The sequence below is a fragment of the Molossus molossus genome, unplaced genomic scaffold, assembly GCF_014108415.1.
Source record: "Molossus molossus isolate mMolMol1 unplaced genomic scaffold, mMolMol1.p scaffold_m16_p_2, whole genome shotgun sequence".
Lineage (NCBI taxonomy): Eukaryota > Metazoa > Chordata > Mammalia > Chiroptera > Molossidae > Molossus > Molossus molossus.
In genome coordinates this window covers 116374903-116663260 of record NW_023425355.1, presented here as the reverse complement: position 1 = coordinate 116663260, position 288358 = coordinate 116374903, and the positions used below count along the sequence as shown (strand labels likewise).

The window sequence follows — 288358 nt, the reverse complement described above, 5'->3', positions numbered from 1 at the left end:
AAGCACTTACTAAAGTGTAGACGTCATCATTTTTGTCCCAGTGCCTTGCCTTCTTCTATATCCCAGCAGACTGCATGGGCTTCCAAATATTATCCTCACCTGACTTTTGTGCCATTTTGGATACCCTATATTGACTGTTTGAATTTTGCTTAAATCCTTGGATAATATAATCACTCATCATTCTTGACCCTCCATGGACAGCACCAGTATGTGTCATCTCCACTCCTGACTCAAATTTAGCTTTCCTCTTCCCTGTAGATAGATCTAGGGCCAGGTATAGAATTTCTGACTTCTGCCCTTCCTTGTCAGATCTGAAAATAAAATAATTATTAGAGTCAGAAGCAACAAAATTCAGGTTGCATGACCTTCCTTTAACAACTAGCCTTGTAGTTCTTTTGGGTTCTCATTACCTGTTATAATCACTCAGATAAGCCACAGACCACATTTGATCACGTGTGGTAGCCACTTTCATGCACTGCCCAGATCCACCTTCAATGGAGTCATTTTTTGTTGCTGCTACTAGGTGTTCTGGTAGTAGACAACCCTCAGTTCTCAGCCCCTTCAGGAATTGCCTAAGCTTCAGAGAGCCACTTTCACTAAAAGACGGTTTCCTTAATGACCTTCTTAGGTTGTCCATATCTAATGACAGATTAATGCAGCAATACAAATTCCCAGCCATTTTGGCCCAACTCAGGACAACTCTGAAGGGCCATTATAGCTCCAGAGCTCCCTATGAGTTGGTCAAGGCTGTTGTTGGGCCTGCATCACAGCTCTGCTTCTCCTTCTGGTCACTCTTGCTTCCTTCTCCTCCTTTCCCCAGGGTATTGATCCCAAGGGTATGTCCTAATAAGACTCCTGCCTCCTATGCTCTGTCTCAGAGTCAGTTTCCCAGAAAGCCCAGCCTACAACACAAGGTCTGGTCCAACTCACTCACACTCATTTTCACGGTCTCTGGATTCCTCTAGAAACTATTCAACCCAGAAGACAAAACGTAAGCCCTTGGTCAATTCTCCAACTCATCCCCAATCATTTTTTACCTTTTCTCAGAGGTATAACTAGTCTAGCCTGTTGCTTACACTAGCACATAAATGAAGCCAGATAAACTATCTTCCCTGATGCCCATTAATCAATGTGTTGCCTACTGTTCATCTTTTCAGCTCAGGGCTTCTCTTTCCTCTAGGAAGGGAGACAGATGATCATGGATTACCACACAACACTGGTTCTTTACTTTGACCTCTTGAGTCCTAGGAGGATTTATCAGCAAACAACAAGCTCATTTAACCATATGTCAGAAGCAGACAAAGAGTCAGTCATTAAGAGAGTATAAACAACTAAAAGCTTCACCTGTTTTGTAAAGCTGATATATTCATAAACATGCACTTGGGCAAGGGTCAGCCTCAAGGATACCCACTTTGGGAATAACAAATCCCAAACCACTTATTTTTATGACCATAAATGACATTTTGATCTGAGTAATTATTAAAATATCTGTACTTTTAATGGCCCATAAGATCTTAACATATTTCCTTACATATAAATTTTCCTAATCTACAAATGGATGAACCACATAGCTTCCATTTGATCTTCAAGAGTAGATTAAATAACTGCCCTATTTAACTGTGCAGTACTAAATATTTGAAATTTGAAAAGCTAATAAAAACATAAAGGATAAAATGCAGCAGAACATAATTACTTGTTTTTTTTAAGATTTTCTGTGGGAAGATCATTTATCACAGTGGTTCTCAACCTTCCTAATGCCGTGACCCTTTAATACAGTTCCTCATGTTGTGGTGACCCCCAACCATAAAATTACTTTTGTTGCTACTTCATAACTGTAATTTTGCTACTGTGATGAATCACCATCAGAAATGTGTGTTTTATGATGGTCTTAGGAGACCCCTGTGAAAAGGTTGTTGGACCCCCAAAGGGGTCGCGACCCACAGGTTGAGAACCGCTGCTTTATCATATTAAGTAGATCTTCCTAAATAAACCTTTTGCTCTCACCGCATACAACCTAATTCTTACAAAGGAATTAAAGGAATACTTGATCGTCAATTGGTTCCTCATATTAGTTTTTGCTTTATTATGTCTCTTTGGCAATACTGTTTCATTTTTTATATTACCTTCTGTCTAGATATCTAAAATGGAGCTGCTATTGTTAGGCAGGCATTGGTACTGATCATTATTGTGTCCTTTACAGTGAAAGATGATATGATTGATACTGACCCCAATCTACATGGACAATTACAGCTGTAAAAACAGATGCTAGTCTCCCAGGCCTATCCCAGCCATATGATTTGATTTGTGGTATAGAGATGGGCATTTTGTGTTGGTCAGCCTCTGATACCCCTGGACTATCTGAAGATTATTTTTTAAAAGTTCTGATTCACTGCTGATAGAGCTAACTGCCTCTATTACTTCCTAGGATTCTATAACTCCTATGGCTCATGCTCTGAGATTTTGCTTTTGTGTCCCAGATACTTATAACCACCTAATTTCAGGCTTCCCATAAAGTAGTTACTTAGATAATTTGGAACAGAGAATTGACAAGGGTTCTTAAAAAACATTCAATATTTTTTAAAAAACTACTTGTGAACATCGCTATAGGGGAAACTACTACAGTTTAATATCTACCCACAGGAGTTTCAGATTTATTGGGAGAGATAAAAATAAAACAGCGATGTTTGCTAGCACTGAAATAGGTCAGGTATACAACCACTCACATAATCTAAAAGTGAATCATGGGGCTCCTTGTTAAAATGCAATTCCCATCACAGATCTATTGAATATGAATCTCTGGATTGGTGTTGGAATCTGTGCCTTTAACAAGCTCCCTAGTGATCTCATGCACACTAAATATTGAGAACCATTTCCTTGGAGGCTGCAGTGCCACCAGTAATTATTAGTTCTCTGTATTTTGGAAGGAAATGGAAGCACTCAGTGACTATCACCACTGATATGTGTGATTAATGTCCCACCCAGAGCTTCTTTGCCAGTTTAGTGCACCCACCCCCCAGCTGCTGACTCCATCTTACCCAGAACGAAGATCACCTCTATTCATTTTCTATTTATCAGCTGTGAGGGGTTGGCTACTCACCGATCACAGATGCATTGCTTTTTTTTTTTTGAGAATTGTTCTCAGTTGATGGGAGCTACCTCACCCAGAGATACTTAAGAGGTTATATAGCCATCAACATAGCCAATGATTGACTGGTATGAAGGAGCAAAAGATCAACTCCTTTGCCTCAAGGAAAACAATTCTGTGGTGCCAACTCTGCTCCAGAGCTCTCCATAGAATCACGCTAATGCTTGACTTCTGCTAAAACCACTTCTTTGTTTGGCTTCTTCTCCTGCCTTTCCTACTTCCTTCACTACCATCCTTAGAGGTTTCTGCTGAGAACACTCCCTCAGTAAGAACCCCAATATCATTCCCTAATTCTAGGTCACTCTACCTAAGGTACTATTGTTATTCAGCATTTAAGGAGGCTTTTCCAAGGAAAACATTGTAAAAATAACAAAAGAGATTCTGTGAATAAATACAGAGATGTATTTTTAGTAAGACATAAATGAAATAGGAGATTGTGGTTCTAAGTAAAATGGGATGCCCTGGCTGGTTTGGCTCAGCGGTTAGAGCGTCGGTCCGCAGACCAAAGACTTGCGGGTTGGATTTCGGTTAAGAGCACGAATCTCGGTTGTGATTCGTCCCAGGCCCTGGTTGGGGTCATGCGGGAGGCAGCCACTCGATATATCCCTTTCATGTCGATGTTTCTCTCTCAATCACTCTCTCTCCTGCTCTCTCCCTCCCACACTAGCTGAACAAAAGTAAATAAATAAAAAATAAAACAGGATAACTACATCCTATGTATCCCATTCAGTGCAGCTATAAGAACTGGAAAGAATGCATAGGGCAGCTATTTGAGGACTCTAAAAGTAAACAGTAGCATGAAGACTGGGAAAGAAGGCAGACCAGAATCCAAAGTACTACCAAACTAGTGGTGAGTTTATCGATTATTTTTCCTCCGCTATCCATGACCTAGACTCAAGGCAGCCTAAAACCTAGAAGTGGAAATAGGGTGTAGACAAAGAGAGTTCTAGAAGTAGCCTTCTAGTTCCGTCTAGAGGGGGAGCAAAGAGATCTCCTGATGCTTAGAGAGAGTAGGGGAAATTTCCCAGGCTTTTTCCTTTTCTCTATTCTCTTGCACTCCAGGAAAACTGCAGTAGCAGCAGCAGCAACAATAGAGACAGCACCATCAATTAGGGCCTACAAGTACCCACAACTCTGAGGAGGAGAACTATATGTATGATCAGAAGAGCTGTGTCCCAAGAGGATGTAGTGAACCCTACTGCTGTTTTTCTCTCCTTCCCTCTTATTACTCAGTCGCAGACGTGGGTACAACAGAGGAAAGTGCACAGCATAGTGTCTTAAACCCCATCTTTCTGGGGTCAGAGGCTGAAAGGAGAGTGCCAGGAATAATAAGTAATGGAAAAATGCTGAGGAGGGTAGAGCATGGGAAAACAACCCTATAAAGTTGTTTATGAATTCCTAGGCCCACTTCCTAGCTGTGCTTATGTGGATCTGACCCTAACCAATGTAACAAAAATTTTGAGAATTGAATTATGGGATAGGACACAGCCAAGATCCCATACTGACCACTGGGTGGCACACACACATAAGAGAAATCTGAATAATACTGAAAAGGCTTTGAAACTCAACTTACATTAGAACCACAACCCATAGAAGGTTGGTAGGCTGGTTGGAATGTGCAGTCTGAACCCAAACAATTTGATTGCCTATTAAAAAAATGTCTCCATAGGATTGGGTCCACACTTTAAAAATAAGTAAGTAAGTAAGTAAGTAAGTAAGTAAATAAATAAATAAATAAATAATGTTTCCATTACCCATGGGGTTTAAATAAGACCCAGAATCTCATAACCCAGAGTCTCCCAAAATATTCAGGATAAAATCTAATATTACTCAGCATACAGAGAACCAGGAAAAATCTCAACTCACATGGGAAAAGACAACCAACAGATACCAATGCCAAGATGACACATGTTGAAATTATCAAAGACTTTAAAGCAACTATTATTAAAATGTTCCAAGAAGTAAAGTAGAACACTACTTTCTATATAATTGACTTACAATATTATATTCAAATTTATATACATTATGAAGTGATCACCATGGTAAGTCTAGTTATGTTCTGTCACCATACAAAGTTATTACAGTATTACATTTCCTATGCTGTTTGTTACTGCCTGTGAATTATTTTATAACTGTAATAAGGTTGTGCCCCTTAATCCCCTTCACCTATTTTGCCCATCCCCATGCCCTGTACCCACATCCTCTGGCAACCACCAGTTTATTCTCTGTATCTAGAGTTTGTTTCTCTTTTGATTTTTTTTATTTTTATTTTTATTTTTTATTTTATTTTTTATTTTTGGTACATAACCCTAGCGGGAACTAAACCTGGGACTCTCTGGTCCACAGGCCGACGCTCCAACCGCTGAGCCAAACTGGCCAGGGCTGATTTTTTTTTTGTCATTCATTTTGTTCTTAGATTCCACATATAAGTTAAATCATACCATATTTGTCTTTCTCTTATTTCACTGAGCATAATACCCTTCAGGTCCATCCATGCTGTTGCAAATGACAAGATTTCATTTTTTCATTGTTGAGTAATAATCCATTGTGTTGTGTACAAATACATCATGCATATATATTATATCATCTTTATCCATTCATTTATGCATGAACACTTAGGTTGCTTCTATATCCTAGCTATTGTAAATAATGCTGCAATAAACATAGGAATGCATATGCCTTTTTAAATTAGTGTTTTCCTTTTCTTCAGAGTAATATACCAAGCAGTGTAACTGCTGGATCATATGGTAGTTCTACTTTTAATTTCTTGAGGAACCTCCATGCTGTTTTCCATAGTGGCTACACCAGTTTACATTCCCATCAACAGTGTACAAAGATTCCTTTTTCGCCACTTCCTCACCAAAACTTATTATTTGTATCTTTTTAATAATAGTTATTCTCACTGGTATGAGATGATATCTTATCGTGGTTTGGATTTGCATTTTCCTGATGATTAGTGATGTTGGGCATCTCTTCGTGTGCCTGTTGATCATCTCTGTGTCTTCAGTGGAAAAATGTCTATTTAGGTCTTCTGCCCATTTCTTAACCAGATTGTTTTTTATATTTAGTTGTGAGTTCTTTATATATGTTGGATATTATACCCTTATCAGATAAATCACTTGCAAATATCTTCTCCTGTTTAGTAGGTTGCCTTTTCATTTTATTGATGGTTTCTTTTGCTGTGTAGAAATTCTTGTTTTTGTTTTCCTCTATTGATTTTTAGAGAGAAGGAAGGGAGAGGGAGAGAAAGATAGAAACATTGATGAGAGAGAACATTGATTGGCCGCCTCTTGCATGTCCCCCACTGGGGATCGTGCCCACAGACTGGGAATGTATCCTGCCTGGGAATGGAACTGGTGACCTTTTGGTGCATGGTTGATGCTCAACCACTGAGCCACACCAGCCGAGCTGTGCAAAAGGTTTTTAACTAATATGGTCCCATTTCTTTATTTTTACTTTTGTTGCCCTTGCCTGAGGAAACATATATAAATATATATATATTGTGAAGATCAATGTTAAACTCTTACTGCATATATATTCTTCTAGGATTTTTATGGTTTCAGTTTTTACATTAACACCGTTAATCCATTGTGAGTTTTTTTTTTGTGTGTGTGTGTGTGTATATGGTGTAAGACAGTGGTCCCGTTTCATTTATTTGCATGTCTGTCCAGTTTTACCAACATCATTAATTCAAGACTGTCTTTTCCTGACTGTGTATTCTTGCCTTTTTTGTCAGAATAATTGACCATATATGTGTGGGTTTATATTTGGACTCTCTATTCTGTTCCACTGATCTATGTGTTTTTGAGCCATTAACCATACTGTGTTAATTACTATGGCTTTGTAATATAGTTTAAAATTATGACTGTGATACCTCATTTTGTTTTTGTTTCTCAGTATTTGGCTATTCTGAGTCATTTGTGTTTGTTTGTTTTTACAAATTTTAGTATTGTTTATTCTAGTTCTGTAAAAAGATACCATTGGTTTTTTTATAGAGATTAATCTGTAGATTTCTTTGGGTAATATAGTCATTTTGACAATATTAATTCTTCTAATCCATGAGCACAATATATCCTTCCATTTATTTGTGTCATCTTCAATTTCTTTCATCAACAACTTGCAGTTTTTAGAGTAGAGCTCTTTGACCTCCTTGCTTAAATTTATTCTAAGTATTTTATTCTTTTAGATGCAATTGTAAATGGAATAGTTTTCTTAATTTAGTTTTCTAATATGTTGTTAATTGCATATAGAAACACAACATATTTCTGTATATTAATTTTGTATGCTAGAACATTACTGAATTTATTTTATTAGTTCTGGTAAATTTATGTTGGCATGATTAGTGTTTTCTCTATATATCATGTCATCTGCAAATAATGACAATTTCAATCCTTCTTTTCCAATTTGGATGCCTTTTATTTCTTTTTCTTGCCTAATTGCTGTGGCTATGATTTGTAATACTATGCTGAATAAAAGTGGTAAAAGTGGGCATCCATTTCTTGTTCCTGATCTTAAAAGAAAAACAGTCAACTTTTAACTGTTGAGCATTATGTTAGTTGTGGGTTTGTCAGATATGGCCTTTACTATATCATGTTCCCTCTATATCCACTTTGTTGAGATTTTTTTAAAATAACTGGATGTTGAATTTTGTCAAATGATTTTTCTGTATCTATCGAGATGTTCATATTATTTTTATCTTTCATTTTTCTTAATGTGGTATATCACATTATTTGATTTATGAATATGAAACCATCCTTGCAGTCCTGAAATAAATCCCACTTGATCATGGTGCATTGTTCTTCTAATGTATTATTGAATTTTTAATCCATTTAGTCACCCTGTATTTTGATTGGAGAATTCAGGTGAAACAGTTACCTTTCTCAGTCTTTAAGGAGTGGTCTTGTGTAGGTAAGGATCCTTGTTATTCAGTCCTGCCCTGGCTTCTGTTTGTCTCTTGAGCCTTTGTGATTTTCTCACCTGCCTTAGTTATTTATGATATGCTCCAAATGTTGAGGGTGCACCAAAACCTGTTAGTATTCCAAGAGAAGGACTCTCATTCAGTATGTACTTTCAGGCTCGCTGGAAGTCAGACCCTCAATCAGCAGCTTTTATACTATGCAAATTTGCACAGTCCTGTGGGGCCACAACAGTTATCCCTGCTGGCCTCCAGACCAGATCTAGAGGTGTCCCATGGGCAACAGTTGCTGAAATTTGGACTCCAGACAAGTGTTTAAGGTTCTTTATGAAAAATCTCATTGAGCTGTAAAGAGGCCAAGGGATTGAGTAAGGATGATGTCTCCCTGCTTTCATTCCATGGAAGCACTTACTTAGTCTCTAGGTATGCGAGAAACCTGAAGCCTGTCCCTCAGGCTGAAGCTCCAGGATAAATAAATATTCCCTTTTGCCAGGAAGACTGGGATTGTGTTTCAGTCTGCTGTTTGTGCAGTGCATTGGGGGCGGCAGCTTGCCAAGAACTGTCTTTTGGATTTTTACGGTCTCGTGGAGCTAGTTATGCCAGCCCTCTTGGCCACCAGGGTCAGGCAATCAGGAGGTGTCCCTGTGTGGATTGCATAAAATCCTGGCTTTAGAAAATCAGTTTTAGAGTGTAGGGAGTGGGGTTTGCTCACTGGTTTCAGGAAGGCCATGGGAAAATGTCTTGACTGCGTGTGCATGTGCCTGCTGACTTCAGCAGTGCAGCTAGAGAGTACCTTATCTGTGTGTTCCCTCTGGCTTTAGGCTGGTGGTGGAAGAATGCTGTGACCACTTGTGCTCACCAGCCCCAGCCAAGGAACAATGGGATTTCATAACTGTTCATGCTGACAGACTTTAGCTATGGAGTTAGAGAATAGCGTGACCATTCATGCTCTCCCTTCCCCCCCTCCCCAGGGAGTTGGGGAGTGTTGCAACCACCTACACTCTCTGGTTTGAGCAAGGAAATCAGATAGTGCTGAGACCATTTGCCGGTGCCTGTATTAGCAGGGTGGTGGGAGGGTGCCACATCTGAAGTTGTCCACTTGCATTAGCAGATTAGGTAGGGAGTATGGTAATGGCGTTTGCCAGCTCCTCTGTCAAGGGAGCATTTCAACTTACCCTTGCCCCTCCATCCAGTGGTTTTAGGTCAGCAAATGAATGCCCTTTCCATATAGTCTGGGCACTTTTCCAACTGCTTTCCCTCCCCCACCCCTGCTGGTTCTTGGGTGAGTGTGACCATACATGAGCCTTTAATAGGGCAGTCTCAGTTTCCCATAGTACTTTGGATCCCTCGGATTCAGCCACATTGGTTTTCCAAAGCAGATGTTTAGGGGCTCATCTCTCTGATGCAGTTCCCAGGGGTTGTGGTGCCAGATGTAGGGCACCAACACCTCACTACAGAGAAGCCCCTGTTGTGTGAAATCCCTCCCTATTGTGTGTCACTGCACCAGGAATGGGATATTTTGTGAGATTATGTCTCTGCTTACTTATCTTGATATGGTCTTTATATTCTTTGTTGTGGAGAGGTGAAGAGCAGCAATTCATTCAGAGAAAAATGATCCATAAATAACTGTAAATTTGGTGTGTCCATGAGAGGTGAGTACAGGATCTTCCTGTCACCATCTTGGAATCTGTCCCTCAGGAAAACACTGTCGAAATGAATGGAAAGATACAAACTCTCAGAAGAGAAATAAAATAAAGAGGAATCAAATGAAAATTTTAAACGGAAAAATGTAATAAAATAAAAATTTCACAAGATAGGACCAACAGAAAAGTGAAAATAAAAGAGGAAATAGTGAATATATTGATAGATCAATAGAAGTTATCCAATCCATACAACAGGAGGAAATATAATGAATACCCTCACCGATGTGTACTACAATACTAAAGGTTTAATATTTGTGTCATTGGAGTCCCAGAAGGAGATGAAAACAAGTATGCTGTAGAAAAAACACTTGAGGAAATGATGGCTAAAATCTTCCCAAATTGGCAAAAAAACAACAACCCATAAACCTACAGATTTAAAAAGCTCAATAAATCTCAAATAGTATAACCTCAAAGAAATCTATGCCCAGACATAGCATAATCAAATTGCTAAAAACTAAATACAGAGAAAAATCTTGAGATAACACATTACTTATAGGAAAATAACAATTCGAATCCCAGTAAATTCTCTTCAGAAACCAAGAAGGCAGAAAGGAAGTGAAGGACCTTTTTTTTTTTTTTTTTTTTTTTTTTTTTTAATGCTGGAAGAAAAGAACTGTCAACTCAATCCTTCAATAATGAGGGCTAAATAAAAGCATTTCAGACAAAAGAAAATTAAGAGAATTTATTTCCAGTAGACTTTAAAAAAAAAGAAAAGAAAGAAAAACACCTTACTTTAGTAGAGTAGTTTTAGGTTTACAATAAAATTAGTAAGATGCAGAGATTTCCCATATACCTACCTCCCCCACACACGCAGTCTCCCATTAGCAACATCACTCACCAAAATGGTACTTGTTTATGTTTCGTTTTGTTTTTTTACCAAGGATGAATCTACATTAACATATCACGATCACTCAAAGTTCATACTTTACCAAAGGCTTCACTCTTATTGTGTATATTCAGTGGTTTTGGACTAATGTATAGTGACATATATTCATTGTTATACTATCACACAGAGTATTTTCAAGACTCTAAAACTCCTGTGTTCTTCCTTTTCAACCCCCTTCCCCAATGCAACCACTGATCTTTTTACTGTCTCTATAGTTTTGCCTTTTCCCGAATGTCATATAGTAGGAATCAAACAATATGTAGCCTTTTCAGATTGGCTTCTATTACTTAGTAATATGTGTTTAAGTTTCCAGAAGTCTTTTCATGACTTTGATAGCTCATTTCTTTTAATGGTGAATGATAATCCATTGTTTGGATGTACCACATTTTATTGATCCACTAACCCAATAAAGGACATTTTGATTGCTTCCAAATTTTGTCAATTATGAATAAAGCACAGCAATTGTGAATAAACATAGACATGCAGATTTTTGTGTGGATATATGTTTAAAGCTCATTTGGATAAATACTAAGGAGCATAATTGCTGGATCTTATTATGAGAATAGGCTTCATTTTAATAAAAAATAAATAAAAGAATAGGCTTCATTTTGTAAAAGAACTGCCAAAATTTCTTCCAAAGTGGCTGTACCATTTTGCATTTCCACCAACAATGAATGAGAATTTCTATTGCTCCACATCCTCACCAGTATTTGATGTTGTCAGTGTTCCAGATTTTGGTTATTTTAATAGCTATATAGTGGCTCATTGTTTTGATTTGCATTTTCCTGATGACATGATGTGGAGCACATTTACATATGCTTATTTGCCATCCATATCTCTTCTTTGGTGAGGTATCTATTAAGATCCTTGGTCCATTGGGATGTTTGTATTAAGTTTTATGACTTCTTTGTATATATTGTATTAATAGTCCTTTATCAGATAGATGTGATCTTTGCAAATATTTTCTCCCCATCTGTGGCTTGTCTTCTAATTTTCTTGATGTTGTCTCTTGCAGAGCAGAAGTTTTTCATCTTAATGAAGTCCAGCTTATTAATTATTTCTTGCATGGGTCATGTCTTTGGTGCTGTATCTACAAAAGCATCACAATTCTCAAAGCCATCTAGCTGTGCTCCTATGTTATCTTCTAGGAGATAGCTTTATGATTTATAGCTTTATGATTTACATGTAGGGCTGTGATACATTATGAGTTTCTTTTTTGATGAGTATAAGGTCTGTATGTAGGTTATTATTTCCAATTGTTCTATCCGTTAGATAGACTATATTTGCTCCTCTGCATTGCCTGTGCTCCTGTCAAAGAGCTATGACAAAGACCTTTGACTATATTTATGGGGGTCTATTTCTGAACTATGAATTCTGTTCAATTGATCAATTTGTATTTTTTTTCATCAATACCTCACTGTCTTGATTACTGTAGCTCTACAGTAAGTCTGGAAGTTGGGTAGCAACAGTCCTCCAACTTTGTTCTCCTCTAATATTGTTTTGGCTATTCTGGGTCTTTTGTATCTTCATAAAAACTTTAGAGCCAGTTTGTCAATGTCCATGAAAGAACTTCCTGGCATTTTGATTGTGATTGCAATGGATTTATAGATCAACTTGGGAAGAATTGACATCATGACAATATTGAGTCTTCCTGTGAATAAACATGAAATACATCTCCCCACTTATGTTGTTCTTTAATTTCATTCATTGGATTTTGTAGTTTTTCTCATATAGATCTTATACATATTTTGTTAGATTTATATGCATTTTATTTTGGGAATTGCTAATGTAAATGGTATTGTTTTTAATTTCAAATTCCCCCTTTTATTGCTGGTATATAGGAAAGGGATTGATGTCTTTATATTAATCTTGTATCCCACAACCTTGTAATAATACTTATTAGTTGCGGGAGTGTTTTTATTGTTTCTTTCTATTTTCTACATAGATGATCATGTCGTTTGTAAATAGAGACAATTTTTATTTTTCCTTCTCAATCTGTATACTTTCATTTCACTTTTTGGACTTATTGTATTAGCTAGAACTTCCAGTGTGATGTTGAAAAATAAGTGATAAGGGGCGACATCCTTGCCTTGTATCTGATCTGAGTGGGAAAGCATGGAGTTTCTCACCATGAAGTATGTTAGCTATAGATTTTTTGTACAGTCTTTACTGAGTTAAGAAAGTTCCCCTCTATTCTTATTTTACTGACTTTTTAAAAAAATCATAAATGAGTGTTGGATTTTTTTCAAATACTCTTTCTGTATTTACTGATATGATCGTGTGATTTTTTTCCTTTTTTTAGTTTGTTGATGTGATGAATTACATTAACTGATTTTTCAATATTGTATCAGCCTTGCATACCTGGGATAAATCCCACTTAATTGTAATGTATAATCTTTTTAAAGTATATTTTTGGTTTTGATTTGCTAATGTTTTGTTGAGAATCTTGCTTTTATGTTTATGAGAAATATTCATATGTAGTTTTCTATTCTTATAATATATTTGTCTAGTTTCAGTATTACAGTAATGCTGGCCTCATAGTATGAGTTAGAAAGTATTCCCTCTACATTTACCCTGTAAAAGAGACTAAAAAAATGCTATAATTTCTTCCTTAAATGGTGGAATTCACTCTAAACCCATAGGGGCCTGGTGTTTTCTATTTTAGAAGATTATTAATTATTGATTCAATTTATTAAATAGATATGGGCCTATTCTATTCATATTATCTGTTTCTTATGTGAGTTTTGGCACATTTTGCTTTCTAAAGAATTGGTCCATGCCATCTAGGTTATCAAACTTTTGGACCTAGAACTGTTCACAGTATCACTTTATTATCCTTATAATTCCCATGGGATTTGTAGTAATGTCTTTCATTTCTGATGTTATTAATATCTGTCCTCTCTTTTTTTCTTAGCCTGGCACATTGATTTTATTGATATTTTCAAATAACTACTTTTGAGTTTTGTTAATTTCCTTTATAGATTTCCTGTTTTCAATTGCATTGATTTCTGCTCTAATTCTTATTTCTTTTACTCTGCTTACTTTGGATTTAATTTGCTCTTCTTTTTCTAATTTCCTAAAGTGGAAACTTAAATTACAGATTATAGATCTTTTTTGTAATACAGGTGTGTGAAAAAGTGGGTTTACAGTTGTAAGTAAAACAGTTTAGTCTTGTATTGTTATTTATTATTATATTATTTATTTGTATTACAGTTATAAATCTACTTTTGCCAACCCCTGTTTATGTACTCAAATTTATAAATTTTCCTTTAAGCACTGCTTTCACACAAATTTTAATAAGTTGTATTTTCACTTTCATTTAGTTAAAAATAGTTGTTAAATTATCTTGAGATTTCTTATTTGACCCATGTGTTATTTAGAAGTATATTCTTTAATCTCTACACATTTTGGGATTTTCCAGTAATCTTTCTGTTATTGATATTTAGTTTAGTTCCATTATGGTCTAAAAGCAGATACTGTATAACTATATATTTTAAATTTGGCAAGGTGTGTTTTATGGTCCAGAATGTGGCCTATCTTGGTGAATGTTCCATGTGAGCTTGAGAAAAATGTATATTCTGCTATTGTTGGATGAAATTGTCTATAGTTGTCAATTATATCCAGTTGATTGATGTTGTTGAAGGTTCAACTATGTCCTTACTGATATTCTGCCTGCTATGTCTGTCTACTTCTGAGGGGTGTTCAAGTCTTCAACTATGATAGTGAATTCATCTATTTCTCCTTGCAGTTCTATCAGTTTTTGTTTCATGTAATTTGATGCTCTATTGTTAGGCACATACACATTAATAATTGTTATGTCTTTTTGGAGAATTGGCCCTGTCCTCATTATTAGTATTAGTATTAGTATTAGTATTAGTATTTTAGAGATGGGAGAGGGAGAGAGAGATAGAAACATCAATGAGAGAGAACATCACTTGGCCGCCTCCTGCATGCCCCCCACTGGGGATAGGGCCCACAACCTGGGCATGTTCTCTGACCAGGAATCGAACCGGCAACCTCTTGGTGCATGGGTCAATGCTCAACCACTGAGCCACACCAGCCGGGCTGTCCTCATTATTATATTGCCCTTTTTATTATTCCTGATAACTTTCCTTACTTTTTAGTCTGCTTTATATAAAATTAATATAGCTACTACTGCCTTCTTTTGATTATTGTTAGCATAGTATAATATTCTCCATCCATTTACTTTTTAATCAATATGTGCCTTTATATTTAAAGTGGATTTCTTGTAGACATCATAATGTTGTGTTTTTTAATCAACTCTGACAATCTCTTTTAATTGCTGTATTTAGACCACTGACATTCAAGATGATTATTGATATATGTGGATAAATGCTTACCATATTCATTACTGTTTTCTATTTGTTACCTTTGTTTCTTGATTGTATTCTATACTTTTTATGCCTTTTGTAGTTTTATTTGAGCATTTATGATTCTATTTTCTCTCTTAACATATAGTTATACTTCTATTTTTAGAACTATTTTTTCATAGTAAAACTATTTTTTAATTGGTTGCCCTAAAGTTTGCAATATACATTTACATATAAACCAAGTCCTCTTTCAGATAACCCTATACCACTACACTGATAGTGTGACTATCCTGTAATAACAAAATAATCCTAATCCTTCCCTCCACTACTTTATAGAATTGCTGTCATTCATTTCACTTACATAAACATACACACACACACACACACACACACACACACACACACATAATTAAATACATTGTTGCTTTAATTATTTTAATCAAACTGTTATCTGTTGGATGAATTAATAATAAAAATTGTCCGCTTGGTATGGCTCAGTGGTTGAGCATCAACCCATGCACCAAAAGGTCACTGATTCGATTCCCAGTCAGGACATATGCTCAGGTTGTGGGCCCGATCCTCAGTGGGGGGCATGCAGGAGACAGCCATACAATGTTTTTTCATCGATGTTTCTATCTCTCTCTCCCTCTCCCTTCCTCTCTCTCTAAAATCATAAAGGAAAAAAATAAGAAAAGTTTTAAAAAATTAACTTTGCTTATTCCTTCTTCAATGCTCTTCCTATCTTTATGTACATCTGAGTCTCTGACTCATATTATTTTGTTCCTTTTAAAGAATATGTTTTAACATTTCCTGCAAGGCAGATATACTGGCAAAAGATTCCACCAATTTTTGTTTGTCTCAGAAAGTAATTGTCCTTCACTTTTGAAAGATAACTTTGCAGGGCACAGAATATTAGGTTGGTGTTTCCTTTTTTTCTCTCAACACTTTTAATATTTCATTCAACTCTCTTAGTACATGAATACTTTCAAGAAGTCAAATATATTCTTACCCTTGTTCTTCTATAGGTAGAGTGTTTTATTACTCCAGTTTCTTCCAGGACTTCTTCTTTATCTTTGATTTTTGCAATTTGAAATTAATATGCCAAGTTGTAGGGGTTTTTTTTGTTTGTTTGTTTCTTTATTTTTGGTATTTATCCTGGTTGGTATTCTCTGAACCCCCTAGATCTATGATTTGGTGTCTGACACTAACTTGGGGACATTCTCAGTCTTTATTGTTTCAAATATTTCTTCTGTTTCATTTTCTCCTCTCTTTCTGGTATTACCATTACACATATGTTACAATTTTACAGTTGTCCCACAGTCCCTGGATATTTTATTCTTTTATTTTAGTCTTTGTTCTCTTTGATTTTCAGTTTTCAAGGATTCTATTCATATATCCTGTAGCACAGAGATTTTTTTCTCTGTTGTGTCCAGTCTACTAACAAGCCCATTGAAGGAATTATTCATCTCTGTTCCAGTATACTTTATGTCTTACATTTTTTTTTTGTTCTTTCTTAGAATTCCCATTTCTCTGCTTACATTGCCATCTGTTCTTGCATGCTGTCTACTTTATCCATTAGGGCCCTTAACATTTAAATCAGTTGTTTTAAATTCCCAGTTTGATACTCCCCAAATCCCTGCTATGTCTGGTTCTGATACTTGCTCTGTCTCTTCAAATTATACGTTTGCCTTTGGTGTGCCTTGTAATTTTTTTGATAGCCAGAAATGATGCACTAGGTAAAAGGAACTGCTGTAAATAGGCCTTTAGTAATATAGAGGTGAGATGTGGGGGGAGGGGAAGTATTCTATGGACCTGTGGTTAGGTCTCAGTCTGTTAGTAAGCCTGTGTCTGGGGACTACAAACTTTAAAAATGTTTCTCAGTCCCCTGCCTCTTTGGGTGGGACATGATGGGTTGAGTGGGCTGGACTTCGGTATTTCACTTCCCCAGGTCAGTTAGTCTCTGGTTAACTAGTTTCCCTTAAGGGCTGGCCTTGTTAAGAACAGAGTGCTCTTGTGTATTTCAAAATGATTCCTTTTTCACTTCCCTTGATGGAAGACTGAAGATATTTTTTCTCTGGTATTTACTGTGGGAAACTGATTGAGCTCAAGGAGGTAAACCTCACAATATTTCAAGGCCTCCCACTCGTGGGTCCCCCTGGAGTTTTAACTCTTAAGAGTTTTAAACACTGAGCCTCCAGCAATTTGTCAATTACAATTTAGGTTTCTCTACTCCAAGGATGGTTCCCATGGTGGTTTCTTCTAGTGAGTCTCTGCTCCAGTAAGCTGAAAATCCCTTTATTTGCCTGTTTCTCAAATATTGGGGAAAATGGTTTGCTCTGTGTCCTCCCCTCTCTTGTGGATCCAAGAAGAGTCATTGATTTTGCAGTCTGCTCACCTTTTTACATGCTTGAATGGAGTGGCGACTTCCAAGCACCTTACATGAGGAAATAGAAACTGGAAGTCCCTTGCCAGTAGAACTCTTTTGAAAGAACTGCTAAAAGAAGTTCTTCAGAGAGAAGGGAAATGGTGCCAGAAACTTGGAACATTAAGAGTTCAAGAAGAGCAGCAAAATGCTGAATATCTGGGTAAATAGAATATGCTTTCTTGTTGAGTTTGTTAAAATATTTTTAATAATTGAAAGCAAAATTTATCACCTTTTCTGATAAAGTTTTGATGTTTGAAAAAATACTACATGAAAGGCAATAAAAATATAAAGGAGAGAAGGTAAAGGGACCTATATATTAGTTATATTTTTCCACTCTACGTAGTATTGATTATGAGTAGACTGTGAAAAGTTGAGTGTATATATATATATTAAAATCCCTAGAAAAAAACACTAAAAGTACCATACAGACAATAAAACACATAATGGAATAAATAAAATGGAATATTAAAGCATGTTCAAGTAATCTAAAAAGAGGCAGAAAATGAGAAACAGAGAAATGAAAAATAGAGGGAACAATCACAAAATAATAAAATAGTAAGCCTAAATCCAAATATCAGTAATTACATTAAATATAGAAGTCAGAGATTGTTAGAATGGATTAAAAAAAAGACCCAACTATATGCTGTTTATAAGATATTCACTTCAAATATAATGATGTACGTATATTAAAAGTAAAAAAAAAAAAAGATATACTTGTATGCAAATATTAATGAAAGGAAAGCTGGAGTGACTAGTAAAAAAATAACAGATACTTTGGCAAATAATTCCTTAACAAACTACTTGCATTCTTTTCTCAGGAAAGTTTTACTCTGTCTTACTCACAGACCTTCCAGGCATCCAGATACTAAAAAGCTGCCCAGCGCTAGCTAGTTAGATTTTTTTGAATGTTCATGGGTTTGGAATTAGAATCTTACTGAATGCTCTAATCTAATGGCTTCCTTTAAGAAACACAAGACATAACTTGTTTCTCCTTAACTTTCCCAGTTAAGTACAGGCCAATTTTCCAGACAGATCACTGTTTAACAAGAACAGTTCTCTCCCCACCTCATATTCATTTTACCCCTCTGTATTATAAAGCCTTATGCTTCAAAACTAGAAGGAAACAAAGTGGTTATATAACTAACATAATTTGCCTTGAGTCTCATCTGTCAATTAAGAACATTATCCATGGCCACCACAAATAAGGAGATACTCTTCTGCAACCATTCTTTATAAAAATAGTTTTTTAAAAAGATAACTTTCTGCCTTTTCAATACCATTGCACACATAGAAAGTGATAATATTTGTAAGACATTCTAGATAAGTAGAGAAGAGTGCTCATGGCTAGAGGCAATTGGCCAGAGGGATTTAGTTCCTCTAGGCTGCACTGAGCTTCCCTGAAGGTTACAGGGAACCACTGCATTGGCACACCTGTAACCCATTTGTGGAAAGCTGCAATTGGAAAGATGGGAACTATTTTAGCATAAAATGCAAATTCTTGCTTTAGCAATCTCAGTGGGTTTCTTTTTGGGTTTCTCTAATCCTTAGCTTAATTTCACTTAATCCCTTTCATTTCTTTAATGCTCCAATTTTTAAGTAAAAGAGAACATTAAATACTATCTCACAGGAGTTTCTTCACACATTAAAGAATATCAGTACAAAAGCTATGTATGCTAACTTCCTTTGGGAAGGATAGGCAGAGAAATGACAGAGATTTTGGACCTAGTTTTCTAAATTTTGGAAAGTTACAGATCCTTTCTGATTTCAGTTTCCATTATATAATGGAGATAATAACACCTTTGTGATATGGTTGTTGTGAATATTAAAGATGTAATACTTTATGAGATGTGCTTAGCTTAGTGCGTGGCACATACTGGGTACTCAATGAACCTAGTTTGCTTCCTTTTCATTTTCATTCCCTAGAACAATTTTCGTTAAAGAAATTGAGAGTAAGGAGATATAATGCCATCATTGAAGTCTCAGAGAAGGCTTTGTGGAGGGCATGTAATGATCTTGGCCTTGAAGGGAAGCTGAGATTTGGACAGTGAAAAATAATAAAGGCCTCTCGAGTTCTGGTAATAAGATGACATGAAGCTAATCTTTGAAGTTTCATGAAGCCAAAGGTAATATAAATGAATAAAGAACACTTGATAAGTAGGAGAGAGACTGATTAGGAACCTAGCCTTAAAGAAACACTATGAGAAAGTCTTACTTGTGTGGTTGTGAAACTTGACTTCAGGTTAGCCCATGACCACATGGTGAAATAGGTGAATATTCCTTTGGTGCTTTACCAACATGACTTTGCTGTATTTTCTTCCCTTTCAGGATCACTTCTTTCAAGGACTCCATTGTATTACTTATGCTAAACTATCACCTATTTGAGAATAAACTGGGCTAAAAAAATCTAATTCATACTAGAGTTTTTGAGCTAATGGGTTACCCCTTCAAGGTCATCAGCATTTTAAAAGAGAACCTTGGATTGCCTTATGATTAATCAAGAAAAAGTCTTTCCTGTGAGGAATTTCTAGCATTTCTGAAAAGGCTACCCACTCAAATCATACCACAAAGATAACTTCTCATACACCTATGGGTGATAAGGATGCTAATTAATAGACCTGGGCATGCACAGTCTAGACATAATCATGCTTTAATGTCAACATTCTAAATGAGGCTCTAGAAGAATTTGTCTGAATTACCCCTGTGTGAGTTGAATATTAGAGAGAAGCACATCAGAATTGCAGGGCTGAAGGAGTCCTAAGTACAAAAAATGGAAAACAAGCAAGTGAGAAAAGTCAAGACCCAAAGTAACAGTATTAAATCCAGAGGGCCAGATGCATGACTGTCAAACATTCTCCAAGCTTTTGGAGTCAGGGGAGGTGGAGTTCAAAATGGAAACTGGTCAGGAACAACTTTTAAGTTCAAGGGGATTATAATGGCCAGTCCATCCCTAACATTCATGGCTCATGTTTCTTATTCAGTGGCGGCCAGCTGTGACTGCCCATTGAATTACTCTAAAAGATTAAAGTCAAGGGTGAATATAAAGGATGCAGCAGTGAACTTGTGATGCTTTGGGGACATTTTAAATAAATATTAGAGAATAGCCCGGCCAGTGTGGCTCAGTGGTTGAGCATTGACTCATGAACCAAGAGGTTGCCAGTTCAGTTCCCGGTCAGGGCACATGCCCAGGTTGTGGACCAAATGCCTAGTTGGGGGGTGTGCAGGAGGCAGCCAGTCAATGTTCTCTCTCATCAATGTTTCTATCTCTCTCTCCATCTCCCTTCCTCTCTCTTTAAAATCAATAAAGAAATTTAAAAAAAATATTAGAGAATAATTGTTAACTATTAAAGTACAGAAGCGATGAAGCTATTAGAATACAGGAGTTATGGCAGATACATCCAAAGGAGGCAATAAAATCACTATTTAAAGAATCATTAGACACTCCTTCATTTTTAAGATGGTGTTTAAGAAAAATAATGAGATCTATCTTGTGGTAGTGCTGAGCCATGAGCTAAATGACCCACGAGAAGTCTCTCTAAACTCAAGAGATTCTGTTTAAACATTAGAATCCATGTGCTGAAATGGAAATTAAATCCAGTAAGCATTCTCCTTGGAAAAACATTGCTTTATGGGAGCAATGCTCTATTTGGTCTTCTCTTTCTTTTCATCCCTTCCAAATTAAAAACAGGCTTGAACCTATTTCAAAAGCAATTTTCTTGATATTAACCACTAAAAACAGGATTCATAGCCTAATATACCAAGAATGGCAAATAGGCTTCTACTTGATAGGGGTTTCCTGTACTTGGTGTTGAAAAATATTGTGAAGCTGCATTCAGAAAGCTGTGTCTGATTAGCAATGCCTGCCTTGTGCAGGAAGGAGGGATTAAAGCATGCTTACCAGATGTCTGCTACTCCTGCTGTATAACAACACAAGGAGTATTTATCATTAAAAACAATAAAAAGGCAATCTAATATTTTACATTCTGAGGCATATATGATCTCACAGGTATCAAGGAGATTTGGTGCATAGTATGATAGACTCCTTCCAAGAATATGGAAATAAGGGGTTAGTTATTATTCAAAAGAAAAATATCCAATAGAACAGGAAAAGACATACTACTGGTAACACTAAAAATTGATAAACTCTTTTGCACATCCAGTAACCTAAGTTTGGAACCCTAAGGAAAACATTTAGGTATGATTTAAAGGAGAAAGTAAATAGAACTGATATTGTTGTGGCCATATACCATGCTGCTTGGATTAATGGAAGACACACATAATATTCTCCTAATATTGATTACAAAACTGATTTTATAGGTATAGAGCCGAACTGCAATTGTCATCCATTTCCAAAGCCATCTTGTGAACCCCAAAGTTATGCTGCCTAAATCTTAGATGGAACTTCGACACCTTGAAATGCTTAATAACTCTGATTTCTTTTGATAGTCAAACCTACTCAACTGCCTCAGCCTTCAGGGGCCAGAAGGTAAATCTTGCTGGTAATAGAACTTTTGTTTCCTGAAGAGATCTTTAAGGAGAGTCAACCACCACATCCTTGCTCTACTATCCAAAGTTGTGGAGATATGTCATTTGGTTCTGGTGACTTTGGTAATGTGGAAGACCTCAGGACAGGGCATACATTCCTCCAGCCTCCTTTCTGTTTTACCTGAGATTAGTCAAAAGGATGTGTGTGTATGTGTGTATGGTAGTTGGGGGCTGAGGTGTGGCAGGGGAATATAAAGGGATATTACCTGACCTATTGGAAATCAAAGATTTATCAAGTGAATAAAATACTTGAACGTGTAAGTGAAATTTTGGGGACCGTCTTAAATAGTGGGAGGAAAGTGCCTGCTGGCTTGGGAAAAACAGATAAAATAAGCCAGAAAAATAGAAGCAGGCCACTGTAGATAAGTGCTTTCCTACCCTGATATCACTGATCATTCTTCTTCTAAGGCAGGAAAACTGGGATAGCTTTGCATAGGAGGCTTGTCTGTTGCTGGAAGAATCCCAAAACAGGAAGCTTAACCCTCAAATTAGCAGGAGGAAGTTTATATAGGCATAATGAAATTTGGCAACACATAATCTGGGAGTTCTCTAGCATGTACAGTACAAAATAAGAGAGTCATACATGCAGAAGATCATTAAAGTATACTGTTTGTACTGACTTTGAATCTGGGCTTGGACAAATAGACTTTTTCTCTTTAACAATATACTGGCATGTTAGGAGATAAACAACATCTAAAACTCTAAGTCTTTAACACGTTTATTGGAGGAAACAATTGTGCTTAGTTTTAGTGAGCAGAGATAAATTTGAAATAGTTTCTGAATAAAAACTGATTTTTTTTTTTTTTTGGTACATGCCCCTACCGGGAACCAAACCCGGAACTTTCTGGTCCACAGGCCTACGCTCCAACCGCTGAGCCAGACTGGCCAGGGCTGAATAAAAACTGATTTTTTTTTCTAATTTAAACTTATCTGAATTATTCATTTTTGATTTTTAAATTTTTTTTCTTTATTGATTTTAGAGAGAGAGAGGAAGGGAGAGGGAGATAGAGATAGAAACATTGATGAGAGAGAACATTGATTGGCTGCCTCCTGCATTCCCCCCACTGGGGATTTGGCCCACAACCTGGGCATGTGCCCTGACCAGGAATTGAACTAGCAACCTCTTGGTACATGGGTCAGTTCTCAACCACTGAGCCACACTGGCCGGGCTCATTTTGGATTTTAAGCTATGCTGCTCCTGTGATTTTTAAAGAGAGTTTGGTGGTGTTTGACCATATAAATAAATTAGTAAATAAGGCTGTATAAAATTAGCTAAATTTAGCCTTCATTTAAAAGGAAAGCATGTTTGGGCTTTTGGTCTACTAGCCATATCTTATTTCTTGACCTAGGGGCTAATATCACAAGTGTGATCATTTATGATATGTGCACTTTTTCAATATGACTATTCTACTTCAGTAAAATGTTTTTAAAGAAAATAACAAGCACCTGTGCAGAGGATATACAGTGTTGGGAATAAGTGGTGTCTAGAATCCTGTAGCAGAACAGGTTTTGTCTTAGTAAATGGCAATTTTGATTTACAGTTACTTGGAAAATGCTTCTACTTTTTATGTTTCATCAATTTCAGTTATTTACAAGCAAACGATTGTTAATTATAAAATTAAATAAGAACCTCAATCTCCAGTTAGATTTTCATACCATTCTAATGGAAATAACTCACTATCTACTTGGTGAAATTATGTGGACTTAAAAGACATTCTCAGCTCCAGCTTACCCATTATCATGGATTGTTGTCCTTTGAGAAAACAGAATGCATATCACAGAGGCAGCATATTTTGAACTGAATGCACTTCTATATAACTTTTTATATAGCTTAATTAAATCCATGATTGGCACATGGACAGAAACATTTAACTCATTCTGTACTCTTGTACCCATAATGAAACTTGGAGTTTTTTTCAGGAATTTAGAAAACAGGGAATTTATAATATGTGTATTTTCATGTTTAATTAGGAAAATATGAAATTATGTCATTTGGAGTTGAGAATGAATTTTCATAGAATTCAGAATACCTGGATATTCTCTTCTGGCTGGGTAAACTGGTTAGAGCATTATCCTGATATGCCAAGGTTGTAGGTTCTATGCCCAGTCAGGACACATATAAGACATAACCAGCCCTGACCAGTGTGGCTCAGTTGGTTGGGCATTGTCCTGGGCACCAAAAGGTTGCAGGTTCGATTCCTAGTCAGGGCACATGCCCATGTTGTGGGCTCATTCCCTGGTAGGGGGCATGCAAGAGGCAGCGATCAATGTTTTATTCTCACATTCTCACATTAATGTTTCTATCTCTCTCTCCCTCTCCCTTTCTCTCTCTCTAAAAATCAATAAAAATGTGTTGTTGTTGTTTTTTTCCTCACCCGAGGACGTTTTTGCATCTATTTTCAGATAAAGCAGGATGAAGAGAGAGACAGAAACATCAGTGTGAGAAAGACACACCAACTGGTTGCCACCCACACAACCCCAACTGGGGCCAGGGACAAACCGCAACCGAGGTATGTGCCCCTAGTGGGAACCGAACCTGGGACTCTCTGGTCCGTGGGCCAATGCTCTAACCATTGAACCAAACTGGCCAGGGCAATAAAAATGTTTTCTTAAAAAAGTAACCAATGAATGTATAAATAAACGGAGCAACAAATCTCTCTCTCTCTCTCTCTCTCCTTCTTCTCTTTCTCTAAAATAAATATAAAAAAAAAAAACAGCAGAGTATCTGGATATTTTTCAGGGCAGGTATAAGTACAGGGAAATTAAAGCCCTCTAGGAGCAGCTCTTATGCACCAATGGATGGGAATTAATGAATAAGAACTCCAGCTCTCAAGCCTTTCAGTTGGGATAACTCTGAGGTGCAAGTTTACACCACAGGTCAGCAAAATATTTCTGTAAAGGGCAGACAGTAAACATATTAGACTTTGTAGGCCACATCACCTCTGTCATAACTATTCAACTCTGCTGCTGTAGAGTGAAGGCAACCATAAACAATTAATAAATGAATGAACATAGCTGTGTTCCAATACACTTTATGGACACTGAAATTTGCATTTCATATTTTCATGTGTCACAAAATATTAGACTTAAATGTCTTTAATCATTAAAAAACATAAAAACTATTCTTAGCTCATGAACTGTATAAAACAAGGCTAGACTTGGTATATGGCTTACAGTTTGCTAACCCCTGTTCTACATTATCTCTCCAAGTTCCCCTCGGAATTCCACAGTGGTGTCTTGCTGGAAAATTCACTCTTTATCACTTTCCTTATCTTCTCTGTCTTGCTCCCCATTCACCTAACAGTGTTTCTCAGAATCACCTCCTAAATAAGCTATTTGTATTTGGATACTTTTCTTGAGGTCTGCCTTTGGGGGTAGCAAAACTAAGATACCCAGTTTGGCTGATTAATCACTGAATTGCACATTCATTACTTTAGCATCATAAGGACCCCCAGAAAGACTCCTGGAATCTTAAGGGTAGAGTCAATAAAAGGCTCTTTTAATTATATTCTCAGACTGACAGTGCAGTGGGTTAAGTGTATAGTCTTTATCATTCCAGTCTTCTGACTTGCACCCAAGTAAAACTGAGAGTATTAATACCTGTGATGAACCCAAGGCAGTCAGTTCATCTTGTATCCATTGCTCTCAAACCCTCATACTGGGATTATCAGCAGTGAGGACATCAAAGTGCTTCACAGCAGCAAGTCAGCAAGTCAGAGTCAACCAAGCCATGTAACAGTCCACAGGGATCCTGGAGCAGTGGGTGTGATGATAACCATGCAGCAATCTCTATATCCATAGGGATTTATGAAATGGATTTTCTTCCCAAAGCTCTCTGAAAATAACCAAAGGACTAAATTAATTCTTGTTCAGGAACAGCAGGTGAGTAGATAGGGCATTCATTTTTTGGTCCCATCTCACTCATTTTATTTCTTTCTTTGCAAATTGAAAAAAGCTTTCCTCGCTGTGTTCCATGCTGTTCCAGATGGCTGTACCCTCTCAACCTGGCAGGTGCCTGCCTGTTGGCAGTGAGACTGTGAACTTACTAAGTACAGCATTTTCAGATCTTCAAACACAAATGAAGCAATGTAGATTATTTTATTAATGACAGGCTTCTCTAATAAAAGGGTAGGCCATGACATGTGATCTACGAGGAAATTATGAAGTCATGTCTGGCTCTAAAGTGCTAGGGATTTGTGCATTGTCTAAAAATTGATTAACATAGACTGATTTCCTCTAGTCCTACTCAGTAGGCAATATACAACAAAAATATAATTCTAAACTTAAAAGGAAAAAAGCTGACATTCTAGAACTAGCTCTGGGGTGTTCATAGGTTCTAACAAAATCCTTCAAAAGTGTTTTAATTGGGTTTCTATTAGCAAGTCTAATCCATTGGGACTCCCTAATTACTAAGGTGAGTCTTAACTCCCTTTCAACGTCTTTCCCTCTTTCAGTTCAAAGTAGAAAGAAAGAAGGTTTTTTTATTAAGATGTGAATTTTAAATTGAGCCTGAGTCCAGCAAAGTAAGCTATCATTGGTTCTTTCTGAGCCTAAGCCTCTGCAGGACTTCATTTTAAAATTCAGATACAGGGAGATTATTTATCAGTATGGTTTTGGCAGTGATATAATTGCCCCTTGAAGAAAACAAGTTGGCAGCCTTGCAAAAAAGAAAGTGGTATTTATTTATTTAGATTCTGCAAACAAATGCCTGACTACTGGGGATTTTAAAATGGTGTTCAAATAAAAAAGTAACATAAAGCCAGTGAATGCCCATGGTCACAGCATGTGTGATGTGTAGTCACGGTAATAAAAACAAAAGTGGCAGAGAGTAGCAAACCAATGCCCAGATCTATAAACTGGCTGAGATTTCTATTATAGGCTCCACATTACTGCTTTAAAAATACCTCCTTCTCGTTCAGACACTCAAAGGCCTGTGCTTCTGTGGTGTAGTAGGATGCAGCTATGGTAGAATGTGGGACATTCATGATACATTTCTGTTCATAGCAGTATCTGAGGTCATGTGCTGCAGGCTGAGGCAAAGGAGAGAAAGGAGCTATTTCTTACCATCAGCCAGCTTCACAGCTCTGCCATTTTTTCATCAGTTTGTATAACCAGGAGCAGCAGCTGTATTTCAGAATCATACAGACCACTGTCCCACCTTCCCAATGTACACATACCTTTACCTAGGTTTCCCTCAAGCCACACTCTATCAAATACATTCCCATCTGCTTTTTAATAATGAAAAATTCACAAATAGGGTTTTAGTCCTTGGATAAAAGGATTTGTTTCTTAGTAATAGGCATATAGTCCTGCGATGTATAACACCTTAACCCCTTAGCTTTTGAGTTTAAACAAACCCACAATTTTCATTGAAATCAACTCCTTCAAAGCAGTCACAAAATTAAAATGTATAAGCTCTATTAATCATTTATATTTTAATGAATACAGGTTGGGGGAGGAGTAGGTAAAGGATACAAAAAAGGAACACTGTGTGACTTCCATAATGATAAGCTTAATGGAAATGAAAACTGCCATTGTTCTATTTAACCCAAGCTCTCATGGCCACAAAGAAAGAAGATTCCACACAGGTGTTCATTCTTTATACCTTTTAAGGTATATAATTTTCTATGAGTGAGATATATAATAAAATACATTTAAAAATACGATTAAGGTAGCACCATATTGTTTTCCATAGCGGCTGCACCAGTCTGCATTCCCACCAGCAGTGTACTAGAGTCCCCTTTCTCCACACCCTCGCCAACACTTGTTGTTTGATGATTTGTTGATGGTGGCCATTCTGACAGGTGTGAGATGATACCTCATTGTTGTTTTAATTTGCATCTCTCTGATGACTGCTGATGTTGAGCATTTCTTCATATGTCTCTTAGCCATTTGTATGTCCGGTTTGGTTCAGCGGTTAGAGCGTCGGCCTGCGGTCCAGAGAGACCCGGGTTCGGTTCCCGCTAAGGGCATGTACCTCGGTTGCAGTTTGTCCCCGGCCCTAGTTGGTCGTGCGGGTGGGAGCCACTCGATGTGTCCCTTTCACGTCGATGTTTCTCTCTCTCTCTCTCTTCCTCTCTCCCTCCCACTCTACCTGAACAAAAAATGGAGAAAATGTCCTCGGGTGAGGATAAAAAATAATAATAATAATAAAAGAGTAGGAATATATTTAAGTGAATACTGTTCTCTTTAGCTGGGAGAAGAAGCATTAAAAACATGTAATAATTATCATATTGTGATTGTGTAGGGAAGGTGGTACACTCATAAACAGAGCATAACTTGGAAGACAAATGGACTATTTCATCAAAATGTATCATGAGATATAATTTAATGTAGTATTACTTTTCCCAGAAAGTTATTCTATGGAACTACCCAAACAAACAAGTGAACCAAGGTATAAGATACATGTGAGATACAAAAATATTCATTGTAACACTGAAAATGTGGCAAATACTGGAAACATCCTAAATGTTTGTTAGCAGATTAAATAAAGTATGGATTACAAACACCAAAAATAATGAAGTACAGTTATACATACTGATATATAAAGGTACCTAAGATATTTTATTAAATAAACTGTATACACACATATATATTTTGTAAGTAGAAATGGATGGACATCTATTATGCCGTTACCTCTTGGGAAAAATATATTAACATAGGAAACATTTACTTTTCATTTCACGGTGTTCTGAACTGTCTCAATTTTCTTTTTGAAAGTTACCATTCATTATTTCTATGAAATAATAGCAAAATAAAGAAAAATGGAAAAGGTATAAAAGATAAAAGTGAATTATCCTTCTGGGAGCATACCTAGGTTTCATTTGGGCCTATATTCTCTCTGACAGTGACCATGCTGGGTTAGAAGCGGTTCAAATTGCAATCACTAATGTGCCTGATGAACATCAGTGTTTCTGCTTAAGTTACAGATTTGTCACTATAAAAATAAAATCTATCTTATTTGAATCCATGTAAATTGCTCATAGTACACCTTGAGGGTAACAAGTTTTAGAGGCTCATCACCCCCACTTCATATTCTTATCAGGGGTGCAGAGGAAAGAGTCCTCTAAATGTAGACTGGTCAGTCTTTAAGAGCTGCTTATAAGGTTTGATGGATAAGCTGGTGTTCATCCCTCCATGGCTTTTAAGAAAAGGTATAGTCTTTGACTCTCTGTCCTACACAACCTTGCCTTTCCAGGCAGAAGAATAGGAAACCTTTCATCTACCTTCAAATACAGAGACATCCTGTTTTTCCAGTCATTTAACTGCCCCTCCCTTCCAACACCAATATGAATTTTTCCAGGTTTCAGAATCAAAATTGCAAATGGTTTTCTCAGTATGGTTTTGCAGGGATTTTATACAATGTTCCCTGTTTTGTTTACACTGCTTTCTTTCTTGACAAATCCCATTGCTTGGACAGCATTTTGGAACAAGCTATCCTTTAGCCATTGTTTTTCCTTCTGCAGGACAATAAAAGCCCCAAGATGAAAAAATGGAAAACGTTCAGATGTTTCTAAATCGTGGAATCCCAGGATAGCACTGAAAGGGTCATTAGATATAATCTGTGCCCTATTTCATAAATGGGGTAATCTAAGGCCTAGGGAGGATAAGCAGAGCTCCAACTTATATCTCCCAACTTCCATGCCAGCCACATTCATTTCATCTGTGTGTAGGAAAGATATTAAAAATTATACATGGAACAGACAGATCTCAGAGGTGGGGAGAGGTGGGAAGAGATAAACCAAAGAACTTACATGCATATATGCCTAACCCATGGACACAGACAACAGTGTGGTGAAGGCCTGGGGTGGGATGGGGGCTGGGTGGAGGGGTAAGTGAGGGTGGGGGAATAGGGGACATCTGTAATAATGTCGGTAATTAAAAAAATATTAACAGCTGTTTATTCTTCAGGCACCAGACTGAAGACCCATCCGAGTGTTAGGTAGATCCTGAAGATACCCTACTGTAGTGGACAACAGCTGTTTATTTGCTTGGTCAAGCAAGGAGTGGTATGTGGGGTTCTGGGGAACAGAGAGAAGTGAGTAGGGTGGCAAGTATAGGGGTTTTTAGAGCTTAGAGCAGTATCTCTTCACCAAACAATATGAAAATATTTCAGTATATTAACAACTGGGACAGTCTTCCAAGTGTGTCCCAGTTGTGTAGCTGTTGTGCCTATATGGTTCTTTTGTCTAATTTAGATCAAACGTGGGGACTTTTTCTTCATTGGGATGCTTTGATGTGTGAAGACTCAGAGTCCTTGGCAAAGTGATATATTTTAAATCTTTCAAAATTTAGGTATTATGAAAATAACTTCCAGGTGCCCTGAACATTACACATAATTAATTAAAGTCCGGGGGTTCTCACACATCAGTGGCATTAGAGTACTACAGCCTTTTAATATCAGTCCTAAAAATGAAATATTTAAATTGCAAAATAGACACATCTACACAGAAATGTGAGCTTTCTAAAAATGCATGAGCTGATGCTTATCTGTCATCAAAGAATAATGAGTCACAGTAATGTTTCTCTCTGTGCAACAGATTTTAGATTGTAATTTATGCAGTTTAGAAGCAGCTAAGTAGCCCTTGTCAGTAAGACCATCACGAGATTGTTTGATGGAGACCACTTTGTACAAATTACCTAATCGACTTAATTCCCTTTCCACAGAGCAGACAAGTAAGGAATAGCCAACTCCAGGAATAGGTATATAGGGGTGTGTGAATGAAGAGGTTCTTTGTTCTCTTAGTCTGTTTTCCTGTCTCCAGCTCCTCAGGAGGTACTATATGAGACACAGCATGTGTGAAAGCTAAACAATAAGATGTACAGAAATATTCCTCCTCCAGTCCTACCTAAGACTAAAACATATCTCCAAAGCTTAAATTCCTAACATTCCATTCTGTCTTTAAGAGACCCCAAATAAAAAAATATTCCTGATAAGTCATCATTCCTTATATCTCTGGTAACGGTTTCCCTCACAGAAAAATGGGATCTAGGTTCTCATAAACATTTATTTTCTCGTTTATTTATTTAACAGCTCTTTAAAAAACATCAAAAGTTAAATCATACTTAACCATACTTTTAAAAGAAATAGTCTATTGAAAACAAAAGGACTAGATGGATAGAAGTATAGAAGAAGTTGGATATAATATTTATTGAATGTTGAATGAATGAAAAATTAATAAGTATGTCAATTATTTCTCAATAAACTGTTTAAAAATTAATTTATAGGAACTTGCATACTTGACCTGGGGCCTTCTGATGTCAAATTCCAAGGGATTTCTGGAGCATGTAGGTCAGCCTAACCAAGCTGACATACTGCAAAGCCACCATGCCAATCACTATACTCAGGGCGATGCTAAGAGATTTCTGAATCTCAAAAAACAGGACTGAAGGCTTTTGCTCAGCAGGGTAAAGAAAAGGGCAAGGTTGCTGCAAGGAGAGGTAAGAAGGTATATATCTGGTTAGTTTCCCTCCCCTCTTTCATCCATTAAAAATGTGTATTGAGCATTTACTCAGGCCTTGTACTAAATTGTATTTTTCAAAGACAGCCACAACAATATATTCCTTCTAGTATGTTCATCTTACACTGTAATGTTGAAAATCCTATATCAAGAGATGTGGTCTATATTCATTCTCTTTAAATCTGAGCAGGACTGTGACAATGGCAGATGTGACACTGAATGGCTTCTGAGGTTAGGTCATAAAAGTTATTAAATTTTTTTCCTTTTTATTTTTAATTAATTTATTTGTATTGAACTTATTTGGTTGACATTTGTTAATAAAATTATAGATGTTTCAGGTATAATTATATAATACATCTTCTGTATATTGTACTGTGTGTTCACTACCCCAAATCAAGTTTCTTTTCATCACCATTTATCTTTCATTTACCCTCTTCCACTTTCCCCCACCCAGCTCTCCCTCTGGTAATCACCATACTGTTGTCCATGAGGTTTGTTGTTTTTTTTTCTTTTCTTAATGCCTTCACCTTTTTCACTCTGCCCCCTTCCCCCTCCCCTCTGACAGATGTCAGTCTGTGTTCTGTATCTATGACTCTGTTTCTATTTTTTTTGTTAGTTTATTTTGTTCATTAGATTACACTTATGAGTGAAATTATATGGTATTTGTCTTTCTCTGACTGGCTTATTTCACTTAGCATAATACTCTCCAGTTCCTTCTATGCCATTGCAAAAGTAAGAATTCCTTCTTTTTTACAGCCAAGTAATATTCCACTGTATAAATGTACCTCTGCTTTTTCATCCACTCATCTACTGATGGGCCCTTGGGCTGCTTCCAAATCTTACCTCTTGTAAATAACGCTGCTATGAATATAGGGATGAAAATATCCTTTAAAATTAGTGTATCAAGATTCTTTGGATATATTCCCAGATGTGGAATCTCTGGGTCATACGGAAGTTCCATTTTTAATTTTTTGAGGTAACTCCATAGTACTTTTCACAGTGGCTGCACCAGTCTGCATTCCCACCAACATTGCATGAGGGTTCCCTTTTCTCCACATCCTTGTGAACACTTGTTGTTTATTGATCTATTAATGTCAGCCATTCTGACAGGTGTGACGTGATAGCTCACTGTGGTTTAAATTCCATCTCTCTGATGGTTAGCAAACATTGAGCATTTTTTCATATGTCTCTTGGCCATCTCTATGTCCTCAATGGAGAAGTGTAAATTCAGATCCTTCACTCATTTTTAAATTGGATTGTTTGGTCTTTTTTGGTGTTGAATTTTATGTTATGAGTAAGCCAAGCCCTCAGGGAGATGTCACGTGTACATGTTCTCGTTGACATTTCCAGCTAAGATCTCAGCATCAACCAGTTAGCATCAATCAGTAAATATGTGAATTAGTTTCCAAATGATTCCTGCTCCCAGTCTTGAAGTATAACCTCCTCTCAATTGATGCCAAAATGAGAAGAGAGATGAGCCATCCTCACTGAGTCTTGCTCAAATTATAGATTTGTGAGCAAAATAAATGTCATTATTTTAAGCCACCAAGTTTTGGGGTAATTTGTTACACAGTTGTAGTGACTGAAATAGCTCTTTGCCATACTGATAGGGGATAAAAAGACTGATATGTATTATTATATGGAGTCATACATAATTGCCTAAATCCTTTTGCTGTAATTTTAGGTCCACTGGCTTGAAGCTAAGTTTTTAATCAATACTTTTATATAAATAATAGTATGTCTTAAACTTTTTATCTTGAATTAATTATAGATTTGTATGCAACTATGAGAAATAATAGAGATAGATCACATATACCTTTCAGCTAGTTTCCTCCAATGCTAACAACATCTTGCCTAACTACACTACAATATCACAATCAGGAAATTGACATTGATAAAATTCACCAGTGTTATTCAGGTTTCATCAGTTTTATACACAGTCTTTATATGTGTGTATTTACTTCTATGCAATTTTATCATGTATGGTTTCATGTGACAACCAATGCAGTCAAGATACAGACCATTTCCATCATGAGGATCTCTTATGGACCCTTCATAGCTACAGCCACCTCCCTCCCACCACCACCACTACTCAGAATCCCTGTTTTCTGTTTATGGGATTTTTGTCATTTCAAGAATGTTATATAAATGAAATCATACAGTATGCAAACTTTTGAGATTATCTTTTTACACTCGGCATACTTCCCTGAAGAGTCATCCAAGTTGTTGTGCATATCATTAGCTCATTCCTTTTTATAGCTGAGTGGCATTTCATGGTATGGATGTTCCACAGTTGTTTAAGCATTCACTTGTTAAAGAGCAATTGGGTTGTTTCTGCTTTGGGATATCATGAACAAAGCTCTATGAACATTCTTGTACAGCTTTTTGTGTGGACATAAATTTTTATTTCTCTGGGATGAATCACAAGAGTAGAATTGCTAGATTGTATGGTCACATTCTTTTCTAGAGTGGCTGTACCATACATTCCCATCAGCAGTGTATGAGTGATCCAGTTTCTCTGAATCCTTACTAGCATTTGTTACCACTATTTTGAACTTTAGGCAGTCTGATAGGTGTGATATAGAGATATATCAACATATTTGTAATATGGTTTGACCAGATGTGCATGAACTCTGCCCCCTCCCCCCTTTTTACAGTAGGCGTATTATTTTCTTCAGGGGCTCTAGGCCTAGGGCCTGCTGGGAAACTTCTCATCCATGTCAAATGGTGGGGCGGGTGTTTTTGTTTGCTTGCTTTTATTACCACATCTTCACATTTGACCTTCCTTTTTGAAATGATGAAAAGAATGGGTTACTTGGGGTCTGCAGATAACGGCTGTCTTTATTTTCTTAGAATTCATTCCTAATGTGTATATAAATACATAAGGTCTCTTATAATTGAGTCACATATTTTTCTTTACAATTGTAGAGTTAAGAGGGATATGTACTGAGTTATCTAGTCCACAAAACTCAAAAGGAAATAAACCGGTTGTTCAGAAAAGGCCAGCTTGGATCTGAGACCAGAGTGAAAATTCCCCCATGCCGACAAGGCCACACAGATAAGGCAAATGAGTGAAGCAGATTGGGAATAAGACAATAAGGAATGGGCGAGGGGGGAAGGCTGAGTATGTGCTTGACTGGGAAGCACCTGAACAGTCTAACAGGGCAGGAAGTACTCATCTTTAGCTAATACTGCCAAGAGGGAGAAGTAGGCCCAAAGTTGCCAGATTTTCTAATTTTTTAAGAGAGGGTATATAGTCAGATTTGTAGGAGTTATCTCCTGATAACATATTAACAACTATATCAATTAAAATTCTGATTGAATAAAACACGTTTGCAGTCCAGAGTTGGCCTACCACTGCCAGTTGAAAACCTCTGTCCTTTAAAAATATGCAGGAACATCTAACACAAGATAATCCTTATAAATTTGACCATTCTTGTTACCAAAGCTCAGTTTTAAGCAAATATTGAATGCCATTGTGTTGGTGGTATGCTCTTTGACATATGTACAGAATGCAGATTGTCTGTGTGGTTGGTCAAGTGTGAGGTCCTACGCTTTTATAGTCAGCCAACAATAATTGAAAAAGCGAACAAGAGACTTGAACAAGCACTTCACAAAAAATATCCAAACTTCCAATAACCACATTAAAAGGTGGTCAACATCATTAGTCATTAGGGAAATAAAAATTAAAACCACAATAAAATAAAACTATATACTCACCAAAATTGAAAATATAAAAAACACCAAACATGAACGAAGATTGGAGCAGCTGGAACTCTCAAACATTGCTGATAGGAATGTAAACTTGTACATCCTTGTTGTTTCTAATAAAACTAATATATTCCTTCCTCATGACCCAGCAATTCCACTGTCAAATATAGGTTAACCAAAATAAATGAATGCATACATACATATAAAGCCTTGTACAAGAATGTTCAGAGCAGCTTTATTCAGACTCAACAGTAACTGAAAATATCCCAATTGTCTATCAACAGGAAAATGGATTAACAAAATACTTTTTTGGTATATGCATGCAATTTATGAGCAATAAAAAATAATTAGGATACATCCCAAAACACGGATTAATCTTTAAAATATTAGGTTGTATAAAAAAAGTCATACACAAAAGAGTAAATATTATATGATTCCATTTATATTACTTTTAAGAACAAGCAAAACTTATGGTAATTTAAAAACTGGTTGTCTCTGTTGCCCTGGCCAGTTTGGCTTAGCGGTTGGAGCGTTGACCTGCGGACCAGAGAGTCCGGGGTTCGGTTCCCGCTAGGGGCATGTACCAAAAACAAACAAACAAACAAAAAACTCAAACTGGTTGTCTTTATGGGTGAAGGTATTAGTTAGAAAGGAGAATAAAGGATAGTTCTGGGAGATGGAGATGTTCTATATCTTGAGCTGGGCGATGGCAACATGATGTGTACATTTATTAAAATCTTCCAAACTGTACACATATCTGTACATTTTTCTGTATGTAAATTATACCTCAGTAATGCACTAAAATAATGGCTGAGTCTTAACAGAAACAACTAGACAAGGATATTGCTGGCCTGGCCCAACTAACTCATTTATCTTCATACAGGGAAAAAATGTCAGCCTCCCTGTTGGCATGTTATACTTGGGTGCATGTTCTGGGTCAGTTTCACACAGAGATGGTAAAGCATATATACAGTGACTGAAAGAGAAAATCCTTCTTTCCCAAAAGATTCCCATCATACAGGAAGACAATCCATGCTAGTAGTTATGACTTTGGAGTTAAATTCAAATTCTGGCTTCCCCAAATATTAGCTGGGTGACCATGAACAAATTCTTTTACTGTTCTAAGTTTCTTATTTTACATCTATAAAATGGGCATAATAACTTCTTCAAAACATTGTCACGGAGATTGTTTGTAAAGTGCTTACCTAACGCAATGACACACATAAAGCAAAGTATTCAATAAATGGCAGCATTTCACCCCATAATCTCATGGGAAACAAATGTCTGAACACCTATCCTTCAAGGCTTGTCTTCTGCCTTCTCCCTAAAGATCCTTTTACTATTCTAATACTCCTAGGAAGAGTAATACGTGTGGTAAATAAAGAATCCTACTTTGCGGAAATTCATTTATCCTGGTAGAGTCTGGAACTGATGAACCGCGATAAACGAGGGCCGACTGTACACTAAATCCGTAACACCTTAGTGCAAATTACTTTTAGCATGAAATGACTTCCTCAGAGACAAGAAGGATGAGCAAGTTATAGTAATGTATTTGCGTTGTATGTTGGGGAAAGCACTGCTAAAGGAGGATATGTCAGTTAGGGTTTGTTGTTTACAAGTAAGTGAAACAAGCTTTGCTGAACTGAAGGCAGAAGGTTGGAAAGTCAGGCTTGTGAGTGTGAAGAAACTAATGTCACTCTATAGGCCTAGGCCACAGATTCCACAGCCACCAACTCAAAGCAAGAAAGTAAACTGAAAAACAAAATAGAAACAGAGGCATGACATGGAACAGACTGATAGCTGTCAGAGGGGAGAAAGGTTGGGAAGCTGGGTGAAAGAAGATGAAGGGATTAAGCACACACACACACACACACACACACACACACATAACACATAGACACAGACAACAGTGTTGTGATAGAGAGGGACAGGGGGGTGGGGTATGTTGAGATGGGCAAAAGGGGAGAAACTGGGATATAAAGAGACTTTGCTTGGGATGATGGATTCACGGTGCACTATGCAGATTATGTTTTATTGAGTTGTACACTTGAAACTTGTATGGTTTTGCGCCCCAATGTTTCCTCAATAAATTTAATTTTACAAAGTGACTAATTAGTGCATGACCTCCAACCATTTATGTGCATCAGTTGCTCAAGATTCAAAGTCTCAGGAGAGAGTATCATATTAGCCAAACTCAGGTCAACTTTTCAATCCTAGCTCTTGAAGTGGACAAGGCAAGGAAGGACTGAATGGCTTTGGCTTCCGAACAGTAAGTCAGGAACCTGGAATTATATTGTACCAAGACAACACTAATAAGAGAGAGATATTTCTACAAAAGAAAATTAGGGAACTCATGGAAAGTGGCAGTGAATGTTGGACGGCTGAAAACAACAAATGTCTACCAGAGGGAACACAGGGCAGAGTAGTGGAAGACCAGAAAGGGCCCTTTCCCCTTTTTCAGCAACTCCTTAATTGACTGTATTTGATGTTTAATAATCTTTTCAATGATGCCATTATTAAATTCATCTCAACAACATCTCTGAACTGCAGAGAGAGAACATCAATTTAACTTCTCATTATTGACCCATTCTGTGTCTTATTGTATTTCTTGAGAGTCCAAGTGCTTTCTGTGGAAGTCAGCAAAAAGTCTAGAACAAATATCAAAGAATATCATTTTGTGGTATTTTACACATATAAAACTTAAAAGATATGGGTGACTTCTTGCTCAAATCATAGGAAAGCAACTGTACTAGCAAGATATATAGTCACCAGAAGATGGAAATACAGAAAATTTTAATTTATAGTTCATGGAATTGTTGCCAGAATAAATATTTTATGTACATAGACATAGTTCTTCTGTGTTGCCCACTATAACGTTCTAGAGAAGAAGGCCAAAATATAAATTTTAAAATTGTAATATACCTAAAGTCTATTTTTAATTTTTATTTTTATTGTTAAAAGTATTACAGATGTCCTTCCTTCCCCCCCTCACTGACACCCTCCCCAGTTTTTCCTATATGTATTGTCCTCAGCTTGAGAGAAACCATACACTGCCATGCTAAAATATTTTTGTATTTAATATCAACTTTATTACAAAGTTTTTATTTCAGTAATGTGTATGTATACAGTATTTGTGAATGTTGAGAACTTCCCTTTACATTTTTTTTTTATATCACAGCTTTTTGGATTAAGTTTTGAACCATTTGTGCATGTTAACAAGTTCCAAGTACACTTTTGTTCCTTAGACATCTTCACTTAGTAAAAACTTTGTTTCTACCATGACACCAAGCTTCACAAAGTATTATTTTCATATTATATCACAAAACAAATACCTTCAATGTTAAATTTTTTATTTTATTTTTATGCTTGTAAAGTATTTATTACAATGCCCTGGACATAGTGAGTACTATTGTTATTAGAGTATTATTTTTCTTCTTTTTATTGTTGAAAGTATTACAGATGTTCCCCTTTTTTCCCCACTGATCCCATCCTCCCCGCTTCCACCCCCCTCCTGCATTCCCCAACCTAATGTCTGTGTCCATTGGTTGTGCATATATGCATATTAGTTCTTTGGTTTATCTCATCCCACCCATCCCACCCTCTCATTCCTCTGAGGTTTGTTAGTCTGTTCCCTACTTCCATTACTCTGGATCAGCTTATTTTGTTTATGATGTTCCATAAATAAGTGAGTTCATGTGGTACTTGTCTTTCTCTGACTGGCTTATTTCACTTAGCATAATACTCTCCAAGTCTCTCCACATAGTCTCAAAGGGAAAGAGATCTTTCTTTCTTACAGCTGCATAGTATTCCATTGTGAATATATACCACAGCTTTTTTATCCACTCATCCACTGATAGACACTTGGGCTGATTCCAGATCTTAGCTATTGTAATTAGCACTGCTATGAACATTGGAGTGCGTAGATATTTCTCCAAGAGGACATACAAATAGCCAGGAGATATATGAAAAAAATGCTCAAAATTTCTAATCATCAGAGAGGTGCAAGTTAAAACAACTATGAAATATCACCTCAAACCTGCCAAAATGGCGGCCATCAACAAATCCTCAAACAACAAATGCTGGTGAGGGTGTGGAGAAAAGGGGACTTTAGTGCACTGCTGGTGGGAATTCAGGCTGGGGCAGCCACTATGGAAAACAATATGGTGTTTCCTCAAAAAATTAAAAATGAGACTGCCATTTGACCCAGTGATTTCACTTCTTGACATATCCTAAGAAGCCTGAAACACCAATCAGGAAGAATATATGCACCCCTAAGTTCTATGTTAAACTTTTTAACTACGTTTTCTATTGAATTAGTAATAATGCCATATTTTCCCTTTGACAGAATGAACTTCTAAAAACTTTACTTTGATTCCATGAATTGTGTGAAAATAAAATTAAACCATCAAGATTCACATATTTTCCATTTGATGTTTCCAATACCACTGATATAAAATTCACCTCATTTAATTATTTTTGCATTTCTTCTACTAATGAAGCTAACACAATAACATCTACCATTTCATTTTTAATATGTGCACATGAAAATCTGGAATAAAAGTATGATATTAATAAAATGATTATTTGATCTAAATGAAAAGTCACACCTTATAGAATGATAAATAAATATACCTTCTGAAGATGCACATGTTAAAAGCTTGGGCCCAGGTTTCTTAAATAAATTAGTACATATTTATGCATTCCTAATATATATATGTCCCTGGATTTTATATAGTCAATTATATTATTTTGGCTCCCAGGATAGATGATAAATGTCTCTAAATATTTTGTGCAAATTACATGTCCATAATAAAAAATTTTTAATCCTTACCTGAGGATACTTTTTATTGACTTTAGAGAGAGAGGAAGGAAGGGAGGGAAGGAGGGGGCATGGAGAGAGAGAGAGAGAGAGAGAGAGAGAGAGAGAGAGAGAGAATCGACATGATGTTCTCCCATAGGCACCCCAATTGACTAGGGATCTATCCTGCAACCTAGGTATGTGCCCTGATGGGAAATCAAACCTGTAACCTATTTTTGAAGGGAGGTGCATGGGATGATGCTTCAACCAACTGAGCCACCCGGCGAGGGCCATGATCAACTTTTCTGAGAAGAGGAAATTAAGTATTTGATTTATTATTAATAATCACACACTTCATTTTTTTAGCTCATTGTAACTGAAAGTGTTTATTGCAAAATAAAAAGCATTATGAAGCAATAAAGTGGTTGTCAATGAGCATCATGCAACAAATGACAATACCACTGTAGCAATGATATTCAAGCTAATCTCTGTATCTTGGGTTAGCAAACTGCCTATGAGCCAAATACTTTATGTATTGTTTATGATCAAAATACAGATATGATCCACAAAGCCCTAAATATTTACTACCTAGCCCTTCAAAGAAAATGTTTGCCTGCCTTTGCTCTATATGCAATATGGCAGGGCTGGTCAGTCTCTATTTCATGTACATATTTTATATACACCTAACCCAAGGTTTATCAGTCTTGGGACTATTGATATTTAGGGCTGTGTAATTCTTTGTTGGGGAAAAGGAGGCTATTCTATGCATTGTGGGATGTTTAGCAGCATCCCTGGTCTCTATTCTTTGGGTACCAGTAGCACCTTTCCACATACAAAAAAAAATGTCTATAGACATTGCCAAATATCCACTGGTGGGTAAAATCACCCCTGATTGAGAATCACTGGCATAACATACAATTTCCCACTGATCCCACCAATTGGGACCTGGCAGTTTCATGCATCTTGCAGGTTGTGGCTTAATTAATATATACCACAACTGCCTGGTACTCCAAATTGCCAGAAGGGGCAAAGCAGTGTCGAAAACCTTCCTAGACCAGTGGGCATTAGCTATCTCTAGTCACTGATGAAACACTTCTTCAAGTAATTGAGTGCCCTGCTTTCTGTCCTTGGTGGCTGGAAAGGGTCAGGAAATGGGTACTGGGTTATTGCTAATCATGTTGATTTAACTACATGCTATAAATTGATAACTTGGTTCACTGCCTATGTATCTCACACATTGCTAGAGGAAATTATGGCTGAAGTTCTAAGTATCAAGTACCAAATCATGCTAGCTGAATGAGTGAATAGGTAATACATAATAAATCCACTACAAAATTTCTATCTTCCTGTCTTTCGATTCCTTTACCAATAGCATACCAAGAAAATTTTAATATCTCAACCTCCTTTACTCTGGCCCCTTTATTGAGTCCAACTGGACAAGTCATTGGAATCACTTCTAGCATCTTAAGCTAACAAAATAAAATTTCTTCATGCTTCCTAAATAATAAATTCAGCCTACTCTAGTGTTTTGTTATACTTTCCTTGGTATAGCACCCACTGAACCTATTCTGATTTTTGCCAATACACATTAGTAAATTTGTAATTTGTCAAGTAGGACCTGCCATGACTCTATTCTAGTTAAGGTGTGACAATAATCAGAAGTAGTGGACTGAGAAGTCAGGTGAAAACATCTCTCCTTTTCAAGGTAATACCCTCAGCAAGGATGTTAGAGAATTTTCAAGGAATGAACAACCTCATTAATCAGTAGAGGAAGGAAGTCTCTATGGAGTTCAGGGTACTGAGTTATCTGAGTCCTACATGTTTGCATCTCAGTTCTTGGGATCTCACTCTGCCCCAATCCAAATATAACTTTTATGTAAAATATCTGGTAAATCAATGTTTTTACATAGCAGCCTAAGAATCAAAATTTGAGTTTTGCTTTAACTATCCATCCCATTGGCTGCAAGAGATGAGTCTTTGAATAAAATCATAGAAATTGCACAGCTTTCTGTTTTTGCCTTGATGCAAGCTCTTCTCTTTCTTTAATCTATCAAGCTCAGTTAGAAGCAAATAGCCTATATTTTAAAATTTGAATTTCTTAAGCCTTTCATATTATTCTATTATAACTGCCCCTATATCCCTCAGAACCTTACCCAAAACAAACGTGTTATTCCTAGTAAGCACAGATAATAATTTAAGAGGTAATCAATCAAAGATTTGCCCCTATTTTCCTGAAAATTGATTGCCTACAACTACTTCTAGTACCATTTTCTTGATCAGGTTCATTATTAAGCAGAAAAACCACTCATTAATAGCTTTCACATTGGTCCTAGGGCTTGAGAACTGGGCTTGAAACTAAACTTCCAAGAACAGAAGCCAAAACTACCTAAAAACAGACTTGATAAACTACTGCCACTGATCACTACAGGAAGACCTCATTGTTGCCATTCAGATGCCATATCTGTGGCAGGACCTCAACTTTTCAACCACCAGAAAACTACTGTTATTGTCACCACTAGAAAGTTAAACACATTTCTGGAAGAAGCATCACAGATTGCTTGCTTCTATTTTTTTTCTTTATTGATTTTAGAGAGAGAGGAAGGGAGAGAGAGAAACATTGATGAGAAAGAACATCAATTGGCCACCTCCTGCATGTCCCCCACTGGGGGTCTGGCCCACAACCTGGGCATGTGCCCTGACCAGGAATCGAACCGGTGACCTCTTGGTGCATGGGTTGATGCTCAACCACTGAGCCACACTGGCCAGGCCAGATTACTTACTTCTAAACTGGAGTCTCACATATGTGCAACTGACTGATGGGTTCGGTTATATCCTTGCACACTAGATGCAAGTGGGGCTGTGAGTTTGAGTTTTTACTCCTATGTTAGGGAAGTTGGAGTCAGATATGGGGATGTCCTTGTTCTGGCTACCTATTGGTGTGTAATAACCATCCAAAAATTCAGTGGCTTAAAACAACTACCTCTACTTTGCTTACAAATCTGCAATTTAGGCAAGTTTCTGTTTGGCTCAGTATAACAGTGGGCTTGAATCATCTGATAGCTCACTCACAGGCTTAGTGATTGATGATGGCTTTCAGGCTGTGACTTTCCCTGGGGCCATTGGCCAGACACCTACATGTGTCCTCTTCATAAAGAACCAAACTACCTCTACACAGCTTACTTTCTACATTAACTTGACTACTATTCCATTGTATTTTTTTTTTTTTTTTGCATAACTTGAGTATTCCAGTAGACTGTTGCCCAGGAAGATAAAAGATGTAAATAAAATTATTGTTCTTTATAGGAACTTCCTGAAAGAACTATTACTCTTCAATAGGAACATTTACATACCAAGAATTTTTGAGCCTCTAGCTTCAAAATACTCACCTTGTGGCCAGCAATTCTAAGATCTTTACCCAAATTTAATCAAATCCTGTATTGAAAGACCGACTTTAAATCAACCTCCCAACTCTCAAAATTATTACAAATAAACCATCTTTCCTCTCTAAGATTCTCATAGACTCCATGAGATAGTGCTATTAGCAATATATTCAGCTTTGTCTTATCAATGTGTTGGCCTGGTGATATTTGGGAAGCCAGAATTTGACATAATGGGGAATGAACTTATTTACAAAATGATGATTAGGTTTTAAGGGCAAGCATATTAAAAGAGAGAGCCACATAAAAGTGGTATACACTTTTATAACCTAGGGTCAGAAGTCACACAGCATCATTTCTGCCATATTCTAGTCACCAAGGTAAATACAAATGCTCACCAGGTTCAAGACAAAGGGGATTATACTCTACCTTTTGATGGCAGAAATCAAGGATCTTAACATAGGTTTTAAAACCATCTCAAGCTCCAACTATAAAAAGACTACCCAAAAGCTAATAGGCAATCATGAAATGAGGACTATAAGAGTTATACTCTACAAAAGGCATATATCAAAATATTCACAGTGTTTAGCTTAAGGAGTAGAATTATAGAAGGATTTTTCCTGTATATTATTTCCTGAATTTTCTTGAACAAACAGATATTCCTTCATTTAAAAATATATGCAAATGAAATCTCAAATCTGAGTTTGATAATTAAGAATAATTTCAGGATAAAGTGTCAAAAAGAATACCTGTAACCTAAATTTTGAAAAACATTTTAACAGCTTCATTTATTTCTTTATTTATTGTTGAAAGTATTACAGATGTCCCCCTTTTTTCCCATTGGCCCCCCCTTTCCCAATCCCACCCCACTCCTGCCTTCCCGGGCCCAGTGTCCATGTTGATTGGTTGTACATATATGCATATAAGTTCTTTGGTTTTTCTCTTCCTTCCCCTCCCACCCCCCATCCCTTAACAGTTTTATTGAGATATAATTTTATATCATAAAATTTACTTGTTTCAAGTGTACAATTAAATGTTTTTTGGTAAATTTATAGGTGATAACCATCATGAAAATGCCATTTTAGGACATTTCCACCACCCCAATAAGACCCCTACCACTCACTTTTAGTCACTCTCCATTCTTACTCCCAACCCCAGACAACCACTATCTAATTTCTGTCTCTATAGATTTGCCAATTTTTGTATAATATATAGTCTTGTGTATCTGGTTTCCTTCCCTTAGCAAAACCTTTTTGAGGTTTATCAATGTTGTACCATGTATCAGTCTTTTGTTCCTTTTTGTTGCTGAATAAAATTCCATTGTAAGGATATGCCACAATTTGTTTATTTACTCTCCAGTTTATAGTCATTTGGATTGTTTCCAGTATTTGACTATTATAATAATGCTGCTATGTACTTTTATATATAAACCTTTGTGTACACGTTGTTTTCATTTTTCTTGGGTAGATACCCAGAAGTAGAACTACTAAGGCATAAGTAAATGTATGTTTACCTTTCTAAAATGCTACCAACCTGCCTTGAAAGTTGCTGTACCCATTTACATACCGACCACCAGTGTATTAGGTTCTCATTTCTCCATATCCTCCCTAAAACTTTTTAATATCTGTCTTTTGGATTGTAGCCATTCTTGTGAGTGTAAGGTGGTACTTCATTGTGTGTGTGTGTGTGCGTGTGTGTGTGTGTGTTTACATTTCCCTAATGACTAATGATATTGAGCATCTTTTCATGTACTTATCCAGTTGTATGTATTCTCTGGTGAAATATCTAGTCGAATATTCTACTGATTTTAATTGAGTTATTTGTCTTGTTACTGAGCTGTAAGAGTTATTTATATACTCTAAATATAAGACTTTTATCAGATATGTAATTTGCAAATATGTTCTTAAACCTAGATTTTATGCTTTAAATAATATAACTATCACCATTTATCTATTTTGTTCATGAAATGTACCAAATTTAAAACAAATTGAATTAATGAGAAGGTGTACCTTGGTAGAACTCTGTTTTCCAAGGTTTGAAACTGAAAAAAGGCATTTGCGGTTTTACAATAACTGGTAATAATTGAGTTACTTTAGAAAGCTTGTAAATTTGTCTTAACCACTAGTCTGCACCAGGATTTAAAATTAAAAAAGAAACAATATACAAGATAACAAAATACATCCTGAAAAAAAACAAACTAACACCTTATATAGTCTCTACCACTGGTTTAAATTCCAGTAGCATTGAAAATTAATTGCCTCAATTATCTAGGGATTGGAAATAAAAGTATAAGTACTTATTTTCCAAAATGAAAAACTAAGGGATTTTGATGTAAGCATTTCTTATTTCAAAAGGAAGGTAGTAGTTCTAGATTTTAATTTCATAACCGAAACGTAAGTCATGTTAACATTTTATCTGCATCTGGTTGATTTTATCAATGTACAATAAAGCAGGTGGTTCAATTCAGCAAATATTTATTGAGCATGTGTTAAATGAGGCCCTGTGCTAGGTATGAACAGAATATAGGGATAAGAATAATTGCTCAACTGTGGTTTCCTAAATCAGGTAACCAATAACCTAAGTGGTAAGATGTGCAGAACAATTTTATGAGTTACTATTGATAAGCTCAATTCTGTATTCTGCTAGTGAAGAGTAAAACTATGTAAGAGGATATAAGAATGACATGCTTTTTTGCCTCGATTTTGGCTGAGTCCCCAAAGGAGGAGAAAACCCAGCAAATTCCAAATACATTAATGTGCCCAAGGACTGAAAAGAAGATGGAGCAAAAGTAATGATTTCCAGTCCTTAGCACACCATCTATCTTGAAGACACATAATTAGCTTCAAGGGGGTCGCTCAGCTGCACATAAGCCTCTGGGTTTGCGAGACTGATGTCTGACATTCTTAGAGACCAGTCCAATTGTTGGAAAATATTTTTTCAATTAATAGTACATTTCTTTATTCAAATGGGAGGATTGAACATGTGCATTTTGTTATTTTACTCCCAGTTTTGAGAAATTGGGTATTTTCTTGTCTGTTTATCCTACCGGTGTTTGAACAGAAATATTTGTATTTCCTTCTTTTTTACACAAAAGTTAGCATATGCACTGTACTGCATCTTGCCATTTTACTTACTAATATATTTTAGAATTTATACCTTATCAGCACATAAAAAGCATCCTCAATCTTCTTACATTTGCACAGCATTTTATTGTGTAGATGTATCAATTTCTTAAACCAGACATAAATTGATGGGCATTAAAATTTTCAAGATTTTAACTATTACTAAACTTAAAAAGCTATGAAAGAAATACTTGGCAGAACAAGTGCCATGTATATGCACACATGTATGTGTCCAGAAGTAGAATTCCTGGGTTCAAACTGCATGTGTAATTTTGATGAATATTGCCAAACTGCCTTTGATAAGGGATATACTATTTTCCACCACAAATTTATATCAGTGCTTGTTTCTTTACATAGAGGGCCATAGTTTTCAATGAACTCAGTTGTTTTTTAACTAAAAACCAAAACTAGTTTTATAGCTCCTTAGCCAGAATCAGGCTTTATTTTTTCCCTATGTAGGCAAGTTCATTTCTTATAATTTGCAGACAGGCTAAGCCAAGTACAAATAGGTTCTTTTCTAAACATAGGCCTCAAGTTGTTACATTTCTAAACATCTTTTCTTCTGGTTTCTGCTAAAATTTCTGTTCACATGATACATTTCCTTTAAACTATTTCTTCTTTTTTTTACATGTTTTCTTATTGATTATTTTTAGAGAGAGGAAGGGAGAGAGAGATAGAAACATCAATGTGAGAGGGAAACATCAATAGGCTGTCTCCTGCACGCCCCCTACTGGGGATTGATCCTGCAACCAGGGCATGTGCCCTGATCTAGAATCAAACCCAGACCTCTCAGTCCATGAGACAACGCTCAATCCACTGGCAACGATTTCTTCTTAAAAACTTGAAATATTTGGCCCATCAAAACAAAGTGGTGGTAGCTCCAAATGGAAAGATAGGCTCATGTTAATACATACTATAAAAATCATTCCACTTCTTTACTCAAGAAGAAGGGTACTTTGAGGCTAAAGATTATCAAAGTCTACTTTACTGTGAGAAATATTACCAATTTGTGAGATACAAAGAACTAAAAGCCCTCACACATTTATAATTTATATTTTTATGCTTTCCCATATAAATACAAATTACTTAAAATATAAAATCACTCATTCACAAAAACATTTTTCAGATAATTTACCCATAAGGAAAAACAAGAGAACAAGTTTAGTGATACTATTCACATAGTTTGCTTTTAAATAATGACATGAGGTTGATAAAACATATATAATGCTTTGACCTATAACCCCATGTGAATAAGTACTATTTGGGGTCCTATTTAGATGTAGTGTATTATAACAATAGCCACGATAACTCACATTTTTATGATGTTTTGTAGTTTACAAAGCACTTCCAAGTACATGATAGTAATCCCAGCTGCCACTGGTTGCATATACCAGGTATTTTGATAAACTATACACTGGAAAGTATTACTCTCTTTTCACCCAAGATGAGGGGAATGAAGACACATTATTTGCTTCATGTCTAAAAGCCAGTGAATGGTAAATCATTGAGACATGAAGTAGAATTGTGGTTGCCAGGGGCCAAGGGGAGATGGGAATAGGGAGTTATTATTTAATGGGTATAGAGTTTTAGTTTTGCAAGATGAAAAGAATGCTGACGATGGATGGTGGTGACAGTTGCACAGCAATATGAATGTACCTAATACCACTGAACTGTATACTTAACAATGGTTAAGGTTGTAAATTTTGTTATGTATAATAAAAAATGGAGGAAAAAACACCAGTGAATGGTGAAGCTTGGATTTTATTTCATTTCTATTCAACCTTTCTTTGTACTTAGAGCAGTTATTATCCCCGGGTTACAGATCAGGGGACTAAATTCCAGAAGAACTGATTTGACTTAAGTCATACAACTATGAAGTAGCAGAGGTGGAGTTCAATCCAATAGAAGTGATTTTACAACCAGAAATTAAGTATAGGAAGTCAAAATAAAACCAAGGGCTTATCTAACCACTAAAGAGTGGCTAATCTCAGGTTAATCACTTTACCTGTCTAGACCTCAGGTTATTCTGTTGTAAACTAAAGGGATGAATAAAACCAGAGTTTTGTTTTTTTTTAAATCCTCACCCGAGGACATTTTTCCATATTTTGTTCAGATAGAGTGGGAGTAGGGGGAGAGAGAGAGAGAGAGACAGAGAGAGAAACATTGACGTGAAAGGGACATGAAAGGTTGCCACCTGCACGACCCAACCAGGGTCGGGGTCGGACTGCAACTGAGGTACATGCCCTTAGTGGGAACAGAACCTGGGTCTCTCTGGACCGCAGACCAATGCTCTAACCGCTGAGCCAAACTGGCCAGGGCCAGAGTGTTTTTTTTTTAATTCAATGTTTCATAATATGAATTACCATAAGAAATGTTTCATATTGACCCATCACACACTCAGAGACACACACAGACACACACACACACACACACACACACACACACACACACACATGCACCTTGTCTAGGTTGGGTTTTCCAGAAGCAGATCTCGAAATAAGGATTTGAGCACAAGTGATTTATCAAGGATGTGTTCTCAGAAGTAACTAGTATGGAAGTAGAGGAGGCAGAGCAGAAAAGGGGTTGAAATCAACCAAAGGTAAGATTTCAGATGAAGTCACAGCCTTAGCCTGATATGATGGGGAGCTCTGGAGCATAAAATAAACCACAGAATTTGACTTGCCCTGAGGCAAGAGAGCTGGACTTTCATATTTCATCCTTAGTCAATCGCTGGTTATAGGCCACCCCAGCAGGATGTAACCTCCCAGGCATTTCAGCTCATGATACCTGTGGTAGCCAGTGGAGGTCCCCAGTGATCCCTGCCTTGTAGTAGTATTCACACCTTTGTATAGTTCCCTCCTACACCATTCCATGGTTGGTTTGTGTAACCAATGCAATATAGCAGAAGTGATGGTTATGTCACTTTTGAGATTAAGATATCTTGGATTATTTCTTTCTTTCTTGGATCACTGCTTCTGGGAGAAGCAAGGTCTCATTTTATGGGTAGTCCTATGAAGAGACCCATGATATGGAATTTTATAACAAGGAACTGAGGCCTGCCAACAACCACTGAGTGAGTTTGAAGGCAGTTCCTACAGCCCTAGTCAAGACTTGAGATGAGTACAGCCTCAACTAACAGCTTCAATGAAATCTCATGAGACACCCTGAGTCAGAATCACCCAGCCAAGTTGCTCCTGGTTCCCTGAGCCTCAGAAATTGTGTAAAATAATAAATGTTTTGTTATTTTAAGTCACTAGATTTTTTAAAAAAATTGTTATGCAGCAACAGATAAATAATACAAATACATTGGGCTAATGTGTCTCCAGTAGCTGAAGGGTAATTTTTTAAAGAACTACAGAGAAGATTCTTTAGGAGAGAAGCACAAAGACACTGGGGAATGTCCAGAATCAGTAAAAGAGACCTGAGGTGATGTTGGCAGAGCATCAATCACATCTGCTATCCTTCTAAAACAAATGTTTTATGAAATGGCACTTACCCTTATTACATGCAATGTACTTTGATAACTTCTATTTTATTATATTCTTATTTGCTTTATTAAATGCTGGAACTGGGCCCTAAAATTGATTTCATAATTCACTAACAGGTTGTGGCATGCAGTTGAAAAATAGCAAACTTAATCATCTTTGCGTCTCTTTTAGATCTAAACTTTTGTACTTAGGAGGTATTCGGTGTTGTTACAATGACAATTAACTTTATTGAGCACACACTATGCCAGAACTGTTTCAAACACTTCACATATATTGCCTCATGTGAAGATAACAAGGTAGATACTATTAATATCCACATTTTACAAATGTGAAGACGGGTAAGTGGCACAGGCCAGGTGGGAACCCAGGCAGTCTGACTCCAGAACCTACTGTCAAGAGAGCAGGAGCCTACATCAGACTGGGTTCTAATTCTGATGCCAACAGTCAACCAATAAGTGTTTCTAATTATCATCACTATGTAACTCAATTATTAGAAGCTATCAACACACTGATGGGGATAATTCTAATAAAAGAAAATTTAGGGCCAAAGTTATATATGCCAACTAAATTCAAGGGTTAATTCATTGATAATCAGCTCAATGTTCTGCTCTGCTTTAGCCAGGTTGGTCCAGTCTTCACGTAATATTTAGCCACTTGCACAGTTAAATAAGATGGTTCTCTGGGCTGGGTTATATAACACCTGCATGCTTGAATAAATACATTTTACTTTAACTAGATAGGAGGAAGTTCAACACACTCATTTTTATGTACTGGTTTATTAAAATGCAAAGATAATTCACTAATAATGAAACCAACTAAAATAGATTGGTCACTACTATGTAGAGACTATTCCTACTGAAGTCAATGAACACTAATCTTTGGATTTTTAAAAAAAGGGACAATAAAAATTATGATATAAATAACTAAAATGGTAAAAAAAAGAAAGAAAGAAAGAGAGATGGAAGGAAGGAAGGAAGGAAGGAAAGAAGGAAGGAAGGAAGGAAGGAAGGAAGGAAGGAAGGAAGGAAGGAAGGAAGGAAGGAAAGAAAGAAAGAAAGAAAGAAAGAAAGAAAGAAAGAAAGAAAGAAAGAAAGAAAGAAAGAAACCTGCACAGAACCTGCATACCTGGATACCTGGTACCATCATCTTTTTGGCTGAATTCTAAACCAAGTCTCCATCAATTATAGCTTTCATGTCACAGGAATACTCTATCACAGGCATTCAAGGTGGTATAAAAGCCTAACATCGTTTAAATAAAATATATCTGTAATCAAAGACTCATATACCTTGTGAGTGGACTGTCTAGAGCTAGACACATGGGATATATGTCAGGAGAATGTTTCGGCAGCTGCTCTGTAGTAAGGTGACTTGGATTCTTTAGAAAAATGATAGAAAGAAGAAAAAGTTTATGTCCTATTTCAGATGCTACTGCGTGATTATAGAATATAGGGTAACAAGACAGACTTTAATCTCGCCTGGAATACTGCTAGCAGAGGTAAGATGCTGTTCTCTTACCTATTTTATTTTTATTGTTGAAAGTATTACAGATGTCCCCTCTTTTTTCCCCCATTGACCCCTTCCTCCCCACTCCCATCCCCTCCTGCTTTCCCCAAACTCATGTCTGTGTCTATTGGTTGTACATATATGCATGTACGTTCTTAGTTTATCCCCCCCCCACCTAACCCCCACCCCCTTGAGGTTTGTCAGTCTGTTCCCTGCTTCCATGACTCTGGAGTATATTTTGCTGAGTGAAATAAGCCAGTCAGAAAAAGACAAGTGCCACGTGATCTCACTTATTTATGGTTTATCATGAACAAAATAAGCTGTCAACCAAAATAGATCAACTGTGTTTTATCTTTTTGACAAAAAAAGAAAGTCATTTTTAATAATATATTGGTAAAGAGGGAAGTTATAGAATGTATCATGACTCCACCAAACCAAATATCAATCTAGATGTCCTGAAAAATTAATAATTTAAAATAAAATATTTTCTAATTATAAAAGAAATGTGTGTTTTACAAAACATTTAGTAAATGCAGAAAAGGTAAATAAAAGAAAAAAATCAGATCATGAGGTAATAATTACCACTATTGGTGTGTGTATCTCCAGACTGGTTCCATACTACACTTACTATTTATAATTTAATTTTTTTTTTTAATTTAAAAGCATACTGTGGGAATTTCCCTGTGTCAAAGGGTTCTATTTCAACATGAATTTGATGGCTGTATAGAATTTCATTCTATGGACATAGCATTTGTAACAGTAAGTATCTAGTCAGGTAAATGGAGAAGAATCTATACATTTAATGCAGAAATGGACTTAATGCTAGTAATTCACTGCAACGTTATAAAACATTCTAAAAAAAGAAGAAAGGTTTGTATTAGTTAGCAGGTATAATCTTAGTCCTGCAGAAATTTCTGAATCCCAGGGTAAAAGTAATTTTGAGTGCTCAAGTAGGGATCCTAAAAACATACATATATATCAATAAATATAGAAATCTAGATGAATGGATATATGCTCAATTTCATCCAAGCCAGTTGTCAAAAACAGTTCAAGGTTTCCCTCCTTAAGTCCTAAAACTTTAATATTTTAATTTTTGGAGTGGAGGGCTTCCTCTATAAAATATTCTTCTTTTCTATTATAAATGTTATATATGATTAGTATCTAGAAATTTTGTGAAATAGAGTAAATATTTTAAAAATCACCTATAACCCCATTACTCAGAATTACCAGTGTGAAAATGCTCTATACTTTCTCTTCCGATTTCTTTTCTATATATTGTAACAAGTTGAGATCATATTGCATATATATTTTTCTATTGTTTTATTTCTTAATATAACAAAATTCCCTGTGATGAAAAAGTTTCCTCATATACAAACCTTCTAATAAGTATAAACTAGTCCCTTGTTTGAATGTATTGTATTTTGGAATTATGCATTTTAAAAGCTGTCCTCCAAGTTTACTCAGACTAGAAGTAGATCATATTTAATTCCTCATTTTCCTTCATCACCCAAATTCACTCAGTCCTGAGGACTGCCTATTCTATTTCTGAAGTTTCTTATATCTGTCCCAGAGGTTTCAATTCTAGCTAGAGTACTGAGGGACCTTTAAAAAATACTGATTTGGGGGGCCCCATCACAGACTGAGTCAATCAGGATCTATGGAGCTGAAGCCCTGGCCTCCATACATGTCAAAGCTCTCCAGTGGGTTTTAATGCAGCCAAAGTTGAGATGCACTGCTTTGGCCCCTCCTGCAGCCCCAATGCCACTCCCTGAATTCCAGCTCTCATAAACTCCCAATCAGATTATTTTAGTTACCTTACTCTTTTCTTCTTTCTAGTCTTCTTCTGCAACTTCTAATCCTATATATTGCCTGCAAAATTAGTTTTCTAAAACACACATCAGATCATACCATTTCCCTACTTAGAGACCCTTCACTGCTCCTGGGTACTTACCCGAGAGTCTAACTTGGCCTAAGCAAGACCCCCTCCACCACAGCCCAACCTACATTTTTGCATCCTTTCCTATTCTAAGTCCTTTAGTGCACCTCACCACTTTTCTGAGTAAGCTTCTGGCTTTTGTCCATCCTGTTCCCTAGCCTGTAATGGCCTCCTTCTCTATTCCTCAAAGATCACCATTATTTTATTCATACTTCAAGGTCCATTTCAAATATCACACCCTTCTTCAAACAGTCAATGATCATCTACTGAGTGACTACTACGTACTATCCATTTGTTTAACATATTTTTTTTTTTTTTAGTTGCTACCATATCTAGGTCCTGGGATACAACAGAGAACAAAAGACAAAAAGACCTACTTGTTAAATAGAATGTTATTAAACAATGAATGGGTCACCGAGGAGATCAAGGAAGAAATAAAAAACTTCCTGGAAACCAATGAAAATGAGGACACAACAATACAAAATCTATGGGATGCAGCAAAAGCAGTTCTGAGAGGGAAGTTCATAGCACTACAGGCCTACCTCAAAAAAGAAGAAAAATCTCTAATAGACTACCTAACCTCACAACTTAAAGAACTAGAGAGTAAACAAAAAGAAAACCCCAGAGCAAGTAGAAGAAAGGAAATAGTAAGGATCAGAGCAGAAATAAACGACATAGAGACCAAAAAAACAATTCAGAGGATCAATAAAACAAAGAGCTGGTTGTTCGAAAAGATAAACAAGATTGATGGACCCTTAGCTAGACTCACCAAGAAACAAAGAGAGAGAACCCAAATACATAAAATCAGAAATGAAAGAGGAGAGATAACAACTGACACCACAGAAATACAAAAGATCGTTAACAACTACTATAAACAATTATACGGCAACAAATTCGAAAATCTAAGCTAAATGGACAAATTTCTAGAAACACATAGTCTCCCAAAACTGAATCAGGAAGAGATTGAAAACTTGAACAGAACAATAACAACAGAAGAAATTGAAGATGTAATCAAGACTCTTCCAGCAAACAAAAGCCCAGGCCGGGATGGCTTCACGGGGGAGTTTTACCGAACATTCAAAGAAGAACTAATACCGATTCTCCTCAAACTATTTCAAAAAATTCAAGAAGAAGGAAGACTTCCAAACTCGTTTTATGAAGCCAGCATAATTCTAATTCCAAAACCAGAAAAAGACACAACAAAGAAAGAAAACTACAGGCCAATTTTCCTGATGAACATAGATGCCAAAATCATGAACAAAATACTAGCAAATCGAATCCAGCAATACACCAGAAAAATTATCCACCATGACCAAGTGGGATTCATCCCAGGGATGCAAGGCTGGTACAATATTCGCAAATCCATAAATGTGATACACCACATAAATAAATTGAAGAATAAAAACCACATGATAATATCAGTAGATGCTGAAAAAGCCTTCGACAAAATCCAGCATCCATTTCTGATAAAAACGCTCAGCAGTGTGGGAATAGAGGGATCACATCTAGACATAATAAAAGCCATATATGAAAGACCTACAGCCAACATCATACTCAATGGGCAAAAACTAAAAGCATTTCCCTTAAGAAAATGAATGAGGCAAGGATGCCCACTTACACCACTCTTATTTAACATAGTACTGGAAGTCTTAGCCACAGCAATCAGACAAGAAGAAAAAATAAAAGGGATCCAAATTGGAAAGGAGGAAGTGAAATTGTCATTATTTGCAGATGACATGATACTGTACATAGAAAACCCCAAAGACTCCACCAAAAGCTTACTAGACTTAATAAATGAATTTGGCAAAGTAGCAGGATACAAAATTAACGTCAAGAAATCGATGGCATTCTTATACACCAATGATGAACTCATAGAAAGAGAAACTAAGCAAACAATCCCATTTACCATCGCGGCAAAAAAATTAAGATACCTGGGAATAAACTTAACCAAAGAAATAAAGGACCTATTCGCAGAAAACTACAGGTCTTTGAAAAAAGAAATAGAGCAAGATATAAAAAAGTGGAAGCACATACCCCGTTCATGGATTGGGAGAATTAACATCATTAAAATGTCCATATTACCCAAAGCAATATATAGATTCAACGCAATCCCCATCAAAATACCAACGTCATACTTCACAGAATTAGAACAATTACTTCAAAAGTTCATATGGAACCAAAAAAGGCCTCGAATAGCCACAGCAATCTTGAAAAGGAAGAACAAAGTTGGAGGGATCACAATACCAGATTTCAGGTTATACTACAAAGCCACCATAATCAAAACAGCCTGGTACTGGCACAAGAACAGTTATATAGACCAGTGGAACAGAATAGAGAACCCAGAAATGGACCCAAGACAATTTGCTCAATTAATATTTGACAAAGGTGGCAAGAGCATACAGTAGAGTAAGGACAGCCTCTTTAATAAATGGTGCTGGGAAAATTGGACAGCTACTTGCCGAAAAATGAAACTAGACCATCAACTTACACCCTACACCAAAATAAACTCAAAATGGATAAAAGACTTAAATGTAACTCATGAATCCATCAAAATCCTAGAGGAGACTGTGGGCAACAAAATCTCAGACATCATACGCAGCAGAATTTTTACTGACACATCACCTAAGGCAATAGAAACAAAGGAGAAAATGAACACATGGGACTACATCAAACTCAAAAGCTTCTGCACAGCGAAAGATACAATCATCAAAATGGAAAGGCTACCCACTGTATGGGAGAGCATCATTGCCAATGATATATCAGATAAGGGGTTAATTTCCAATACATATAGAGTGCTCATACAACTCCACAAAAGGAAGACAAAGAATCCAATTAAAAAATGGACAGAGGAACTAAACAGACACCTCTCCAAACAGGACATACAAATGGCTAAGAGACATATGAAGAAATGCTCATCATCACTAATCATCAGAGAGATGCAAATCAAAACAACAATGAGGTATCACCTCACACCTGTCAGAATGGCCGCCATCAAGAAATCATCAAACAACAAGTGTTGGCGAGGGTGTGGAGAAAAGGGGACTCTAGTACACTGCTGGTGGGAATGCAGACTGGTGCAGCCACTATGGAAAACAATATGGTGTCACCTCAAAAAATTAAAAATTGATCTTCCATTTGACCCAGTGATCCCACTTCTAGGAATATACCCTAAGAAGCATAAAACACCAATAAGAAAGAATATATGTACCCCCATCTTTGTAGCAGCACTATTTACAATCGCTAAGATCTGGAAACAGCCCAAGTGCCCATCAGTAGACGAATGGATCAAAAAGCTGTGGTACATATACACAATGGAGTACTACGCAGCGGTAAGAAAGATCTCTTATCCTTTGAGACTACATGGAGGGACTTGGAAAGTATCATCCTAAGTGAAACAAGCCAAACAGAGAAAGACAAATTTCATATGATCTCACTGATTTGTGGAATATAGTGAACATAACAGTTTGAGGAATGGGGTAGTCCCAGAGACACGGAAGCGGGGTACAGACTGACAATCCCCTAAGGAGTGGGGAGGTGGGGGAAGGAAGAATCACAGAACTTATACGTATGTATGCATGAACAGTGGACATGGACAACAATCTGGGGAAGGGGCAGGGAGGGGAGGGGGAGGGGAGAATCAGTGGGGGAAAAAAGGAGAATCATCTGTAACAAAAATTAATCAATAAAAAAAAAAAATACCCTGAAAAAAAAAAAAGACTTGCTTGTGTAGAGTTTAGTGGGAGAGGCAGGTAACAAAATAAACTTGTGAATGAGGAAAAGATAAATGTGATGCAGAGACTGAGAACATATAGTGACTGGGTGGCTATTTTCATCTGAAATGGCCTTTCTGAGGCCATTTCATCTATACTACATTACATCTATATTAGTTACATCTATACTAAGATCTGAATGACAGGAAGGAAGGGACCAACCATTTAGAACTTAGGAGGTCAAAGCATTCTAAAGATAGGAGCAGCCAGTGTGAAGGCTTTCAAGTGAAACTAAGTCTGACTGAAGAGCAGAAAGAAGGCCAGAGGAGTGTAATGGGAGAGGAAGTTGTAATGGGAGAGGAAGTTGAAGCCAGCTCATGTATGCTTCATAAGACAGAACAAAGAGTTGCAATTTGATTCTTTGTGCAATGATGGGAAGCCACTAGAGAGTTTTAAGTAAGAAAGTGATATAGTATGTTTTGTGTTTGAACAAGTTACTCTGGTTGCTGTGATTGAGGGGCTGACAGTAGGAGCAGGGACCAGGTAGATGCTTTGTTGGCAGTCCAGTTCTCCTTGAAGTACTTGATGAAATTAAGGGAAATCAAAATCAAAATCTCCCTTGCTTTTAGGCAAATATTAAAATTCTTATTATCATATAATAGGACCTGGGTGAGCTTACCTCTCTTCAGCCACCTCTATAACATTTTTGCCCCTGCTATTGAGCCTTGTTGACCTTCTGTCAGCTCCCCATAATATTCCTTCAGGCCACAGGGCCTCTTGGCCTTCCCTTAGTTATATGTCATGTGTGTGATAAAATACATAACATAAAATTTACTATTTTAACCATTTTAAAGTGTAAAATTTAGTGGTATTCAGTACATCTGTAATATTATATAATCATCACCACTGTCTAGCTACAGAACTTCTTTATCACCTCTAGAGGAAACCCCTTACCTATTAAGTAGTCACTTCCGATTCCCCTTTCCCTCAGGCTCAGGCAGCATTAATCTGCTTTCTATCTTTGGATTTGCCAGTTCTGAGTTTATACAAATGTAATAAAGCAGCATGTGGCCTTTGTGCCTGGCTTCTTTCACTCAGTATAATATTTCCAAAGTTCATCCATATTGTACCATGTGTCAGTACTTCATTTCTTTTTATGACTGAATAGTATTTTGTTGTATGGATATATCACATTTTACTTTACCATTCATCAGCTGATAGACATTTGTTTAGGTTGTTTCCACTTTTAAATTATTGTGACTAGTGCTTCTTGGAACATTCATGTACAATTTTGTTTGAACACCTGTTTTCAATTATTTAGAGTATATACCTAGCAGTGGAATTGCTAAGTGATATGGTAGCTGTGGTTATATTTTGAAGAACTAGAGATCAGTGAATCTTAGACATGTATTAGTACCACAAAATATGTGGTTTAAAACAACAGAAATTTATTCTTCACAGTTCTTGAGGCCAGAAGTCTGAAATCAACGTGTCTTCAGGGCCATGGTCCCTTTGAGATTGGGTAGAATCCTTCCTTGCTTCTTCCTAGCTTCTAGTGGTGACATGAATTCTTGGCATTTCTTTCTTTTTTTTTTTTTAATCCTCACCCAAGAACACTTTTCCATTTTTTGTTCAGATAGAGAGGGAAGGAGGGGGGGGGGAGGGAGGGAGAGAGAGAGAGAGAAACATCCACGTGAAAGAGACACATCGAGTGGCTGCCACCCACACAACCCAACCAGGGCCGGGGACAAACTGCAACCGAGGTACGTGCCCTTAGTGGAACCGAACCCCGGTCTCTCTGGACCGCAGGCCGACACTCTAACTGCTGAGCCAAACCGGGCAGGGCAATCCTTGGCATTACTTGAGTTGCATCTGCCTCATTTCAATCAGTCACATGACATGTTCCCTGTGTGTCTTTGTGTCTTCACATGACCCTCTCCTTATGTATCTTCTTCTTTTAAGGATATCAATCATATTGGATTAAGGGCCTACCTATTCCAGTATGACCTCATCTTAACTTAAATAATTATATCTGCGACAACCTTATTTCCAAATAGGGTCACATTCTGAGGTACTGGAGTTAGGACTTCAACTTATGTTTTCTAGGGGCACAATTCAATTAAAGACAAACTGACAGACATTACTGTGCATCTGACTTCCCTGGGGATCTTGTAAACATGGGCTTGGGGTGGGACTCGAAGTTCTGCACTTTCAACATGCTCTCCCAGCAGATGCCAATGGGATAGGGTGATTGACTTGTTCTGGTTTGCTCAAGATCTTCCCAGTTTTAGCAAGGGAAATCCATAGTGCAAGGAAACCCCTCAGTCTTGAGAAAACTGGGATGGTTTGTCACTGTATTATATCACTAGACCACAATTTGAGGAGCAAGGGTCTAGCCACCAGCTATCCTAATTTACCCATTAATTACATTACTGTATATTCATATTGTCTTTACATTTAAATAATTTATTTTTGCTAGAACATTTCATGTTTTCAAGAATCTGAACCTAATAGATATTCAAAAAAATTTCCAGAAAAACTCTGAAATTGTGTTAGTTGAGCTGATGGGCATCATCTATGAATATCATACGTTAACTCACAAAATTATCTATGGTGCTCAGCAATGTCCCTGTTGGGTTGAAAATTGAGATTTCTGACCCCTTTACAGAGTAATTATGATTGGACAAGCCTTCTGAAGCTACGGGTATCCACCAGGTTTGCAGTCTTCAGTATCCTTTTCCTGCTGCTGCCTGAAAACTGTAAAGGTGGAGGGGAAACTCCTTTCTGATGTTGGGTTTAAGCTCATTGCAATCAGGACAGTAGCCGTCAACTTGATTCCTATTAGGACCACCTGAAGAACTTTAAAAACTGCTGAGACTGTACCCCACACCAAATGACTCAGGCTACCTGGGATTGGGCATAGGCTGTCACAGTCTTGTTTTTTAAGGCTCTCCTGGTGATGCAAATTAGCAACCAGAATTAGGAATCATTATGCAGGGTCTTCCTTTATAACAGACACCTTGACAATCTTTCCTAATCCTTTTTCACCAGCATCCATACTCCTCTCCACACCCTCCTTAACCCACATAACCTTTTGCTGTGATTGATTATTTCCTTAAGCAGGTTCTCCTCTTCCTCATAGTTGTGTCCTGTTTATACAATGACCTCACTGACCTGGAACCATGTACAACTCATTGGAAGTAATAATTACTCCTGCAACAACTGACCTTGGCAGGCTTTCCTCAAGCCTCATTGACTGTTTTTACTCTTTCACAAGAAGTATTTTTAAAATCATCCATGATTGAGTTAGCTTGTGATAGTGTTGCCACTTTGACCGCAGAGCCACAGGAATCAAGCTTAGTCTCCCAAAGAATCTGTATTGTGTGTTCCTCTATAAAGAAGTCACAGGGAATCTGGGTGGAATGTAATTTTATATGTATATATACATATATAATTCACATGCCATAAAAGTTACCCTTTTAATGTGTACAATTCAGTGGTTTTTAGTATATTTCCAAAATTGTGGAAACTTCACCACTAATTCCAGAACATTTTTGACACTCCACAAAGAAACACCCTACTCATTAACAGCTACTCCTCATTCCTGCTGCCCCCTGCAACCACTAATCTATTTGTCTCTGTGGATCTGTCTATTCTGGAGGTTGCCTATAAATGGATCATTCAATATGTGTTCTTTTGTGTCTAGCTGCTTCCACTTGCCATATTTCCAAGGTTCCTACATTTTGTATCAGTACTTCATTCCTTTTTGTGGCCAAATAATGTTCCATTGTATGTATGCACTACATTATGTTTATCCATAATTGAGGGACATTGGGGCTGTTACTGCTTTTTCCCTATGATAAATGGTACTGCTGTGAACATTCACGTACAAGCATTTGTGTGAAGATATGTCTTCATTTCTCCTGGGTATGTATCTAGGAGTGGAATGGCTGGGTCATCTGGTAACTATGTTTAGCTTTTTGAGGAACTTCCTAATTGTTTTTGAACATTATTTTTTGACCTTGATACAGCTCTTTCCGGGTTTGTACCTATTAGGGTGGGGAAAATGATTCTCGGGCACTTGAAACAGTTTTTTTTCTGTTATCCGTTAAACATTTTATGTGCGGGAAGAATGATACCTTCATAGAGAAACTTCTTGTCAATCAGTTTCATCATTTCAAAACGTGAGGAAATAAAAACATGGTGGTGAGGATTTGTGGTGTCTGTGTGAGCTCCCGGATTCCTGACCATCTTTCCAGCTGTATCTCCAGCCACCTGTCACAGCCTGTTCCTGGCACAGACAAGGCCTGCTTGTTCCAAGGACACACTACTGGGCAACTTCCATCTGAGAAGGCCTGGTGGGGCGTCCAAATGCAAAAACCGAATTGCTTTTCGAGGATACTAATAATCCTCCTGCATCCAGGTGCAGAGAGTCGGAGTTTGTAAAGTCCTACTACGTACAAAGTAGAAACTTACGTGCCACAGTGGCTTGGAGGACGTAGCCCTGACCTCAGACCAGGCCTGGAGGCTCTCCCATCCCTCTGAGTTGCCTGGTGCCGCTCCTCGGCTGGGGGAGGGGGGGTCTGAGCCTGCGCGGCCTTGCCGGGCCAGCAGCCTTCTCAGCATGCGCAGTCGCTGCCAGGCCCCCTGCTCCTTCGGTGGGTGCCCCGCAGGGTGCGCGCTCACGCTCGCGCACGGTCTCGCCTGCGTGCGCACGGGGCCTCTCGCGGCACGCGCCCCCGCCCCGCCCCGCCCCGCCCCGCCTCCTCCCCCCCTCCCGCGCGCCCGCCCGCAGCCTGCCGCCGCCGCCGCCGCCTGAGCTCTGTAGTATGGCATCGAGGAGAATGGAGACCAAACCTGTGATAACCTGTCTCAAAACCCTCCTCATCATCTACTCCTTCGTCTTCTGGGTGAGTGGCCACGCCGGCCTGGTGGCCGGGCCGCCGTGGGTGAGTCCGTGCAGTGATGCTTGGAGAAAGGAAGGGGGAGGAAAAATACCCAAACCCCAGATCAAATCTGGACCCCCTCCTTAAGGAGACAGGCGCAGGGTGCTGGGCTGGGGCTGCAGGATGGCTGGGTGCGTTGGGACTGCTCGGACCCTGAACCCCACCCGGCGTAGGCTGCAAGGGGCTGCGCGGTGATGGTGTCTGCAGGTTGGCGATCTTTCCAAAAAATTTTAATATATTGATTTAATTTTTAAGCTCTCTGGATAGGGTCAGCCTCTGGGGAAAATTGCGGGTTTATTCGTCTGTTTTCCTCTCTGGACACCCCTCCTCAACCTCCCTTACCAGCGTGTTCGCGGTGCCAATGGGAGCTAACCTGTGGCCAGCTGGGAGCGGGCGCGGACGCGCAGGGTTTGATCCCAGATTACTGGTTATTCTCCAACCTGCGGGGCTGCCAGGGGCAAGCGCCAGGAGCCTTGTGCCTGCCTAGCAGGGAAAGGGTAACCAGAGACCCCCAAGCGCACTGAAGTGCGGGGGGGGGGGGCGGGGGGGGCGCCGCCGCTGCGCGAAGTCGCAAGGAGGGAAAGAGGTTCTTACATAAACCAGTGGCATCTTTGAGCTTTCTTGGGGACCCAGGAGATGGGTCTTACGACCCCTTTCCCACTCCCCTTCACCCTCACGCGTTTCATCTGGTCTTTCTGTCACTGCGTGAGCTCAATCCGCAGAGCCCTGGGGGAGGATCTCCGCCACTTGATGACAGCAATAGCGCCCCAACTCCGCTCCGCATCTAAATGGTGCTGCTACCGATCCTTGAAGCTCAATGCAAAAGGGTGACGTCAGCCCCTCAACTGAGGTCTCTGGAGGGTGGGGGTTGCTGCTTGGTGCACCTCGCAGAGAGATGCGCGCTGCTGAGCGCAGGGTAGGGGAGCGGGGGAGGAAGTGGAGGGGGCTCCAGGCTGTGCCTTACCTCATCCTGTTTGGCAATTCGTGAATCAATGCTGGGCTGACGCTGCAGTGATTCATTTAGAGGGGTGGGTGGTACCTAAAGAACATTCCCCGTTATTTCTCTTTACATGTAGAGGGCCCCCTCTCTTCAAGTTCCCCATTCCCACACCAAGCCACAGCCACCCTGCTGAAGAATGAATGTCTATCGTTCCCCCATCCCTACCCTCACCCCTTCCCCAATAATCTGGGTCATTTCAGCTTCCAAGGCAGTCATTTTAAAAACCAGGGCTCTAGAAAAAGCCAATCCTGCCTTTGGTTGATGGTGAACCAGGTTGTTTGTAATCACCAAGGAAGGCGCTGAAGTTTAATAAGGATTTTTTAAAAATCCCTAGTGCTCCCCCACCACCGCGGACATTTCCTTGTCAATGGCATTGGTGATTCTTTGCGGCAGGTAAACTGTGGACCCTGGGGACTAGGCATACCAAGATCTCTGCAATGAGATAGAATAGATTCACTGGTATATTGCACAAGGCAAACAGAAACGCACTTTATTTGGACTGAAAACGACACAGGTTGAAAATTTTTCAGTAGTTGAATTGAGAGCTATGCACGGATGGGAAAAAGCAATAATGCATGCTGCTTGCTGAAACTTCCCAATAGCTATTCGTGGGAACTGATTTAGCTTTTTGTTTCTTTCCTTAAATCCCTTTGTGTTTGGCCCTTAGTATTTACTTGCCTTCCTATTTGTTACTGGAATAAATCATATGGGTGATTATTTTTAGCTTCCTGAAAAATAAGGTTTACACTATATACAAAGGAGTGTTGTTCTTTCAGCATCACTGCAGGCTGGTAAAGGAAGGAGGCTTCTAGACTGAGGCTTTTCATGTGCGCTTTTGAACTTATCTTACTTACCTTCCCCTTCCCCTTCGCCCCCCCCCCAATCTAATTACTTAATGCCCCTATTATGTCTTAAGCATGGCATTTTATGTCCTCTGAAGTTCCTTGATGCCTGCATTTTATTTTTTCCTACTTTCAATATTTTTATAGTCTAAAATGAAATGTATACCTGGAGCATTTTCAATAGTTTAAATAGCATCCAGTAATCATTTTCTATTTCACAGCCAAATGAATGAGATCTTTCCAGATGCAAGGGTATTTTAAATACGACATTTTTGTTAATAAGCCGTGGTCTAAATGCTGTGTTTTCCATTGTACTTTAAATGCTATTTTAGCAGCTTTATGGAGATATAATGAACCATTTTTAAAATGTACAACTCAGTGGTTTTTAGCATATTCACATATATGTGCAACCATCACCCCAGTCAATTTTAGAAGTTTCATTACGTGAAAAAGAAACTCCATACCCTTGAGCTATCATCCTCCCTTTCCCCCCAATTTCTACCCCTCCTTGCCCTAAGCAATCACTAATCTACTCTCTTTATATAATGATTTCCCTATTCTGCACATTTCATATAAATGAAATTACATAATACATGGTGTTTTGTGAGTGGCTTCTTTCACTGAGTATAATGTTCTTAAGATTCTTTGATGCTCATTCTTTTTTTATGGCCAGATAATATTCCATTGCATGAGTGGATCACATTTTGTTCATCCATTTGTCCATTGATGGGCATTTGGGTTGTTTCTATCTTTTGGCTATTAGGAATAATGGTGCTATAAACATTCACTTAAAATTTTTGTACAAAAATTTGTTTTCAGTTCTCTATGCTGGAAATTGCTGGATCATGTGGTAACTCAATGTTTAATCATTTAAAGAACTACCAGACTGTTCTCCAAAGTTACTGTACCATTTTACATTCCCTCAACCAGTGATGAGGGATCTGATTTCTCCACATCCTTGCCAACATTATCCAACTTTTGATTCTAGCCATCCTAGTAGGTATCTCGTTGTGGTTTTTATTTGAATTTCCCTGATGAATAATGACATCAGGTATATTTTTATGTGGTTATTAGTTATTTGAATATCTTCCTTAAAAACTGTCTATTCATATCCTTTGTCCATTTTTATTTGGGTTGTTCATTTATTTATTGAGTTGTAAATGCCCTTTATATATTCTTGATTCAAGTTTTTATCAGATACAGCATTTGCAAATAGTTTCTCCTATTCCATGGGTTATTTCTTGGTGGTGTCCTGTGATGTACAAAAGGTTGTTATTTTTTTAAATTTTGATAAAATCCGATTTAACTTTATTTTGCTGTTCATGCTTTTTGTGTCATATCTGGGAATCCTTTGCCAAATCCAAGATCATAAAGAAAATGCTGTTTATGAGAGTGTTTTATCAATTCTGTAACTGCAATTGATAAATTTATCTTTCTCTAGCTCTTAGAGCTATGTCTGACACATAATAGGTACTCATATTTTGTCCGGACTCCTGGAGTTATGTTAAATAATTAACAAAAAAATGACTTTGGTGTTCTTTTAAGAGGAAGATGGAGGGGATATTAGGCAGGTTTATTTCCTTTTCATTCTTTGTAAATCATTTAAAAAGAACTACTCATCTTCCCTTACCAGTTTAGATTTAAGACTGGAAGACATTTAAGCTTAAAATCGTGGAAGATTAGTAGCATTAAGAGGTTGATGTACCTGAACATATACTAAAGCAGAAGTCCACAAGTATGAAAGAGATCTTTGTTTTTTTCTCACATTCTCATCTGTTTACAACCATTCTCTCTCTTTAAGGTGTTTTGGAGACATTTTTGGTCACAGTTGGGGGTGGGCTACTATTGGTATTTAGTGGTAGTGGCCACATGTGCTGCTAAATATTCTCCAAGGCACAGGACAGCCCCTCACAACAAAGAATTATCTAGCTCAAAATGTAAATAGTGCCTGCCACCTCTGCACCATTGGACTTTACATGAAGTAAGTCCTATGAAGAAAAATTGAGTATTACACAAACTCACTATATTTACCAGTGTTCGGAGCCACCATAGCAGAGCATGCTCACCACGGTTGCAATTAAGAAAAACATTTTCTATATTGTACCATAATTCTTTATTTGAATACAAAAGGTAGGTACTTCTTTATATAATAGTGTTTAAATGGACAGGATGATTTGTCTTAGAGTTAAATAGTATCACCTGAATTCTGTGTAAAATGATTCTTGATTTTCCTTGATTTATGTTTGTTTTCAGATTTATAGAAGAGGAGGAAAAAACACACCTAGGAGTAAGTTACCCTGTGCGTTAAAGACTGGCAAACAGTGCCTTGCACATAGGAGGTTTACTTAGGAAGCATTCACTTAATGAATGAATGAATAAATGAAATTGTATGGACTATTCTTGGGCTCGTTTATTTATTTCTAATCACTTCAGTTGGGAGAGTTTTAAAAAATATTATTTCCAGTCTTTCTGTGGTGATTTAAATGTGTTCCTGACACTGATGTATGAAAACGTAGGATAGAGGACTTTATAAAGACTTGTTTATCTTAATGATAGTTCAATTATTATATTTTTATGACAAATACAATTTTTTCAACAAGCAGAAAATCTCTATGAATATGCTACTTAAAAGGTAAATTCTGTTTTGATTTATAAGTTTTTAATATACTTGAAACACTCATATGTGTTCTAAGCTAAGATTTAAATCCACCATATCTAAATCGCTAAATAATATTGTGAAAAGAAATATTCTTTGCTTCATTCCAGTGTATATTGGATTTGATTTCTTCTTTGGCTATCCAAGGAGGTAATTAGCTATCAGTAGTTCTATCAAATTTTTTTCTGGTGAAATATAAGTTATTATTTCGTCATTTGGGAAACATCACTAATCTTTTTTGGGGGGAATATTCTAAAATATGATAGTCAACTTTTTGTCATTAAGAAAGTTTCAGTAGTTGAATTAAATAAAGGGGGGAAATATTAAAAAGCAGTTCCTAACATTTTACAAAGTGTTTGAATGTGGGCACATACTAAAGTTTATACTTATTATTTGGCATGTCAGTTTACCTCAATAAACATGCACTGAATATCTTTTATATGCCAGGATTTCAGAAGGTTTATCACCTTTTACTAGCTGCCGCTTTTAGCATTTTAACTTCTAAGTAATTTTCTTATTCTTCTACTACTCAACTTTCCAGTGTTAGATAATATATATTGTCTTCCCATTATCGAACATGAAAATTTAGCTTTCCTACCCCTTTCTCCTACACTGACATCTTTCCTATATTGGGGCAGTATATCAATGATCATTTTATCATTATTGTATATCTTTTGGATAAAGCAGTGGGCAGTGATTACGTTAATGCAACTAGGTAAGCCTGTTTACAGCTGAGCCATATAGTGTGTACATTATGATTGCTTGAACAGCTTATTTTCCCTGTAGTTAAAATTGCTTTATATCTGTGCCTATTAGTTCTTAGTGCTCACCACCAATTTATCTCCACCACCAATGTTCTCCCTGAAAACAGTGTATCTTCACTCATTGTGTTCAAACACTTCATATATCCTATCACTTCCTACTAGAGACATTTCTCCTAGAGCTTTCTGGCCTTTAATCTGGGCTAGTGTTCTCTGGGACTTTGAAACAGCTGACACCATTATAATATTTCTTTACTGTCATTCTGGGGAATCCTGTCTCCTTTTATGTTGGATTCTCAATTTCTGTTTCTTAGTTCCTTCATTTTGGTGGAGCATATCTTCTAGTAACTTTCTGGAAAAGAGGGCATGAAAGGTTAAATTTTTGAGGCTGTGCAGGTGTGAAGATCTTATTTCATTCTTTCACTTAATTTGAAAGTTTGGCTAAGTATAGTTTGTAAATTGTTTATCCTCAGAATGTTGCTCTCTCCCTCTGCCCAAACCCCCAGTCTTCTTGCTCCTGCTGTTACTGTTGAGAGATCAAGTATTATTTATGACTCTTCTAAAATTCCGATTTTCTTCTCTGAAAGCTTTTGAAAATTCTTTCTTGTTTTTAGAACCAATGAGCTCCTGCCTCCTGAATGCCTCCTACTGGGGAGTGAGCCTACAACCCTGGCATGTACCCTGACTGGGAATAGAACTAGCAACCTCTTGGTGCGTGGGATGACACTCAACCATGGAGCCACACTGGTCAGGCCTCTATGAACTTGTTTTTGAGGTCTGAATTTTCCTTTATCTAGCATCTTGCCCTTGTTTCATAAGTGTAATATCTTTTTTAAATCCCTCTGACAATATTAATGATTTGTTTAAAAAATTTGCTTTTTGCCTGGCGGTGTGGCTCAGTGGTTGAGCATTGACCCATGCACCAAGAGGTTGCCGGCTCAGTTCCCAGTCAGGGCACATGCCCAGGTTATGGGCCCAATCCCCAGTGGGGAGCATGCAGGAGGTGGCCAATTAATGTTTTCTTTCATTGATGTTTGTATCTCTCTCCCTCTCCTTTTCTCTCTAAAATCAATAAAGAAAAAATAAATAAATAGAAGTTTGCTTCTTTTTGCATAGTTTCTTCCAAACTTCTCTGTCTTCTAGTGTGTTAGACTTACCTCAAATTCCTGGTAACCATTTGTTCTGTTCTGTACATGTTTAAGAGTGGAACACTAAAAAGCGGATTGGAAGCTCTTAGCATGAAATGGGAGTTTGTTGATTGTGAGTTGGGTGATTTGGCAATTGAGTTTTGGAACCAAGGTCAATATATTTAAGTCTTTTCCCTTGGTCCAATCAGATTTCCTACAGAAGAATCTTCCAATCTTCTCTCTGGATGAAGAAGGTTAGGGATATGGGTGTCTCCACATGCAGTATATAAACCTTTGTTTAATCTACTATTTCAATTAGAGATCCATGCTGACTACACTTTAGTTCTCCAAGTCAGAGACCCTCTGTTTCACCCTCCCTAGAAAATAAATGGCTGAACCTGTGTTGGAATGTGAGCTAGGCCAGAGACAGGAAGTTGGAGGGAATCTAATTGCTTTGCAAAAAAACTTTTACCAGATCATCCTTATTTTAGCCCCCTTTCATACCTAGTTATAGATGGGCATGGAGCTGCCTTTTTGGGGTGCTTGTGCGCCAATATTTTATTCATGGATTTTTTTCATGGCTGTTTTAAGATTTGGCATCTCCTCAGCTTCCAAAGTGTTATTGTGGTTGTCTCCTCTTCCAGTCTCTTTGTTATTGTGGGTTAAAAAAAATTCAGTGTCATTTCAGTGTAGTTTGGGAGCTGGCCAAAGTAAATAGATATGTTCAGTTTATCATCTTTAACTGGAAGTCCTTTGTATCTATTTCTACATTTCATGGTCCTAATTAAATACAGAGTCAATTGTGGTTGATTGAATGGAGCATCTAACACAGCAGTAGTTGGACTATTCTAGTAGATATTCTTATCTACTTTTCAAATTTTAAAAAAACTTTTGATGTCAAGGAGAATGTCCAAGGCTGCAACAGGCTTACTAAGGCATGTCATCTTTAAGGTCATCTGGTCATCCGGGAATGGGGTGTGAAAAATGGGAATGAAGCTCTGAAGGTTACTGCTGCTTTTTTCTGCTTCTTTAATTTCTACCCACCAGGTGAAGGCCCATGTGTCTTTGACCTAATTCAGAGCTTGCTAGAGTAATTTAATGTGGAAGCAGCAGAGTTCAAAGTATGGTGAGGAGGTTAAATAGGTTATTGCTCTGCTGTTTTTCTGTTACTACAATGATAACCCTTCATGTTTATTATAGGACTTGTACATTATAATCTGAATAGTCTTTTCTTATTTAATCACCTTTACTTCCCATATGCGATATGCAGTTAGGATATATGCACTGCCTTTAATAGCATTCAGGGAACATTAAGTCTTTTCCACTTAGTAGTTGCTTAGAAACTACCTCAATTTTTGTCCAAATATAATGAAATACTTTCTTCATTTTTAATTAGAACCAGAGTTCTTGATTTGATCTTACCTTGATCTACATTATTTTCATTCACTCTTCAGCATTATATACTGTTATAAGAAAGCACCTCAGAAGATGGTGAGAACTAAAAGTCATCTGCGACTGTATTTCTTTGTTTAAACATTTTAAACACTTGACATAGGTGACTAGTGCACTGCTAAACCAATTTGAAACACAACTTAAAAATATATTATTGGAAGAGATTAACCAAAGAACTTATATGCATATATGCATAAGCCCATGGACACAGACAACAGTGTAGGGAAGGCAGGGAGTGGGGTAGGGGCTGGGTGGAGGGGTGCAAAGGGGTGTGGGGGAGAAATGGGGAACATCTGTAATACTGTCAGCAATAAAAATTTAAATATCTATATTTGTATTTCTTAATCCCTTCACAAATTGGTAATCACAGAATAGTCACAGGGATATAAATTACAGCATGGGGAATATAGTCAATAATATAATAACTATGTATGGTGTCAAGTGGGTACTTGAAATATCAGGGGGACCACTTTGTAAAGTATATAATTATCTAATCCCTATACTATACACCTGAAACTAATATAAGATAATATTGAATGTAAACTATAATTGAAAAATAAAATTTTAAACATTAAAAAAATAAAATATACATTCTTATGTCTTTTCTTCCTTTGGTCCCATTACAGCAGCTTCCAATTTGGCTTATCTCCTTATGGCAAGCAGATAGTTGCTTTTAATGGGGGTGGGGCTGTTATTCCCCTTGCCATGACAGAATACTTTTCATTCTTAGCTGAACAAATCTGTCCTCTTTTATATAGAGCCCCAATATTCATCAGAAAAAAGGACAGCCCGGCCAGTGTGGCTCAGTGGATTGAGCATCATCCCATGGACTGAGAGGTCCCAGTTTGATTCCTGGTCAGGGCACATGCTGGGGTTGCAGAGCTTGATCCCCAGAGAGGGGCATGCAGGAGGCAGCCTATTGATGTTTCTAACATCGAAGTTTCTATCTTTCCCTTCCTTCCTCTTTCTCTAAAAAAATCAATAAAAACACATTTTAGAAAAAAAAGGACATAGGGGGAAAAGATAGAGGATTTTTCTTTGTTTTGTTTTTCCTTTTGGTTATTTGACCAGTTGAACGTGTAAACATGTTACATAGTTTGGAGATATAATTAAGGATCACAGTTCTGTGAAAGATTTTCTTTAGAGCTTTTTATAATCGATGGTGGGCTTTTTCATCATCTGTTTTAGGAGAAGTTACAGGTTCATTATATTAGAAAATGTGGTGGGTCAAGCACAGGTACTCGTTGAGAAATATAGATTATTGATTCTCAATCCTGTTTGCTCATAAGGATTGGCTAAAGACACCTAACACATAGGCTTAGACCCACCCTAACAGATTGTTTCAGTTGGTCTGGAGTGGGGTACCAGTATTGGTATAGATAAAATAATCTCCCAGGTGATTTGGCTTTGCAAATACAATCAGCCCTTGTTTATGGCAGTTAATCAGTTCCAGACTCTACCGTGATAAATGGATTTCCGCAAAGTAGGATTCTTTATTTATATACAGTTGTCCCTCATCACCTCTGTATATACTATATTTGAAAAAACTGTGATAGAGTGAAGCCGCGAAGGTCAAAGCGTCAAGTGGCGAGGGACAACTGTAGAACAGGAAACCATTGATTCAGAGAGAACTCAGTATACAGTAAATAGCAGGCCTGGTTCATCTGGAATCTCCTGCATCTGGAGATAGCTCGGTTGTATCTAGCATTGGCCTTTTGGTTTTGCCTGCTTTGCACAAATGTCTGCATTAGGTCTCCAGTGTCCCTTAGTAAACCAAAATGGCCCTGTCACTCTTAGGAGACCTTGCTATTTGTTCCTAACTGGAGAAGTGCTCATTTGAAATACTAAAGGGCTTTTAAAAACACAGATGTCTGATCCTATCTTGTAGGTTGCTATTTTAATTTATCTGGAGAGGGGCCTGGGTATATAATTTAAAAAACTATTCCCTAGCTGATTCTAATTTCTGGAAGGTGACTGTATGGTACATGATACAATTTGTTATAACTAAATTCTTACCATATGAATGCTTTCCTGTGCATTGATCTGTGGAACCATAAAGCTGGTTTGAGGAGAAGGTTCCACAAGCAAGATGTAGCAAATCTAGTATTTTTCTCACTCACTAAACCCATCTCTGGCAAGAGTCTCCAAATGAACTCTTAGAGTTTGGGGTAGTTTCCATCCCTTAGGGGGAATCTATTTCTGTTCATCTTTGCACTGAGAAGTTAAGCATCTTAATTTGTCCTTCGTCAAAAGATGAGACTGTTGTCCAATAGATAAAACACAAAACTGAATTCATTACTTACAAAAGTAAGAGAGCTTTGCTGGTCAAGCACAGTTTATGAGTGAAGCAGATTGCTGATCTCTTTGGGAAGTATGGTGTTTGGGGGTTGCTTTGGTTAGGGAGGCATAAGAAGTTGACCTTGGCCCTGGCCGGTTTGGCTCAGCGGTTAAAGCGTCCGCCTGCGGTCCGGAGAGACCCGGGTTCAGTTCCCGCTAAGGGCACATACCTCGGTTGCAGTTTGTCCCCGGCCCTGGTTGGTCTGCAGGCGGCAGCCACTCGATGTGTCCCTTTCACATGATGTTTCCCTCTCTCTCTCTTCCTCTCTCTCCCTCCCACACTGTCTGTACAAAAAATAGAAAAATGTCCTCGGATGAGGATTGAAAAAAAAAAAAAAGATGTTGACCTTGGCCTTAGAACCGTGGTTATTTGGGTGAGAATGGTGTTGATTGACTTTAAGAAACATATTCACTGCAGTGCATCTGCTGCTGATTTGTTGACCTTAAATTTTATGAGACACTAATTGTAATTGGCTTCCAGAAGTATGTTCCCTGAAGCAAGTTGAGTTGTCATTGATAATTAGATTTAGGTGAATTGTCATTGATCAAATAGGTTTAAAAGCTGGTTCTAGTGGTTACTATTTATCATGCCTATTGAATAATCAGTCTTCCCTCCCCTTTTCCCCAGGAGTATAGAGATATTTATCCTTGCCACAGATGACCAATTCTTGCTTCTCAGTGAAATGAGGTGGCTTGTGCACCTCAATTACCATTCTTCAAACATCATCATATTGATGTATAGAATTCCTCAGTCAGTTCATTGTTCTGTCATTCCACAAACACTAATGAAAGTATATGATTTCCAGGGATTGTACCAGGATTTCCCACAATCCCTTTGAGTTGAAAAGGAACCCAAAGCTTAATAATGAAGCTGGGTGGTAACTGTTCTTAAACATCACTTTCACATTCTTGTCTTTATTTGTGTTCATTTCTGTTTCTGATTAAACTTTTTTTTTTTGATATTTTGTTCAGATAGAGAGGGAGGGAGAGAGAGAGAGAGAGAAACATCGACATGAAAGGGACACATTGAGTGGTTGCCACGACCCAACCAGGGCCGGTGACAAACTGCAACCGAGGTACATGCCCTTAGCGGGAACCGAACCCGGGTCTCTCCGGACCGCGGGCCAACACTCTAACCGCTGAGCCAAACTGGCCAGGGCTGATTAAACTTTTGAAGATTTCTTCTCCCAATTTCTGTTTCATATTCTAAACTTTATTACTCACTTGGTATTCTTTTAACTATTGCTTTCTATTGCAGGGTATTTGAAATGAATCCTATGTGAAGGCTTGGCTTCGACATTTGCCAGGTGACCTTAGGCAAGTCACATAGCCTCTCTGAGCCTCAGTTTCCTGTTCATAATTGAGAATATCTGTGCTTACACACCTCTATAAAGTGTTGAAGGTTAAATGACATTCAAGTGCTTTGTAAAGTTTGATACACATGTTTTAGCAACATTATTCCTTACGGTGTAGAATGTTGCTTTTTTCTTCATTTCTTATATACAGGAGTTATTATGTCAATATTTGTTAAACATAAATTGATCAGAACACATCCTATCCTGGAAATTAAATATGATTTACTCTTTGGTTTTATAGTTTTCAACCAAAAAGAGCTGGGATTTCAAAGGATTTGAATGGGAACAAAAAATATAAATAAGTTTAGGTTGCTGAGTTTAGCCCTGTCATTGGGAAAAGGGTGTTCTTATCTAGTATAAATAAATATAAACCTGTTGCTTAAAATCAAATGAGGAATTGATTACTTCCCTTATTCTTTGTAATTAAGCTTTTAATTTTAGAACAGTTTTAAATTTACAGAAAAATTGTCAAAATTGGGCATAGAGTTCTTATGTACCATACAACCAGTTCTCTTATTGTTAACATCTTACATTAATATGGTACATTTGTTAATTAAGATTAATACATTATTAATATTAACTAAAATTCATACTTCATTCAGATTTTCTGAATTTTTACCTAATATCCCATTCAGGCTACCACATTAAATTTAGTAATCATGTCTCCTTAGACTTCTTTTGGCTGTGACAATTTCTCAGACTTTCCTTGTTTTTGATGACTTTGACAGCTTTGAAGAGTATAAATCATGTAGTTTGTACAGTGTCTCTCAATTGGGATTTATTTGATGTTTTTCTCATGATAAGACTGGATTAATATGTTTTGGGAGTAAGACTACAGAGGTTAAGTTCCATTTTCATCACATCATATGAAAAGTACATACTATCAACATGACTTATCACTGTTAATATTGATCTTGATCACCTGGCTGAAATAGTTTGTGAAGTTTTTCACTGCAACATTACTCTCTTTTCTCCCTTTCCATACTGTACTCTTTGAAATAAAGTCACTCCTAGCTCATACTTAAGGAGTAGGGAATCATGCTTCATTTCCTTGATGGGGGAGTACCTACCATTATTCTTTTAATGAACAGAGATGATTTCCATTCAAAAAATTTTAAAACCAACAGTAAATATTTGTTAAAGTAAATAGTAAAATACTGGAACCATTTGTGTTAGTTGGTAAATGGACAGGGATTCTTGCTGACCATTATTTGTGATTTTTATTTAATAAGTGTAATAAGATAAAAAATAGCGATGCGGGAAAAAGAAGTGATAAAATGATCTTTTCACAGATGTAGTTGCTGCATACTAAGAAGCCCAATGGGCTCTAGTTTAAAAAAATACTAAGAATTTGGTAAGATAGCTGGATACAAGATAAAAATACAAAAATAATCTGCTTTTCTTTATTTTAGTATAAGCCTTAGAAAAGAAGAGGGAGGAAAACGTTCCAGGCTCAGTGGCAACAGAAATCACAAATACTTCAGAACAAAGTGGACAAGAAAAGCAAGGCTCTTATATGAAGAAAATTAAAATCCTATTGAGGGTCATAAAATGAGATCTGAACAGAATAAAGGATGCTGTATTTTTGAGTGGAGATTTAATATCATAAAATACTAATTTTCTTAAAAAAATTTTAATACAATTCCAAGTAGAATCCCAACAGGAATTTTTTGAGGGGAGAGGGTGGTATTTGACAACATAATAATGTTTATGCAGAAGGATAAATGCCTGAGAAATCAAGAGAAATTTGGGGAGAGGAGTAACTATGTGCCTTACCATTTAGCAGACTATAAATTGGCTGCCATGATCCCCACTTCCTGGTATTTATGCCCTTGTTTTATCTCCTCCACTTGAGTGTGTGCAAGATCTGTGACTTGCTTATAACTAATAGAATACATTAGAGGTGTTCTAATGTGTGTGAATACATGCACATGATTGCATTAGATAAAACTGTAATGTCTATCTTCCTGTGAGACTGTCCCTTGCAGGTTTTGAGGAGTCAAGCTTCCATGTTGTGATTTGTCCTATGGAAAGGGACACATGTCAAGGAATTGAGGGCATTCTTTGAATGGCAAACAGCAAGAAACTGAGACCCTCAGTTTGGCAGCCTGCAAATAATTGAATGATGCCAACAATCAAGTGATCTTAGATCCTTCCCCATTTAAGCCTCAGATGAGACTGCAGCCACATGTCACCTTGATTGAAGCTTTATGAGACCCTGAAACAGAAGACTTAGTTAAACTGTGCCCAAACTCCTGACCCCACAGAAACTAGGAGATGATAATTGTATGTTGCTTTAAACGTTTACATTTGTGGTTAATATTGTTATGTAGCAATACATCACTAACACAACTATGAAGTCACTAATTGATTCAATATGATGTTAACTTAGAAATCAACAAATAGGTCAGTGGAATGATAGGGAATCCAGAAATAAATTCTAGTGTATATGGTCTAACATGGGTCAGAGTGAGGGGTGGGGGAGACTGGATGAAAGGTGAAGAGATTAGCCAAGAACATATATGCATAGCCCATGGACACAGACAACAGTGCGGCGATGGCTGGTGGGGTAGAGGTGGGGGCTGGGTTGAGGTGGGTAAAGGGGAGGGGGGAAATGAGGGACATCTGTAATAGTGTCAACAATAAAATTTAAAACAGAAAAGTGACATTCATTTCAGTGAAAAAAACTAGATTTAAATGATGCTCATACTATGAGATATATGGAAGAAAATAAAATTGGAGCCCTTATTTTAGTATATTAAAACTTAGAGTTGGTTTAAATGCTTAAATATAAAAACAAAACCCCGTATGAAAATATAGATATCATATGTACAATATAGGAGTCGGACTGCCTTAACCATACTGGAGACTCAGAAGCAATTAAATTAAAACTCAATGTATTTGCTTACAATTTGTTAAATTACATGGCAAAAGGTACAGTAAATTCAATTAAATAGTTGTGGTAAGATAAGAAGTTAATACCAGACTGTTAATTAATATACTGCTTTCTTTGTTAAGAAAATCTTGTTATGTGCCCTGGCTGGTGTGGCTCAGTTGGTTGGACATCTTCCCATGCACCAGAAGGTCACCAGTTAGAGTCCAGGTCAAGGCACATGCCCAAGTTATGGGCTCGATCCCAAGTAGGGGGTGTGCAGGAGGCAGCTGATTGATGTTTCTCTCCCTCTCCCTTTCTCTCTCTGAAATCAATAAAAACATATTTTTTAAAAAGAAAGTCTTCTTACAAAAAAAAATCTATTTGGATTCTGATGTAAGCTTCTTCTTATTTTGGGCTGACAATGTGCTGAGCAGCACTGGCCACTGGCCACACTTTGTGAATTATTGCTCTAGGGAAGGGATTGGCAAACTGTTTCTGTAAAGGGCCAGACAGTAAATATTTTAGGCCTTGTGGGCCATGTGGTTTATGTTGCAACTGCTCAACTCTGCCATTGTTGAGTGAAAACAGCATAGACAAATGTAAATGGATAAGCAAGGCTATATTCAAATAGAACTTTATTTACGAAAAGAGGTGGCCAGCCATATTTGACCTATGACCTGTAGTTTGCTGACTCCTGCTCTAAGGGATATCAATATAAGAAAGGTATAATCCTTAGCCTCAAGAATTAAAGTTTTATTTGGGCCTATAGAAGTGAGAATGAAGCAGACCTCACAATTTTTTGCTTGAAATATCTAATTTTGCACTATCCAGTAAGGCAGCCACTTGAGCACTTCATATTTGCCTTATTGGATAGTGCAAAATTAGCTATTTTGTGCTCTAAGTGGAAAATACACATCAGATTTTGAAGATTCAGTATGGAAAAATGTAAAATATCTTAACTTTGATATTGATTACATGTTAAAATGCTAATATTTTGGACATATTAAGTAAACCATTATTAAAAGTAATTTCACCTATTTCTTTTTAATGTGAGTGTGGCTACTAGAAAATTTAAAGTTAGATATATAGCTTACCAATATATCTGGATGGGACAACACTGGACTAGAAGTACTAGAAGTTTAAAATAAGTGCTATGGGACGAAGGGAGAGAGGTCATCTAGCTGGGGAATTTACAAAGGTCATGTGGACAAAATCAACCTTGGAGAATGGTGGGATATTGACAAGTGGGGCTCTAGGAAAATAATGAAGACTGTCGGATAGAGGAAGTGCCATAAGTAGAGGTTTGGGGAAAACAGTATGGTTTCTGTGTTTATTTGAGACAGGAGTGAGTTTAGCTGTAATAAGGGACAAATCATGTGATGAGTCTAAGTAGGCAAAAGCCTTACTGTGGGTTGGCCTGAAGGGTTAGGGCTTTTGACATATTTTGGCTGGCAGTGGGAGGGGCAGAGGTGAGGTCGGGTTGAGGCCATATTTTTTTACTTTGGAAGCAGTTCATACATCTAATCTAGAAACACGAAAATTGGAATAAGAAAGGCAAGAAGTGGTGAAACAAGGTTAACTAGAAGAGAACAGAGGTCTAACATAGTTACAACAAGAATGAAGAACAAGAGGACAGTGGAAAGCCATTTTATGTTGTGGTGAAGATATTTGTGAGTGAGTAAGAACCCCAGTGTTATGTGCTTGAAGAACCTGAATGATAGTGATGCCCTCATGGAAATGCAGACTTCAGAAGAAGCTGATTTGAGACTAATATGATGTGTTCCATTTTGCATGTGTTTAGTTTGAGATACCAATAGATTTAAAAGATAGACCAGCTCTCAGAAGCTTGTACACTTGTGTTTTTTGTTTGTTTGTTTGTTTTGCTGACAAATGTGGCCCTTTACTTTATGTTTTGCTGACAAATGTGGGCAATTCTTTACTTTTGGCCAACTCTCTACTTCCTGACCCTTCCCACCATTCACCATGGTCACAGTTATTTGACCAGGGAAGAGGATTTGACCCTTGGATATTTGCGTGTTAGCTAGTCAGTGGAACTTGAGATGATCAGGCTTGTAAGATCTGAATGGGACAATTCTTTTTTTAGGCATTTGAACTTGAGATACAAGAGAGACAGCTGGTGTAGGGGCAGAAGGAGAATGAAACACCAGGGAAGTTGCAAGGACAGGAAAAAAATAAGTTATGAAAGTGGTGAACAGCTGAGTGGGACCAGTGAACTCCTGGCCACTAGATTGTGTAGGCTCCTGGACAGCTCTATAGCAGCCTGTTCTTTTTCCTAATAGTAAAGCTCCTTGGCTAACCAAGAAGGATGATTAGGTGGATGTTGGAAGCCATTAGAAAGGCAGGTTTAGAATGGAAAGAGGAGGTTGGTGTGGAGATGCAAATAGAGAAAAGCCCATTTGTCCATGTAAGAGGCATGAGATCACAAACAGCATTCTTTTCAGCTATATGGTGAGCCCAGAGTTAAATGCAATTGATACTAAATTGCTTGACGATAATAGGTGTAATAGGCATAGCAAAGCATGCAGCTAACAACACTAATGAAAGCCTGAGTTTCCAGTAAATCTTAGTTAAGTATCGAAGGTTCTGCTACAGGGCAGGAGCAAGTTATTTATTAATCTTCTTAACAGCAACTCTTCTATTTGCGAAGTGAGGCTGGCAGTTGTTTTCGTTTATATCCTTCAGAGATGTTTTGAGGACAAACACACAACTGTTTTGTGTGTTGTATTCTTCATAAAATAGTCCTGGTATAAAGAGGTGGTAGCTACTCTGACAGTTTTTATAAATGGCTTAGAATAGGCAGCTCTCAATGAGTGCTTTGGTAAGCTTTGATTTGGCCTAGATAACAAATGGAGGGGAAATTCATTTCTCCCCATCACTGGAAACTGAGATCAAAGTCTTAAACTAAGATGTCAGGAGTGAACTCTGTGTATTTGGCAAGGGAATTAATTTGAGATAAAACACAGGAAAGGAAAGGTGCATAAATTGATATTTTAATTTTAAAAAGCTATTCAAATAAGCTGTCTACAAAAAAATATGTAAATATGGTATAGCATTTTTGTAAAGAAAAAAAAATGCAAGTAATAAATCATGGAGGGAGACCCACATCAAAATGTTAATAGTTATGTTGGGGGTGGTAAGAAAATTCATGGGGTACTTTTTTCTTTATGCTTTTCTTTATTTCCTAAGTTGTTTTTTTTTTTCCTCCCCCTACATATAGCATGAATTACTTTTGTCATTAAGAAAACAGTAAATGATGTTTTAAAAACCAAACTTTTCTGGACATTTTATAGTATATACTATTCTTTGTTTCTCTAAAATGGAGTACCTGTTTTCGCCACATTGTGCCATTTATAATCTAGCAGTTCTTTGACCTACTCTATTTTAGTGATTGCATTAACTTAATGCAGAGGAAAACTGCATTTAACTTGCTTTTTAAGTCTTGTCTCTTCAGAATAAAGGAAAATGCCTCTTTCTGTTAACCATTTAAAGAAAGTCTTCATGATGTATTTCAAATATAATACTAAGATGGAGAATAATATGATAATTATCTGTGTATTTACCACCGAGTTTTATCAGATCTTGACATTATGTCTTATTTGCTTTGGGCATTTAGTTTTCAATGAAACATAAAAAATTTACAGTTATATCTCATTTTGTAATAAAATCAGAGTTTATCAGTTGAGCCTATTCCTAAACAGTTACTTATATGAATGTTTCCATAATTCTTAAAAAGGATTGCTTTCAGATTTTAAGATTTTGTATGAATGAATCATACCTTACATATTCTTTGGAAATTTGCATTTTAAGGCATTGTTTGAAAGGTTTCCATGTTGATAGATGTGATTCAAGTTTCGGATTTGAAAAACTGAGGCCCATGGGCCAAATCTAGCAAACCACCTCTTCTCTTTTTTTAAATTTTAGAGAACGTTTATTAAAGCTGGGGACAGTAAAACAAGAAAGGGCTGGGGGAATGAGCCTAGGCTGCTCTGCTTGGGCTCACTAAGAAGTCAGAGAAAACGGGGCCTTGGAGGCCGGGTCAGGGCGTTTGTCTGAGACAAACAGCTGCTGCCTAGGTTGCAAGCCTCATGAGGCCCCTTAGAATTTAACAGATGCATGCCTGTGGGGGCCAAAGTGGAGAAAAAACCCAAGTTTGGTTTTGGGAAGGAGAGCAGTCCCTGAGTCCTTTGTCTTGAGGCTTTTTAAAAAATTAATTAATTTATTTTTCTTACAGATGTTTCTTCTTTTTCCCACCTAGACACCCTCCTCCCGATCCTGTCCCCCCATAACAGCATTGTTGTCTATGTCCATTGGTTATGCAAATAAGTTCTTTGGTTTATTCCTTCCCTCTCCTCCATACCCCTCCTCTGAGGTTTCTCGTTCTGAACCCTACTCCTTTCTATGTCTCTGGGTCTATTTTGTTCATCCACTTATTTTATTCATTATATTCCACAAATAAGTGAGATCATGTGGTATTTGTCTTTCTCTGATTGTCTTATTTAGCTTAGCATAATGCTTTCCAGGTCCCTCCATGTCATCTCAAAGGATAAGAGATCTTTCTTTCTTACAGCTGCCCAGTATTCTATTTGTGTATATGTACCACAGCTTTTTTATCCACCCATCTATTGAAGGATACTTGGGTGTTTCCAGATCTTAGCAATTGTAAATAGTGCTGCTATGAACATAGGGGTGCATCTATTCTTTCTGATTGGTGTTTCAGTCTTCTTAGGATATATTCCTAGAAGTGGGATCACTGGGTCAAATGGCAATTCAATTTTTAATTTTTTTAGGAAACAACATGTTTTCCATAGTGGCTGCACCAGTCTGCATTCCCACCAGCAGTACTAGAGTCCCCTTTTCTCTACACCCTCCCCAGCACTTGTTTGATGATTTGTTGATGGCAGCCCTTCTGGTGGGTGTGAGGTGATACCTCACAGTTACTTTAATTTGCATCTCTCTGATGATTAGTGACATTGAGCATTTTCTCATATGTCTCTTGGCCATTTGTATGTCTTGTTTAGAGAGGTGTCAATTCAGGTCCTCTGACCATTTTTTAATTGTATTCTTTGTTTTGCTTTTGTTGAATTCTATGAGTACTCTATATATTTTGGAAATTAACCCCTTATCTGACGTATTGTTGGCAGTTATGCTCTCCTATATAGTGGGTTCCCTTTCCATTTTGATGCTTGTTTCTTTTCCTGTGCAGAAGCATTTTAGTTTGATGTATTAATAGTCACATGTATTAATTTTTTTCCTTTGTTTCATTTGCCTTAGTCATTTTATCAGTGAAAAGTATGCTGCATGTGATGTCTGAAATTTTGTTGTCTATAATTTCTTCTAGGATTTTTATGGATTCATGAGTCATATTTAAGACTTTTATCCATTTTGAGTTTATTCTTGTGTATGGTGTAAGTTGGTGGTCTAGTTTAATTTTTTTGCATGTAGCTGTCCAATTTTTCCAACACTATTAGAGAGGCTGTCTTTACTCCATTGTATGCTCTTGCCATGTTTGTCAAATATCAATTGAGCTCAATGTCTTGGGTCAATTTCCAGGTTCTCTGTTCTGTTCCATTGATCTATATGTCTGTTCTTGTGCAAGTACCAAGCTGTTTTGATTACAGTGGATTTATAATATAATCTGATATCCGATATTGTGATCCCTCCTACTTTGTTATTCTTTTTCAAGACTACTGTGGCTATTCCAGGTCTTTTTTGGTTCCATATGAACTTTTGGAGTATTTGTTCTAGTTCTGTGAAATATGTTGTTGGTATTTTAATGGGGATTTCATTGAATCTATAGATTGCTTTGGGTAGTATGGACATTTTAATGATGTTAATTATTCTAATCCATGAACAAGGTATATGCTTCCACTTTTTTTTTTTTTTTTTATCCTCACCCGAGGACATTTTTGCATTTATCTTCAGATAGAGCGGGAGGGAGAAAGGGAGGAAGAGAGAGAGAGAAACATGGATGTGAGAGAGACATATCTAGTGGTTGCCACCCACATGACCCCAACCAGGGCCAGGGACAAACTGCAACCGAGGTACATGCCCTTAGTGGGAACCGAACCAGGGACTCTCTGATCCACAGGATGACACACTAACTGCTGAGCCAAACTGGCCAGGGTGCTTCCACTTTTATATCTTTCTCTATTTCTTTTTTCAATGTCCTGTAGTTTTCTGTGAATAGGTGCTTTACTTCTTTGGTTCAGTTTATTTCTAGGTATCTTAATTTTTTTTTTTTTCCCACAATGATAAATGGGATTTTTGTTGTTGTTTCTTTCTGTGAGTTTATTATTGGTGTATAAGAACGCTGTCAATTTCTTGATGTTAATTTTGTATCTTTTCCAAATTCATTTATTAAATCTAGTATATTTTGATGGATTTTTAAGGGTTTTCTATATACAATGTCATGTCATCTGTAAATAATGATAGTTTCACTTCCTTCTTTCTAATTTGGATCCCTTTTATTTTTCTTCATGTCTAATTGCTATGGCTAAGTCTTCCAGTACTCTGTTAAATAAGAGTGATGAAAGTGGGCATCCCTGTCTTGTTCCTGTTCTTAAAAGAAATGCTTTTAGTTTTTGCCCATTGAGTATGATGTTGGCTGTAGGTTTTTCATATATGGCCTTTATTATGTCAAGATATGATAATTCTATTCCCACATTGCTGGGTGTTTTTATCAGAAATGGGTACTGGATTTTGCCAAATGCTTTTTCAGCATCTATTGATATGATCATATGGTTTTTATTTTTCATTTTGTTTCAGTGGTGTATACCATTTATTGATTTGTGAATATTATATCAGCCTTGCACCATTTATTGATTTGTGAATATTATATCAGCCTTGCACCCCTTGAATCCCACTTAGTCATAGTGAATGATTTTTTTTAATGTATTCCTGGATCCGATTTGCTAATGTTTTGTTAAGGATTTTGGCATCTATTTTCATCAGGAAAATTGGCCTGTAGTTTTCTTTCTTTGTGGTGTCTTTATTTGGTTTTGGAATTAGAATTATGCTGACCTCATAAAACGAGTTTGGAAGACTTCCTTCTTGAATTTTTTTAATAGTTTGAGGAGAATGAGTGTTCTTTGAATGTTTGGTAAACCTCCCCAGTGAAGCTATCCAGGCCCGGGCTTTTATTTGCTGGGAGTTTCTTGATTATATCTTCAATTTCCTTAGTTGTTATTGATCTGTTCCAGTTTTCTATCTCTTCCCAGTTCAGTTTTGGGAGACTGTGATTCTAGAAATTTGTCCATTTCACCTAGATTGTCCAATTTGTTGGTGTATAATTGTTAATAGTCTTTTTAATGATCCTTTGTGTTCCTGTTCCTGTGGTGTCAGTTATTTCTCTTCTTTTGTTTTTTGATTTTGCATATTTGGGTCCCCTCTCCGTGTTTCTTGGTGAGTGTGGCTAAGGGTCCCTCAATCTTGTTTATCTTTTCAAAGAACCAGCTCTTTGTTTAATTGATCTTTTGAATTGTTTCTGCTCTGATCTTTACTATTTCTTTCCTTCTACTTGTTCTGGGTTTTTCTTTGTGTTTACTTTCTGGTTCTTTAAGTTGTGAGGTTAGATAGTTAATTAGAAAATTTTCTTGTTTCTTGAGGTAGGCCTGTAATGCTATGAACTTCCCTCTCAGGACTACTTTTGCTGCATCCCATAGATTTTGTATTGTTGTGTGTTCATTTTCATTGTTTTCCAGGAAGTTTTTAATTTCTTCCTTGATCTCCTTGGTAACCCATTCATTGTTTGATAAGATGCTATTTAGCTTACATGTGTTTGAGTGTTTTTGAGTGTTTTTATTGTAATTGATTTCTAGTTTCATGCCATTGTGTTCTGAGAAGATGCTTGATATGATTTCATTCCTCTTGAACTTGTAGAGATTTAGTTTGTGTCCTAATGTTTGGTCTATCTTTGAGAATGTCCCATGTGCACTTGAGAAGGATGTAAATTCTGTAGTTTTGGGGTGTAATTCTCTGTAGATGTCTATTAAACCCATTTGATCTAGAGCATCATTTAGAGTCTCTGTTTCCTTGCTAAGTTTTTGTCTAGAGGATCTATCCAGTGATATCAGTGGGGTGTTGAAGTCCCCTGCTATGATTGTATTGCTGTCATTTTCTACTTTGAAAATTTTTTTCCTCACCTGAGAGCATTTTTGCATTTATCTTCAGATAGAGCGGGAGGGAGAAAGGAAGAGAGACAGAGAAACATCAATGTGAGAGAGCCACAACGAGTGGTTGCCACCCACACGACCCCAACCGGGGCCAGGGACAAACCACAACTGAGGTATGTGCCCTTAGCGAACACCGAACCCGGGACTCTCTGGTCCACGCGCCGATGCTCTAACCACTGAGCAAAACTGACCAGGGCTCCTTTGAAGTTCTTAAATGTATTTTGGTGTTCCTATGTTGGATGCATATATGTTTACCAAGGTTATATCTTCCTGTTGGATAGATCCTTTCAATGTTGTGTAGTAGCCTTCTTTGTGTCTAGTTCTGGCTTTCATTTGGAAGTCTATTTTATCAAATCTGAGTATGGCTACCCCAGCTTATTTTTCCTTTCTGTGTGCTTGGAAATTTTTTTCCACCCCTTTACTTTCAACCTATGTGTCTTTTGTTGTGAGGTGGGTCTCTTGTAAACAATATATATATATGAGTCATGTTTTCTTATCCATTCAGCTACTCTGTGTCTTTTGATCAGAGTGTTTAATCCATTTACATTTAAGGTTATTATTGATATGTACTTATTTATTGCTATTTTTGTTTATTGTGGTTGTATTTTTCTTCCTATTTCTTATGTTTATTATAGCAGTCATTTCTTGCAGTGCTGGTTTGGTGCTGATATATTCATTTAGCCTTTTTTTTTTTTTTTTTTTTTTTTTGGCTGGGAAGTTCTTTATTTCACCTTCTATGTTGAATGATAACTTTGCTGGATAGAGTAGTATTGGATTCAGATCTTTTTTTCATTACCTGATTACTTCATGCTATTCCCTTCCAGCCTTTGGTGTTTCTGTTGAGAAGTCAGCTGATAGCCTTAAGGGGGTTCCTTTGTAGGTAACCTGTTGCTTATCTCCTGCTACCTTTAGGATTCTCTCTTTGTCTTTAATTTTTGGCATTTTAATTATTATGTGTCTTGGTGTGGGCCTGTTTGGGTTCTTCTTACTTGGGGCTCTCTCTGCTTCTTGAACTTGTATGCCTTTTTCCTTCACCACATTAGGGAAGTTTTCTGTCACTATTTCTTCAAATATATTCACTAACCCTTGCTCATTTTCTTTTTCTTCTGAAACTCTAGTGATGTGGATGTTGTTACGTTTCATATTGTTCTACAGGTTTCTTAACCTGTCTTACAGTTTTTTTTTAAATTGATTTTTCTTTTTGGTTCTCTGATTGGGTGATTTTTTTCTACCCTGTCTTCTAATTCACTTGTAATTCCATCCTTGGCTTCCTCTACTCTGTTGGTTTTTCCTTCCAATGTGTTCCTTATTTCTGCTATGTCATTCTTTATTTCTGCTTGGTGGTTTTTCATTTACAATTGATTGATTTTCAATGTTTCTATATCTTTGCTCATGCTGTTGAGCTCTTTACTCATGCTGTTGAGTTTCCTCATTATCATTACTCTGAACTCTACATCTGATAACTTGCTTATTTGCATTTTATTGATCTCTTCCTTTGTAGAATTCTCTTGTTCTTTCACTTGGGATTTATTTATTTTTTCACCATTTTGTTTGTCTCAGTGGGTTTTGGAGCCTACCAAATTTTCCTTGTGGGTGTTGGTGTTCTGGTGATTGTGGCCCCCTCTGCTGGGTTTGAATGAATGTGGGAGTGCCCATGTTAAACACCATTGTCAGATCTTACTTTCCTGGGTAGATTTTCAGGTTGATCAAAGGTTCAGTTTTATTTTAGCTTTTGCCTGCTGGCTATTAGTCTCAATTACTTCATGAGGCTTGGTTTGAAAAAAAAAATCCCTCAGGTGTTCAGGATAAGAGGATTTTCAGGGGGTGGGGCAGATGCTTGCTGGCAGTCTCATTTCTCTGACCTGGCTGGGTGGTGGTAAATTCCTGAGGGAGGGGCTGTTGCTTCTCCATGGGGCTCTTTGAGTAAGATGGCTACTGTCGTATGAGGGAGTAACTCAGTGTAAAACTCCTGGTGCCCTCCCAGCTCTCTAAACTCCTGAGTCTCTCCACACAGTTCCAGTCCAGTCCTCCCTCCCTCTGCTGGAGCCCAAGGTGAATGGCTGTACCTAATTTAGTGCTCAGCCATTTTTTCCCTTGTGCCTCTCCTTGCCAGTCAAAGCCTCAGCTCTGGTGATTGCAGCCAGGTGTTATCCAGGCAACTTTCCCTGTCCAGGCACTGTGTGTTGTGGAGCCAGCTTGGGGTTTGAACACCAAGGGAACTGCTCACAGCTAAGGCAACCCTCAGCTGCTCTTCATGGGTTCCCAGCCAGCTCTCTCATGCCTTTGCAGTTCCTAACAGGCTCAATTTGGTGTTCTGTTTCCATCCCTGATTATACAGGTTCTCTCCAGCTACATTTCTGTTGTTTTTTCCTGATGACTTGTCTTTATTTTAGTTGTAATTCCAGTTTGGTCCTGGGAGATGGTCTGTATAGCTTCTATTCACTCCACCACCATCTTACTTTCTCAAGCCACCTCTTTTTAAAATAAACTTTATGTATTGTCTATGACTGCTTTGCCCCACAACAGCAGGTTGAATTGTTGCACCAGACACTGTTTGGCGTGGAAAGCCTAAAATATTTATTATCTGCTCCTTTACAGAAGAAGTTTGCAACTTTTGATCTAGTTCACTTTGTATGGGTATATCACTATTCATTTTCCTATCCACGGACACTTATTTCCTGTTTATTTGTAAGGAAGTGATGCTTTGGTGAACATTGTCTCCATACCACACAAGAGGGTTACTAGTGTAGTGTATTGATCATGAAGCAATTATGTTTTTTAAAATATATTTTTGTCCTGTTTTTCATATTTAGCAAAAAAAAGAAAGTTCCAAGGCAGATATGGGTTCTGTTAGTTGCTAGGTGTTTTATCTACTAGTCAGAGATAGAGAAGTTATTTTTACTCTTGATTTATTTTTACTCTTGATGTTTTTTCTCAAAATGGATTTTTATTGCTAGAAGAGAGGAAAGGGTTGAGTGGCCCATATTGAGCAAAGTGAGAGTATGAATGGTCCTATCAGCAACAAGGGAATATCCACTGTATGCAGTTAACTGTATTAGGTTATGATGATATTATGTTATTGTTACTATTAATAGCAGCTACTATGGTTATTGAGCATTTACTAAAAGACAAGGATAGTATTGAAAACTTCACGTGCATTATCTTGTTTAATCCTCATAGCAAGCTGCTGATAGTAGTTACTACTCATTTTGAGAAGAGACTGTGAGGTTCAGTTTCACTGAAGATCATGTTTAAGTGATGCTTCAGTATGCTGTGCCTGGTGCTCAATGTCCAGGGATACAGTTCTCTGTAGTGAGTCTTTGTTGATGGGGTAGAGGGTACTCTGAGAATCCATACTGCCCTGAAGCACAAGTCCTCATCAGTTCCAACCTTGGCTTCTACAAGCTGGCCAAGGCTTTAAGCACAAAGATGTCTCAGTTTTCCAGAATGGTCAATGTTTATAAATCCAGTGAGAATAATTATCCCACATGGTTCCTTTGTAGAAAATCAAAGTAAGGGCCATCTTTTAACATTTTTTCCTGCCACCACCCCTCCCAGCTCAAAACTCCAGTTTCCCAAGCGAGAATTGTATTGCTTCACAGATAGTGAATGTTGAGAGTATCTAAGCACTCATAATGTCAGACATAGTATTTCTTCCTGACCAACAGGGCAACTGCCCATTTACTTTAAAAAGTTTTAATCTGTAATCTGTCTTTTCCCCCTCTTCAGTTTGTGGTTGTTGTGGGCAAGATATAAGAAATCTTAAAAACTTTCATAGTGATAGATAATCTTTCTATTCTGTCATTAAAAACAAATCTTATGCCTAAGAAACCCCAAATTGCTGGCCCAAGCTGCATAGGTATTATTTTTCCTGCTGCTGTGAAATATGGTAAGGATGTGAACTTGTCTCCTATGACTATAAGCTCCCAACCGCTTTGAACAAGATAGAGGCAAGACATTAGAAGCTGCTAGAGATGCAGGTTTTTCTTTGCTTTAGAGAGAGAGAGAGAGAGAGAGAGAGAGAGAGAGAGAGAGAGAGAGAGAGAAAGAAAGAAAGAAAAAGAGAAAGAAAGAAAAAGAGAAAGAAAGAAAAAGAGAAAGAAAGAAGAAAACATCCGGAATCATCAGGCATTTTCCCATGGAGCTGACACTAGCTTAAATACAGTTATATAATCCACACATGGACACAGAGATAAAGCTCATTGGCATAATTACCAAGTAAAAGTTTTTCAGCTGGGTGATCATGCTTTTCCCCCTGAACTTGCTTCCAGGCAATAATCTGACCAGTCATTTATATCTCCTATGAATGGCAAGAAGGATTCTTGCCTAAATCAGTGTAATTAGTTATATTAGCGCTGATGGAAAGAACTTAAGGTATTAACATGCATTAGAGAAGGTCTGGTTTTAAAAAGGAAATCCCTGCTCGGCTGTCAAAATGGTACCCTGTAGATGGGCCTCTTTTTCTGCTCATGAGAACAATCATATGTCAATAGCAGTGACAATAATTCATCATACATTACAGATACAAACCTCATTAACATAAGTTATTCCTTAATTAGTTAGTGTACATGTGTCCTACTTCCATCATCCCAAATGGGATACCACTCTCCTGTTCCTGATCTATCAGATGGCAGAAGCAAGGGATTTGAACCTTGGGGCCCAATGTCTTGGGGCCTAGCTTCAAAAGACCTGGCTTAAATCAAGTGTTCCTCTGTAACCATGGCACCATTTCTCTAACCCTGCTCTGGGGCCTCTAACTTTCCTCTCCATCAAGTCCCAATAATTGTAATAAGGATTTTGTGGATTAAAAAAAATCCATTTGTAGATGATGGCATTTGGCGGAGAGACATAACAAGCTGCATTCAGTCTAAGTCTAAGTTGAGCACAAGGTGCAAAATTATGTTGTCTTTTGAATGTAAGGTAAACCCCAACATTCGCTTCGATAATTCATGAATGGAGTGTCTTTTTTCTGTCTCATTCCTATCTCCCCTAAACTCCTTTATATTTGCATTTGTTGTATTCAGTTGCCTAAGGTGTAAATGCTACATTTTTGCTTGACCCCAACAACATTCATCCCGTGAATCACCCTGTTGATTCTAATTTTTAAATAACTCTCATATGGCTTTCCTTCTCTCCATCTCACTACCACAGTCCTTTATCTTACCTGAATCATTACAGCATTTTCCTGTTTTCCCTACCCCAGCCTCCTCATTTAATCCCATCTAATTCTGTTGAAATAATTTCTCTGAAATAAAACATTTATCTGATAAAAACTGGTAGTTGTTTCATGTTACCTACAAGACTAAGTTCAAAATTTTTGTGTACTGATAAAATACCCTTTATGGTCCTCAGTGCACCCCACCACCACCATTTTAGCTTTCTTTCTGGTCACCAGCTCCAGATCCTCTGCTTAGTGAATCTTATTTATCTTCAAGGCTTAATTCCAATATCAAATTCTCTAGGAAGCCTTGCTTTCTTTTTTTTTTTTTTTTTTTTTTGTACATGCCCTTAGTGGGAACCAAACCTGGGCCCACGCTGAGACAAACCGGCCAGGGAAGCCTTGCCTTTCTTGACAGCCTTTTCTCTTCCTACCACTCTAGAGTCAGTCTCCTTCCCCTATGACCTCTTCAAACTTTGTCCATCCGCTTTAGTACTCATATAGTAATCATTTATTTGCTTACCTGTCAGCCTTCCATATTTATACATTGCATTAGCCAAGGAATATTTTAGGAACATCAAATGCCAGTTATATGTTCGTTTCTGATATTTAACTGTGAACTGGATGAACAAAATTAACTGTTAGGAAGAAAGGAAAATAGTTAATGAAAATAAAACAAATATGATCATTTCAAGCAGTGATAGGTGCTCCAAGGGGAGGGGTTCATAAAATGGTGATGTAAGGGCCTACTTGAGACTGATCATAGAAAAGCCTTCCTGAGACAATGACATTAGAACTGCTACCTGAAGAATAAGGATGATCCATAGTTTAGAATCTAGATGATGCAGAAATCAGTGTGTGTTTATGGTTTGCTGATCATTGTTTCTTTTTTCTTTTTTTTATCCTCACCTGAGGACATTTCTCCATTTTTTTGTTCAGATAGAGTGGGGAGGGAGAGAAAGAGAGAGAGAAACATCGACGTGAAAGGGACACATTGAGTGGCTGCCATCCGCACAACCCAACCAGGGCCGGGGACAAACTGCAACTGAGGTACGTGCCCTTAGTGGGAACCGAACCCGGGTCTCTCTGTACTGCAGGCTGACACTCTATTGCTGAGCCAAACTGGCCAGGGCTGCTGATCATTGTTAACCACCTGATCATTCCAGTTATCTGTGCTGAAGCAGATTATTTAGAAGTCAGTTTACTGATTTGGATTGTTGTCACCTTGCTGTCCCCCTCCCTCCGCCACAATGGCAGCAGCACCAGGTTTGTCTTCCTGATTGTCAGTTCTTTTAACATGAAAAAACACAGTGTTTTATTGTTTGTTTATTTTTAAGTGAGGTATGTAAACAGTGCAGTAGAAATGGAAAAAGACCGTCTTGGTTAACCTACACAGGGGCAATAGTTGCCCACGATATAAAGCTTTTTGTTGGTAATATAATTATGATTAGGATGAGCTCATGAAAATAGGGTGGGCCATTCTGCCGTTTTCTGAAACTTGCTTGAACCTTGCCTTCTCTCTCATTTCCCTTACATCTAACCTTTAAATTTCATCCATTTATTTCTCTTATCCTAACTAATGTGTCTTCATGAGTTATTCATACATACAGTCTCTGTCTTTTATGATTATACCACTAATACTTTTAAAATATAGACTCCTGATTTATAATGACAATAAAAACTTTTTTTACCATTAAATATAATTGTTAACTCAAAATTTTCCATGGCTGATATTAGTTATAAAATCAATCCACTTCTAGACTTGTGTACACAATGTTAAGTCTCTCAAATCTACCTTGTATATTTGCCTTCTGAAAATGCCTATTACACATCAATTCAGAGATTTGTGGTTATTCTAAATCCATTGTCAATTAGACCTCTTTTTGTATATTGATTCTTTTTTCTTTTATCCTCACCGGAGGACATTTTTCCATATTTTGTTCAGATAGAGTGGGAGGGAGGGAGGGAGAGAGAGAGAGAGAGAGAGAGAGAGAGAGAGAGAGAGAGAGAAACATCGACGTGAAAGGGACACATCGAGTGGTTGCCACCCGCACAGCCCAGCCAGGGCCGGGGACAAACTGCAACCGAGGCACGTGCCCTTAGCGGGAACCGAACCCGGGTCTCTCCAGACCGCAGGCCAACGCTCTAACCGCTGAGCCAAACCGGCCAGGGCTATATTGATTCTTTTTATACCACTGGCTGTGGATTTTATTTATTGTGTGACATCAATCAACTCGTTTTGAAATTATGAACCTAAGTACTCCTATGAGAAAAGTCCCTGATGAGCATGACTTAATCACATCACTTCCAATTAGCCTGTGGTCTTTGTCATTGTACCTTCATATCTATGCAATTATAATCATCCTAAACACACTAAGTTCTGCTTTTTCCAGCGAATGTTATTTAGGTGTGGACTTGCATGTGTCAAAGTGGTTGTGTATGTTGCTTTGTGTTTGAAAAAATGAGGCTTTATGATGTGGGAGAAACAAAGGACTATGAAAATATTTATGTATATAGTATAAAGAATAATTAAAATGCAAATACTCATATAGTTAACCTCCCAGGTTAAGAAATAGATTTCAGTACCCCCGGAAGCCACCAGAGTGACCCTTTATCATACTGTCTTCTCTCCCATCTCCTCTATGTAGGGAAACTCTATGCAGACTTATTCATCATTCCCTTGCTTTTCTTTTCTTTTTTTTTTTTTTTTGTTTATCCTCACATTTTTCCATTTTTTTGCTCAGATAGAAGGGAGAGAAAGGAAGAGAGAGTGAGAGAAATATCGATGGGAAAGGTACACATCAAGTGGTTGCCACCCGCACAGCCCAGCCAGGGCCGGGGACAAACTGCAACTGAGGCACGTGCCCTTAGCGGGAACCGAACCCGGGTCTCTCCAGACCGCAGGCCGACGCTCTAACCACTGAGCAAAATCGGTCAGGGCTCCCTTGCTTTTCTTTATAGCTGCTCCATCTATGAGTGCACTGGCCTAATTCTTTTCTCTATATTTTATTTTTGCCTATATTTGAACATTATGTAAATTGAATAATACTCTATGTATTCTGTGACTTCTTTCACTTAGTGTTGTGTGAGATCTATCTATGTTGCTGTTTGGGGCTACATTTTTTCCTTTTTATTAGGGTGCTCCTTAGTTTGCTTTTATGAATAATGCTGCTACAAATATTGTTTTGTTTCCTATTTAACATTTGTGAAAATGTAGGTGGATATTGAACCTCAAAAATACTGTTGAGCTTTGGCTGGTTTGGCTCAGCAGTTAGAGCATCGGCCCGCGGACCAGAGAGTCCAGGGTTTGGTTCCCGCTAAGGGCATGTACTTTGGTTGCAGTTTGTCCCCGGCCCCAGTTGGAGTCGTGTAGGTGGCGACCAGTCGATGTGTTTCTCTCACATCGATGTTTCTCTCTCTCTCTTACTCCCTCTCACCCTCTCAGTCTATCTGAAAATAAATGCAAAAAATATATATATACTTTTGAACTGTTTTTTAAAGTGGTTGTAGATCAGTGAGAATCATAGTTGTTTTGCATCTTCTCCAGCAGTTGATCTTGTTAAATTTCTTAATATTTTTTTCAATCTACTGGATGTTTAATAGTATTATGGTTCTTTTTTTCTGTGTTCCCCTGATTAATAATGAGGAACTTTTCATATGTTTTTTGCCCATCCTTATATTAATTTGGGGGCATTATTTTATTTCTCCATAAAAATGCATCTTATTTTCCCTAATTCCTATGATTTGAAAGACTTTTGATTAATAAATTCCACTTTAAGAATGTTTTTGTAAATGTAATTTTTTATATTTGTAAACAACATTTGCATATAAATAGTAATCTGTATACAGTGCAAAGTATGTAATTATTAATCATGTCATTTATCCATCTGACTGTGCTTGTTTCTTTGTTTTTCTGAACCTTGCAGCTTAGCACCATTACCTGGATCCTAGGCTTAGGCACTTTTTAAAAAAGTTCTGGAAGTGCTCAGTGGGCCCTATTTACTACCTTCAGCTTCACTCAGTGATTTGGAGACCAGACATTGGACTAGGAACTCACATTTCAACTGTCATCTATGTGTCTGATAAAGCATTATGTCTGTTCCTTTGCCTCAGTTTGTAGAATTGGGAATTGTGCAATATTTGATATCAGGAATGTTTTGAATATTTTTATCCATTATCTTTTGTGGTTAATTTCCTTGGAATATATTTCCAAATGTGAAATTATTAAACAGTTTATTCCTTTGAACCTGGTATCTCATAGGTTAGGAGATGAACTAGATCAGACTCTCTTTCTATTCACCCAGTCTATTTTACCTACAGCTTTATTTAATATGCATTATGTTAGTTTAATTAGTAGGCAAAAGTAGTATATATTTTTCTTTTAAGTTGACTAAATGTTAAACTTGGGGACCTGGGTTTAAAAAATCAATTACTTGAAAAATCATTTCTTAAAAGTTTAGTGCATATTTGCATTCTGTCATTAGAGTAGTATATGATCAATTATTTAATTCCCTTATGTTCTACTGGAACAAATGACCAATTTATGAAGTTATTGAGAGAGTTGGTCAATGGTGATGATTTATGGCTATGAAACTTCACACATAAATTTAATGACATGTGGACAAATAACACTTGAGCTGTTTCCAGATTTACCTGTGCTCATTAGCTGTGGAAGAAGGCATTGATTGTATTGATTGCCTGTATTTGAAAGTGTACTAAATAACCCTAAAGTCATCAACATTCTCCATTTTTTTCTTTCTCTGAGATTGTTATCTTTCACTACCACTCACTTGAGCTTAAATTTACACAATAGATCTTGTTCTAGCAATCTAATGCAGAGATGCTCAACTGGAGATGATTTTACCCTACCCACCTCCTGGACATTTGGCAATGTCTGGAAACATTTTTGGTTGTTATAACTGACGAGAGAAGGTGCAACTGTCATCTAGTGGGTAGAGGAATGCTGTTAAACATCCTGTAAGTCTCAGGACAGCCCCCCACAACAAAGAATATCTGGCCCAAAATGTCAATAGTGTTGAGGCTGAGAAATGCTGCTCTGATATAAACAAGTTTTTTTTCCTCCCCAGTCACTGTTATTTCCATGTTTTGTGAGTGAATTATCTGTTTATATTCATGTTCCATGGGGCTCTAATATGATTAATATTGTTTGATCAGCTTAGTTGGGGAGATTATACACACATACATGCATACATGTAAACAATATGCATATGCAATAAAATTTGCCAATGTTAAGTGTGTGGTTTGAAGAATTTTGACAGATATATACAGGTGCAACCATCATTATAATCACATTTAATATGTTTCAATTTTAATTCTGTAGTTTCAAATATGCATTCACTAAATGATATTATATTCCAAGAAAGAAGGTAACTTAAAGTAATTCAGGTGTTGATGGGTAGTTTGTGACTGACAGGTGGAATATAGCTGGTAATTAATGAAGGATAATGCCTTTGAGCTGAGTTCTAAATTTTATTCTATTGTAACATTATTCTGGTAGGTGCTTTATTTTACTTGGAGGGTCACATTTAGACCGCTGAATGATTGGCTTAGAGGATCATTGTACCTTATAAAATAGGAAACCTGTATTAGCCTCTATCATATAGTACCAAGTTTTATGGCCACAAATTTCTGGATTCCCTTTGCATTTTCTAGGGTTTTTTTTTTTGTTGTTGTTCATGCAGGTAAAATTAAAACTGGGTCATTGAAAGCAAACACAGAATTGGCTGCTTTGGTGGTTGAGTTCAACCTTGGTAAGTAGTAGCAGCTGTCTTCAGCTGAAGGGAATGGAAATCCTTGCTTACTTTGCTGAACCACTTTCTCAGGGGGTAGAAGGGCTTTGCCTTGACCAGATTGCTGTAATTGGAGTTTGAGAGATTACTTGAGATGAGACTTGGACCAATCAACTAGTCTGAGTGCTTGGCAGGTGTTTTCTCTTTTCCCCTTTGGTCTTCTTTCCAGTCAAGGTGGTAGGTACTCATATGCAGAGTTTCATAGGGAGTTTCTTAATGTGACTCAAGCTGAAACACGGACAAGTGGTCAGTAGTAAGTATTCTTTATCTGTGTTCACATTATTGTGCCATATTGAGAATATGAATTCTTATTTAATGGCGAAAAGAACGAGGTAAGGATTGGAGCATTGCAATATTTAGAGGTGCTTAACTACATTTTTAGGCTATAGGCTATGGCTCAGAAGCACCACAGGAATCTTGCTGGTTTTATTTGTGGGTTTATTTTAGGTAAACTATCATCAGTGCTGAAGTGATACTCTGTGGACAGGAAAATAAAATGTACCCACATATTTAAAATGCTATGTTTGTTGGTTTTCCTCTCTTGGCCTTATGCACCAATCAAAAATTGCTGGAAAAATAAGTCATGTTGAACCCTTCTGCCAATTCCACCATGTAATATTGGGATCATTTGTGTTGCTTCTCATGGTAAGCTTAGTATTTCAAACTCATGATAAAAGCAGTCTTCCAAATTAAGAAAATCAGGACTCTTTTGGAACAACATTTCCAATGCTAAGAAAAGATTTTCCTGTGGGAATGTTTGTCCTCAGTCCCTTCTTTCTTGTCCTCTTAGCCCAAGGTACCACACTGGCAATCAAATTCCAAAACCAAGTAAGTGTCTTGTTCTGAAGAAGTGATATTTTAAAATGGCCTTATCTTTGTGTTTGAAAGAAATGATTAATAGAATGATTCCAGTTTATTCTTGATAATGGACTAGAACATTGACAAAAATCTCAGGCACTTAAATTCTCCGTCTCTATTTTTCATCACTGCTTATTTACTCTTCTCTACCATTTACTTTTACTGTCTCTCTTGACATAGAAGATGTTTTGCTAATGGATTTGTGGTTATTTAACCCCCAAGCCAAGGCCAGGTCAGCATTAGAAGGATGGCTTGGATATTCTGAGTTCAGCATGATTGGCGATGAGACACTAATTGGTCACAATTTAGTGAAAGTACTTAAAGAGCAGTGCAAAACTTAAAAAATCTGGAGGAATGGGACAAATCCGGAATCATGTTGTCTTAAACAGATTGATGTCCTGGTATTTTTTATTCAATCAGAATTGTCCCATGTCTTTAAAATAGTATGAAATGGCCATGTATTTTTCTATCCTGAGGTTTATTTAACAGTTTTCCTGCTGTTGCACATAAGGTTGTTTCCAGTTTTTCACCAATAGAAGATTGTGATTAGTAGTCTTGCACTTAAATATTTGGCATCACATTTCCTTATTTGCTCAAGCTAACTTCCTGGCAGAATGAAGTGTGAATTGTTTTAAATATTGAAAACTTTTGCTACAAGAACTTTCAGAAGGGACGTTTGCCAATATCCCCTTTCTAACTGTATAAGGAAATGTCAGTCACAGCACACTCTTGGCCACTTACTAAGATTTTTAAAATTTTAGAATTCATAAGTTTAAAAATGGTAAATTATATATGTATATGTATTTAATTATAAGGTGAAATTTTAAAAATCTATTTTTATGAATTGTCTGTTCCTTTACTATGGCTATTTTTCTAGTAGTGGTGTTTTATAGTTTTATGAGTGTGTATAAACTAAAGCTGTCAATCCATTTTTTGTTGCAGACTACCTACTTTGTCATTTTCCTTGTAATTTATGAGGTAGGAGCCATATAAGTTATCAATTTGATAAAATAAAAAGTAAATTAATATATAGCTATAATGCTATAGAGTAGGTTGGCATTAATGTTCATTTACTTGTCTAGAAGTACCTAACTGAGTATAATCCTAAGGCACTATTCTGAGAATTTCTGATCTGATCTTGATTCTGCTTTTCTCCAGTACTTTTACCACCCCTTCAGCCCTTTTATTCTAATTGCCTTAAAACTCATGAACTAGGTTGGAATGTTACTTTATTGTATTAAGGTCATCACTACTGGTTACAGAAAATTATTAGTCTTTTCTACTTAAGTCTTTGATCAAAGTTTCCTAATAAATTATGTATTTTAATTTCTAAGTCTTCTCCTTAGTTTTGCAACATCATGGACATGTTTATTGAGAATGTTTCATGTCTGTTAGCCATGAATGTGTAAGATAGGCATTGCTCTCAGGGTGGTTATATTCCAGTGGTGGAGGGCATGCTATAAATGTGGAAATAAAAGGTCGAATTCTGCCATATACATTTGTTTGCTTGCTTGATTGTTTTTAACAACTTTATAGAGGTATAATAGACATACAGTAAGCTGAACCTATTTAAAGGGTACAATTCAAGCTTGGGCATATGTAATACTGGGGAAACTATCACCACAATTAAGAAAGTGAGCATATCTATCATGCCAAAAGATTTCTGTGCCCTTTGTTATCTATCATCATCATACTTCCCATTTCCCATTCCCCATTCCCAGAAAGTGGTTCACTTTCTACCACTATAGTTTGCATTTTCCAGAATGGTATATACATGGAATCATACAGTATGTATGTTTTGTTGGCTTTTTTCACTCCATATAATTATTTTTAGATAAACCCATATTGTAATATGTATTTATTTCATTTCAAATTTGTTCATTTTTATTCCTGAGTAGTTTTTCATTAAATGGATGTATCTCTGTTTGTTTATCCATTCATCTGTTGATGGATATTTGTGTTTTTTCTAATTTTTGTCAATTAGCAATGAAACTGCTATGTATATTTATGTACAAGTGTTTCTATGGACATATGCTTTCATATCCCTTGGGTAAACACCTAAGAGTGGAATGGCTGGATCATATGGTAGGTATTTAAATTTTCTAGAAACTGCCAAACTGTTGTCCAAAGTGTTTGTACTGTTTTACATTCACACCTACAGTTCCATTTTCTCCATATCCTCACCAACACTTTGTATGGTAAGCTATGAAATTTTATTTATTTTAATAGGTATGTAGTGGTATCTCTTTGCCATTTTAATTTGTATTAATCTAATGTTTAAAGATACTGAGCATTTTTTTATGTGCTTCTTTGCATCAACATACATTCTTTCTGAAGTTTCTGTTCAGATCTTTTGCCCATTCTTTTTAAATCCTCACGCGAGGACATGTTTTTCATTGATTTCAGAGAGAGAGGAAGGGGGTAGACAGAGAGTGAGAGTGAGAGACAGAGAGAAAGAGAGAGAGAGATAGAAAAAAAATCAATCAGTTGCCTCCATATGTGTCCAGACAGGGGATCGAACCCCCAACCTAGGTATATGTTGTGACTAGGAATCAAACCTTCAACCTTTTGGTGCATGGGACAATATTCCAACCCACTGATCCACACTGGCCAGGGTTTGCCCAATATTTTTAGAGGGTTATTGTCTTACCATTGAGTGCTGATAGTTCTTTGTACATTTTGGATATCAGTCCTTTATTAGATATATGAATTACAAATATTTTCTCCTAGTCTGTAGCTTACTTTTCATTTTCTTAATAGTGTCTTTAGACGAGCTAAACTTTTTCATCTTGGTGAACTCCTGTTTATCACTTTCTTTTTTTTTTTAATTTTTTATTTATTTTTTTTGTTACAGATATTTTACCTTTTTTACCCCATTGGCACCCCCCTCCCCACCCCCGCCCCGCCCCGTCCCCAGCTTAGTTCTCCAAGACATGGAGAGACCTGGAAAGTATTATCCTAAGTGAAATAAGCCAAGCAGAAAAAGACAAATACCACATGATCTCACTTATATATGGAATATAATGAACATAATAGTCTGAGGAATACGGTAGACCCAGAAACATGGAAGTAGGGCACAGACTGACATCCCTCGGAAGAGGGGGTGGGGTGGGGGTGGGAAGAGATAAACCACAGAACTTATATGCATGTATGCATGATCAATGGACTGTTTATCAATTTCTTTCTCTAAGGTCATGCTTTTGTTTTCATAGCTAAGAAATCTTTGCCTAACTGCCAGTCATAAATGTTTTCTCCTAGAAGTTTTATACTTTCATGCTCTACATTTAGGTCTATAATCCATTTTGAATTGATTTTGTATATGGCACAAAGTATAGATCAATGTTTATTTTTTTTGCATAGTGATATCCAGTTATTCCAATACCATTTGTTGAAAAGTTTCTTCTTTTCCACTAAAGAGCTTATTGTTTGTACAAACTTTGGGAAATTCTGGCCAGTATTTCTACAGATCCATTTTTTAAAATTATTTATTTATTTATTTGTTTTGTTTTACAGATGTTTCTCATTTTTCCCCCATTGACACCCTCCTCCCCTTCCCCTCCACCCCATCCCCAGCTTTGTTGTCTATGTTCATTGGTCATGCATACATGCATGTAAGTTCTGTAGTTTATCTCTTCTGTCCTCACCCTTTCTTGGTTCTTTTTAATACAGAATGGTATTTAGAAATTAGGGCCGGTTGTGCTCATTGTATACTGGAGTGTCATTGCTTCTAGGCCTTCCCAGTGGTTAGGACATATATGTAAATATACTAACCATGTAAACACATCTGTTTCCTCTTCTTTTTCTCGCTCTCCCCACCTCCTTCTCTTTGTCCCTCCCTTTCCTTCTTTCCTTCATTCCTTTCTTCTGCCATTATATCCTCTATCTATCTATCTATCTATCTATCTATCTATCTATCTATCTATCTATCAATATCAGGAGCTCATACTGATATCTCTGATTCTAATCCACCACCACATGGATCATTCTAGCCTTCTGTCTCTGATGGTGAGAAATCTGACTCTCATTATCTATAATACAAGTAAATATATTTACTAATTTCTTTCATCTTAGTATACACAAAAGGAGTTTTAAAATTGCTAACCCATACCCTGTGAGAAACACATTCATTAGCTATTTTTCTTAACTTACAGTAGTAGCCCATCAATATAGTTTTCATAGTCACTAAAGCTAGTTCTTTTCTTTCCCACCACCTTCAGTGTGGTTATGTTATTTACTTGTGATACAATTGGGTTCTTTTGTTAGTGTCTGCATTCCATTTTGCCCTCTTCCCCTAAAACACATATAACTAGTTGATTTTATTTTATTTTATTTTTTGCTATGTTAAACATTATTATAGTTCTCAGAGTCAGGGCTATACAAAAAAGGTATACTAGTAGGTGTCACTCCCTCTTCATCCTCTTATCATTTCCCATTGCTCCCTTTTCCCATCCCTTCCAAACCATCCACTTAGATAATCAACTCATTTCTGGTTTACCCTTACTGTATTTCTTTTGCAAAAGGAGAAGATTCATGCATGTTTTATTATATTACCTTTTTTCTTACATTAACTGTAGCATACCATACATACATTTTTTGCTTAACAATTTATCCTGCAATTCATTTCATATCAGTTCATAGAGATCCTCCTCATTCTTTTTTACAGTATCATAACACTCTGTTGTATGGCTTTACCATAGTTTATTTCAGCACCCTTCTATATATTGGCATTTAGGCTGTTTCCAATATCTTGTAATTGCAAACAGTTTTTCAATGAATAATCTTGTGCCTATGCAATTTTGTATTGGAAGTGTTTTAATGTAGATTATTAGAACTGAGATTCCTGGTACAAATAGGTCTTTTTGTCCCTCTGTTTGTCTGAAGAATTTCTGATTTGTATCAGAAAATAGCTTTTCTTTGCCTTTCCTTCCTCCCATGGCTTTGAGTGAAGTAAAAATAATGTTTTTACAGGTGAAGACTTTTCCCGACGTGCCTTGTATTTCAAGTACACACCTAATATCTGTCATTTCTTGAGCATTAGATTCTTATAGTCATTTATCCCTTTTTTTTTTCAAATATCTTTTCATACAGCTCTTACATGTGTTCTGAAATATCCTTAGTTCGTAGCTTGAGCTGAAGTTTGCTCATTGAAGTATAATTATCTACAGTTTATGTTTGTTAAGTTAAAAAATACAACAAAACTGGTGTTACATTAGCAATTCATAGTAAGTTGACGACCGTTATTTATTTATTTTTCTGAACTTCAACTGGTACCATGTGTGCTAAAAGAGACTTGGTTTAAAGAAAAAGACAGCTGTGGATTGTTCTCAAGTGGCATGAAAAATCAGATTGGTTTAAGTAGTGGAGAGCACTATGCTGGTCTCACATGGAACTTTGAATCTTTAAATTGTTAAACACAAGCTAGCAAGTTGGAATCAGTGGCCTGGAAAGATCAGTCTTGAGTATCCCATAGGCCTCTTACTCTCGTCTTCAGCGAACGTCTGCCCCTCTGAAGCACCAGTGAACACGCTCTTCTTTTTATCTGCTTTGCGGTTATCTTTGTAGCTCTGCAAATCTTTATGGAAAACTAATGTTCCTGTGAATTTTATCTAGGAAGTCAAATTTTCACTGGGGCTTTTGCATCAAACTGCTCTTCTTGCAGGCTCTTTGGTGCCAGATTTCCTTCCAAAATGACAGGTTGCCGGATCTGTACTTCTGCTACCCTTTGTTTCACCGAGACATCTTTGATTTGTAGTATTGTATATGGGAGTAAGAGCACAGAGGCAATGGGAAGCAAGTGTCATCCACAGACAACAGCTTCCTAGTAATCCTAGTTCTTACATGCATGTTAAAATGGACAAGTTATGTTTTGCCCACTTGTGTGTCAGCTGCCTGAAAATGAAGCACTCCGTACCTTTCAGATGATTTTTCCTTTACTTTCTTAATGTTGCTAATGGCCCATTGGGAGAGGAAAAAAATACTACCAAATCTGAGGTTCTATTTGGAAAGCACTGTTGAGATCCTAATGTACTTTGTTTTAATTTTTTTTATAATATTGATAGACTTAGGTAGGAAAATGAATGGCATTGTGTATTCTAGGCTATTTTACGTGTGGAGCTATTGATATTCTGAAAGTGTATTTGCTTTTTAGTATCTAATGCATAGCCTTAAACTGAAGTACTCTTTTAAAAAAAATCTAACTAATCTAACTAATTACCCTCTTTTGGATGTAGGTCCATGTTGGGGCTAATAAATTTCTTCAGTATCATTGCTACTCAAAATATGTACAGCATCAGCACCATCTGGGTATTGTTAGAAGTGAAGAATCCTCAGACCTCACCCCAGACATTATGAATCAGAATTTGCATTATTCACATGATTTCCAGGGGATGCATGTGCACAGTAAAGTTTGAGAAGTACTAACATAGAAGGTGGACAATTTTAGGAACCAGGGAATCTGGAATTTATTCCTGGTCCTTTTCTTTCTTTTTAAAACAAGGACATGGTTTTTTAATTCTCCAAAGCTTCTATTTTTGTCTCATTTAAAAACTGATTTATAACTAGGTTTTTCCAGGCTCACAGGAGATGAGCAAAAGGGTCATTTTGATATGATATCTAAAGAGACACTTTTGAACTCAACTCATGGGAGAAAGCACATAAGTACAGATCTGGAATTGTTACTGACTCCTCTGCCCACCTACTAAAGAACCTTTTGATGCCTCAAGGCAGGAAATGATCTCTTAGAGACACAGTCAATCCTCATTTTTCATGGAGTCTGTATTTGTGAATTTGCCTACTTGCTAAAATCTACTCGTAACGCAAGAATCAATATTCACAGTGCTTTTGCAGTCATTCATAAACATGCACAAATTGGTGAAAAATGCGAATCACTTGATGTGCACATTCCCAGGTGCAGTTGAACAAGGCAACACTCTGCCTTCTTGTTTGAGCTCTCATACTGTAAACACATGTCCTTTTCAGTCTGTTTAGTGCCATATTGTTTCCATTTTTGTGCTTTTTGTTGATGATTTTGCTTTTTAAAATGGCTCCCAAGTATAGTGCTGAAGTGCCAGCTAGTGTTCCTAAATGTAAGAAGGCTGTGCCTTATGGAGAAAATACGTGTGTAAGATAAGCTTCATTTAGACATGAGTTATTGTGATTTTGACCATGGGTTAATGTAAATGAACCAACAGTGTACAGGGTAGGGAAAAAGTATGTTTATAGTTGTTTGTATGGAAAATTATACAATAATTAATAAATAATAATACAAGAGTAAACTCTGTTTCACATACTCACAACTGTAAACCTACTTTTGTCCCTTCCTGTATATTAAATAGATGTCTTTAAACAGAAATGTGCATAAAACAAAGTTATGTATTGATTGATTAGAGAAAATGTGACCCGAGACTCTCAAGAACCTAACTCGGTATTTGCACGAGAAGCAGTGGATCAGTTTATTCTGTGTTTGTGATGACTTTATACATAACTGCTGCAAGTTATGAAAGTTATTGGTATGTTTAAAATCAATCAAAGTAGGATTACAATTGAGTATCATTTTCTCTCTTACGGATGGTGGTGAAACAATACAATTTTAAATAAAGATGCCCGGTAATTTACAAAAAACATACTTCAAAAATATTTGGAAGCTTTCATTGGATTGAAGCAACATAATAGGAATGCTTTGTCTTCCTGTGGGTGAGGTTACATTCTTCTAGGCATGGCACGTGAAACAATTGTACTGCACTTGCTTTTAGACCACCAGTTCGCATTATGCTCATTTTCTTTTGTGTCTGTGTCAACTTTTTCAGTCAATTTCACTGTATAAATATCACAGAAATCCATGTTTTCCTGCCTGTATCCATGATCCATGTGGCTGCCTCAGTTCAGGGCCACATCATTTACTGCATAGATCTTAGACTTATGTTCCCACTGCTCTTACATACAGCCCACTCTACAGTGCAGTCCACTTTCTAGTATAGTAAATCTGATCCTATCCCTTCTTTGTGTGAAATCTCTCAGTGGCTCACAGTTATCTTGGGATAAAGTTCAAAATGCTCTGAGATTTTACCTCTAACTTCTTTGCCACTGTGCTTAAATTTGAAGATTACTGCCCCATTTGACACTCTGTGCCTTTGCATGATCTGTGCCTCTACTTCCCTTTCTTCATCTACCAGGCAGTCACTTCCTGGTTTAAGATGCTGAAAATTACCTCTTGTATTGGGATTGCAGGATTGAAAAAAAAAAACTTCCTTCTACATTAGGCAGTGAGAGAGCCTTGATGGAAAAGAATGGCTTTGTTCAGTTCAGTGCCATTGGTGCCTTTCATAAGAGTGTCTGGCTATAAGGTCACTGGAAGTTTTAAATAAATGAGAATTTAGGGGTGAGTCTGATCTGATTAATGTCACAGTAGACTGGCATTGTGTCAGTATCCCTGATCTGTGCCAGTTCTGATATCACTGATCTTTAAGGAAGCCCAGTGTAGAATACATAACCCTGGAAAAACATTTTTGAGAATGAAGAGATTAGCTATGAAATACAATTAAAATAGTAGCAACTTGTTTTGTATAGTTGATTGTTTTAAAACAAATGATGCTTAGTGTAGCATTTGTTTGTTAGGAAGTAAAGAACATAGAATGAATTAATGCAACAAAGCATTGATACTCTAGATTTCAATTTCTCCTTTCCCTGATTCACACAACGAGTAATATGCAGCAAAGTGAATGAACTATTGTAATATAGAACACTATGGATGATTCTTATTAATATAATAAGTGAAAGTAAGTCTCTCATGATCACATGACAGAAATCTGTCAATGTTCAACACAAGATTCCAGATAGTAGTTATGTTGGGAGGATGACAAAGGTTGGGAGGAGGATATGGGGATGACAGCATAGAGAGATATGTTATTGTCCATGTTCTAGTCTTCATGTTAGGTAGTGTGTTTATGTGTGTATGTGTGTGTTAATATAATAAAAACAAATAAAACAAGAGGCCACAATGAGTGGTCATGAAACAAGGATTTTGATCATAATGAGTTATCCAATTATTTTTATCTGAGTTCTGTACTTAAAAAATCCTTATTTAGAAATTATTTGGGAGTCTACCATTTCTTTAAAATGAATCAAGCACATATATAAGAATTTTAAGTAGCTCATACGGGGAAGAGGTTAAATAAAAATGACCAAATATAAAATGTAATATTTATGGTGAATTCAAAGACAACAGGCATTATGAAAATGAGAAAATAATGGGAACGATGCACAAATAGCCTGTCTTATTTGCATCAGTTGAGTGCTAGAGATGTGGAGATGAATTGCAATCAGCTTTAATGGAGTCCCCTATTTTGTGGTACTTGTATTAGCTTGTCCTACATTTTGTTGGCAGCAGGAAGAAAGCAAAGGGCACTATTCAAAGAAAAGCAACTGTGTGAGTCTTGTGAGAAAAATATGCATCCTGTTTCTTCTATGTTACACACCACAGAAAAAGAACCTTGTCTTCTCATTTTATGAGAAATACCCTTCATTTGAAATGGTTTTGTTTTACATCGCTCCCAACAGCACTCTCTCTCTCATGCTGTTTCTCGTCATTCTACATTCTCTTTTCTACTAAGAATCCTTGAAATCTCTTTCTAGTAGCAGTTGGTGCAAGACAATGTGCATTTTTATTTTGGTGGCTGCCTTTTCTACTTTTCATGCCAGAATGTCTGCCTTCACAATGAGCTAGTTTTAAGACGCTTTAGATTTCAGCTGATTCCCAGGATCAGACGTGAACAGACAAAATTCTATCTGAATTCTGTCTCTCTTTAGGCAGGAGCTTAAGTTACCCTCTTGGCAGAGTCCAGAAAGAAGAATCCAGCATTGCTTAGATTTCTAAGTCATTTAAAAAACTATATCATGAGTGTCTTCCTGTCTCCTTGGTGATATGTGACCATTTTCCCCCTGAAAGAGCTATTCCATGTATTTTTAGTAACAGCAGGAGAGCATAGATATTTGGGTGAGCTGTGTACCCAGCTGGGAAGCCTAAGCAGACAAAGGGTCTTAAGTTTCCCTTGATCTTGTTTGTCTCCCCAACCCCCTACTTTCTTTTTTTGTACAGCACAGAAATGGAAGGCCCATTTGTGAAAAACACCTCACTTAGAGCTTACTGGCTGCCATTATCTTCTTTGGCCCTTTGTTCTGTGTCTTCAATCTGCAAGAGAAGCTCTTAAGCTCTGCCAGCTGTTTGTCACTTCCAGAGATATTATGCTGTTTCTGTCACGTCTGCCCAACCCAGCTAAGAGTGGAATCTTTATATTTGATGACCTATAAATAGGAGGCCTGAGAGAGTACAATTTAGTGATATTTTTGTATTCTCCAACTCCAAGCCTCTTTCTCTTGTCTGTGCAGCTAGCAAGTGTCATAAACTTATTGCCTGATTGAATCTGGATAATTTCTAACTAAAAGCAATGTTCTTTTCTCCCAATTAGCAGGAAAGCTGCTTTGTGTTCTCTCTGATTGCAATAGGCACTATCTCTACACTCTGTCCCATCCTCTAGGAGTCCAGCCTAGGTTTTTTTACATCTTAGCAGAAGAGTTCCAAAAGCAATGCACACACTCTTCATGATTCTATCTACATAAAGTTTGCAGACTCCTACTGGCCAATGCAAATCACATCACCAAGCCCAGAGTCATTGTAGGAGAGAAGACTACACTAGAGCATGGATACCCGGAGGTGTGACTTTTGTGGGGTGTTAATTAGTCTCTTACAGTAGACTTTTGAGTTGCCATATGCTTTTAGTAAAATGGACACAGAGCTCCTGGTTGCTAGGATAAGGGATGAAAGCTGAGGATGGAAGAAAACCAAGTTCCTGCCGTGGTGTGATGAATGTGTTTCCTGAATGAGAAATCATAGGATAATCTTGCCAAGGGGTTTTATGAAAAGTGTTTGAAGTATATAACTTAATCACTTTTGTGTCTTCTTGAGAAAATAAGTCACTACAGGCAGTGAGTAATTTTAACTAGTAGACTAGTCTACATAATAATGAAGATCTTTTATATAGTAAACACCACGAATAACCAAGGAAAATGTACCTGGGAAAATCATAGATAATAGACAAGGGAAAATTGTAGATAATAGACAAAGCGGTAATAGTTCTAAAAAATTAACAAGGGGTAATATTTCTAAAAAATTAACAAGAAAGACAAACATGCCAATAGGAAAATCAGCAAAGGCCATGAATAGGATATTGGCAAGAGAAAAAATTTAGATATATACTTGGCTACCAATAAACATTTAAGAAAACATTTGTTTTCATCAAAGAAAGGCAAACAAATATAATTGACAAATATCAATCGCTGATGTATTTTTATAGCACTTACATAATATAAAAGAAGGATAATGGAATGGAGAGATAGGTGAGGGAGTTACAGTTTTAAGGAAGGCCTCTATGAGATGGTGCCGTTGGAACAGAGGCCTGAGTGATGTTAGGGCACAGACCATGTGCTCTAGAAGCATTCCAGGCTTAGGTAACAGCAAGGGTGAATTTCTGAGGTGGCACAAAGCAGTGAGAAAGGCAGTTAGTGTGTAGTGTGTGGCTGCAATCACCTGATGTGGGGGATAGTAGAGAGAGAGAGAGAGAGTTTGTGTGTGTTGAGAGAGAGAGAGGGGGATGGGATCAGAAACAGTGTGATAAGTAAAACAGAAGGTGTAATAGCCCAAAGAATGGGAGAAAGTTTTGCAAATCATATATCTGAAAAGGGACTTATATCAAGAATATATGAATATTCCTACAAGTCAATACTAAAAAGGTAAATAGTACAATTAAAAATGGTCAAGGAGTCTAAATAGATATTTCTCCAAAGGAGATATCCAAAAGCCAATGAGTATGTGAAAAAGGCTTGATAGCACTAATCATTAGGAAAATGAAAATCAAAATTACACTGAGATACTTTACACCCACTTGAATGTTTATAATAAAATAAACTAAGTGTTGGCAAAGATGTGGAGAAATTGGAACTTCGATGCATTACTGGTAGGAAAGTAAAATAGCATAGCTGCTTTGGATAACAGTCTGGCAGTTTCTTAGACACTTAAACATAGAATTATCATGTCATCAAGCATATAGATAGATAGATAGATAGATAGATAGATAGATAGATAGATAGATAGATGATAGATAGATAGATATCCACAAGAAATGAAAACATACTTCCACACAAAATGAATGTACGTGAATGTTCATAGCAGCATCATTCACAATGGCCAAATAGTGAAAACAACCCAAATGTTTGTCAACTGAGGAATGAATAAATAAAATATGCTATATACAAACCATGGAATATTATTTGGCAATTAAAAGGAATGAAATACTGATTCATGCTACAAAGTGGATGAACCTTGAAAACATGCTAAGAGCCAGTCACTAAAGACTATATACTGTATGATTCCATTTTTATAAAATGTTGAGAACAGGCAAATCTATAGAGACAGAAACTAGATTAGTATTTGCCTAGACTTGGGTGGGGTTAAGATTTGGGAGTTACAGCTAAGGGGTGTAGGGTTTCTTTAATGTTACTTTAAAAATGTCAGTATATTTTTAAATTTATGTTTTATCATTGATAGCATTACAGATGTCCCCTCATTCCACCCCTTTGCCCCCTCCATCCAGCCCCTGCCCCACCTCAGACCTTTAATATCTTATTATGCATTTAATTAATCTTTTAAAAAAGGAACTATAAATAGGAATGTTTTAGAAAAATCAGTTATAAATGTAGAAGAGAATTACAAAGCGGCAGCACCTAGCCCAACTGAGGAGAGGGAGGGGTAGTTGGAAATTGTGTAAGATAAATTATCAGTTGATTTTGGTCTTGGTACCTACAAGAAACACAGCTACAGCCTTCCTCAAAGTATTAGTTTAGAGTTTTAGTGTTGTAGCTGATGTGGTAAGAGAGATCTTTTGATCCTGGAATCCTGAATCTAGAGTCCATAACATTGGTATTATGGAGGTGATGAATGCCACAAAGGATATGTGACCCCAAATTCCTGCTTCACCAGAAGCTACTACTGCAACACCCCACACTCAGGGGAGCCACATTTTCTTTATGAAAATGCTCCTAAATTGGAGCTTGGAACTTTTTTTTTTTTTTTTTTTTTTTTTGCCTAGTGGAAGCATTTTTAATGGTTTGGTTTTTTACAGTATCAGTTTTATTGTAAATCTATTGTGATTTGAAATCAAAGATAATTTATAGCATTGTATGAAGAAATGCATCCAGGTTTCAAATAAATGATTTAGTAATAAACCTTTTGGGAACCCAGCTTTTTGTGAGATAGAACTGCCTACATTTCAGAGCTTCTCTCTGTCTTGGTGTGGATGTAGGGTAGGAAAACCTGAGAAAATAAGATAAGGGACTTTAGTTCTTCTTTATAGACTCATGCATAGTCATGCTTGCTGCTTCTATGTTTTGGGAGCTAATATAGAAGTCTGTACTTTAGCTGGATAAATCTGATTTGCATGCAGTCAACATCCCAGAACTCTGGTGTGTGATGAATTTCATTAATCCAGTGATTTGTAAAAAGAGTTTGAATTACAGTCTGAGGAATGGGGTAGTCCCAGAGACGTGGAAGTGGGGTACAGACTGACAATCCCCAGAAGAGGGGGTGGTGGGGGAGAGATAAACCACAGAACTTATATGCATGTATGCATGAACAATGGACATGAACAACAAAGCTGGGGACAGGGCAGGGAGTGGGGGAGGGGGGAAAAAGGAGAAACGTCTGTAACAAAAATTAATTAATAAAAAAAAAGAGTTTGAATTAAATGCTTATTTATGCTCCAGAGACTACATTGAGCTGCTCTGCATTGGTTGCCACAGTTTTTTCCACTGTAGTGATGTAAAAATGAAAAGACAGGTAGGAATGAAAGGTAATTCAGAGACCCGCAAGTACAATATTGCACTTCATGAAACAGAGGAAGTAATGTAGCTTTATTTAGATGTCTCAGTTAGAATAACTGCTCTCTTCCCTCTATTTTTGTGAAGACAATTTTACCCTCACTGTGCTTTGGTTTCTTATTCATAGTACTTTTCACTTAGGGTAGCTGTAAGCACCTGGAGAGCTAGTAAACCTACATATACATGGGCCCCATGTATAGTAGGCTTATGTTGAGGCCCGGGAATTTGCATTTATAACAAGCACTCAAGCAATGCTGCTAGGCAACCACACCTTTGGTATTACTTATCTATAAAATTTAGAAAGCCACTTTTAACTCCAGTGCTCTACAATTCTCTGATTTCATATTCTCACATCTGAGGCATGTGCTTGAGACCAGAGGTGAGCACTGGTCATTTAATTGCCCAACAGTCTTGAGAACTAACTTTTATCCTGACTATGGGTAAACTGAATTATAGCCATGCTTAACGTCTACAGGACTGGTTTCTGGTCTAATTTTAGCCTTGAGAGAAAATGGTGGAAAAGTGAAGAAGCCATTTCTGAATTGGAGTTTACAAGATTAGCAGGGGAGTCTTGAGTGGCTTCAAAGCCCTATTGTTTTACTTCCTGGGTATCTCCAAACTCTGGCATCCCCTGAATCTTTCCTGACTTAGACTGGTCCCTGGTGGAGAAGAAAATATGGGAGAATTGGAAAAATAAAGCAAAGGAGAGGAAGATGAGGAGGACTGAGAATTGTAAGAAATAAGTCAAAGTAAATGTGGGACACTACACTTTTAACTTCTTTAAACATTTGTTTTTATAGGCAATTCACAGATCCTCTGGGAGTTCTTGAGAGGCAATTTAAAGAGAACAAAGTGAGGGTAACTGAACTGTTAGCATATACCATAGTTAGAGTCTTCAGGACCTAACCTTCCAAAAAACACATACGAAAAAACCAAAACAACAAAAACCTGACTGCCAACTAGGACAGCAGAAATCTAGTATGGGCAGCCCTCACGACAGAAGACAATGTTTGATTTTACAATGTTCAGTCCCCATTACCTTTGTTTTCTGACCATTTCTTAGTGGATAAGAGCCATTGGTAACTTTCTTTTCCTAGGTGTTATTCGTGAAGTTCTTATGAAAAATGGGAACAGTTAAAAAGTGATCTCCTCTCTTCTTTATATATATATTATTATTAGTCAATATATCTGTATTACATTTTACTTTATAAATTTTATTTCATATTTTACTCATTCATTTAATTTTACCAGCCATACATAATCAAATAATTAGATATTATTCTCCAAAGGAAAACTCCCACAATCCCTTTACTCAGAGATGAATTCCTTTCACATTTTGGAGTACATTCTTCCATACATTTTTCTTTTTTATAAAAATGGAGTCTTGCTATCCAAATAATTTACCACCTTTTTTTTTTTTGCTAACATTATTGTATATGTTTTTCCATTTTGCTCAATATATTTCTATGCCACAGGAATCCCCTAGGTAACCAGTATTCTATGATACTTTTGTTCTTGTTCTTCTTTTTTGTTATTAAACAATGTGATAAATTTCCTTGCATATGCATTTTTACTTGTGTGCCCCGTTAATTCCTAAGGACAAATATTTAGAAGCTAAATCCTGGGTCGGAGGATATACACTCTGTAAATGCTTTTGACACCCGGTGCCAAATTGCCCTGAAGAAAGGCTGGGCCTGTTCACATACTCTCTTATCAGTGTCTGATTAGTAATCTGCATGTTTAAAAATGGGTTTCTAATATTTTTAAGAACTGTTTCATAGCATTAGTGAATTTAAGTGTTGGTTTTTTAATGAAAGCATTAGCAAACTGGATGTGTTTGAAGTGTCCTTGATGAATATTATTTGGAGCTCTCTCTTCACACAACCTTTCTGCAGCATTTTTGTACTGCCTTGATCAGCCAGTTCTATTAATGGAAGACAGTGGGTAAGACTCTGAAATGTTTACCACTGGGCTTTCTCTCTGTTTAGGGTCTGCATATATGAAAATATCTTTTCTTAGATACTACTTTATATTTATTCTTGTACTTGAAAAGCCCATGCAGCCAAATATCTGTTCACACATACATTTCAAGACTATATTCAGTTTTGATCTCTTGTTTTAAATATCTTTTAGAATTTATGGATTTATGTGCATGGTGCTTGGCATCCAGCATTAAAAAATAGTTAAAAAATTCAGGGACCTCTATTTCCTACAACGGTACAGAGAATCCTTTGAAAAACGACTCCTTTATCTTCTGAGAGGCGGGGACGTATTCCTTTGAAAAGAAAAACTTGGAATTCTAAAGCCGTTCTTGCCAGTTCCTACAAGTACAGTGCTCTGATTTCACACCAGGTTATTAACAAAGACATGGATGTCTAAATGATGAAAAGAAGGGTGGGCACAGCAAGAAAGAATGTTGCTATCCTATGTTAAATTTCCCTCTTGGACCTAAAAAATGTCCTTTTTGCCAGAGCTGGATAAAGTTCCATTATAAAACATAAGAGGTAGTACAGAAAATGAGAGGAATTTTTGTCCCCAGTATGTGCCTTTGGCTTCCTGCAGAAAGTTTTATCGGATTCTGAATTATTTTAGTTAATACAATTGCTAATTTCCTTTTCAATTTCTCTTTGTTTGAAGCTTGACAGAAACTGGATTGATATTGTATTTAAACAAAGATTTCTAAGGCATGTTCTGTGTCATAGTCAATGTTGTAAGCATTCTATGAATACCAACTAATACCCACCGTCCTGTGAATTAATGTGTACTAATATTAGCCCATTTCACAACTGAGGAAACCGAGGCATAGGACAGTTATATATATATTGCCTAAGAATACTAAGCTATGCCCTGGCCGGTTTTGCTCAGCGGTTAGAGCGTCGGCCCACGGACCAGAGAGACCCGAGTTCAGTTTCCGCTAAGGACATGTATCTAGGTTGCAGTTTGTCCCCGGCCCCAGTTGGGGTCATGTGCGTGGCAACCACTCCATATGTCTCTCTCACATAGATGTTCCTCCCTCCCTCCTGTCCTCCCTTTCTCCCTCCCACTCTAACTGAAGATAAATGCAAAAATGTCCTCGGGTGAGGATAAAAAAAAAAAGAATAAGCTATTGAATGACACAGTGGATTGACAAACCTGGGCAACCAGACTCTAGATTCTGTGCTACTAATAACATGGCTGTGCCACCTGGCATATATAAGTATGTATACAGCAGTAATGGGTTGTAGGAAATGTTAGCTTATACTTTTGACAGGAAGAAACGGATCACCATTATCCTTTAGTTGATAGTTAACCATAGATCTTACCCTTGACAGCATATTAGAATCACCTAGAGAGCTTTTCAAACTCAAGTAGCTCAAGCAGACTACTCACCTGGTAAATCAGTGGGATTCAGGCCCCAGCAGTTTTCAAAACTCCTCAGGTGATTCCAGTGTGCAGCCAAGGTTCAGAAGCTGTGATCTAGGAGAAGATGCACTACTGATGGCCATTACTTTATCAGAAAAAGAGCACTGTGGCCATGTCTTGATTCATTTAACTGAGTCTTCTAAGAAATGAGCATTTTCACAAAGGACTCATTTTGTTTCAAGTGTAAGTGTGGGAAAAATGAGTTTTCCTGAAGATTCTGGTTCTGACAGTATTTTAGAGTAGGAGGGGTGTGAATCCATTTGCGTTAATATAATTTAGTCAGCTGTTTCACTTTATTACTTGGGTGAATGGAATAGATACCCTTACTCAAATCAGAGCCCAGTTGGTTTTGATATTCTCTATCTGAGCCTCCAGGTGAATCTCACAAGAGTAACAGAAAACCAATGGCTGTAGAGAAGGAAAGTCATGTCTCAGCCAGATGGCTGAACAGTGTTGAGCTGCAGCATCTTCAAGTCTCTGTGAGAACTGTAGAACTAATTCTTTTTTCTTTCTTTGACTGGACATCAAAAGGAAACATGGAACATGTGAGAATTTGGAATAACTGTTTCTGTTGGAGCAGCTTTGTGAAATTGAATAGCAAATTGCCTTTCAAGAAAAAAAAAAACAACGACTTTTAGTCATGGTGGTGTGAGCATAGCATACATAACAGTTAAGGAAATATACAAAACATGGGTCAGTAGTTAATGGTGAACATTTCTGCTATTTCATCTGAATCATGCTGGAAAAGTGAACCTGTTGTTTGGGGTACTTATTTTGGATTTGCCAGTCTGTTCAAACAAGACTAAAACATGTCAGCAAGGTGGTGAGCACAATCTCTTCTGACTAGACATTTCAGTTTGTCTCAGAAGCCTGTCGGCTTATGGGAATCCCACTCGTAGAGGAGCACAAGGGCATTTCTCATTATGGCTGTACATGAAAGGTAATTACAAAAGGTTCTGTTTCTGTTCCTATTGTAAAGTGTCTTCTGGAATTGCATTTCTGTGACTGCTGTCTTGGGGCACATAAAAGGATTTTTTTTTTTTTTTTTAATCTATCCTCACCCGAGGACACTTTTCCATTTTTTGTACAGATAGAGTGGGAGGGAGAGAGAGGAAGAGTGAGAGAGAGGGAAACATCGATGTGAAAGGGACACATCGAGTGGCTGCCACCCGCACAACCAACCAGGGCTGGGGACAAACTGCAACCGAGGTACGTGCCCTTAGCGGGAACCGAACCCGGGTCTCTCCGGACCACAGGCGGACGCTCTAACCGCTGAGCAAAACCGGCAAGGGCACATAAAAGGATTTTGATGACTGCAATAGACTCTGTCTACTGCTGTTTTGGGGGACAACAGAGACAAATGATACAGATTCTGTGGAATTTGTAATACAATTTGTGACCCAAATAATTTTTTAATTGCAAAATGTATCCTAAATACAGAAGAACATTCAGTAGGTATAATACAGTATAGAGAATAACCACCCATGTGCCCACACCCCAGTTTAAGAAATGGGACAGCGCTGGCTTGTTTGGTTCAGTGGTTAGAGCATCGGCTGGTGGACCAATGAGTCGCGGGTTCGATTCCAGTCAAGGGTATGTACCTTGGTTGCGGTTCATCCCCAGCCCTAGTCAGGTTGTGCAGGAGGCAGCCAGTCGATGTGTCTCTCTCCCATCAATGTTTCTCTCTCTCCCTACCTCTCCCTCCCTCCCACTGTATCTGATGATAAGTGGAAAAATATTCTCGGGTGAGGATTAAAAAAAAGAAGAAAGAAAAGTTGACAATAGCAGCTTCTTAAAGGCATTCTTCCCCAGTTGCATGATACTCCTTCCCTCCGGAGATAACCACTACTCTGACTTATGTTGGTCATTTTCTTACTTTTCTTTTTAGTGTCCCCATGTATGTATGAATCACTAAACACTGTAGTTTTCGGTTTTGAAAACCAAGCAACAAGTAGTAACCTAACTGTCCATAAGGAAAGAGGGACAATGCTTCCAGTTGATGAGGTCCCAAGAGAAGGGAAATGAACCAAGTAACTGAAAGAAGTCTGGGTTCAGGTGCCATGAGGTTATTCTGAGGAAGTGGGTTGGCAAGGCCATGAGTGAATCCAAGGAAAAATGGGGCTCCCCACCATCAGCATATCTGATGGTGCTGTAGTGTAAGGCCAGGTTCTGCATGCCCAGCATGAAGATATTGGGGAATATGGTGGTAGGGGTGTGTCTCTGCATTTCCTACTTTTCAGCTCACTGGGACCTTCCTTCAGGGAATAGGTCAGAGCAGAATGTTGCCATGGAGTGAAATGGAGTCCCAGGCAGCAGAGCATGGTGGGGCGAATGGGGCCACTATCAGCCATGGTCAGAAAAAAGCAACACCGGAAGGATCTGTGCCTGCTCACCCAGTCATTTTGCCCTATGGTCTCATGGCATCAAGCATCTTGTGATGACAATCCTCAGTATACCCGTCCCTAGAGTCCCCCTGCTCTGATCTGGATGGTTACCCTCTTCTTTCCACTCCCAGCTATCATCCTGGGCTCATCTTTCACTCATCCAGTACTGCCCTTGGTCTCTCCTGTCTTAGAGCTGTTTTTCCTTCTATCTTGTATTCCTCTTTGCTTGTTTTGGTGACATACATCCTCCAGTAATTCTGTGAGAAAAGGTATGTGGGAAGTAAATTGTCTGAGGCCTTGCATGCCTGAAAATTAGTATTCTACCATCATGCTTGATTGGCTGCTTGGGAGTGGAATTGCAAGATAGAAATGTAAGTTCTGAAGGGAAATTAACACATTGCTACATTGTCCTCTCTCTACTACTGATTTCGAGAAGTATGAAGCCATCCTGATTCCCGATAGGCTACTTTATGACCTGATTTTCTTCTCTCTGGAAGCTTGTAAAGTCTTTTTGTCCCAAGGATTGGAAATGCCACACTAATAGACTACGGCATGGGTTTGTTTTCCTCTGTCTTAGATGGTCTACGACATATCATGTGTCATTTCATTCTGACACCTCAACTTGTTCAGGTTGGGATTTCTTTTTCTTAAATATTCCTTTTATTCTCCACTTTTCTCATTCTGGAACTAACATTTAGGAGCTGGATCTCCAAAGCAGTTACTTGATTTTTATTTTTCTCCCATTTTTAATCTCTGTATTTGCTCTAATTTTGAGGAGATACCTTCTAGCACTTCTATTACTTTTAATTTCTCATAACATTTTTCAATCCTGAGAATGTTTGTTTTAGTTTTTTTTTACTTTTATGGGCTTTTTTCTTATAATTTCCTTATTCCTTAAATACAATGCCTTCTCTCTCCAAGGAGAGAGAACACTGTAGCCTCTGTTTCTTCCAAGTTGCTCTTTTCTGCCTGTCTTTATCTCTATCCTTTTTGGTGGCGGCTTTTCACAGATATCTGGTAATTCTTTGTTTGGGGACTAGAAAGCTGCTGTGAAACTTTGAGCAGGTGGGTGGAGCTTGTTGAGTTTATTTAATCATAGGGTGATCTGGGTTGGGCACATCTTTAGGCCTTTCCCTTGGGTTGCATAGATGTCCTAGAGAGCCTCTCAGTTTTCTGCTGGAAGGGATAGGTCTGGTGTTTAGCCTGGCAGCTCCTGAGAAAGGGGACAGAGGTGGGGTCTGTCTCTGCATTCAGGGTTCACTATGAATTTGCTTGTCATTTAATGTTCCTCTTTTCACTAAAGTACCCATGGCCCAACTATACTTCCCAAGCCAGGTGCCCTGTGTTTTACCCTATTCAGTAAGTAATCCTTTGGATGTTTGCCTTGGTGGGAAAAGGAATGTCACTCAGTGAAATGGAGCTTTCTTTCCAGATATTTGCACTTTTGCCATCTTCTTTATCCCTATTTCCAGAGGAACTTGGTGCCCATGTTCAGCTTTTCTTCCTGATGGTTTGAGACAATTTTTCCCTCACTTGCAGAGTTAATTACTGCTTATCTTTCTGCTTTGCAGCTTCTAAAACTTTGTTGCTTTTGCTCCGTCTCTTTTATGCCTAGATTTGTCTTTTATAAAAACACAATTCCTTTATTTGATCTTAGTGAGTTTACAAGAGAGTGAAATTAGGTTCATGTGTTTAGTCTACCAACTTAACCTGGAAACTGGAACATCTCTTTTATTTTATTTATTTTTTTACATTATTGGATCTGGTACATTTCTGCCTATTTGAAGCCAAAGGCTAAGTCCATTAACAAAATTTCTGAATATTTATCAAACACCGTTGTGCCAGGTGCTGTTGAGCCCTTTGCAGGTGTAGACATGCAAGTGGGAATGGATGTTACCCTTAGTTTACAAAAGACAAAAATGACGGTCAGGTAAAGTAGTGCACCCAAGGTCACTGCTAAAAAGTGGCAGTCCTGGGATATGAATCCAATCCAAGATTTGGGTTTTCAAGCCCTGTGAAAGTTTTTAACAAGCCCAGTGCTTTCCATATACCAGGAGTTGATTTAAACTAATGCCTGTGAATTCTATGGAGATCTCTGAGTAAATTGGACTTTGAAGGAGAAAAATATTCTGACATGTGTTGGGCTGAGTAACCTTGCCTGGGCTTTTGAAAAGTGAATGGGGCACCCATAAAGTGTGAGAAGTGCCTGTTTTTCCCAGCTGCAGTGCCTCATGTTTCCCTGCTAACTTGGTGTGTGGCTGAAGGTCATTCACAGGCACTGTTGTGCTGTCTATCTGGAGAACAAAGCATGCATGGTTTTCTGGCCCACCCAGTAGAATGTGTGTCCTACTGGGGAGACTGTGCTGTAATGAAGGACTTATTTTGTGTATGGCTACAAGGCTAGGTAACTCATTGCCCATTCAGTGTCAAGAACACTTGCATCGTCTTTCCCTATTGACAGTTTTGCTTTTTTTCTGCACAGCATGAAGCCATTGATTTGCAAAATAAATACAGCAGTAAATGGGATCTTAAGAGATTGAATTATTTATTATGGTTTTTTGCAAACCTTTTTCAAACCAAATTTTCAGGCAAAATTATATATCCAAAAAAATTATGCTTCTGAGCTATAATATTGCCAATAGCTTTAACTATGTACTAGATAGGTTTGAATATTATAGTATTAGAAGTATTTGTAAACAATGAGACCTATTTTTTTTAATATTGAGAGTGTTATTCATATAACAGGTTTCAGCTTTAGTGAGCTTTCTAAGCATGACTACCTCCTTGTTAAGAATACGATTCTGGTTATATCCTCTCCCATAACTATAGTTAGTCCTTTGCCTAGAAGAATGTAATATAAAAATAGCATAGAGGGACCTGGAGAGTATTATGCTAAGCTAAATAAGCCAATCAGAGAAAAATAAATACCACATGATCTCATTTATTTGTGGAATATAATGAACAAAAAAGCTGATGAACAAAATAGACCCAGAGACATAGAAAGGAGTACGGTTCAGACTGACAAACTTCAGAGGAGGAGGGTAGGGGGGAGGGATGAGGTAAACCAACAAACTTATATGCATGTATGCTGCGTAACCAATGGACACAGACAATAATGATTGCGGGGGGGGGTGGAGGAGATAGGTTGGAGGGTATCTGGGGGAGGAAAAGGAGAAACATCTGTAACAAAAATAAATTAATAATAAATAAATAAGTCCCCCCCACCCCCCCCAAAAAAGATAGCTGAAAATAAGGGGTGTGTGTGTGTGTGTGTGTGTGTTCGTTTTTTTTTTTTTTTTTTAATGCAAAGAAACATCAACCTGCCTCTGCCCTATTGAAATTAGCTGGGGTTACATTTTAATACAGCCTTTCAAGCCAAAGTATTTTTAGTCTCTGTGGAGAGAACCTTTTTCACTTAAAGGGATTAAAAGAGTGTTGGACCAAATTCAGCTGCTTTAAAATGCACATTTGGGGCCTTTTTATGTTCCCTCATGTTCCAAAGAAAAGAACATTGTAAGGACACGCTGTAAACTGCTTTACAGTATTGGCTTGCAGATCTAACTAGATCTTTACCTAGAAGAGGAAACAATGGATAATATACACCTTGAGTATTTTACTTAGGGGAAATAAAATGCTTCCTTACATTTTTAATTTATTTTTTAGCATTTTTCATCATGGGATTATCATCTCTTTCATTCTTATTACCCAAAGAAAAATGTTAAGTGTCTCATATCAGAAACTCTACTATACCAAAACCAGATTTTGAATCAGAAGAGAAATTTAGAAGAATCTGTGAACAAAGACCTGTAATCTTGGAGTCACCATCCCTTTAGAGCTTGTGTGAAGGGATTTATACTAGAAAATGCCTGGTCTTTGGTGTGGGATATAGATTTCAATTCTGCCCATACCTTGCATTCTTTGAAAAGTCTTTGACCTCTCTGGTATTATTTCTGCATCAGTAATATAGAGATGACACAGTTCCCAAATTGCATGGTCATTAAAATGTTTAGCAGGAATACACGTGGAAAGCCTACTATAGCAACTGGCATATACTTGGGGGCTCTGATAATATAGTACTAATTGATAGCATTTACTGCCCATTAGCCTCTATTCTAAGGGTTTTATGTGTATTAACTCATTGAAGCCTCACAACCTTCTAAGGTATGTACTATAATAATATCCCCATTTTCTAGAAGAGAAAACTGAGGTACAGATAATTTAGTGTGCTCAGTTATACAGCTAGTAAGTGGTAGAGCCAGACTTTAAACCCATGCAGTCTGATTCCAGAGCTTTTGTCTTAACTGCTGCACAGTTCTTGTCACATTTGTCTGTGTGGCACACATTGCATGTACTTTATAGTACTAGTTGCTCCACAAGTGCTTGATGAATGAGTGTATGAAGAAATTTCCATAACTTAGTGAGATGGGTCCCTTTTACTATACAAAACTTGTTTTTCTTCTGAACCACTCTACTCAGTTTCCCTCAGCCCCTATCACCTCCTTTCAGCCTAAAATGCTGGTGCAAAACCATGTATCAGTATTTCTACTGAACTTTCTATAGCATGGCTGATTCCCATAGCCAACCTGGCCCTAAATGCCTCAAAGTGACTGAAAGATTTGCTAGATAAATACAGATTTTTGAAAGCTATTCCTCTAGAGCAGGAGTTGGTACAGTGTTTCTGTGAAGGGTCAGATAGTAAATATTTTAGACTTTCCAGGCCATAGGGTTGTAACTTCTCCATTGTTGCTTGAAAGTAACCATAGACAATAATTAATGGATGGGTGTGGCAGTGTTCCAAGACAATGTTATTTACAAAAATGAAGCTGGCTGGCCACATTTGACCTGAGAGTTGTCTTTTGTCAGCCTTGCCACAGAGTGCTGGTTGTCCCCTTTTGTAGTGCTGAAGAATCACCTACAGCATACCTTTTTATTTATTTTTTTAATCTTTTTATTTTTATTTTTATTAATTTACTTTTGTTACAGATGTTTCTCCTTTTTTCCCCCATTGACACCCTCCTCCCCATCCCCGGCTTTGTGGTCCATGTCCATTGGTTATGCATACATGCATATAAGTCCTGTGGTTTATCTCTTCCCTCTCCCCACCACCCCCTCTTCTGAGGGTTGTCAGTCTGTACCCTACTTCCACATCTCTAGGTCTACCCTTTTCCTCAGACAGTTATGTTTATTATATTCCACAAATAAGTGAGATCAGGTGGTATTTGTCTTTCTCTGGTTGGCTTGTCTCCTTAGGATAATTCTCTCCAGGTCCCTCCATGTCGTCTCAAAGGATAAGAGATATTTCTTTCTTACAGCTGCATAGTACTCCATTGTGTATATGTACCACAGCTTTTTTATCCATTTGTCTACTGATGGACACTTGGGCTGTTTCCAGATCTTAGCAAGTAGTGCTGCTATGAACATGGGGGTATATATATTCTTTCTGATTGGTGTTTCAGGCTTCCTGGGTATATTCCTAGAAGTGGGATCACTGGGTCAAATGGAAGTTCAATTTTTAATCCATAAAAATCCTAGAAGAAAATGTAGGCAACATAATTTTGGACATCATATGCAGCAGAATTTTCACTGATACATCACCTAAGGCAACAGAAACAAAGGAAAAAAATGAACATATGGGACTACATAAAACTAAAAAGCTTCTGCACAGTAAAAGAAACAACCATCAAAATGGAAAGGCAGCCCACTATATGGGAGAGCATCATTGCCAATGATACATCAGATAAGGGGTTAATATCCAAAATATATAGAGTACTCATACAACTCAACAAAAGGAAGACAAAGAACCCAATTAAAAAATGGGCAGAGGAGCTGAATAGACACCTCTCCAAACAGGACATACAAATGGCCAAGAGACATATGAAGAATTGCTCAACATCACTAATCATCAGAGATATGCAAATTAAAACAATAATGAAGTATTACCTCAGACCTGTGAGAATGGCCGCCATCAAGAAATCATCAGACAACAAGTGTTCGCGAGGGTGTGGAGAAAGGGGACTCTAGTACACTGCTGGTGGGAATGCAGACTGGTGCAGCCACTATGGAAAACAATATGGTGTTCCAGCATACCTTTTTAAATAGAGATTCCTGGGTGTTACCCATTAAAGGATAACATTCAGAAAAAGGTAAAATTATTTATTTCATACAGATATAAAAATGAACATATTTTAACGATTTTATTTTACTCATAGCAGAACCTAGCAATACTATAAGAGGTTTAAAGGGGAAAAATAAAAGAGCATAAATTTATATTGAGTAAAGGAATTGAATGGCAAACAGAGGCAAAACTGATTTTTTCTGCAGGGGGTAGGAAAGTCAATTAAAATGACAATGACAGTTTTTATGCCTGTCAGTTACCTATACCTTAGAGAGTTGCAAAATAGCACAAGTAATGAAAGCTTGAAACTTGATAATCTGGAAGGATGTGCTATATGTAGATACAGAATTTTCCTTTGAAATAAATATTTTATACATCCCAAGAGACTGGTTCTGTAGGTCTGATGTTACTGAGAAATCTGCATTTTGAACACATCTCCAAAGCTTTGGTCCAGCAAAAAGGCATCACACCACACTCTGAAGAACACCGTACCCAGGTGCATTGTTTGTTCTTTTTCCTTGAATACTCCTTTCTGCTCTTCACTCCTCTTCCCTATTTAGGAAAATAAACCCTCATCTTGTGAGGTTGACCCATCCACTTGACCAGATGGTGATGAATAGCTTCTTTGTGATAGGGTGTGGTAGGGACAGGGGAAGATTAGATATTGGGGAAAACTCATTGTCATCTATCTTTATTATTTGTCTGCTCACGTCAGGGAGAAAAACCTAAGGATGGAGGGAGACTTAACCTGAAATGATTATTAAAATAGTTTGCATGGAGTAAGGAAAGGGTATTTGCAACAGAGGACGATTAAACCTTGAAAGCTCTTAGTGCAGTTGTTGGAAGGTGGAGGAAGGGAACCGGGGAGATAGGTCAGCCTGGGAAGGACTGTAGGGTGAACAGAGACTGGGAAAGCAGGAAGCATGGATTTTAAACAGTCAGGAGTACAGAGACATCAATAAGCACATTAGGTAAGTCAGAACTCATTAAGTTGGCAATCCATTATACATTTACTTCCTTGTAGATCTTTAACTGCCAGCAGCTGTTCTGCTCCATCAAATGTTGTTTCTTAATGGAGAGAACAGCAAACCTGGCTTGTGCATTTCTGGAAGATGGGGAAGTTCAGAAAAGCCCTAGACAGTCAGCAAGCTGACTTCCTTTTTACTGTTTTTTTTTTTTTTTCCCCTCCCCTGTGTGTGAAAAAGCAAAGGGACAGATGGGTGGGTGTCCTTGATACACGGTACCTGGAAATTATTGTCAAATCTTTCACTCAGTTCTGGCTTCTCAGACTGTACCTCTAGTCACAGAGCTACCTTGAAAATGGTACTATTTTATGCTAGCGGGAAATAATTCATGTGAATTTCCTTTCTCAGTGAGTTCAGCAGTTTAAAGGGAAGACATTTTTTTAATCACCTAATTCTCTGAAAGATGCTGTACTAGGTGCCGGGGCTTCCAAGGACAGTGGACACAGATCCTGGCTGTGTGGAATTAAAAGTGGGTGGTCAGAGTCTCTCTGTGGGTGGGAGGCATGTCTGGTGGCACAGACTGGGCAGTTGGTTACACCCATGTCTTACTAAAGATTCCATCCTCATCTTGTCTTTGCTCTGAGATTATATCTCAAAATCTGATCGTTTTGCTGGAATTGTCAAGTTACTATTTATTATCTTAGTCAGCCCACAAGTGCAGTTTTCTGCTAGTGTCAAGAGCCTGAATGATAAGAATGTACAGGAGGTGGCCACTCCTGCCCCTGGGATATTCTTGGCCTCGTGCTCAACCAGGAGGCGGAAATGGCAACAGCCATGGCAGCTGTTTGGGCCCCACTTGTGCCAGGAATGTAGCACTGTAGTCTGTTCTGCTAGAATTTGGGATGCCCGAACATGAACTCCACACTGCTGCCCAGCCCCTGCTTTGTTCACTCTGCTTAAAGTACTTAGTGTCTCCTAAAAGAACATAGCACTAGTGTGCTGTTCTCTTTGTGCAGGAGATAGTCTTCCTGCCCTTACCTTGCTTATACTTCAAAGGGCAGATGAGATGGGGAAAGTTACCAGTGTTCATTACCTAAGCTTTGAGTCCCTCTTGGAAAGCTTTGTAAAAGGTCTTCGTATGGTGGCAGATGGGTACTAGACTTATTGGGATGATTACTATGTAAGGTATTATAAATGTCTAATCACTATGTTGTATCCTTGGAACTAATAAAATATCCTATATCAACTATAAAAATAATTTTAAAGAAGGTCTTTGTATTGTTTCTGAAATAATCCTTTGTTGCTTATTTTTAGAGCCACAGAAGCCTTAAGGGGGTTAATAGCTGTGTGAAGGGCAGAAGCCTGTTTTCAGGCAGGACATATTGTCATTTTAGATCCATAACCCTTAGTTCCTAATTTAGACTGTAAATCTGAGCAGTCCTGTGACTTCCCCAGTGTTGATGTTCTCTATTTTGTATTTGTGAGTTGCCAACAGAGAGCACACTGAAACTAAACTGCAAAATATTATGCAATTTAAGAATGGAATTTTAGGATTGTTTCAGGCTTTCTTGCATTGTATTCATCATCTTTTTATTTGGGAGTTGTAAATAGTAATAAATATAGAACTTTTAAAAACCTACATTGGGAGATGAAATGAAAAATAAATGACTAAAACAGTGAGTTATTCAAACCAAAAATGAAGCTACTCAGGTTTTCCTAATTTAAAAATAATTTTTTCATTCTTTTCTTGAAGACAGTTGTATCTTCTGTGCTGTAGAAATGAATGTAATGTGTTTATTGTTATGCAGATCTATTTGGAGGTTCCTGGTAGACAGGGCAAGGGTATATGGACTTGTCTGCCTATGTAGGAAAATAGAAGCTGTGGTTTAGGAAATGATGGGACATGGAGGAAAAGCAGGTAGGAGAGCCTTGAAGGGATATGCTAACTTCTGCCAGAATCTAGTTGTGATATTCTCCTTAACTTTCAATTGCAGCTCTAACCCATCAGTAATGGCGGGCCATCAGAAAAATCTTCCTGGGTCTCACTACCTTGACCACCACCAAGTAAAGAGTGCTACTCCTTATGGAAGCAAATGGAATGGCCAGACCTGACTCTTGTCTTTTGCTGTCAAGAAAGGTCCTGCCTTGATTTCTTGAGACCTTTCTTGGGAGATGGGCCTGTAATCTACAGCACAGGAGAACATGTGGCCTTTGAAAGTTCTCCTTTTATCATCTTTGGTTTAGAAATTGCTAACCTTTTCTATTTGAGACTGACAGCCAGCTAGATTTTTCTTAAATCTGTATCCCAAATAAAGCAAGGTATTTGTCACTATGGGCCTACAGTTTCTGTCTGGAAAAAAAGTTATGAAAGGTATCAGAAGCCTCCTTCCCCAACTACAGCAGTGGCCAATCTGCCTGTAGACAGTTGGCTATAAGGTATGGGCAATTTCTTTGTTGTCCACTCTCAGCCTTCCAGGGAGCAACCCCAGTCAGGTCTGGCCATTCCATTTTCAGAACCCACAACCACTCAGAAATATCCTACCATTAGGCAGACGTAGGGAAGGTGGGGTCTTAGTTTTGTCTTGGCATGCCATTTGGTAAACAATAAAGAGTATGGGAAAACTTGTGACTGCTCTCTGCCCCTGGGTACCCTGAAATTGCTGACTCATGGAGGGCAGGGAATGTGTTTTTCATCACTCTATCACCAACATTTAGTGCAGTGGCTGGGACATAGGGGAAGCCCAGTAGATATGTACTTACAGCCTGCCAGAATTAGGGATGCTTTCCCTTCTGGATAGGTTGGGACAGTCTATAAATCCTGGAGGCATGATAATGGGCAACCAGGGGTTTTGGATTCTGGCAGTCAATTACCAAAATGTCACTGTATATATAAGAAACAGACATGTCTGATATGAGCAGGCTTAAGATATGAGGACTTCTTGTCATCAAAGATAGCATAGGTTTAAAATGACATTTGAACAAAATTAACTGAGGAAAAAAATAGATCCAGACACGGGAAAGCATGGAACAGAATAACTAATCTCAGAAGGGAAGGAGTGGGAAGAGATAAACCAAAGAACAAAGAACGTATATACATATATGTATAACCAATGGACACAGACAATAGTGCTGTGAAGGCAGGGAGGTGGGAGCTGGGTGGAGGGGGTCAATGGGGGAAACAAGGAGGACATCTGTAATAGTTTCAACAGTAAGATAAATTTTAAAAAACAAAGATATTTATATATTTTTTTAAAGCCAACGTCTTAATGGATAAAAAAGCAGTGGTACATATACACAATGGAGTACTATGCAGCTTTAAGAAAGAAAGATCTCGGACTTCCGGTCAAGATGGGAGCGTAGGTAAACGCAGTATTGCGTCCTCCCACAACGACATCAAAGTTACAAGTAAACTACAGAACAACCATCATTCAAAACTGCCTGAAATCAAGCTGAATGGAAGTCCTACAACTATGGAATTAAAGCAGCAGCCACATCCAGACTGGTAGGAGGGGCAGAGGCGACGGGCTGGTCCCACACCCACATGTGGCGGATAAAAATTAGGAGGACATCTCGGCTGGGAAGGTCCTCCCTGAGGACTGAGGGGTCCCCATCCCACACCAGACGCCCCGCTCAGGGTTCCAGTGCCAGGAAGAGAAGTCCCCATAACTTCTGGCTGGAAAAACCAGCGGGAACTGAGGCTCAGGAAAGCTGACATGGCTGGAGCCCCCTGCAGCTCCTTAAAGGACCCGCGCACGGACTTATCGGACTCACTCCCTCTAAGCTTGGAGGGGAGGCAGCTCGAGGGGCACCAGAGACATACAGGGAAGAACTGAGCTGTTTGGGACTGAAGTGAGGGCTGGAGAGGGGGCTTTCTCTGGGACAAATGTGCTGTCAGAGGCCTTTGTTCCTTTGGTGAGCCCTTCCTTGGGGAGGCAGACAGCCACCATATCTGGGACTCCAGCAACCTGGCTCACACAGGTAGCCCCGCCCTTGGATTCCCTGAGGCCCCGCCCCACCCAACTTTCAGGCCCACCCAAGCTGTGGCCAGTTGCTTAACCATAAGATTGGCCTGTCTTGGATCCTGCTTCAGGTTTTCCTAAATTCTTTCCAACAAGCAGCATCTGGTCTCAGATAGCTCCATACCTCTCGTTAAGTAATACACAGAAACAAACACAGGGAGGCAGCCAAAATGAGGAGACAAAGAAACAGGTCCCAAATGAAAGAACAGAACAAAACCCCAAGAAAAGAACTAAGCGAAATGGAGATAAGCAACCTAACAGAGGATGAGTTCAAAATACTGCTTATAAGGATGCTCAATGAATTAGTGAGAACCTCAGTGAACTTAGTGAGAGTCTCAAGAGCATAACAAAGGTCCAGTCAGAAATGATGGATGCACAGTCAGAAATGAAGGAGGCATTAACTGAAATAAAGAATACTTTACGCCCTGGCTGGTTTGGCTCAGCGGTTGGAGCGTCGGCCTGCGGTCCTGAGAGACCTGGGTTCGGTTCCCGCTAAGGGGATGTACCTCGGTTGCCACTCGATGTGTTTCTTTCACATCGATGTTTCTCTCTCTCTCTGTTCCTCTCCCTCCCTCCCACTCTACCTGAACAAAAAATGGGAAAATGTCCTCGGGTGAGGATTAAAAAAAAAAAGAATAATTTACACAGATTCAATAGTAGAGTACGTAAATCCAAGAAGCAAACCATCGATTTGGAATATACGGAAGCAAAAAACACCCAATCAGAACAGCATAAAGAAAAAAGAATCCAAAAAAAATGAGGATAGTGTAAGGAGCCTCTGGGACAACTTCAAGCGTGCCAACATTCAATCTTGGGGGTGCCAGAGGAGAAGAGAGAGAACAAGAAATTGAAAACCTGTTTGAAATAATAATGGCAGAAAATTTTCCTAACTTGGTGAAGGAAACAGACATACAAGTCCAGTAAGCACAGAGAGTCCCAAACAAGATGAACCCAAGAGGCCCACACCAAGACACATCATCATCAAAATACAAAAGGTTCAAGACAAAGAAAGGATTTTTTTTTCATTTTTTTAGATTCTTTTTTTTTATTGATTAATTTTTGTTACAGATGTTTCTCCTTTTTCCCCCACTGATTCCCCCCTCCCCCTCCCTCCCTGCCCTTTCCCCAGATTGTTGTCCATGTCCACTGTTCATGCATACATGCATATAAGTTCTGTGGTTCATCCCTCCCCCTCCTCCCCCCTCTTTAGGGGATTGTCAGTCTGTACCCTGCTTCCGCGTCTCTGGGACTACCCCATTCCTCAAACTGTTATGTTCATTATATTTCACAAATAAGTGAGATCATATGGAACTTGTCTTTCTCTGTTTGGCTTGTTTCACTTAGGATAATACTTTCAAGGTCCCCCCATGTAGTCTCAAAGGATAAGAAATCTTTCTTCCTTACCGCTGCGTAGTACTCCATTGTGTATATGTACCACAGCTTTTTGATCCATTCGGATCTTAAAAGCAGCAAGAGAAAAGCAGTTAGTTACCTACAAGGGAGTTTTCATAAGACTGTCAGCTGATTTCTCAAAAGAAACTTTGCAGGCCAGAAGGGAGTGGCAAGAAATATTCAGAGTGATTAAAAGCAAGAACCTACAACCAAGATTACTCTATCCTGCAAAGCTGTCATTTAGAATCGATGGCCATATAAAGAGTTTCCCAGACAAGAAAAAGTTAAAGGGGTTAGTCACCACCAAACCGTTATTGTATGAAATGATGAAGGGTCTTTTTGAAGAAAAAGATAAAATATATGAACAAACAAAATGGCAATGAAGACATATCTATCAACAATGGAATCTACAGACAAAATGAACAGGCAGAATAGAAACATTGTCATAGATACAGAGAACATTTTGTTGGTTGCCAGATGGGAGGGGGCTTGGGGCAATGGGTGAAAAAGGTGAAGGGATTAAGAAGTACAAATTCATTGCTAGACTGACAGACCTCAAATGGAAAGGGGTTGGGGGGTGGGAAAAAATAAACCAAAGAACTTATATGCATAACCAATGGACACAGACTACAGTGTGGGAAAAAGGCAGGAGGGGCAGGAGTGGGGAGGAGGAGGTCAATGGGGGAAAAATGAGGAACATCTGTAATACATTCACCAATAAAGATTAAAAAATAAATAAATAAAATAGAAAGAAAGATCTCTTATCCTTTGAGATGACATGGAGGGACCTAGAAAGTATTATCCTAAGCGAAACAAGCCAAACAGAGAAAGACAAGTATCATATGATCTCACTTATTTGTGGAATATAATGAACATAATAGTCTGAGGAATGGGGTAGTCCCAGAGACGTGGAAGTGGGGTACAGACTGACAATCCCCAGAAGAGGGGGTGGTGGGGGAGAGATAAACTACAGAACTTATATTCATGTATGCATGAACAATGGACATGGACAACAAAGCTAGGGACAGGGTGGGGAGGGAGGGGTAGGGGGGGATCAGTGGGGGAAAAAGGAGAAACATCTGTAAGGAAAATTAATAAAATAAATAAATAAATAAATAAAGCCAACGTCTTTCTTTTAAATGTTTTTTATTGATTTCTTTAGAGAGAGAGGAAGGGGAAGAGAGAGAGAGAGAGAGAAATCAATGAGAGAGAGAAACACCAACATCAATTGGCTGCCTCCTGCACTTCCCCTTCCACAGATTGAGCCCTGACTGGGAATCAAACCAGCGACCTCTTTTTGCATAGGTCTTTGCTCAACCACTGAGCCACACCAGCAGGGCTAGACATTTTAATTTACTCTTAGAACATACTGCTTCGCCGGTTTTTAAACAATATCAGCCCATTATATAGAATTTTATTTTTTACTTTTAAAGACATAATTTTTCACCTTCATTTGACCCAATGGTTTAAGAAGTTCTAGGTAGGTTTACCTGATTATTTTGTCATTTGGTAGCAGTTTTTTTTTCCCTCCTCAACTTTAGGAGAGCAATCTTAGTAAACCAAATCTAAACCTCTGAATAAGATATTGTCTGCCATGACAGCCACATGAGAAAAGTTGATAGATCTTGGCTTTCATGGTGTTTTTTTGAATGACATATTTTATAAACACAGCTAGAGAAAGGACAGTAAAGTAATAAGACCCAAGAACAGAGTGAAATATCAGAAGAATTATCATCAAAATATTTCAGACAGTCCCCTGAACATAAACTGGTAATGGTGGTTTGCTCCAGGAAAGGGAACAGGAAGGTTAGGAGTTCTGGGTAGAAGGCAAATTCTCTTCATCATACAATCTCTTTGTGTCTTTTACATTTTGTATTACATTCATTTATGATCTTTCAGATATTGATTTTATAAAAAAGCACAGCTTTCTAATGAGAAAGAGGGAATAATTGCTGAGTCACTTGTCTTTTAGAAATAGCATCCAACTCTGATGGTGATTTTGTTGACCTAATCCACTTGGTTTTGCTGCTGTAATTACTTTCCAGTGAGACTTATTCCACAAACAGATGCTGATGCAGAATTTTAATCTAGGGAATTCTGTGTAGATAAGTAACTTCTACATTTACAATCTACCATTTGGCTTTTTATAGCCAATAGTCTATAAACATCTAATTTATAATGGCAGAAAAAAAGCCCTGACTGGTTTGACTCAGTGGTTAGAGCATCGGCCCACAGACCAAAGAGTCTAGGGTTCAATTCCAGTCAAGGGCACATACCTTGGTTGTGGTTTGGTCCCTGGCCCTGGTTGGGGTCGTGTGGGAGGCAACCCATCAATGTGGCTCTCTCTCACGTTGGTGTTTCTTTCTCTCTCTTGCTCTCTCTTTCTTTCTCTACCTCTCTCTACCCCTCCCTCCCACTCTATCTGAAAAAAAAAAAAAAAAAAAAAAAGAACTGGTTTAATGTAGTACTCTGCTTCTGGATCCCTGATGCAATTCTGAACATTTCCAGGTCACCAGGCCTTGGCCTGATCACAGTCTATTGATTATTGGCCTTGAAATTAGTTCCTTAAAAGAATTTGAAATTTTTCATGCTTAGTTTTAAAATCTAAGCTTTCTTTCATTTGCCTGGAACTGAGTAACAATTTCCTTGATGCTAAATAAAAGGTTGTAACTTTGGTTAAAACTCTGGCTGGTACATGATATTTTGCATTAGATCAGGATTGAGTCTTCTTGGAAAAATGGAGGAATTGATAATCATGTTGGCAATCAGCCCTCAGTAGAGTGTAAAGCAAGACTGTGGTGAGGCAAGGAAAAACAGACCTATTTCTCGTGCCTATGTTTAACTCTGGTATCCCTAACTTATTTGGTTTCTTTCTTTCCCCGATGATGAGCTTGTGATACTGTGATCCACAAATCAGTATGTAAATATGAGTTGTGCACTTACTTTGCTGTGTTTTGAATAGCTTTGCCTACTGAGGATAAGAAGGAGCTGATTTTCTTCTCATTTACGTAACAGGCAATATGGTATGAGAGACAGAACCAAAGATTCAAGGTAAGAAGAACCAAGCTCTTATCTAGCTTTTCTACAACCTTAGATGGCTGGCCTTCAACAAGTCTCAATTGAGTTGTAGAATTTTTTTATCTGCACATTTGAGTACAGCCCCTCCCCTCATCACAGGAAGGAGATGGAATTCTAAGGAGAGCCCTCTGTGAGACAGCATTTTGTAAACACTGAAGTGTGATGATTCTCAGTTTTATTTATTCCCATTAGTAAGTGTTACTGGCAGACCTTGTGGTTTCTGAGCAACTTGGCTTCCATTGGAATGATGAGACAAGCTACTGCAATTAATGCCATATGGACAGGAAGATCAAAGACCTTCCAGGAGCTCAGCTTCTATTCTTCAATTAAGCAAGAAGAGGATTGAATGTCAATTGCTGAGAATTTTAAAGCTCACCATATATTCTAAGAGTTTCTCTTGACGTGGCTTCCAAAATACCCCATTTCCTTATTTTCCTTATACATCACTGTTATTTTCCAGCCTCCTTGACTAGTTTTTCCTTTTCTCCCCAATCTCTTAATATAGGCAAACCTCGAGTCTCAGTATGTGTCTCTATACTCACTCCCACAGTGACCTCATCCTATCTCATGACTTTTTAAATACCATCTAAATCTTGAAAACTCCCAGGCTTTTTCCTGGAACCCAAACTTATATCCCACAGCCTTTTCTACTTTTATATCTCCAAATCAATGTGTCCCCAATATGAACTGATCTTCCCTCCTCAAAAAAAAACACATCAACAACAGAACCAGTTCTACCTACAGCTGTACCCTTCCTTAAACACCCACTTTGTTCTCTCCCAAACTATGTTCTGTATATTTCTCCATGCTCTTCCCTTTTCCGCTAAGTGCCATAGTAGAGTCACAAGAGGGAGAAATGAGTATCTCAGTATTAGAACTGAAACATATTGTAATTCACTTCACTTATTTTAAGGCTGATGACACAGGCCTAATGTCTCACAGGCAGGTTTCATGGATTCTTGTTCTCTTGGCAGATAGCTGTGTGAGCTTTGGGTGTTTATTTTCGGAGTCATCTGGTGTAGGTCATATATAAAGATGGAATAACCCAGGTTGGCTCTAGGCAAGAGGTACAATAAAATAATATGTAGGTATTAGCCATAATTTGCCACTCAGCATTTTAGTTTTCTATCCAGTAAGCCACAATCCTCAGCCCTCAAGAGTGCTGTTATTTAAAACTTTGAATTATAAAGCTGTATCAAACCAAGCAGCTAGATGAAAAGTTGCTGCCAGATTGGTTCTGATGCACATCTCTTGAGACTCTTAAAACCAGATTCACAATGAAAGGTACCATGGAAGGGCAAATTATTGTATTTGTTTGTAGGTTATTAAATTATTTATGTTTAGCAGTGGAGTAACTTCTCTGCTTTTTAACTAATAAATGTTGACTTCTCTTAGTAGGGTCTTAATAGGGCTCAGTGAGCTCACAGGTCCTTAGAAATAGAATTCAGCATTAATGTTCTCTAAACTAAGGCATATTGCCTAGAAATAGTTCCTAGAGCCTAAAAGATTAAAGCAAGAAGAAACAAATGATCAAGGCAGAATTATCCTGCCTGGTTATAAGGAGTGTATTTAATCTTGCAGTATCTTGTTCACTCAAATTAAAAAAGTAAAAATGTAATTGAGTGCCCATTCTTCTAAGGAAATGGTTCTCATCCTTGGCTGTACATTGACATTTCCTAGGATGCTTAAGGAAGAGAGATGCCTGGGTTCCATCCCCAGATATTATGATTTAATTGGTTTGGGGTGTGGCCCAGGAATCAGAATTGTAAAAACTCCAGAGGTGATTCTAATACACAACCAAGGGTTGAGAGTTCTTATAGTAGGGACTTGAAAACCTTGCAGATTCTGTCCTAATTTGTTGTTTTCTAGAAGAGATAAGGACCTCCTTGGAATCTTCCATATCTTTTACTTCTTTGTGGAAGATATGAAAAGGAAACAGTTCCCCTTTGCCTTTAAACATTTGACTTTTCCAGAATCTGGAACACTAACTACATGTACATAGACAGTTACCAGGGCATGGAAAAAGATGCATTTCATGCACTATTCAGCGTAGGAGATTATTATTAATGTCTCCTTTAGTGTGTCTAAACCCTGTGACCATCGCTCTTGCACCTGGCCAGTAAATTGCAGGCCTGAGATTTGAACCCTGATCTTTATGAGTCTAAAACTCCTTTGTTGAACCACTGAGGAAAAGTTTCTTAGGATTCACCCAAACCAATTTCATCTTTTTGCTAGACACACAGCTATACTACCCTTCCTAGCCTCCCTCAAAGTTGAATTTGGTCAGTCGACTGGGTTCTAGTCAGTGCAATGAAAGCAGACCTAATGTATGCCACTTCCATGCCCAGATCATCCTTTATTCTTTCCTCATCTGCTGGCTACAAGCAGTGACCACCTTTGGATGTCCCACTGCCAAATACCCACAATATAATTCTACATAAACAAAAAAATGTTAAGGGAAAGAATTGAGCAGTTGTCCTACCTGAAGGTAACTCATGCATAAATGACTCCATGGAAAGGCTGAAGATTATGTGGATAGGGGAAAACAATGGAGTGGAGATCCTGGGATTTGAGACCCCAAGTGCAAGTGGAAGTGTTAGTCTTGAACAGGAAAAAGGGCATATCTTTGATTTTAACTGTTGGGAAGGAGGAAGAATCAAGTATAGATGCAGGTACATTTAGAGGTATGCCAGAAAATTAAAGCCATTTTTTTTTTCTGATACCTTCAGTTTTCTTTGTGATATATAAGAGCTAAGTCATCTATGGGAACTTAATGAGGCAGCGTAGGTGGTTTGAGGAGATTATATTTAAAATGCCCTTGTGGGGAGTGGGAGAGAAATACAAGGGAGATAATAGTGGTTAGTGTCAAGGATTCATTAAGGAGAGAAATAATTTGAATTTGTCACTGCAAAGACTGCATTTCTTGTTCACTGCTATTTCTTCAGTGCTTAGCATTGTGCTTGAGACTTGGCAAGTTTTGAAAAAACTGGTTGACTGATTGGAGAATAAACACAATGACCCTAAAGAAGTGAGAGCTAGAAAATTGAGGCAGAGGTTATGGACAGAGAGTGGGATTATTAATTAACTGTTCTGTAGGTAAAATGTTTCCAGATGCTGACAAATTTTATATTGTGGCCAAGGGATCAGGTAGTAGCAGTAGAATGGAGGTGAAGGTCATTGCCATTGGTTGATACCTCAGGACTGAAACACTAAAGGCACAAAGTCACCCTGGATAATAGAGCATGGAGTAGAGAGTAAAACTGTACATCAGATGTCAATATTTAAAAAATATAAAGGGATTGGTACTTTAATAGGAAGATGTAGAGTGTGGGTATGGTATAACCAGATGGTCTGAGCATCAGGGGAGAAGGGATGACTATATGTGAGTGGAAGGGTGATGATCTGGATGTGATACTGGATCATGAGACAAATACTATCAAGCTTTATGGCCATGAGTATGTTGAGTGTAGGAGAAAACCCACAGAGGACATGGTATCCTTAGAGGAGAGCTGGGTTCTGTAGAGGATGAGGAATTGAAATGGACATTTAGGGGAGAGAAGCTTATTCCTTAACAAAGGCACTGAGTTTCAGTGGGAAGACTTTGGAAGGAGTCTGAAGTATATATCAGTTATCTCTTGCCATATTAATGCTGCTTAACAATCAACCACAAAACCTCAGAGGCATACAACAATGAGTGTCTATTGCTCTTGTTTCTAGGATCTGATGGGGATTGCCTAAGTGCTCTAATGATCTTGGTTGGTCTTACTCATATATCTGGGAGTTAGCTAGCTATCAGCTGAGCTATGCTGGGATAACTTTGCTATGTTCAGTGTATCTTTCATCTTCTTGGGACTATTAGACTAGCCTGAACATGGCCTTATTATAGTGATGACATCAGACAAGAACAGCAGTAGGCACAATTGCTCAAGTGCTTTTCAAACTCTGCTTAGGCCATATTTGCCAGTATCCTCTTGGTCCAAGCAAGTCAAGTAGCTAAGCTCAGAGTAAGTTGTAAAGTTATATATATGGCAAAGGGTATAGATGTAAGGAGGGATAAAAAAAAAGTGGGGTCATTTTTTAATCTGCCACAGTTTGGAGAAGTAGTTAAGGAGAGGAATTAGAGAGACTAGGAGTAAAAGGGTTTAAATCTAGGGGTAAGCAAGGATGACTTGTAAGTAAAGCAGGTGTGGTATGTGGCTGATAGAAACATTAGTTCCAGTAGACTTTTGATGGATTGGGGGTATTGTAATCAGAACCGTCTCGGGAAAAGTATGATCCATGTATTTTCTTGGCCTTAGTTTCTGCATGTATAAATGGGGATGCTAACATTTTTCATATTGTTAAGATTACAGTGAGGTAGTATGTTTGAAAACATTTTGTGAATGATGAATTTAAGATATGAGGGTAGGAGTGCATCAATCAGCTGGCAGCTAGCTAATCCTCAACATGTGAGTAAGCCCAGCCAATCTCATCAGGGCCACACTGAGAAATATTGGGGCCAGATTACCATGTAAAGTCTGTAACAATGTCTCAAACCCCTACCAGTGCTTCAGTGACTCCAACAGCAGGTCTCTTGAAAAAAGTATTCTTCTTTTATAATTATAAGAGACTATCAAACTGAGTAGCTTTTGCCCCAGGGGTGGATGGCGTAGATGACTCTCTGATAGCTTATGGCAAAGAAGAAGACAGAGCCTAAATCAGTAATAATGCATGACTCCTTTAGAGGGAAGTATTCCCCACCCAGCCTCTGCTAAGTCTTCTGGTGGCCACAGTAAGACTTTATAGTCAGAAAACCTGCTCAGAGCCCTCTGGACTGGAATCTGGAAAATGAACCCGCCTAGCTTCCAGAGTGGCTTGCTCTAGTATGGCTCTCTGACTTCCCTTGGCTAAACGTGAACTTCCTTACTGATTTGGGGATGTTTCTCAGATGTAGGAGTCTAGACCCTATTGCCTTCTCCTCGTCAGTGTCCAGAAACCGGGTCCATTGACATTAGCCTCAAGGACTGTTCCCTTGTTTCTCCTCAATGCCCACCATGGGATCTGGAACTGTGTTGGTAAATGGACTCTCAGGAGTGTTTTTCAGGTCCCAAGGCATGTAAACACATGACTTCTGAAATGATCCTGGTCACATATATGAGGGCCCATTTGTGACTGTGAACGTGGCTCCAGAGGGACTGCACCAAACATGGCTTTTTCATCCTGGGAGCACTTGTAGTGGCAATTCTGTTTTTAAAAATCTCTAGTCCTTTTTTATTAAACAGGGAAAGTGTCCTTACCTGTGTGTGGTATAGCCAGGCACATAGTGCTCATCTGTGGGGGCTTCCAGGTAAATGTCATGCATGTTGACTTAAGTAGCACAATAAAATTCTCTGCATGCTAGGTAGTATCTGCCTTATTCCTCTATGTTTTATCTCAGGTCTGTATTAGAGCCGTTTTCTAGGCTATATTTAGGTTTGTTTGGTAAAACTGACATATGGGATTTGTCTAGAAACAAAGATCTGTAATGAGAAATTTCTGCCTATTTATTTTAGAAATCAATCACGTAGTTTAGTATTGGCCCAATGTTGACAATGTGGATTCCTACTGTGAAGTTTTAAATTTTGACCAGAGGCCAACTTGTTTACAAATTTACTTGAACACAGATATATTACAGAAACTTGACAAACAGTTTCAGATGCTCAAAAATTATAAGCAGCCTGTTCTCTGCCAATTTGTTTATGGAAATGTCTCTTCTGAGCATTGGTACATGGAGCACAATTTATCAGAATCAGGTTGGGGGCTGTCATTCAGTGTCTGGAGAGGTTGGGAACAAGGATCAAAAGCCTAATTAGACACTGAAGCTTCATCCATTGTCCTTCTGGTTGGGGCTCTTACAACTTGAAATTAGGAGTCATTCCTTCTCTCTCTTCCTCAGCCACCATCCTCTGCTGAGATTGATAGCTCTGACCTAGCTTGACTTGGGTCCAGGGTTTTTTATTCTTCCTAAATTATGTACCCCATTGCTACCCCTGCTTTTCTAGATCACTTACCTGGTGGCTTTCTTGAGATGCAGGGAGAAAGGAGTTAGTATTGAGAAAGACATCGGGAGCACCTCCTACATGTTGCTGAGTAAAAATGAGAGCCTCTGACCTAAGGAAATTAGTACAGTGTGGGATGTTTTGCATTTTTATAGCCATTTTTAATGATCAGGAAGTTTTAGGTCTTAGATCATCTTTGGGATTGGGCTAAGAAGCATTGATATAGTGAAGAACTATGTCATGTACTTCAAATACTTTTCCCTTTGATATTTTTATTTTTATTAAATTTATTGTAGTGACTTTGGTTAATAAGATTATATAGGTTTCAAATGTACACTTCTATGATACATCATCTGTATATTGCACTGTGTGTTTATAACCCAAAGTCAAATCTTCTGTCACTGTATATTTGACCCCCTTTACCTTTTACTGCCTCCCTACTTTCCCTCTGGTAACCATCATACTGTTGTCTGAGTCTATGAGTGTTTATTTGTTCATTTGTTGCTTTCAGTTTTATATACCACTTATGAGTAAAAGTGTATGTTTCTTGACATTTTCTCTCTGACTTATTTTGCTTAGCATGATATTCTCAAGATCCATTCATGTTATCACAAATGGCAGTATTTCAAACTTTCTTATGATTGAGTAGTATTTCATTGCATATATGTACCACATCTTCTTTATCTAATTACTTATCAAAGGATTATTCAATTCTTTCCTTGTCCTGGCCACCATGAATAATGCTGATATGAAAATCTACAATGATTTGTTCAATAGAAATATATAGTGAGCCTCATATGTCATTTTCATTTTCTAGTGCCCACATTAAAAAGTGAAAAGAAAGGGGCCATGGCCAGTGTGGCTCAGTTGGTAGGACATCATTCCATGCAATGGAAGGTTGCTGGTTCGATTCCTAGTTAGAGCACATGTCAGGTTGCAGGCTCAATCCTAGGTGGGGGGATGGACGTGCAGGAGGCAGCCGATTGATGTTCCGCTCTCACATCAATTTTTCTCTTTCTCTTTCCATCTCTCTTCCTCTCTCTCTCTAAAAACCAATCAGAATATTTTTTAAAGTAAAAAGAAATGTAAAATGCATGAACTATTTTAATTATTTCTTTTTCAGACTAAGACTTTGAAATTAGATGTGTATTTTACACTTAAAGCACATCTCAATTTGCACTAGCCACATTTCAAGTGTTCAACAGCCACTGTGGCTGGTGGTTACTGTAATGGACAGCAAAGACCTACAGCATTAAGAGGGTAATATGATACAATGTAGAGCGTGTTCCACTACAGTACTCATATTGTTATTGTCATTAACAGCATCATTTTGATTAAATTTGGGGCAATACCTTTGAAGTGCTTAAATTGCATCCATAATTATTACACCATTTACTTAATTACCCTTCAGCTCCTTGTTGTTGTTTTTTTAGTAGCCTTGAAGGGAAGTTGTGGAGACCTACTGCTATTTCTGAAAGAGCTTTGGAATAGCAAAGCTAAGCAGAAAGTTTCAGCCTAACTACAGTGCAGGCCAGTGTTCATGTGGCTGTATATACATGACTAAAGACTCACCGCTTTAGTCATTCTTCTTCTGAAAAAGAACAGAAAGTGTAATACTCAGGGCTAGAATATCTAAGAGCATTAGCTTGTTGCAGCTTAATGCTGCTCTGATCCGAGGACCTCCAATACCCTGAAGTATAGCTAGCATTGCATGTGCATGTAGAACTTTCATGTGGCCTTCTCATGGTGTTTTTCTCCCAGACTTGTTTCATCTTTAAGTCTCTGTTCAATTTAGTATTTGTTGTTCTACAATGTTAGAGTGTTTTTGCAGCCCGGTTTATACATTTTTGAAACCAGGCCATTCTCATTTAAATGGAATTGGCTTAATTGTATACTTATGGGCAGAATGAATTTGGCTTCCGGTCTATAATATCATGCTATGGAAGGGTGAGGATTCTTGTGGTTGTGCTTCGGAAGAAGAATGAAGCATTTTCAAAATTTAGAATGTTGCAAAGGAGAAAAGAACAAAAAGTGATCACTTACCCATTTTAATTTAGTTATTGACTTGAACAATCCAAAATATACAACTCAATTTAGAAAATGGTTGTGTCCTTCATGTAGTCTAAAAAGTATTGCCATGACCTTGGCTAGGTGACTCAGTTGGTTGGAGAATTATCCCAGACACAAAAAGGTTGAGGGTTTGATTTCCAGTCAGGGCACATACCTAGGTTGTGGGTTTGATCCCCGGTCAGGATGCATACAGGAGGCAACCACAAGATATTTCTCTCTCTTTCTCTCTCTCTCAAATCAATAAAAGCATATCCTTGGGTGAGGAATTAAAAAAGTATTGCCATGGTCCTCACCAGTATGGCTCAGTGGTAAGAACATCGCCCATGAAGGAGTCCCGGGTTCAATTCTGACCAAGGGCACGTACCTCAGTTGCAGTTCATCCCTGGCCCCAGCTGGGGTTGTGCAGGTGGCAACCACTTGATGTGTCTCTCTCACCTCTCTCTCTCTCTCTCTCTCTCTCTCTCTCTCTCTCTCTTCCTCCCTCTCTCTCTCCATCTCTATCTGAAGATTAATATAAAAATATCCTCGGGTGAGGATCAAAAAAAAAGTATTGCCATGTACTGTAACATTTATGGTTTTGATTTATTGCCAGATGTGTGCCTGTTTCTAGGAGAAAATATATAATAAATATGCCTCTCTAGTCTGTAGCTGTCGGGTATTTATGATTTTTGAAAATCAGCCTCTCCTAACAAATATTATTCTAAATGTTTTTTGTTGTTGTTGTTTAATTTAGTTTTCTATTTCTGTGGTAGGAGTGAATTTACCTCCATCTAGACTGCAAGTTGGGCTTAATGCCACACTGGTATGCCCAAGAAAAGACTGTTTATGGATATAGCACTATCCTCGATCTAATGTGCTTTAAAATCCAAGCATGGCTACAAATGGGGACGAAATACATGTAGGACAGTTTTTGTGTATATCTCTACTATACTGATGTAATGATTATGTTATGTGTACTGTGTACCTTTACACCATTGGGAGGCTAGCATATCTTTCTTTTTTTAAGCCTTCTTGTTTTTTCTTTCAGCTTTTACAGCTGTCTTTTTTATGTGTCTAGGATAGATTTAGATGACCTCCTTTTATTACCAAGTCACCTTGAAAATAACCCTGAAATACAGCACCACAGTTGTGTAGTAATGACCCATCTGTGATGACAAGTGAGCAATGTTAATGTCTGAGTCTACACAATGCAAGAGCATGAGTGGAGTATCAGGCACTGGATAAATCATAAATCTTGAATACTAGCCTTTAAGCCTATGCTGCTCATTTACATATTTCCTTGGGACAAAGTAGGGTAGGTAGATTTTTTCCCCCTTGGATGATAAATTATCAGTTTGCGAGACTTCTTCATTATTCATAGGTATAATAATTTTTTAATGTGAACTGCTTTTATTTTTTTGATTTTTTAAATCTACCAAACTTGAAAGTAAAAATTCCATCTGAATTTTTAAACATTAGTTAGGATTTCTTTTTATTCTAGCATCCTAACGTTGATGGTCTCAACGTTATAGTCTATGGCAGGAAGGTTGGAAACAACTTAAAGGATAGTGGTGAGGATCAGCATGGATGTGTCTTTGAATTGCCACAGTCCTTTTGAGAATTTCAGTTCCCTCTCTATTTAAATAAAGACCATTTGAATAAACATTGACTTACTCTTTGTTTTGATGTTTTTCCAGAATCCCAGGTTTAAAATGGAATAATTGCTACAGATTCAAGATATCTCATCTGTTGCTCCCCTAATTTGGGAGATGTGAATTGGAATAAGTACAGTTACATTTTGGCTATGTGATCTATTTTACTTTAGTGTAAAGTTGAATGTACTTACTTGACTCTTGGCATTCATGTTGTGACATTACTCCTCCAGGACAATGATTTCAACAGGTGTCAAGTTTCCAAAGGCTTTTTCAGCTCTGATCAATCTTTTTCTTTTATTGTGTTTTGTTGTTGTTGTTGTTGCTAATCCTCACTTGAGGATATTTTTCCATTGATTTTTAGAGAGAGTACAAGGGAGGGAGCTGGGAAGAGAGGTAGAGAGAGCAAAAGAGTGAGAGCGAGAGCGAGAGAGAGAAACATTAATGTAAGAGAGACACATTGATCATTTGACTCCCACATGTGCCCCAACTGGGTCCTGGGATTGGACCTGAAACCTAGGTACATGCCCTTGACTAGGAATCAAACCTGTGACCCTTCAGTGTGTGGGCACTCTAACCACTGAGCAACAATGGCCAGGGCTCTGGTATATCTTTGATATATTTTACACAATTATATAGGGGTAGGCAAAAGTAGGTTTGCAGTTGTAAGTACATGAAACACAGGTTATTCTTGTATTTATTGTATTATTTTTCATATGAAGAACTGTAAATGTACTTTTGCCCACCCTTGTATTCATAGGTCTTATGGCTGTGTTAAACTATGGAGAAGACACATCATTTAAAGAGCATTCTCTAATTTATTGGTTCTAAAATTGTACCTGCCTTAATTGATGTGAACTGCTCCTTTTCTAATTGTGCTAATACCATTAAGGTTGCAACAGTATGGCATTCTGAAATCACCCCAGACAATTAATCTTTCATTTTGTACTTATAGCAATGATGATGGACAAGGTTGCAGGATTCTGAGTTACTATTTATTTGTTTGGTTTGCATAATGCTTTCTACACCCAGCTGCTCCAAAATCAGTGACTATTGACCCTTTTTAGGAAATGTTATTTTTGAGCAACCCAGTTATAAGATATTCTAAAAAGTAGAGTCATTATATTAAGTTTGAGCTGGGGACAAAGGGAATTGTGTTAACAAGCAGAACCAGAGTTAATTTCAACTCCTAATTCTGTGGAGCTACTGTGCCTTCAGGAGTACCTTTCTAGCTACAACAGGCAAATGGAAGTGAAGGGTTCAGATAGTTGGCCTTTTGGCATTTAATTAATCTTGGAAAATGTTGATGCCCAGTTGGAGTTTATGATTTAATGCTGTAATATTCAATTTTCAGCATTACATTGTTAGGAAGGTATCTGTACTAAGTGTTACATATGTTAATATCTACAAAATAGCTCTTATCAGGGAGGGAAGACTTTAAAACTTGAATATTGAGTTAACTATTGAGTGATGATTTCATTATTGTCATCACTATTAATGAGAAAAAATTTTGTTCTACTTAAGAATATAAACCAGGGCAATAACTGATGAAGAGGAAGAAAATCAAAGTTTAAGAGGGTTAACCTTAGGAACATATGCAGCCATATAGGGAGAGAAGACTACAGGTCATTTTGGTCATTTTTTTTTTTTTTTACTTTAGAAGTGTTACCAGAGAAATCAGTGGGTCCAGTTTCCTCACCACTCACGGGAGTAAGGCTCTTGAGATATTTTGAGAAAATGAATTTTCTAAGACTCAGAAGAATGAATGATTTTTATTCACATGGAGTTACATTCCTTAGGTTGTCAAGTACCAGTTCCCTTAGTCCAGTTCTAGAGGACATGCAGCTGGAGTTTCAACAAAGCTAGAAGCAGGGCCAGTGTTCAGAGTTTTTGTTCCATGGTGGAGTTAAATCCAATGGGGCATCAGTCAAGAATCAGTCCATCAGTCCACTCTGTTGATCCCACCTGGCTGTGGGCCAAGAGAGAAATTCTTTGTTCAGGAGATCATGTGTCTCAGATTTTGTACCCTTGCATTGGCCATGCCTATTCTGGCCACTGACTTGTTCCCAGGTGTGACTGACAGGTAGGCACCTTCCCACAATGACCACAACTTACTGAGCATGCATCTAAACTGCCTTTGTCCAGTCTCTTCCCCCATCAGTTTGCAGGGAATAGACCTGGAGAGTGTTGACTTGCTGCTTCCTGGCAAACCTGTATAAATGGCATGCCTATATTATCTAATCTTCCCTTTACTCCTTTCCTGTTAATAATAACCAGATTATTAATGGTACCAAATATGTCTTCTCCCATTTCCTGAATCAAGGAGCATATGGCCCTGACGTTTTCTTAAATACACTTTCTTGAAACATCTATCATTTTGGTCTCAGTTATACTTTGGGGAGCACAGCAGAATAAGTTTTGTATTTGCACAGAATAAACATTAAGATTTATAAAGAGATCTATAATGTTTTTTTCTGATGCTAAAGTCAACTCAATTTAAACTATCTGTTGGTGAGAAGATTAGTTTTTCTAGTAAAGAGCCAGCACTCCTAATTCATTCAACCATCAGGTAGTTATTGAGTGCATGCTTTGAATAAGGCCTTATAAAGTTACTTAATGCTTGAATTTGACCTTAAGGGAAGGAAACTAAAAATAGAACATATGTACACAAGTGATGGTTACAAAGGGGACCGCAAAAGAGGTATTCTTAGAAATGATAGTAAGTGTAATTTATTTTATCTTTATTATTGGGAGTATTACAGATGTCCCCTCATTTACCCCTAATGCCCCCTTCCAACCAGTTTCCGCCCTGTCCCAGGCCTTCACCACCCTATTTTTGGTGTGTCCATGGGCAATGCATTCATGCATATAGCCCCCTGACCCCCTTCCCTGTGAGATTCGTCAGTCCGTTCCATGTTTCTATGCCTCTGGAACCTCTAATTACGTTTTCAACAAAATAATTGTTACATCAGAAAACTTTTTTTTTTATAATTGAATGTATTGGGGTGATATTGGGGTGACCCGGGTTTCTCTAGACCATAGGCCGATGCTCTAAAATTATATGTTTCAGTGGTACAATTTTATAATACATCATCTGTATACTGTATTGCGTGTTCACTACCCCAAGTCAAGTCTTCTTCTATCACCATTTTTTATTAACTGATTAGTATATTTACAGTGTTGATTAAGTTAGAGACATAGCTACTTCTCCAAGTAAATTGAACTGGTTAACTTAATCATGAGGATTTTTTTCAACATATACGTTCACAAAGAATGTACTTCCTTTAACTTTTTATCTATTTGTTATAAACTTTGAAATTCTGATATTTTTTCATGTCAATGTGAACTAATTATTGCGTTATATAGCTAATTAAGCATTTCTTATTTATGGATTAGTGCCATTTGGGTTCCTTTTTAAAAATTTTTTTAATCCTCACTCGAGGACATCTTTACTTTTTTTTTTTTTTTGGTTCAGATAGAGTGAGAGGAAGAGAGAGGAAGAGAGAAAGAGAGAAACATTGACGTGAAAGGAACACATCGAGTGGTTGCCTCCTGCACGACCCAACCAGGGCCGGGGATAAACTGCAACCGAGGTACGTGCCCTTAGCGGGAACCAAACCTGGGTTTCTCTAGACCATAGGCCAATGCTCTAACCACTGTTCCAAACTGGCCAGGGCAAAATTTTTATTCTTTATTGATTTTAGAGAGAGAGGAAGGGAGAAAGAGAGAGAGATAGAAAGAACGGTGAGAGAGAATATCCACTGGCCGCCTCCTGCATACCCCTCACTGGGGATCGGGCCCACAACCTGAGCATGTGCCCTGACCAGGAATCGAACTGGTGACCTCTTGGTGCATGAGTCAATGCTCAACCACTGAGCCACACCAGCTGGGCTACCATTTGGTTTCTTAATTTTTATTTTCCTTTTACATTTCCAAATATTTTCTCAATTTGAATGAAGTAGACCATAGAAGGACAAATATTTTTATAGTTATACATTGTAATGCTGTTTTGTTTAAAGATGCTTATTTTAATGATCTTTTTTACTGAGTTCTTATATCCACCAAATTTTAGTTTAATTTTTTTTAATGTGTTAACTCCTGCCCTCAAATTGTATTATATGTAAGATGATTGCTAGATGCCTCTGTCAGAACCAGTTCATCCATATTGATAAAAGATTGGTGTGAGCACTGTTATCCTAGTTCATAGTGGTACATAACACTTGAAATTCTACAAATCAAAAATTTTTGAGTCAGTCATTCTAGCTTTTAATTAGAATTGGCTTGCCTATTAAATATGTGTACAGATGTCCTTAATGTAAAGCAGTAACTGACAGAAAGGTCCTTGAAATTAGGAAGCTGATAGCAAAGACTACTGGGGTCTCTGAAGATTTCGGGGAGAGGCAAAGGCAGATTGACACATGCCCTTAGAATATAAAAGCTCTGACAAACCCATGAAATGTTTTCGAAAATAAACACCATCAAGCATCCCTCTATCATTGCACAGTTCATGTGTATATGTATGTGGAAACATTGTAGGATTTTGTAAAAGGCTTGTCCATATCATTTTGAAGGTCTGTCGTGAAGATAATTTAAAACAGAACCGGAGTTTCTGGGATTTGACACTCACCTTGTTCCCCTGTTAGGGCTGGGCTACCCTGATCTGTGTTTCACTCAGCAGATCTCCATCTAGTTAATCTGATCCAACCTCTGGCTCTGCTCCATTTCTCTCTGATATCAGCTGAGATTTAGAAGTGGACAGAAGAGAGCCACCATGGTGCAGTATTACTAATTCCTCTACCTACTTAGGGACTTTATTCCAAGCATCCAGACTTTGTTCCTTCCTGCCCCCTTTCTTTCATGAGTAACCTCACATTTATGGTTACAGATCTTGGCAGCATCCAGGTGGTCCTCATAATTTTTGTTCCAGCCTCACATTGCTTTGTGAGATATGGCAGGGACATGAGAAAATTGAGATTTAGAGGTGCAAGAACAAACAATTGAACCTTAGCTGTCTGATGTTTCTAAACCTCTGCTGCCTGTGTGTATAGGCTGATAAGAAGCCAAGGTCAGGAAGCGAGCCCTTTCCCCAGGAGGACACTTATCTAGGGCAAAGGCCACAAGAGAAGCAAGATGTAGCCCACCAGGCAGGGCTGCAGCTTTGGTTGTAACTCCATGGTGAACTTCCAGAACTTTAGTATCTGCTGACTGACGGGTCTCAATGCAGACTCTATTACTGCCATTTCAGACCCCCTTATCCTTATTTGACAGCAGTCTTATACAGATGTGTATTTGAGGGTGATACTATGACTTATGACTTTCCTCTGTGAAAATCAATATCATGACCTGAAACTCTGAAGGCTGGAATAGAAAAGAGCTAATTAAGCCAGTCAGTAAAATTGATTTTCAATTGATTTTAAAGAAAGCATACCCCAAGACCTAGTTTGAATTTTCTACTTTAACTTAGGCAGAAGGGTTTTCTAGTGGAGGTTGAGAGCCTTTGCAGGAAGAAACATGTTATGGAATATCTATTTTGTTACATTTTGGCAAGACTTTTGGGGGCAGAGACAATGTCATGAAAGGATCTTGATTCTGTACTCGTTCCATTTCCTGAGGAAGATGACGTAGATCCCACTCTATGTTGACAAGGACTAATGATATTTCATTTTTAGAAATCTCCTTGCAAGAAAGACAAGAAAAATAAAGCAAGGTTTGGAATAATCTAAAATAGTGATGCTGATACTTAATGTTTATTGAGCACTTACTATATGCCCTGCACTGTGTTACCTCATATAGTCCTTAGTACAACCTGGAAAAAGGTAGTAATCTAATCTTCTTAACAGATGAGGAAACTAAAGCACAGGATAAGTTGCCCAAAGTCCCACCACAGTAAAATACAGAGTTTGACTCTGACTCCTTTAAAACACTGTTCCACTAGCTGTGTGTACCCTTCCAGATGAGGTGGGTTATGGGTCTATGTAGCTACCCCATTGGAAGCTTCAGGGGGTGCCAATGCAGGCCTTATTTTATAAATAGTAAACTATGAAGTTAATTTCAGGCTTCCCATTTCTGGAAAAGGACTCAGTTACTAATTTTCAGACAAAATTTTAACATTCCTTACTGGCAGCCCCACTAATTTATCTGCACTTGCTAATTAGGGAAAATGTTTCTGCAAAACTTACATGGGTACGCTAGCCTCGGACAGGCCACAGTTGAGCCAAAGAGTACAAAAACCTCTCACTGTTAATAATTAGAATAGTTTAAGTATATCTGCTCTCTCCACTCTTTAATAAGTCAAACCACTGAGCAGTAGGATAAAACTGTTGTTTTACTTTTCCCTTGCTCAAATTGTTTCATAACCATTACCATGATTTTGAGTGAATATATCCATTCTTTCCTCATTAAGAAATGTTTAAAATTGCAAATTACCCTCTGTTTCAAACAGTTGTCCCTGTTCATAAACACATTTCTTACACTCAGGATTAGTGAGGACACTCAGCAAATCCCTAAGGTAATTTATGGATGACAATTAGCACAAAGAGTAGAACATCATAGAAAAAGTTGGAACTCTAATCCTGAGGCCATCAGGTTGAGCAGAAGTGAAAGATGACACTAACAGTAGAGGACAGTGCTGAGACACCTGGAGGAATGGGCCTGGCTGTGCCCCATGTGACTAGCAGAGCTAGTATGAGGGCCAGGCAGGGATTTTTTTTTTCCCAGTACATTCTCTAATAAAATTATGGTCCTATTGGAGAAGCATCACAGAGGAGATTGCTGAGATGTCACAAAACATGTGGCTATAAGAAATTACTCCTTCATAATCCAGGTTTATTGTCGCATCCTGACTTGCTGGGAGTTTTTTTCCTTAGCTGGCCACTCTGAAACTTCCTGTGTTGTGGTAGGATTTTAGCTTAGTGCTGCTTTTAGTATCCTGCAAATTGGCCTTTGAGTATTCTAACAGGCTGAATTCCTTCCTGTAAAATTTCCATAGTGCTGTTTTTCATTCATATGACCTGTGAGTGTCCATGAATACAGTTATTCTGATGTTGCTTTAACCTTGTGCACCATTTGCTTCCTCTAAGACTGCTTCCTCATTTGACTTCCGTTTTACATGCTCAAGGCCACGTACATAATCTAACAGATACATAATCTTATGTCTTTGGCCCTAGATTTAGAAATGGCATGGCAGTCATTGCTTCATGTCCATTTTGGGTCCCTTGTGTAGCCCAGTTCAGCAAAGCTTTGTTTCCTTCCTTCGTTGCTTAGTTATTGTTGGAGATGTTGAACTCAGTTTTTCCTTCCTGGTGCCTCTTGAAACACAGCCATCTTTTCTCATAGGAGAGCAAGCCCCTGCTGAGAGGAAATCTTTCTGTGTGCACATGTACACAGCAGTTTGCCTGCATGGATGGCTGCCAATGGTTTTCTCTAGTTGCAAGGGGTTTGTTTTCCCTGGATGGCAGTGCTGTGCCACACAGGTGGCCTGTGACACAGTAGGCTCCTCATTGATAGAAGCTTCTTTGTGAAGAAGTGTCTCTGGTATGTTTGGGGTTCCCACAGACGCTTGTGACAGTCTGGTGATACAAAAAAAAATATTTTCATTTTGTGATTTGGGGCTTATAGTGAAGCAGAGGATGTGTCAAGATTAGGGTATGCTGTAGGCCCCTCAAGAGGTAATAAATTATCCCAGCCTGGCTGGCTGTGATGGCATACCTGGAGCCCGCAAGAGCACCCTGGAGCCCCCACCCTTGAATGGCCTGTTGAAGAAAGTGTTAAGGATTCTCTACTAAGTGCTCAGACTTTGTAGGGCATGGCCAGCTAACTCCGTGAGGGGGAAGAAAGGACAGCTTCCCTAAGGAGTTATACCTCCCTCCCCACGAACTCTCTAATTTTGGCAAAATGCTGTAGCCTTTAATCTTCTGTCCATTTTTTTTAAATCCTCACCCGAGAACATTTTTGCATTTATCTGCAGATAGAGAGGGAAGGAGAGAGGGGGAAAAGAGAGAGAGAAAAACATTGGCGTGAGAGAGACACATGGACTGATTGCCACCCACACGACCCCAACCGGGACCGGGGACAAACTGCAACCAAGGTATGGGCCCTTAGTGGGAACCAAACCCGGGACTCTTGGGTCTGCAGGCTGACCCTCTAACCGCTGAGCCACACCGGCCAGGGCTTCTGTCCATTTTTTAATTGAAATTGTGTCTACTTATCACCTTAAGTCTATGTGACATGTCTCAAAAACACCAAGCATGCACTCTAGGATGCAACCCGATTGCTATCTGTAAACAACTTTTTCAGTATAGAAGAAAATACCAGAATGCATGCTCATAGTGAGGGTAAGCACTGTTTTTGAGAAACTGTCATTTAAGTTGTATGTAAGTTTCAATATAAATCTTATTTGTTCTGTAGATTGATCATGGTTGAGGGGAAAGCCCCTGAGTTGGAGGGTCCTATCTTCTGTCTTAGTTTCAGATTATCTCCCACTTCCATAAATTTGCTTTTGCAGTTGGCCCAGCTCCTGCTTTATAAAGCCTCAGTTGCGTGGAACTCTCCTTAATTATATGGCCCTGGGGGCACTGCTGTCTCTTAAATCATCAAAGACAGATTAAATTATGAACATAGTACACTTTCTGAGGCAAAGTATTTACTCATGAATTTAGGATATTTTATGAGTTAAAACAAATTGTTTTCTTATTAATTCGCAATTAATAAGAAAACTCAATGGGCCCCAGCATGACACTCGAAGCATTTTGATTTATCGATACTTATCCCTAGCATGCGGAGTTTAAAGCAGACAGCAAGCAGGGACTTCTCTGGGGAAAGGGTAAGCTTTAGTACCTTTTGTTTCCATACTTTACTAGATGGGCGCTTCCTGGTGTGCATGTGGAATGCATTTAGCTATTTGTACAACACCCTTTGCCTCTGACCCACGGCATGGGTAAGGAATTATTCTAGCAAGCTCTTCTGAGCCAAGCCTCATCTACCAAGTCTAATGATAGGTATATTTAGTCTTTAGAAGGAGAATGAGATGAGACTAGTAGCAGTGGCAGTTTATTGGGCATTGATTGTTAGACATGAGCCTAAGTGATTCCATTTACATAATCTCATCTGATTCTCTTAATATCCCTCTCAGTTGGCTATCCTCACCCCCTCCTTAAAAAAAAAAAATTTAACCCTCACTCGAGGACATTTTTGCACTTATCTTCAGATAGAGTGGGAGGGAGAGAGAAACATTGATGCGAGAAAGACACATCGAGTGGTTGCCACCCACATGGTTGGGGCCGGGGACAAACTGCAACCAAGGTACGCTCCCTTAGGGGGAACCAAACCCAAGACCCTCTGGTCCACTGGCCGGCGCTCTAACCACTGAGCCAAACAAGCCAGGGCCTCATCCCCCTTTTACAGAAAAGAAAAGTGAGTCTTAAGGAAGTTAAGGAACTTATCCAAGGTCTCCTACCTAAGTGAATGGTGGAGAAGGGATACAAATGAGTCCAGCACGTGAACCCAGCACTTATGTGCAATGCTGTCTTGTTTGGTGATTGTATTTTCCTTCCTGCCTGGAATTTTCTCTCCAGCCCTACCCCAGCCATCAGAATCTATTCCATCTGGCAGGCCCTAGTCTGAATGTTAACTTTTATGAAGCCCTTTTGGCTTCCCCTGGTGAGACATAATTTCCTGTTCTCCATACCCATGTGGCACATGATTACATGATTGTCCCTCTTATGCATGTCACATTCTACTGCATATTGGTTTATTGTTGTCAGATGTGAATATTAACTGTTCTTGTGCTGCAGTCCACAATGGATGATGCTATTGCTGTTGCTTTGGTTTTGGTGAGGAGGTACTTACTCTCTTCATCAGTGGGGTCTTCTTAGGCACTTTCAAGTTCAAACTGAACCTTTCCCTTATCTTTGAGCAATGATTCTTATCCTTGAGGGATAAGAATATTTTCATTCACCTTCATAGCAATCACTGTGAAGTAATATTATACGAGGATCATTCATTGTCCCCTATTAACATCCCCTTTCCTGCTCTGCCCCCTCCACCTTCCCTGCACTGTTTTTTGTGTCCATTGGTTATGCCTATATGCATATGGGTTCTTTGGTTTTTATCTCTCCATCCTCCACCCCCCCCCCTGCCTCTGAGGTTAGTCAGTCTGTTCCCTACTTCCATGTCTCTGGATCTATTTTCAGAGTGATTCCTTTAGAAACCTCACCTATGAATGGGATATGCTTTTTGAAAATAAACACATAAGCAAAAACTGACAGTTTTTATTTTACAACTGATCTATGCTATGTTTTGCTATTATATACTTTCATGTGTTTTGAAAGGGGATTGGGGGAAAAGCCAGGAGAAATAGAAGTTGGCTTAAAATATGCTGATATCAAAATTGGATTTTCATTGTGTTTTAAAAGTCTGAAGGTAATTGAAACTTTGTTTAGCAGGATTGCATGTCTAAGGTGCTTTCCTTGTAGGGAAAGAGAAATCCACTTCCTGAGACCGTGCTTTGTGCTGGACTCCACATTTCTGCTTATCCTGGTTTCCTTACCACGCCCTTTGAAAACTCATTAATAGCATAACAGCAAAATAGGGGAACAAATGGGAAAGTGCCAAGATTCCATCTTATTACCATTTTTACAGATATGGACACAGGCTTAGTGAGGTTCTGCTCAAGTTTACAACAGTCTCTATCTGATAAAGCTTGAATTTGGGTAAGGTGGAGCCCAGATCCACCTTACCCAAAAAGCTTTGTCTACAACGTTTGCTATTTAAGGAGAAGCCCTGAAATTTTCTCTGTGGGACAAGAGAAATATTCTTTCAATTAGTGTCTCTTGAACAAACAACCCCTCCTCCTTTGGCCAAGGCTGGCTAGATTAAATCACTTATACTCGGAGATACATTGCTATTATATTGCTTGTTAAAGATATTTTTCTCTCTTAAAATGCTAGAATTTTACTACAGAATATTCCTTTCAACGTGAAATTTCAGGGACTCTGAAATTTATATGAGAAGGAAAGATTAGAGCAAGATCACACTTCATACCTCTAAAATGACATTAAGTTGGAAACATCTGCCAGTGAGTTGAGGCTGATTCTGCATTGGAGGTTAAATAGCAGTGGTGAGCAATACATTTATTGATCACTTTCTAGGTTTTATGCATGGTACTAAGTATTTTAGCTATAATTAATTTAATCTTCACAACACCTCCATGTAATAAATATGGTATCCCTACTTCACACATGAGATAAGGGAAGCTTTGACCAAGGTCACACTCAAGGTTAAGTAGTCACAGGAGCTAGATTTTGCATCTGGTCACATGAAAGGCAAAGCCTGTGCTCAGTCTTCATGCCGAAGAGGATTTGTGAGTAAGTTCTTGGTCTTACTCACAAGCTTTTAGTGAGAGGTCCCAACTAGTATGCAGCGTGATTGATGCTCAGAGTACAGCCCTCTCTCAAGTATTTCTACTGTCTGAAGTTCTAAAGAGAGGCTTTGAACTTTATCAAGTGAAAGTTTATTTCTTTGAGAAGTTTGTTTTGAGTTGAAGAAAAAAGAAAATTGCATGAAACTGGTAATGCAGCTGTCCTTGTAAAGGCATGCATTTTTTTGTTAACTTGCGGAACTCAGGTTTTGGATTATTATTACCTTCATTCAGGGTGATGTTGAAAGAGTTAACTATGAGGAAAGGAATCCAAAAACCCTCTCTGAGGGAGGAAGCAGTCCTCTGCCAACAGAGGAGCTCTCGTTTTTTATGTCTCTTTGGGATACTTTGCAAAGTGCTTTCCTATTTTATTTCAGAGCATTTCCCATTTTGCCCCAATTGGACTGGATATTATCTTATTTTACACATCAGAGGGGGAGGCCCAGACCCAAAATGGCAGAGGTAGGATGTAAAAGGAGGGGGTTATAAAAGAAACAAAATAGAAACAAAATGCTTTCCCTTGGACAATCTCCTTTAGTCTTTTGGAAAGCCCTCTTACCATTTGACTTTGGGATTTGTGACGTCTGCCACCTCATGCTGCTATTGCTCCTTCATTTTCATTACAAAGTATTAAATACTGATTTCCATTATGTATGAAGAGTCTTCCTCCTGTTACAGTAGAGATTTATCACATTTCTTCCTGCCATTAACAGTTTTTTTCTGTCTCTGACATGCTTTGTTGTGTGCATTTGTTTTGCAAGAGTAAATTTGTAACTTGTTTTCAACCCTGTCTGCAATAATTCCTGGGGATTAAAGGGAACACATCTCAAGGTTATAGTACCATTAAATTAGACAGCTGTGCCTAGGACATCTCAAGACTACATTTAGGACTTGGGGGGACCATGACTGATAGAAATAAAGGCAAGTTGACAATACCATCATAGGGGATAAAAGCTACCCAGTTTTTCAGTGGACATTTATAGGACAATTATACTTTGCTCATCAGTGTGCTGAATGCTATGGTAGACTCAGAAAAGCCTGACGGGTGGTCTCTAATTTCCACCTATAATCTATTTGGAGAGCTAAGACCTAAAATATGAAACAAATAAAGAAAGGTTAGTGTCTCACTCATATGTGACACATAAAATAAAAAGCAACAATGAATAAACGAAACAAACTCATAGAGACAACAGAATGGTGGGTGGTTACCAGAAACGAAGTGGGGTGGGGGAGGAGGACAAAGAAAGTAAAAGGGGTCAAATATCCAGTGATGGAAGGAGACTAGACTTTAGGTGTTGAGTACACAGATGTCATATTATCAAGCTGTACATCTGAAACATATAATGTTATTAATCAATGTTACCCCAATAAATTTAATTTTTAAAAATATAGTGTAAACATGAAATCGAAACAGATACAAGAGTAGGCAGCTAGGGGCAGGGGTTAAAAGCATAGACTGGAAAGATACTGCTTGGGTTCAAATCCTGGCTCTGCCACTTAGTAATCATATGATCTTGAGCAGCTTATTTAACCACACTGTACCTTTATTCCCTCATCTGTAAAATGGGGAGTAATAATAGTATCCACTTCATGGGAAATAGGATTGTTATAAGGATTAACTAAGTACACACACACACACACACACACACACACACACACACACACAAGGTCCTGATATATGGCAATGCTATATAAGTGATTGAAAAGAGCAGTACAGCCCTGGCTGATTTGGTGCAGTAGTTAGAGTGTTGACCCATGGACTGAAGGGCCGCAGGTTCCATTCCAGTCAAGGACATGTATCTGGGTTGTAGGTTGGATCCTTGCCCCTGTCAGGGTCATGCGGGAGGCAACCAATCAATGTGTGTCTCTCATATCAATGTCTGTCTGTCTCTCTCTCTAGCTCTCTCTTTCTCTCCTTCCCTTCCTTTCACTCTATCTAAAAATCAATGGAAACATATCCTCGAGTGAGGATTAACAACATAAAGAGCAGTATAAAAGGGGAAGAGAATCTCTGTTGGAAAAGGATAGGGTAGAGGTCAAGGAAAGTTGCACAATGGGTCCTTACCACAGGGCCTTTAAAATATCCAGGGGATGTCCAGACAGATAATGAGTAAAGACACAAAATGGCATGGTAGGTGGTAGGATGCTGCAGCTCACTGGATATAGTTGCAACATCAGGTTTGAGTGTAGGGGATTTAAGTCCTAGGAGAAAACATGATCCAAGTTGGACTTTAAAGGATGGATAGACTATTGAAAGGTGTCAAGGAGTGTTTTTCAGGTTGGAGAAACTATGAGGAAATGTATAGAGTTGAGTTTTTTTTATTCAAACAAAAGAGTATGTAAAAATCACAATGGGGACATTTTCACCAATGTGGTTGGTTCCTAAAACTCAGGAGATAGTACTTAATAGTAAAACATGGACTTGAGATTTAACCTATAATAAACTAGTTTCCCCAATTTTACTAATGAAAGCAAAATTGTTGGGATGGAAGCTCAGCCTGAGAGGAAAGAAATCAATGACAAGGCAAAAAAGCAGAGGTTAAAGAGGAAACATTGGAAATTTAAACCAGTTTTGCTTTGGTGGTAATGAATGAAAGATGATGAGAAGGAAAGGCAGAACGGCTGATATCTTTGCTATAAAAGACCAACAGGGTAACTCGCCAGAGTCCATAGCACCCCATGAATGCTCTGGCTTCTCTCACTCCAACACTATGAACTTTGCTCTCAGTGGAGGATGAATGGCTCCAGTGAGTGTGATAAAATTAGTGGAGCTCAAACCTCCCCCCTCTTCCCATACTGTGCTGACCTCAGTAAACTATGCACAGGAGAGAGATTTTGATTCAATAGAGTGATGTATAGGCTAAAATTATTCTTAGTCACCTGTTTTGGGGACTATTTTGCTGAGAAGTGCTGATGTTTCTGACCTTGAGTTTAAGAAACAGCAGCAGTGTTGTTCTTATGGAGCTCTGTGATGTTTCATTTTTATCTCAACCTTGTGTGACTGGACAACAGTGATGGGGGAGAAGGCATACTAACATCAAAATAAATCTTCATACAGTACACTGTACCTTGTTTGGTTTTTCAGAAATTTAACAAGTGTCTTCTTTTTATTTGTATCTTTTGAATTTTCTTAATGATTTTTGAATTTCTAAATAAATTAAATATTGTAACTATAAACAGTTCTGATGAGCCTAGCCTATTCCCTAGAAACTCTTTCACACCCCTCTCTGGAGTAGAATTGCTTATAGGCCTTTAAAATGGAAACTTTATAGACTTTGAAGGAATCTGTATGGATAAATGAATAACTTGAATTCTAATCTTGGTTCTGCCTCTAACTAGCTGCATGATCTCAGGCAAATATTTTGCTTCTCTGGCCCTCAGTATTTTTATTTGTAACATCATGGAGGTTGGATGAAGTGATGATTTTGATGAAGATAATAGCTAATATCGATTGCTTCTAATGCACCAGGTCGTATTCTAAATACCCATATTAACTCATATCCTCTCATCAACTCTGTCAAGCAAGTACTGTCATCACTGATGCTGTGTTGCAAATGAGGGAAGGCACACACACAGGTAACTTGCCAAAGGCCTCCCAGATGGTAAGTGATGTAAACAGGATTACCCTCACCCAGGAAGACTGTCGTTGGACCTGTTCTCATGTCCACTGCTGCCTCCTGCCTCTCACTGTCTCCCTGCTGACAGTGGTGACTTCTAATATGGTATCTAGTGGGACTTTAGGAAATGTCAAGACCTCAGTTTTTCTAGTGAAATCACCCCAGCCATGTGCACTTCATGCTGAGCCCACTCAGGCCACTCACTGCTCCTGTGATGTGTGGAATCTCTTGAGGTGGCTAGGGGTGGGGAGGGAGCATCCTTGGGGAACTTCGCTAGTTCCCAGGAGTTTCTAGTGCTGCCTTTCTCTGAGCCAATTGCTGGCTGGCTGGGCCTGACTCCATTGACCAGGGTCCCCCAGAGAGCAGTCTTAAGGCAGGCCTGTAGACAAAGGAGCTGACAAAACTTCACACCTCTTCAAAAGAGCTCAATTTAAAACAATTTATCAGGGATTTGCAAATAAATGAAAACAAGCTTTTTCTTTAGGCAGAAGTGGCTGTGCAGAAAGTGAGGAGATAGGTATTCTCTAATTGCAAACCAATATGGTTTAAATTTTCTAAAAGCCAGAGCAGAGCTCTGGATTCTTAACTGTCTAGATGTGTAACAAAAGAGTCTCACAAAAGGCAATTCAGAACATCAAAAGATTCTCGGCAGTACAGATTCTTGGTTGAATTGATGACTTTGGAAATATTTGGAAGACCTTAATAATAACAATAATAAAATTGGGATAACCACAGTTTTTGTTTAACATTGTCTGCTTACCAGGCTTGAACGGTTGCTGAGTATAGTAGACATATTATCTATTTAAGCCACTCATCAGCTCTATAAAATAATAGAGCCATTATACACATGAAGAACTCAGAAGTGTAGAGTTGTTTTTTGTTTGTTTGTTTGATGTCTTCCCAATTTATGTTCAAGTTAGAGTATTTTTTGTCAATCACCTGGCAGTGAGTTATTGACCTGGCAAGTTCTAGACTTTTGTTAGTCAAATAGACTTAAAACTCTGGTTTTTAATCTAGTAATAGTTAGTGTACTTTATAATGAAGCCTGTAAAAATTGTAAAATTTTGGGAAAAGTCTTCTGGCAAAAATATAGATATAGTACTTCAGAACTTTTGTTATAATATCATTTATATTACATGTTCACTAAAGAAGGGAAAGGCTGAAGGATTTTGTGGCCAGTGGGATGTGGCTGTGGCTTTGATTAGTAAATATTGTTTGGTAATTTGGCTAATACGAATTAATATGGATAACTGTGGGATTTGTGAAGATGGTATTTGTTTTCACTTTTTCCATGAGGTGGCAGTGGAATAAAGTAGAAAGATTGGGAGGGGTGAGTGCATGTAATACAGGGATTCTCAACAGGGAATGTCAGAAACCAGATGAGAGAGAGAAGTATAGTTGGAGAAAGTATGTTCACACTTGTCATTGCCTGGAAGAGTTTTTGAAATTCCAAATAATCTTAAAGGAACATGAAGTTGTCAGAGCTTACCAAAGGGGAATATATGTTTAAGAGTTGAGCTCTAGTGACTTCATCACAGTTTGGGAGCATAATGATATGTGATATATATGCTGTAATTATATGCATTCATGTGAAGTGAAATGTCCCAAAATTATAAAAATTGCATTAACGGAATAGATTTGGGGTGTTACTTAATTTTTTAAATTCTGTCTTTAAGAGAAAAAGCAAGTACACATGCATTCAAGCAACTTCATTGCTTTCATCTTTAGTTCGGGTATATTTGTGTCTTAAGGTTGCCAGAGATTGGTGGCCATGGAAGAGCAGGTTGTCTGTGTTCATGGTCCTTCACTAAAATCAGTACTTTCATTCTTCTGTGCTCCACTTAGAAAGAACAGCACTAATGTGTCTTAAAGATAACTTAACCTGGAAACAATCTGACCTTCGGGGAGCATTAAGATGCTTTTAGGAAGAAGATCTGCATGGAAGTTTGGAAAGGTTTGGCCTGACTATAGATTCTCTTCTACTTGCACTCAGCTGGAAAGGCAAACATTTAAAAAATGATCCTCTCTGTCCTGTTCTTACAGAAGTTTGTATAGTTTCATTTTGCTAGCTAGAGACCTTCAGTTAAGCTCTGTAAATTATTCCCCACTTGGGTTAAAGGGAGAGAACACATGCAGTTAATACATAAACCATCACAATAAATTTGTCCTGAGTTTTACTGAAATATATTTTTGTGATACAGAATTTTGCTACATGATTGTGTTTTTGACATTGTAAATTTGTAGAAGGTACCAAGTCTTTTGATAAAATAAGCATTTCTTGAGTAGGTTCTGTAAGTAGGATACCATACTGGATGCTACTGGAAATACAAAACACAGTGGCTCAGTTTCTAACCTCAACTGGTTGTATACTATTAAGATGAAAAGATGGACACTTGCAAAGTTTCAAAACACATCAAAAGTACAGTTTGCAAGGTGGCATAATTGTAGCAGTATTAATTAAATTGGTTTTATTCTAACCCTTTGATTTTTCAGTCTTTACTCTCAGGGTTTGAATACAAAATGGCCTTGGACACTGGGTATTAGGCATGGATGGAATCCTGTGGTTTGGGCAGATGGTCAACTCTAATTCCTGTACACTTGGATAATGTTCTTAATAAACTCATTTTTCAGGGAAACTTATAGTTTGAAAAACCAGATCAGACACAAGTCGGATACACAAAATAAAATAAATTAAACCAAGTACCAGGAAAGCTACTTTATAAAAGTTCCTTGTGTGGTGTAGTCAAAAGGACTTGGCCGCTGAGTCAGGGCATTGGGTTTTAGTTCTTTCTTGGTCACATGCAGATTGTGGGACTTGGGTTAATGCCTAATTTTCTCTGAACCTGCTTCTTTATTTTGCAAGTGGCCATGCTGATTATGTGGGCCTCTTGGGGACATTACAAGTATTAAATGGAATTTTATAAATGAAAATACTTTATAAACTGTAAAGCACATTACAGCTGTAAGATGATATTTTAATTTTACTAGTTACATAAAATTCAAGACCATTTTCTTCCGCCTGCTGTCTCTGACGATTTATATAATAACATTTTTCCCTCATTAATTTTCTGCTTGAGTTTTGAGGTCTTCCCCCAAAGCACACCTCAATCAAGATAAAGATCCTCTCCATCACCCCCTCTGCCCCTTCCTGTCAGTATTGTCCCCTCCATGGATAGTCACTATTATGATTTCTATTACTATAGGTTAGTTTAGGGTTTTGCAATTCAAATGACTTAAGAATCAACAAATGCCACTATTATGTTATTCCCATTGTGTAAGAAGGGACTCTGGTGCAATCCCAAACATGCTTGCTTTTTTAGTTAGCATATTATGTACTTCAAAAAAATATTAATATCCTCTAGCATTTGGGAAAATGTTTATTTCTGTTGCTTGTGCCTAAGGCTCTTTCTAGTCCCTAAATGAATATGTTAACAGATTGTGACACAATGTGACAGCTCTGCCTGTACTGCATTGTCTATATTTAACCATTTCTCTTCCAACAGCTGAGCCCTCATTCTTGCATTGGTGGAGTTCCTGATGCAATAATAGAAGCCAGTGTCAGCTGTGTCTGTTAACCATATGTGGTAAATGGCTCAGTGTAGGTGTGAAGGTGTCCAAAGGATCCAGCCAACCCTGTTGGATCATTTATAAGAGAACTTACTTTGGTCTTTAGGATAGAGGGAGTTCTGTAACAAGCAGGTTACTCTAGGGTAGTGTCTTCATTTATTAGAGGTCATCTGGCATCGAGCCTCATATGTGGTCAAGGGCCTGAGCCACATTTGGGAAGGATCTTTGCTTTCCCACAGTCACCCCACTTAAGTAGCTAGGGCTTTCATTCATGTAAGCTGGTTCTGGCTACCTGAGTGGGTTTTCCACACAGCCTCATCTGGGTAAAGGACTGTTCTGATGATGGGGCTATCTCAAGAGGCAGTGGCGCCCTGGCCGGTTTGACTCAGCAGTTAGAGCATTGGCCTGTGGTTCGGTTCCCGCTAAGGGCACGTACCTCGGTTGCAGTTTGTCCCCGGCCCTGGTTGGTTGTGTGGGTGGCAGCCACTCAACATGTCCCTTTCACATCGATGTTTCTCTCTCTCTCTCTCTCCCTCTCTCTCCTTTCCACTCTACCTGAACAAAAAGTGTAAAAATGTCCTCGGGTGAGGATAAAAAATAAATAAAAAAAGAAGAGGCAGTGGCTTGGTCTTCCACCAGAATTTTTTTGTATTGCAGGGAGTGCAATGTTTAAAATGATGCCAAACAGGTAGACTGCTTCACAGTTCCCCTCCTTTATTCAAGGGGGAAAGGGACGGCTAAGCATCTCAGTAGCAGGTAACCAGTGGGTGGCCCTGCTCACAGATTTTTCTGAGCATCTGTTCTCCTAGCTCTTGCTGATAAGATGGGGCATAGGGACATGGTCCTACCCCCATCACAGACAATTGCATTAGAGAGAGGTCACCTGACTTGAGATGAGCCGCTCAGATTCTCTCCTCCATAAATTTGAAATCTGTATCCAAGGATGCTTGTCAGTTTCTGTGGGATGTTTCATTTGGGAGATCCTCTAATAGGAGGCTTCTGTCACTGTGTAGAGAGAGCCAGTCTGCACAGATGGAGAAGAAGAATGTGGCAGTTATGCAAGAGAAGTACATCCCAGAGCCCTTGCTCTAGAGGAGGGAAAGATACACATGTGGCCCTCAGGAGATCTTTCCTTTGCTCATGGTGATTGTATGGCTTTTTCCTGTAGCCACATGGTCCATGGTTACAATTCTTTCTGATTAAACAACACAATACAATGTGAGTTGAAAGAAGAGTTTAGCAAAAATAACAATACCCATTGAATTCCAAAGTCAGAATATAGTGTGTGCTGGCCCGCACTGCCAGCACGTCAGTGCAGTCCTGTGGTGAGAATCACTTACAGTGTGTGCCAGGACTTTGTGAGGCTCTTGGCTTTGAGTGTAAACATATGGTAAGATCTGGTGTCTTCCCCCATGCCCAGGAAAGAGTATTCTTGGTCATTAGCTTGTGTGGAATACAGGGAGGGCTCAGCTGTTCTGACCTCTTACATGTTCCTTTAAAGGATAGTCAGCAGGCCAGTTATTTTCAGTGAACACTGTCAGTGGAGAAGGATTTCTGCTTTGTGACTTTCAGGGAAGGAGGGGGCTTACATTAGTGGTCAATGGGGCACACTAATTACCAGGTTGTGCTTTTCTGAACTTTTAATTTGCCTAAGATCACAGTAGTAACATTTGTTTCTAAGCACAACATGGAAGAAATGCAACAGCTTTTAATACTGGTGCCACACTTGATTGTTTGTGTTTTCCCAGTTCTTGTTACTGGTAAGACCCTCCAACCCACTTCTCCCATCCTATATCCTTTCAGCAACATCAGGGGCCATCAAGTGGGCTTCCCATTAATGTGTCCTCGATGAGACCTATTTTCTGTCAGAGTGCTCTGTCTGATCATGTTTATTTATCGAAAGCAAATGCTAGATTCCAAAGGATATATGCATAGTTAATACAGTTGCAGGAGGGACTCATCTGTTTTCACGAACTTGTTTATTGGGGCTGCACTAAGGTGTTAACACAGAGATGTAGAACACAAGATAAAAGACTATTTATAAGAGACAGTGTGGAAAATCTTAAGTACATTCAGAAGACGATGAAATGATTGCTGTCTTTCGGCATCAGGAAAGCCCTCTTGGTGGAAAGGGCATATTAGTTGGGCTTTGAAGGGCAGGTAGGACCTGGCTGGGCAGAAATGGAGCAGGAGGCCTGAGCAGGTAGAACCAGTATGCACCATGCAGGAGTGAGCTCAGCAGTGGCAGATGTATCACCTTAAGGATACCAAGTAGAGCTGTATTTTCCCCATGACCATAACCAAGAGCTAATTACATAGCTCTTCTAAGGAGTTATGTACTTGTTTTATAGGGAATAGATTTCTGGTGCAATATACCATTACTAATAGTACCTTATTAGCTTCTCTTTCTACTTCCAATGTGTGTCAGGTTTTTGACAGAATCTTTGTCTATATGTGAAAAGTATGAAGGTTGCCTCTATAGCCTTTGTACATTTATCTTTAACTGGCTTCACTGATTCTTAAAGTCATCCAGGATTTCTACTCTAGATGAGAAATGGTAGACTATAGTTGCCTAGGGAAAATAGAGCTATTATAATAATAGGGCAAGCGCTCCTTCAAGTGTCATATCCCCTTTTAAATAACACAGCTCATTTTAGTTGCAACCTCATTACATTGACCAGGCATTTCTATTGCTCTTCATGTGGCAAAATTATGTGACCTATCATTTCCTTTTGGAGATCAAAGGAAATTTAACTCAGAGTCTGGGAAAGTGGTTTCTCTGGTTCCTGTGTTGCAAAGCTCCTATTCATTCATATATGAAAATCCAGGGAGATAATTGGCTAGGAAAATGACTAAGCTCCCAGAACAATAGGATCAGATAGCTTTTCAGGCAATTCTGCCTTTCCCTGCTGGCTTTCCATCCATAGGACTTCTGTTCCATGGTTGCCTCTGGAGACTGTGTGGAAATACCCAGAAAGCTGATAACCTTCTGTTGTCACATTTGCAAGCAACCCACTCTATTTTGGGCAGTGCCTATTACTAGAAAATTCTTACTTGTATTGAGACAAGAATCTTTCCTTCTGTCAACTTTCCCAATATTGTTTAAATATAGACGTTTGCAGATTGGCCTAGAACACAGGCACCATGTCTAACACTGCTATAAAAGACAGCGTATTCTGAGTTCCAAACGAGTAATGTATAAAAACATTTTTGGGAGCACAGCCCCATTCATGATTGGAGCATGCCCACAAGCAGGCATGGGAAGCAATCCCAGGAAGAAGAATGGAGAAGGTCAGTGCTCACAGAGTCAGTCTGTAGAGTCCATCTCTTCTCCCCCTGCCTTTTCCCATGTTTTCTGCATGTTGACAATTAGAAACTGCCTAAATAACACATGGAAATTGGTTCAGAATGCTAGTTTCCTCATAACTCATTATTTTTAATTAAATTTATTTGGACAGCATTGGTTAATAATATTATATAAATCTCAGGTGTACAACTTTATAATATGACATCCGTATACTCCATTGTGTGTTCACCATCTGAAGTCTACTCTCCTTCTATCACCATGCATTTGACCCCCTTTACCCTCTTCATCTTAAGTACGTAGGCAGTCTAAAGAAAACTGTGCTCATCTTTGCATCACTCACCTACTTGGAGGAGAGGGCCAGGAACTGGGTAATATTTGGCAAAGAGGACATCAGCTCTAGGAGCTGCCTTGTTTTGCTCACACTGCTGCCAGAGGTAGGGAATCATGGTGCTTTGGGAAGCTGCCTTCTAGTTAGACAGAGATGAATTTCACCTTGGGCTGTACCACTTTTTAGCTTTCTGATTTTGCGCACGTTGTCAAACCTTTCAAAGCCTTAGTTTTCGAACCTATTTTTCATCTGCAAAACAGAGATTAAAAATAAATGTGATGAGCATATAGAGAGAGCAGTACTGCTCAATAAAGACCATTTATCCAAGGTATATACACAATTAGCTGTGTTTCAGACTGTGCCCTTAGTTTATGAAGGACTGATCACATCCCCCTTCCAGGCTATGGGGCAGGTACATACAACACCACTGCCTTAGCTGGCAACTCAGCCCCTCATTTGGGCCAGAATTGCTTTGATAGTCAGATGATTCCACAGTGTCAAAGTAGAATTCCAAAGTCTTCATATATATTTCAGCCATAGCCTTTGTTTTACTTCTCTGGGCCAAACTTAGAGTACTACTTCAGTTTCCTAAACTTTCTCCAGAATATACTACAGTTTTCTGTTTGTATGTCAAACTTGTCCATTCTTCAGACTGGTCCTTGTGTAGATTTGTGTCTGCTGTTTGTGATAGTTACCATTTCTGGCTCATTATGACATATACATCAGGATCTTTACTTCCCATGCTGGTTTTTAAAGTATCAAGCTATAGTTTGGAGCAGATCATGTTTTGATTTCTGTAGATCTTCCTGCTTGAAAGGGGAGAAACAATAAAGAACATTTATAAATGGATAAATTAGTGACTATGCCTACAGGTTTAATTTTTAATTGTGATGACCAAATTCTCAGGGTTGAGAATCAATCTGGCATCACTAGCTTTGAGGTTTTCTGTTTTATTGTGTGTGTGTGTGTGTGTGTGTGTGTGTGTGTGTGTGTGTGTGTTTAATAGAACTGTTAGAAATGGAGGCTTGGGGAGAAAGAACCTTCTCTAGTCAGGGTACTTAAGAAAATGTTAAGGGAAAGCAGTGGTTGAGAGCCAGGGCATTAAGTACCTATTCAGTCACTTAGTGGTGATGACTTCAGACAAGTTTTATAGGATTATTAGGAGGATTGAGCTAGATAAAACATTAGAGCACTTAGCATAGTGCTCAGCACATAGTAAGGACCTACTCTCTCTCCAACTATTGTACATTTTTAAAAAAAGAAATTTTGCTAATATAAGCACTGGTCATTCTCCTAACCATTAATTACAGACCTCATGGAGTTAGAGAATGTTAGAGCTTCAAATTACATTTCCATTAGTGGTGATGGATTCGATCAATCCATTCCAATGTTTTCTTATTTAGTCCCCCTTGTGGTCAAAAGCAGGCATTTGTGAAACAATGTGCTGGATTAGAAGTGAATCAACCAAAGAGCAGGTTTTTATCTAAGTACAACTGCCTGCCTGGACCTTGTAAAAGTCAAGTCCACTATTTGGATTCCTTAGTGTAGTGCTAGTGATGATAGATTTCATGGCCTCTGAAGCTCACACACTTGCTTACCTACCTGTCATCTTGTATTCAATCATTTAACAATTATTTACTGAACGCTTACTATGATCAGATATTGTCTTGGCTTTAGGGATACAACAATTAAAAAAAGGCAAAATTCCCTGCCCTCACAGAACTTACATTCATTTTGGAAGACAGACTAAGCCAGTAAATTAGTGTTCGAAGGTAATCAGAGGTGATAAGGGCTGTGGGTAAAAAGCAGGGAATAGAGGGCATAAGGAATGCTAGAAGGGCAGGGCTCGAAGTTTTAAATAGCATCATCAGTGAAGGGTTCATTGAGGAGCAGAAACTTGAAGAAATGAGAAATCTCAGAAGCCCAGGTAGTCTGTACCCTAATCCTATGTCTTGGGGTCTATTTTGTTCATTATATTCCACAAATATATGAGATCATGTGATATTTCTCTTTCTCTGATTGGCTTATTTCGCTTAGCATAATACTGACAAACCTTAGAAGAGGGGGATGATGTGGGAGGGGGGAGAGATAAAGCAAAGAATATATATGCATATGTATGTAACCAATGGACATGGACAACAATGCTGGGAGGGGGGTTGGGAGAAGGGTGACAATGGGGGAAACAAGAGAAACATCTGTAACAAAAAAAATTAATAGAAAATATATATAGCCAAATAGAAAAAGAAAAGAAAAGAAAAGTCCAGGTAGAGGGAAGAGCAAGTATAAAAGTTACTGACCTAGGAATCAGGCCAGGAGCGTTTAGGGGACAGCAAAGAGGCCTGTGACAACTCTGAAGCCCAGTAAGCAAGTGTGGGAAGCCAGTGGAGGTCATATCACAGGAACTAGCCGGTCAAATAGAGCCTTGCAGACCAGCTGAGATCATTGACTGTCACTTAGAGATGGAATGTGTAAAAGGGTTCTGAGCAAAGGATTAATATTATGGGATTTAGGTTTGAACAGAATCACCTTGACTGCTATACTGAGAACAGTACACGAGACATGGGGGGAGACAGGGAGGGAGAGTGGCTTCGCCCAAGTTGTGGTGGTAGAGATGGCAAAGTGTCCTCCTTGTGCTTTTCTGAAATGACTGAAACTTTTTGCCAATTTCATGTATTACCTAAAGTTAATATTTTCTCCACAGTACCCTATTAGCATTAAACATCTGAATTTTCCCTGTATGTCTTGTTGGTGGCAGTATCAGTGAGGATATTTGAATGTTGAGAGAGAAGTTAATTAAATCACTAATAAAGTGATTTTTCTCCCTAAATCATCTCAGGAAAAAGTTAGGATCACGTAAAGGAGACCACAACCTTACTGTTTGTGTAAGAATCTTATTATTGAATACTAAATGCATATTTCTTCTACAGATTTTTTACTCAATAAATGGCGTTAGGTGTTATCAGCTCCAATTTCATGGGCAAAGAGGCATTAATTCCCCAAAACACCCCACCCCTTTAACTCCCATCAATTCATAGCTACATAGAGCACAGGCCTTAAGAGATTTCTTTACTCTCTAAGTTCTAGCTTCTTCTTGTTTACTTTATATAGGTATGTATAAGGTATGATGTATATATGTAGGACTATGTTTTTGGTATTTTGAAGATGATAATCTTATATAGAAATTATGCAAAGAAAAATTTCCCTTTCTAAAATAATGGAACTCCTAGAAAGTTCAATTTGTTCAACAGAATAATCATGAGAGAGACATTTACTGCTCAGTTACAGGTTGGCATGTAGGTTCACATTTATGGAATATTTGTTAGGACTAGTTTATCCAGCTTCTTTTCCATTCAGTAACTCTCAAGGACATGACCACTGTAAGGGAGCTGAATTTGAAGAAGAGATCGCCACTAAGGTTCATTCTGCATTACGGAGCTTCTACTTGGTGCTTACTATAGGCACAGTCACTGGCTTTTAAATTAAAAATTGGGAATTACGGTCAGACAAGCAGTGATTCTACTTAAAAATTGATATTAGGACAGAATGTCTCAATGGCACGTTGTGTTAGAAAATCGGGCACAGGATGCGAGTGAGGCTTTGGTATTTACAGAGGAGGTAAAGGACCTTATTTCTTCCCACAAGACTCTAAATCTTAATGTACACACACAATTAACAATACAGTACATGATACATGTGTGGTCAGCAGAAACTTTCTGTCAACACGCACTAATAGTTATAGCTTGTGTATAAGCTTACATTGACATGATCTTATTTTAAAATATCTTTTCTTACTAGTTTGGAATTTTATCCATATTTTCATAGCTGCTTCAGTCCTAGGTCACTGAGGAATGGAAGCAAGAGAAGTGGTTTCTCGCCACAGCTCTCCCTGCACTTGGTTGGCCACCTGCTAATGACGCCAACGCTGTTTGTGCTCCTGGTGCTCACCTGCCTTTGTGTGTGTTAACTGGGTCAACAGACTTTATATACTAGTGAGATCAAATGGGAGTTCCATGGAGGAGATGTGGCATAGAGGGAATCCCCCAAACCTGAAGCTGCTGTCACTTAAGCCACTACAGCTGCTCCTGATTTCTAAGTACCTAAATCTCCTTGTAAGTGGCTTTGCTGGCCCCAATTCCTAATAGGTATTCACCTATATGCCGCCTATTTATATATCTGGGTCATCACTGAAACCAGAAATGTGAGCTACATCCAGACAGCATGACCTCTGATTTGCTCACTTCTTCCTTTTACATGCTCCTGGAGACTTAAAGTTGGAGTAAGACACACCTTATTACTGAAAATAAAAAACCTGTAAATCAAAAACCTAAGTTCCTTTTGAACATTTTCAAGGAGAACTCATCAACGGTAATTACAATAAAAAGTAAAAGTCAGGCTCAGAATACGTTGGCCTTAAAATTTCTTCATGGCATAATGGAATATTTCTCAACATTTTTTTTTTAAGACATAGAAGTTTTTTGTTGTTGTTGTTGTTGTTTTGTTTTTCTTTATTGATTTTAGAGAGAGAGGAAAGGAGAGGGAGAGATAAAAACATTGATGAGAGAGAACATCGATTGGCCACCTCCTGCATGCCCCCTACCAGGTTTTGGTCCCACAACCTGAGCATCTGCCCTGACCGGAAATCTAACTGGGACCACTCAGTCCATGGGATGACGCTCAGTCCACTGAACACCACCAGCCGGACTCAACATTTTAATAAGTGTCGAGTGAAATACCTTTCTGCTTATGGGGCCTTTCTTTGGGGATTTATTTTTTTAAGAAGGGGGAGACCTAAAATTCTGAATCTTGTAGGGCAGTATACAGGAAATGAGAATCCAATTCAGGAATGTCCATTCTTTCTCATTTCCTAGTGAGATAATACAGAGTTTCTAATAAAATGTTTAGAAATTTCTTGTGATGCTTTGTTGAATAATTGAATTAAGTGTAAGGTGGAACTGCTTGGGCCTCATTGGAAGGGGTTTAGTTATTCAAGTAGTAAAAGGCTATTTTAATAAAGTATCCTTTATTATGATGTTAGCAGCCGTGTAGCCCTGATTTTCTGTGATAGGCCTATTTCAAAAGTCTACCATGTTCAGACCCAGTTTTTAATTCAGAAAGTACTGTCACCATATTGATCAATTTCTACTCATTCCTGGGCCTCTAAGCCATTAGAGATGATTTGGTCTCCAGCCAGTCACCTGGTTGAGCCACTCCCCAGCTGGACTCTCCCAGGTTGACTACACAGTCCAGCCAGCACAGGCCCTTGTTTAATGCTGTTGACTAGCGTGGTCTGCACCTTAGCTAACAGCTGGGCTCCATCTTGGCCCTTTTGAGGACCATTTGGGCAATTCAAGGAGATGGATAAAACGTAAGCACTGGTAGGCCTCCTGTAGATGTGACTGGAGCCAGTCCTGTCATTTCACAGATGAAGAACTAAGGCACAGATATGCAACATGACTGGTACAAGGTGGTTGTTGTATTTTGAAGATACCTGGGAGAAAGAAGCATTGTTTTCTGGACTTAAAGCATTCTTGCGGTCATTTCCTATAAGATTATTAGGTGCTTCACTACACAGATGAAGAAGATGCTATGGTGGGCCCACAACCAGAGCTGGAAATCCTGGCTTTTCATAGTGCCATTCAAAGCCCTATACCTATTTTCAAAAGCATCTATGATCTGTTAGACAATATGCACTTCAGACCCTGGCTATCTGGTCATTGATAAAATCCAAATGAAAACTAAAGTTTGTGACAAATGACCTAGCTCCTGGAACTTGAATTCTATGAATTGGCTATAGGGTGAAATATTTAAATACAAATATAATTTTAGTGTGCCGTACTTGGTATATAAATAAAGAGTGCCATGTCTGTTCATTGGCATACCTGGGGTCAGTGAATTGTGCTGGTGTTATTTTCCACCATAAGTCTTTAGAAGAGAAAGAAAAGTCTCTTTCTTCCATGACTCCTACTTTTCCTATTAGCAGCTACCTTCATAGATGTGTCCACTCTATTCTCCTTGCTATTCCCTATCTTCCAGTGTTGCCCTCTAATGTCCTAGTGCCCATCTTCCTCAAGCCTTAGCCCTTGTCTTTCCAACCATCCTCTGCTTCTGTTTCCGGAGACACACGGTTCCTTCAGCTGTCACTTCTGGCCTCAACCTTCGCCTGCAGCTCTGATTAATTCTCAAATTCGGAACTCCAGCCACATACACAGCAATGAGGACATGTTATCTGTGTGGCTTTGGCCTTTGGTTGCCTCAAAACCAACAAAAAATTGGGCCTGGACCAGATACGTTTCTTATTGGTTCTCAAATTCAGTTTTAACAAACCAGCATTTAAAATCCTCTTAATTCTCACACTCTTCTCAAGTTCCCTATCCATTTTTAATGATACCGCTGATTTCCCCACGGTGTATTGTGTGTTCTCTTCCACATACATAAACATAGACATAAAAGGAAGGGAGAAAAGGATTGAATTGGATAACAGAGTTACCTAGAAAGAAACAGCTCAAAGCATATGTCTCGTTGCTCTTAAGATAACAGTGTTATCCTTATTTAAAAGGAAAGCTGTTGTCATGCCAGTGAGCTTAAAAAATTTTGGATATCTGTGCAAAACTACAATGCATGACTCCCTGTGTATGTTCCTTCCTTCTTCCAGCAACCACTTGTCATCTTGAAAAGCGGGAAGAACGGTGGGCTTCGAGTCCAGAAATGGGCTGACTTTCTACTCCCATTGCTAATGGTTGCCAGTCACAGGGAGAACCTCATAAACTTTCTTACGCTTATTTGTCCATGGCACATCTATAACTATATATTCAGAGTGAATAAACATGTCAATTTTGAGATTCACATTTGTTTTTGAATGTCAGAGATGGGGGGGAAGCACTGAAAAATCAGGTTTGACCACCTCCCGATCCTACTGAACAAGGAACTGAGGCTCAGAAAGGTTAGCAGATCTCCTCAAGGTCACACAGCTAATCTGTACAAAAGTACAACTGAAACCCTGATATCTTAACCCCCAGCCAAGAGCTATTTCATTCATCTACCTTTTAAATATACTAGGTCCTCTTTTCCACTCATCTGGACTGAGGTCTCAAGCCTACTAAAAAGCCCAATAAGTTCTGGTTCCTAGTCTACTTTAAAACATTAAGTATTTACACACATAATTCGTTTTTTAATTTTTTTTTCCTTTATTGATTTTAGAGAGAGCGGAAGGGAGAGGGAGAGAGAGATAGAAACATCGATGAGAGAGAACATCGATTGGCCGCCTCCTACATGCCCCCCACTGGGGATTGGGCCCACAACCTGGGCATGTGCCCTGACCAGGAATCAATCCGACAACCTCTTGGTGCATGGGTCGATGCTCAACCACTGAGCCACATAGGCCAGACTACACACATAATTCTTAATGCCATCTTAAGTTATAAATGTGACAGATTCACACTGTTACTTCTTCAAATTTAAAGAGAAGACCACAAGATTATGGAATCTACTGGTTTATCTGTCTTTCTCATTGCCTTATCCACCTCTACAAAATCAGGTCAGAACACTGTGCAAAAACTCATCTTCCCCTGCTGTCTCCTCAGCATATACACTCAAGTAAGAATAAACCAAAAGCATAGTTTGCTAGTTAAGAGCTAACTTCTGAGTACCCGGTGTTTTAATTATTAATAATATATATGGAGTTTCTGTGTCATGCATTTTCTTCCTGAGTTATCGAATCCCCTGGAGTGAGGGAAGAACATTTCATAATACCTCTGCGTGTAGTCATCGAAAGTGAATTAACCTGCAAACCTCTGGGATGATTGAATTATGGCTTTCACCTAAAATGCTGTCTAGCTGAGATTTCTGCCTATAATTTCTTCTGTGAGTTTCTTTGGCTGGTTTTAGATCCTGTACTTTTTCTCCCATGTGACTCCTTGTGTGGAGAGAAGGGTCTTCCAGATAGCTTGTGCTCTTATAATTCAATTTTCTATTGTATTTTTCTATAATTGTATAATACATGCTTTATGAGGCCTACCTTCTACATGTACATATAGACATTATTCTGATGATACAAGTTTGTAGTGTATCATGCAATTAAAGCAAAAAGAATATATGGATTTGTCTCTGGAAGACCCAAACATGGCACAGCCTTTCGTGGGCATGAGAGGAGCTGCTGCAGTTTAATCAGAAGGTCTGTGGTCTGTGAGCACAAACGGGATTAGGCTAAAGTAAAATGCCTTTGGGCATGTGAGAAACATGAAAGCACAGTATCCCTGGCTCCTCTCTGAGGATCAGGACACTGCAAAGACAGTAGGGAGACTTTCCAGCATTAGCTGTGTTGACCTGGCGGGAGCAAGGGGAATAATTTTTCTCTGCTGTCTGCTCCCATAACATCCTCTTTAGACTGAAAATAAACATCAGTAAGTCTCTTCCAGAGCATTTCTGACATCCCTTGGTATATTGGCAATCTACGTGATACTTTCTTTCAATGTAATTTTAAAGTAATATGAATTATCACACAAAAGCTTTTTTAGTTCTGACCTACCTTCCTTTTTTGATGCTATCATGATAGTTCTTCAGCCTCATCATCAAGCCTAAATCAGAAGTAGCTGGAGGTATTCTACCCATACATTCTGAGTTGTTCTATAAGCACAGAGATAATATTGAGCCACCATGAGATGCTGGGAATAAAGAGAGACTAAGAGCTTCAGCCTGGCAACAGCTGGTGGATGCTAGGCCTGCCCTCCTAGCTTGTGGTTAATGTGGGAACATGTAAGGTAGTGGTGGTGACTTCACCAGGCCACTCATGTGGTTTATCTCTGGGATCTAATCTATTCCCTTCTCAACCACACTATTGGCTGCTTGCCAATTGATTCTCTGAGAAAGAAGCAAAACTTTCATGATTAATTTAGAAATATGAGGTCTCTGAGGAGCTGAGACATAAAGTAGCTTTGGTGAGCTCTGAACCTAACTCACTGCACCCAAAATCAGAAGAGAGATGTTAGAAGAACCTGTCCCTTGCTTTTCCCATTGTGGGTGCTTGCAAAGGTACGTGTATGAGTAAGTATGTATGTGTTGACAGAAACCAAGGAAGAAGCATACAGATAACAGTGAGTTTTGTCTTTGGTTTATCTTTGTATGTTTCTTATCCTTAGTAAGAAGAATTATTATAGTAGTAAAAAAGGTGAGAAAGCACTAGTGTATTGTGTTTTATAGATCTTTAGCCATTTGCTTATAGTTTTTTTTTTCTCCAACAGCCTTGTAATTGTTTCTAATAATCACCTCAAGTCGACCACCACTACCATCACCAAATATGGTTTTACTCACCTCACAGCACACTACAGCCCAACCTTTTTCTCCCTTGTCTATATAACCCTTTCTTCTTTGTCCTTAACATTGTTATTTCCCCAGATTACAATGCTTGTTCAGACTGGCATTCTTACCATTTCTGATAGTTTCATTGATAGATAACATGAAACTTACCCCCTTCTTAAATCTACAATTGGTTGCTTATTTATTCATTCACCAGACATACTGGACATTGACTATGTGCAAGACACACAGCTTCTTCTCTTAAGGGAATCACAGTACTAGATGTGCATGGGAGAGGGAGAGGGCACAGAATGATAAACGATGCCATACTACAGAGTAAGTTCTGTTTAAGGAGGCTGGGATGAGGGGGTACAGTGTACAAAAAGAATTTAGGATGCGGACTGGTAGTGATAGAAAGGGTAAGAAGGCTGGGTAATAGGATCATCAAGAGCAAAGGTTAAGAAGCCATAAAGTATGGGAAGTACACAGAGAACAGCCCAGTTTTCCTGGAACTACATAGAATTAGAGTCATGAGGGAGATGAGGCTGAAGAGGAGGGTTTGGTGTGTGCTCAAAGCCTTGCATATGTGGAGTTTGGGCCTCCAAACACAACTAATTCATCAGGAATGTTTGAGCAGGAGAAGAGCAACACTTGAGATCACATTTTCTCTCTAGATTAGTCTTAGATTCCTAGCACATGGGTGCTGGAAGGGGCCTAGCTATCCTTGTCTTCATGTCACTCAATTGAGGAGTTCCTTAGAGGATGACCAGCTTGGTCAAGGTTAAGATGTTGGGTGGCTTTTCTGCCATGCATTATGGTACCCACTGTGTTATGTTTGTTTGTGCCTACTGGCAGTCTTTAAGAGGCACCCTTGAGGTCTGAAAAAATAGCCTTTTAGCAAAAAAGGGAATATTTGTATATGTATAATTTATACATATTTATATAATTTACATTGTACAATTTACATATGAATATTTTAACAAGTCAGTATTATAGGCTTTGTACTTTACAGGAGGAGAGGTTTCTCATACAGATCAGTGGTTACACTTGTAGGAATTGTTTTTGGAAAGGAGAAAAGAAAAATGTTAATACTGTGCCTTAAAATCAATTTGTGTTAACTTGGACATGCTACACATAATATTTGTTATGGTAGTAAGTGAACTTTCTGAAATCACTGGTAACAGAAATATAAGACTCTTAAACTTGGTCAGTAGTGTATACTTTCATTAAAACAATCACATTCCAGTAGTGACAGGCAATAGTAATATATATAGACTGCAGCTGCTCAGTGTAAGTCTGAAATGTTACTGAATCTTTGGGGATAGTCACGTGAAATTGCAAGTCTCTAGATGAGTCTTATATTCAGTTTATATAAACAATGACTAGTTTAATTGAACTTTTTGTTTTGTTTAACACATTTACATTGTGACATTTACAGTGTTAGGCAGATAATGGTAGAGTGGGAAGTAGGGGAGAAAGTTTCTCTTTGGCTCCATTTTTACTTACATCACAGTATTTACCTGATGGAGAAGTTTTGTAAGTATTTGGCATTTAATGGACTCTGTTTTATAAAATAGAGGTTCTGAACCCCAGAGAAATGAAATATATTTGTCAATGAATATTAAGTATTCACTCTGTGCCTGGCACTATGCTACGCATTGAGTCATAAGACAACTTAGGCACTGTCATTTCTGCCTAATGTTCAGTGTGTTCTTACCCCTAATGAGTGGAAAGGTGAATATTAAATTTTGATTCTGGTAGATGAAAAACATTTTATGTTTACATTTGGAGGAATATGGCGTAAGTTCTTCAAGAAAAGTACTTTTTTTAGCAACCACCAGATGTCAGCAGAGGACTTGGAACCTTAGCAACATTTGGGATCTTGGTTTTTTTAACTCACTAAGGCCATTTCCAGTGGAACTTTTCAAAGGCAGTAGACCTCCACGGGGCCACCATCTCCCAAATATTAGTGTCAAACATTGTTTCCTCAAGATTATATCATATCCATTCACCTTTACCTTATAAAACTTGGAATCAATTCCTCAATCTTTTTCTGAATTTAAAGCTTTTAATTCTTATATAGAGTGCTCATACAACTCAATAAAAGGAAGACAAAGAACCCAATTAAAAAATGGGCAGAAGACCTAAATAGACACCTCTCCAAACAGGACATACAAATGGCCAAGACACATATGAAGAAATGCTCAACGTCACTAATCATCAGAGAGGTGCAAATTAAAACAATGAAGAGGTATCACCTCACACCTGTCAGAATGGCCGCCATCAACAAATCATCAAACAACAAGTGTTGGCGAGGGTGTGGAGAAAAGGGGACTCTAGTACACTGCTGGTGGGAATGCAGACTGGTGCAGCCACTATGGCAGACAGTATGGTGTTTCCTCAAAAAATTAATAACTGAATTGCCATTTGACCCAGTGATCCCATTTCTAGGAATATATCCTAAGAAGCCTGAAACACCAATCAGAAAGAATATATGGACTCCTATATTCATAGCAGCACTATTTACAATAGCTAAGATCTGGAAACAGCCCAAGTGTCCATCAATAGATGAGTGGATAAAAAAGATGTGGTACATATATACAATGGAATACTATGCAGCTGTAAGAAAGAAAGATCTCATCCTTTGAGACGACATGGAGGGACCTTGAGAGTGTTACGCTAAGCGAAATAAGCCAATCAGAGAAAAAACAAATACCACATGATCTCACTTATTTGTAAAATATGATGAACAAGGTGGGCTGATGAACGAAATAGACCCAGAGACATAGAAAGGAGTATGGTTCAGACTGACCTCAGATTAGGGGGGCGGGAGGATGGATGAGATGAACCAAAGAACTTAAATGCATGTATGCATAACCAATGGACATAGAAAACAATGCTGGGGGGGGGGAGCCGGGATGGGGTGGAGGGGGTTTAGGGGGGGAAAAGAAGAAACATCTGTAACAAAAATAAATTAATAAAAATTGGAGAAAAAATAAAGCTTTTAATTCTTTCACAGTGATATTTCTATAAAGTAGATAGGCTGTTGGGGATAGGGATAAGAGAGTATCACCAAACTCTTGTTTCTATTGAACCCTTCACCCCAAATCAGTGGAGCCCACTATCCCCTGATACAGGGAAAGGTGCAGGGTCTGTTGTTTTTTTCTGCACAGAGAAACAATCTGATTGTGGAGCTTGATGGCTCCAAATTGCATAAGGAGTTTTCTGAGTGTAAAGAAGAGAGGCCTTGGCATCTTCACTGGCCCAGCTGTTTGGTTCCTCACGTAGCATGTATCTGGTGGTGTACACTTACAGATGTTATAGAACAGTGAACAGTGTATTGATTGACAGGGGAAATGGTAGTGAGGTGAGTATTGATTTGTATCATACTTTTTTCCTTCAGTTTCTCATCTGGCCTCCTCACTTGAATGGGCAGACTGGAAGTGGAACTGAGGCATTTGGTATGGGATATTGGACAATAGGGTGAGACCAACCTGGGGAAGAGCTCCCTTGGACACCCAGGCTTCTTTGGGCCTCATAGGGAGTCAGATGTGGTAGTAGAGGGCTGTTAGTTTGAATAAGTTGCTAAGCTACTGGTAAACTGAAGGAGAGGTCAGCTAGCGAGATATAGACACAGTCAACTATTGGCTTCAATAGCTAAAGCTTCAGGGGATGGAGAGTAAGGCATAGCCTGCAGACCCAAGTCTATCCTCTGAACTAAGGGCCTGACTGATGCAAGGTCCTAGAGTTTAGACATGCTGTGGGGATTTCTTTTGACCTAATCAGTAGGGTTTGACAAATAGCATTAAAGCTAATTTCAGGAATTATTTGGATTCTTCTGTTGTTTTATATTGAACACATTATTATTAAGGTGATGAATCAACAGGGATTCAAAAATATTTTGAATGTTTTGCTTTTGTAGAGATTTTTGCAAAAATAATGAAAGAAAATTACTTTGGTCCTTAAAACATGTAGAATGTTCTTAAACATACTGTGTACACACATATCATTGAAGAGGGTGGATGACATTATTACTGGGGTTATACCCAGTTTAGCATCAAGCAGTGGCTCCCAGACCAGACCTGGAAAGTCTCTGAGAACTGTATTAGGATATACTTTTTAAGTGGCTTAAAATGTTCTTTATTGTTAGCTTCATTTCAGATTAATATAGTATTTGGGATTGTATAAGAGACAGATCTAATTGTACAAAATCAAAGTGTCTTTGCTCTATGATGGCTTTAGTTAACAATCTTCAACATTTTCCCATGGCTTCAGGGAATCCTACAGCAATTGCCAATTTGCTCATGGAAACTGGAACCGTCAGATTTGGGCCACATTGTTTGCTTGCTTTTTTATTGTCACCTCTCTCAGCAGTTTCACACTCTCTTCTCCCTCCTCCCCCTTTTCAGATCACTGGAGTGATCCTGCTGGCCGTTGGAGTCTGGGGAAAACTCACTCTGGGCACCTATATCTCCCTCATTGCTGAGAACTCCACAAATGCCCCCTATGTCCTCATCGGAACTGGCACCACTATCGTTGTTTTTGGCCTATTTGGATGCTTTGCTACATGCCGTGGTAGCCCATGGATGCTGAAACTGGTGAGTATGTCACAACATCATACTGATTTTTCAATTCTTTTTTAAAAAAATATAAATCACATGAAATCAAAATGACTTTTCTTGAAGCCACAGACAAGACCTCAATATTCATTGACTCTAATTTTAGTCCAGACTCTTACATAATCCACCCTTTAATCCCCTAGAGGGAAAAACAACCCCAAACAGCCTGGCACAAAAAACAGCCCTGGTCCCCTAAGGTAAATGATGAGAAAGCAGTGGCCAGCAGTTCCGATAGGCCATTTATATCCTTGTGGCAAGATGCCCTGTTCCAGTTTTGAATTCTGTCTTAGAAATCTCTTCAAGCATGTGATGTGCAGCTTTAGTGGGCAAGGCAGCATCCCAAACATAAGCAGCCTTTCGTGTCCAAGTTCCCATTGGAGAAATACTTTCTGCCTCTTTGAACTTGGCTGTGAATGCATGGGCACACTCTTCTCTAATCTTGTACACCCTGATTCAGTTCTGTGGAAGTTGAGCTAAGCCAGAGCTTTGCCACTCAACAGACAGTTGATGTAGTGCCAAGTATTGGCTACCGGGACCAGTGCTGGGTTCCTTTACTCCGATAAGGCAGACACAGCAGTGTTGTTTCCCAAAGAGTAAGGGCAGGCTGTTAAAAGGTTGTTAACTGCGATTCTTAACCTTTTGGTAGACTCGTTTCCTAAATCTCTACTCACTGTCCATGCTTTTCATTAATAAGAGTCAATGTTAAAGGATTTTATAGATAAAAGGTAGTAATGGCGTCTCCTCAAAAGAGAAATTTGTTTAAAAGGATTTATTTCAGACATTCATTCTCTGAAAGGGGGAAGCAGAGTTTTCATCAGTACTTTGTTGCTTGTCCTTTCTTATTTAATTCTAGGTTGTAGTAACGTTTAATACCATCTAGTGACAGATATGGGTGTGAAGGTAATTTACTCTAAAGAAACCACCTTCCAAAGTGGCACAGGTCAGTCTCTTTGTTGACAACTTTATGGAAGCCGTGCTTGATTTGACCACTTTCTCTTCTGTAGACCATACAGGAGACATGCTCTGGCCACCACTGATTCTTTCAGGTTGGTGAAAAAGCCATAGCAAAGCCATGCTGAGGTACTTCTGCTGCTGTCAGCTGCCACTCAATGCTAACACCCTGAGTTTCCCTTCGTATTTCTTACAAGCAGTAGGATTTCTCTTAGTCTAGTATAGTAGTCCTCAACTTTAGATGCATGCTTAAATCACCTGGGCAGCTTTTTTAAAAACACCTTGCCAGGGCACTACCCCCAGCCAATTGAACCAAAATCTATGCAGGGAGACCATGGCATCACATTTTCTAAAAGCTTTCCAGGGGCTCCTATTTTACAGCCAGTGTCGACAACCTCTTGCTTAGTACAATGAGTAGCAAGGGGAGAATTAACTTCACATGCATAGGAAAGGATTGCTAAAAAAAATTATGTCTAAACAAGAGTGGAGGAGGCCTGGTCATGAGACTTGACTGATTCTGACACTAACTGGCTATGTCTTTAGTGGTAACGATATAACCTCTTTGGGTCTTTGACCTCATTTATGAAACAATAGTATTAGAGTACATCACCAAGGTTTATTCCAGACAAAATACTATGACTGAAGGTGGCAGGGCAGAAGAGAAGATACAGAAATGGAACAGTTATCTCTGGCCTCTTCTGAAGGTGGTGTCATACCACGCTGCCATTTTCTGGCAGAGGTTTTTTGTGGGTTTTTTTAAATCTTTTAAAAACTATCATTTAGTTCCTTTGATCTGCTAGATACTATCCTGGGTGCATACTACTTTTTATTTATTCCTCACCATCACTGTGAAGTATAGGTTGTATTTTTGTTACAGGATAAAGACTTTGAGGTTAAATACAGCCAAGGTTCACACAGCTAATATGTGGAGAGCTGGGATTGGAAACCATGTATGTCTCTTTCCAGAGCCAGGATAGCTTCTACTATGGTATTTGCATTTGGAGAAGACATTGAATCCTACCATTTGTCTTTAGCACAAACTCTTCCCAATAGACTTTTGGCTAAGACCTTGTGAAGGAGAAGGGGCTGTTCTCTGGAAGGTCCTGGAAGTAGGGAACTTCCTAGAGTTAAAAAAAATTCTGATCTTGCTGATGAAAGAGCAAGTTGCTTCATTAACTGTCAGTCTAGAATTTTACAGTCCTCATTTAAACTTCATTATTTGTAAAACAACTGAAAATAACTATCTTCACTTTATGGAGGCCTAGAGAGGCTGCCTCTTTCCTAAGAGTTTTTCCACAGAAAGACTAAGGCTCAAACCTAGGAGGACTTCTGCTGGAGTCTAGGCATGATGCGAGACTCTCTTTAGAGTAAAATGTGCTTCTAATTGCATTTTGTACCAAGTGAAGAGAGAGAACTTGTGTACATGGGGCATTCTACTCGTAACTGTGTGTTTGAAATTTTTGTGGCTGTGCCTTAAATATGTGTAGAGACTTTTGTTAATATTTCAAATGAAACTGGCATTTTAAGCCAGTATTTCTTTATTTTAATATATGTATCACTAGCTGAGGAAAACCATTTATGATCCTGTGTGAATATGTATGCTTTACAGGACAAGTGCACACTTTAAAAGTAAGTCATATGACCATGTGCAGTCCATCGAAATTCCACAGTATCATCTAGGGCCATTGAAAACATTGAGGATTTTTATATATTTTTGAGATGAGAAGAAGCAGATTGCAAGACATATGCCTTATAGGAAAGGAATCGATTGTATTTCCTTTTATCTGCTTTTCAAAGTTACAAAAATGGAAACCCTTAATGTCTCATAAGTACCATGTAATATCCGTGAACTTAGGCATGCATGTGCACACATGCAAAATTAACTTGGAAAGTATGGGAAGCATGAAATGAGCAAGAATAACTAAGGATTTTAGATGCCTGTAAACATTGTTAGTCAGTAGTGTAGCATATTTACTTTTTTTAAGGCTATTAACTCTATGTAGTGTCAGAGCAAGAGAGGTAGGTCACCCACTGGCCATCCCTGTGGATGCTGCATTTGGGCCTGCCCACCATACTGAGGAAGAATATCAACCTGTGCACACTCTGGTTTTTCTGTAAGAATGGGAGGGATACAACTGCAAAGGAAAAGGTTTTGAAGCCATTTTATATGAAATGTGCTTAAGGAAACTGGAGGGGTTTGCCTGAATGGAGAAAATAAGCATGGTTGCACTATATAAAGACCTGTTGTATAGAAGAGGGGGCTAGTTCTTTTTTTTTTTTATTAGTTTTTTATTTTATTTTATGACTGACTTATTTTTATTACAGATGTTTCTCCTTTTCCCCCTATTGACACCCTCAGCATTGTTGTCTATGTCCATGGTTATGCATACATGCATATATGTTCTGTGGGGGCTAGTTCTTATATATCCTGAACGCAGATCAACACCAGCAAGTGGAAATTACAAGTAGGAAGACTGGCCAAGAGAATGGAAATATTTCCAGCAGTTGAAACAGTTTGAAAACTTCATGAGCTGCAAGAGGTGGATGGGTAGAGCTGGGCTTGCAGATGTTAGATGAAAGGTGCATGCACATGCTGAACGACCATAAAGAGGAAGGTGATATGAAGGACTCCAGACAGGATGGAACTCTGTCCTGTGACTTCCAGAGTGCTTTCTAGCTCAAGGATTCGAAAAATAGTGAGTTAAAACCAGTGGATACCTTAGTTGTAAAAAGTCCTTCCAGATTTCTCCTGGTGGAACAGAGCTGACAGGCATGATACTCGTACCTGGATGAGCTCTCCTCGGCATGTCTGCGCCAAAAGGCTTCCTCATATTAAACAGACACATTCCTATATTGAAGCTCATATGGATAAATCTGGAGAAGCACATTTTTAAACTTTTCCTAAACTTTGTCTAGGGAATAGGAGGATTTGTCTAATTCTTCCTGACAAGAAGTAACATACCCCAAAGAAGCATTCTTCTTAATCTTGACATATTTGACTTTGTCCTTGTCCACTTGATTTTCAGTATGCCATGTTTCTGTCCCTGGTGTTCCTGGCTGAGCTCGTAGCTGGCATTTCAGGGTTTGTGTTTCGTCATGAGGTGAGTATACACAAAGTAGTTCACTCAGTTAAAGGGTCTTTGGGAGGAGGAAATTTGAAAACTCTTGAAATATGTAAAGGGCACATATAAGCTAGTTGGCATCTCCAGTGATATCGCTATTTTCCAAATGTCACATAATATGGGCTGAAATGCCAATTCATTTCTTAATGCAGGAATTTTGCCAAACTTGAAAACCTAGTTGTTGATCCTCAGTCTGTGTCTTTATATAGCTATTACATAAAATCATTCTCCACCTTGTTTTAAAGCAGTGACCTTCAATATAGATTAAATACTCCTTTTAAAATAGCCACTGCAGCAAGGCACAAATATATAGCTATGCAACAGGATTTCTGAGACTGCGAAGGCAAGCCAAACTAGTTGTGGTCGAAAGGCAAACTGCTAGATTTCCCCAAAGCAGCCTGTGCTTTCTGCTCTCCTCCCCAAAGTCTCTGGGGGCCACCCAGGGGTAAAATCCACACCCCAGTAGTGAGGAGTCCTGCTGCCTTGCCAGGTGGTAAGGGAAAAGGAGAAAAAGACAGTCGTGATCCAAAACTCTTCCAGTTCTTTGTTTTTAATTTACATGTAAACTTTTAAATTTCCAAAGCAGGGAAAAAAATAATTCTGAATCCTGTTTTGTGATCCTAACTTCTAGTTTCGAGGACACTGTGTCATGTGTGACAATCCTTCCACGTACTGTCCCTGTAGCTGCTCTAGACAATAGATAGACAATAATGTATGCACGAGATGTTCTCATGCGGTTTGTAGCCACCATAGCATCACTTTTCAGATAAGTATGTTGATGATAGGTTAGAAAGCATGTATCCCACAATAAAGTTCTGGTTCCAATTCCAAAATAAAAAAAAATACATTATTGTAAATCCATATTTATAAATACATTATTGTACTCTGTAAACAGCAGTAAGCCGGAAGTAGATATGCATGTGTTAGAAAGGGACAAAACAGCAAAATATAGGTGGAAAACACTGAGGTAGTGTTCCTGTGGCTCTTGGAAGGCTGGCATCATCTGCCCCAGGCCCCACTTTTGTGCTCAACCAAGTTCCCAGGGAGCCTACTTAATGCACTTTCTGCCTCCTTTCCCTTTGCCCTGTTTTTTTCCCCTTACCAGTGTTAGTATCTCAGGTGTGGTGCATCTGGAATTAGATGTTACATTCTTATTCTCATGTGAGGTGAAATCTGATGCCATCACAGCTTGACAGCCCTAGAGGTGCCCCCAATGCATGTGTGAACTCCAAGGACAACCTGGCTGGCTCCTACCTAAGCCCTTGCTCATCTTTCTTCCATGTGCAGCTGTGACTGGGCTCCACGTACTGGATTTTCTTTTAAAATCAGATACCTAGAGCCTGGACATCCTCATCACCTAAGCTCTTTTAATCTGAAAAACACTTAGGGGAGTGGTGAATGGAGGTTGCAGTATCACTCTTTGTCCACCAGTACTGGTCTTGAGTTTGGCTAAACAGTGAAACACTCACAATGACAATATGTGACATTTAGCACTGTTTAGTCACAAGGATATAGTAAAGGAAGCACAGATTGCCAGTGGGGCAGCAGTGGGTTTGTTTCAGCACTAAGATTCCTCAGAGTGGTCCAGGGTCCACTCTTTGTACACTTGCCCACCCCTAAGAGACAACACAGGTGCAGTGAAGTGAAAGGACACAGCTGGGTGTGGTAGCCACCTTGGTTTAGAAGTTCCATATGACAAATGTCTGTTTATCACTTGTCACTGTCCCATAGGCATAGCATTCAGTATCTCAGCAAGTAACATGCCTAGCTAGAAGAGTCACCATACTTAGTTAGCCCAAAGCTTCCCATTAGGTAATATTGTCATTTGTTGTCCTCCCAGTCCAAAGTAATTTCACCAGTTGGGGGCAGTTTTACCCTAAGCAGGGTTGCCTGGTAACACACCTGACACTCCACCTTCAGCAGGATTCCAGGGGAACTGAGCTTAAAAGCTAATCAAGGTAAAATGTGTCTTCACAGAGGAGAAAAGGTTTTGTTAACCATTTATTAACAAGAAAAGTTCATGTTCTTTGGCTTTTTTTTTAGCCTTAATAAGGACAGGTAAGTGAAAGTTGCCCCCCTCCACTCCTACATGCTAGAATAAGGATCTGTTTCTGGTCAAAACATTGGTCTTCTTGCCACCCAATGGCCTGTCCTTGATCATCCTTCTGAGTGAGAACAATAAAAGTTACAGAAATAAAGATAGGCATTAATTAGTTCAAAGAAAGTAACTAGAAAATCCAGACCTAAGCTTTGGCAGCTCACCATCACAGGCCTTTTAGAGACTGACCAGCCACTTCAGTGGGTCATTTAACAAGGTGGGCTACCTCTAGATTAGGGGTATGGAGAACATTTTTTTTTTAATTTCTGAGCTAATACACCCCTGGTGATTTTTCTGACCTCAGCTCAGAAAATGGCACTCACTCCCTGGCCTAAATTTAATCAGAGACTTTCAGAAGAGGCTCTTTTGGGGTAGAAGTTGGTAAGAATCTGAGTTGGTTTGGGCTGCAGTGGACCAGAACCCTGTTCCTCCCGGTCTTCCATAGATCAAGGACACCTTCCTGAGGACTTACATGGATGCCATGCAGAATTACAACGGCAATGATGAGAGGAGCCAGGCAGTGGACCATGTGCAGCGCAGCGTAAGTTCCAGGGAGGGAGATCGGGCTGGGAACTGCTTGTGAGGTATGGCCTTAGACTTGTGTGCCCCTGTTGATGCCCATTCTCCAACTTTCAGTCCCATTCCATTTCTAAGGGTTGACATCCAGTATTTGTCCAGGGTCCAGTTATCCAGGTAATTAGTGTCAAGAAGCATCACTAGCCCTGGCCGGTTTGGCTCAGCGGTTAGAGCGTCGGCCTGCGGTCGGGAGAGGCCCGGGTTCGGTTCCCGCTAAGGGCACGTACCTTGGCTGCAGTTTGTCCCCGGCCCTGGGTGGGTCGTGCGGGTGGCGGCCACTCGATGTGTCCCTTTCACATTGATGTTTCTCTCTCTCTCTTCCTCTCTCTCCCTCCCACTCTATCTGAATAAGAAGTGGAAAAATGTCCTCGGGTGAGGATAAAAAAAAAAAAAGAAGAAGCATCACTAGCTATGATTTGCTTTTTATAAGTAAAGCTTGTGAGCATCCCAAGGAAAGCAAATTTGTCCTTAAAATCTGAAGCCTTGGAAAGTTGGTAGGCAGTAAGCATGTGACAGCCTTGCTTAGAGTTGGCTCCCAAAGGTTAGCATTCTGGAAGTGGTGTCTTTAGTCTGGGTGAAGAACTCAAGTAAATTGCCTTCATGGGCTTGCACAGCATAGTGGGGGTGGAGAGTGGACCTAGAAGAAACTGAGGGTCTGTTAGGTGTATGAATGGCCCAGGCTGCCTGATGCTTTACAAAGGATATGAGGAAAATAGAAGTTTCCTGCCTAGAGGCACTCAGGAGGGCAGGTGCTGGTGCTAAATAAAGCCTGATGCCCATCAGGATCACCTGGGGAGGTTTTGGGTTTTGGGGTGTTTCTGTTTTGGGTTTTGTTTTACTTTGGAAGCAGTATTTTAATTTTGGGGGGTAGTTTATTTTGATAAAAATTTGAACTTATCTAGAAAAATTATAATAGTACAAAGAATTATATACCTTTTACCCAGATTCACTAATTAATTCTAGTTTGCCCCATTTGTTTAACATTTTCTATGTCAGTGGTTGGCAAATCTTCTCTGTAAAGGGTCAAATAGTAACTATTTGAGGCTTTGAGGGCTATGCAGTCTCTGTCACAACTATTCTGCCTCTGTAGCACAAAAGTCACCATAGACAACATGTAAGCTAAGAGCTGTGGCTGTATCCCAATAAAACTTGATTTACAAAACCAGGCAGCTCTCTTTCTACCTCTATGTGCGTTCCCCCTCAAAAAACCATTTATGTACTTATTAGTATAGATCCTTTGAAGAGCTTTTTAAAACCATTGTGGCCTTGGCTTCCCCATTGGTAGTCCTGGTTGAATTGAGCTATATACATCTATACCTTCAACAGCACTCAGCTCACAAAAGTGATGTTGATGCAAAACCGGGTCACTGCTTTGCTTTAAAGAGGTCATAAGAAAGCCAACAGGACCTGTCATCTAGGACTAACTTCCTTCTCTGATTTCGAATGGGCTTCCCAGTGAGAATAATTGTTAGTGGAGCTTTAGCTCATCTTTACTCAACAACACTGTGCCTGTTGACTCAGAGGCTTGGCCATGTTTCTCTCTTAAAAGTTGCAGGACCTTGAGTGAGGAGACCACACAGTCTTTGATCTGCCACACTTTGATTCTTTTCCTTTCCCTGTTAACAGCTGAGCTGCTGTGGTGTGCAGAACTACACCAACTGGAGCACGAGCTCCTACTTCCCAGAGCATGGCATCCCCCCGAGTTGCTGCATGAATGACACCGACTGTAATCCCCATGATCTGCACAATCTGACCGTGGCTGCCACCAAAGTTTATCAAAAGGTACTTGCTTCCTTTCAGTCCTGATGGGATCGGTGGTGAATGTTTGGGGAGGGCTTTTTTGTTTTTGTGAGATTATGACAAGTAGTTTAGAAATGGTAGTCTAGGAAGGAGTCAAGAATCTGCCTTTGTGGTCCTTTATTGCCTGGGAGAGGCACTTGAGGCTGCCCACTTCTAAGGAGAAAGCTGTAACTCAGCTCAGCCCTGCATTCCTCTCTCAGCAAGAATCTACCAGGCATAGTTAGGAAGGTTTAGCAAGTGGTTTCTGTTAACCCTGATGCTGATGTCAGACAGGGAATGCTGACTTTCTTCTTTCTGGGTGTCTTTCTTCTGCTTAATATATCTTTTAAACATGAAATCATTTGCAGCTGGGTGTCAGTCCTTAGCAGGAAGGGGGAGTAAAGTTGACAGACACCATCTGCTTCTGCTAGGAGGGTGGCCTTTATTTTAGGGAGTTCACTGTTATAGGAAAAGAAATTAACAACTCCAATTCAACTCACTGTCAACATCCTGACTCCAAAAGAAATGAAAGGGAAAAGGGAACTGGCTAAAAGATACTTGAAAGTATGTAGTGGAATTGAGGAATATGAAATTTCAGTAGTCAGAGAAAAGAATATCAATTCTGTATTCTGCTTTACAGAGACTATGTTGAAGACAGGATACAAATGCATGTGAAGGCTATCTATATTCTTAAATGTTAGAGCAATACCAGATAGAAGATATATTTTGGTAAACAGGAGAGAGAATAAAACCCTACTATTTAGTTTATTTGTGGTTATGTGGCCATCAGGTAAATTTCTGTTTCTTACTAAGATAAAACTCTTCTAAGGTCTTCAAAATTCTATGTGATCTGGGCAAACTACTGAATAATTCATAGACTATAGCCATTCTATCAAGATTAAAATGTTGAGATTGATTTCTGTATTTTTCCCACTTAATGTTGGTATTTCTAGCATAAACACTATGTTCACATTCTAGAAGCTTGGTTTGTCATGCTGGGCTTATGACTTTGTTATTGGAGTCGGGAGGTAAGATGTTCAGTACTGACAGCTTCTTGTCTTGGATAAGAGGACATGTGTTCCTACTGGGATTTTATTATGAACCCAAAGTTTGAGACCCATTTGCCTCTCATCAATAAGGTAACTTCTGCTTTCTTGATGGACATCCCCACTAACACCCATACATGTTAATATGCTGCCATTTTATGAAGTGACAAGCTTACTTAGCACATGGTGAGTGTTCTGATTTATAAAAGGCAAGAAGTGCTTTATGGCAGGAAGATAGTGGCATACCAGAGCCTCAGGAGGTAGTTTGTAGAAGCCGAAACCCACAACCTTTGATAAAAGCCTCTTTTTTTGTTTTTACACCCAAACTTCCTCTTCTTTTGTGAAAGTTAAGGGTCTAGGAGTCCAAAGCATGGGGTCTGGAGTCAGACTCCAGATTAAATTCTGCCTCAGCCACTTGCTGGTCATACAATGTTAAACAAATTACTTAACCTTTCTCAGTCTTGTTTTTTCTCATCTGTAAAATGGAGATAATAATAGTTCCTGCCCCTTAAGACTGATAAGAGGGTTGAAAGAGATAAAATATCCAAAGCATGGTGCCTGGCACAGAGTAAGGACACAATAAATATTAACTGTAATGTTAAATATTATTTGTAATATAAATGTCAAGACAACGATGGTGAAGTTTGTCTTCCACTCTACATATTGTGGCTTCTATTAGAAATGATACAGCTAGTCCTCGTAGAAGGGATCTTTTGTTAGCATTCAAAAGCAAGTTTTAAGGCATATCCTATAGTGAGTGTATCTCTATAGTCTTTACAATTATTTCTAGAAATAATGATAAGATAGCATTTTTTCTTTTCATTGATAACCTATAAATTGATCTCATTCCCCACCCTTACACCCCCCCCCCATAATCCTGCTTTTACATTTTCCTGGGCTCCTTAATTTCTCTCTCACTTTCCTAATATATTTTTCAACCTGGCTCCCTGAGAAGAGAAAACATAAGTGAAAACTGAAATTTGTCTAGTGAGTTAGCTATTCTCATTTAATGCTCACATGAAAGATCCTCTTAGACAAATTACTTCTCAGGCCAGAGTTTCAAAAGCCTCATCTATAAAAAGGTGGGAGATGGGAGTAGGGTGGAGATAATAATACTAGATGCTCACAGAAATTAGACCCCTCCCCTCTCCAGATTCATTTCCCCAGGAGGCTTAACTATTGCCATATTCTAGTAATATAGAATCCTGTTATATAGAATAAATACATTGTAAATCCCTATAGATCTTTTGATATCTCAAAACCCTCTTATCTGACAGCTTGAGAAACCTACCTTGCAAAAATAACTAGGAGAAAGAAGGAAGGAGATGAGAACAGTTAAGTGGGATATTTATTGTGTTTTTGTGAAACAGATTTTATTTTGTTGCTTTAAGCAGGATGATGAAATATCTACAGGTTAGTTGGCCAATAGCATTTACTGAGTCCCTCCTTCATAAGAATTCCTTGACATTTTTAAAAAGAAGGGCAAGAAGAAGAGAGAGTTATTCTTATTGGCAGCTACTGAGATATGGCTTCCCAAAACCTGTCTGGGACTAGCCATCTACTCATGCATTGAAAATTTGCCACTTACAGATGTTTTCCATTGGTGGCTGTGTTGATTTTAGACATGCTGAGAGGGTGAGCAAATTACCTGTTCTGTTTCTGGGTATTGCCTAGGATACTGAGCAGGCCTCTGTAGGTTTATCTCATACCTGACAACCAGGGTTTCATTTTAGGAAATTAAAAGAGATTGTTGTGGGTGATAAGATCATGGTTTGGTGGAGAACATTTTGTGGAATGCAAACATGGCCTGTGGTTGTGTATCAAAACAGTTCTTGCAGTCTGTAGATCTATTCTGAGACCTGGAAAATGGAGTTGTGAGTCCACATGGTAAACAACAGAGCTAAATCCAGAGATGGAAAACATTTATTTCAACCTTTGTCTTGTATAGTTTAAACAACAAAGAAGCTAAATCACTTTCATCTTCTCATTTTAAGTAACCTTCATCATGATATAATTCATTAATTTACTTTCTTATTTAGAGTAAAAAAAACTACTGGGGGAACTTTTCTTATAGAGCTGTGCTTCTCAAAATTTAATAGGCATATGAAACATATGGAGATATTAGCATTCATTAACATTCATTAAAAATTCATTAAAAACAAATAACCTAGGGATTTTGCAGATTCTAATTCAGTAAGTCTGGAGTGGGGCCTAGAATCTGCATTTTTAACAAATTCACAGGTGCTGCTGCTCATGGAAGAATCCCACTTTGAGGAGCAACATTGAGAGAGAATGATTTTGCCAGAATTGTACTAATGCCAGGCACCTACTTCATGTTTCTGATTTTTCTTACTGTCTAGAGTGGACCTATCAAAAATAATGTGGCTGACTGAAATCTCCTAAAATGGAATAGAAATCATACTTCAGAAAAGTATATTCAGCTTACATATAGAATTGGAGTTCACAGGAAAGAAAGGTTTTTGCCAAATTATTTTGCAGAGTGAAATAATAACCCACCTTACTTTTCTCTAGTTTTTATTACTGGGTTGATGTTTCCGTATCTTGAGCCGACAATACCAGTGCTAGTGTGAATTTCAGTCCTCTACCCAACCATCAACCACCACTGTGGTAATGATGGCCAGCACAGCAAAACACTGTCTTAGCTACTATCATTTGGAAAATGGTTAGAATATTCACCTCCCTTCTCACTTTTAATTCTTCCTAACTAAAACTGCTCTCCCTTTGATTGTCTTTAAAAAAAAAAATAGTATGATATATAGTTTCATTAGTAAAAATGAAAACAGCAAGCAAGCTTCTATCAAGAGAGAATCAAATTTCAAAACTCCCTATGCCAATAATGTATTTCCTTTTCCACCCCTGCCCTGGTCTTCAAATTTATGTCAGGTAACTAAGGAGTGTAGTTTGTTTGTCCATTGCATTGAAAACATGTGTCAAAGCACTGCTGCTAAGTTAATGCATCTTTTTCTCTGCAAATAGACTGTGAATGCATAAAATATTACTTATTAGAAGACACAGCATTGGCAGAATTTTTACAAGCTATGTGAAATTATTAAATTTTGATTTTAAAAAGGGGAGACATTTATTTTTGTTTTTTAGATGTTATGACAATTTAGTATGCCTTTCTTGATAATCGAGAGTCCTCTTTATTCTGTTATGAAATTAATGCCTTAATTTTCCACAAACTTTATACGTTCAAGTTCAAGCTCTTTTCCGAAAAACTAGAAAAGGATCAAGTCTTCTAAAGAGCTGAATATGTCTGAAGTCTAGGTTGATTTGGCCCAGTTCCAACTGAATATACATATAAATTCATTTTCATTCTCATTCTTTCTCCCTCCCTCACTCCCACTTCCTCTTTTCCTCTCCCCTCTGCTGTTTGACCTCTGAGGCTTTTAATAGGAAGAGTGAGCTTTTGCCTTTGCTTTATGGGTAATGTACAACATTTGGTGTTTCCTACCTGTACTATGTTGATAAAATGTAATCCAGAATAACAACAAAAAACTTGCTTAGCAACATTGTTGAACTCCAACCAGATCATTTATTTTAAAGAATGGTGGTTAAGACTTAAACTAACATTGACATTGTCAAAATTGGTGTTGGTTTTAATCAACATATAAAGATTTCATGGTAACGTAAAGGAAAATTCTCTTCATTTTTATGGATAAAGATGTTGACATTCAGAAATGAGAATTGAGTTGTTCAAGGGCATTTAGTAAATCCGTGGGAAAGACTCTAGAACATAGGTTTTCCCTATTTAAAAAAAATTTAATAGTCTCGGTAGGAAGAACCCTAAAATGCAATCAAGATGGCAGGCATTGAAATACCTCCCTCTGACTGGATGATTTTACTTTATCCAATATTTTGCCATTGTCAAAATGCTACTAACTATGATTCTGACTCTGAGTCTTCCTGTTCAAGGATGTAAAATATATTTTCATCTGTTCAAGTCTACTTCTGTATCTTTATGTATTTGCTTCATAGATTTTACAGATTAATTGCTAAATTAAATTTGACTACTAAAATATTTGTGGATGAATATATAGTCAACCCTTGAACAACAGGGGTTTAATTGTGTTGGTCCGCATATAAATGGAATTTTTTAAAAATAAATACCTCTACTGTTTTCTACCATGGTTGGGAGCCCGGGGATGTAGAGGGCTGGTTGTATGCATTGATCTAAGCCATTTCATATAGGGGACTTAAGCATCCTTGGATTTTGGAGTCTGCAGTGGGTCCTGGAACCAATCCTCTACGAATACCAAGGGTCAATTTAAGTTTTAGGGTAGTCAGAAGTTATACATGGATTTTTTTTTACTATGTAGGGGTTGGCGCCCCAACCACTGTGTTGTTCAAGGGTCAAATGTATATATATTGGATTTACTTTAATATAACCCAGCCAACGGGCGAGAGTTAGGGAGATTTAAATGAACCAAATCAGCCATATGTTAATTGTGATGTTAGAGAAAGGTTCACTTAGGGGCTCATTGTACTACTTTGTATACTTTTTGGTATGTTTGAAAATTTTCATTATTTTTTTAAGTGTAAAAAGAGTGCTGGTAATTTCCTAGGATGACACAGTCCAGTCTGGCCTGGATAAAACATGTCTCTGAGACAGTCTCTCTCTGTTTTCAGGGTTGTTATGATCTGGTGACCAGTTTCATGGAAACTAACATGGGAATCATCGCTGGAGTGGCTTTTGGAATCGCATTCTCTCAGGTAGGCTACATAATTGTGTGATCTAGTCAAGCCTTTCCCTTGTATCCTGCTTTCCTTTCCCTCCCTGGTCTCCAGACTCTGCCTCCCTCCCTGTGCCTTGGGAAAGGCTGATGGATGGGGTCAGAGCTCCTTGCTCATTAGTCCTCAGGTCATCTGTTTATTGATTTTCCTTTTGCAACTTAAATGAAGTTTTGCTATCAAGGGAATATTGGTTATAGTTCAATTAATGACTAGCTCAAGAAAAACAACTTGCTTCTTCTGTAGGTCAAATGGAGGTTAACTGAACAAAATGCTGGCTTAATTGGAGCATAAACAACTCCAAACATCAAATGGCTGATCTGGTTTTGGGGGGAGGCTTGTTTCCTGGATGACCTATCCCTTTTCTGTTCTTAATTCCTATAGATTACGCATAAACTCTCTCCCTTTAAAGAAAGCCTAAATTTAGGCAACTTCATTTTGTGATCATTATTTTAATCTCTAGGTTTGACTATTGTTTCTAAAGAGGAAACCGAATTTCTATATATTTTATATTCCTTTATCTCTACCCAGCCTCTAAAAAACAGTGGGAGAAGTAATTATGCAAACTAAGTGAGCCACACATACTCAAGTATGGAACAAGATTGAGCTAAATCTAAAATTTTGTCCACCTCCACCAGGCAGTGTACTGTCTCCTGGCTGAATGATATATTATTGTTATAATATTATGGGCGAAAAGATTGGCATGTATACTTAACCAAATAAAAACTTTATATTTAACTTAGAGAATTTTTTAGACCTATAGATTGTTTTTCCAACAAAGCCTAATTAGCATTATCTCAGTAATGTTCCTGGCTCTAATTTCACCTGTCTGAATTCTGTATTGGCTCTCTCAGACTATAACTAATTTTGCTCCACCCCTCTGTACCTCTTTCCTTCCTGCTGAGCAATACAGATGCACTTTGATCTTATTCAAATCTAAATTTTTTTTTATCCTCACCCAAGGACATTTTTGCATTTATCTTCAGATAGAGTGGGAGGGAGAGAGGGAGGAAGAGAGAGAGAGAAACATTGACGTGAGAGAGACACATCGACTGTTTGCCACCTACACGACCCCAACCAGGGCTGGGGACAAACTGCAACCAAGATACATGCCCTTAGCAGGAACCAAACCCGGGCCTCTCTGGTCCACAGGCCAACGCTCTAACCACTGAACGAAGCTGGCCAGGGCTCAAGTCTAAAATTTTTATTGGAATATGATATATGCAGAAAAGTGTATAAGTTATAAGTGTACAGTTTAATAAATTATCACAAAATGAACATACCCATATGACTGTCACTTTGATCAAGGAATTGAACATTACCCTGGTAGATTTTGAAAATAGAGAACTTTGCCTTAGATAAGTAAAAAAAGATTTCTTCCAAGCAGGTTCAAAAACCTGCGTGACATTTTGTTTCACAAGAGCATATGGACTCAGCCAACAGAAGTGTGTATTTATTGTGATAATTCCAAAATTCTTTGACCATACTTTGCTTTTTGTAGCTCATGAAGTGAGTTAAACCCCAATATACCCACACACAGACAAACCAGAGTGGTGTCACAAACAGAGCCAATTAACTCAGTCTCCAGAGACATTTCAGAGTAAATTGTTGCCCTGAACTTTCTTCTGGTTGCTCATATTTCAGTAATAACATCTCTTTAATGGCCAAAGGGGCATTTTAAAGGATCCCAGACCACGTGTTCAATGCAGATGTGCTAGATGCACTTGACAGTTTGCGCATACAGTTTACTTTACACATCTATGTGCAAGGTCAGGTTCACACTCACCTACAAGACAGATTTACGCTGTGTGTTTGAGGAGAACTATCCCTTTGGTGGAAGGAATATGCTGAAGTCTCCCCTAATGGCTGTAGAACAATAAAGGGACATGATGCCAGTAGTCTGCATGGAGAGAAAGGAGCCTCAAAGAGCCTGGAATCTCATGCATGAAGCATCTTATTAGTGAGGTGACCCAAGTCATAACTTGATTTGTGCTTAGACAAGTGGTCACCTGGCCTGATGAGCGATAATATCTCTGCGCTACCTTGAAGAAATCCCTCACGTGGGAATTGGTGAATTTTCTCTGTGGCCTGATAAGTCAGTGAGAGAGGGGCTTTGGCTCCAAGGAACTCCCAAACAGAAACTCTCTGCAGAGTTTAGATCTGATAAGGTATCACATAATTGTTGGGATAAGAGAATTAAAAAAAAAAAAATACAAAGCCCAGTGACGTTGCAAAATCAGTACCATTCACTCACATGACCAGACAGATACTGTGGGGAAGAGACTTGAATCTTGTTCTTCTCAGCTTGGAGCAGGAAGAGGAATAGCCATGGCTGTCTTTTATTAGCCAGATGTGCTAGGAACTGCAGCTTTTAATGGTGCCAGCAGCCTCGGGGTTCCTGTAAACTGAAGTTGAATTCCAGATGCCAGTAGATCCAGGGCCTCTCTGGGACATTGGTGGCCACTTACCAGATGCCTATGAATAGAACCAGCCATACTGATCCTGGTCAATGACCTAGAACCAAAGCTTTAGCCACATGTGTTAAAAAATTATAGAACACATGTCACAGTAAAACTCAGCAAATGTTAGTCTATGTCATAGCTTTCCTATAATAAAGCAAGCTCTACTAAGTAGATGCCACAGACAGACTAAAGTACATAGGAGAGAACAGAGCTCTCTGTCTCTCTCTTCACCTTTCCTCACCTGCCCTCCTTCTTCTCCTTGTCCTTTTCCTCACCTGCTTTTGTGACCTCTACACTATCATCTTTTGGAACAAACTGGATTTGTACATCTGTTGTCTCAGAAATTAAAGGTGGTCTAAAGTAAGAAGAAGACTAAGCTGAGTCTAGCCTTTTAAATAGACTATGCAAGAACTTTGTCCCCATTAGTTAACTCAGCTAACTTAAAGCACTTGAGTTTTGTTTTTGGACAGCAGGGTTCTGGTAGGCCTTTAATACTCCTCTCCACAAATTCCTGTTGCCTTTGCCCTCTCAAGGAAAAGCCCATTTGTTGAGACTTGATGGGCAGGTCCTGTTGCCCTATACATTTATAGTGAGAGGATGAGTATGTTTTGATAGGGAACCTCCTCCCTGCTTTTTTGGGAGCTACTCTTTTACTCAGTAAGGCTTGGAGAGATACACACTGTGAGGGGTATCACCTCCCCTGCCCCCAACATAGTCTAGAAGCTAAGAGTGAGTGTGTCTGAGTCTGGACACTTGCATTGCTCCATTTTTGACACTGCTCCCCACCTTGGTTGGCCTTCTGGGTGTGTGTGTGTGTGTGTGTAGGTGTGGGTAGCAGCAGCAGCAGCAGTGGTAGGTGTCCCCTGAGACTCTGTATTTCGCACTTCTGTATCCAATGTAAAGAGACATAGGGCTTCACTAGACTTGAAACCTGTTAGGCTGGATTAATCCTGTATATCATGGAATCTTATAGTCCAGAGTGGGAACAGTAGAGCCGTTTTCTAGAAGGGAAGGTTTGAATAGCTTACTTGAGATTGGGCAGATACTGTAGATCCAGTATTATAATTCTGACCTCCTCATCTAGTCTGCTGTATTAAACATTTAGGACAAAGATTACCCTTGTACTTGCCTCAGGTAGCACCTAAAGGGAACTTATTCTGTCTGTGGAATTGGAAGGAAAATAGCACTCATCAAAAAATACAGATCTTCCTCTTACCCATCCATCCCCTGACCTTCACCATAGCAGAGCCTACAGGCTTCTTGGGGTGATTCATTATTAGCCAGGAATTTTTTTCTGGGACTTGTTTACCTTTTCCAGTGGCGGGCGAGGCAAAGCAATTGATAGCCTTGATGAGATATGACCCACTAAGGCTAGAATGGAACCATTTACTCTTTCCCTTAGTATTTTCAGGGCTTGAGATGGTCTCTTAACAGCATTTATACAGTTTTATTTCTAGCCAGATTTCTTGTCACTTTTCTAAAGTCATGAAAGTTTTGTTTGCTTTCCCAGTTAAGTTATTAACATAAAATCTCCACAGGTATTATTAGGATCTAAATTTTTGATCTATTGCTTGTTACTTTCTTGTTAAGAAAGTTGCCTTTACAACTTTGTTTGCTGTCCTCTCTCTGTTCCTCAGGAATCAGGGATTGGGCCACATTTGCCTCCCATGGTGGTGGCAGAGTGAGACACCCTTGCCCTGTCACCTTTTACATCTCTTGTCTTTGCTGACATGGTCCCTACATCTCTCTTAGCCCCTCTCCCCCACTTCTTCAAGTCTGCCCTGTTACTGGTACTTTTCCGAGCCCTAGTGATGCAATCCCTGTTGCTAGAGCTTTGTGTTGCCCAGCTCTCTCAGCTGTGTGTGTGTGTGTGGGGGGGGGGGGGTTTGTCTTGAGAAAGCCTTGAATAGGCCTTTTGTAAGTAGAGGGCCTTTCTTCTCTCTCTCTCTCCCTCTCCCTCTCTGGCTTCTCAGTTCTTGAAGCAGTAGGACCTCCCAGAGATTTTCACGACTCAAACGAAAATAGAATAGGTACTGACAAGGCAGATAGTGGTAAAAATAACATTTTACTTTGAAAAATTATATGGATGCTAATTACAAAGTCTTAGTCGATCAAATATAAATAATCTGATGTAAAACTGCCTAGGCTGTATTGGATTAAGCTTTTCACCAGCCATGGGAAGGGTGAATGGTAGCTCTTAGGTCTCTGTCCTAAGCGGTTTTCAGCATAAGAGACAAGCTCTCCCTCCAGGGTTTAAAGCAGAAGTTTGTTCAAATGCCCACATACTGCAGCCTTAATACATATCAGCAGTGTGCTTCTAAAGGGTAGCCTGGAATCCCACAGAGCCTACCTCTGCTCTCTTTGAGGCTCTTTTTACATATATTTAACCTAAAAAAAAGGTTTCATTTCTATAAGGATAGATCTTTCTGTCTACAGAATAATTGGGTCCAGTGGCAAGCAGGCATTTTGTACTGTCTCAGACAAGGAAGAGGACTTTAGGCTGAAAGGCTTTTAATTATGTACCTAGAAATAATCTGGTAATAATTGGTATTAAGTATAAGATGCTCCCCACCACCACCACTATCCCTTAACTTGGTACTTATGCAAATGAGAAATAAAAGTATTCTCTCAAATATTATGAAAACACTGTAGCAAACTTGAAATAATTGATGCTGTGAATAATTCAAAACACACATTCCAAATCCTAGTTTTGTTCTATTTTTTTTTTACACTAGAATTAACTAAAATAAAAGCTGATGTATGTAAAATCCTGTTTTCACATAGCTTGCATGTGTATGTGGCTCAGGTCAGGACATTTTTGTTGTTAATCCTCACTTGAGGATATTTTTCCATTGATTTTTTTTTTTTTTTAGAAGAGAGAGTTCTATGAGAAAGTTAATATGTCCAGTGTTTAAGAATGATGGTGTTTCTGTTGGGCAGGCGGGGAGCAGGGGTGGATATTTCCTTGAAAGCAGAGATTTCAGATACAAAAATTATTTAAGAGTTCTAAAGAATTTTCTGGCTGTGTGACTCATGAATTGCCATGGAGGCTGGAAGCATTGCAAACCATGAAGTGGAATGGTGACTCTTTTAACTTGCTTAAAACACACGTGAAGTCAACAAGAAAAAAACTAATGTGATAAGCTTTACAAAGGAAGGAGAGTCTAGGAACTTGAAATCAAATAAGGATATACTTGCTGAAAACTCTCTCCCAGAAGTTTGCTATATAAGGTGGTGTGAGACAGAGGAGTTATTCTGGTAATGAAAGAGGTCTAGGCCTAGGAGTTGAAGTAAGGAAAAGGGCTATTCTTGTCTAGGGGAAGAGGGTGGAACCTTCAACTCTGTGTGGGTTACCTGTATGGCTTGGGGGGTGGGATTCTTTAACCTTCCCTAAACCCATTTTCTTACCTGGAAAATTGTGATGGTAATATTTCACAAGGATGTGGTAAAGATTAAATAACTTGATATATCTAAATGTGCTATATATACCTCTAATACTTATTTGTTCGCTGGAATCTGATTTTTAAGAGTATTGGGTGTGTTCTGGTGTATGCTGCTCCTGGAAAATAGCAGTTCTGATGAAAAGCGGTGAAGTTCAAACTCCTTGCACTCATGGAGGGAATTTTAGTTTCTCATTGACACAATATTCTGGAGGTTACAGCCATGATTCCTTTTTTGTTTCTTTTCATTTTTTATTAATTTATTTTTGTTACAGATATTTCTCCTCCCCCCCCCAGAAACCCTTCTCCCTATCTCACCCCCCACACCTCCAGCATTGTTGTCTATGTCCATTGGTTACGCATACATGCATCTAAGTTCTTTGGTTTATTTCATCCATCCCCCCTGCCCCTCTCCTCTGAGGTCTGTCAGTCTGAACCCTACTCCTTTCTGTCTCTGGGTCTATTTTGTTCATTATATTCCATAAGTAAGTGAGATCATGTGGTGTATGTCTTTCTCTGATTGGCTTATTTCATTTAGCATAATGCTCTCCAGGTCCCTCCATGTCGTCTCAAAGGATAAGTGATCTTTCTTTCTTACAGCTGCATAGCATTCTGTTGTATATATGTACCACAGCTTTTTTATCCACTCTATTTTTTCCTTTATTGATTTTAGAGAGAGAGGAAGTGAGAGGGAGAGACATAAACATCGATGAGAGAGAACATCAATTGGCCGCCTCCTGCATGCCCCCCACAACCTGTGTCCTGACCCGGAATTGAACCGTGACCTCTTAGTGCATGGGTCAGATGCTCAACCACTGAGCCACACCAGCTGAATTATCCACTCATCTATTGATGGACACTTGGGCTGTTTCCAGAACTTAGCTATTGTAAATAGTGCTGCTATGAACATAGGGGTGCATATATTCTTTCTGATTGGTGGTTCAGGCTGCTTAGGATATATTCATAGAAGTGGGATCACTGGGTCAAGTGGCAGATCAATTTTTAATTTTTTGAGGAAACAACATATTGTTTTCCATGGTTGCTGCACCAGTCTGCATCCCACCACAGCCATGGTTTCTTTTGCTATTTGATGGTACATGCATGATACTATGCATTTTGCAGCACAAAATGATGTTAAGTCCAATAAGGTGATTTTTTTTCCTTACCTGACAAAGGTTATAGTTTACACATTTAACAGCACAGTTTTAATTTTAAAAGAAGATAAGAATCAGGGATTTCAGCAATAAAGGTAGGCAGATAAACTGGAACCTTAATGGGTGGACAGAGATCATGGAGAGCAGAGTGTTGCTCTGACCAAGAGTGGAACCCAGTTTGGCTGTGGGTATTTCACCTGTAAGATAAGGGTGACTAGATGGACTGAATGAGTGGTTCTCTCACCTGCAAGACTTGTTAAAACACCAGTTGCTAGGCCCTACCTACCCAGAGTGTCTGACTCAACAGGTCTAGAGTGAAGCCTGAGAATTAGCATTTCTCACATGGTCCTAGGTGAAGCTTATGCTGCTGGTCTTGGGGTCACACTTAGACTGACACTGTTCCAGATTCTCTCTAAAGGTCATTTCCACCTCTGATCCAATTAAACATGGCTAGTTGGTTAAGAAGAAGGGACTCAATTTGGCTAAGGGAAGTTGCAGGCCTCCAGATTTAAGTATACATTTGAACTATCCAAAGCATGCTAATCTTCCAGGGTCAGGAAAGGGAATTTTGGTTTCCAGTGAGCTGAACAGATGTGCTTAAGGATGTCTTTATAGTATCACAACAGCTTTTATCAGATCCATCTATGCTACAGTTTTGGTCAAGGCACAAACACTGGTAGATGATTGAGCTCTTCTGAGGAGGTGGTGGTAACACTGTTATTGGTTGTTCTGGGGCCCCTGAAAAACTAGGAGGTGGACCTTGGATATAGATGGGCTCATTTAGGCCTAAGATATCTACATGGTTGAGAGACAAAAGAAATTAAAGCCCCCTTTCCCCTTTCTCCTTCATCCTTCATTCCCTGACCTCTCACGAGCCATGACTTTATTACCTCTTTGTTGGCAAACTCACCTGGTCAAGAATAGTGTCTCATTATCTCGAGGAAAGAACTATTATTTATTCAACTGGGTATGGCTTGGATATTATACTATGTTGAGATGTCTTCCAATGCATGTGCTTTTATGTTTTTTAATTGAATTTGGGCATTAAAAAATAGATCTCACTAATTCTGTGGTTCTTAATTTTTTTCATTACTCTTGTAACATATGAATACATTTTAATGCTACTTATGTGTCAAAAGTTGTTTTTAAATGGCCAGAGTGAACTAGAACCTTATTGCCAGTTTGAGAACCCCCAGTTGTCCTCTACCAGCAGTTAGACTCCCTAAGTCTTAGATCTCACAACTGAAATCAGGTTTGAGCTTATTCTCTAGTGCCCTTTCCCCATTTGTGTACAAAAGCCCTCAGTTTTAAAAAATTATACTGAGGGGTGGTCAAAGCAGGGTGTAGTTCAGTGATTTAAGATTCCTATTATCATTTTTCTTCCTGTCAACAGCTGATTGGCATGCTGCTGGCTTGCTGTCTGTCCCGGTTCATCACTGCCAACCAGTATGAGATGGTGTAAAGAGAAGGTGAGTGACAGTAGGGAGTGCTTAATTTGGGGTTTCTCCATTTGGGGCACATACTACCTTTCACAGGGAAAGGGTACTGACCAGCCACTTAACTACCTGATCTTGGTGGCACTGGGCCATGTGCCAAAATATCATTTCTGTGGTTCTAGGGAGGAGAGATGCAATCATTGCTATTGTGGAAAATGTATAAATGCTCTTTTCAGCTTGTAACCTTATTTTAAGTTCTTATTAATGGTGAGTCACTCACATGTTTTAATCTCTCTCTTAGTCTTTCAAGAACGACGGAATCAGAGACCCGATTTATAAAGGAACTGCAGCAATCTTTGAAAGACTTCCAAAGAATGTTAGAGCACAGTACATATTACACCTGCCCTACTCCCCCTAACCCCCTACCCTACGTGCAACTGACACTCCCACACAGTCTCTACCCTGCCTTTCAGCCTAAATCATGCATAGTGTTTCATTTTGTGAAGCCCTGTTGTGCCAGAGTATAGCCAGATTCCCTGTAGCTATTCCTAGTGGATCCCACCCAAGGCTCCTCCATCTGTACTTGGTCCAACTGAAGCTCACTGTAGGTGACTGGTTATCACACCATCACTGGCCTCCTGGGCCCTGCATGTTTTGGGGAGGTTCCTGTTAACCCTTCATCATAATTGATAAACGCTACACACCTTGATGTAGATAAACAGCTATCTGTTCTTTTGGCTTAATTTCCTGTAGTTTGGTTTTCCCTTTACTAAGGTAGGCCCTTTCCTACATTCTCCAGGCTGCTTAGGACATGTAAAGAGATACATCAGTCATTGTTCATGTGAAGGAAAAAGCATGAAGGAAATTGTTGAGTTTAGGTGGCCTCCTTGCTCATTATTAGTACATGCCTGGGTATGTATAGACAGTTTAGTGCACCTGTACCTCTCACTTGAAACCTGTATTACAAAGTTGAATTGTTGCTTCACATGAAGGAAATAATATTACTTCTGTTTTTCTCCAATTAATTGCTATTGTGTTATTTTACTACTTTCTGTATTTTTTCTTTGCATTGACATTACAGACATTGAGGACGTCATCAAATCAATTACAAAATGAGTGTGAAGGGGGAACAAATGTCAAAATATTTTTTAAAGATCTTAAAATATAATGCCTCTAGCATGCCAACAATAATGCATTGATATTGTGAACATTTGTGATACATGTATTAATAAATAGAGTCGTTACAAATTGCTGTGTTCTGGTTTTGTTCTTTAGTTATTGCAGAGTTTTTTATTTTTGTTTTTTTTGGGGGGTATGTGCCCCTAGCAGGAACCGAACCCGGGACTTTCTGGTCCGCAGGCCAGCACTCAACCTCTGAGCCAAACTGGCCAGGGCAATTATTGCAGAAGTTTTAAACACATATTTCTACTCCACCTTGTTCCACAAAGGCTTGGAGGTGGACCACATTAAATGCTGACACACCCCTCCATACATGCTCCTGCCGACCTCACCCCACCAAAATAGCCTCGGGCAGCTGAAGGGTTAGATTTTTTAAATGAGAATTTCAGAAACTTCCATCATGTTTCATGAAAAGGATATATTGTTGACTGAAAAAATAGAACTTTCATATTACTTCAGGTTAGAGGCAGAAAGTTTTCAGCAGTTTTTAAAATTCTGTATGTCATTTTTTTTTTTTAGAAAAGAAAATGAGCATTTATTCTTTCATCATTTCTAATGAGCATGTATTATTTCTTTCATCTCTGGATTGAATGCACTAAATCTAGAAAGAGATGACATCACACAACATTATTTAGTGGCCCCAATTCCCTGTTTTGTATTGGAGTATGAAATTCTTATACTTGACTGAAAGAGCATTTTAGCAATAGGTACAACATATATTATCTGTGATCTATTTTTTCCTTCTTAATGAGTCATTCTTTAAAAAAAAAAAGTTAGTAAAATCATATGTTGATCTGTTTGCCAAATAAGTGGATCTAAAAAGCTCCCCCTTCTCTGTAGAACAACCTGTAATTAGTATGGAGATCCCATTCTAGTTATATGCATTTATCAGCCTCAACTTTGCATGGGGTAAACCCTAAAAGGTTTACAGAGGGCACTGTCTCACACCTTCAGATATTCCCTCTTCAAAAAGTCAGTATTTTTGGTAAATTTAGGAGATCTTTTCTAAGGAAACATGTTGCTGAAAGCTTCAAAGTCCATTTTAAAATTACTATTTTATTATATATTGAAATGAGGCTTTTCTGTAAAATCCTAAATAGCCCTATCCATGGTTCACCATTTTGCAAACTATGCATTCATTAGTATACTATTTTATTCTTATTGTTTATATTATTCTTACTGTTTATACTATTTTATTTTTATTGTTTGTACACATTTGTCAGTGCTAAAAGCCTCTGGACAAAACAAGTTGAAAGATATTTGAGATAATCATAGACTACCCCAGAGATTGATTGGCCTGGCCATTGAGATTTTTTTGATTTTGAAAGCTTCCCAGGTGGTTCTAATATGCAGCCAGGGTCAGGCACCTCTGTACTAGAATCTGAGTCCAGCTTTCTGTGCTCACCTTATACCTTGCTTTTATCTCATTTACTTGAGATTATCTCACTCTGCTTAATGCATATTTGTTTCCACACCATGCTTTTCCTCTCATTTTTCCTGTTTGGTATGCCTTTCCCAAGGCTTCCCATCTTCAAAGACCATCTCTTCTGTAATATTCTTCCTGATGATTCCATTCCTAATTGTCCTAGCAATTTCTCTCTATGCCCAACACTTTAGATCAGTTATTTTCTAGAACACTGTCCATTTCTTCAATTTATGAAATTACTATAATAATGTCTTATTTTTGAAATCTTAACATCTAGATTTTTTTTTAAGGTAGAGATTGTGAATTTATTATTCTCCATAAATTCTTCATCATCATCAGAGCTGGGATTTCAAGCTATGTCTGACCACATAACTTATGTTCTTTGCCAGATATTGGGAATAATTTTTTTTAAATTACTAATATAATAAGCCAAAACGGATACTCATATTTTATAAACATATTTTAGAATTAACTCCTTATCTGATATATCATTGGGAATGATGTTCTCCCATACAGTGGGTTGCCTTTCCATTTTAATGATTGTTTCTTTTGCTGTGCAGAAGCTTTTAAGTTTGATGTAGTCCCATGTGTTCATTTTTTCCTTTGTTTCTATTGCCTTAGGTGATGTATCAGTGAAAATTCTGCTCCTTATGATGTCCGAAATTTTGTTGCCTACATTTTCTTCTAGAATTTTTATGGATTCATAGGTCACATTTAAGTCTTTTATCCATTTTGAGTTTATTTTTTTGTATGGTGTAAGTTGATGGTCTAGTTTCATTTTTTTGCATGTAGCTGTCCAATTTTCCCAACACCATTTATTAAAGAGGCTGTCTTTACTCCACTGTATGCTCTTGGACCTATTTCCAGAAAACTACAGGGCATTAAAAAAAGAAATAGAGGAAGATATAAAAAAGTGGAAGCACATACCTTGTTTATGGATTGGAAGAATTAACATCATTAAAATGTCCATATTACCCAAAGCAATCTATAGACTCAATGCAATCCCCATCAAAATACCAATGACCTATTTCATAGAACTAGAACAAATACTTCAAAAGTTCATATGGAACCAAAAAAGGCCCCGAATAGCCACAGCAATCTTGAAAAAGAAGGACAAAGTAGGTGGGATCACAATACCAGACATCAGGTTATACTACAAAGCCACTGTAATCAAAACAGCCTGGTACTGGCACAAGAACAGGCATATAGACCAGTGGAACAGAACTGAGAACCCAGAAATGGACCCAAGGCAATATGCTCAATTAATATTTAACATCTAGATTTGTTACCTTTTTTATTCCTAGGATTTCTTTCTTTCTTATTTTCAGTCATTCCAGAAATTTGTCTATTTTCTATCTTTCAGAAAAACCCAGCCTTTTTGGTTTGACCCTCTCATTGTTTTCCATTTCATTAACTTCTGCTCCTTTCTTCCTTTTACTTTGGGTTTCCTTGGATTTTTCTCTGTTTTGTGTTGCATTCATAGCTCATTAATATTTTAAAATATCTTTTCTAATATGTTCATGAAAGGCTGTAATTTTTTCTAAGTGCCGCTTTAGCTGAATTTCAGTTTTGATTTATAATTACTATAGTTCAGTTCTAACATTTTGCGATTTCCATTAGGATTTATGCTTTGAATGATAAATTAGAAATTGTTTTTTTGTGTTTTTTCTTTTTTTTATCCCCACCCAAGGACATTTTTCCATTTTTTGTTCACATAGAGTAGGAGGGAGAGAGAAACATCGACGCGAAAGGGACACATCAAGTGGCCGCCACCCATTCAACCCAACCAGGGCCGGGGACAAACTGCAACCGAGGTACGTGCTCTTAGTGGGAACTAAACCCGGGTCTCTTTGGACCGCAGGCCGACACTCTAACCGCTGAGCCAAACAGCCAGGGCTGTTTTTTTTTCTTTTTTAATACTTAATTTATTAATTTTTTATTACAGATCTTTCTCCTTTTCCCCCTTTGACACCCTCCTCCCTACTCCCACCACCCCCACCACCTTCACTGTATTTATAAGTTTCCAAATGTGTAGAATTTGAGGCTTTTTGTTTTAAAAAAAATTTGGTTTGTAAGATAAAGGCTTTCTAAATTTTTTTTTAAGATAAAGATTTTTTATTTGGTGAGGCTTGTTTTGTGCCCTAGTGTGTGGGCAGTGTTTGTTCTGTATGTGCTTATAAAGTATGTGTTTTCTTTAATTATAGGTGTGAGGTCAGACCAAGCTTGCAAATATATCCAAATAGTAAATTTTGTGAATATTTTTCAAATTCTCTGTGTTCTTATGAATATTTTGCCTGTTTGACATATCAGATTCTGAGAATGATGCATTAAAATCCCCCCACTATGGCCCTGGCCAGTTTTGCTCAGTGGATAGATCATTGGTCTGTGGACTGAAGGGTCATGGGTTTCATTCCAGTCAAAGGCACATACCTGGGTTGCAGGTTCGATCCCTGGCCCTGGTAGAGGTGCTGTGGGAAGCAATCAATGGATGTGTCTTACATCCATGTTTCTCTCCCTCCCCCCTTCCACTCTACCTAAAAATCAATGAAAAAATATCCTCACGTGAAGATTAACAACAACAATAAAAAATCCCCCACTAGCCCTGGCCAGTTTGGCTCAGCGGTTAGAGCATCGGCTTGCGGTCCAGAGAGACCCGGGTTCGGTTCCCGCTAAGGGCATGTACCTCGGTTGCAGTTTGGCCCTGTCCCTGGTTGGTCGTGCTGGTGGCAGCCACTCGATGTGTCCCTTTCACGTCGATGTTTCTCTCTCTCTCTCTCTCTTCCTCTCTCTCCCTCCCACTCTATCTGTGCAAAAAATGGAAAAATGTCCTCGGGTGAGGATAAAAAAAAAAAAAAAAAATCCCCCACTATGAATTCAAGATTATTTCTCATTGATGAACTATTTCTGTTATCATTATGGACGTATCCTTTTTATCACTAATAATGTGTTTTTTTTTTCATTTAAAGTTCATTTTGTCTGATATTAGTTATAATTTCTTTTGATAAATACGGGGGAGGGCAAAAGTAGGTTTATAGTTATGAGTACACGGAGCACAGTTTATTCTTATTTATTGTATTATCTATTATTATTATATTAACCTACTTTTGCCCACCCCTGTATTTGCCAAGGGTATTACTCTACATCACTGTGTTTAACCTTTCTGTGTAATATTTTTTATGTGTCTCTTAAGCAGCATATAACTTCATTTTGTTTTCTTTTTCAGCTGAATCTGAGAAAGTCATAACAAAAAAACTCGATCCAGTTATACATTGTTATTACTGATATATTTTGTTTTATTTCTACCACATTATTTTTCTGTCTACTATTAGTTTCCTGCTTCTACCCTGCATTCTCTTGGAAATTATATATTTCAATTATATAATTATATAATGTATTCAAATTATATAATTTCTTAACATACATACTTGAAATGTAAAGTTAATCAGAACATCCATCATCCTCCAAAATAACACAAAGTCCTTGGTATGGTTTACTTCTAGTGACCTCTCACTTAACTTTTATGTTTTTGTTGCCTGACATTTTATTTTAACCATTTCCCCAAATGAATCATCACTGTTAGTGTTTTTAGAATTTATTTAGAGTCGCCTACATGTGTACATACTCGTTTTGTTGTTGGTGTTTTGTTTTAACCATTGCAATTTGCATCTTAATCGTTTTGGGTTCAATTTTGTTTTTGTTGAAGTAGATGTTTTGTTTGTTATTTCATCAAGGGTTATATACATGGTAAATAATCTCAGTCTTCATCTGAAAAAAATCATGTCATCCTTTCTCTTGAATGATACTTTAGCTGGGGATAAAATTTTAGATTTGTAACTGAGGATATTTCTTTTACTATTATTAGTAATAAGTCTAATTTTTAATTTCTAGGTAATCTATCATTTCTCCCTAGTTGCCCTTAAGACTCTCTCTTTACCTTTGATGCTCCTCTTCCATATATGATGGACACTTTCTAATTCTATCTTTTATGTCTCTGAGTCTTTCCCTTTTTTCATGTCTTTAGTTCTTGTAGATCATCTAGAATAATCTCCTTAGTTGTCTCCAAGTTCTCTTCTCCAATTTGTCTAATTTGTTTTAACATTCTGTGTTGTTTTTTTTTTTTTTATCCTCACCCGAGGACATTTTTCCATTTTTTGTTCAGGTAGAGTGGGAGGGAGAGAGAGGAACAGAGAGAGAGAGAAACATCGATGCGAAAGGAACACATCGAGTGGCTGCCACCCGCACGACCAACCAGGGCCGGGGACAAACTGCAACCGAGGTATGTGCCCTTAGCGGGAACCGAACCCGGGTCTCTCCAGACCGCAGGCTGACGCTCTAACCGCTGAGCCAAACCGGCCAGGGCTGTTTTAACATTCTGTAAGTTATTTTTTATTTTCTTTTTTAAAAGTTCTTTACCTTTTCTATCCTCATTTTTCATTGACTTTACATCCTGTCTCTCAAAATCCTGAAATTATTTTTATCCTTTCTTTCAAATATCCTAATATGTAAAGTTCACCAGTGTTCATCCTCTTGTATGTTGTGTTTGCTGACTGTCACTCATGGCAAATTTGTCTTGTGTTTTTAATTTTTGTAAAACAGTTTCTCTTCATTGAGGATTTTTTAAAATAAAATTTATTTTGGAATAATTATAGATTTATGGAAAAGGTGAAAAGATGATACAGAGATTTCCTGCCAGTGCCCGTTAACTCTATACATAATCACCCTCGTATATTTGTCAAAACTAAGAAACCAACAGTAGTACATAACAATTAACTAAACTCCAGACTTCATTCAGATTTTACCAGCTTTTCCTCCAATGTCATTTTTCTATTCCAGGATACAATCCAGGATTCCATATTACATTTAGAATGTGGATTGCAAGCTGGCTTATAGAATTGTCCCTACAGTCATATTTTGCATTTGCTGATTCAGAACCAGATTTTATATTAGCTTCTCAGATTAAAGAATTATACACAAAATAGGTAGTACTGTATAAATTTTTATTTCACACATTTACATGGCTTCTTGTTTCTATAGGGATTTTTCTACTCCCCTTTCACTGGATTTATTCAGGTTCATGAGATACAGATTATTGCTCAATATAGTCCCAAGGATATGTCTCTTGACCCTGTGTAGTCGTTAAACCCTCAAGGCATTAGGGCAGCGGTTCTCAACCTGTGGATTGTGACCCCTTTGGGGGTCGAACGACCCTTTCACTGGGGTTGCCAAAGACATAACAGCAGCATAATTACAGTTATGAAGTAGCAACAAAAATAATTTTATGGTTGGGGGTCACCACAACATGAGGAACTGTATTAAAGGGTCGTGGCATTAGGAAGGTTGAGAACCACTGCACTAGGGAGTATATTAGGTTCAATATCCTACTGTACCCCCAACCTCCTGGTCATCAATAGAACATAACGCATGACCTTATTGCTCTAGCTTTAAGTTGCTTTGTTTCCGTCTCTTGAAGATTTATATTTTTGTCTTTGGATGTATATTTAATTCTTAAATATATTTTTATCCAGTATTTAAGGTTCTGCCTAGTGTGTGTGGCTTCATTTTTTTTTCAGTTTGCCATGTTTTCCAGCTTCTATATTCTATTATTTGCAATATATTGCATGTTGCTTTCTTGTTATGTAATTATTTCATGTGTAAGTAATTTAACTCACAGTTGATTAGGATCTTTCAGTAGTGTTCTTGAGGGTAAGGACAATATCAATACTGCCTTTATATCCCCATAGTGATTGACACATAACTAAGAACATTTTGTTTCTCAAATTACTTTATGAGTAATGAATGAATGAACTCCATGTCCTTAAATTATGTACCAGAAGCTTAATTGGTCTTATCTACATTTATTTTCTTAGATTATTTTAGTTGTTCCTCAAGTCCTATTTGTTGTTTTATCTCAAGAATTCTATGGCATACTATTTTTGCCTCATGCCTGTTTTCCAGTTAATGTATCACTATTTTTATCCCATGGATATGTCATAGTTCCTCCTATTGTCCTCAAAATAAATAATTCAACATGTCTTGAGTAGTACTATGATTCAACCTGGATTCTCAACTAAAGATATAGTCAGAGTCCCCAGGTTTTTGTTACTTGGAGGAAGAAAAGCGGTGACCTCTGTCTCCTAATAGAGCTTCCAACATAACTTGTATAAATAGGCTAATAAACAGTAAAAGGATCCAAGGACAGGTAACTCCTCCTAGCCCTGGTTGCTCTCTGCAACAAACAATACTGGGTAGTGCACGCACAAAAAGTATGATTTGTTACCCAGAACTGTTTGTTGCAGAGAGCTACCCGGGCTAGGAGAAGTTCATTTTTCTGTTCTATACCCTTTTGACTTGTTGTATTATGTTTCTGTGGAGAAATATAATTTAATTCAAAGAAGATTAATTGAGTCCAGTCGGTGTGACTCAGTGGATTGAGTGTTGTCCCGTGGACTGAGAGTTCCCCGTTCGATTCCTGGTCAGCGCTCATGCCTGGATTTCAGGCTCAATCCCCAATAGGGGGCGTGCAGGAGGCAGCTGATGGATGTCTCTCTCTCACATAGATATTTCTATCTCTCCCTTCTTCCCTCTCTAAAAAATAAATAAGAACATATTTTTTAAAAACGATTAATTGAGCACTTACTGTATTTAGACGATGAGACATGTAAAGAAGCATAACAAAATGTCTTCAGGCAGTATTGATTAATTTCTATGTATATAGCAGATTATACAAGCTGCTAACCTTTCTACTAGAAAAATTCAGGTTTGTACAGTTGATTGTGAAAAGGCCAATATAATATCTTCTACAAATGCAGCTGTATTAGTTATATATTGCTTTATAACAAATTACTCCATCACTTAGCAGTTTAAAATAATGTTTATTTTATTATCACATTTTCTGTGGATCAAGAAATCAGGTGAGGCTTAGCTGAGTGCCTCTGGCTCTCAAGGTCTTTCATGAAGTTTCAGCTAAACTATTGGTTGGGACTGTGATCTCCTGTGAAAGCTTAACTTGGGGAAGGGAAATAAGCTTCTGAACTCATTCAGGTGATTCTTGAAAGGCCTTGGTCCCTTGCCATCTAGGCCTCTCTAATAGGGCTGTCCTATGCCCCCATAGGGGTGCTTGACAGCGGGCCCTAAGATGAGGAATCCAAGAGAGAAGGGTGTAGGAGAGAATGTTCAAGACAGAACCACTTTTTTATAACCTAACCTCAGAAATGACATGCTATCACTTCTGTAGTATTCTGTTTGTTAGAAGTTAGTGAATATGTCTAGCCCAAAAAGGAGGAGAGGAGATTACACAAAGGTGTGAATACCAGGAGGCTGGGATAATTGGGGACCATTTTAGAAGATGCCTGTTACAACTATACTTGATTTTCTTCCCTTTGGGATTTATTGAATGACTCACACCCAATAAACAGAAATAGCAATGAAATTTAGGAAGACAACTGTTTTATAAGTAAGTTTACACTCCACTTGCATTGATCTTGGGTTTTCCATTTCTTTCATGATTAGCCAAGGGTGTTTTTGGCACTACTACCTGAAATATTTCTGTTTACAATTAGAATTACTGATGGTCAGCAGAATAAAATGCTGTAAGCATTCAAATATATCAGTTATTTTTCCATTATCTTGGAATATTCTATAATTTGTGCATGAATACTCTTTCTTGAAAACAAAAATTTAGTAATTATCCTATTTCTGTAATACCATACACCTCTTATTAAAATATCTGTGAGAAGATAGCTTTAAAAATAAATGACTTAGTAATTGATTTTAACCCTTTCTTCCATTACCTTTACTTCATGAGGTCTAATTATTGTAAATGGTAGTTATTACAGGTAAATAGAGCAGTGGGGTTATTTGTAATTTATTTGGTAGCAAAATGATTAAAATTTTAAGGGGACATTGATAAACTGATAAATGAATACATCCAAAGTACTCTCCATAATAGTGATGTCCTAGAAATTAAGTTATGGTTGAGGGAATTTGTGGTAGTCTGGTTGTGGTTGTCTGATGTGTGAGGAAGTGGGATATGCTGAGGGTTTTCTTTAAATATTGAGTTCATGAGAGCTCAATCCTGGGCCATCCTCTGCATACTCTTCCCCCTGGCAATGTTATCAATCCCTGTTGTTTCAGTGACCATGTATATGCTGGTAACTTCCATTTTCAGATAACCAGCTCACACATATCTTTGGAACTACAGATCTATACAGTTCAGCTGCCAACAATCACAGGGCTGAAAGCATAGAAACCCAGAGTGGTGGCAGTGGTGAGGCCGATTTCGACACCACACTGAGTGAAGGTATGGATCATTCTGGTTTGGATTAAAAGAAACAGGAATTTTTGGTAAATTTTCTTTATGCAATCATTTCTTACATATTCATTAAACACTATGCCAGGCAGGCACTGTTCTGAATGTGTGACTATAGAGGTGACAAGACAAAGTAGGCCCCTGACTTTATGTAACTTACATTTTTACAGAAGCAAGATGATAAATGTGTAGATAAATAAGATTAGTTAGTGATGTATTTTAGAGAGAAAATGAAAATGGTAACATTGGTGATGTTACTTTACTTGGTATTTTAAAGTCCAACTTTCACTATATGTTTGAATTACTTTTTGAGCCTGGAGAGTCAGGCTCTGAGATCCTCTTATCTGAGTTAATTTAAAGGTAGGCTGAAGTCAGATTGGTACATACCTGAAGCTTGGATAGGGCAGTGTGGCCTCAGGTGGCTGTTTGTATGTATGGAAAACAACCATTTATGATTATGTAAACAAGCCTAAAATCATCCCCCAATAAGAATCATGAAGACTCTTCAAGAAACTCCATCTTTAATTATAGCCATTCTCTTGCAAAGAAGAATCAACTTCATGTAGAAGGGCAATGTATGTGGTATATACATTAACAAGGAATGTACCTACTATAATCATGGTTGATTAGCTTTTTGGTTGAGCTGTGGTTCTTTACCCTGGGAATCACACCAATTCTGTGTGTTTTATACAGGATTCCTGTAAAGATTGAATTTGAAGAAAGGGTTTTATAACTTAAGAAAATGGTGTGAAAATCACTGAGTTTGATTATGATGCTACTGAGAGGAATCAAAGCTGCGCAAAATGTGGCCAAGGTCAGCAATGTGGGCTTAACCTGGGAGCTTGTGACATATTCAGAATCTCGGGCCCCACCCCAAATCTGCATTTTAACAAGATCTCCAGGGGATTCATATTCACAATTATTTGAGAAGTGCTGATTTAGGCCACTGGTTTCCAATCTTGGCTGTGCTTTGCAATCACCTGGTAGTGAAAGCTCCCCAGAGGATTTTGATGTGCAGCCAAGTTTGAGAACACTAATTTAGGCCACAAACTTACTGGTGTCCTGAAAATGTGGGCTGTTTGACCACCTGACCAACCAGGTTTGTAGTGTAAATCAATCAGTTAGAATCCCCACCCACACCCCAGCTCAGCCCAACATCCTCCTTGCATATGAAATCTAATACATAATGAATGGAGAATCACTGTTCTTATAAGTGGGTTGGGGGAGTGGTGAGGGCATTAAGAATTCCTTTCCAGCAGATGGTATCATTTATCAGCTGGTTAAGACAGCAGTGAGATCTCATTTATATGCAGTGATTTTCCCTCTTCACCAGGGATTAACTCAGTAGAAACATTCAGAAAGACTAGCCTGCTTGCTACTCATTCTATCCAGTTAAATTTATTTTATGTAATCGTGTGCAATAATTTATCTGTGAAATTCTTCCAGGGGAGAAAGCCACAGGGATAGCTCAAATCGCTGAAGGCAGTAAAAAGAATGGCCTTATGCATTTGTCAAGTCATAAAATAAACAGCAGGGGATCACTGAGGGAGGGAAGAAGGTGACTGAACATTCAGAAAAGGACACCTTTGGGAAGGCACCTTTTCTTTCTTTCACTACCTCTGACTCCCAGAAATGGAGTTTGACAAGTTCAATCTGCATAAGGCATTTCTAATTTTTTAATTCATATTTTATTGAAGTAGCATTGGTTAATAACATAAATTTTGGGTGTACAACATAACTTGATACCTGTGTACTCTCTGTGTACTCACCACCAAAAGTCTAGTTTCCATCATTTACCATATATTTGACCCCTTTTACCTTCCCTCACCCTCTCCCCTCTGGTAACCACCAATCTGTGGTCCTTATCTATGAGTTGGTTTGTGTTTTCTTTGTTGTCCATTTTTTACTTCTTGTTTTATATTCCACATAAGTGAAATCATACATTTTTTTGGTCTTCCTTCTGACTTATTCACTTAACATAATACTCACAATTCATCCATGTTGTCGCAAATGGCAGTATTTCATTATTTATGGCTGAGTAGTATTCCACCATGTGTATATACATATATCACATATATATACATACATATATAACATCTTTAACCACTCATCTATTTTTTTTTTTTTTTTGTATGTGGTACATGCCCCTAGCAGGAACCAAACCAGGGACTCTCTGGTCCACAGGCCAATGCTCAACTGCTGAGCCAAACTGGCCAGGGCTATCCACTCATCTACTGATGGACACTTAGGTTGTTTCCATATCTCAGCTATTGTAAATAATGCTACAACAGACATAGGCGTACATATTTTTTATTAGTGTTTTTATATTTTTTGGATAAATACTCAGAAAAGGAATGGCCAGGTAATATGATAGTGCTATCCTTAAATTTTAGAGTAACCTCCATATTGTTTTCTATAGTAGCTATACAAATTTACAATCATACTAACAGTGTATGAAGGTTCCCTTTTCTCCACATCTTCTCTAACACTTGTTATTTTTCATCTTTTTTATAATTTGCATTCTAACAGGTGTGAGGTGCTATTGTGTTTTTGACTTGCGTTTCCCTAAAATTAGTGATGTTGAACATCTTTTCATATGCCTGTTGGCCATCTGTATGTTTTTCTTGGAAAAATGTCTATTCAGGTTATTTATTTTGCTGCTGCATTGTATCAATTCTTTTTCCCATTTTTATTTTTTTATTTTTCCAATTTTTATTAATTTATTTTTGTTACAAATGTTTCTTCTTTTTCCCCTGTAGACACACTCCTCCCCATCCCGCCCTCCCAACCCCCTAGCACTGTTGTCTACGTCAATTGGTTATGGATACATGCATATAAGTTCTTTGGTTCATTTCATCCATTCCCCCTGTCCCCCTCCTCTGAGGTTTGTCAGTCTGAACCATAATCCTTTCTATGTCTCTGGGTCTATTTTGTTCATCAGCCCACCTTCTTCATTATACAAGAGATCAAGCCACATTTGTCTTTCTCTGATTGGCTTATTTCCCTTAGAATAATGCTCTCCAGGTCCCTTTATGTTGTCTCAAAGGATAATAGATCTTTCTTTCTTACAGCTGCAGAGTATTCCATTGTATATATGTACAACAGCTTTTTTATCCACTCATCTATTGATGGACACTTGGGCTGTTTCCAGAACTCAGTGACTGTAAATAGTGTTGCTAGGAACATAGGGGTACATATATTCATTCTGATTGGTGTTTCAGGCTTCTTAGGATATATTCCTGGAAGTGGTATTACTGGGTCAAATGGTAATTCAATTTTTCATTTTTTGAGGAAACACCATACTGTTTTCCACAGTGGTGGCACCAGTCTTCATTCCCACCAGCAGTGTACTGGAGTCCCCTTTTCTCCACACCTCACCAACACTTGTTGTTTGATGATTTGTTGATGGCAGCCATTCTGGCAGGTGTGAGGTGATACCTCATTGTTATTTTAATTTGCATCTCTCTGATGATTAGTGATGTTGAGCATTTCTTCATATGTCTCTTGGCCATTTGTAGGTCCTGTTTGGAGAGGTGTCTATTTAGGTCCTCTGCCCATTTTTTAATTGGGTTCTTTGTCGTTCTTTTGTTGAGTTGTATGAGCACTCTATATATTTTGGAAATTAACCCCTTATCTGATGTATCATTGGTGATTATGCTCTCCCATTCAGTGGGTTCCCTTTCCATTGTGATGGCTGTTTTCTTTGTTTTGTTTTGTTTTGTTTTTGTTTTTTTTTGCTGTGCAGAAGCTTTTTAGTTCAATGTAGTCCTACGTGTTCATTTTTTTCTTTGTTTCTGTTGCCTTAAGGTGATGTATCACTGAAAATTCTATGACGTATGTTGTCTGAAATGTGGTTGCCTACATTTTCTTCTAGGATTTTTATGGATTCATGAGTACACGTTTAAGTCTTTTATCCATTTTGATTTTATTTTTGTGCATGGTGTAAGTTGTTGGTCTAGTTTTCATTAGTTTGCATGTAGCTGTCCAATTTTCCCAATACCATTTATTAAAGAGACTGTCTTTACTCCATTGTATGTTCTTACCTCCTTTGTCAATATTAATTGAGCATAATGTCTTGGGTCCATTTCTGGGTTCTCTGTTCTGTTTCATTGATCTATATGCCTCTTCTTGTTCCAGTACCAGGTTGTTTTGATTGCTGTAGCTTTGTAGTATAACCTGATATCCGGTATTGTGATCCCACTTACTTTGTTGTTATTTTTCAAGATTGCTGTGGCTATTTGGGTTTTTTGTTGTTGTTGTTGTTCCATATGAACTTTTGAAGTATTTGTTCTAGTTCTGTGAAATACATCGTTGGTATTTTGATGGGGATTGCATTGAATCTATAGATTGCTTTGAGTAATATGGACATGTTAATGATGTTAATTCTTCCAGTCCATGAACAAGGTATGGCTTCCACTTTTTTATATCTTCCTCTATTTCTTTTTTTCAATATCCTGTAGTTTTCTGCAAAAAGGTACTTTATTTCTTTGACTAAGTTTATTCCTAAGTATTTTAAAATTTTTGCCTCATGGGAAATGGGTTTGTTTTTTTTTAGCTCCTCTTTCTGTGAGTTCATTACTGGTGTATAAGAGTGCCACCGATTTCTTGATGTTAATTTTGTATCCTGCTACCTTGCCAAATTCGTTTATTAAATCTAGCAGATTTTTGATGGAGTCTTTAGGGTTTTCTATGTATAATATTATGTCATCTGCAAATAATGACAGTTTCACTTCCTCCTTTCCAATGTGGATCTCTTTTATTTTCCCTTCATGTCAGATTGCTGTGTCTAAGACTTCCAGTACTATGTTAAATAAGAGTGGCAAAGGTGGGTATCCCTGTTTGTTCCTGTCCATAAGGGAAATGCTTTTAGTTTCTGCCCATTGAGTATGATGTTAGCTGTAGGTCTTTCATATATGGCCTTTATTATGTCGATATATGATCCCTCTATTCCCACATTTCTGAGCGTTTTTATCAGAAATGGATGCTGGATTTTGTCAAATGCTTTTTCAGTGTCTATTGATATGATCATGTGGTTTTTATCTTTCATTTTGTTTATGTGGTGTATCAAATTTATTGATTTGCGAATATTGTACCAGCCTTGCATCCCTGGGATGAATCCCACTTGGTCATGGTGAATAAATTTTTTAATGTATTGCTGGATTTGATTTGCTAGTATTTTGTTCAGGATTTTGGCATCTATGTGCATCAGGGATATTGGCCTGTAGTTTTCTTTCTTTATTGTGTCTGTATCTGGTTTGGGAATTAGAATTATACTGGCCTCATAAAATGAGTTTGGAAGTCTTCCTTCTACTTGACTTTTTTGGAATAGTTTGAGGAGAATGGGTGTTAGTTCTTTGAATGTTTGTTAAAACTCCCCTGTGAAGCAGTCTGGGCCTGGGCTTTTGTTTGCTGGGAGAATCTTGATTACAACTTCAATTTCCTTAGTTGTTATTGGTCTATTGAAGTTTTCTATCTCTTCCCAGTTCAGTTTTGGGAGACTATGTATTTCTAAAAATTTGTCCATTTTGCTTAGATTGTCCAATCTATTGGCGTATAATTGTTCATAGTATTTGGTAATGATCCTTTGTATTACTGTGGTGTCAGTTGTTATCTCTCCTCTTTCATTTCTGATTTTGTGTATTTGGGTTCTCTCTCTTTGTTTCTTGGTGAGTCTAGCTAAGGGTCCATCAATCTTGTTTACTTTTTCAATGAACCAGCTCTTTGTTTCATTGATATTTTGTGGGTTTTTTTGTTTGTTTTTATCTCTATGTCGTTTATTTCTGCTCTGATCTTTATTAATTCTTTCCTTCTACTTGCTCTGGGGTTTTCTTTATGGTTGCTTTCTAGTTCTTTAAGTTATAGGATTAGATTGTCAATTAGAAATGTTTCTTGTATTTAGATGTAGGCCTGTAGTGCTATGAACTTCCGTCTCAGAACTGCTTTCGCTGCATCCCATAGATATTGTGTTGTTGTGTGTTCATTTTCATTAGTTTCACAGGATGTTTTTAATTTCTTCCTTGATATTCTTGGTAACCCATTCATTGTTTAATAACATGCTGTTTTACCTCCATGTGTTCAAATGTCTTTGCATGTTCTTGTTGCAATTGATTTCTAGTTGCATGCAATTGTAATCTGGGAAGATGCTTGATGTGATTTCAATATTCCTGAACTTGTAGAGACTTAATTTGTGTCCTAACATGTGGTCTATCTTTGAGAATGTCCCCTGTGCACTTGAGAACGATGTGAAGTCTGCCGTTTTGGGGTGTAATTCTCTGTAGAATTCTATTAAATCCATTTGATCTAGTGCATCATTTAGAGTCTCTGTTTCTTTGTTAATTTTTTGTCTAAAGGATCTATCCAGTGATGTCAGCAGGGTGTTGAAGTCCCCTGCTATGATTGTATTGCTGTTGATTTCTCCTTTGAACTCCTGCAGAAGATTTTTAGTGTATTTTGGTGCTCCTATATTAGGTGCATATATGATTACAAAGGTTATATCTTCCTGTTGGAAAGATCATTTCAATATTATGTAGCAGCCTTCCTTGTCTCTAGTTATGGCTTTCATTTTGAAATCTATTTTATCAGATATGAGTATTGCTACCCCAGCTTTTCTTTCGTTTGTTTCCTTGGAAGATTTTTTTCCATCCCTTCACTTTCTATCTATGTGAGTCTTTTGTTGTGAGGTGGATCTCTTGTAAACAACATATAGATGAGTCATGCTTTCTTACCCAATCAGCTACTCTGTGTCTTTTTATGGGAGAATTCAATCCATTTACATTTAAGGTGATAATTGATATGTACTTTTTTATTGCCATTTTTGTTTAGTGTGATTATATTTTTGTTTCCTATTTCTTCTAATTACAGCAGTCCTTTTAACATCTCTTGCAGTGCTGGTTTGGTGCTAATATATTCCCTTAGCCTTTTTTGTCTGGGAAGCTGTTTATTTTACATTGTATTTTGAATGATGGCCTTGCTGGGTAGAATAGTCTTGGATTCAGATCCTTGTTTTTCATGACCTTGATTACTTCATGCCATTCCTTTCTGGCCTGTAGTGTTTCTGTTGAGAAGTCAGCTGACAGCTTTATGGGGGTTCTTTTGTAGGTAACCTGTTGCTTATCTCTTGCTGCTTTTAGGATTCTCTCTTTGTCTTTAATTTTTGGCATTTTAATTACTATGTGTCTTGGTGTGGGCCTGTCTTGGTGTTCTTCTTACTTGGGGTTCTCTGTGCTTCTTGAACTTGAATGTCTTGTTCCTTCACCAAATTATGGAAGTTTCCATCACTATTTCTTCAAATACATTCTCTAACCCTTGCTCATTTTCTTCTTCTTCGGGGACTCCTATGATGGGAATATTATTATGTTTCCAGTTATCCCACAGTTCTCTTAAGCTGTCTTCCTGTTTTTTAATTGTTTTTTTTTTCCTTTTGGTTTTCTGATTGATTGATTTTTGTAACCCTATCTTCTAATTCACTGATCTGGTCCTCAGCTTCCTCTACTATGCTGGTTATTCCTTCCAATGTGTTCTTTATTTCTGCTATGTCATTCTTCATTTACACTTGGTTGGTTTTCAATATTTCTATATCTTTACTCATGCTATTGAGCTTCCTCAAGATCATGACTTTGAAATCTACCTCTGATAACCTGCTTAACTGCATTTCATTTATCTCATCTTTGGTAGAGTTCTCTTGTTCTTTCACTTGGGATTTGGTATGTTTGTTGTTGTTTCACCATTTTGGCCATCTCTGTGGGTTTTGGATACTGCCAAATTTTTCCTGTGGGTGTTGGTGTTCTGCTGTTTGTGGCTCCCTCTACTGGGTTTGGATGAATATGGGAGAACTCACGTCAACACCACTGTCAAGTCTTACTTTCCTGGGCAGATTTGCAAGCCCAGGAAAGGTTTGGTTTTCTCTAGCATTTTGCCTGGAGGCTATTAGTCTCAGTTACTTGATGAACTTTGGCTTTTAGCCCTCAGCTGAATAAAAAACTCCCTCAGGAAGATATAAAAAAGTGGAAGCACATACCCTGTTCATGGATTGGAAGAATTAACATCATTAAAATGTCCATACTACCCAAAGCAATCTATAGATTCAATGCAATCCCCATCAAAATACCAACGACATATTTCATATAACTAGAACAAATACTTCAAAAGTTCATATGGAACCAAAAAAGACCCCGAATAGCCACAGCAATCTTGAAAAAGAAGGACAAAGTAGGTGGGATCACAATACCAGATATCAGGTTATACTACAAAGCGACTGTAACCAAAACAGCCTGGTACTGGCACAAGAACAGGCATATAGATCAGTGGAACAGAACTGAAAACCCAGAAATGGACCCAAGGCAATATGCTCAATTAATATTTGACAAAGGTGGCAAGAGCATACAGTGGAGTAAAGACAGCCTCTTTAATAAATGGTGTTGGGAAAATTGGACAGCTACATGCAAAAAAATGAAACTAGACCATCAACTTACACCATACAAAAAAATAAACTCAAAATGGATAAAAGACTTAAATGTGACCCGTGAATCCATAAAAATTCTAGGAGAAAATGTAGGCAACAAAATTTCGGACATCATACGGAGCAGAATTTTCACTGATACATCACCTAAGGCAACAGAAACAAAGGGAAAAAATGAACACATAGGACTACATCAAACTAAAAAGCTTCTGCACAGCAAAAGAAACAATCATCAAAATGGAAAGGCAACCCACTGTATGGGAGAACATCATCGCCAATGATGTATCAGATAAGGGGTTAATTTTCAATATATATAGAGTGCTCATACAACTCAACAAAAGGAAACAAAGAACCCAATTAAAAAATGGGCAGAGGACCTAAATAGACACCTCTCCAAACAGGACATAACAGCTGCTGTGTATGGGCTCCCAGCTTACCCTCTTCTGCCTCTGCAGACCTACCAGTCTCGATTCAGTGTCCTTTTTTCCTGTCCCTGGTTATATGGGTTCTCTCCAGCTGCTTTGCTGTTACTTTTTTCCCAATGATATGTTTTTATTTTAGTTGTAATTCTAGTTTGATCTTGGGAGATGGTCTGTGTAGCTTCCATTCACTTTGCTGCCATTGTCAGATTTCTGTATATATTTTGAATATTAACCCCTAATTGGAAATATCATTCATAAATATCTTTTCCCTTTCAGTGGGTTGCCTTTTAGTTTTGTTGATGGTTTTTTGTTTTGTTTTGTTTTTTGCTGTGCAGAAGCTTTTTAGAGTTTTATAGTTTTATTTGCTTATTTTTGTGTTTGTTTTCCATGCCTTTGGAGTCAAATTCATAAAAACACCACTGAGATTGATGTCCAGAAGCTTAGTGCTTATGATTTTTTTGTTGTTTGTTTCAGGTCATACATTCGAGTCTTTAATCCAATTTTAATAATTTTTGTATATGGTATGAGATAGTGGTCTAGTTTCATTCTTTTATTTATAGCTGTACGGTTTCCCAGCACCATTTATTTCTCCATTGTATATTCTTGGCTCCTTTGTCATAAATTAGTTGCCCATATATGTGTAGTTTTATTTCTAGGCTCTAAATGCTGTTCCATTGTTCTGTGTGTCTTTTCTTATGTTCAATTTGGGAAGGGTTATTGTTTTCATTTTTTAATTGTATTTCATTTTTTCCATCACCATTTATCACCTCTATGCCCTCTTCTACCTCCACCCATCATGGAAATAAGCAAACAGACTCTATTTTTAAAATACAAGTGTGTTAAATTCTCCATGAACTCCACTTGCTTTTACACAACAAGTGGAGCTGAGTTAGGAGAAGGAGCTTGTGAAGTTTGATTTTCTTGTTGAAGAAGCAGGCTAGACTGACCTTTTTGTTCTGGGATATACATGCCTCCCCACAGAAACAAGCAAGATATCTAAGTCTGTACCTTGAAAGTATAAGTATTCTTTCCATTTAATAAGTGAAGTTACTGAGACTTCTAAGAGTTGTGACCTTTCAAAACCAGTGTCGATACCAGGTGAAAATTTCAGAGTCTTCAAAGCTGGGATTACTACTCTGGATCATTTCACACATATTAATCAAGGAAATACTCATTGTCTGTCTGTTAGTGTACACGTGATCAATTGGGGAAATGTAGAGTGGTCGATCTACTTGGAGAGAAATTATTAGAAGTGATTCTGTATCTACCCAGTCCCTTTGACATAACAGCATTTCATCTCAAAAGACTCTCTAGCCTTTCTTTGTAGAGGTATGTTCTTGGCCTTATAAAGAAGAGACAGACAGGAAGTACAAACCCCTGGCCATTTGCCAGAAAACAACCCTTACTCCATGAAATTATTTTGATTTAAGAATTTTACATTTCCCAGCAACCTTTGTCCTTTTTTTATTATTGTGCTAAGAACACACAAGTCTACTCGTGTTGTACAGCTGATCTCTAAAACTTACTTATTTTGCATAACTGAAACTTTATACTCATTGAACAATAATTCCCATTTCCTCCTCTCCCGAGCCTTTGGCAACCACCATTCTACTTTCTGCTTCTATAAGTTTAAACAAATCTGCATGCCATAAAATCCTGGTACAGGAAATAACAATTTGATTTGAGGATTCTCCAATATTTTTTTTCTTGATTCTAGCATCTTCACTATTATAAGGACGGCATACTCTTATAAGAACATAAATGATGGTGGTGAGGAGAGACAGTAACACCATTGCTTTTGTATCAACTAAAATGATTCATATTATCAATGAACTTTCAATAATCCCCCCAAATAATTTATGTAAACTTTATAGGTCTTTATAGTAAACATTGCTTATTAACCTTCCAAATGTTCAGTTCTTGATTCTGGGTGCAAGTGTTAAAAAGATATTTTGGAGGGACAGGTGCTTTGGAAATAGGAGTTTTGACCACAGAGGTAGTTATAAGGCTAGGCGATCTCTAGCCTTCTTCAAATTTTATCTTTAAAAATTGCAAGAAATGTTTTACGCTTACAAAACAGGAATTCCTTAATGTAACAATTTTCCTGGGATGGGTGGTGGTGAATAAGAATAGAAGGAAACATAAAGCCAAAGTATTAGGCATCACTGCCATTGGAATATGCACCAAAAATAAAGTCATGATGGCTTTGAAATAGTAACATAAATCAAGGAGAAAAGAGAATTTAATTTTTTTTTTCCTTTACAGAGTACTTTTTCAGATCACATGTTCCAAGCCACTGTTAGCTTTTTCTCATAAGCCTTAGGGAAGTAAATGCCTGCTGGCAACCCTGATAATGTGTTTGTGCCATTGGGCCATGTTGGCAGAAAAATTCCAGGGGCTAGATAGGGCATTTCTCTGAACTGACATTCAACCACAGCCTGGTTTCCAGATTACAGCTAAAACACAGTGATGAAATCTGAGCTATCATCCTATTGGGAGGTAGTGAATTATTTTCAGTGCAATATCAACACAACCTTATTGTGCTTATTTCTGTGATCTCCTAAAAATAAGGTTCTAAAAGTGTATAATTCCCCCAGGAAAACCCAAAGATGACCCACCACATCTCTTCCAAACCCACTCACAGCCTGCCCCCTACCTTCAAACAAACCACCTAGAAAAAACTAACTCCAAGGGTTTCATGGGGAAAAAGAGAAAGGGTCATTAATAATTTCCCAGCCAGGGATTAGGCAATGAGTATAAATGTGCTCTTTCTTAGAAAGTCCCACGAGATTTTGGGGAGATATTAAAGTTCAAATCAACTATATATTTAAATGAATCTAGACAAGCAAGAAGGTGAGAATCACTCAATCAGTTACATTTGTTGACCTTCAGGCCATTTGTAGCTATTTCATAAAAGAGAAGATTATTATTAAAGTTATTGGCTACAGCAGAGACACTTATTTTAATTCAGTCTTATCTTTTTCCCAGCACCTGATGAATAAAGGTATAGCACAGAGTGATGTGAGCCCAGAAGCTGGAGAACAGCGCTGGGTGTTTTATATCTCCAAGTAGGAAAATAATCATAGCTATGAGGCAAAAGTTCTTTAAGTCCCTCTACCTGCCTTTACAAGGTGCTATCACTAGAAGAGAGAGAAGGCTATCACTTTGATGGTTTCTTGCTTTTTGCCCATTATGATTCCCTTAGCTTACTACCTTGAGTTTCTATGTCAGAATGAAGGAAGCAGGAACTCACTGAGGCAGAATCCCTGAGTTGAACAAACAAAGCTGAGAGTCTAAGGAGATCAAAGTAGCTGGAGTTTTCAGAATAGAGTACTGGAAAGAAGAGAGCTGCACAGAGAAAACTCCAGAGATTACAAAATAATGACTTGAATATTAACTAGAATACAGATTTGTGTACATGTGTGGGAAAACTACCAGATGTTGGTAAAAGAACCACCCAAATGGCAAGAGGGAAATAGTACTTGAGGCTCATTCAGGTAAGGGAATATTGCCTGTTCCCATCCATCAGATTAGAAGAACTCATAATTCACAGGGCACTGGGCGAAGCTCAAAAGGGTCTGAGACACAATTCAGTTACTTCAAAACCATTAAATCCCTTCTAGTCTTTTAAGATTTTTTAGGGGACTAGAGTCATGTTTATTCTCAGGCTAATTTATTCCCCACTGGTGAGTCAAGTAATGGACATTTATGTATTCCTATAACTACACCATTGCTAATATTTGAGGAAAACTATAAATCCAACAAACCCCAAGCCCCCCCACCCAAATTAAGACACATCATACGCAAATCCCACAAAAATCAGTGATAAAAAGAAAAGAAAAAATTTACCAGAGGAAAAAGAATTTATCTATAGAAAAATTAGGATAAGGATGATAAAAGACTTGTTTGGACAGAACAATGTAAGTGTGGAAACAATTGCAATGAAATGAATGTTTACATTTCTCCAAAATTCATATGTTGAAATCCTAAATACCCAAGGTAACAATATTAGCAGGTGGCACCTTTGAGGTGATTAGGTCATGAGGGAGGAGTCCTCATGAATGACATTAGTGCCCTTATAAAAGAGTCCTCAGACAGATTCCTAGCCCCTGCCACAATGTGATGTTGCAGCAAAAAGATGAACCAGGAAGTAAGCCAGACATCTCACCAAACACCAAATCTACTAGCACCTTGATCTTGGAATTCCTAGCCTCCAAAATAAATGTTTGTTGTTTAAGACCCCCAGTCTGTGGTATTTTTATTATAGCAGCCAAAATAGATTGATACAACAATAAAGCAACATCTTTAAAATACAGAAAGAAAGAAAAAACGATTAACCTAGAATCCCTTACTTTCGAGGCAAAGGGAAATGAAGAATTTTTTAGACATAAAGAGGCATGGAAACATAGGACAAAGTGGCAAACCTCAGAGAAAAGAGGCAAGAGGGGGCAGAAAGATATTAACCAAAGAACTTACATGCATATGTGCATTACTCATGGACACAGAGTATAGGGTTGTGAAGGCCTGGGGCCAGATAGGAACTGGAAGGAGGGGGGCAATGGGGGAAAAGGGGGGTGACTTCTGTAATACTCTCAACAATGAAGATTCCCTTAAAAAGCTGAAAGAACACATCACCAGTAGACCCACATTTCAAGAATGTTAGGTAGAAGGAAAGTTACACTTGATAGGGAAACTAGATTACACAAAGAAATGTAGAGCACTAGAAATGGTAACTATTTGAGTAAATAGGTAAGAAGTTTTCTGTTAAGTATATTTAAAATATAATTGGCCATTTAAACAAAAATAATAGTAATGTACATGCATTGTATAATATATGTAAAAACTAAATGTATTACAGCACAAAAATTGGGAGGAGAGAAATGAAAGAATATGCTTTCATTAGATGTGAAGTAGTATAATGTTACTTAAAAGTTAGACTGTAATTATTTAAAGATGTATGCTATCCTAAAGTGACCAATATTTAAAATGTTATAATTAATAAGTCAATAGATGGGATACAATAGAATTTTATAAGTATTCTATTTAAAAAAGAGTTAGAAAAAGAAAAAACGTAGAAATCACAGGACAAAAAAAAACATATATATAGGGGTCAAGATGGCGGCATAGGTAAACAACGGTACTCGCCTCCTCCCACAACCACATCAATATTAAAACTAAACTGCCAAACCACCATCACTCAAAACTGCCTGAATTCTGGCTGAATAAAAGTCCTACAACTAGGTAATTAAAAAGAAGCTTCATCAAGACTGGTAGGAGGGGTGGAGGCACAAACGGGCTGGTCCCACACCCATGCGTGGTGGGTTTTGATCTGGAGGGATATCTTGGCTGTGGAGATCTCCCCTGAGGGACAAGAAGTCCCAGTCCCACATCAGACCCTTCAGCCTAGGGTTGCCAAAAAGAGAAGTCCCCCTAACTTCAGGCTGTAAAAATCGTTGGGGATTGTGACTGAGTGACACAGAGATGCTGGAGTCCCAAGCAAATCCTCTTTAAGGGTCAGCACATGGATTTACTTGGACTCACTCCCTCTGAGCTCTAGCACAGCGGTAGCAGCTTGAAAGGAACCAGAGATAAAAGGGGAGGAACTAACTTCTCTGACATCAGGGCAAGAGATTGTAGAGGAGGGGCAGCTTTCTCCCAGACAACAGTATTGGCAGAGGCCATTGTTCCTTTGATGAGCCCTCCCTGCCACAGAGGTGATAGGCAGGCACCATATCTCAGTCTCCATCAACTTGGCTTACACTGTTTGCCCACCCTGGTGATTCCCTGAGACCCATACCACCTAATTTGTAGGCTCATCCAAGCTGTTTCCAGTAGCTTTTCCATATGAATGGCCTATCCTGGCTCACGCTTCAGACTTTCCTAAAATCTATAAAACAAACAGGAGTTGGCTTCAGTGTGCCCCAAACCTCTCACTAAGCAGTCCCAGGCTGGTCACTAGTTGCAGCCCACCTTGGTTCACAGCTTGGCCTCTCCAAGCCCAACACAAGTAGCAGCCTTTTGCAGATCATTCTGTAGCTCATGCCAGGTGGCCCTAGGCAGGACAAGGGCATTGGCTGACTTTTCACCTCCCAAGAGGCCCCAGAGACAGTATACCTGGTGGTCAACTTCAGACTACACAAGGTAACTAACAACTCTACCACCTCCATGAGCAACACACTCAAGGGGTGGACTCAGTGAGCACCAAAGCCCCACTGAAGCAAGTCCTGTTCCATATGGTTGGCTCCTAGACAGCAGCTCTTTGGCTGTAGTTGCAGCTGGTCCTCACAGCTTATTGGCCAGGAGGTTAGTCCCTCCCAAGGACACCAACAACAATCAAGGCTTAACTACAACAAGACAGTGCAAACATCCTACAGAGGGGTGCACCTGGAGTGCCCAGATCAAGTGGCTAGGGAAGCTGAGCCATGGACCTACAGGACACCTACTACACAAGGCCACTCTAACAAGTTCAGGAACATAGCAGCTCTACCTAATACATAGAAAAAAAAAAAACACAGGGAGGCAGCAGAGACCAAGAAGCATATCACAAATGAATGAACAGGAGAATTCTCCAGAAGAACTAAATGAAGTGGAAGCACGCAAACTACCAGATACAGAGTTCAAAACAATGGTTATAAGGATGCTCAAGGAATTTACTAAGAACTTCAAGGAACTTAGTGAGAACTTCAACAGAATAAGAAGTCAAAGGGGGTGGGAGTGAGAGGAGGGGGTCAATGGGGAAAAAGGGGGGACATTTGTAATACTTTCAACAATAATAAATAAATAAATAAATAACCAATCAGAAATAAAGATACACTAACTGAAAAATGAAGAATAATTCACAGGGAATCAACAATAGAGCAGAGAACACCGAGAACCAAATCATCCATTTGGACTATGAGAAAGCAAAAACACCCAATAAGAACAGCAAAAAGGAAAAAGAATCCAAAAATATGAATATAGTGTAAGGAGCCTCTGGGACAACTGAAAGCATATCAACATTCACATTATGGGGGTGCCAAAAGAAGAGAGGGAGGGAGCAAGAAATTGAAAATCTATTTGAAAAAAATTTTTCAGAAAATGCCTCTTACCTGGTGAAAGGAATAGATATACAAGTCCAGGAAATGCATAGAGTCCCAAACAAGATGCATCAAAAGTGGCCAACCCGAAGACACATCATAATTAAAATGCCAAAGGTTAAAGACAAAGAATCTTAAAAGCAGCAAGAGCAAAGCAGTTACTTACAAGGGAGCTCCCATAAGACTATTAGCTGATTTCTTTAAAGAAATCTTATAGCCCTGGCTGGTTTGGCTTAGTGGCTGGAGCATTGGCCTGTGGACCAGAGAGTCCCAGATTCGGTTCCCACTAGGGGCACATACCAAAAAAAAGAAAGAAAAGAAAAGAGAAATGGGTTTATGTTCATTATTCAAAAGAAAAAAAAAGAGAAGGAAGGAAGGAAGGAAGGAAGGAAGGAAGGAAGGAAGGAAGGAAGGAAGGAAGGAAGGAAGGAAGGAAGGAAGGGAAGGAAGGAAGGAAGGAAGGGAAGGAAAGAAGGAATCTTGTAGGCCAGAAGGGACAGAAGGGAGTGGCAAGAAATATTCAAAGTGATGAAAACCAAAGATTTACAACCAAAGGTTATTCTACCCAGCAAAGCTACCATATAGAATTTGTCAGATAAAGAGCTCCCCAGACAAGAAAAAGCTAAAGGAGTTCATCACAACCAAACCAGTAGTACATGAAATGTTAAAGGGTCTTCTGTAAGAAGAAGAAGAAAGCCCAGCCAGTGTGGTTCAGTGGATTGAGTGTTGCCCCATGAACTGAAAGATCCTGGTTTGATTCCCAGTCAGGGCACATGCCCAGGTTTTGGGCTTGATCCCCAGTAGGGGGTGTGCAGGAGGCAGCTGATTTATGTTTCTCTTTTACATCGATATTTCTCTCCTTTCCCCTCCCTCTAAAAAAATAAAAAATCAATAAAAACATATTTAAAAAATACAAATATGAACAATAATATGGCAATATATACATATCTATCAATAATTGAATCTGAAACTCAAAATAAACAAATAAGCAGAACAGAAACAGACTCATAGATATAGAGAACATTTTGGCAGTAGCCAGATAGCAGGGGGGTTGTGGAGATGGGTGAAAAAGGTGAAGGAATTTAGAAGCACAAATTAGTAGTTATAATGCAGTCATGGGGGTATAAAGTACAGCATAGGGAATATAGTCAATAATATTCTAATAACTGTATGGTGTCAGATGGGTATGATATATTTTGTGATGATTTGTATAATGTCTAATCACTGGGTTTTACACCTGAAACTAGTATAATATTGTATGTCAACTATAAATTAAAAAATAAGAAATGACTTATAAAAACATGTAGCAAGATGATAGATTTAAACCTAAAAATATCAATAATCATATTAAATGTAAACAGTCTAAATTCCCCAATTAAATGGTAGATGTTGTTATAATGAATAAAAAAATAAAGACCCAACCATATGGTGCTTACAAGAAACACATTTTAACTCTAAACATGCAAATAAGTTAAAACTATAAGGACAAGAGAGGAAAAAATGGCAGCAGAATGCATGGAAGTTACACAGATGATCTCCTAGAACCAAATGTCATTACAACTAAAATAAAGACAAATCTTCAGGAAAAACTGACTGAAAAGCAGCTGGGGAGAACCCTTATAACCAGGGATGAAAAGAGGACACTAAATCGAGCCTGGTAAAAACTTCAGAGGTGTGAGAAAACTGGTGGGGTCCCCATGCAACAGCTGAAGGCTGTTTTAGCTGTGAGCAGTTCCCTCTGAGAAGTCAGGATTAAAACCCCAAGATGGCTCTACAGCACAGAGTGGCAGACCATCAGCACAAAGTGGTGGGGCAGAGAAGGGTGCCCACATAACACCTGGCTGAGATAACAAGAGCTGAGGCTTTGTCCAGCAAGGAGAAGTGCAGGGGAAAAGGGCACTTCCCTGATGGGCCAGAACACTAAATCAGCTACAGCCACTCACCATGGGCTCCAACAGAGGGAGGGCAGATGGGACTGAAACTGTGTGAAGAGAGTTGGAGGTTCATGGCACAGGGGAAAGAGCCAGGAAGGAGGATACTGGGAGTGTTATGCTGAATCACTCCCATAGGACAGTAACCATATTACTCAGAGGGCCCCTTCCCAGAGCCCTGGGGAGAAGCAATAGTCCCTCTGTCAGGAATTTAACATCAACCAACTGGAAAAATGCAAATTGAGGCTCTTTAACAGCTAGAGACTACCAGCCAGCAAGGAATGGGGGGAAAGCCTCCAAAAGAGCTGAAATTTGAACCAGCGCTCAGTGTTGGGAAACTGACAGTGCTGGGGGTCCTGGCTCTGATGACTGAGCAATGATGGCTGAGTCCTGAGTTTCTATGTTGAGCCTCTACCCATGGCTTCAGTAGCTATCTCTGTTAAGCGGCCCTCTGTTTTAGCCCGAAGGTAAAGCAACTGCCCCTCCTGTGGGAAATTAGCACCACCCTATGGCCCTGGTCCAAACTATAAAGGCAGAGGCCAACAATCTACACCATAGAAAGCACTTTCTTATCAAAGCAACTTTAACCCAGGGGAATGCAATTGCCCCACCTGCTGGAAATCCTTTCACCCTGTACACCTGAAGGATATTTTATTCAGTTGAGGGCTACAACCTGAGGCTAATCAAGTAACTGAGGCTAATAGCCAGCAATCAAAAGCTAGAGGATAACTGAACCTTTGCTAGACCTGCAAATCTACCCAGGAAAAGAAGATTTGACAGCGGTATTTAACGTGGTCCTCCCACATTCATCCAAACCCAATAGAGGGAGCCACAATTAGTGGAACACCAACACCCAGAGGAAAAATTTTGGCAGGCTCCAAAATCCAATGAGACAGCCAAAATGGTGAAACAAAGAAATAAATTCCAAATAAAACAAGAGTATTCTACAGAAGAAGGGATAAATGAAATGGAATGAAGCAAGTTATCAGAGGTAGAGTTTAGAGTAATGATTATGAGGAAGCTCAACAGCATAAGAAAGAAAAACATAGAAAATCAACCAATTAGAAATGAAAAACCAACAAGCAGAAATAAAGAATGACATAGCAGAAATAAAGAACACGTTGGAAGGAATAACCAGCAGAGTAGAGGAAGTTGATGTTTGGATCAGTGAACTAGAAGACATGGTAGAAAAAAATCACCCAATGAGAGAACCAAAAAGAAAAAAAAATAAAAAACAGGGACACAACTTAAGAGAACTGTGGGACAATATGAAACACAACAACATCCGCATTATATGAGTTCCATAAGAAGAACAAAATGAGCAATGGTTAGAGAATAGATTTCAAGAAATAGTGTGAGAAAACTTTCTTAACTTAGTGAAGGAAAAAGGCATACAAGTTCAGGAAGCACAGAGAGCTACAAGTAAGAAGAACCCAAAGAGGCCCACACCAAGACACATAATATTTAAAATGTGAAAAATTAAAGACAGAGAGAGAATCCTAAAGTCAGCAAGAGATAAGAAACAGGTTACCTACAAAGGAACCCCCATAAGGCTATTAACTGATTTCTCAACAGAAATACTACAGACCAGAAGGGAATGCCATGAGGTAATCAAGGTAATGAAAAACAAGGATCTGAATGCAAGACTACTTCATCCAGAAAGGCTATCATTCAAAATAGAAGGTCAAATAAATAGCTTTCCAGATTAAAAAAAAAAAAAAAAAAGCTAATGGAATATATTATCACCAAACCAGCACTACAAGAAATGTTAAAAAGGACTGCTGTAATCAGTAGAAGATATAGGAAGAAAAATATAACCACAATAAACAAAATGGCAATAAATAACTACATATCAATAACCACCTTAATGTAAATGGACTGAATGCTCTGATCAAAAGACACAGAGTAGCTGACTGGATAAGAAAGCCTCACTCATATATATGTTGTTTACAAGAGACCCACCTCACAACAAAAGACTCACATAGGTAGAAAGTGAAGGGATGGAAAAAAAATCTTCCCATCAAATGGAAAGGAAAAAAAAGCTGGGGTAGCAATACTCATATCTGATAAAATCGATTTCAAAATGAAGGCCATAACAAGAGACAAAGAAGGCCACTACATAATATAGAAAGGCTCTATCCAACAGGAAGATATAACCTTGGTAAACATGTATGCACCCAATATAGGAGCACCAAAATACATTAAAAATCTTCTGGAGGAGTTCAAAGGAGAAATCAACAGCAATACAATCATAGCTGGAGACTTCAACACTCTGCTGACATCACTGGATAGATCCTCTAGACAAAAAATTAACAAAAAACAGAGACTCTATATGGTGCACTAGATCAAATGGATTTAATAGATATCTACAGAGAATTACACCCCAAAACTGCAGAATTCACATCAGTCTCAAGTGCACATGGAACATTCTCAAAGATAGACCAGATGTTATGACACAAACAAAGTCTCTACAAGTTGAAGAAGAATGAAATCATTATCAAGCATCTTCTCAGATCACAATTGCATGAAACTAGAAATCAATTACAATGAAAACTCTCAAAAACATTCAAACACATAGAGGTTAAGTAGCATGTTATTAAACAATGAATGGATTACAAAGGAGATCAAGGAAGAAATTAAAAACTTTCTGGAAACCAATGAAAACAAACACACAACAACTCACAATCTATGGGACACAGTGAAAGCATTCCTGAGAAGAAAGTTCATAGCACTACAGGCCAACCTCAAGAAGCAAGAAAAATTTCTAATTGACTACATAACCTCACAACTTAAAGAAATAGAAAGTAAACAAAAAGAAAACCCAGAGCAAGTAGAAGAAAAGAAATGGTAAAGGCCAGAGCAGAAATAAACGACATAGAGACTAAAAAAAAACAATTAGAAAAATCAATGACACAAAGAGCTGGTTCTTTGAAAAGATAGACAAGATTGATGGGCCATTAGCCAGACTCTCCTAGAAACAAAGAGAGGGGACCCAAATAAACAAAATCAGAAACAAAAGAGAAGTAACAACTGACAACACAGAAATGTAAAAGATCATTAAAAAATACTATGAAAAATTATATGCCAACAAATTGGACAATCCAGGCAAAACAGGCAAATTTCTAGACTCACACAGTCTCCCAAAACTGAACCAGGAAGAGATAGAAAACATGAACAGACCAAGAACAACTAAGGAAATTGTATATATAATCAAGAAACTCCCAGCTAACAAAAGCCCAGACCCAGACTTCTTCACAGGGCAGTTTTACTGAACATTCAAAAAAAACCACCTATTTTCCTCAAACTATTCCAAAAAAATTAAAGAAGAAAGACTTCCAAACTCGTTGTATGAAGCCAGCATAATTCTAATTCCAAAATAAGTTAAAGATACTACAAAGAAAGAAAAATACAGGCCAGTATCCCTGATAAACATAGATGTTAAAAGCCTTAACAAAATATTAGCAAATAAGATCTAGCAATACCTTAAAACAAATAATTTACTATAACTAAGTGGGATTCATCTTAGAGAAGCAAGGCTGGTACAATATTTGCAAATCAATAAATGTGATACACCAAATAAGCAAAATGAAAGATAAAAACCATATGATCATATCAATAGATGCTGAAAAAGCATTTGACAAAATCCAGCATCCATTTCTGATAAAAATGCTCAGCAATGTGGAAATAGAGGGAACATATCTTGACATAATAAAGACCATATAAGAAATCCTACAGCCAACATCATACTCAGTGGGCAAAGACTAAAAGCATTTCCCTTAAGAACAGGAACCAGACAGGGATGCCCACTTTAGCCACTCTTATTTTACATAGTACTGGAAGTCTTAGCCACAGCAATTAGACAAGAAGAAAAAATAAAAGAGATCCAAATTGGAAAGGAGGAAGTGAAATTGTCATTATTTGCAGATGACATGATATTATACATAAAAAAAACCTAAAGAATTCATCAAAAATAGACTAGATTTAATTAATGAATTTGGCAAAGTAGGACACAAACTTCACATCGAGAAATTGATGGCATTCTTATACATCAATAATGAACTCACAAAAAGAGAAACTAAAAAAAAAAAAAAAAAATCTTTTTGCCATTGCAGCAAAAAAGTTAAGATACTTAGGATTAAACTTAACCAAAGAAGTAAAGGACCTATTCTCAGAAAAGTACAGGACATTGAAAAAATAAATAGAGGAAGATATAAAAAAAGTGGAAGCATATACCTTGTTCTTGGATTGGAAGACTTAACATTATTAAAATGTCCATACTACCCAAAGCAATCTATAGATTCAATGCAATCCTCATTAAAGTACCAATACCATATTTCACAGAACTAGAGCAAATACTCCAAAAGATTATATGGAACCAAAAAGACCTTGAATAGCCACAGAAATCTTGAAAAAGAACAAAGTAGGAGGGATCACATTACCAGATTTCAGGTTGTACTACAAAGCCAATGTAATCAAAACAGCCTGGTACTGGCACAAGAACAGGCAGATAGATCAATGGAACAGAATAGAGAACCCAGAAATTAACCCAAGACAATATGCTCAATTATCATTTGACAAAGGTGGCAAGAGCATAAAATGGAGTAAAGACACCCTCTTTAACAAATGGTGTTGGGAAAATTGGACAGCTACATGCAAAAAATAAAACTAGACCACCAACTTAAACCATACACCAGAATAAACTCAAAATGGATAGAAGACTTAAATGTGACTCATGAATCCATAAAAGTCCCCAAAGAAAACATGGGCAACAAAATTTCAGACATCACACCCAGCAGAATTTTTACTGATACAATGCTTAAGGCAAGAGAAACAAAGGAAAAAATTAATACATAGGACTACATCAAACTCAAAAGCTTCTGCACAGCAAAAGAAACAAGCATCAAAATGGAAAAGGAACCCACTCTGTGGGAGAGCAAACCTGCCAACAATACATCAGAGTAGGAGTTAATTTCCAAAATATATAGAGTGCTCATACAACTCAACAAAAGGAAGACAAAGAACCCAATTAAAAAATGGGCAGAGGACCTAAATAGACACCTCTCCAAACAGGACATACAAGTGGCCTAGAGACATATGAAAAAATGCTCAATGTTGCTAATCATCAGAGAGATGCAAATTAAAACAACTACGAGGTATCACCTCACCCCTGTCAGAATGGCCGCCATCAACAAATCATCACACAACAAGTGTTGGCGAGGGTGTGGAGAAAAGGGAACTCTAGCACACTGCTAGTGGGAATGCAGACTGGTGCTGCCACTGTGGAAAACAATATGGTGTTTCCTCAAAAACTTAAAAATTGAACTGCCATTTGACCCAGTGATCCCACTTTTAGGAATATACCCTAAGAAGCCTGAAACACCAATCAGAAAGAATATATGTATTCCCATGTTCACAGCAGCACTATTTACAATAGTTAAGATCTGGAAAGAGCCCAAGTGTCCATCAGTAGATGAGTGCATAAAAAAGCTGTGGTACATATACACAATGGACTACTATGCAGCTGTAAGAAAGAAAGATCTCTTATCCTTTAAGACGACATGGAGGGACCTGGAGAGTATTATGCTAAACAAAATATGCCCATCAGAGAGAGTCAAATATCACATGATCTCAATTATTTGTGGAATATAATGATCAAAATAAGCTGATGAACAAAATAGACCCAGAGACATAGAAGTAGGATTCAGACTGAAAAACACTAAACTAAAGAACTTGTATGCATATGTGCATAACCAATGGACAAAGACAACAATGCTGTGGGGGGGGGGGGCAGGATCGGGAGGTGGGTGTCAATGGGGAGAAAAAGGTGAAACATCTGTAACAAAAAATAATTAATAAATAAAAAATAAATAAAATAAAAATAAAAGGACAGAAAAAGATATACTATGCTTACAGTAGTTGACAGAAAGCTGAAATGGCTACATCACTATTAGACAAAGTATGTGGCAGATCAACAGCAATCTTGAAAGCTTATGCACCTAATAAATAAATCTTGCAAGTCTGATAGAACTCAAAGGTAAATTGACGAATCAACAATTATAGTTGGAGATTGCAATGCCCCTCTCTCAACAACTGATTTTTTTAACAGCAAACAAAACAATCATCAAGGATATAGTTAACTTCAACGGCAAATCAGTCAACCTTATACAGAATATTACTAAGATAGACCATATTATGGCCCATAAAACAAGTCTTGATAAATTTAAAAGGATTTAAATTTAAACCAGTTATATTCTCTGACCACAGTGGGATTTAAGTAAAGGAATCAATAATAAAAAGTGCTCTTACGAAGTGTGATATGTTCATAATAGAATATTATTCAGTAATAAAAATAAATAAAGTACTGGTACATGCTACAACATAAAATGAACCTTAAAAACATTGTAAGTTTAAAAATCCAGTGAGAAAAGTCCATATTTTTTATGATTCTATTTATATGAAATATAAATAATATGCATATTTTTAGAGACAGAAAACAAATTAGTCGTTGCTTAAAAGTCAGAGCATCGGTATTGGGAAGAAATGAGAAGTGACTGCTAGAGGGTACAATGTTTCTTTCTGAGTGTTAAAAATGTTCATCATAGATTGCGGTGATGGTTGCACAACTCTGTGAAGATACTAAAATCATTGAATTGTATACTTTAAATGTGTGAATTATATGGTAAGTGAATTATATCTCAATAAAACTTTTATAAAGTATGTATGCCAATTATTGTTTGTTAATTATTTTTAAGAGGTACATTTTGTGTCCCTGAGTTCTTCTGAGCCTTCCCCTAAGTGTGGCCAGTAAAAAAGTAATGAATACGATTCCCTGAGCAACTTAGCTAGTATTCTGTCTCCACTACATTATGTTACATTTTCTTAAGTAAAGCTTATCCAGGTTGTAACATTATACAAAGGATGTTTGAATTACTTGAATATTTAGCATACCTGCTTGCTAAATTATATTTCTATTTTAATGAATAATAATTTTCATTTGTTAATATTTTCAAAATTATGTGCTTTTCCTGAAAGGCTGTGAGAATGCAAGGTCACCATTGAAGGAAGGGGATGTCTTTGTTTCTAAACTTTTCATTTAAAAATGCTAATACCTTAAACATGTTTTTGACAGACTTTTACAAACTAAACACATTCATATCATTATCACCTAGATCAGGATATAGAACATTCCCAGCTCCCCAGAAACTCTCTTGTGTTCTTTTAAAAACAGTGGTAAAGAACACATAACATAAAAATTACCATCTTAACCACAGTTAGTAGTGATAAATGTATTCACATTGTTGTGCAATCTCCAGAATATTTTTAACTTGTAAATATGAAAATCTGTACCCATTAAACAACAACTCTCTATTTTCACTTCCCCCAGCCCCTGATAACCACCATTCTACTTTGTTTCTATAAATTTGATTACTTTAGATACTTCATATAAGTATAATTATATAGTATTTGTCTATTTGTGACTGGCTTACTTCACTTAGCATAATATCCTCAAGGTTTCATCCATGTTGCAGCATGTGACAGGATTTTCTTCCTTTTTAAGACTTAATAATAATACATTGTATGCATATACTACATTTTGTCTATCGATTCATTCAATAATAGACAGATGGGTTGCATTCACCTCTTGACTATTGTGAATAGTAGTGCAATGAACATGAGAGGGCAGATACGAAAATGTCTTTTAATACAAAAATAGCTGACATTGATTAATTCATTAACATCAAGAATTCTTCTAGAGGCTTTATATACATTATCTCATTTAATCTTCACAGCAACAATATGAATTAGGAAGCACTCTCATTATTACCATTTTATAGCTTATTAAATTGAGCAACAGGAAGGTTAAGAAACTTTCCCAAAGCCACACCTGTGGAGCTAGGATTCTTATCAAATCAAACTGGCACCAGTGCCAAGCACTTAACCACCATGCTATGCTGCCTCTTCTTTATCTTCCTTTTTTATAATTCATTCATTTTTTTTATCCTCACCTGAGGACATTTTCCCATTTTTTGTTCAGATAGGTTGGGAAGAAGAGAGAAACATTGACATGAAAGGGACACATCGAGCAGCTGCCTCCTGCACAACCCAACCAGGGCCAGGGACAAACTGCAACCGAGGTACATGTCCTTAGCGGGAACCGAACCTGAGTCTCTCTAGACTGCAGGGTGACTCTCTAACCACTGAGCAAAACTGGCCAGGGCTATAATTCACTCATTTTAAGTGTACAGTTGTTTTTAGTAAATTCACAGTTATGCAGCCATCACCACAATCCAGTTTTATAATATTTCTATAACCTCCCAAATCCCTAAACTCGTTGACACTTAATTTCTCCTCCTATCTCTAGTCCTAATAACCACTTATCTGCCTTCTGTCTCTATATAGTTGCTTTCTCGCACAATTAATATGAATGAATCATACACTATGTGCTCATTTTTGACTGACTTCTTTTTTATCTTCTATAATAATGCTGCAAAGTATCTCCTGTAAAGTAGTGTACTAGCCTTGGCCAGTGGTTAGAGCGTCAGCCCTTGGACCAATGAGTCGTGAGTTTGATTCCAGTCAAGGGCACGTATCTTGGTTGTGGTTTGTCCCCAGCCCTGGTCAGGGTCGTGTGGAAGGCAACCAGTCAGTGTGTCTCTCTCATATCGATGTCTCTCTCTTTCTCTCTCTCTCTCTCTCTCTCTGTCTCTCTCTCTCTCTCTCTTCCCCTCCCACTCTATCTTAAGATAAATAGAAAAATATCCTTGGGTGAGGATAAAAATTAAAAAAATAATAAACTACTGCACTATGTCAGCTCAAAAAATGTCCAGGTTTCCCAATTACAGTCCCCTTTAATTAAAAACATTAGCATTCCCTCTTGTAGCCCCAAGTTTCTTTTACTTTTGACTCACATACAAACTGCAATATCACAAAACATTTATTAAGCACCCAACCTTTCAAAACTCCTTTTCTTGTTCTGGCCAAGCATTTAAGATATGCTGTACATTGGAAAGGAGAAATCAAAATTAGCGTCATGTACTGAATTCTATGAAAGGTTATTAGCAATCAATACAGACCTAAGAAGGAGGGGAGTGATTAACCCATCTTGCCTGAAAATTAATGGGTGATTTTCATTATTCTCCTAAGGGGTATTTCACCCAATAACATTTCATTTCAGATTAATGTAAAATGAAAACTACATTATTTGAGAATGCTGTCTACAAGACAATTACAAATCACAAATTTCACAAAGATTAAGAGGGAAGGAAGATCATATGGAACAACGACCTATTAATAATTCTAGACAGGACGAAGGTAATAAATTCAATGTGTTAATCATTCTACCAGAATCAAGAAGCCACAATATTTTTTGAGGGCATGGCCAGGTTTATTTAAAGTAATGCTTGATAGACTTCTTTATAGGTTAACCTAGGCTTTCAGAAGTGGGTAGTTACTGAATAGTTACAAAGGAAATAAAATATACTCCATAAATACCTATTTTAAAATAAAAGGGCTTGTACACAGAGAAACTCTCTTTTCTTTATTTCTAGGGAAAATCGTCTTCCCTTTCCTGCACAAAACACCAAAATTTGTTCAAGGTTAAGAGTATAAACAACTTCAAGTGAACCACTAGGGGGCAGAAGCAGACAGAAGCTGACCAAGAGGTTACTGAAAAGCCATTCACATTTGAAATGACTTGAGATAGACTGCTGATAATTGCCTCCTATGTGCTAAGTTGAATTAGAATTTATCATAGTCCTTTACTAAGAACCAGAAACCAAGATAAACTTGCCTAATTTTTTTTTTCCTGTTCTTAAGTCACCATTTGGAAAAAATACTGACCTCCGAGCCATGAGAGCAGTTACATGAGTATAAGACAATTTTGTTTTATTTGCTATTTCTCTCCAACTCCAGTTTTACAATCCTCTTCATCCTGAAACTCATTTGGTTTATTAAGGCTTATGCTTTTGGTTACCTTCATCACTTGGCAACTTGTGGTTCCATACCAGAAGTGATATCCAAACAAGTCTGACTTTATGAAGTAGCCTATTGCCACACAGATTTAACCTATAACACAGTCATTTCATAACAGACATAGAGTTCAATTCTCCCACTTTGTAACACTGTGTTAAAGTTTAGCCAGGAATACTTCTAAAGGAACAAATAAGCAAGTATTAAATATATGTAATAAATAATGTCATTCATGCCAATTTCTGAAAACTTTATCCCACAGAAATATACCTTTTATAAGGAAGTAGCAGTGCATTATGAAGTATCATAAACAATTTTATTCATATATCATTGCAATTATCTATACTCTGAGGAGACATAAACAATGATTTTTTATCCCTTTATTGATTTTTTAGAGAGAAAGGAAGGGAGAGGGAGAGAGAGATAGAAACATCGATGAGAGAGAACATTGATTGGCCGCCTCCAGCATGCCCCCCACTGGGGATTGGGCCCACAACCTGGGCATGTGCCCTGCCTGGGAATCGAACAGGCGATCTCTTGGTGCATGGGTCGATGCTCAACCACTGAACCACACTGGCCAGGTACACTGATGTTTTTGATTCAGTAAACTGGGTATTTAATATGTGTCAGACTAAAGGTGCATAAAATATGAACCCTGTCCTCATGGAACTCACAACTGAGTGGGAAGCCAGATAAAGAAATTGAAAAATATTATAAACAGAATATTGCATTCTAGGTGAAATCATAATGATTTGTATAAGAAATTGCTTAGCTGGAAGTTGGGGTCCAAAATGGAAAGGAAGAGATACCAGAAAATGCTTTGATTCCTGAGGATGGGCATTCTAGGTCCACTGTTAAAGTATAAACAAGTGTGGCCAGGTAAAGAAAAGGTGGAAGAGCATTAAAGCCTAGGCAGACATTTGGAGCAAGAGGCAAGGCAAGAATATAGGACGGTTGTAGTGGTGGGTGAGTGGACAGGTACCATAATAAGTTCTGTGTTGCTTCTGTGTTCAGTGGGAGTTGTGAGAGACAGAACAGGAGGACTAGACAGAGGCAGAGCTCTATGGGCCTTTAATATCAGGCTGAGAGTCAGAGATGTCACCCTGTAGGCAACAAAGAGGTGAGTAACTATTTTGAGTAGGAAAAATTGAGCATTCTAGAAGGAATTGAGGGGCATGAGATTAAGGTCAAACAGACTACTTAAGAAGTGGCTAGCTGATGAGGAGGCAAGATGGCAGATGCCTAAGGAAGTTTTGTCGACTTGCTCCAAGCACAAGACCAGACTTGCTAAACTGCAGAGCATTCAACTTGAAAAACCACCTGAAACTAGTTGATTGAAAATACTCCAAGAGAGGGGACAGGAGAAGACGCAAAGTAGGTGAGCAAACTTGCACAGCTGCACAGTGTGGCTGGGAAGACGGAGAGAAGGTGCAGCAGCAAAACTTCTGCCGTGGGAGAGGAGGGACTCAGCCCCACACAAAGAACCTCAAACAAGAGCAACAAAGAGGGGAAGGGGAGCCCACTTAGCATCAGACAGTGGGAATCGGAGGTTATTCAGCCCACTAGGGGGACTCAGCTCTATCCCAGGCTAAAAGCCTGTGCATGGTTGTGGCGTCAGCCTGGAAAGCTCACCCTGACTGTGGAGGCCAGAGGCCACCAAGCAGAATGGCACACCAGAGGAGGGGTCTGAGTAGATCACACAGCAGCGAATCTAAGGGGCCAGGTATTCACTGAAAGAATTTTGACTGGGGCTAGCCAGCATGCCCAGGAAAAGAGGTACATTCCTCCCCACCTTGAGCGAAGAGGAGGTATCACTTCACCCACCTGTGGAATAGCTCTGGGCTGCAAATCAGCACCCCAGCAGCAGGGCCTGGTGGCGCTGGCAATTCAGATATCTGGCTGGGAGGGAGCCTGGGCAGAAGCACAGCCCAGAGAGAGCCAGCTGTTCATGCTGAAAGATTAAAGAGCCAAGCAGGGCATTTATTTTCCTTTCTTCTTTTTTTTTTCTATTCTCCTTTGCTTAGGGTGATGACCAGGGGGTACCAGCAACCCAGGCAGAGCTGAGGCATTGGAAGAAGAGGAAGAGGCTGCTTGCCCCTCATATAAACTATATGTACCACCCCCAACACAAACCTGTTTAAACCATTCTGACTGGACCTGATACCCCACAGAGCCCAGAACAAATACATACAAGTGGTGAGCCCCAAAGGCAACCCAGCCTCTGGGCTAGGAAAGCCCTGCCTATAAGACTACCTGGAATCCTGCCCTGCAGGGCATCAGCCAGGAGGCCTAGGGCCAGATAGAGACATTGATTCACATTGGCCTGCACCAAAGAACTGCCCAAGAGGACAGGGACCCACACCCAAGGTGCCAGATCCAACTACATTGGAGCAAAATCTAGTGAGCTCCAAAAAGAGCCGATCCAAGGTTTTTATTTTTATTGTTATTGTTTTGATGTGTATGTTTTTAATTTTTATTTTTAATTCAATTTTTTCTTCTTTTATCTTCCCATTTTTTAATTTTCTATTCTATATTTTATTCAATTTAGCATTACTGCTTTCTAAAATTATTATTATTATTTTAGTCATTATTTTCTACCTTTTATTTTTTTATACTTACCTATTTCTGGTCTCTGCCTTCTTTGCTTTCATGTTCTTTATTTTTTTTCTTCCCCTAATCCTTTTGGTCTCATACCTTCTAGTATTCTTTGTGTGTGTCTTGGGTGGGGTGTGTGTGTGTGTGTGTGTGTGTTTTCTGTTTGTTTGGTTGTCTTTTAATATTTTTGTTGAGGCTGGTGCTTTTATCATTGTTGATGTTGATATTTGTTTAAGGTATTCTTTGGTTCGGTCTGGTTTTGCCTTGCCTTCTTTCATATATATTTCTTTTTTTCTCCCTCTTCTCTTGGTCTCATGTCTTCTACTATTCTTCTTTGTGTATGCATGCGCACGCACGTGTGTGTATGTGTTTTCGGTTTGTTTATTTGTCTCTTAATATTTTCATTGAGGTGTTTGCTTTTATTATTGCTGATGCTGATATATTTTGGGGGGATTCTTTTTGGTTTGATCTGGTTTTGTTTTGTTCAACACCTATATAACGGTTGGCATGACAGGGTCAAAGAAGAAATAATAAAGTTTTTGGAAACTAATGAAAATGAAAACGAAATCTATGGGACACAGCAAAAGCTGTCCTGAGAGGAAAGTTTATAGCAATACAGGCCTACCTCAAGAAACAAAAAAAATTTCTAATAAACTATTTAACCTCATGACTTAAAGATTTAGAAAGATAACAAAAAAGAATAACTGAATTAGTAAAAGGAAGGAAATAATAAAGAGCAGAGTGGGAATAAATGACACAGAGACTGAAAAAATAAAAATTAAAATAAAATAAAATAAAACAGCTGGTGGAGAGGGTGAGGTCTAGAAAACTCTGTGGGAGTGAGGGAACCAAAATTTCAAAGAGAGGCAGGTCCTCATTGACCTTGGGGCCAGATGGGCCATGGGTGGAGGAAAATATAATGTCTGCTGTGGATGGATTAGCTACTTCACATTTAAGATCAGAGATAGATCCTAATGGAAAGGTATCTCAAAGCCAGGTCTGAAAGGACATGAATGCCGGCCTGGGGCATTTGGATTCTGTATAAGGGGAAATGGAAAGTTCAGTGCAGGAAAATAGTTGCCTTCATTAATAAGCAGTTAACAAGCATGTATTCTCCAAAGAGGAGTAAGAAGAAATGTTTCTGACCTTCAGAGAAAAGTGAAACAGTGTTTCAGAGAAATTAATACAATGCTGGTGTATCTTTCATTTTCCACTTTTGAAATAGTCTGACAAATCAAAATTTTATTTTATTTTCAGAAGGTACTATTTCAGTGTTCTAATTGTTGCCAAATTTCCTGGTTATTGTAGTTTTCTGCCTAACCTTCAAATTTCAAAAGAATAAAGTTTTCCCTCAGTGAGACTTAGCCTATGAGATTCTATAAAGTGTACTTTTATAATAACTTTTCTCTTTCAGAGATCCTCAGAGAAATCTATGCCCAAACTCTTCAAAAATCACTAAAATATGGGTACATTAGTCAACTGAATGATAAATGATAATATCAATGTGGTGCTATATAACAAAAGAACTTTCTAAAATATGATTGCATCTCATCTTATTTTAACATCCTTAAGTCTTACAATTCAATAAAAAGAAGACTAGTAAATTGATGAAAAAAAGGGCAAAGGACATGACAAAGCAGATCAAAGAAAAAGAATTGTAAACAGCCACAAGCACATGAAAAATGCACTCCTTCACTCTTATGTTTTACTAACATTGAAAAAATGCATTTAAAAAACAGACAAGTGACTGCTTTTCACATCTAAAATTGTTTGCTATTGTCTTCTGTTGGTAAGGGTATAGGGACTCTTGTCCGATGTTAATGGTAGTATAAATCAGTGCATTTTCCTAGAAGGACAATTTGTTATTCACTTTCACATCATAAATGCATATACTCCTTGACCCAGCAGTTACACTCCTAGAAATTTCTCCTACAGCTATTCTTGCACAAGTGTTTCAAGGTGTGTGTAAAAGGGTCTCTATTGCACTTTTATTGTTGATTTTTCTTTTTTAAAAAACAAAATCTAGATCACTCAGTAAGAGATCAGCGTAAAAATGTTGGAGTCACTATGGTATCTACAGACACTGGACCCTGGAAAGTCATAAACCTATTGGTGTAGATTGGGGTGCACACTCTTGTGACCTTGACCATAATCTATACCCTTAAAGACCCTCTACATCCTCCCTTAAAGACCCTCTACATCCTCCCTTAAAGACCCTCTACATCCTCCCTTAAAGACCCTCTACATCCTCCCTTAAAGACCCTCTACATCCTCCCTTAAAGACTTCGATTTGTTCTTAAAAGCCTGGCCATGAAGTGAAGAACTGTTTCATGAAAAACTACCGACATCAATCTTACTGGGAAAATTGTGTTGTGGTCAATCCAAACTCAAATAACCAAAAAGGTTTTACAGATAGAAAAACAAATGAAATGAAGGATGAAAACAAGTTGTGTAAGTAATAAACATGGGGTTACAAGTGTGCACATAATGAAGGTCCATTGTTCTTGCCCAAAGTGAAAGAGACTTAATAGTAGGTGGTAAGTGGTAGAGTGGGGCATGAAGGAGTCCTTCCTTGAAAGGTGACTTCTGCTTTCTGTGCCATTTTCTTTACCTTTATATGGAGTCATAGTTATCTTGCCCAGAAATTGTTCTTAAAAATAAAGTTAAAGCATAGATGCTTTGATCATATGGAAAGAGCACACATGAACAACAGACTAAAGATATATAAAAGATGCTACTGCTTCATCCCTCTTGCTTGGGATGCAGACAATAAACAAAACATTTTGGCTTCATCCGAACATGGTGATGCACAGTTTCAATTAGTACTGTATGATAATCTCTGACTCTCTAGAGACCATTATTCAGGTAAATTGGTGAGTGTGTCTTTGCCTCAAATTGTAGTGCCAAAATTCTCATTACAGTGCATTTATTTAGTATATCTTATGGAGAAAAAGTCATTATACCAATTCAAAGAAGGTGTTTTTCCAGAAAATGGTGTGGCTTTTCAAGAGCAGTTATAGAAAAGATTAGTAATTAAGTAGGAAAAAAACCAAGTACAATCTCCTTTTTAAAAAGACATATACCTATAGTACATGTTTCTGGAGATAAAAGTCTAAAAAGTATGTATATAAGAAACTGTAGCAGTGGTCTTTTTGGAGGAGAGAAGTGGGGGCAACAAAGACTTATGTGTGCTATTAAAGTTTTTACTATGTGAAAGTAAGATTTTTATAATAAAAATCAGGCTAAATAAAGAATCCTTCAGTGATTGTTCACAAAGAGAAAGGGGTTAAAGTTTCAGTTATTGACATATAAAACACTGCAGGAGTTGTCTATCCACACAGGCAACTGTGTGCCTTATCACAGCCCCACCAAACCACTTGCCATTCCCAGAATAAACTATGCATCCCTGAACTTCTTTTCTTTTGTGCTGTTTTCTCTCTCTGGAATGCCCTTTCCAAATGCATCTATCACAAAACTCTCTCATCCTTCAAGACCTAGTTCAAGTGCACCCTTCTATTGGATTTCTTTCTTGACCTCCACAAACCTCAGTCCCTCCCCAGGCAAGTATGCCCAGATGCACTTTCCTTGAGATGAGTGCCTGTGGTTCACTGATGTGCTATGGGTGACTCCTCCTTGGTCATGCCAAGCTGCTTGGGCCACCGTTTTCTATTCTCAAGAAGGAGTAGCTTAAGGTAAAGTATGAGATGCATATAATACCTGCCCCAGTGTGGGTACAGGGTTCACTCACATTCTCATGGCTCTTTCGGCTTTCATTTATCACAGCTAAACAGCTTCTTCCTAAATCCCTTTCCTTAAGACCATTAGACCTGAAGCCAGGAGCTTATGTCTTATTGGCTTAGTTCATCCTTGGACCTGGGAAGATGGAGCTCTGACTACTGTGGACTTACCTACTTTACTTTACTTGGTGAGATCCATTAATTCTTCAGAACAAATTCTGTTGGGTTATGTTGGCCAATGCAAAGCTAACCTTAGATTCACAAGAAAATGCTCTATCTGAACTTGATAATTTCATTCAGCCTCAGTTTTACTTATTTTAACAAGAAGAGAAAATCATCTATAGTTAACAGTTTCTATAACATATGCAGAGGTCGGCTTTATCTTTCATGTCCTCACACTGAAAGTTAAATGATCACAAACAAATTTATAAGAAATATTCACTACAAAATAAGCAAGAGTAGCCCGTGAAATTTTGAAAAAGAAACTACAAGGACAGTGACTTTACCAGAAATTGAAACATACAGGGATGTCTCAGCAGTTGAAAAAGTGCTTGAATAAAGAATGAGACCAATGAAAGAGAATAGAAAGTCCAGAAATTAAACAAGGCACATGATGCTAAAAATGATAAAGATAACATCTCTAATTGCTAGGCTAATGAGGATTTTGGACTAGTGGGTTTTGATCTGAAAAAAAAAAAATACAAAGTTAGATCTATACCTCAAACTGTACAACTGAACACTAGAACAAGCTCCAAATGAATTGAATATTCAAATGTATAAAAAAGCAAGAAGAAAAAAGAAATTATAAAGCATTTTAAGAAATATGAGTAATTAGACAAAGAATATGCACAGATGGTTCCCCAAAACAAAACAACATAAATGGTCCCTAAAACATATAAAAATGTACCCAATGTCATTCACAATTATAGAAATGCAAATTAAAATTACACTGAAATATTATTTTTCACTTCTTGATTGTCAAAAATCTAAATGTGTACAAGACATTCTTCTGGTACCATTGTGAGGCAGCAGGTATTCCCACACATTGAATGTGGAAATGCAAATGTTATAATCCATATGGAGGGCGAATTGACATTATCAGAGTTACAAACATGTTTACCTTTCAAATATATTGCCCAAATGTATTTTCACATGTAAGAAATAACATGATTATTAATTACAACACTGTAATTGCAAAAGAGTGAACACAACACAATTGTCCACGAATAGGGGACTGGTTAAGTATTCTTTACCATTTCCATGCAGTGGAATACTATGTAGTTGCTAGAATAGAATGAAAGTATTCTTCTATATGTACTAATATGGAAAAAAAATCTCTAGTGTATATTTAGTAAAAAAAAAAAAGGGGGGGGTGAACTTCATATATAGTATGCTTCCTTTTGTATAAGAAATGGAAAATATAAGAGTAATTATTCACATTTTCTTATATTTTCATAAGGAAGCACTGAAACACAATAAACTAGTGTTATTGATTATCTAAATGGGGCAGAAGAGAAAGGACTGGATGGAGACAGTGGTAGAACAGATATGCCTCTATATATGTCTTTCCATACCACTTTAGCTATTGGCTATGGTGAATGTATTACTTTTTCAAAAAATATAAATGTACCCTATGGAAAACTTTTGCCAAAGTCAGAGATAAATAACACAAGGGTGGAGTAGAGCTTATGCTTTAGAAGAAATCTAAGTTGAATGTCCTCTATTGTATTAACTTTGTTTATGAGGATCAACTCTGGTATGATGGCTCACTCAAATGTCACACTAGAATGTCAAAGTTGACAGAAGTGTGGCAAATACTAATAATACATTATTATGTCCATAGATTAGAAAATATATTCATAAAAGATATAATATATATTTACATCATGTATTCATTGAGAATCCATATAGTGGAGGACAGTTGCTTATTTTGTGGGTAAATAACAATGTGATTCTTTGCTTCATGAAAATGGCATTTGATAATCAGAAAGCAGTTAAACTAATCATTTCCATGTGAGAACTTAAAACCAAGGTTCCCTCGCTAAGATTAAGCCATTAAATGTCATGATTGTTAGGGAAACATATACCTTGGAATCTTGTTCAGGCTATAAGACCCTGAGGCTGATCTTACCCTTCACTTTACCAACTTCAGACAGTTTTGCAGTTGTTCCGGATCAGAGGAGTGTCATAATTTAAGCTCTCCTTTTCACATCTTTATTAACATATTTTTCCCCCTCTTCAGCAAGGGGGCTCAATTTGTCCTCTCTCTGGCTTTTTGCTAGCACGTTTCTTTCTCCCCATCCCTTCGATGCTGTTCAGTCACCTACGAAGATGTGCGATGGCATTCACAGGCAATGATTGGCATTAGATTTCCCTCATTATTCTGCCATAGAGTCAGCATTGAAATCGATGGGAAACCAAGTGCAATCACATGAAATTGATTGCCATTTGGGTCCTATTGATTGTCCTGCCAAATCTAAGACAAGAAGAATAGCTGTGATGGATGGCAAAAAGGCAGTGACTACACATGCTTCAGCTGCCATTTGAGGTTGGCTAAAATGGCATCTACCTATTGATCTAGAATAGAAAATAAGAAAGAGACGCCCTTACAGAAAAGCATGTCAGTAGAGGAAAAACATTCATTCTTGCCCACTAATCATGGCCTCTTAAAGTTACCTTCAAGGACCGTCATTCAATAACTCTCCTTTTTTTAACCACAAAAATTGTTTGAAAAATGAAGACTTCTGGGACCATCTTAAACTGAGATTACTATAGATGATCCTCCCACTACAAACACATAGAGATGTTGGACAGAATATATCAACAATAACTTTTAAATATGTAGCTTAGTTCAAAATAAAGGAAGACAAATACTTACACGAGCAAAACTAAGAGGGAATCAAATGCAAGACCCCATGAGTATGAGATGAGGATAGGGTACAGCATCAGAACCAGATATAGATCTTCATGGCCAAGTGTTGGAATTTAATGGCCATAAAGGGACAGAAGACGTGGTTTTGGGTCCATGCAAGACAAATTGGATTTTATTTCACAAAGCCAGAATTCTAAAAGAGCTGTCCCCTCAGTAAAGATAGACTAAAAAATCTCTCCTGATTGGCCCAAGGATTTAACAAGGAGGTCGTTTATGCCCACAATTCTAGATGGATTTTTTGAAGTTTCTGTAAGAAAATAAAGCTGCAGGTTTGTGTCACAAGTAGATGTGAAGTATGAATTTTTACTACCTATATGGCATAAGAATCTCCAAGCTGAGAAATCAATATAAAAACTGGTTCCAGACCAAAAATACCTTTGAGCCACCTTGCTGAGGGAAGTGGAAACACATCCTACAGGAATTATCTATAATCCAGGACAAATGGGACCTCGGAAATGTGGTGGTTTTTATGGATTCATGAGTCACATTTAAGTCTTTTATCCATTTTGAGTTTATTCTTGTGTATGGTGTATGTTCGTGTTCTAGTTTCTTTTTTTTTTTCTTTTTTCTTTTCTTTTTTTTCTCTTTTTTTGCATGTAGCTGTCTAATTTCGCCAACACTATTTATTTATTTTTATCCTCACACGAGGACATTTTTGCATTTATCTTCATCTTCATATAGAGTGGGAGGGAGAAAGGGAAGAAGAAAGAAAGAGAAACATTGACGTGAGAGAGACACATGGAGTGGTTGCTATCCACACAACCCCAACCAAGGTCAGGGACAAACTGTAACCGAGGTACTTGCCCTTAGCATGAACTGACTCTGGGACTCTCCGTTCCACGAGCCAATGCTCTAACCACTGAGCAAAACCGGCCAGGGCCCAACACCATTTATTAAAGAGGCTGTCTTTACTCCATTGTTTGCTCTTGCCAACTTTGTCAAATATTAATTCCACATAATGCCTTGGGTTGATTTCTAGGTTCTCTGTTCTGTTCCATTTATCTATATGCCTATTCTTGTGCAAGTACTAGCCTGTTTTGATTACGGTGGCTCTGTATTGATATCTGCTATTGTGATCCCTCCAACTTTGTTCTTCTTTTTCAAGATTGCTGTGGCTATTTGGGGTCGTTTTTTGGCTCCATATAAACTTTTGTAGTATTTGTTCTAGTTCTGTGAAATTTGTCGTTGGTATTTTAATGGGTATTGCATTGAGTCTATAGATTGCTTTGGGTAGTATGGACATTTTAATAATGTTAGTTCTTCCTATGCATGAACAAGGAATATGCTTTCATTTTATATATATCCCCCTATATCTTTTTTATTGTCCTGTAGTTTTCTGTGAACAGGTCCTTTACTATTTTGGTTAAGTTTAATCCTATGTATCTTAATTTTTTTGCTGCAATGATAAATGGGATTTTTTTTTTTTAGTTTCTCTTTCTGTGAGTTCATTTTTGGTGTATAAGAATGCTGTCAATTTATTGATGTTAATTTTGTATCCTTCTACTTTGCCAAATTCGTTTATTAACTCTGGTAGATTTTTTATGGAGTCTTTAGGGTTTTCTGTGTACAATGTCATGTCATCTCCAAAAAATGACAGTTTCACTTCCTCCTTTCCAATTTGGATCTTTTTTTATTTTTTCATCTTTTCTAATTGCCGTGGCTGAAATTTCCAGTACTGTTAAATAAGAGTGGTGAATGTGGGCATCCCTGTCTTGTTCCTGTTCTTAAGGAAAATGCTTTTAGTCTTTGCCCACTGAGTATAATGTTGGCTGTAGGTTTTTATATACTGTATATTGAGATATGATCTCTTTATTCCCACATTGCTGAGCATTTTTATCAGAAATGGGTGCTGGATTTTTTGAATGCTTTTTTGGCATCTATTGATATGATCATATGGTTTATATCTTTCATTTGTTCATGTGGTGTATCCCATTTATTTATTTATGAATATTGTACCAGACTTGCATCCTGGGGATTGATCTCAACGACCATGGTGAATGATTTTTTTAATGTATTGCTGGATCTGATTTGCTAATATTTTGTTAAGGATTTTGGCATCTTTGTTCATCAGAGATACTGGCCTGTAGTTTTCTTTCCTTATAGTGTCTTTATCTGATTTTGGAATTCAAATTATGCTGGCTTCTTAGAACAAGTTTGGAAATCTTCTTTCTTGTTGAATTTCTTAGAACAGTTTGAGGAGAATGGGTGCTAAGTTTTCTTTGAATGTTCGGTAAAACTCCCCTGTGAAGCTATCCAGGCCTGGGCTTTTGTTTGCTAGGAGTTTCTTGATTACATCTTCAATATCCTTAGCTGTTATTGGTCTGTTCAAGTTTTCTATCTCTTCCTGGTTCAGTTTTGGGAGACTGTGTGAGTTTAGAAATGTGTCCATTTTACCTAGATTGTCCAATTTGTTGGTATATAATTGTTCATAGTATTTTGTAATGTTTCTTTTTAATTCTGTGGTGTCAATTGTTACTTCTCTTTTGTTTCTGATTTTCTTTATTTGGGTCCTCTCTCTTTGTCTCTTGGTGAGTCAAGGGATAGTATTTAATTTACAATATTTAAAAATGATTGAAGATGTTCGACATACTATTAGTGAGAGTGTAGAGAATCAGGCACTTTCATGCATTGTTGGTGCAGCACAAAATATTCTAAAATATGTGAAGAACAATTGGGTTACATCTATCAAAATTGCAAATATAGTTAACCTTTGACTCAGCAACTCCATTCTGTGATTTTATCCCACAGATATACACCTGAGTGCATGTAAAATAACATATGTACTAGTTATTCACTACAGTATTATCTATAAAAGTCCAGAAACACCCTCAAGTACACAGTACTGGTTTAATTCACCATGGTATATTCCCATAGTGAATTCTATGTCATCTCAAAAAGAATTAGATTGCCCAACTGATGTGGCTCAGTTAGTTGAACATCATCCCATGCACAAGGAGGTCACAGGTTCTATTCCCATTCAGGGCACATGCCTGAGTGATCCCCAGTAGGGAGCATACAGAAGACAACCAAGAGATGATCCTCTTTCATCGATGTTTCTCTCTCTTTCTTCCTCTCTCTGAAATCAATAAAACATATTTGAATAAAGGATTAGGTCATGTTTTTATGTGCAAAAAGTAAAAAAAGACACTTAATTTTTACATGATGCTACCTTATGATAAGAAAGGGGGAAATCAGAATACATTTTTAAAAATTCTTATATTTGCCTAAAACACTGGAAGGATACACAGCAATCTAATAAATGAGATTACTTATTAAGGGAAGAATATGTTATTTTAATTTTTAAGCTATATAAATTAATGAGACTTTAAGGTGAGAATTAAAAGTAATAAAAGGAAAACTACAAGACATTAAAAAAAACGGAGAAAGATATAAAAATGTGGAATCCCATACCATGTTCATAGATCGAAAGAATCAGCAACATTAAAATGTTCATACTATCCAAAGCAATCTATAGAGACAATGCAATCCCTACTACAAAACTAAGGGCGTATTTTACAATCTACAACAAATACTCCAAAGTTTTATATGGAACCAAAAAAGACCCAAAAGAACAAGAACAAAGTTGGAGGGATCACAATAGCAGATATCAATACAGAGCCATCATAATCAAAACAGCCTAGTATTTGCATAAGAACAGGCATATAGATAAATGAAACAGAGCAGAGAACCCAGAAATTGACCCAAGGTATTATGTGGAATTAATAATCAACAAAGGAGGCAACAGCATACAATGAAGTAAAGACATCTCTTCAATAAATGGTGTTGTGGGAATTGGACAGGAACATGCAAAGAAAGGAATCTAGACTACTAACTTACACCATACACAAGAGTAAACACAAAATGGATAAAAGACTTAAATCTTTAAGTTTTAACACCATAATAATCCTTGGAGAAAATGTAGGCAACAAAATATCCGACATCATACGTAGCAGAATTTTTACCAATACATTGCCTAGGGCAAGAGAAACAAAGGCAAAAATTAATAAATGGGACTACATCAAACTAAAAAGCTTCTGCATGGCAAAAGAAACCAGCATCAAAATAAAAAGGAAACCCACTGTATGGGAGAACATATTTGCCAATGATACATTGGATAAAGGTTTTAATATCTAAAACATATAGAGTACTCACCTAGCTCAAAAAAAGGAAGACAAGTATTCCATTAAAAATGGGCAGAGGACCTGCCCAGGCCAGTGTGGCTCACTATCTGAGTGTTGACCCATGCACCAAGAGCTCGCTGGTTCCATTCCCTGTCAGGGCACATGCTCAGGTTGTGGGCCCGATCCCCAGTGAGGGGCATGCAGAAGGCAGCCAATCGATATTCTCTCTTATTGATGTCTCTATATCTCTCTCCCTCTCCCTTCCTCTCTCTCTAAAATCAAGAAGGAAAAAATATTTAAAAAATATAATAGAAAATGGGCAGAACAACTGAATAGACACTTCTCCAAACAGAACATATAAAGGGCCAAGAGACATACAAAAATTGCTCATCACTAATCATCAGAGATGCAAATTAAAATGACTATGAGGTGTCACCTCATGCCTGCTGGAATGGCTGCCATCAACAAATTGTCAAACAACAAGTGCTTGTGAGGATGTGGAGAAAAGGATACTCTAGCACACTGTTGATGGAAATGCAGACTGGTGCAGCCACTATGGAAAACATTATGGTGTTTCCTCATAAAATTAAAAAGTGAACTGCCATTTGACCCAGTGATCCCAATTCTAGGAATATATCATAAGAAGCCTGAAACACCAATCAGAAAGAATATATGTACCCCCATGTTCATAGCAGCACTATTTACAATAGCTAAGATCTGGAAACAGCCCAAGTGCCCATCAGTAGATGAGTGAATAAAAAAGCTGTGGTATATTTACACGATGGATACTATGCAGTTATATGAAATAAAGATCTCTTACCCTTTGAGACGACATGGAGCGACCTGGAGGGTATTATGCTAAGTGAAATAAGCCAGTCAGAGAAAGACAAGTACCACATGATCTCACTTATTTATAGAATATAATGAACAACATAAGCTGACAATCAAAACAGATCCAGAGATATGGAAGTAGGGAATAGACTGACAAACCTCAGAGGGAAGAGGGATAGGGGGCAGAGATAAACTAAAAGTACATTATGCACAACCAATGGACACAGACAACAGTGTGGAGAAGGCAGGAGTGGGGTGTGAGTGGGGAGGAGGGGTCAATAGGGGGGAAAAAGAGAGACATCTGTAATACTTTCAACAATAAACATAAAAAATTTAAAAATAAATAAAAGTAATAAAAGGAGTCAAAACCATAATGAAAATAAAAAGAGGTTATGGAAATGAATATGAGAAGTATTTAATAAAAGAAAAGAAAAAAAACTAGACCCTGGCCAGTTTTTCTCAGTGGTTAGAGCATTGGCCTGTGGTCCAGAGAGGCCTGGGTTCGGTTCCCACTAAGGGCATGGACCTCAGTTGCAGTTTGTCCCCGGCCCCGGTTGGGGTCATGTGGGTGGCAACCACTCGGTGTGTCTCTCTCACATTGATATTTTTCTCTCTCTCTTCCCACCCCCCTCCCTCCCACTCTATCTGAAGATAAAATGCAAAAATGTCCTTGGGTGAGGATAAATAAAAAGAAAAGAAAAAGAAAAAATGGAATCATTAGAATTAAAAACTTAATGGCTAAGTTAGACAGAGCTGAAAACAAAACTGTGAAAATTACTCACAGATTTAAACTTGATCACTCTTCTCCTTCCTAAGTTTTGGCCCAGAGTGATCGTTAACTGAGTACTGAAATGACCTTAGAAGTAAATGGCTTTTGCTTGAGAATAAAAATAAAGACTTGTTCTCCAGTTTTCTACCTCCAATGTCCTGATGACAACTTGGTGATCACTTTACTAAAGTAATTTTTTCAAGAGCAACAACAAGGATCTGAAAAATGGCGGCGGAGTGAATGGAGCTACACAGACCATCTCCCAGGACCAAACTGGATTTACAACAAAAATAAAGGCAAATCGTCAGGAAGGGGCTACTGAAAGACACCTTGGAGGACCACATAACCAGGGACACCGACTCAATCCTGGTAGGCTTGCGAGGATGCGATAGGGGCCCGGGAGCCCACGGTCCGCAGTGGCCTGGGTAGGGACCAGGGGGCTCGGGGGGAAGTTGCTGCTGCCACCTCAGATGCTAACCGCATGAGTCCTGCGAACTCTGCTGCCTGCTAAGCCCTCGGCTGGTGCCGCACAGACTCGCGGGGACCAGGGGACTCTGCTGGAAGCTGCTGCTGCCACCTCGGCAGTGTCCCTCTACCGCGGCTCAGTCCTGGGGTTTCTGCTGAGTGCAACGCCATCGGCTGGTGCCACAGCTGAGGCCACCCTTGGCTGGAAGCAGTGCCCTCGGGTTAAAAGTCCCAGGTGGCTCCGTGACGCAGAGTCTAGACAGAGGCTAAATTGGCAGCAGCCACTCACCTTGGGCTCCGGCAGAGGGAAGGCAGACTGGACTGGAACTGTGTGGGGACACTCGGGTTTTGGAGGGTGCTAAGAGCTTTTGCTGAGTGCAGCCACACAGGACTGTGGTCATTTTACATCTTCCCAGGGCCCTGGGGAGAGGCGGAGGCCCCTCCCTCAGAGATTCAACCCCACCTGGTGGCCACTGAAATGCTAATTGAGGCTCATTAACAACCAGTAGCGGCCCCACCCTCAGGAAATCCTCTTACACTGAGCACCTGAGAAAGTTTTTCAGGCAACTCAGAAACCAAGGGTCTTCAGGTGACCTCTACTAATAGCCTCCAGGCAAAAAAAGCTAGAGGACAACTACAATTCCCTGGGCTAGCAACACTAACCAGAAAAGCTAAGACTTGACAGTGGTGTCCTCCCTGGCTCATCCAAACCCAGGAGAGGGAGCCACAAACAGCAGAACATCAACACCCACAGGGAAAATTTGGCAGACTCCAAAGCCCACTGTGATAGCCAAAATGTTGAAAAACAGAAACAAAAGCCAAATGAAAGAACAAGAGACCTCTACGGAAGATGAGATAAATGAGGTGCAGTTAAGCAAGTTAACAGAACTAGAATTTAGAGCCATGATGTTGAGGAAGCTCAACAGCATGTGTAAGGATATGAGCACCATGAGTAAAGACATAGAAATGTTGAAAATCAGTTGGAAATTAAAAACCAAGAAGAAATGAAGAATGACATATCAGAAATGAAAAACACACTGGAAGGTCTAAAAAGCAGAGTAGGGGAAGCTGAGGACCGGATCAGTGAATTAGAAGACAGGGTAGAAAAAATCAACCAATCAGAAAACCAAAAGAAAAAACGATTAAAAACAGGAAGACAGCTTAAGAGAACTGTGGGACAACTGGAAACGGAATAATATTTGCATCATAGGAGTCCCTGAAGAAGAAGAAAATGAGCAAGGGTTAGAGAATATATTCAAAGAAATAGTGACAGGAAACTTCCCTAAGTTGGTGAAGGAAGAAGGCATTCAAGTTCAAGAAGTACAGAGAGCCCCAAAGTAAGAAGAACCCAAACAGGCCCACACCAAGACACATAGTAATCAAACTGCAAAAAATTAAAGACAAAGAGAGAATCCTAAAAGCAGCAAGAGATAAGAGATAGGATACCTACAAAGGAAATCCCATAAGGCTCTCAGCTGACTTCTCACAAGAAACACTACAGGCAAGAAGGGAATGGCATGAAGTAAACAAGGTCATGAAAAACAAGAATCTGAATCCAACACTACTCGACCCAGCAAGGCTATCATTCAAAATAGAAGGTCAAATAAAGAGCTTCCCAGACCAAAAAAAAAAAAAAAAGGCTAAGAGAATACATTAGCACCAAATCAGCACTGCAAGAAATGTTAAAAGGACTTCCGTAATTACCAGGAGAAATGGGAAGAAATATAGAACCACACTAAACAAAAATGGCAATAAATAAGTACATATCAATAATCACCTTAAATGTAAATGGACTGAATGCTCCCATAAAAAGACACAGAGTAGCTGATTGGATAAGAAAGCATGACTCATCTATATGTTGTTTACAAGAGACTGACCTCACAACAAAAGACTCACATAGGTAGAAAGTGAAAGGATCGAAAAAAATCTTCCAAGCAAACGGAGAAGAAAAAAAAGCTAGGGTAGCAATATTCATATCTGATAAAATAGATTTCAGAATAAAGGCCATAACTAGAGACACAGAAGGCCACTACATAATATTGAAAGGATCTATCCAACAGGAAGATATAACCTTGATAAACATATATGCACCTATTATAGGAGCACCAATATATATTAAAAAACCCCTGGAGGACTTCAAAGGAGAAATCAATAGCAATACAATCGTAGCAGGGGACTTCAACACCCTGCTGACATCACTGGATAGATCCTCTAGACAAAAAATTAGCAAGGAAACAGAGACTCCAAATGAAGCACTAGACTAAATGGATTTAATAGATATCTACAGAGAATTACACCCCAAAACTACAGAATTCACATTCTTCTCGGTGCACATGGGACATTCTCAAAGACAGACCACATGTTAGGGCACAAACTAAGTCTCTACAAGTTCAAGAAGATTGAAATCATATCAAGCATCTTCTCAGATCACAATGGCATGAAACTAGAAATAAAATGCAAGAAGAACATACAATGACATTTGAATACATGGAAGCTAAATAGCATGTTATTAAACAATGAATGGGTCACTGAGGAAATCAAGGAAGAAATCAAAAACTTCCTGGAAAGCAATGAAAATGAAGACACAACAACACAAAATCTACAGGATGCAGTGAAAGCAGTTCTGAGAGGGAAGTTCATAGCACCACAGGCCTACCTCAAAAAAGAAGAAAAATCTCTAATAGATTACCTAACCTCACAACTTAAAGAACTGGAAAGCAGCCCTGGCCAGTTTGGCTCAGCGGTTAGAGCATCGGCCTGCGGTCCTGAGAGACCCGGGTTCGGTTCCCGCTAAGGGCGCGTACCTCGGTTGCAGTTTGTCCCCGGCCCTGGTCGGTTGTGCGGGTGGCAGCCACTTGATGTGCTCCTTTCACATCGATGTTTCTCTCTCTCTCTCTCTCTCTCTGTTCCTCTCTCTCCCTCCCACTCTACCTGAACAAAAAATGGGAAAATGTCCTCGGGTGAGGATAAAAAAAAAAAAAAAAAAAAAAAAAAAAAAAAAGAACTAGAAAGCAAACAAAAGGAAAACCCCAGAGCAAGTAGAAGGAAGGAAATAGTAAAAATCAGAGCAGAAATAAATGACATAGAGACCAAAAAAAAAAAAACAATTCAAAGGATCAATAAAACAAAGAGCTGGTTTTTCTAAAAGATAAACAAGATTGATGGACCCTTAGCTAGCCTCACCAAGAAACAAAGAGAGAGAATCCAAATACACAAAATCAGAAATGAAAGAGGAGAGGTAACAACTGACACCACAGAAATACAAAAGATCATTAACAACAACTATGAACAATTATATGGCAACAAATTTGACAATCTAAGCGAAATGGACAAATTTCTAGACACACATAGTCTCCCAAAACAGGGTTAGGAAGAGAGAGAAAACTTGAACAGACCAATAACAACAGAAGAAATTGAAGATGTAATCAAGACTCTCCCAGCAAACAAAAGCCCAGGCCTGGATGGCTTCACGGGGGAGTTTTGCCGAACATTCAAAGAACTAATACCATTCTCCTCAAATTATTTTTAAAAATTCAAGAAGAAGGAAGACTTCCAAACTTGTTTTATGAAGCCAGCATAATTCTAATTCCAAAACCAGAAAAAGACAGAACAAAGAATGAAAACTACAGGCCAATATCCCTGATAAACATAGATGCCAACATCCTGAACAAAATACTAGCAAATCTGATCCAGCAATACACCAAACAAATTATCCACCATGACCAAGTGAGATTCATCCCAGGGATGCAAGGCTGGTACAATATTCACAAATCAATAAACATGATACACCACATAAATAAAATGAAGACTACAAACCACATGATCATATCAAAAGATGCTGAAAAAGCCTTCGACAAAATCCAGCATCCATTTCTGATAAAAACGCTCAGCAGCGTGGGAATAGAGGGATCATATGTAGACATAACAAAGGCTATATATGAAAGACCTACAGCCAACATCATACTCAATGGGCAAAAACTAAAAGCATTTCCCTTAAGAACAGGCACAAGACAAGGATGCCCACTTTCGCCACTCCTATTTAACATAGTACTGGAAGTCTTAGCCACAGCAATCAGACATAAAGAAAAAATAAAAGGGATCCAAATGGGAAAGAAGGAAGTGAAACTGTCATTATTTGCACATGATATGATATTATACATAGAACAAGACAAGGATGCCCACTTTCACCACTGTTATTTAACATAGTACTGGAAGTCTTAGCCATAGCAATCAGACAGGAAGAAAAAATAAAAGGGATCCAAATTGGAAATGAGGAAGTGAAATTATCATTATTTGCAGATGACATGATATTATACATAGAAAACCCCAAAGACTCCATCAAAAGTTTACTAGACTTAATAAATGAATTTGGCAAAGTAGCAGGATACAAAATTAACGTCAAGAAATGGAAGGCATTCTTATACACCAATGATGAACTCACAGAAAGAGAAACTAAGAAAATAATCCCATTTACCATTGCAGCAAAAAAATTTAAATACCTAGGAATAAACTTAACCAAAGAAATAAAGAACCTATTCACAGAAAACTACAGATCATTGAAAAAAGAAATAGAGGAAGATATAAAAATGTGGAAGCACATACTCTGTTCATGGATTGGGAGAATTAACATCATTAAAATGTCCATATTACCCAAAGCAATCTATAAATTCAACGCAATCCCCAACAAAATACCAATGGCATACTTCACAGAATTAGAACAATTATTTCAAAAGTTCATATGGAACCAAAAAAGGCCTCGAATAGCCACAGCAATCTTGAAAAGGAAGAACAAAGTTGGAGGGATCACAATACCGGATATCAGGTTATACTGCAAAGTCACTGTAATCAAAACAGCCTGGTACTGGCACAAGAACAGGCATATAGACCAGTGGAACAGAACAGAGAACCCAGAAATGGACCCAAGACATACGCTCAATAATATTTGACAAAGGTGGCAAGAGCATACAGTGGAGTAAGGGCAGCCTCTTTAATAAATGGTGTTGGGAAAATTGGACAGCTACTTGCAGAAAAATGAAACTAGACCATCAACTTACACCCTACATGAGAATAAACTCAAAATGGATAAAAGACTTAAATGTGACTCATGTATCCATAAAAATCCTAGAAGAGTCTGTAGGAACAAATTTCAGACATCATATGCAGCAGAAGTTTTACTGACACATCACCTAAGGCAATAGAAACAAAGGAGAAAATGAACACATGGGATTACATCAAACTCAAAAGCTTCTGCACAGAGAAAGATACGATCATCAAAAAGGAAAGGCTACCCATTGTATGTGAGAGCATAATTGCCAATGATATATCAGATAAGGGGTTAATTTCCAATACATATAGAGTGCTAAAACAACTCCACAAAAGGAAGACAAAGAATCCAATTAAAAAATGGGCAGAGGAACTAAATAGACACCTCTCCAAACAGGACATACAAATGGCTAAGAAACATTTAAAGAAATGCTCATCATCACTAATCATCAGAGAGATGCAAATTAAAACAACAATGAGGTATCACCTCACACCTGTCAGAATGGCCGCCATCAACAAATCATCAAACAACAAGTGTTGGCGAGGGTGTGGAGAAAAGGGGACTCTAGTGCACTGCTGGTGGGAATGCAGACTGGTGCAGCCACTATGGAAAACAATATGGTGTTACCTCAAAAAATTAAAAATTGAACTTACATTTGACCCAGTGATTCCACTTCTAGGAATATACCCTAAGAAGCCTGAAACACCAATCAGAAAGAATATATGTACCCCCATGTTTGTAGCAGCACTATTTACAATAGCTAAGATCTGGAAACAGCCCAAGTGTCCATCAGTAGATGAATTGATAAAAAAAGCTGTGGTAAATATACACAATGGAGTACTACGCAGCTGTAAGAAAAAAGATCTCTTATCCTTTGAGACTACATGAAGGGACCTGGAAAGTATCATCCTAAGTGAAACAAGCCAAACAGAGAAAGACAAGTTTCATATGATCTCACTTATTTGTGGAATATAATGAACATAACAGTCTGAGGAATGGGGTAGTGCCAGAGACGTGGAAGTGGGGTACAGACTGACAATCCCCTAAAGAGGGGGGTGTTGGGGGAGAGATAAACCACAGAACTTATAGGCATGTATACATGAACAGTGGACTTGGACAACAAACTGGGGAAAGGGCAGGGAGGGAGGGGGACGGGGGAATCAGTGGAGGGAAAAAGGAGAAACATCTGTAACAAAAATTAATTAATGAAAAAAAAAGAACAACAACAAAAAAGAAAATGACTCATAATTTAGCAAAGAGTAATGAAGAGGTTAAAAATATTTTACAAAAAATTAAGAAACATGTGGTAACACAACAGTGTTTTCCATAATGGCTGCACCAGTCTGCATTCCCACTAGCAGTGTACTAGAGTACCTTGAATTTCTATTTGACCCAATGATCCCACTTGTAGGAATATACCCTAAGAATCCTGAAACACCAAACAGAAAGACTATGAACTCCCATGTTCATAGCAGCACATTTACAATAACTAAGATCTGGAAACAACCCATGTTCATCACTAGACAAATGAATAAAAAAGCTGTGGTACATATACACAATGGAGTACTATGCAGCTTTAAGAAAGAAAGATCTCTTATCTTTTGAGATGACATGTAGAGACCTAGAGAGTATTATTCTAAGCAAAATAAGCCAAGCAGAGAAATACAAATATCACCTGATCTCACTTATTTGTGGAATATAATGAACATAACAGTCGGAGGAACAGGGTAGACCCAGAGACATGGAAGTAGGGTACAGGCTGACAATCCTCAAAAGAGGGGGTGGTGGGGAGAGAATAGAGATAAACCACATAACTTATATGCATGTACGCATAACCAATAGACATAGACAACAAAGTTGGTGATGGGGTAGGGGGAATAGGGAGGAGGGTGTCAATGGGGAAAAAAGGAGAAACATCTGTAACAAAAATAAATTAATTTTAAAAAAGTAGAATGGTGATTTAGGCCAGTCAAGCTGCCTAATTTGGTTGGTTAATATCAGTTTGGAATGGGCTGATCTATATATCTTTAGTCTATTTAGGTACTACATTCTAGCTATATTTTAACATGAAATAAACTAATTTTATTTAATCATAAAAAAATTAAGAAACATGGAGGTGAGAATGAGAAGATGCAACATACATCTATCTGATAAGAATTTCCAGAAGACGAGATTACAGAGAATGGGATACAGATAATCACAGCAAAACTGCAACAAAGCAAAAACAAAGGAAAACATATAAAGTAATCAAGAAAAAACCAAGGAACAAAAATTACACTGGAAATATACTTTTATGAACAACAATAATGTCAGAAGACAATTGAATATTATCTTCAACTGTTAACCTCAATTGTATTCTCAGTGAGATTTGCATTCAGGATTGAAGCAAAACAAAGACATTTTTAGAAAGACAAAGAATGAGAGCTGAACATTCAAAGAACTTTGGTTAAAAAACTCTAAAGGATAGCCCTGGTCGGGTTGGCTCAGCGGTTAGTTAGAGTGTCAGCCTGTGGACCAGAGCGCGTCTCAGGTTCGGTTTCCACTAAGGAGTACTATGTACCTTAGTTGCGGTTTGTCCTCGGCTCTGGTGGGGGTTGTGTGGGTGGCAACCACTCGATGTGTCTCTCTCACGTCGATGTTTCTCTCTCTCTCTCTTCCTCCCTCTCTATCTGAAGATAAATGCAAAAATGTCCTCGGGTGAGGATAAAAAAAACCAAAACTCTAAAGTATATACTTCAATAGAAGGAAATTAACATAGAAGGAAGAAGTAGGATGTAAGAAGTTATGTGAGTTTTCATTGCTGAATATGGAGTTAATATGTAAGTAAATGTAAATGATAAAAACAATAGCAATGGTATTGAGTAATAAGAAGTTAAACAAGAAGATAAACTAAACACTAGACACAAAACATGGACAATGGAGGATTATGCTTACAGTTTGTGTGCCAAGGTCTTATCTTGTTCAGGAAGAGGGTAGAGATACTAAGTTTTTAAGCATTTAAGGATGCTCACTAAAATAATAGAAATGAAATAATAACTTCCAAACAAGAAGATAAAAGAAGACAAAACTATTTTTTAAAAGATCAATTCAAGAAGGAAACCAAGAGAAGGTATAGTACAAAGAAAATGCAAAATAAAATGTTAGAAATAAATAAAATTATGTTAATAACCACAATAATACATATTAACTCATCTCAAAAGTTATAAGTGTTTCTCATTACAGATTTTTTAACATAAAAAACCTCCTTAAATATGATGATAGAAAAAGGTTGAAGGGAAAGGAAGAAAAAAGAAAAATAAGCCAACAAAAAACAACAAAAAGAAATCAGACATACCAACATTTATGTCAAATGAAATAATCTTAAAGTCAAAAAGGCATTATTTAAAATTAAGTAGCTCATTGCACAGTAATGAAAGAAAAAATATAGCAGTCATGAACTGATATGCATCCAACAATAGATCTTCAAAATGTATAAAGTAAAAAACAAACAAACCCAAACCAACAATAATGCATAGAAAAATTAAAAATTCCACAAGTAGTGGGAAATTTTAACACATCTCTTTCAGAAGATATAAATCTAGAAGAGGAAATCTTAATAAGTGTATACAAGAATCAAACAACACAATTACTAAGCTTGAGCTAATAAAATGTGTAGAATTAAATTCAACCACCTGTGAGTAGATATTTTTTTCTTAAGAACACCTAAGAATATAAACAAAATTTGACTACATACTTAATTATAATAATGTCTCAAAATGTCAAATAAGACCTCACCAACTACCAGGCAAAATTTACAATACAGAAATCATTTTACTACCTTATATCATCTATCATTAGACTTATTTAGTGTTTGTTCATGGGTGCCTGTGTACATATACCAAATGCACATATCTTTGAAGAACACAGAGAGTGGAAGTTTTCTAAAGAGAAATAAAGGTTATTTATCTTGTTTGCTTGAAATACTGTATTCTATGATTTTATCATCCATGTGTTGCTATTTTCATTGTTATTGAGCTGTACATCAGAAGGGTGGAGTTTAATTGGCAACATTTGTTCTACACATCTATAAATGAAATTTGTGAGCTCTCAGTTTGACCTTAACTTGAGGTTTTGGATGAAATGTAGGGTAGTAGACAAAATGAGTTCTTTAACATATCTTTTTTCTTTCTTGTCAACATATTTAAACATTTTCATTAGCTCTGTAGTTTTACAAGAAAATAGCTGAAATGTAGAGAACCTCATTGCTTTAATAAACATTCCCTTGATCTTAGTCCCGTAAAATTGACAGCATGAGAGTAACTACTGGCAGAATGATGCAAACAAATAATAAATTGAGTCTTACCTTTTTCTCGATCACAGGCTGAGACACCCCACTGACATGGTAGAACAATGTTTTTGTTTTTGTTTTATTATATCAAGCTCAGAACAAAATTCTATAGTTCTTAAGCCTATGATTACTGCCTTGCATGTATAACAAGTTTAAGCTTGTCTTATTAAAAAATGTCAGATGTTACAGTTTCCAAACAATATTCTAATTTACATGACTAGAGGTTGGGATGAAAGATCTTGTCTATGTTATAGGAAATTTTTTATTCGCTAAATCTATCCCATTAACTATAGAAACATTGGAAGCACCAACCCAATTTTAGGACATCAATACAAAGCTTAGAGTATCAATTGAGACTCAGTGTTGAGACTTGTAAATCTATTATATTGGGCAGAGTTGAGAGTATATCAAGAAGAATGGAGACCTATAATTGTATACCAAATAAATGTATAAACAAGAGGCAGATTGGCTGATGCTAATTAATTTCTTCAAGGCCACCTAGCTGGTAAATGACATCTCAGCATTTGATTCTAGATATCCTTTATTTCAAAGTTTATGTTCTCCATACCACATGATTCCACTATATGCTCTACAAGCTATATACTTTGAATTAAGAGTTTAATTCACTTGAAGTTACATTTGGTATTAGCACCAGAATCCTTATTTATTTTGCAAAAGAAAGCCAATATCATTGTATCACTTAACTCTCAACAACAGCTGCATTATCTCATATTTTGAAGGATGCATAACCAATTCAATCAAATTTCATGTAGCAAACTGAACATAACCAAACATAAATAAATGTTATATTTTAGATTGCAGAAATTAGGCTCTATAATCTCATTTACCCACTTATTTGTTACCTTCTTTAGCAAGCACTTATTAAATGTCTATTGTGTGTGTCCAGTATCACATTCAATATTAGAAAAGTTGAAAGCAATAGAAGATATGGTTTCTATCATGGAAAAGCTTGCAATCCAAATGGAGACAAGCAAAAGACAAACATGTTTGAAAACAGTTGTAGAATGATTGTAAAATAACAAAGATAAACATGAGACAGTGTGTTATGGGCATAAGTAGAACTGTAAAGGCTTGAAGAAGCATGTGATTTAGTTCAGTCTAGGAGGGAAGCTTGGTTTTAGAAAATAGTGGGAACCCAAGTCAGAGTATGGGACTGAGCCCTCTCTGACCTACTAAACTGACACAGGTTTACTCTGGTCCTTGGTTGGTCTCATCACATTTTCTTAGAACTTCTAGAGCTGCCTGCCTAGCTTCCAATAAACAGGGGCTCTCTCATCTCATCTAAATATCTCTGGCACATGGTCGATTTCACTATATCAGGTGAATGAGTGAATGATGACAGGTGAACTTTGTTGAAGAAGGACTTTGTTTGGATATCATGTATTATAATTCTAAATACTCTTGATATGTGCCCTGCTTCTGCAGCCCTATTCTGTCAAAATAAATAATGCTGCATATACTGAGTAAAAATTTTATGCTACTGCCTCATTTCATTTAGGATATAAATGATTTTTCTAAAACAATGGTGTCTTTTACTAGGTGTTGATTGGGCAGCTCTTATCTACTTTAGTTAGTGAGATTTGGAAAATATAATGGACATATTTATGTTCCCAGCCCAAACATCTCATGAGTAGAACTTCATTCATTTTGTGAAGGTTTTTACTTTTTAAGCCAAATTTTTAAAAATTATTTTAATGTTCAGTGCTTCAATGAGATCACATGTGCCCTGCTGTTTAGAATCGCATCATTTCTCTTCCTATTTTACACTGCAGCCTCTTAGATAATGTGCCTGGATAAAGACTGTTATAGAAGGCAGTCTTGAAAATCTGGTATGGTACTTAACTAATGGATAATGATTCTGTAAGAAATGCATCGAATCTAAAAATTCTTATAGGGCTTCTAGTTGGAGCAAGATCATGATGGCAATGTAGTTTTTAAATCTTTCCAAATTCCCTCATTACAATAAATATAACAAAAGAAACAACACAAACCATGAACAACATCTTCAACAAAAGTAAATGATAAATATGCCCATGAACCCCATAACACTGATGGATAGGTCTAAACCCTGACAGTAGCAGAATCACTATGGGTTTAGTAGCTGTTTGAGGTTAAAGACTGTTCAAGGACAAGGGGTATTTTGATCATTCTAAAAGACCCAGGACACAGAAATTGCCAACAAATACTTCCAAAAGAAGAGAATTTCACTTTGAGTGGAATGTTCAGTGAGCAGGTCTGAGAACAAGTTGAGAAACATCTGCATGATTTCCATTTGTGCATAAGTAAAGGACCATGAGGACCCACTAAAGGGCTGCAGGGAGTTCACAGTGTAGTAAGGTAAATTAAGCCCATGAGAACCTCAGAAATACCCAATTAACATCCTCCATACAGAAGAATTGAAACCCTCCCTGAGAAAAAATATTGTTGGTAGTGGAATCTAAATTGGGCAAGCCAGAAACACTGGGGGGGGGGGAGTTTCACATACTGGTCAGGAGAGGGCCAGATGAGACTGCCCTCAGAACTGTGCAGGTGGCTATACAAAGAGTCCATGTTTTTTTGCTTTTTAATCTTTATTGTTGAAAGTATTACAGATGGCCCTCCTGCTCCCACCCCCCACCTCGCCTTCACTGCTCTGTTGTCTATTTGGTTGTGCATATATGCATAAAAGTTCTTTGGTTTATCTCTGCCCTCCATCCCCCTTCCCTCTGAGGTTTGTCAGTCTGTTACCTACTTCTATATCTCTGGATCTATTTTGATGGTCAGCTTATGTTGTTCATTATATTCCATTAATAAGTGAGATCATGTAGTACTTGTCTTTCTCTTATTCGTTTGTTCTGCTTAGCATAATGCTCTCCAGTTCCCTCCCTGTCGTCTCAAAGGGCAAAAGACTTTTATTTCGTATAGCTGCATAGTATTCTGTTGTGTATATGTACCACAATGTTTTTATCCACTCATCTACTGATAGACACTTGGGCTGTTTCCAGATCTTAGCAATTGTAAATAGTGCTGCTATAAACATAGGGGTTCATCTATTCTTTTTGATTGGTGTTTTGGGCTTCTTAGGATATATTCCTAAAAGTGGACTCACTGAGTCAAATGGTAGCTCCATTTTAAAGTTTTTGAGGAAACACCATATTGTTTTCCATAGTGGCTGCACCAGTCTGCATTCCCACCAGCAGTGTACTAGAGTCCCCTTTTCTCCACATCCTTGCCAGCACTTATTGTTTGACAGTTTGTTGATGGCAGCTATTCTAGCATACATGAAGTGATACCTCATAATCATTTTAATTTGCATCTCTCTGATGCGTAGTGACATTGAGAATTTTTTTCATATATGTCTCTTGGCCATATGTATGTCCTGTTTGGAGAAGTGTCTATTTAGGTCCTCTTGCCCATTTTGTAATTGAATTGTCTTCCTTTTGTTGAGTTGGATGAGTACTCTATATATTTTGGGTATTAACTCCTTATTTGATGTATCATTGGTAAATACATTCTCCCATACAGTGGGTTTCCTTTTCATTTTGATGCTAGTTTCTTTTGCCGTGCAGAAGCTTTTTAGTTTGATGTAGTCCCATTTATTATTTTTTTCCTTTGTTTCTCTTGCCCCAGGCGATGTATTGTTAAAAATTCTGCTATGTGAAATATCTGAAATTTTGCTGCCCACATTTCTTTTTAGGATTTTTATGGTATCACAACTTACATTTAAGTCTTTTATCCATTTTGAGTTTATTCTTGTGTATGATGTAAGTTGGTGATCTAGTTTCATTTTTTTGTACGTACCTGTTCAATTTTCCCAACATCATTTATTGAAGAGACTGTTTTTACTTCATTGTGCGCTCTTGTCTTCTTTGTCAAATATTAATTGAGCATAATGTCTTGGTTAATTTCTGCGTTCTCTGTTCTATTTCATTGATCTATATGAGGCCATGATTTTTAATACTCCTCAGGAGGATCAGTTACATAATTTTCAGAGCACAATGCAAAATGAAAATTGAAGACCCCTTGCTAAAATTATTTGAAATTTCAACCACAGAATTTATATGCATGTATGCATAACCAATGGACATGGACAGCAAAGCCAGGGATGGGGTGGGGGGGATGGGGAGGAGCGTGTCAATGGAGTAAAAAAGGAGAAACATCTGTAACAAAAATAAAATAAAATAAAAAATAAAATAAAATTTTTAATTAAAAATAATAATAAATAAATAAATAAAATTTCAAAACAGTAAAAGCAGAACATGAAAACCAGAACAGGATCCTGTGCCCATGAAGCCAGCCCTGTTTCTCTGTAGAAGCAGAGAGGTAGCCCTCAAGCAGGGAAGCTAGGAAGGTAGCTCTGGTGAGACCACTGCATATTCAGGATCCCTCTCCTAAGAGCACACCAAAACCCACCTCATTTAGACATGAACAATTACAAAAGATTGCAGCCCTGGTGGGTTTGGCTCCGCCCTTGGACCAAAGGGTCTTGGGTTTGATTCCTGGTCAAGAGCACATATCCGGGTTGTAGGTTTGATCTCCAATAGGTCCAGTGGGGGTGATGTGATGTGTCTCTCACATCAAAGTTTCTCACTTTCCCTCCCTCCCTCCCATTCTATCTAAAACTCAATAAAAAAAAATATCCTTGGGTAAGGATTAACAACAACAAAAAAATTGTGATCAAACCCTTTACAATAATATTATAAGCGTAAAAGAGGAATGAATTCAATAACCTACCAACAGATAATAAAGGCACGGCAGGAGAATATGACAAAGAAATAAATGAAACCTCTTATGTAAGAATACAAAATAAAGTTAAAAGAAAATAACAAAACTATAAAGCAATGAAAGAACATGTAAATCAGAAATGGGAAAACTATGGGAAACAAACAGGAAAGTGTCAAAAAAGTTTTCAATACTTGAGAGAGAATTAACAAATAAAAAATTATTTCATAAAGACTCAGAGTAACACACACAAAAAGAATAGACTGCATGTGAAATACAGTAAGGGAAATAGAAGATAGAAAAGAAAATAAAACACATATAAAATAAAATCCTTGTATGAAAATCAAATTTCATAATCTCTAACCACTTGAAGCTTACTTGACAAAAAGGCAATAAGCTTATTTTTTACTTTATTTGTTGAAGTTTGATTAATCTTACCCAAAGAGGTTATAGTTAATTAATTTTTTAAAACTCCAGTTTCAAATAGATATTCCTGAAACCAATTTTGCATTCATATTCTTCACAATTCATTTGATAATTTGAAAACATTAACAAAAACATTTTTAATCTGCTTTTCAAAGGAAACAGCTGTGCATTATTGTTTGTGACAGTAGCTTTGTTATAGCAAGTGAAACATCTGGAGATACTTGATTACTTGTTGACAGAAACTCCAACGCAAAACATAGGTGAATGACAATCTATTCTCAGTGGGCTCACATGAATAAGCCCAGCCAATGTATCAACCTAAGCTAATAAACTGGAACACAGCAGTATTTGGGCTCTTTATTGCTGAGCCATTCATTGTTGTGAATCTATATTTGTGGCCAATTTTGGTTCTTACCCAACTTGAAAAAAATAAGAATTAAGACTCTTAGCTTATGCTTTTTACTCCGGATATCAGGAATGGCATATTTAGTCTCTTTATGTAACTCTACTAAAAACAAAGAAAATCCAAGTCTCAATAATTCAGATTGTTTGAAGCTACATTGATAGAATTTTTCATTTTAATACTGATTTTTAGTTCACTTGGTTATTAAAGTCAGTTGTGTAGTATTCTTATTTGCTAAAAACCAGCACTAGGGCTGCAGAGATAAATAAACAAGTGACTTCTAAGATCCCTAGAAGGTAATTTATTGATCGTTCTATTACAGCTTAATTAGGTAAATAATGTAATGCATATGAAGGTGCGTAATAGAGTGCTAGGCATGTGCTAAGAATTCAATACCAGTGGAAGACACTGCTGATTATAAGCACAAAGGCCATTTTATCCTCCTCTCTTGATGGCAGAATCTCCCATACCAGAGACTGAAAATTCCAGGTTCTTGCTTTCCAGCCTCACTTGTCATTAAGACATGAACACATGACCCAATTCTAGCCAATGAGTATTGAGGATGAGGATTTCTGGAGAAAGCATCCTCCCTAATAAGAAAGCCCTCATGTGTCGATTTCCTCTTATTTAGTTGGACATTATTGTGTTTGCATTTTATGCCTAGGACCATGACAGCTACTTTGCAACAATGAAGGGACAAACTTATGTACATAGCTAATACCCTGAGGAAGGCAGAGCAGAAAGTTGAAAGGAACCTGGGCTTATTCATTTGATGCCAATGTGGAGCCACTGAATTGACCCTGACACCACCCATCTTTGGATTTTTTTGTATGTTAGATAAGAACTCTTATTTATTATTCAAATATATTAAATAAGAATAATGCTCTCCTACTGTTGAAACAATTTTACTTGAGTATTTATATGCAACCAAAAGCATTGCAACTAATACATTGAAGGAACTCTTTCATTTTCAAATATGTCTGTAGAACCTAAATCCAGTTTCATTTTAATGTGTCTAACAAAATGTACAAGTTGCCAATGGGGCAATAGGTCCTCCCCACTTCCTGAGTCTATTTCCACATTCACTACTGCTTGTCCTCCAATCTTCTTTATCCACTAAATGGAGATGGTTGCTCTTCCCCAATTCATTGATTATAATGACTGGTAACCTAATTGATTTGTGGTCACCAAGTTAAAGGCACTAGAAAATCTTTTTTTTTTTTTTAAATATATATATAGTTGTTTTCCATATGAGCTTGCTCAGGCTGGGCTGTAATTTATGGATGTGCTAACAGGCTAACGGACAAAGCGATCTGTAATTCACCAGCAGAGCCCTGAGAGGTTGGATAATGTATGTTCCTCCCCCTCATCACATGAGTAATAACTATCAAACACACTGGTGGGTAATGAGTGACTCCTTTACTTCTGAGCTGGTATCCTACATTGGATACAAACCCCATGCCCAACAGCCTTTGGTAATGATATCCCAAAGAGATCAGGAGTCCCAATGTGAAGAGCCAATCAGCACAGTGCCTCACAGAATCCAACCCAGATTGAAAAGTAATGAACAATTACAGGATATCAAATGAATATTTAATGAAGATGTAAATGATGTAAGTCAATACTGAATTGCTTGGTGAAATCTATTCCAGCAAAAGAAATCAGCAGTGGTGTGTGGGGGTGGGGGTGGCTGTCTTTCTTATGAACCATTGTTCTTTAACTTCTCTCTAACTCTAGCTGAGGTGTTGGCTCAGATTCCCCAAACAGCTGACAGTTGCAGCTAGAGTGAAATCAATCTTATACTCCTAGCCATTTTATTCTTAATTTCCCTCTTTATCCACCCTCTGTTCAGACTGTGTACTCAGAAGCAAACTCCACATCGAGTTTCTGACATCAGTCTTTCCTGTTGCCAACATTCTGTCTGTCCCTCTATCAGCTGGGTTCCTGCACTGCAGAGAGGGGCATGATGATTCCAAGGCAATTCATCACCTCTACAGAGTGGGGAGAACTGCTGAGCTCACTGTGTCAGAAGAACCTGCCAACTCCTCAGTCAGAGCTAGGGGATGGGTGTTAAGGTTCTGGTCCATGAAATAACATAGGAGAAAGGAAGAAGCCAAATAATGAAGTATGATAGCTGGTTGTGCAGGACAGTAAGTCCCTAAGGGGCCAAAATATGTCAGGGACTACTCTAATCTCAGTTTATTCTTGGGTACCCACCAAGAAGAGGCAATAACAGTGCTAGGGGCTGGAAACAAAAAAAGTTTCCAAGGAAAACAGTTCAATAACCCCTGCTACAACCAAGCTAGGGATTGAAAGATGAGGAACTAAGCCCAAAGGCTTCTTCTCTATTTTCCCAGATTGGTACAGGAAAGAGCAGCTCTTCATCCTCCAGAGAAAAGGGGATACATTGCCTTTGTTGGTGCACCAGCCCTCCAGAACTCTGTAGAAACTACTTCACCATATTAGTGGCTGAACTCCATTCTCAGAGCAGCCAGGCCATGACATAAGCAACATGGAGCCCTCAGTGAGGCTGCTCAGGATCCAGAGAAAGTGAGCTTGGCCCTCTATGATTATGATCATGTCTGCCCTTTGTGCATTCATTAGATCTCCTCTTACCCTGCCATAGTTTCAGGGATACTCTGCAAAGGGGAATCCCAAGGATGGCTAATGCCATTGGCCAATACAAACTGTTGCTCTTATAGACCATCTCACCCTGCTCCAGTATGCTCACTGCAAACTGGAATGGTGAGAAGAGCTGTTCAGTCACTCTCATCACCTTTCAAAACTGTTGCTGTGCTATCTGGTAGCTCAGCAGGTGGCTTCCTGTCTTAGCCCATTTTACTTTTGAATACTGATTCTAGGACCTACAAGTCTCTTGGTCACACACAAATTTTTTTCTTTCTCTAAACAGATTTTTGAAGGCACAAGTGAGGCTACATGTCATGGAAGATAAAATGTTCCCCCGTGCAATGCTAGAAACAGAAACCACTCTAGGTATTTCAAACAGAGGGGGTTTAATACCAGCAGCTGGTTACATGGGTTAGAGAAGAGTAAGAAGCCTAAGAAGGGCATGGAGATTAACCCCAACAGGAAGGTGCTATGATGCTTAGGACTGGGGATATATCAGAGGAGGTGGTGTATGCAGAAACCAGACGTTAAGGTCATACGGTAGGACCTAGAGACATAGTGAAGTCTGCCAGGTAGAATCTGTCACCATGGAAAGAGAGGTTACCAGGTGGGGGATTGTATTTGTCTATTGGTTCATAACAAATTATCCCCAAACTTAACATCTATAAGGAACAAATGTATTACCCCACAGTTTCTGCCAGTCAGGAATCTGGGAGGAGCTTAGCCTGGTAGTTCTAGTTCAGGACTTCTCACAAAACTGTGATCAAGGTATCAGTTGCGGCTACAGTTATTTCAAGGCTCAAATGGAAAGGATGTGCTTCCAAAATTGCACATATGGATGTGGACAGATTGCAATTCTTCACTGGTTGTTGGTTGAAGACATAAGTTCCTTGCCACGTGGGCTTCTCCAAAGGGCTACTCACAATATGACAGCTTTCATTCTATAGAGCAAGAGTTCTGAGAGAGAGAGAGAGAGAGAGAGAGAGAGAGAGAGAGAGAGAATGTGAGAAAAGGAGAGCAAGACAAAAGTTACAGTATTTTTATAACCTAATCTTAGAAATTACTTTGCAACACTTTAGCCATATTCTATTCATTAGAAGGGAGCCAGTAGGTCTAACCTATACTCAAGGAGAAGAGATTACAAAAGACTTGAATATCAGGAGTCAGAATCATGAAGTACCCTCTTAGAAGCTGCCTGCTATAAGATTGCAGCCACAGAGGCAGGGATAGCTCCAGCTTTTGGGAGCCCAAAGATTACACCATATGGGAAACCCTATTTTAAGACAAAGAATACAAAATTACAAATAAAAAAATATGCTGAAGTCCAGCAATTGTTGAATGTATAGACAAAATGAGGACTACCCATACAATGGAACACCATTTGGCAATAAAAGGGAATGAAGTATTGATATATGCTGCAACATGAATGAACCTTGAAAACATGATGCTCAGTGAAGTAAACCAGTCACAAAAGACTACATACTATATGATTCCATTCATATAAAATGTCCGGAATAGGCAAATCTATAGAAACAGAAAAATAAATTAGCGGTTACCAGTGCCTGGAATTGGGAGTCAGGACTGACTAAAGAGATATGAGGAAACTTTTGGTGGCAGTGATGAAAATATTCTAAAAATGATTTTTGGTGATGGTTGCACAACTTGATAAATTTACTAAAAATTATTGAACCAAATACCTACATGGAGTGATTTTTATGGTTTATAAATTATATTTCAATAAAGCTTTTTAAAAATCATACACACAGGGAATTGGAAGGGGCCTGTGTAAGTGAGAGACCCTGGAGCATAAGCTTCATTAACTTTTCAGGAAATTTGTCTCTGTTGAGGAGATATAGCTATTGCAGAGATGCTGCCTGAGACAGTGAGAGGATGGGGAAATCACCAGGGTTCTCCCCTTCTCTCTTGAATCTTCCGGCCATGCTTCCTATTGGCCTAACCTGCTCAAAAGCCAGGGGAATGCAGTGCTTTGTGCTACAGAGTGGAGAATATGAAGGGCTTGGAATAAATCTGAGAGCAAAGAGGCAAATGACAGGCTCATGAACCAAACTCTGCAGTGATACTTCCACACCCTAATGCCAAGACAACTTGGAATAACTGTACCTTTTGTTATTGACAGATGTCTTGAGAAGAAATCCGGAGAAGGCCCATGCTTCCAAATGAAGGCTTAAGCTGTTGATTACTTATCAAATAATTGAGAACACTGGATTTGTTGGTTACCTTGTCATTCATTGTCTGGTCACCTGAAGGTTCAAAATCTATTTGTGTATATGTATGTATGGGGGATGGAGAGCAGGCTCTCAGTGGGTAGGAGGAGGAGAATGAAGAGATAACTCATGGAAGGAGAATATTGCATGTGTTAAATATTCAATATTGAATGTATTGTCCTGGCAGCTTTTCTCATTTACCTTTGCAGAAAATGGGTACCAAGTGCAGAGTGGTGGGATCAGTTACCTCCAAGTGCAAGCAATGAGAGGGTGCATTGTTTGTGGAGAAATTAAAAACAATAATCAAACCTGCTACAAGTTGGTGTATTTTATTGTCAAGATTACCAGGTAATTCTAAGCAATGTCAGTTATAATACTCCTTCACTCAATCCCCTAAATATCTTATTGGCTTAAGTTCTAAAATTGCTGAGGTTGGTGTTGAGTTTTAAATAATATATATGTAGGCTTCAAATGAATACAGTGTTATTACTTACCTTTTAGTAAACATTGTTTTCTGCATGGAAAATGATACAGAGAAACTTCAATTACATAGTAAGCCACTGACACATCTGGAGTCAGCCACACACATTCAATTCTAGAGTAAGTTTGTATTGGTTCAGAATCATCTGAACTCACTTTGGATGCAGTCTGTATCTCCAGTTATGGTGGTGCTACATATTCCTGCATTCAAATGGTAGATTTGGAAATACAATGACAGCACAGTGACTGGGAAAATGAAGAAATAGAACTTGAGATGCTTCAATCTGTTATCCTAGGTGCAAATCACTCATTGAATCATGTGGTGTTCACTCTATCAAATGTGCTTCTTCATCTGATTTTGCCCCTCCTTAAAAATACATTAATATCAATAATAGTATTCATCCAATTTGTTTTTCCTTCTTGGTACTGTAATATTTATTTTATATTTTTACTAAAATGAAAGTTTAATAAAAAATAATTAGCACTCTCTGTGTTTCTTTGCTGACTGTAATAACCATTTGTTTCACATTCATGATAATTTCTGAAAATAATTTTGTCACATAGAGAAAGAGAGTATTAAAAATTACCTGCTCTGGATGTCGAAAACACTAGGTATGCAACTGCTTATAACCAGAAAATATTATGTCCACAAATAAGAAAACTGAGGCTCAAAGAAGCTAAGAAATGTGCTTATATGCACAAAAGTAGTAAGTCATAGACCAAGGATTCAAACAAATGTTGTACAGTCAATAGATAGCATGTGTGCTTTACATTTATGAACTCATTTAATAATTACAGCACTATATAGTATCATCACTCCCATCTTACAAGTGAGTGAATGACTTGCAAAGAGGTTGAATGACTCACCCAATGTCCAATAGCTAATAAATGGCCAAGCAAGGATTTGAACACTGGTGGTACTGTTCTGGATGTTGTCTGTGTAACCTTAACACTGGGTTTCCTTGTCAACTGAGGCCTACTGCTAAGGCCATGCTCACTTCTTCAGCTGAGTGACTTAGACCCACTTATCTAAGCTGTTCTCTTCTACCACCCACTGCCACCAAGAAGGAAATCTCCCAGCAGATGCATATGGGTGATTTCTAAGGACACAAATGTACTATGTTCTGAATTTAGCTCAGTTTGGTTGTTTACCAAAGTCTTTGAGAAAGGAAGAATGAGAAGGGAGACTGATTTTTTTTTTTAATTAAGATTCTCGGTATTCTAAGATATATTTAACTCCCATAGACATAGCCCTCTTTGCAAACTTCAATACAGGCGAAAAAACTACATGGTGCTTCCATTAGAGGTAATACTGACTTTCAACACTAGATGGCAAAATGGTGCTGTGTTACTGTGCTGTGATCTGAAAAAGCCTGATATAAAAGTCTTCCAAAAAATTCAAATCCACTGAGCTGTCCTTTTTTAAAAAAATGTTTATTCTTAGAAAACAAAATTCTATATGAAGTTAATATCTTAATTTTTAAATCATTGTTTAGAAATGCCCTATTTTGAATTGTCCCAGTCTCCTAGTTTCTATCAAGGAGGTAATATATGTTTCTTTGCCTAATGGCCAGCTGGTCAAAAGCTACCTCCTAATTGATCTGATAAAAACGGGGGGATAACAGAAGATAATGGAGATAGTATGAAATGTACTTTCAAAAGCTGCATGTTAACATAAATGTGACAAATGTATATGGCACAGATGTCATCTGTCATGGCTTCTTCTGTATAAATAAACTTAGAAGCAAATAACAAATTGGACACACTGCTGTTTTTCATTTTATTTGTTCAAAAATAAGCACCTCTTATGTACAAGGCAGTTGTAGGTAGCACAGAACACAAAGAGCATTCTACTGTGGCATTTAATAATCTGTGTTCTAGAAGAGGACAAAAGACAAATGCATCAATACTGTCACCCATCAGCCTCGATTCATTCTTTCTCCAGAGCCTCACAGTTAGATCTGCTGATCCCCCTTTACCTTCCCCCACCCCACAAGCCTTGGGACCACCCAGGGTCCTGACCTGGGGCAGGCAGCACATCAACATATCAAGACAGGCTCTATCCAGCAGGGGCTCAGGGTTGAGTTTGTATTGCTCTTTGAATTGCCTGGCAAATCAAATCTAGCCAAGTCCCAGCCTTATCAGAGGTGCAGAATAACTAATAGTGGGGGTAGGGCGGAATCATGGTGTACAGCCACCAAGAATCAGTCCAGAAAGTTTTCTAGAACATCGCCATAGGCGATGAAGAAGACATAGAATTAAAAGCACAGAATATCATTGGCAAAGACACAGAGGCAGAGAACTCTGTCCTGGTCAGAGGAGCTGCACAGATTAGAGCAATGGTCCTTCAAATGTGGTCCACCCAGCAGCACTGCCAATCTTTAGAAAATTGTTAGAAATGCAAATTCTCAGGCTTGACCCCAGACTTATGAATGAGAATCTCTGAGGATGCTAGCTGGCTAGGCTATGTGTTAACAAGCCACGCATGTGACTCTGATGTATGTTCAAGGTAGAGAACCACTGAGTTAGAGCATGCCCCTTTCCAGGGAGGGGTGATAAGGTGTGTTAACCTGCCATTGAGTTAGCGCCAACTCCTGGTGACCCTATGAATGAGTGATGTTCACAATGACCTGTCCTCAGCAGCCCTGCTTAGCTCCTGTAGACTCATGCCTATAGCTTCTTTTATGGAGTCAATCCATCTCATATTTGGTCTTCTACTTTTCCACTGCCTTTTATTTTCCCCACCATTATTATCTTTTCCTATGAACCCTGCCTTCTCAATGATGTGGCTGAAGAAAGACAACTGCACTTTTGTCATTGTCACAGACATTAGACCTTGAAGAGTCTTGTGATAATGAGATTGTTTTTTTCCTGTTTGTTTTCTCTTGTAGGCAATATGAGAGCCACTATGAGAAGGTTTGTAAGCAAGGAAGTGAACAGAATAGATTTGTACTTCAAATCCATCCCTTTCATGATGGTGTGAAAGAGGATGTAAGGGAGGGAAGATGCCCTCCTCAGGGCATCTCGAGTCTCTCTTCTGCCTTCACTACACATTTCCAACCCTTGTTCTATTCTCTTGTTTTTCTATAGCCTTGTCTCCCAGTAATCTCACTCACTCCCTTGGTGTCAGCCACCTCCTTGGCAAATGACTACCAGAGCCACCACTTTAGTTTGTACCTTGTGCTAGGTAGAATGGCTTGGCTTCCTGGATATCCAGCTGCCATACCACACTCAGCACAGCCAAATCTGAATTCACCATCCGCAAACTAGAAATTCTTCTTCTGCCTTTTTGACTACTCTTAGTAGCTTGACTGTCTATACTGTCATTCATGTTACAATTCCCCTTGGGGTCATTCCAAAGCTTCTTCAACCCCTAGACTCATTTTATGATCGACTATTCAGTATTTCAGGAGTCCTTGGCATGTGATTTTATTCCAAAATATTGACATGAGTGTCTGTCTGAGGGTGAGCCCCTTAAGGAAAAAAAATAGGCTTCATTTGTATATACATTGAGTTAGCATCCAGCAGGGAAGCTGGATACAGTCAACCATGGATGTTCTGCCCTTTAAAGCTGAGGGACAAAGACCAGAGAAAAGCAGAAAAATGAATTCAATGCCAACTGGTATGGGGCTGCAAACCCACAGAGGGTCTTTGGCAAACCCTTGAAGCATGTGCGGCCTGGTGTATGAGGAAAAGATTGCTTATGAGAAAGTGGAATTAGGTTACAAGAAATTACAGACACAGCAGGTATATATTAAGCTTTCTAGAACTTGTTAAGAAAGGAAGGGAGATAGGATAGCATTTCATAGGGGAAGGCAGGGAAAGAGAAGGGTATTTGGGGGGTTTATTTTTAAAGGTAGGAAAAACTTGAATATGCAATTCAAGAAAAAGCAAAAAAATATCAGTGGAGTAGGAAAGACTTAAGATTACAGAGAAGTGTTGGGAGAGCACACAAAAATCACAAAGACTAGAGCAGATCATGGAAACAGAGGAAAGGGGCTGGTCTAGGACAGAGGATTTGTCTCAAAGATATCAGCAGGTGGGCTGAATTTATGGTTTCTGACTGTGTCATCTCTGAGATTGGTGAGGAAGAGGTAGAAAAAGGTACATAAATGTTGAGGTGGAGAAGAGAAAAAGTCAGCAAGTTCCATGGCTGTCAATGATGTTAAAGAGAGGTAAATAGAGGCAGGGAGGGGTTGGTGTTCTTGGGGAGAATCAAAAATGTTTGGAACATGCAGAATTTGATTGATGGTTAGCAGGAGCTTCCCAGGTTTGTCTACACTGGGCCCACTGCCTATATTGCCTTTGCTCCTTACCTGCCTGTTGAATGCCTTCTTGTCTTCAAGCCCCAGAATAAAAATCACTTTCTGAAATCTTCCTTGACCACCTTCCTCACCCTTCTGCAAGCACAGCTGTTCTCAATAATAATAAAATTTATGTAGTGCTTTATTGCTAAAAAAAAAAAGAAAAGAAAAAGCAATCGCACACACCTTTTCTTACATATATTATCTTAAATAACTACTCTCTCCTCTGTAGTTATATCACACTCTGTTCATTACAGTAATATAACACTTTATCAGTTCATATTACCAAAAAACTACATGTTCATTTTTACTACTAGACAGTGGGTTTATTAAAAGCTGAATTTACTTCTGACTCACCTTTGGAACCCCTGTGCCTAACATAGCACCTGGCCCATATTAGAAATGCAAAGGTATGGGCTGAATTGAATGTATGAACCTCTATTTAAAATATATGCTTAAAATCTATAGATTCAATGCAATCGCCATTAAAATACCAACAACATATTTCACAGAACTAGAACAAATACTCCAAAAGTTTATACAAAACCAAAAAAGACCCCAAATAGCAACAGAAATCTTGAAAAAGAAGAACAATGTAGGAGGGATCACAATACTGAATATCAGGTAATATTACAAAGCCACTGTAATCAAAACCGCCTGGCACTGGCACAAGAACAGATATATAGATCAATGGAAAAGAACAGAGAACCCAGAAATGGATCCAAGACATGATGCTCAATTAATATTTGAAAAAGGTGGCAAGAGCATACAATGGAGTGAAGATAGCCTTTTTAAAAATGATGCTGGGAACATTGGACAGCTACATGCAAAAAAATGAAACTACACCACCAACTTACACCATACACACGAATAAACACAAAATGAATAAAAGACTTAAATGTGACTCGTGAATCCATAAAAACCCTATAAGAAAATGTAGGCAACAAAATTTCATACATCACACCCAGCAGAATTTTCAGTGATACAATGCCTAAGGCAAGAGAAACAGGAAAAAATTAATAAATGGAACTACATCAAACTAAAAAGCTTCTGTACAGCAAGAGAAACAAGCATCAAAATGGAAAGGGAACCCACTCCATGGGACAGCATAATTGCCAACAATACATCAGATTAGGAGTTAATTTCCAAAAAATATAGAGTACTCATACAACTCAACAAAAGGACGACAAAGAATCCATTAAAAAATGGGCAGAGGATCTAAATAGACACCTCTCCAAACAGGACATACAAATGGCCAAGAGACATATGAAAAAAATGTTCAATGCAATTAATCATCAGAGAGATGCAAATTAAAATGACTATGAAGTATCACCTCACACTAATCAGAATGGCTGCCATCAACAAATCACACAACAAGTGCTGGTGAGGGTGTGGAGAAAAGGGGACTCTAGTACACTGCTGGTCGGAATGCAGACTGGTGCAGCCACTATGGAAAACAATATAGTGTTTCCTCAAAAAATTTCAAGTTGGGGGATTTCAAAATGGTGGCGGAGTGCATGGAAACTACACAGACCATCTCCCAGGAAGAAACTGGAATTACAACTAAAATTAAGACAAATAGTCGGGAAAAAGCAACAGAAAAAGAGCATGTGAGGACCATATAACCAAGGACACTGACTCAATCCTGGTAGGATAGCAGGGGCACAAGAGGGGGGCCAGGAGCCCATGGACAGCAGCGGTCTTAGCTGTGAGCAGTGCCCTCAGGGTTACACTCAAGTGGATTCACAACGCAGAACCGGGACAGAACGCTAAAACAGCCACAGCTACTCACCTTAGGCTCCGGCAGAGGGAGGGCAACTGGCCTGGAACTGTGTGGGGAGACTCAGGATTTGGAGGGCACTCAGAGCTTTGGCTGAGTTGTGGCCATGCAGGATAGTGGACATCTTACTCTTGTCCAGGGCTCTGAGGAGAGGTGGCAGCCCTCCCTCAGAGATTCAACCCCACTGGGTTGGACATTGAAATGCAAATTGAGGCTCATTAACAACCAGCATCTGCCCCACCCTCAGGAAATTTTCTTACCCTGAGCACCTGAGGGAGTTTTTCATTCAACTGAGAACCCAGGACTCTGTAAGTAACCACAACTAATAGCCTCCAGGCAAAAAGCTAGATGATAACTGAACCAATCCTGGGCTTGCAACTCGGCCCAGGAAAGTAAGACTTGACAGTGGCGTTTAATGTGGGTCCTCACGCGCTCATCCAAACACAGTAGAGGCTGCCACAAACAGCAGAACACCAACATCCACAGGGAAAAATTGGCAGGCTCCAAAGCCCCCTGAGATAGCCAAAATACTAAAACAAAAAACCAAATACCAAATGAAAAAACAAGAGACCTCTACCAAAGATGAGAAAAATGAGGTACAGTTAAGCAACTTAACAAAGCTAGAATTCAGAGTCATGATCTTGAGGAAGCTCAACATCATGGGTAAGGACATCAGCACCATAAGTAAAGACAGAAATGTTGAAAATCAATCAATTGGAAATTAAAAATCACCAAGGAGAAAAGAAGAATGACATATCAGAAATAAAGAACACATTGGAATGTCTAAACAGCAGAATACAGAAAGCTGAGGACTGGATCAGCAAATTAGAAGACAGGGTAGAAGAAAATCAACCAATCAGAAAACAAAAGGGAAAAATAATTTCAAAAGAGTAAGACAGCTTAAGAGAATTGTGGAACAACTGGAAACATAATAATATTCACATCATAGGAGTCCCTGAAGAAGAAGAAAATGAGCAAGGGTTAGAGAATATATTTGAAGAGATAGTGACAGAAAACTTTCCTAATTTGGGGAAGGAAGAAGGCATTCAAGTTCAAGAAGCACAGAGAGCCTCAAGTAAGAAGAACCCACACAGGCCCACACCAAGACACATAGTAATTAAAACGTCAAAAATTAAGAACAAAGAGAATCCTAAAAGCAGCGAGAGATAAGCAACTGGTTACCAACAAAGGAACCTCCATAAGGCTCTCAGCTGACTTCTCAACAGAAACACTCCAGTCCAGAAGGGAATGGCACGAAGTGATCAAGGTCATGAAAAACAAGGATCTGAATCCAAGACTACACTACCCATCAAGGCTATCATTCAAAATAGAAGGTCAAATAAAGAGTTTCCCAGACAACAAAGGCTAAGGGAAAACATTAGCACCAAACCAGCACCACAAGAAATGTTAAAAGGACTGTTGTAATTAGTAGAAGAAATAAGAAAGAAAATTATAACCACACTAAACAAAAATGGCAATAAAAAAGTACATATCAATTATCACCTTAAATGTAAATGGATTGAATTCTCCAATAAAAAGACACAGAATAGCTGATTGGATAAGAAAGCATGACTCACCTATATGTTATTTACAAGAGACCCACCTTAAAACAAAAGACTCACATAGGTTGAAAGTGAAGGGATGGAAAAAAACATTCCAAGCAAATGGAAAGCAAAAAGAAGCTGGGGTAGCAATATTCATATCTGATAAAGTAGATTTCAAAATGAAGACCATAACTAGAGACAAAGAAGGCCACTACATAATATTGAAAGGATCTATCCAACAAGAAGATATCACCTTGATAAAGATATATGCACCCAATACAGGAGCACCAAAATATATTAAAAATCTTCTGGAGGACATCAAAGGAGAAATCGACAGCAATAAAATCATAGCAGGGAACTTCAACACCCTGCTGACATCACTGGACAGATCCTCTAGATGAAAAATTAGCAAGGAAACAAAGACTCTAAATGATGCACTAGACCAAATGAATTTAATAACTATCTACAGAGAATTACACCCCAAAACTAGAGAATTCACATTCTTCTCAAGGGCACATGGGAGAATCTCAAAGATAGACCACATGTTAGGACACAAACTAAGTCTCTACAAGTTCAAGAAGATTGAAATCATATCAAGCATCTTCTCAGATCACAAGGGCATAAAACTAGGAATCAATTGCAATAAGAACATGTAAAGACATTTGAACACATGGATGCTAAATAGCATGTTATTAAACAGTAAATGAGTTACCTAGGAGATCAAAGAAAAAATTAAAAACTTCCTGGAAACCAATGAACATGAACACACAACAACACAAAATCTATGGGATGCAGTGAAAGCAGTTCCGAGAGGGAAGTTCATAGCACTAAAGGCCTATCTCAAGAAGCAAGAAAAATTTCTAATAGACTATCTAACCTCACAACGTAAAGAACTAAAAAGCATACAAAAAGAAAACCCCAGAGCAAATAGAAGGAAGGAAATAGTAAAGATCACAGCAGAAATAAATGACATAGAGACCAAAAAAACAATTCAAAAGATCAATGAAACAAAAAGCTGGTTTTTCAAAAAGATAAACAAGATTGTTGGACCCTTAGCTAGACTCACCAAGAAACAAAGATAGAGAACCCAAATACACAAAATCAGAAATGAAAGAGGAGAAGTAACAACTGACCCCACAGAAATACAAAAGATTGTTAACAACTACTATGAACAATTATATGGCAACAAATTTGACAATGTTAGCAAAATGAACAAATTTCTACAAACACATAGTCTCCCAAAACAGGACCAGGAAGAGATAGAAAACTTGAACAGACCAATAACAACAGAAGTAATTGAAGATGTAATCAAGACTCTCCAGCAAACAAAAGCCCAGACCCGAACGGCTTCACAGGGGAGTTTTACCGAACATTCAAAGAACTAACACCCATTCTCCTCAATCTATTTTAAAAATTTCAAGGAGAAGAAAGACTTCCAAACTTGTTTTATGAGGCCAGCCTAATTCTAATTCCAAAACCAAAAAAAAGGACTCTACAAAGAAAGAAAACTACAAGCCAATAGTCCTGATGAATATAGATGCCAAAATCCTGAACAAAATACTAGCAAATCTGATCCAGCAATACATCAAAAAAAATTATTCACCATGACCAAGTGGGATTCATCCCAGGGATGCAAGGCTGGTACAATATTCACAAATCAATAAATGTGATACACCACATAAATAAAATGAAGAATAAAAACCACATGATCATATCAATAGATGCTGAAAAACCATTTGACAAAATCCAGCATCCATTTCTAATAAAGACACTCAGCACTGTGGGAATAGAGGGATCATATCTTGACATAATAAAGGCCATATATGAAAGACCTACAGCCAACATCATACTCAATGGGCAGAGACTAAAAGCATTTTCCTTAAGAACAGGAACAAGACAGGGATGTCCACTTTTGCCACTCTTATTTAACATAGTACTGGAAGTCTTAGCCACAGCAGTCAGACATGAAGTAAAAATAAAAGGGATCCAAATTGGAAAGGAGGAAGTGAAACTGTCATTATTTGCAGATGACATGATATTATACGTAGAAAAACCTAAACACTCCATCAAAAATCTATTGACTTAATAAATGAATTTGGTGAAGTAGCAGGATACAAAATTAACGTCAAGAAATCAACGTCGTTCTTATATACAAATGATGAACTCACAGAAACAGAAACTAAAAAAACAATCCCATTTACCATAGTGGCAAAAAAAATTAAGAAACCTAGGAATAAACTTAACCAAAGAAGTAAAGGACCTATTTGCAGAAAACTACAGCACATTGAAAAAAGAAATGGAGGAAGATATAAAAAAGTGGAAGCACATACCTTATTTATGAATTGGAAGAATTAACATAATTAAAATGTCCATATTACCCAAAGCAATCTATAGATTCAATGCAATCCCCATCAAAATGCCAACAACATATTTCACAGAACTAGAACAAATGCTTCAAAAGTTCATATGGAACCAAAAAAGACCCCGAAGAGCCTCAGCAATTTTGAAAAAGAAGGACAAAGTAAGTGGCATCACAATATCAGATATCAGGTTATACTACAAAGCTACTTTAATTAAAACAGCCTGGTACTGGCACAAGATCAGCCATATAGACCTGTGGAACAGAATAGAGAACCCAGAAATGGACGCAAGACATTATGCTCAATTATCATTTGACAAAGGAGGCAAGAGCATACAATGGAATAAAGACAGCTCCTTTAATAAATGATGCTGGAAAAATTGGACAGCTACATGCAAAAAAATGAAACTAGACTATCAACTTACACCATACACAAGAATAAACTCAAACTGGATAAAAGACTTAAATGTGACTCATGAATCCATAAAAATTCTAGAAGAAAATGTAGGCAACAAAATTTTGGACATCACACACAGAAAAATTTTTACTGATACATCACCTAAAGCAACAGAAACAAAGGAAAAAATGAACACATGGGACTACATCAAACTAAAAGGCTTCTGCACAGCAAAAGAAACAACCATCAAAATGGAAAGGCAACCCACTGTATGGGAGAGCATTATTGCCAATGATACATCAGATAAGGGGTTAATTTCCAAACTATATGGAGTACTCATACAACTAAACAAAAGAAAGACAGGAACCCAATTAAAAAATGGGCAGAGGAGCTAAATAGACACCACTCCAAACAGGACATACAAATGGCCAAGAGATATATGAAGAAATGGTCAATATTGCTAATCATCAGAGAGATGCAAATTAAAATAACAATGAGGTATTACCACACACCTGTCAGAATGGCCGCTATCAACAAATCATCAAACAGCAAGTGCTGGTGAGGGTGTGGAGAAAAGGGGACTCTAGTACACTGCTAATGGGAATGCAGGTTGGCGCAGCCACTACGGAAAACACTATGGTGTTACCTCAAAAAATTACAAATTTCCCTGGCCAGTTTTGCTCAGCGGTTAGAGTGTTGGCCTGCAGTCTGGAGAGACCCAGGTTGGGTTCTCACTAAGGGCATGTACCTCAGTTGCAGTTTGTCCCCGGCCCTGGTTGGGTCATGTGCTTGGCAACAGCTCGATGTGTCCCTTTCACGTTGATGTCTCTCTCTCTCTCTCTCTCTCTCTCTCTCTCTCTCTCTCTCTCCCACTCTGTCTGAACAAAATATCGAAAAATGTCCTAGGGTGAGGATAAAATATAAATTTAAAAAAAAATTAAAAATTAAATTGCCATTTGACCCAGTGATCCCACTTCTAGGAATATACCCTAAGAAGCCTGAATCAGAAAGAATATATGTACCCCCATGTTCATAGCAGCACTATATACAATCTCTAAGATCTGAAAACAGCCCAAGTGTCCATCAGTATATGAATGGATAAAAAACCTGTGGTACATATACACAATGGAGTACTATGCAGCTGTAAGAAAGAAAGATATCTGATCCTTTCAGATGACATGGGGGGACCTGGAAAATATTATCCTAAGCGAAACAATCCAAGCAGTAAAAGACAAAACCACATGATCTCACTGATTTGTGGAATATAATGAGCATAACAGTCTGTGGAATAGGGTAGACCCAGAGACATGGAAGTAGGATACAGACTGACAACCCTCAGAAGAGGGGGTGTTGACAGGAAGCAAGAGATAAACCACAGAACTTATATACATATATGCATAACCAATGGACATGGACAATAAAGCCAGGGATGGGGTGGGGGGTATGGGGAAGAGGGTGTCAATGGGGAAAAAAAGGAGAAACATCTGTAACAACAACAAAAAAAATTCAAGTTGACCTGCCATTTGGCTCAGTGACCCCACTTCTAGGAATATACCTTAAGAAGCCTGAAACACCAATCAGCAAGAATAGATGTACCCCTATGTTCATAGCAACATTATTTACAATTGGTAAGATCTGGAAACAGCCCTAGTGTCCCTCAATAGATGAGTGGATAAAAAAGCTGTAGTACATATATACAATGGAATACTATGCAGCTGTAAGAAAGAAAAATATCTTATCCTTTGAGATGTTATGGAGGGACCTGGAGAGTATTATGCTAAATGAAATCAGCCAATCAGAGAAAGACAAATATCACATGATCTCACTTATTTATGGAATATAGTGAACAAAATAGACCCAAAGACATGGAAGTAGGGTACAGACTGACAAACCTCAGAAGAGGGGGTCAGCTGGGAGGAAAGAGACAAACCAAAGAACTTATATGCACGTATGCATAACCAATAGACATAGACAACAATGCTCAGGGAGGGGGGTGGGATCAAGAAGAGGATGTCAGTGGGGGGAAAAGGAGAAATATCTGTAACAAAAGTAAATTAATAAAATAAAATAAAAATATGTGATTAAAACAATTTTGCTGATTCTTCGAGTCCCAGTCCAATAAAAATTTGCTCTTACCTCTTGTTAGTAGTATCTTCTCCAGATGAAATAAACATAGTTCATTCTACTTTTTTTCTCAGAAAATGTATTTTCATTCTTTAGGTTCGAAAGTGATTTTGTCACACTTCTTAAAATTATTCTTAAACCTTTAAAGTTATGAAGCCATCAATGACCTCAGTGAAGAAGGGGAGAAGTCCAATAAGGCATGTGTTCTTGAGCAGGTTACCACTGTGAGAAACAATAATTCAATCTCACAAGAAACTCATAGGGACAGTAAAGATCACATCTTAGAAGTATTCCACCAACCATACAGATAAGGTAGGGTATTTGTCAACATCTGTTGTTGATTCCTTGGCATTGCCAGCTTGATATACAGGTGAACCAAGGGGGCTCTGGTAACTGAAGAAAGCCCAAAGGCAAAGAATTGTAGATGTGTCATGGACCAGAACAGAGAACCCAGAAATTGATCCAAGCCATTATGCTAAATTGATATTTGACAAAGGAAGCAACAGTGTACAATGAAGTAAAGACAGTCTCTTCAATAAAAGGTGTTGGGAAAATTAAACAGGTATATGCAAAAAATGAAATTAGACCATTAATTTACACCATAAACAAGAATAAATTCAAAATGAATACAATATTTAAATATCAGTCATGAAATCATAAAAATTCTAGAAGAAAATGTAGGCAGCAAAATTTCAGACATCTCATTTAGCAGAACTTTTACCGATACATCGCCTAGGGCAAAGAGAAATAAAGGAAAAACTAAACAAATGGGACTACATCAACCTAAAAACTTCTGCATAGCAAAAGAAACAAAATGAAAAGGGAACCCACTGTAATGGGGAACATATTTGCCAATGATACATTGGATAAGGGGTTAATTTCCAAAATATATAAAGTACTTATACAGCTCAAAAAGAGGAAGACAAAGAATCCAATTAAAAAATGGGCAGAGGTGCCCTGGCCGGTTTGGCTCAGTGGTTGGAGCGTCAGCCTG

At 38.1% G+C, this 288358-nt stretch overlaps 1 protein-coding gene across 1 annotated transcript; it reads left to right on the top strand.

Annotated features, from left to right (window-relative positions):
• The first annotated feature begins 61830 nt into the window (after window positions 1-61830).
• TSPAN7 (tetraspanin 7) lies at window positions 61831-201629 on the top strand. The gene is made up of 8 exons (XM_036270741.1): window positions 61831-61963; window positions 177357-177545; window positions 181544-181618; window positions 184183-184278; window positions 185940-186095; window positions 191789-191872; window positions 200340-200415; window positions 200684-201629. Exons 1-7 carry the CDS (start codon window positions 61883-61885, stop codon window positions 200406-200408), a joined length of 750 nt encoding a protein of 249 aa, XP_036126634.1. The 5' UTR covers window positions 61831-61882; the 3' UTR covers window positions 200409-200415; window positions 200684-201629.
• Window positions 201630-288358: the final 86729 nt, after the last annotated feature.

Bases quoted from the DNA above. Each gene is read 5' to 3' on its own strand.
- TSPAN7 (XM_036270741.1), top strand. From the start codon at position 61,883: ATGGCATCGAGGAGAATGGAGACCAAACCTGTGATAACCTGTCTCAAA. The intron at 177,546-181,543 runs GTGAGTATGTCA...CTTGATTTTCAG, and splicing joins GCCCATGGATGCTGAAACTG to TATGCCATGTTTCTGTCCCT. The intron at 184,279-185,939 runs GTAAGTTCCAGG...CCCTGTTAACAG, and splicing joins TGGACCATGTGCAGCGCAGC to CTGAGCTGCTGTGGTGTGCA.